General features: G+C 37.0%; 14 protein-coding genes and 1 pseudogene across 20 annotated transcripts; 8 read left to right on the top strand and 7 right to left on the bottom strand.

Moving 5' to 3' along the window:
• Positions 1-5669: 5669 nt before the first annotated feature.
• On the bottom strand, positions 5670-12770 carry LOC146138731 (ryncolin-4-like). Its single transcript, XM_083394665.1, has 8 exons — positions 12713-12770; positions 11591-11685; positions 11122-11262; positions 9262-9348; positions 8171-8267; positions 7607-7703; positions 6863-6991; positions 5670-5817 (listed from the first exon to the last, which is right to left on the bottom strand). The coding sequence occupies exons 1-8, from the start codon at positions 12768-12770 to the stop codon at positions 5670-5672; spliced, it is 852 nt and encodes a 283-aa protein (XP_083250791.1).
• A 2844-nt stretch (positions 12771-15614) lies between these two features.
• Positions 15615-39415, top strand: LOC146138732 (uncharacterized). The gene is made up of 16 exons (XM_083394666.1): positions 15615-15693; positions 17827-18334; positions 19188-19388; positions 20404-20553; positions 21454-21651; positions 22806-22910; positions 23667-23729; positions 26949-27186; positions 29550-29816; positions 30521-30652; positions 31747-31908; positions 33103-33399; positions 35685-35862; positions 36351-36528; positions 37659-37873; positions 38535-39415. The coding sequence occupies exons 1-16, from the start codon at positions 15615-15617 to the stop codon at positions 38831-38833; spliced, it is 3270 nt and encodes a 1089-aa protein (XP_083250792.1). The 3' UTR covers positions 38834-39415.
• A 4076-nt stretch (positions 39416-43491) lies between these two features.
• On the bottom strand, positions 43492-51274 carry LOC146138733 (T-complex protein 1 subunit theta-like). 3 transcript variants are annotated; one of them, XM_083394826.1, is made up of 12 exons: positions 51098-51274; positions 50876-50966; positions 50478-50557; positions 49934-50027; positions 49036-49143; positions 48479-48607; positions 47991-48116; positions 47556-47704; positions 46641-46814; positions 45862-46065; positions 45070-45273; positions 43492-43956 (listed from the first exon to the last, which is right to left on the bottom strand). In XM_083394826.1, exons 1-12 carry the CDS (start codon positions 51155-51157, stop codon positions 43732-43734), a joined length of 1644 nt encoding a protein of 547 aa, XP_083250952.1. In that variant the 5' UTR covers positions 51158-51274; the 3' UTR covers positions 43492-43731. The 3 variants fall into 3 exon arrangements, with proteins under 3 accessions (XP_083250952.1, XP_083250951.1, XP_083250953.1); XM_083394825.1 differs by having other exon boundaries at positions 43492-43959; XM_083394827.1 differs by lacking the exons at positions 50876-50966; positions 51098-51274 and having other exon boundaries at positions 50544-50555.
• Positions 51275-51579: 305 nt separating this feature from the next.
• On the top strand, positions 51580-75117 carry LOC146138734 (uncharacterized). Its single transcript, XM_083394667.1, has 16 exons — positions 51580-51959; positions 53729-53859; positions 54233-54421; positions 54773-54831; positions 55630-62910; positions 63458-63515; positions 63852-63916; positions 64491-64564; positions 65422-65456; positions 67559-67611; positions 67852-67889; positions 68477-68621; positions 70533-70678; positions 71686-71878; positions 72841-72947; positions 73851-75117. Exons 3-16 carry the CDS (start codon positions 54283-54285, stop codon positions 74032-74034), a joined length of 8577 nt encoding a protein of 2858 aa, XP_083250793.1. The 5' UTR covers positions 51580-51959; positions 53729-53859; positions 54233-54282; the 3' UTR covers positions 74035-75117.
• Positions 75118-75785: 668 nt separating this feature from the next.
• Positions 75786-78005, bottom strand: LOC146138735 (phosphoglucomutase-1-like). The gene has a single exon (XM_083393383.1). It carries the CDS (start codon positions 77953-77955, stop codon positions 76276-76278), a length of 1680 nt encoding a protein of 559 aa, XP_083249509.1. The 5' UTR covers positions 77956-78005; the 3' UTR covers positions 75786-76275.
• A 7359-nt stretch (positions 78006-85364) lies between these two features.
• On the top strand, positions 85365-120156 carry LOC146138736 (uncharacterized). Of its 3 annotated transcripts, none has more exons than XM_083393491.1 (25): positions 85365-86162; positions 97743-97898; positions 98736-98903; positions 99586-99718; positions 100515-100742; positions 101110-101352; positions 101940-102134; positions 102873-102929; positions 103769-103928; positions 104429-104888; positions 105362-105562; positions 106363-106523; positions 107111-107812; positions 108116-108272; positions 108649-108756; positions 109034-109356; positions 109861-109967; positions 110892-111063; positions 112543-112724; positions 113899-114014; positions 114347-115875; positions 116425-116551; positions 117045-117191; positions 117703-117833; positions 119323-120156. In XM_083393491.1, exons 1-25 carry the CDS (start codon positions 85509-85511, stop codon positions 119450-119452), a joined length of 6747 nt encoding a protein of 2248 aa, XP_083249617.1. In that variant the 5' UTR covers positions 85365-85508; the 3' UTR covers positions 119453-120156. The 3 variants fall into 3 exon arrangements, with proteins under 3 accessions (XP_083249617.1, XP_083249618.1, XP_083249619.1); XM_083393492.1 differs by having other exon boundaries at positions 100518-100742; XM_083393493.1 differs by lacking the exon at positions 102873-102929.
• Positions 120157-125278: 5122 nt separating this feature from the next.
• LOC146138737 (uncharacterized) lies at positions 125279-180238 on the top strand. Of its 3 annotated transcripts, XM_083393591.1 has the most exons (18): positions 125279-125470; positions 126042-126148; positions 127079-127158; positions 162706-162842; positions 163750-163875; positions 165304-165424; positions 166929-167078; positions 168573-168656; positions 169285-169388; positions 169941-170045; positions 170623-170718; positions 171257-171367; positions 172048-174539; positions 175055-175168; positions 175754-175858; positions 176655-176776; positions 178542-178716; positions 179593-180238. In XM_083393591.1, the coding sequence occupies exons 1-18, from the start codon at positions 125381-125383 to the stop codon at positions 179705-179707; spliced, it is 4434 nt and encodes a 1477-aa protein (XP_083249717.1). In that variant the 5' UTR covers positions 125279-125380; the 3' UTR covers positions 179708-180238. The 3 variants fall into 3 exon arrangements, with proteins under 3 accessions (XP_083249717.1, XP_083249718.1, XP_083249719.1); XM_083393592.1 differs by lacking the exon at positions 168573-168656; XM_083393593.1 differs by lacking the exons at positions 125279-125470; positions 126042-126148; positions 127079-127158 and adding an exon at positions 158875-159360.
• LOC146138738 (uncharacterized) lies at positions 141899-143687 on the top strand (annotated as a pseudogene).
• On the bottom strand, positions 144120-145779 carry LOC146138739 (uncharacterized). The gene is made up of 5 exons (XM_083393724.1): positions 145764-145779; positions 145383-145591; positions 145148-145311; positions 144454-144751; positions 144120-144164 (listed from the first exon to the last, which is right to left on the bottom strand). Exons 1-5 carry the CDS (start codon positions 145777-145779, stop codon positions 144120-144122), a joined length of 732 nt encoding a protein of 243 aa, XP_083249850.1.
• Positions 180239-190692: 10454 nt separating the features above from the next.
• Positions 190693-197803, top strand: LOC146138740 (glutamyl-tRNA(Gln) amidotransferase subunit A, mitochondrial-like). Its single transcript, XM_083393985.1, has 10 exons — positions 190693-190804; positions 191122-191258; positions 191932-192117; positions 192340-192486; positions 193543-193718; positions 194843-194955; positions 195455-195547; positions 196087-196166; positions 196695-196829; positions 197401-197803. Exons 1-10 carry the CDS (start codon positions 190769-190771, stop codon positions 197801-197803), a joined length of 1506 nt encoding a protein of 501 aa, XP_083250111.1. The 5' UTR covers positions 190693-190768.
• Positions 197804-200026: 2223 nt separating this feature from the next.
• On the top strand, positions 200027-222258 carry LOC146138741 (uncharacterized). The gene is made up of 13 exons (XM_083393180.1): positions 200027-201121; positions 203907-204090; positions 206191-206339; positions 207121-207296; positions 209424-209649; positions 211414-211560; positions 212025-212111; positions 213861-214059; positions 214535-214745; positions 215133-215359; positions 218839-219038; positions 220040-220357; positions 220978-222258. Exons 1-13 carry the CDS (start codon positions 200143-200145, stop codon positions 221760-221762), a joined length of 3888 nt encoding a protein of 1295 aa, XP_083249306.1. The 5' UTR covers positions 200027-200142; the 3' UTR covers positions 221763-222258.
• Positions 222259-224733: 2475 nt separating this feature from the next.
• On the bottom strand, positions 224734-229187 carry LOC146138742 (uncharacterized). Its single transcript, XM_083394668.1, has 4 exons — positions 228936-229187; positions 227628-227772; positions 225622-225728; positions 224734-224976 (listed from the first exon to the last, which is right to left on the bottom strand). Exons 1-4 carry the CDS (start codon positions 229185-229187, stop codon positions 224734-224736), a joined length of 747 nt encoding a protein of 248 aa, XP_083250794.1.
• A 4796-nt stretch (positions 229188-233983) lies between these two features.
• On the bottom strand, positions 233984-238168 carry LOC146138743 (uncharacterized). Its single transcript, XM_083393372.1, has 4 exons — positions 237917-238168; positions 236072-236216; positions 235476-235582; positions 233984-234468 (listed from the first exon to the last, which is right to left on the bottom strand). Exons 1-4 carry the CDS (start codon positions 238166-238168, stop codon positions 234214-234216), a joined length of 759 nt encoding a protein of 252 aa, XP_083249498.1. The 3' UTR covers positions 233984-234213.
• A 1612-nt stretch (positions 238169-239780) lies between these two features.
• LOC146138744 (uncharacterized) lies at positions 239781-243564 on the bottom strand. The gene is made up of 4 exons (XM_083394669.1): positions 243313-243564; positions 242353-242497; positions 241333-241439; positions 239781-240122 (listed from the first exon to the last, which is right to left on the bottom strand). The coding sequence occupies exons 1-4, from the start codon at positions 243562-243564 to the stop codon at positions 239781-239783; spliced, it is 846 nt and encodes a 281-aa protein (XP_083250795.1).
• A 15950-nt stretch (positions 243565-259514) lies between these two features.
• Positions 259515-264147, top strand: LOC146138745 (uncharacterized). Its single transcript, XM_083394075.1, has 5 exons — positions 259515-259730; positions 260307-260418; positions 260666-260763; positions 261292-261430; positions 262885-264147. The coding sequence occupies exons 1-5, from the start codon at positions 259584-259586 to the stop codon at positions 263298-263300; spliced, it is 912 nt and encodes a 303-aa protein (XP_083250201.1). The 5' UTR covers positions 259515-259583; the 3' UTR covers positions 263301-264147.
• The last annotated feature ends 2778 nt before the right edge of the window (positions 264148-266925 follow it).

Raw genomic sequence — 266925 nt, forward strand, 5'->3', positions numbered from 1 at the left:
ATGGAGACAAGTTTTTATGGCTGTGTAGTGACTTAATCTAGTTAAATATCTTTTTAAATGGTCGTATTTTTCTAATTCTAGATAGAGGAATCAGGTGGCACTAAGTAAAGACAAACTGTTCTGAATTTTCGTCAAGCTTTCGCACAACCGTGCTTCATCAGGTCAAAGTATTTGATCTAATTAAATATGACAATCCCAAGAACACAAGGGAATTAAAGGACAAAATAAAAAGTCATGCAAGGAATTCAACCTGATGAACTTGAACATGTGTTTGACAAGATGCAGAAACGCTCCAATTTGTGCCAGCAAGTTAACGGCACACACTTTCAACAGTTATTGTAACATAAGGATTAGATACATGTGTATGATATTCAACCTAATTATTTCACAATTCGTAAGTGTAAGGCCTGTTTGTGATGTGCAATAAATAATATGATCCTGGGAGAGTCTTTTCGTTACTTATTCTGTATGAGTTTACTGCACTGTTTCTTTTGGAACACCCTGTAGTTGCAAACATACGGTATTTGAAAGCGATCTTACATTTAAATTATAAAGTTTTATTTCAACAAAATTCAATATTTTACCTGTTCTTGTGCGAGCGTTTGCTTCAGGGGCGAACACAAACAAAAAACAAACTATGAACACTTTAATGGACGTCATGATCGCCTTGCTCGTTACAATCCCTAAAACCTTGGTCAAAATATCGGAAAAACAACACGGTAAGAAAGAAAAATTATACAGGCAGGTAACGATTACACTACCAAAAAAAGCTAGCCCATTTACATGCAGGAAAGGTACGAGACCACTGTGTTGCACAATTTTTTTTTTACCATAAAACTATGGGACCAATGGCAAAGTTAAACTTTTGATTAAAAGTCTCCTTCTAAATTAACATTTTACGTAAGTTAACCAGATGAAAGCAAAACGGATAACGCTCAGGCGCTATTTACTTTAAAATGCATTATATAGTCCATTTAATGCATTATATAGTCCGATTTTTAATTAAAAACAACAGATTTCTTAAGGCTATACTCGTAACATCACGATAGAATATTTTGGAAAAATCACCAAATATTTCAATGTTCCCTCCACACAGAAAAAAACAAAAATAATAAAATAAATCCGGCCTGCTCTAAACTTATTAAAAAGCCTAAAACAGTGCTTTCCTTCACAGTCCAATTTGATATGCATATTTTTGCTAATACACATCAACGCGGCATAAAGAACACTGGCACAGTAACCTCATGTGTGATTCGGTATTGTAGCCCAGTCAAAAGGAAATTGAATCACAAAAAGGAAATGATCGTCTTCCGAAAGTCCAACATAGCCTCGTAACCGAAGGAAGTGATGATTGGCTGACTGAACAAATCACAATTTCGCGCTGTGTTTGGTTCACACCAATTGTAGCCAAGCTACCTCCAGCAATGTTTCTGAATAACATTTGTCAAGTAAAGTTTAGATCATTGTAAAGCGTATATAGATTCATTCCTTTACAACCGTGTTTCTCAACCTTTTAGCGCGACGACACAAAAACTAAGTAAGTATAACATAACATTTTCGAATATCCGGCATGCCTTTCCATTGCCGCAATTTTTTTAAAATACCAGGGTTGTAAACAAGTCATTTTGAAATAATGTAAGTCCAAGTCAAAGTTTTTTTTAATAAATCACAAGTCAAGTCCCAGTTAAGTCATAATTATAGCAAGTCAATTCATAGTTCATAATTATAGCAAGTCAATTTATAGTTCATAATTATAGCAAGTCATGTCAAGTCCTTGTCATAAAATTAAACGTTAAACTACTAAAATTGGTAAACAATCCCGATTACGAGCAATAGCACTACAAAAAAGCACAACACATAGCAAGAAAATTGTTTCATGTAGAAAAACTAGGATTTATAACCCAATTTTTCTAAGCAAAATGGTTAATGAAAACATTTCCTTTTAACCCAAGTCATTTGTCCGAAAGAATTTAGTCAGTCAAATCGTTTGAAGCAAATCACTTAAGTCAGATCAAATCATTTGAAAACAGTGAATTAAGTGCACTTAAACCAAATCAATGACTTAAGTCATTACAACGCTGTGAAATGGATAAACTTGCTCAGAACCTGTCTTAACCAATCTAACCAGGTGAACTGCAGACGACGACCCAAACAAACCAAACGGCGAGCCAATTTTGTGTCGCGACCCATGGATTGAAAAACATTTTGTAAAAACTGGGGCTACGGAGTCAGAGTCGGTTTGTTTTGCCGGGGAATTGGGACTAGTGTAAGACGTAAAACAATCCCGAGTCCCGAGTACGACATGCGCATGCGCAGTACCAAATTTTAAAACTGATATGGTCACCAACTGTAAACTGTAAAGGAGTTATAGCATATGGTGGATTTTTCCAACAATGATTTGTTATATAAAACCTCTATGAGTGGATTACTGAATATCCACTGTATTTTGTTACATAAATTGGACGAATACAGGCTGTAGAGTCTGGGGATCGGATTTTGGACTCGACGAAATCTTAAATTTAGTGGGAGTGTGACAAATACTCAGTGGCGTTCGGTTTTTGTGATATAGGGGCAAAATACATTAATATGGTACCACACCTTCATCGCTATTTCGGTAATGAAAGAAACTTCAGAAAATGCGAAAAATCGGTAAATTCACAAGTTACAAAAACATTTCCCAAGTGCTAATTCTTCTTCTTCTTTTTTCGCACGTAGAAATAATGTTTTTTATTCCATAGAGAACACAACTAAGCCGATGGGGTTTCAAGCAGATTTTTATACGTGTAAGACTTTATCTATCTCGAGTAAGACTATATGTCTGTATTCAAAACTACCCGAGTCTTGATTCCGATATGCGCAAGTGCAGTACAAATTTTAGATTTACAATAAATTGTGGAATGGTAATACCCTAATGGAATATTTTCTAACTTATATAGGCTACGTGTTGTGGGTGAAATCGCACATTTGGCCGGAGTAGGACTCCGGTTGTTTTCAATACTACCCGAGTCTTGAGTCCGATGTGCGCATGTGAAGTACCAATTTTAGATTTACAATAAATTGTAAAATGCTAATAGCATAGTGGAATATTTTCTAACTTATATAGGCTACGTGTTGTGGGTGAAATCGCACATTTGGCCGGAGCAGGAATTCGGTTGTTTTCATTGACTCCGCTTCCCTGTGCAAGAATTAGCTACATAAGTAGAAAGTGTTCCCACTCAATCCTTATTTTCAGGTTTTTAAGGTATAATTTTCTCAGAAATTCCGATTTTAAAGTGGGAAACTGTACAATGGATCGTAAACTATGAATGTCATGCAAAAATTAATGCGGAATTGGATCGGCACCGATACCGCCCGAATATCGGACAAGTACCGATAGTGCCAATTGGGTTCAGTTATACCAGGGGTTCTTAAACTTTTTACCGCGGACCCCTAAAATTTTTTTGCTTTGCATGGACCCCGGTAGACAAGAAATGCTACAAAATGACGTCATAAATTGACGTCACAAAACAAATAGACTTCATGACTCTGTTATTTCGGTCCGAAAAATGTGAAAGTTAAATGGAGTCTAACTATACATTCAGTACAAAACCGTTTAAATTTTTAATTAAAGTGTTTTCTTTTAAAAATTAATATCTTTAAGTATACACTAGTTCTTTAATTAGGCCTTCATGGACCCCCTAAAACTAGTTCACGGACCCCCAAGGGGATGGAACCCAGTTTAAGAACCCCTGAGTTATACTCTCCTATGCGATATTATCCAGGGCTGCGGAGTCGGTTAAAGAGTCTGACTACGGAGTCCGACTCCTGCCAAAAATATAAACCCGAGCCCGACTTCCGAGTCCCGAGTCCGACTCCGGTCAAATGTGCGATTTTTTCAAGTGCCGAGTCCGGCCCTGACTCTACAGCCTGTATTCCGTCAATTTACGTAACTAAAATAACATGGATGTTCAGCAATCCACTCAGATGTGTAGTATAACTCATCCAATCACAATACACGGTTGAAATGTTTCCACCATATGATATTCCACCTTTACAATTTCATCACAGTTAAAAAAAAATGGTAGTTCGTATGCGCACGTCGGACTCGGGTAGTTTTACGTGGTCTTACTCGAGTCCCCCAAGTCCCAAATCCGACTCCGGCAAAACAAACCGACACCTCGAGTCCCGAGTCCGACTCCGACTCCACAGCCCTGATGTTATCACACATCCCCAGTTGTAACGTAGACCAGTGCTCCGCTACTGTTGTGCCGCGACTCCATGCCAGGTGTGCCGTGACGTCCCCGTAAGATTTTACTTGCGTTGTTTAAGGGTAGCTTTTCATAATTAGGATAATTAACAGGATAATCAATTGGACATCAAGGCAGGCATTACGCTTTTATTTTTCGAAAATACTGTTAAAAGCGGGGATGGTGTTTTCAGGACTCATTCCGGCTTAAGATATTTTAGGAAGACAGTAAAACCGCAAAATTGAAAGATAAGAGAATGTAAAACGTCAAATTTTCGGCGCCTTAAATATATATCGCTCCGTTTCCTCTGGGCTGACTGGAATATTTACTTATTTTGTCTATTTTTGAGTCATATATTTCGTAGGTGTGCCGCCGAATTGATTTAGCTCTGTTGGTGTGCCGCAACTCGCAAGTGAAAAAAGGTTGCGGAGCACTGACGTAGACAACAAGCAAACACCTTATCGTGGTCCGTTGCTTCTATAGAAATCGTCTACTTCTTTCAAACCACGTTTATAGGCGTGTCGATTCGTCAGACTTTTGAACATTTTTGTGCATAGCCGACATATTGGCAATCGAGGCTCATACCGTTTTCACACTTCTGTTTTTTTTGTGTCACAGATTAATTTATTCTGGTCAACGACTTACTAATTATGACTCCAATTAGGGAATGAAACCTCGTTTCAGTTTTTCTATCCGATACTAATTTACGTCATTGCCAGGGGGGCACGTGACCACGATTTGCGAAAATCGATAACATTTTTGTAATATAGTTTTTGTATTGGATGAAAGTACCTCTGTCCCTTAAATTTTAACGAAATAGACTAACTGTCAGATGTTCAAAAGGTTACTTATTTATGACGTTACGGTTTTAAGTAACTTTGTTGTGACGTCACGTCTAAAACGTCAACCCGGGATGCGCGCCCGTTAGTTACTATAATCATGATTGCAAGGAACACTGATAAAATTGAAACGAGCAAACGTAATGTTCTTTATGTTATTAGGCGAAACTTAACTTGAGCGTTAGAACGTTTGCTTACCTTCATTTATTATTTTATCGTTTTTTTGCAAATTTTTTTCAGGTAGAAAAGGCGGCTAAAGATCACAAACCATAACTGAAACAGGTTGCATAAATTTGTATAGACATCAATACTATAATAGGCAAGTACCGGTTTTACCGCTTGCCATTGGGTATCGGTTTTCATCCTTTAATGTTAGGACAATCAGGATGGTAACGCTAAGAGGTTTTGCCGGACTACAATACCCTAGAACAGTTAAAAAATGAGAAGACTAAATACATATGTACGCCTACAGCAGTTGTATGCCTATAATAACCTTTTTCCTATACTCCAAGTTAGCATTGAATGCTTTGTTTATTATATTAATCTTTTTATTTTATTTTATTAGTTTGCCGTATACAACAGCAGAAATATAACGCGAGAAGCGCTAAAGGTTGTAGCAGACCACAGTCATCTGCACAAACTTGATGCCGAACCGATCGAGGTCGTTCTGTCCGTTCAAGCTGCCTGCGTTGCACTTCCGCCCGAACCACCAACCACCTTGGTTATTCTCGGCGCAGTTTTTGTTAACGTTCCTGACGAAAAAGCAAAACTAAACCGTTAAGCTATGTTGAAATTGATAAGCAAATTATTCTGAACGTTCGAAATGTGCTAAAACTACAACGTTAAGTTAAGTGGAGTTGAAATAAAAAATAATTATTCGACTAGATCGAAATGTGCTACCTGCTTCTGTGTGAGCTTTGATACTCATCGTACGTTAATGGCTATTGTTTTCGGAACGACACAGTAAAGAAGGCAATTTAAATTAAGCAAACTTTTTATCCGGTCCGTGTTTTTTGTTAAGAAAAGTTTGGCTGACACATAACTTAGAGAAACGGAAATAGCTCTATTTAAAGCTATTCACAGATGGTGATCTGTCTATACATATGAAGTGTTTCGGCATTATCCGTTTTTACGAGCAATACCTCAACTCAAAATAAAAAAAATTGTTTTACGTGCAGAAATTGAGATTGGTAACCCAATTTTGTAAGTTATTCCACCATTGCATAACTACAAGTCAAGTCATTGTGGACAAACGACTTACGTCAAGTCAAGCTATTTTAAAACAGTGACTTAAGTGCACTTAAATTGAATCATTGGCTGTTATTTAAAGTTATATTTAAAGTGTTCCAATAGAATTTTAAGCGTTTAAAAGTCGGTTTCTATTACTACTCGACTGTTAATAAATCAGCTTTAAAGTTTTGACTGTGAAGGAAAGGGTATAACACAAATCTAAAGTATCTAATAAATCTATAATTTCTACTGATAAATTTGATACGCTAACAAAAAAAAAAAATTAACAGGCCAATCGCATACAAACTGAAATATTTGATTTATCAAATCCACAGTGTCATGTTATTCGATTTTCTTTACGAAGAAAAGCGGTTACCTTAAGTTGCGGACAGGTTCTGATTAGGACGTTTCAAAACGAACTTGTGTTATCATCAGTTAATGTGACTGAGCACAAATTACCAGGCTTTGGCATTCATCTTTCAGCTACCATTACGGGTTCGGATGTTTGTAAAATCTGCACTTAATCAATACCGAAAGAAACAGGAAAACCTTGCCGGATCAGCTCACCTGTCGTTGTCCCTATCTCTTGTGCTAAAAGGGTAGCCCTTGTGGGCAGCTAACCCGTTGCCAAGTGGTCCCGTGTATGTATCGTATTCCATCTCGTAGTTTTGGTCCTCGCGGCGTACCTTGAAGTATCTATGGAAAATACGTAAGGTGTTGCCATAGTAGGTATAATGTTAATCAATATAGCCAGTTCGTTTTCGTTTACCCTAACGAAGGATGCCTTTGTATGCGTTGGAGAACAAAAAAATATAATTACCAAAGATGTTTTAATTATAATATATAAATAACCGTTTAACTCAGTGGTCGGCAAACTGTGGGCCGCGGCCCAAATGTGGGCCGCAGAGCCATTTTTTGTGGGCCGCGAGTTACTTTTGAATAGTTTAGTATTATCATCTAGTTGGGGGCCGCGCGAGAGCCGTACATTCATTGCACTTTATTTTAAAATTAGGCGTGGCATACAAATTTTATATTGGATGTGCGTGACAAATGTGGTTCTGAGAGCCTTTTGTTCAGGGACAGGTTAATGCCTGAAGGTCAGAATTACTTTTTCTACTTGGACCTGATGAAGCACGATTGTGCGAAAGCTTGTCAAGATTTCAATACGATTTGTCTTTGTACAGTGCCACCTGATTACTCAATCTAGAATTAGTCATACACGGCCTTTTACAAAGAAGAACAGATTAGTTAGAGGCTTCGGCCCTTCCTCAAACGCTATTGTTTTCGGCCATTTAACATAATTATACTGACTTCCATTCTCCCCTCAGAGTTTCGTCGTGGTAGAACTCGGCGACCACTCGTAGATCGCAGTTATACATGTACGTCAACAGATGCAAGTTGTCGAGACCTGTAGGCGTAAGAAAAGTACACTCAAGCCACCATTCATAAATGAGTTGTATTAAGTATTTTAAGCAAAATGACTTGACTTAAGTTTTTTAAGCAAAATGACTGTTTTTGACTCAAGTCATTCGGTAAAGTGACTTGATTGACTTAAGTTGTTTAGACAAAATGTCTTGTCTTAAATTAAGTCTTTTTGGCAAACTGTCTTGACTTAACCAAATTTTTTGGGGGAAATGTCTTGACTTATATTCTTTTGGGCGAAAATAATATGACTTAGGTTATTTCAAAATTACTTATTATTAACAACTAGTAAGAGACTGATAGATCAACTTTAGAGGAGCGCACTGATTGAATAGTTAATCGAATGCAGAAATCAAAAAGTGGGACTTTAGTCATTTCAAAACGCCTTGTTCCAGCACTGAGGTCTCGTATGTAAGGTTCACACTGGATTAAGGCGTCAGGCTTGTTACTTACCAGTCCAAAACTCTCCCTGCCTGTTGCCGAAACCAACTTTGTAGTCTTCCCAGTCGCGGTCGAAGTTTACCGATCCGTCGAAACGGGTTTGGAAAGTCTGGAACAAAACACACACAAAACTACACACACGAAATATTTTTACTTGCGCTAAGAACGACTGCACGGCTGTTCTTGAACCGTTGCAATTTGCGTAATTTAATTCTGATTCGCATTTATGATTAAATAAACTGTAGAGCTAATCCAGATTAGCGCTAAAAATTTAGAATAAAACAATCTGCACTCTGTCTACTAACTCTAGTGCTTCACAATGGGCGCCAAAATAACATAAGGAAAGCTTGGTACAAAGCACTGGCTCAAGGACTAAAAGCAAAACGATATCGCTAATTGTTTTCTTATCGTGTTGTTGCTCGCGTTTTTTCTTGCATTTTTTGTGCTTTTACATATATTGTACTACGAGCGTTCGGTGTGATTAATCCTGACGAAGATGTTTTGACTAAGTTGCCGATGCATTGGTAAAGAACTACAATTTGTTTTTGAATAATATTACTAAATCTGGTAGTAAGAGTTTATATAAAAAAAAATTTGACATTTAAGTGTTGCTTATTTTAAAATCTTTCGGTGGGTGTCGAGTTAGATATTAAGGCACATGTATAGGTGGACAGTACTGTATTGTTATATTCAAAGGTTTTCTTATGGCATTCTTCCATATTTTCAGTAGCTTTCACAACATTATGAATTCGTCAGTTTTCCCTATATTGTACTATAAGCGTTCGGTGTAGTTTACTAAGGCGATTTGAATAGGTTGCCGAAACGTTGGCGAACAATTTAAGTTACCAGAGGAGCTGTTTTTGAACATTATTGGTAGTGTTACTATACCTGGTAGCAGCAGTTTATATAAAGATTTTTATTATTTTTGGACATTTTTGTGTTGCCCGTTTGTTACAGATATTAAGGCATTTTTCTTGTTGCATTCTTCCATAATGTCATTAGTTTTGGCAACATTCTGAATTTGCCGTAACCTAGCCATAGGGTACCAGCAGACAAGAAGTATGATGTTTCATGCCGAGTTCTCATAAACTTGGACAACTTACATGCTCAATACGTCCGGATATCGCAGACGGCACGAAATCGAACACGTTGCATTTGTCGCGCTGACAACAGTGGAAGCAGAGACGATTCTAAACAAACAAAAAATACGGCAAGTGACCAGCCAAGAAACCAAGCAGCAAATGAAACAATAGTGTCGATCGTTTCTTATTCTTTCGATAAAGCAGGAATCGGTTTTTAAATATTACCTACAGTGTTCGCAATCTTTTTTGAGGAATTTAACAACATATGTGTTTGAATTTCTAGCTAGTTTAGTTTGAGCGTACATATCTTGGAAATTTAGGTGAAACGTCACTTTTTTAAAAAAAACATTGCCAAATCTGCAGTCATTAGTGTGTGAAACAATTAGGCAGAAAGGGAATTAGATAAAGGTTTTACTATGACCCCAAACTTAAAAGAAAAATTGTGCGGAAAATTGCACAAGTTCATTTTTTTAGATAATTTTTTTAGGCTCAATGGTCTACAGCAGTGTTTCGCAACCTCTTTTGGCTTGTGGACACCCTTCAGAAATTATAAATACTTCGCGGCACCCTTGGTCGTATTTTTAAGAGTGGTTAACTGTAAGGTTACTAGAAACGAGATTGAAACAGCACATTAACTGTGCAACAAGGTTGAAAAAAACTTTTTATTTTTTTTTTTAAAGCTTACCAATAAAGCAAATATTCGAAATCCTAAAAAAAATTTGAAATATTAATCGATATACCTTAAGCGTTAAAAATGACACCCTAGAGTGCCGCGGCACCCCGGTTGAGAACCACACTGCTTTACAACAAAGTGAAATTTATTTGAGACCAGCCGATAAAGTTAAGAAGAGGGGTTATGGGTGGTTTTATTTCTAAAAATAAATCTGGTTAAACTAAACTCAAAAATATATACAAGAAAGCAGAAAGAAACTTTACACGTTATCCAGCTTGATTTAACATAAATGCCACACACAATATTGCGTATAGGCTACTTTTAGGCGAATTTTTTTCACACTGCAGGATTTGTCGAAAACATCAAAGTGATCGGATGACAGAGGACGATTCAGGGGGTGGGAGGTTGATGCTTGACACGTTTTAACAAATCTTGTCAGCATAAAATCGCTCTGCATCTCATAGCAGTTTGCTAAAACCTAAGGAGTGAAGGCTTTAGTTGCCCAACCCTGGAATGTACTGTATTTATGGTTGATTTCCCTTGCATATTTGTAGACGAGACATACTGCATGGCGAAACGTTTTTACCATAGGCCCTTCTAAAACAAAATTGCAGGATCCACCCCTTTGCAGATACTACTATATAATCCCTTTGTTAGAGTCAAGTCAACATTTTTTTAGAAACTTTAAAAGCGTGCTTGCGTTACGAGGTGTTTACAATTTGCGCTCCATAAACTGTTGTACGATTTCGTATCCAAGATTTATAAAAGGGTATTGTAGAGCGCACGACTATAATTTACCGACTAAGAGATTGTGTTTACAGTAACTTTTGTGATGTATTTGCTTATGCCACAGATTTATTGCCTACTCGCTCCAAAGTGCAAAGTAGTTAGCCTACTAGCTTACATTATCTCTGTGCTGTCAGCACAGGGATTTGTGTACTTGATACCGCTATCTGCTCGAAAAGAAAACGTCTTCTCAGTTATTGTCTTGTTGTTCGCAACTTTGATATTGCAAGTAGCATCTCCTATATGCTAACTTGTCCGCCTTCTATAGTTTAACTGGTTGTTCGCTTATCAGATCATACAATTCTATTAACCTATACGTCTTGTGGTTGGCTAACGAGTTATACGCACGCAACCTTTCAAGTAACCTTCAAACGAGAGTCAAAAACCTCAACTACTAAACTCGTGCCCCACAGTATACTCACATTGGTTTTGACCGAGTTTTCCGAGTAGCAGCTGTACTTGTTCACTCCGGCGCTGCCCTGGCAACCCTTCCAGTTCTGACAAACCTTCTCGATCGTGTGTCTCCCGTCCTCGTGAATTTCCCACTTGGTCTGGCAAGTGTCCTGGAAAAAAGAAACTCAACTGTATACGAGCGATATACACTGCGGTCTACAACAGGAGACACCAAACCGTTATTTTTGTAAGCAGGCGGGGGGTGGGGGCACGGCGGTTGAGAGCGTTTCAAAGAGGGCCACGAAGCATAAAAGTATTTTACTTTTAAAAGGATTCTTTTCCTTTTAGCAGAATCCTTAGATTTTTTAACAGGATAATTTCCATTTTAACATGAGTCTTTCTATTTTATAAAAGGATTTTTCCAATTTTTAACATGATTCTTTCCATTTTTTACCAGGATTTTTTCCCAATATCGAGACTTGATTTCTCATCACGTACCTCCCATTGCTGGCATTCTACCACTTTGAAGTTGTCCGGTCTTCCGTCAATTCGCGTTCCAACCTCACAGAAGAGATTCGCGTATTGCTTGTCCTCTACGGAATGCCAATGCAAAGAAAAACAAAAACAGAGTCAGAAAAACGCAAATGAAAATTTCAGGTTGAGCTTGAAAGTCCAACATTTGGTTTTATCTTTTCGAAAACGGTCTAAAGTGGAGTTATTGGATATCGTTCTGGGCTATTGATTCGGTTAAAAGCAAACCGGATCCGACTCCCAAATCCGACCACAGGCACAAAATTACCCGAGTCCAAATACGGTCAAATTTGACGATTTCGTCAGGTCCTTAATCCGGCTCCGACTCTACAGCCTGTATTTCACTAGTTCACGAAGCTAAAATAAGTTTGATATTCAGCAATCCACTCATAGGGTTGTCATATAATTCTTCTCCCCACAATACGTGGTTGGTAAGTATACTACCGCATGCTATTCCACCTTTACAATTAACAGTTTTCGGTCTTATCAGTTTTAAAATTTGTACTGCTAACGTCGAATTCGGGTATAGTCTTACTCAAACCCCGAGTCCTATTTCAGCACAATTATCCAACTCCGTCGAGTCACAAATTCAACCTCGCAGCCCTGATATCGTTATTCGTAGTTTGGTATTAAATATTATATTTAGCGTATAAAAAAAATTAAGAACATATGCAATTAAACGTTGAAGTATAGTATTGCGCAATATTTGCTAGTGATAAAATAATGTTTTCTAAAAAAACAAATATTAACACATTTTCTTCTCGTCTTTAGCAAATAGTACAGTAATACATAAAAAAAATTGTAAAAATATTTTATTATTTTTTTTTTACTTAATTTGTTTCTTTCTTCAAATTTTATCTTTATCTTATTTTTTACTTTAGATGAAGTTTTAAGAAACATTCTACATCAGAGCTTATCAAACTGGGGATTGTGCAACAAGTTTTTATACGAGCAGTGATGTACGACAAACGGTATTTTACAGCGATAACATAGATTGCGATAAACCAAAGGAAATAACTATATTTTGTAACCTTACATTTAAAAGGCCTATGAAGTGAACGTTTTTAATGCTATCAACACAAAACTTACCGTCGGCTCGTATTAAAGGCAATAGAACAAGAAAAAGAAGCTGTACCAAAACCTCCATGTTGTTTTCTGCTTTTTCAAACTACAAATGGCAAAGTTAGAATATTTACGACGGCCCATTACCATAAAACGGAACAAGATTACCATTTCCTTTGGCGATATCACGATGCTTTCCGTCGCTCAAACGTTAAAGCGTTATCCGTATATTGGTGGCTTAATCACAATTTCCGCATTTATTTGCTATTCATTTCCGCCATGATACAATGCGGCATTTTATATATAATTTTATTAATTTAAAAGCAAAAAATTAAATATTAGTTTCATACTCCTAAACAATAAAGCTTTCTATAAAACCACAAAAAAAAGTTATCTTGTTCGTGATGCTTTATCTTGTTTTTAACCTCATATTGTAGACATGTTCCACCGTGTTATTATTGTCTGCAGCATACAAAGCTATATATTTTTAAGTGGAAATCTCATTGCACTGACGCAGTTTAGGCTACCTGAATAGGTCATCGGAGGGTTGTCACTTTCAATAAAAACAATATTTGTCGGGCAAATAAGTTTATAATTAATCAAAGTGTCATAGCCCTTTAGTTTTATGTGTATAGTGTCTGCTTTGTTATTCTTTTAAGGCAAAAAACGCACTTGTTTTATAGAAAATAGCACCTCTGACCTTGAAAGTGGCTTAGTTGTTTGCTTTTAGCACTTTCCCGTAGGTTTTACTTAACAGCACATCAGCGGGTTCAAGGAGCACAAGATCATTTTCCAAAAAAAATCCTAAATTAAACAGTAATGCAAAAATACAAAACCAAAAAGCATGTACTTCCCTGAAAATTTTGCGTAAATTATTTCGTATGTCAATTAGCCATCACTACTTAACATTTTTCCCGCTTTCTTTAAATAATTTGGTTCTTTTGGAAAGCATTTTTGTGAAAGCCATGTATAATTTTTGTTCACTTTTGAAAGAGTTTATATTTTTAAGGTAAACTTTCGTTGCTTGGTGGAGATAACTTTAAGTGGTTTCTTCTCCTAATCCGTTAACCTTAAAGAAGATAAAAGTTCGTTGGAGTTAAAGTTTATGAAATTCAATGAACCTATATATACAGTAAATTTCCACTTTTTCGAGGAAAGAAACTGCTTTAGCTTTTTCGAGGAAAGAAACTGCTTTAGCGTTAGGAGGTGTATTAACATCAATTTAGTTTATAATCATGTGACGCTATATAACGACCAATTTTATTGAAATATTAACCTATTTAGGGTTAGAAAAATACGGCCATTTACTAATATGAAGTTGTTAACCTTTACTCATTTCCTAAAATTTATCTTCAAAGTTGAAACTACTGCGTTAAATTAAAAATTATGTCTATGATTCCGATATGAAACTACGTATGGAATCGGCACCGATACAAACCCATAGTATATCGGACGAGTATTTATTTGGCACATTTGCCCTCTAATTGGATATTATCGGACGTCGTGAGTGTTACGTGTTTATCAACACAGTAAACACCTAAACTTGTTAATTGTCACAAGCATATAATCTCAAAGTTCCACTATCATTAGGAGTTATTACGAATTGTTAAATAGGTTTTAAGACGGCGATAATTCTTAAGTGTTTTTGTATTTCGAAATTAATGTAGTTATTGTCTGTTTCTTTCTATCTTTTTCAGGTGTACATTACCACGACTTTATTTCGGTTATTTAGAGCATACAATGTTAATGTAGCCTGTGCGTGCGAGCGACATTCGCCGCCCGAAGCGATGGCCACTCGGGCGAGATAAGTGGGCCTGTGTACTGTTTATCTTAGCAAATTCCTGCTAGCCTAGTCTGCAGGTCTTTGAACGACTGATGGACTTTTTTGTGTTTCTAAATTACCAACTTGGCCAGAAATAGAATTGTTAGCGTGATGACTTTGTTAAATTGTATTGCATTTTGTGCTATATTTTTGAGAACGATTCGGTTCTAATATGCCAGTTTTGATTCGTGGTTATTGCAGTAACATGTTATGATTTGACAGTAATATTGTAAGTAGATTTGTGTAATGCCGATATTAATGCTAACTCTTGTTTGTGATAGTTATTAACGCTCATCTTTTACACTTAACCCAATATATACTAAAGAGATACATTTGTGTTGTTTGATTATTCCTAAGGACAGAATAGAATTTATAATTACCCGGATAGAACTCACTTAGCGACTTTAGGTTTTGTTACTTATTAAACGAATATAGGATACTACCATAAGTTTCTCAACATAACTAAAAAGTCGCTACAGTGAGTGTCAACTCTAGTGTTGTAATGACTTAAGTCTGCACTTAAGTCACTGTTTTAAAATGACTTGACTTGACTTAAGTATTTTCGGAAAAGTAAATTGACTTGACTTATTTAAGTGTTTTGGATAAATGACTTAGAAAATTAGATTTTTCATAAAGCATTTGTTTTATAAAATTTGGTCATTTTTATCTTAATTTTCGAACAGAAATTAATTTGCTTGCCATACGTCTCGTTTTTGTTGTTCTTTATTTGAGTAATTGCTCATAATTGAACGAATTGACCAATTCCAACAGCTTAACGTTTAATATTTTTAAATTAATTATTTACAAAATTGGCAAACACAAAATCAAGCCTATATGCAACGATGAGGCAAAAGCGAAAGCGAGTTAAAAACAGCCCCACTGGTTTGACCAGAAAGCGCCAACTTGCCCTCCGTATATTCAAAAGCGCTCTAACGTAAACAAAAACCTGCGGAAGTCGGTTGCTGCGGTGTTGCTGCCAACCTGGGCCCACGTCAGGGTTTGTCGCTCTGGCGGGAAGTCTATAAAGTACTTAGGCTGAACTAGCCCAAAGCTTGCATTTTCGTTTTGTCGCTGTGACGAAAAGGTCACCTGGAAAGTGGATTCAAAATGGGTGTTTTTAAGTTGATCTTAGTGCTCGCCTTGGTAGCCTTGCTACTGTACGTTCAAGTCGGAGACGGTCAAAAAAGTAAGTATTGAAGACGTACCAGTAAATTTTACGTTTAAAGCTGTATAGACTTTTCAACAAATTATTAGTGTTGTAAACAATTCGTTTTGAAATGACTTAAGTCCCGGTCAAGTCATTCGTAAAATAACTTAAGTTCAAGTCTTTTTGAATAAATAACAAGTCAAGTCCCAGTCCAAGTCATCGGTTGCCCAAGTCAAGTCCCAGTCAAGTCATAATTAGAGCAAGTCAACTTCAAGTCCAACCATTGTCAAAAAAATAAAACTTTAAATTATGAAAACCGGCAAACTCCTTCGATTATTATGAGCAACTCAAGTAAAAACCAACATAAAAGCAACATATTACAAGCAAATTGTTTTATATGCAACGATCGGGATAAGGCAATTTTATAAATAATTACTCAATTAAAATAATTTATTTTAACCCAAGTCATTTGACCAAATGACTTAAGTCAAGTCAAGTCATTTGCCCAAAAGACTTTAAGTCAAGTCAAGTCATTTTGCCCAAAAAACTTAAGTCAAGTCAAGTCATTTAAAAACAGTGACTTAAGTCAAGTCATTGACGTGAGTGTCAACACTTCAAATTATCCACCTGTTTATTATATTACCGTTTCGTAACATGTCGTGCTCTTCTTATCCCGGCCCTGATGTAACCGTTGAAGCGTTTTTATATAGACAGTTACTGAATGCGATAATAATATATTACGTAAATCTACTGTAAGTCTGGGCGAGGATTTGCTTTCAACTGCACAAACCATCATTTTCCCAAGATTTAAAATTGTCAGACATTTGTCTTTTAAGTTCTTCAAGCCGTCTAAATAACTTATAGTATAGGATAGGGATGTCCAATAATATCGGATCGGAGCCGATACCCGATTCCAAGTGGCAGTATCGCTACTCGTCCTATACTAGGGTGGTATCGGTGCCGATCTGATTACTAAATTAATATGGTAGTTTAGCCACGATTCGTCACCCAATACAGTAATTTCTGAAATGTTTATTCTTTTAAAACAGTAGGTTTAACTGATGGTAATTGAATTTCTTAAAATTACAGAAAATTTTGACCTAATAAGACGAGAAAAATTATCCTTGAAAGTTTTAATTACAATTAAAGTTTTTAGTATTGCCATAGTTATGACGTCATTGGTATAGCATCGGATAGCGAAACTTTTTGTTTAAGATATAAAATATATGTATCAAATTAAAGTGTCAAGTATCCCACATCCCTTGTATAGGATACATATGTGCAGTGTTGTAAACAAGTCATTTTAAAATGACTTAAGTCCCAGTCAAGTTATTTGTAAAATAACTTAAGTCCAAGTCAAGTCTTTTCGAATAAATAACAAGTTAAGTCCCAGTCCAAGTCATCAGTTGCGCAAGTCAAGTCATAAATAGAGCAAGTCAATTTCAAGTCATGTCCTTGTCATAAAAATAAAACGTGTTAGAAATTTTAAACTCGCATGATTATTAACAATAACTGAACTAAAAAATAAGAAAAACGGAACATTTAGCAAGCAATTAGTTTTTCGTGCAAAAATTGGGCGAATAGCTAAATTTTATGAAAAAAACATACTTAAAGAAATGCTTTATTTCAACCCAAGTCATTTGTTCATTTGTTCAAAAAACTTGTCAAAGTCAAGTCATTTGTCCGAAAAACTTGAGTCAAGTCAAGTCAAGTCATTTTGCCCAAATGACTTAGGACAAGTCAAGTCATTTAAAAACAGTGACTTAAGTCAAGTAATTAACTTAAGTCATTACAACACTGCATATGTGCTTTATTTTTTTTCCTAATCAGAATAACTTTGTATCGAATTGTGATGAATTGTGTGTGTCGGGCTTTTAGGTGTGTGAGTGTCGCAGGTTAAAGTACACACGTGCGTTGTGTTAGCTAAGTGTCACAAAAACATAAATGAGGACTGAAACTACATTTTAGAGTAGCCTAAACTACAAGAATAACAGTAAATTTTAACATTTGGAGTATAATAGTAAGACGTGGAACGAATAGTAAGGCGCACAGAGAAGTGTATATAGGTAATATTTTTTTTACCAATAAAGTGATTTTACCCTCTGTTTATCACGTATTTATTTTCAACTCCATTGTAAGGTGAGCGTAACCATTTTCTACCACTAACACCAGATTCAAAAGCTGCGGCCAGACGAAGAGCTGCGGCTGCAAAGAAAAGAGCTGAGGCTGCCAGGGCAAGCTCAAACACTACAGCTGCCGATGACGCAAGCAACAAAGCAGTTATTCCCAACAAGAAACGAAGAAGAGATAAAAAGAAAGATGCGAAATCCCCAAAGAAAAAGGCTAAGCCGAATTTAAAGGCCGGCTCATTTGGGGTGGCGAAAGCTTCGAAGAAACAAGCAAAAGAAAAAAAGAAGGCCGGGGGCATAAATAAGCCTCAAACTAAATTATCGACATGGCTTGGCGCTTTAAGTAAAAAAAAGCGTAGGTTAAGCAAGAAGAAAGCACATCATTTCAAGAGGCCCAAGCTGGTAAAGTTTAAAATCAAGAACTTTTATTGCCCGGGTTCGAAGCAGAAGATAACGTTGGAAGCCTTCTGCAACAACGTGCGCAACTGCAAAAACGGCGCCGACGAAATCACCACACTAAACTCCACGAAAATGGAAAATAATTTCGCCAAGTAAGAGACTCGGTTTTAGTTTTAATCAAACTGAGATATACACATATGTGGTGTTTGAATGACTGAAGTGAAGTCATTTAAACCAATTGTTTGAAAGTCTTTCGGAAAAAATAACTTGACTTGGACTTTAGTCATTGAGTCAAATGACTTGGCTAAAATTAAGTGCTTTAATTTAACATTTTATATTATAAATTTTTAACGTAAAACGATTATCTTACGAGTTTATGAATTTCAATGGTTCATCATTTTATTTTTATGTCAGTGAGTTAACTTGGAGTTGACTTGGCATTTTTCGAAAAGACTTCTTCCACTTTTTATTTCACAAATGATCTGGACACTCAAATGTGTATTCATTGAAACCCCTAAATCTAATTCAAGCTTTTTGCAAAAGTGACTCAATTCCAAGTCAAGTCATTTACGCAAATTACTAAAGTCACGCCCAATTTTAACTGAAAGTATTTGCAAAAGTGACTTAAGTCCATGATAAGTGATTTACCCGAAACACTTAAGTCACAACTCATTTTAATTCAATTATTTGCAAATGCGACTTAAGTCCAATCAAGTCATTTTCCACGAAATACTTAAGTCGCACCAAATTTTATATCAAAGTTTTTGCTTAAGGACTTAAAGTAAAGTCAAGTGACTTTACTAAAAACATTTAAGTCACACCTAATTTTATTTGAAGTCATGTGTAAAAGGAATTTAAGTCCGAGGCAAGTTATTTCACCTAAAACAGTTCTGTTAAAATAATCAAATAACTTAAAACAATGACCCACGTACACTCCAGCCAAGTCATTCACTTGAGTCATTACAACTTATTGATAACCATATACATCTGCGCTTATATATTTAGGTGCGAAAACGCTGCTAACAGTGCCACCAAGCAGTGCTACGTGAAAAAGGATTACATCTGCAACACCAAGGTCCAGTGCAGGAACATTTCGCCTTGCCAGCTAAACTGCTCCAACCACTTCCTCTGTCCTGACGGAACCTGCCTTCCTCGCTCCACTGTGTGCGACGGGGACACCTGCAATGACTGTCCTACTCTCGAAAGGTAAGATATAAATATAAGTGTTGTAAACAAGGCATTTTGAAATGACTTAAGTCAAAGTTATGTCGTTTTTTTGAAGAACTAAAGTCCACGTTAAGTCATTTTTGAAAGAACTTAAGTCCAAGTCATTTTGAATAAATGATGAAACAAGGCAATTTCAAGTCGAGTCCTTTTCATAAAAAGTTTACTTTAAACTATTAAAATAAGTCAATGAGCAGTAATTCAACTAACACTAAACGCAACAAAGGAAATTGTTTTACATGCAAAACGTAGAATAAATAGCCAAATTTAATAAAAAATTCTAAATGAAAAAACTTTCACCCAAGTAATTTGTCCGATAGACTTAAGTCACGTCAAGTATTTTTGTGAAAAAGACGCAAGTCAAGTCAAGTTATTTGAAAACAGTAACTTTAGTCATTAAATCACTGACAAATATCCCCAGAAGTGTTGTAAACAAGTCATTTTGAAATAACTTAAATCCAAGCTAACTTAAACTATGTGAAGTCATTCTTGAAGGACGTTTTATAAACCAAAATGAGTTGAACACTTAAATCTACCAAATTTGAATTGTTTTGGCAAAGTTTTTACCCGAATACTTAAACCGTCCTAGCAATGTTGTTTTCAACAAATAGCAAGTCAAGTCCTTATATAAGTCGTTGCATGAGCAAGTCAAAGAGAGGAAAACTTTTAACATATTTTTTTTAAAATCGATTCTAAACTTATCAAATAGGTGACCGATTTTTATTTTGACAAATGTTTTGCGAGTTAAAAAATATTACTAGATATGCTATCAATCTTTGTAAATGGCCTGTAATTTACATTTGCAGGCCATTTACAAAGATTGGTAGAATGCCAGGCACGACAAAAAGCCGTGAAGAGTGGAAGATATCAAACGTAATCATACTGCCAATTACATTTTAAAGCTCTTAAGAGATCAAACAAACGAAAAACTGTCAGCTAAAAGCTTGAAAGCTGTTTGGAGTCTCGCCTCACTAACCCACGAATCGTCCACTTACAGGTGGAACACCGGCCACGGCTTCAAATGTCCGAGGAATGGCCTGAGCTGCAAAATACCGCAGGTTATGGTGTTCGACGGCATAAAAGACTGCGATGACGGGTCGGACCTGTGTTTCGCCAGCAAAACGAATGGTCTACTCGGCCGTATAGGGTAAGAGAGTTAAATATGCAGGTAGAATTGATTTGGAATCTTATATTAACGTTTTTTATGGAAAACATTGCGCATGAAAGCGTCAAAAGTTTTGCTCCAAGTTTTAAGGAATGGTGAAATCTGTTTATTTGTTGCTTAACTTAAAAGCATTTTAAGCTTCCAACAAAATAAACGGCAATCAACACGTTACAAACTACGTTAGGTGAATACTCGCAAAAACATAGGTAATTTTTCTTACATTAAAAAAAAGTAGTAGGTTTCGAATTACCACTAGTCAACGGTATGCGCTATACCGATTGACTAATCAAGAAACTTGGTTGAATTTTTTAAAATGCATATGAACATCGCCTTTTACGCCATTATCGCTTTACCTAACACTACAAATTGCCCAGCAGTACACTATGTGCTATTTAATTGTTCAAAGAGCTGGTTTAAACTGATTTAAAAAGTAAGCGACCTGAATATGTAAAAACTTATGTCAACCATCTATTTTACCGCTTTCCGGACTGAAAGTCCTGCAATGAGTTTTAGAGTTGTCTAATAAGCCCACCTATAAGTTTTGTACAAAGTGTTTATCCACAACAATTGCACTTTCCATCGATTGACAAACAGCAAAATTAATACAAAACCACACCCTTAGAAAACACAATAGTTTAACTGATGTGTGTCTAACGACAAAAAATGCTTTGTTAAATTGGAGTTTAGGTAATTAGAATAGGCAAATAATACAGTTGGGGGGGGGGGCATGACCACGTGACCCACTGGATCAACCCCTGCTCGAGTCGCTTGGAAATGAAATCAAAGAGGTAAGTCAAACTGAAAGGATTTGGAAGTCCAGTTTTACAACACTCCCTTGGTTGAATTAGGAAATCAAAAACAGCGTTGTTGGTGTTTTGGCAGGGATGTGAGAAACGAACCGAACGCCACATTCTCCCACAAGAAGTGCTTCCGCTGTCTGGACGGCTCGGCGGTCGTGGCAGCGGGCAGCGTTTGCAATGGGGTCATCGACTGTCCAGACATGAGCGACGAGTGCCTTTGCCAGGGAGAGATTTTGCCCGAGGTGTGCCAAGCGGTGCAGACCAACGACTACAAGATCAAGTGAGCCAGCTAGCATACCGCTCAATTCTGAGTACACTTGGAATGATTATTCGTGTAAGAATTGGATTGGAGAGAGTTAATCACCGTCTAAAATTGATTGTGCCAGCTAATATACCGGCGATCGTACATCTCTTTTTAGTGGGAATGCTGAACTATAGTCTCACGCTTACGTCAAGCTAAAATTTCCAGCTTTCACCAATGCATGGGTTGTCAAACTGAAGTCCGTGGAGCCATTGGGGTACGGTATAATAAGGTGGACCCATTGTGATACGGTATAGGGAATTCATTAAGGCCCAATTAAAATATTTGTATATCATTTTAAAAATATCGGAGTTTGTGAGGCAACTTGACAAGAAATATTTTTCCGAAAATGAATGAAGAGTTATTTGAACCATTCAAAATATTATCTACTTCTGCATGGGATTTGATATTCTTACTACAACCTCTCACCATTATGCTCTATTTTTTTCATTTAAGCTTTTCGGGGAAAAAGGCATGCATATATTTAGGGATGACTTGACAAATAGGCTGTACGTCATGACTTGTACATAAAATACCTAATCTTAAAATTATTTGTTGTTCTCGAGCAAACTGGTGCGCAAATTTGAGCTAAATCCAGTTTAATTGCCAGATGAAACATGCACACACTATGTGTGTTTACAACTGAGATCTAGCCTTTCTGGAACTGCTTTTGACCAACGATTATGGCATAAGCATCAGACTAAAAAACACATCTTACATCAACATATTCAGTGAGCCTACATTGGCTTTCGGTGTACTAAGCGCGAAACAATTGTTTAAATTGGCACTTTTAATTAAAACGAAAATACGCGGCGCATTAGTTTTATATAAGAGATTCACAAATTGTTCGAAATAACAGCATTTGTCGTTTAATTTAACAGAATTTACACTTAAGACTTTGAGCTCATAGGTGTATGTAGTATGTATGGCGACAGATTGTCTTAAAACGCATGGCACGACGTCCCCCCCGGCATTCCCTGGTTGACATTTAAACGTTTTAACCCATGTTTACGTTTGAACTTGGGTATAGTCAGAAAACATCCAAATATACGTTGATTTTTAAACGTTGGAGTCGGAATTAGAAGCTTTACAGCTTATGATACCTCTTTTCATTAACTATGCAATTTCTTAAGGGCCAAATGCTCGATCGGAGAGGTTGTGTGTCCCGATGGGCAGTGTATTGAGCGGGACTGGGTGTGCGATGGAGTGGCCGATTGCAGTGAAGGATGGGACGAGGAGTAAGTCAAAACTTAACGATTCCCGTTTCATAAACTGGCGTGGTTTTAAACACCTAAAGTGGGACTTTACTGGAGTAGAAAAATATACCAAAGCTATAGTTGAAAATTGGGAAAAAAATAAAAAAATCTTTCTTAGGAACAATAAAGACGGATCTCTTCATAATCTTCAGTAGAAAAAGAGTGCCCAAATAAATGATAAAAGATTCATTCTTTTATTTGCATACGTTTCGGCAAGTGCTTATGCCATCTTCAATGCGGTAAAATGAGGTTGAGATAAACGCGAATCTTTTATCATTTATTTGGGCCACTCTTTTTCTGCTGAGGGATCTTTCTAATACATTAAAGTTTGTGACTTGACTTCACTGTTTTAAATGACTTTTTTTAGTACATTGGACAAATGACTTGAATTGGACTTTTAAGTATTTTCAATAATTTTTTATTAAATTTTAGTTGTGTATCTCAGGTAGAACAATCAAATTGCTACATTTTTGGTTAGTTTTCAGTTGTATAGTGCTCATAAACGAACCATCGTACCAATTTCAATTGGCTGGGACTTGACGTTGCGAGCTGACCTGTTAATTTTTGGTAATACTTGACTTGGACTTCATTTCGAAACGACTTGTGTAAAACACTATTAAAATCGCAGAATTTTTTTTTTATTTTTTTTTTATTTTTATTTGCTGGCCAACGCGTGAACGGGCAAGTCAAGACGAGATATGAATCAACTTAACACAAAGCTGTGTTTTTTTTTTGCAGTAACTCATTCTGCCGCGGGACAAAGCCTTGCGCCAACGCATCTCGGTTGAACGAGAAATGCAGGTAGGTAACCTGTAACACTGAACGGCAAGCTGTACTATAACAGCGGCAAGCACAAAGGATATGCTCGTGACGATAGACCAGGGTTTCTTAAACTGGGGTCCATGGACCCTCTGGGGGTACGTGAACTAGTTTTAGGGAGCAAATGGAGCCCTAATCAAAATAGTAGTGTGTATTTAAGAAGTAGGCCATTTTTAAATAACTTTATATAAAAAATGCGTTTTGCACTGAATGTAAACTCCATTACACTTTTTATACCGAAATCAGCAGATCTCTTAGGTCTATTTGATTGTGACGTCAATATATGACGTATTCTTGAAAATTTCCTGCCTACCGTACATGCGAAGCCAAAAAAAATTTTTTTCCCGGGTAAAAAAAGGTTTAAGAACCCCTGCGATCGACAGTGTAAATTTGCCGCCAACAAACTCTTTTCACCGTCTGTAAGCCAGCAGGATTAAAACCATCAATCAAACGTAGCTATCCTAACTAAAGAGGGATGTCCGATCACATCGGAAAGGAAGCGATACCCGACACTAAATGGTACTCGTTCGATACTAGGTTGGTATCTGTGCCAATCCGGGACCAAATTACCATAGGGATTCCAGACATGATTTGCGAATCAAAGCAGCGATATTACCTTAAAAAGGAAATTTATCTAAAAACATTTGGTGAACAACTGAAGGTACTGTAGTAAAAATCTGACGCCAAAATAATCGTATAGCCTTATAACCCCAAAAAATACCTTTATGCGTTTCACTTTTATTTATTTTTTTGTTTTATCATAGTAATGACGTCATTTGCTGTCGGATCGGATAACTTTTGTCTAAAATATCGGCTATCGTATTAAATGAAAAGTATCGTACATGTCTATAGTCGGAACCCAATTAAAACCCCTAATACATTTTTTTCCGCCAATCAAAAATGTACTCTTCGAGCAAACAGCTTTTATATTTCCAACCACCAATTTATCGCTGTCATTTTTGGAGGGGCGGGTGCTTCAGGCCTGTAGAGTCGGAGTTGGACTCGACGGAGTCGATTTGTTTTGTTGGAGTCGAACTCGGGACTCGAGTAAGACCACATAAAACTACCCGAGTCCCGAGTTCGACGTGCACATGCGCAGTACTAATTTTTGAAACTGATGCGCCAACTGTAAATTGTAAAGGTGTTACAACATATCGTGGATATTTCCAATCATGTATTGTGAGTGAATGGATTGTATGACACCCCTATAATAGATCACTGAATATCCATTGTATTTAGTTAGGTAAATTGGCGGAATGCAACAGGCTGTAAATACCGGGACGAACACTGGACTTGACGAAATCGCACATTTAGCCGTGGTAGAACTCGAGTTATTTTTAACCGACTCCGTAACCTGGTTTGTTAATGTAGCAAAATCAGTTAGTTCGCCGATCAAAGTAGGTTATCATTTATTTCTGGTGATTAATCTATTTGGACCTAATTTAATAATCAAAAACATCTCCTCTGGTAATTGTATTTGTTAACCAACATTTCGGCAACCTTTTCAAAACGCCATCTTCAGGGTGAGTGACACCGAACTCTCGTAAGACAATACATATATTGGACCTAATATATTTGGCAAATAATTAGACTTTCTATCAAAAAAGGCTTTTTACACATTGATTGACAACCTTATCCACCAGCGTTTTCATGGGAGTATAGCTCGGCTTAATAACGATATACAACCAACATGCGACAATTCGCCGTGTCACGCCTGTTAGCTGTTTTCGAACAGCATCCGGGAAATTGCAATAGATCATGCAGCGTTGCTAGCTTTAGGAAATAAATTACAGGCGATGAACAGGAAAGTTCTACGGTGAAGCTTTCAGCAAAACGACGTCCAACGCTTTCACAACGAAACTAGAAGGCACAAGTTAACGGGGTAATGAAATAAGAGTAACAAGGAGTGGTATCATAACTATTTAATTAGGACAATTCCACTAATTTGCTTTACGAACGTTTCGACGCATTTTCGAAAATTATGTTCACAAAAAAAAATGAGTTGCATATTTTCTCGCAGAAATAAAAACTTTGTTTAAGTAAAATATTTTTAGGTCATGCTCAGACTTCAAAGAGCACAACACACTTTATCATAAGTACCGGTACTGTCAAAACAAAAACTTTGATTTATTTTAGAAAAAGTTATGCTGTTTAGTTATATTTGTGCTAATGATACGCTGTTATTTATCTGACACTGTACACAAACCGTATTTTTTAACGGGCTTCAGTACGTTTATCGTTTGATATGTCAACGGTAACAACCTATTAACAGAGCCACCCAGCTTTTAGATAAAATAAAGGACCATTATTTCTTCCAAAGAAGACACAATTCAAAAAAAAATTGGATCAAGATTGTTGAGAAATTTGGTCCTCGTTTTTTAGCCCAGTGTTTCTTTAGTAGGTTAGTGTTTTACCTCAGGGTGAACGGAAAGTTTTAAGGGTAAACCAACAGATAGGGGGGAATGAGAGGTGAATGCTTGATTTTCAATTTCGCATTTCTCTGATTTTAAATTTTCTGCTGATCGTTGTCGTTTATTAAGAATAGACCGGATGATTTTGTTTGTTGCTTTTGTATTTTTAGCGTCCTTTTAACTGTAGGTATGGAGCAGCTTTTCAATCGCAATGCTTCGTTATATATAGTTGGGAAATTACGGTCATCGTTTATTATTTGGGTTAGTGGAATGTAGTGTTATGTTATAGGGGTAAGCGAAACTAAACATGTTGAAGAATCACTGTTTTACTCTACTCTACGGTATGGATGTCCCATACTATAAGGTACTTTAATCTGATACCGATACCCGATACTTTGGACAAACAGTATCGTGCTCCGATCCGATACCAAATGACGTCATTACTATGCTAAAAAACCCAGATAGATGAAATTAAATCATTCAAAGGTAGTGTTTTCGGGTTAATATGTCACAATTTTCTTTATGGTGATTAGGTTAGTTATCTCTATAGTAGTTTACCTAAGATTATTTGATACATTTGTGTTTCAAGACAAAAATCATTAGTTTGATCGTAAATCCAGGCTAAAATTTCTATATTATGTTAGTAGCCTATCGGATTGGCACCGATACCACCCTTGTAGAGTATCGATACTACGACTTGGCATCGGGTATCGGCCCCGATCCGATATTATCGGACATCCCTACTCTACTGCAATCGATACGACTCTAAATCGCGACAATTTTCGCCCAGGTGCACGCGAATGGCCGCGGCGACATGCAACCAAAAAGAGGCGCTGTATTGCAACCACGTCTCGCAGTGCACCAAGCAGTACGGGTCCTCCAATCGCTTCTTGGACGCTCCCGAAGACGAATGCACTGGGCGGTGTCCGAACTTAACTGAGCATCTTAACCTGACCAAAAAGAGAGAGAAAAAGTTGAACTGCTCCGACGTGGGAGTGCTCAAAGATCTAAAGGGATTCAAATGTCCGGTGAGATTTCAACGTTTTGCTATTTTTGCGCGTTTTTTTAATTTTGAGTCCGGTGTTTTTCAATCTTCTTTCGTGGTAACCCAGGGCTGCGGAGTCGGAGTCGGACTCGGGACTTGAGTGAGTACACGTAAAACTACCAGAGTCCCGAGTCCGACGTGCGCATGCGCAGTGCCAAATTTTAAAACTGATAAGGCTGTCAACTAAAAATTGTAAAGGTGGAATAGCATATGGTGGAATATTTTTCAACTGAATGAATTATACGACACTCATATAAGTGAATTGCTGAATATCCACATTATTTTAGTTACGTAAATTGGTGAAATACAGGCTGTAGAGTCAGGGCCGGACTAGGGACCTGATGAAATCGCACAATTGACCGGAGTCGGACTCAGGAGTCGGGTTAGTTTTAACCGTCTCCGCAGTCTTGCCTTTCAGTCCGGTGTTTCTCAACCTTTTTTCGTAGCAACCAAACTACTGAGCCAGTGGTCGGCAAACTGTGGGCCGCGCCCCAAATGTGGGCCGCAGAGCCATTTTAGTGGGCCGCAAGTTACTTTTTAGCTTAGTGTTAACATGTAGTTATGGGCCGCGTGATGGCCGGACAGTCATTGCACTTTATTTTAAAAGTTCGTGTGGCTAAAAATTTTTATATTGTAAGAATTTTTTATATTTTTTTATATATTGCGTGGTTTAGACCCACGTGCCAAATATGGTCCTGAGAGCCTGCCGATATATTTGCCAACTTTATTATTAAACGCAAAATTATTTGTAAACGCAAAATTTTTCGCGCTTCGCGCGTATATTCTTCTTTTGTAGTATCTTTTATAGGCGCCGTAATAATTCACCTTAAAATAAAATATCCTGAATTCGCCACTGTTTTCGTAGTGGTTTTACGTAGTGGGCCTTCCATAGCTCTAAAAAGCGTGCTTTGGGCCGCGACCAAAAAAGTTTGCCGACCACTGTACTAAGCGAAACCTTAGGCGACCCAAATCGCTTCACTGAACTCCTAGTAAGCGAAAAAAACAAACGACACAATAATTAATAAGCTCCAGTTTAATTTACATCAGTCAAGCCTTCGTATTGCTTTCGCAGTTTTCTTAAGTATCGCAGAAATCTTGCCCTTACCCGGGTGTTCTTAAACGTTTTTTTAGCGCGGACTCCTAATGTATTTTTTGCTTTGCGTGGACCACGGTAAGCAAGAAATTTTCAGAGATGACGTCATAAATTGACGTCAAAATACAGATATACTTTTAAAATCTGCTGACTTCTAAAAATGGAGTCGAAATACATTCAGTGATTAACCGTTTTATTTTTAATTAAACTTTATATTTTAAATTGTTTACCTCTTAAATATACACTAACATTTCAATTAGGCCTTCTTGGACCCCTTCAAACTAGTTCAGGGACCTCCAAGGGGCGAATGGACCCCCAGTTTAAGAACCCCTGCCCTAAACCAATCACAATAAATCCAGACCATGTGAACTACTTCAGGAACTCAAACAAATAAAATGGTGGCACAATCTTGGGTCGCGTCCCGTTGGTTGAAAAACACCGTTTTAGCCGACATTCATCGAAGCAATATCTTTTTACGTACCAGGAAAGCTATGGACATATATCTGCTTGCTAACTCCTTAGAATAAAATATTTTACCTTTTGACAATATCAGTGAAATGCAAGTTCTCGCTGTTTTTTAGTTTCTAAAATGACCAGATGTCGGCCTAACCACATCCTTCACAACGCATGACTTGACTTAAGTGCACTCATCAATGTTTTTAAATGACTTAAGTCTTTAAATTGCTTGAGTCTTTTTAAATGACTTAAGTCTTTAGAACAAGTGACTTGACTTGACTAAAGTTTTTGGGGCAAAATTGTTTTCAGTGTGCATTTTTTTTATTAAATTGAGTTATTTATTCTTAGTTTTAAAATAAAACAATTTGCTTGCTATATATTTAAAACAGGTTCCTCTGGCAATATATATTACTTTCTACCAACGTTTCGGCTTACTATCCGGCAAGCCTTCGTCAGGGACTGACACACAAAGCCAACTAGACACAAAGTAAAATCACAATAAGAAAAAAGGAGATAAAAATGTGCGAGACGCGTTCAATTTTTATCTTCTTTTTTCTTATTGTGATTTTACTTTGTGTCTAGTTGGCTTTGTGTGTCAGTCCCTGACGAAGGCTTGCCGGATAGTAAGCCGAAACGTTGGTAGAAAGTTATATATATTGCCAGAGGAACCTGTTTTAAATATACTATGCCTGGTAGCAACAGCATATTTATTGCTTGCTATATGTTAGCCAATTTTGATATTGACTTGCTCCATTTATGCCTTGAGTTTACAAGACATTCTTACGTGCCTATCGCAGATCGGCAACGGCAAATTCAAGACAATTAACCAGAGCCTGGTCTGTAACGGATTCCTTGACTGCCAAGTACGCGGTTTCAGCGACGAGGACAGAAAAAGATGCCACAGGTGGCGTTTCTACTGCGATACGACCAACGGAGCTGTGAGTATACCAAAGAATAAGGTGTGCGACGGCTACTGGGACTGCACCGGGGGTCTGGACGAATCCAATAAAACCTGCCATCGCAGACACCGCTTCCAGTGCTTGGCTTCGCTTGGCAGACTAAAGGTATTGTAGTGAACATTTTATTATCTGTTGCTATTATTCAAAACTAAGTTTTTTTTAACCAAACTTTATGACGGGACCCAAAGAGCATAAAACAAGTAACATAACGTGGAGATGTTACCCGTAAACATGCCTCTGCTAAACGATTCTATGGCCAAGCGATGTGTACAAAAGGATTGGCCATAAGCCAAAGTAAAGGAACTAAACTGAACTGAACCCAAATTGCCTTAATTAACTAACTTTTTTTTACAAATTTTCCGTTAGAATATTTTAGGATAGGAGTCTACACCAAGACGTTGCTTTGTTACATGGTAAACGTAAAACTTATATAAAAAAAGTTAAAACTTATATATTGAGACATGCTTCAGCCAAGCTCTCAGTTTGTTGTAATTGAAAGAAAACAAACCATCTTCAGTTTGCCTATCAGCTTACTGAGTTTTTGCGTCAATGTATTATCGCAAAGGCAATTTTTTAACCAGCGTTGTGTACCTTTTTTGCAATTTTTACAGAAAAAAAATTAAAGAATGCGACCTAAATATCTCTAGTTGCTTGACTTTACACATACAGCATGACTTTGAAATGTAACCCTATGTCTATTGGACTCTTGTTTAATTAAACTGGAATTCTGAATACATTAAAAGCTATTTCTGTACAGTATTGCATTGGAGGGTAACCGTTTTTCAACGAAGATTACTGAATGTTTTTAGCATTCCATCGCCAAAAATCAGGTTTGCGACTTTGTGATAAATTGCAACGACAAAAGCGACGAAATGAATTGCAACACAAGCAATCGTTTCTACTGCGAAGATGGCAAGCCACTTTTTATCAGAAAGAGACTGGTAAGATTTCCTGTTTTCACCTGAAGTTTTAAGTTTGAAAATAGGCGAACTGCGGAAAGTCCAAAAGCGGCTTCTAGCAACATTGCTCGTACATAGCTATAATTCGTTTTATCTCCACAAAATACCGCCAATTAGGATATTGTTTGGAACTCAACTTAACCTAAATTTGGATTCTCTGAAATCCGACGCAGGTCAAAAAATACGTGTTAAACCTCATTCAGCCTTTCTTACGATTTGGACTTCCAAAACAAAGATGTAGTCAAGCAAGCATTCTGGTAAAGCCATAAAAAATATCACAAAATTGATTAGAAACATCTTTTTCGAACGAATTTCAGACAATAGTTCCTTTCCTTACATAATTTTCAAAAGATGAAACAGTATATTTGGCTGTAAATATAGTACAGCTTGCTATTTTCAAAATCTAAAATATTAAAGCATGGTAGGCTGTACCAATACAAGGCCGAGTAACAGAAACCAGGGCTTTGGAGCCGGAGCATGGAGTCGGAGCCCCGGAGCCGTGCATTTTAAACGGAGCCGGAGCTCTACGTAAAATTCAAATGGAGCTGGAGCAGGAACCAGTTGTTAAAAAAACAGCTCCGGCTCCGATGTATTTCATAAGATGCTATGCTATTACTAATGTCTGAAGTTAACAGCAACCCTTCACAAAATTAAGAATTGTTACCTCTTTTTGGCGCCACCTTTTCTAACTAACCATTGTGGTGTTTTTTTTGTTTTTTTTATTGTGGTATTTTGTTCGTGATTATTTTGAAACGCTAGATATTGGAAATTAAGCGTTCATCCTTTAACTACATTTTTGACGTATTGGAGCCGGAGCTGGAGCCGGAGCAGTGGTATTAAAAAGCTCCGGAGCTGGAGCTGGAGGTAACCTATTATAAATGAGAGCTCCGGAGCTGGAGCCGGAGCAATTTAACATTTACGACTGCTCCAAAGCCCTGACAGAAACGATGCTAAAAACATGTTTAGCCAGATACTGTACGTCCATTCAACTCTAGTCATTCCAAGTCACAAACCCAAGCTGCTTAAGGAGGCTGCAAACATGAAATAACGTCAACTCTATTCCACATTCTATGCAGACCTTTAACGGGGTCCAAAACTGTAAGGATTGGAGCGACGAATGTCCAACTATTCGACCTCCGGGCAACGAGGCCTTCTCTTCAAGATACGAACTTATCGCGAACGCGGGGCTACGCGTTATCGTGTGGATTATGGGCCTTCTGGCCATTATCGGGAATTTGGTAAGCAGAGAGTAAGGTTCTTGAGTCACTGTTTATGTAATTAGATTTAAGTCGTTCTGATAAAAACCTTTTTACAGTTCGTAATCGCTCGTAACTTTGTCATATAAAACACATTTGCAACATTCTAAACTTGATTAGCCAACCAATTTATCCAAAATACAAACTTTTTAACAGTTTGTAATAGCCCGTAATTCTGTCGTATAAACACATTTACAATAATCTAAACTTAATCAACAAATCGAGTTAACCAAAAAAAACAACTTTTTAACAGTTGTAGTCGCTTGTAAAAATTTATCATATAAAACACATTTGCAATATTGTAAACTTGAACAAACAAAAAATCATTAAAAATATCAACTTTTTAACAGTTTGTAATAGACCGTAATTCTGTCGTATAAACACATTTACAATATTCTAAACTAGATCAACCAACCAATTTATCCAAAACACAAACTTTAAAACAGTTTGTAATAATCCGTAATTCTGTTATATAAAACAGTTTACAATACTTTAAACTTGATCAACCAATTACGGTAAAATACCAACTTTTTAACAGTTTGTAATCACCCGTAATTTTGTCAAACAAAACACATTTACAATATTCTAAACTTGTTCAACCAACCAATTTATCCAAAATACAAACTTTTGAACAGTTTGTAAACCCTTCATTTTGTCATATAAAACAATTTAGAATAGTTTAAACGTGATCACCCAAATAAGGTATCCCAAAATACAAACTTTTAACAGTTTGTAAACCCTTCATTTTGTCATATAAAACAATTTACAATATTTAAAACTTGATATGCCAATTAAGTTATCCAAAATAACAGCTTGATCAATGAACTAACTTTTGACAGTTCGTGATCGCCCGTAATTTTGCTATATAAAACACAATTACAATAGTTTAAACTTGATCAACCAACCAAGGATCCTTAAATACCATCTTTTGAACAGTTTGTATTCATTTACAAAATTTAAAACTTGATTTGCTAATCAAGGTATTCAAAATACCAACTTTTTGTCAGTTGTTAATCATTTACAATATTTAAAACTTCATCAACCAACCAAGGTATCCTTAAACACCAACTTTTTACCAGTTTTTAATCATTTACAATATTTAAAACTTGAATATGCCAATCAAGCTATTCGAAATGCCAACTTGATCAACCAACCAACCAACCAACTTTTTAACAGTTCGTGATCGCCAGCGAGATTAAGGCGATCCGCGAGACGCGCTCCAAGTCGGCCACTCTCCGCGCCAATCACCTGCTAGTCATCAACCTGGCCAGCGCCGACTCCCTCATGGGCATTTACCTGATCATGTTGGGGGCGGCCGGGGTGCGTTACAGCGGGATCTACTGTTCACACGACCTTATGTGGAGATCCAGTGACCAATGCACGGCCATGGGCATCCTGGTGGTCCTTTCAAGCGAGGTCTCGGTCTTGACCATGGTGGTAATGACCTGTGTAAGACTCTTCGCCGTCTATAAGGTATTTTCTAGCGTTTTTTTTTCTGGTTCATGAAATGCATGCAGTAACACGGTGGTTTTAGACTTTTACACTAAGTAAACACTAAAAATATTAGATATTCACTTTTTACAAAAACGCACAATTACGTCTTACAATCATGAGGTAAACACCACAACGTAAGCTAAGCAGTTTCCTAAGAATGGTTGTTCATCCAAGTCTGACATACTTGGCTGCATGCAATGTTGTGATACAAATGGTTTATTTGGGGATCTGCGGCCCATTTTAAAATATCGCGAGGCACACTAGTGCGCCGAAGCACACAGTTTAAACATCACTGCAGTAACGTTTAAGAAATGTCACGGTCTTCAATGTGTATGCTGTAACCCTAAACCTAAAAAACGCGTTTTGGATAGCTTTGGGTCATTTCTGAAGGAATGTTGCGAGTAATTAACATATTGAAAACTTTACACTTTGTTATTTGCTTCCGAAAACGCCTAGATGTTATTATCTCTATTTCGCCACAAATCAGTAATCATACAGGGCAGTGCTTTCCAACCAGTGTGTCGCGACCCATTGGTGGGTCGCGAAGTATTTCTAAATGCAACAGTTTTCTATTGGATCGGGAAGTTATTGCATTACAATTACCTAACATTTATGCAACAAAGTAACAAATACGTTACAATAAGATGTGTTGTGTCGCCTTAACTATTTCGGTACGTACGCCAGTAGTAAAGATGCAGGTTTTATGTAACTTTATTTGCTTGGTCCTATCTCATTGTGGGTCGCACAATAAAACTTGCATTGAAAGTGGGTCGCGAACTGCAAAAGGTTGGGAAGCACTGATATAGGGCAACACTTTGCAGTATTACCGTGTCAATCCATCTTTCAAAGCTTTAACGCAACAATTTATCCAACTACTAAATCCAAAACCAAGTGCTATTAAGTATTGGGCTTACCGTGAACACAGATTACACAAGAGGATGTTTATATAATCGTTGCGTCAGGTCCACTTAACGCCGTGACAGGATACTTTTGTGTACAGTTTCAACACTTTTGTGTACAGTTTCAAAGTATTTCCCGTTCGTAGCAGGGATGTTAGCGGAAACTTTGGTTTGGTTTTGCGTGAAATCTACAAAACGTCGTATCGATAACCTAGATAACGCTGAAATTTGACGGGCCGCAGAATTAATTTAATTTGTGTTGGTATACATTCATGTGAAGCAATTTGTCATCATGCACCGTTCGTTTGTCTACGGCAGGGGGGTCCAACTCAAACATGCCGACGTGCCAATTTTTATCCTATAACTTCATCCCGTGCCAAAGTTTAGTTATATAATTCTTTCTAATAATAAAAGCGTTTTTTTTACAAATAATAAAAACGTGAAGTTAGCAGTGCGCATTACTGCGTCTAAATGTCCGTCAGTGAGCTGACTTTTTGTTTCTTCACACCAAACTTTATAGTTATGTGAATGCTAGCCTCCACTACAATATAATGTTATAATATTAGAAGTAATTCATAGTTGTCGTGATTGCAGCGATTGTTTTATATTGTGAATAAACAATGGCAATTTACTGTATAAAATATTAGGTATTTTTTACAATTGGCTGAATAGCAAATTAACTAATTTAGGGGGGTTTCCGTGCCATTTTTTATTTGGTCGCGTGCCACATTTGGCACGCGTGCCAAATGTTGGACACCCCTGGTCTACGGCATTTCAATAACACAATGATTTGAAGTTGCAGTGGAAAATAAATCAAAATGCAGTAAAAAGTAGGAGATACTTGGATGGATGCAAAGTACAATTCTGAAACGAATACCATTATTTTAAATGTTTACAAATAGCAGCTTTCTGTTAAAATAGAAACGAACCACTAATCAAAACAGTCCAGTTTAAGAAACTTTAGATCCTTAAAAACTTTTGCAGATTTTTAACTGTGGTCTCATTCTTTGATGTTTTAATATTAAAACGCGATTATCAACAAGAATAAGGTTGAAAACCTTTTATGCACTTAAACCAGTTCTTTTTTGTGTCTTATTATACCTTGTAACTCCCCATCTTCAAATAAATGATCAAGCTGGTGGGATCTTTATAAAAATTTGTAGCTTATATTTGGATTCAAAATTACAAAATGCCTAAAAGAAAAACTTACACCCTTATTGATTTTTGTGTCCCCTTTTTAAGTATTTTAAAAACAGAAACGTGGACAATAAAATAAACAGCTTAAATCAATTAATTTAAAATTTGCCGTTATTTTTCGAGCCTGTTTCTTGAATCAAGTGCCTAATTACAGTTTGTTTGGTACAGCCTTTCAGTGCAGCTAAGCAGCCGAAGCAATGGTTGGTGGTAATCCTGGCAACCCTGACCTGGACCATAGCACTCGTCCTAGCCCTAGTTCCAATCGATCCTTCAGTCCAAAGTACTTTCACCAAGGCCTGGATCAAAAATAGTCCCTACTTCCACGACGCCGTCGTTAAGTTTCCGAGTAAGTACGCCTTGCGTATTCGTTTGCCACTTGTCTGATTTACTACCGAAGAACAATAGGGTGTATCTTTATAGAATCCAAAACCATCGGCGGCAGGTTTTAGCCAGTCGATCACTGCTCCGCTGACGCGTATATTTACAAGTAAAACTCATAGTTAAAAACATGAGTAACAAACAGGATCCGACGTTTTGTGGATCTTTCAAAATGAATCATTCGAATTAAGGAACTGATGACGCCACTCGGCGAAATATATTTCCCTTTTAAACAAAACATCTGATCCTGGTTTTACTCATGTTTTTAACTATGAGTTTTACTTGTTACTACCGAAGAATACTATAGTTTCAAACAGTTAGCGAATCCCCGACACCATACAAAAGTTACCATTGCTATTACACGTACTAATTTGTACCTTTGGTTTTCATTTGATTTTAATGATGAAAGAAATGGTGTCAAACGACTTTATGTGGACTTACATTTTTCGTCCGCAGATTTCCGCATCTTTTTGGACCGACTGCTCACCTTCACCGCGTTCAGAAACGTCACTGTTCCTCAAGGAATGCTAAGCGACGTGGAGCGGGTGCGGCACGCCACCTCGTGGCAGCAGTTCAACCAGATTCTGAAAGAGCCCGGACAAAATCAGTCGATCGACATGCCTCGGCTATTTGGGTAAGGTTATATATATATATTTTTTTATGCCGAGTTCGGGTCAAAACTTGTGGTCGCATCAAATTATTACCAGTAGGGCGAATATTTTTTTACCTAAAAATGAGAAATTTTGACCTAAACAATTGAAATTTTGACCTAAAAATATATTTCTTTGCCAAAATTTTAAAGGTCTGGATATTTAATTCTGCAAGCTCGCCTATACCGTATTTATTTTGCTTTATTGAAGGCATAATACAGTTAATATGTCGTTAAATATAACTCAAAACTAAACTTTCTTGATAAAATTTTAACTAAACGATAGTTGACTATAGTGTTTTTTAATTTTGTAAACGAATTCTGTGCATTTTTAATCGATTTTGACTTGCAATAATTTTGACCTAACATGTAAATATTGACAAATTTTTGACTTTTTTTGACAAGTCAAAAAATATTCGCCCTAGTTATCAGTAATTTTTAAGGAATGAGATAAAAAAAACTCTTGCGGTTTTTTCACTTTCTGAGAACATCGACCTGGTTCCGACTTAGACCGTATAAATTTGGGGAAAAAAGTCGACAGGCTTCGACAGAGTTAGGGCATTTATTTCACACATTTCCCAGTGTGAATAAAAATTTGAGTTACAATGGCGTATACTAAGTTTTTCTTGTGTGAGTTTGAAACGTTTAGGATTAGTGAATCCGAGCAAGTGAAGATATATGAGTAGGGAGAAAACAGAGTGATACTAAATCCATGTGTAAGGCGTGGCTCTTTCAACAAAGAAATGCTTAAACTAAGAAATGGACTTGTTAAAATTAGATTAGAATTAAAGCTTGATCATTTTAGGTTTTAAGATTAAAATTAGGATTAGATCATTGTTATTAGAAATGTTATCTAAAAACAGAACTTACACTAGAACTACATTTTATCATCCACATTTAATTTAGTTTAATCTATTATATCACAAGACTCCACAGGGAGCTATAGTTACCTTATATTCCAATAGAATGCCTTTTACGCAAAGTTTACAGCACCAACAGCGTGAAAAAGGGGCAGGATTCTACTGAATTAGATAAGGCTTCACTAGGAGCTATTGTTACCTTATTCGAATAAGATGCCTTTTACGCAAAGTTAACTCCGATTGTGTTTTGCGCAGATACTACAGCACAAACAGCGTGTGCATCCCGCAGCTGTTCGTCACCACCGAGAACCGCGCCTGGAAGTTTTCCTTCGCCATTACGGTGGTCAACTTCATCGCCTTCCTCTTCGTCTCCTTGGCTTACGTGATCATCTACCACAAGTCGGTGGGAAAACTCAAGAAGAACGCCGGCGCGAAGTCGAAGAAGGGAAGGGGCTTCAAGCAAACGCAAGGTTCGGAGAGCATTGTTTTTAACCAGTTAAAAACCTATTTTTTTGTAGATTGCACGACCACGCGTCTTTAGTAGGCCTGCCATACTTTTATCACTTACAAAAACAATTTTGACGAAAAATACAATTTAAAATATGAAGTTTTAAGTTAAAATAAAAAAATTAACTTGCTATACAATCTCGAGTGAATTGCAGGATCAGGCCCTTTATTAGGCCTACCATACGTTCATCACACAAAAAAGGGACAATTTTGCCGAAAAATACAATTTAAAATATGAAGTTTTAAGTTAAAATAAAAAAATAAACGTGTTTTACAATCTCTTTACAAAAAAGAATTTTACAAAAAAGAATTGATCAGGCCCTTTAGTAGGCCTACCATACGTTCATCACACAAAAAAGGCACAATTTTGCCGAAAAATAGAACGTAAATAGAGTTTTACGTTTTAGGAATTCACCCCCTCTTTAAAACGTGGTTTAAAATCTCAGGAAGATCAGATCCTTGAGTAGGCCTACCATACTTTTATCACCTTTGCCAAAAAATACTTAAACTCGATTGAATTGCAAGATCAGACTCCTGTATTAGGCCACCACACTCTTAAAATATATATATTAATGAGTTTAACGTTTAAAGGGGCATTTCACTTTCACCCCACTATTTTCACAGAAATCCAGAGAAAGATCATCCGACTGATCATTACTGACTTCTGCTGTTGGGTGCCTATCTCGGTAATGGCCTTTATCAATTTCGGAGGCGTCCCGGTGCCGCCCGTGGCCTACGCCTTCTCGGCCATCATCCTGCTACCGATCAACAGCGCCCTCAATCCGATCGTTTACTCGGAATTGATTGACGTCACGTGGAACTTCATCACTTGCAAGAAGAAGAAAGCAGATTCGAGCACTTCCTATCTTTCAACCAGCACCAAGAATACCTCGGGGTCGACCAAGAAGTCCTCAAAGCTTTGAATACACGCTTAAGGATATTGCAAGCGCACAACTTTGACATGAATATTGACCGGAGAGATTAGTTTATTGATGTGACCTTTTTTACTCGAAAGATATGTCTTTAACAAGTTTGACCAAAATGATTAGTTTATTGGTATGGCCTTTTTTAGGAAAAAATAAGTTTTAAACCATTATAACATGAATATTGATCGAAATGATCAGTTTATTACTATGACTTTTTTACTGAAAATTTATTTTTTAAACTACTTTGGCATAACTGTCGACATTCCAAATGAATATTTTGTATCATAATGGTTGGAGGTTGTAGTAATGTTGAAAATTATTAAAGAGTTATTCGAAACGTTCAGAATGACACCTACTTCTGTATTTGGCCGAAATATTCTGACATTAGAACTGAATATTTAGAAATGAAATATTTGTTTTTATTTAAATGTCTCTTTAATTAAAATATTGACCTACGAAATGAATATTTTTCCGAATATTTTTTTGAACTTCGAAATGAGTATTGACTATTGTTCTTACTATTTTCTGATTTGGACATTTTTGCAGTATAACAGTGATGACCTTTTATATTTTCATATAATAACTATGAATATCTTCTGATGTAAAATTATTGAGCTCTGACATATTTTTTGTCATGTAAATATTAACAACGGTACAGTATATAGTATATTTACTATTTTCTATAGGGGCTTACTAAATGACATGACTATCTGTGTCTTTTACATTTTGTTTTGGCTTTAGACCAAAGAAAACGTTTTCTTTTCCCCAATACTTTAAGCCTAAATATTTAGTTTATTCAAAGTAAATAATTTGCGCATACGAAACAGGCAAATATTTTTAATACCACCGGATTTTAATGCGAACTTCAAGGATTTAAAATTAGCGAATATGTTTTACAAATCAATTCAAACACGTGACCTATTGTTTGACCTTTTCTTTTTGGTTTTAAAATCTTAGTCAATGGAGGAATTGTTGTCGAATAATATGTTGACATAGAATTATCTTCGATACATATCTAGAGTTACTTAAAGTTCATATGTGTACATATCTTCTGTAAATACGTGTAAATACACTCTGACAAAAATTGAATGTTTTACTTTCTCAAGGATTTGTGTTACAACTACAACTATAAAATGTAATGATCATTACATATAAATTAAAAGGATAAAACTCCATGCGTAATTATATGGTATACAGTCGAAATAAAAAAGCGCATAAACTTCTAGAGTTAGACCATAAGTATTATTTAGTTTTTGATAAAACCAGAAATCCTTTAAATAATATAAATCCGTTGAGAAAATAAATAAATAAATAAAATCGGCATTCGTAGAGTTATCATAGATATGCTACGATTGTAGCTTATAATTAAACAAAAAATTGTCCGCAGTATATTAAACGTGTGGTTTCCCAACAATTTTTCACTTGTGTTCGCGTCTTTTACGCCAACAACAGCCCAATTAAGAAACAAAAAAAATGTAAAGGCAATGGTGAACCGAATTGAGGGAAAGTAAAGTGTAAAAGTGAAGTAAAGGTGAGGGTTGTGGCTCGGTTCTTTAAATTGGTCAAAAGAAGGCCGGGAATTTCTGAGCAAGTCAGTAAAGGTCTGAGCCCAGTTCTCTGACAGCCTGTCTCCACTAGGGAGGTAGGGTTAACTGGCAATTTTTTCTATGATTTCAGACTTCGTCAAATGGGGCAACATCGTGTGTAAGTTGACTGGGAACTGGAAGACGAAAACATTATGCGGCCACGGTCAAGTGCATTGTGAGCATGAAATGAACAACGTGTGGTCAAATGTGCCTCATGCGCACCGCACATGAACAACCAAACTCTTCAGAGGTCAGTCACTTCCTCTATTGCCATTACCCCTGATTTAAAACCAATAATGTATTGGTGTCCATTAAGTTTATCAGCTATGCGATTACGCGAGGAACTGTAAAGACCAGATAGATGAACCAGGGTGCAATGATGATGAGGTCCTATTGCGAGAATCACTCGCCTCTCTACGTTAAAAGGTGGAAGGTAAGGGTATATTACACACAACTACGTTCAATACGAAAGAACTTATACTGAAGTATAAATCAAAAACAGCTCCTCTGGTAATTATAATTGTTAACCAACGCTTCGGCAACCTACACATACTGAAGTGTTTGTTTTTTCAGATATACTGACGATTATTTTGCTAGCGAAATATATTATATAACCCTTGCAAGATAAATGTTGACCTTAATTGCTGATCAGTAACAGCGAAATATCTTTAGCAAAGCTAGCTAATTAGGTCAGACACATTTAAAATATCTTAAAATTTACGTATTTCGCTGTTACTGATCAGCAATTAAGGGCATCATTTATCATGCAATGGTCTAGGTCAGCGGTTCTTAACCGGGGGCGCGACCCCCTAGGGGGGCGCCAAACAATTCTTAGGGGAGGGGGGCGCGAGGTCTTAGTTAATATTTAATTTTTTTGCAATGATTCTAATCATTTAATGGCTTCGTTTGGGTTGTACAAGCATTTTGCCAAGTTTAACATTAAAACTGCAAAAAAATTTAGCGTTTCTACTTTTGTTAACTACTTTTTAGCCCAAAGTCTCTTTGAGTGCCATTGCATGTTTTCATATCATCGAAGCTATAACGCCTTATTTAATTGCAACTTTGCTAACTTATAGATAAACGATAAAAGTCATCCCCTGTTCGAACTATTTTTTATCCATATTTTATATATAACAGGCTAGTAACAGGGCCGTTGTATTGTGTGTCGTCACATATTTTGAAACAATAACGCAATGTTTAATTTTCGTGCCTGACAATTTTATTTGCGCTCGACATCACAGCCTTACAACTGTGGGGCAAATGCCCTCACAACACGTTTGTCAAAATCAGCTCAAAAAAAAAATCAATTGTGTGTAGCACGAGCAATTTGTTGTGTGCCCAATGCGAAAAGCCTCCTGAATTTACAGTTTAGCGCCAATTCAACTAATAAAACTCAATATTTTCGCGCTTCGCGCGACCAACATCAAACTTTTTTTTTTTTTTTTTTTTTTTTTTACTATTTTCAAGTTGTCTCAGTGTTATTTAATTGAAATTGCCGAATTCCTTTTCGTGGAATTTTTTATGGGGGCGTGGCTGAAAAAAGGTTAAGAACCACTGGTCTAAGTGATTTCCATTATCACATATTCAGTGCAATAATACGAAAGAGTCGACTTTTAAGCAAGACGATTAATGATTTGCTTAATGATTACGATATTTTTAATCCTATAAGAAGTGTTTATCAAATAAATAATAAAAGGATTCTAACTTACTTTTCCAAAAGCTTTTAACTATGCAAAAATGCTTAGTCTTCCAATGCCATCTCCATATTTGTCCGACTGTACAATCGCAAAATGTAGCAACTTAGTTCAAATCTAAACTACATTAAAAAACAAAGATATAACAAGTTTTAGATCTGTTGCATATATATTGCCCGTCTGCAGAAAGTAAATCATGTCCAAACTATCTACTCTAAACTGTCAACGTACCCCTTTCGGAATCATCACCCGCAGGTTACAAATCATTGCAATACATGCATGCTTTGTTTAATTTCTAGTCAACAGCCTATTTTTTAAACATCTTTGGTCGAAAGGTAAGCAATGTGCTAACAAGACATTTTCACTGTGGTTAAAACTTCTGCTGGCTTAGTCTGTTGGTTGCTCTGATAATTGCTAGCGGGCTTTACGAGTAATTTTCAGCAATTAGCGAAAACCTAGTTATTCAACAGGTGCCGCGGTATTGAGGTTGCCTTTAGGTCACAAAAGCTACACTTTTAACCAGACAAAACTAAAAGTTTATCCTAACATTTTTTGCCAACTTACTGACTCAACTCAAAAGTTTTTAAACTTACACCGGTCCTTTCTTTGCAAAGAGTTTGCAATAAACAACTATAGCCTACAGCCCTGTAGACACTATTCGAATAATTTATACTGTCTTGTTTCGTAACAAACGTTTTCAGCCTAAACAATTATAAAGTCGCGACTTACTCGTTTCAAAATTCAAAATACATCATTTATTACAACAATCAAATACAGTTATGGAGTAAATGATAAATACCATATTATTATCAGTTATCTAACTGTTAGCGAAGATAGCCTACCAGTCTTACATTAGTACAGGGGTTCTTAAACTTTTTTAACCGTGGACCCTTATAAAATATTTTTAATTTTGTATCGGATCGGCACCGATACCACCCTAGTATCGGACAACTTGGCATCGGTTCCGATCCGATAGTATCGAACATCCCTAGTCACGAACCCTGTAATTTTTATATTTTATTTATGAATGTCGATATATTCTACCTTCTCGATTTGTACATGCGGTGTGGCAAAAGCAAACCGCTGAACTGTAGAAAAACTTTTCAAGTTAGCTTGATCTTCTACAGTTTTTCAAACCATGAGTAGTTATTTGCAACCTTTCCTATACAAGTTAAGTCGTTAGTTTGTGCTTTTTGCGTTGTGAGAATCCGTATTGATTTGCAAGACTGGAAATCCAGGCTTATATGAAAATCGCTGTTTAGCACCGCCGTTTAATGAAACTAAAAGTATTCAAGTATCCAATTTCCCTTCTTTTTAAGAATTTCCAGCAACCTTGCAAGTTATTATTACCGTAATAAAACTCAATTTGCACAAAACGGAACTTTATTATCAATTCCAGGGTAATATGCGCGCGAGATGATACGAAAACACAGACTGTAAAGGGGTTCGTAGTTGTTGTGGGGTTGTAAAGGGGGTTTCCAAACAAGTAAAACAGCAACATCGCGCGCGATACACACGCAACAACAATATTCATGCCAAAAGAACGACGTCAGTCAGGCAAGCGAAACTCGTATAATGACGTCACACACTACAACATCAATCAGCAGCAGTGATGTCACTCGTCGGCGTCCTTGTCCCAGTCTCCCCCCTGTTTGGGGGGCTTGGGACCACCGGCTGCCTTGGCCATAATGATCTGGTCGACCCTGAGAACGGTAACGGCGGCGTTGGTGGCCAGTCGGAGTGCCCAGTGCTTGGTCAAGTAAGTGTCCAGTATCCCGCTCTCCTGGGCGTCCACTATTTCCCCACTTTCGATGTCCACGCCCATCTTGGCGCCGTTCTCCTCCTGCGCATGCGCAAAAAGGGTAAATTTTTTTTTTCTGTTCGTCGATTTTTTTTAGGCCTTTGTTCGGCATATTAACTACAAGGTGAATAAAAAACACATGGTATTTATTGGAAAACTTGTTAAGTCAAAGTCCCGACGCTAAGACCTGATAAAAGTAAACACCAATTCCTCCACGTTTACTGGCATGACGTCAACAAAACGTAAGCAACACGACGTTATGTAGATTTTGACCGGAAAATGAGTACTTTGCAATTTCCTTAGTTCTATAGGCATTTTCCTTAGTTCTATAGCAAACTAACCGAATCACAGTAGATCAATTAGGAATAAGTTTGCAAGCAAGGCAAGAAAAACAACTGGCCTGCAGTGAGGTTCGAACTCGAGACCCCGGCCATACCGGGACCGTCGCTCTGCCAACCAGACTCGGACAACTAGATTTATTTTAGCTTTTTAAAATTAGATTAGAATTAAAATTAGAGCATTTTAGTTTTTCCAAATTAGATTAAAATTAGAATTAGATCATTTTGAGTTTCTCAAATTTGATTAGAATTAGATTTACCGAATTGTTAAAAAAACGAATTTGAACTAGAATTTAAACTAAAATTACATTTTATTATTCACAATCAATTACATTTAAATCGAGGAGTATTTTAATGGAGATGTGCATGTCAATTATGTGTGTGCTAATTTTTAAGCATTTTAGCAAAGCATTTGATTTTTAGTCCGTGAAAATTACGTTTCAATCAAAGAGTTTGAATTCAAATTCTTTGTTTTCACTAAGAGACTAAAAATGTCGTTGGACAAAGTAGGATTTTTGGTAAAATCCGATTTATTAGAACTAATTAGAACTAGAATTAGAGCACACAAGCAATTCACAAATTAGATTAGAATTAGAATTAGCCGCATTTTGCTCCAATTAATTGAATTAGAAAACTAGAATTATCTAGTTGTCCAAGTCTGCTGCCAACTGGCTACACACTACAGGCCCAGAGAGAGGTTGACACTATTACTTGCATTCTATTAGTACAATAAACTCCATATTGAAGGGGACACTCTACAGTTCTCTACACTCTACAGTTCTCCGCAGCCATAAATACAAGTAAAAAACTTTACCTGGTGACTGGCGTAGAGCTTGGACACGATCTCGGTCGGGTTGAGACCTGCGTTGTCGGCCAGGGCGCGGGGAACCACCTCCAGGGCCTGGGCGAACTTCTTGATGGCGTACTGCTCCAGACCGGGACAGGATTCACCGAACTTTTCGATCTGGTTGGCAAGCTCGATTTCAGTTGCGCCGGCTCCAGGGACCTGCTTGTTGTCCTAAACGAGAAAAATAGTTATTTAACTTTTAGTGCTTTTTTATTTTCCATTTGGGGGTTGAAAGACAAGAAAAGTTTTTTTTACTATTTTGTTTTATTTTTGACGAGACCTGCTTGTTATCTGGATGAACAAAAAAAAGTTTTCGTTGACGGTTTGTTACCAAAAAATAAATTTTGTGTTTTTTGTTTTAATAAAAACAGAAGTTAACACACTTTTTGTGCTTTGTTTATTCTTCAGACATTTATTTGAAGTATAGAGATAAGTGTAAAATTAGGTTTTCTTTTCACTTTAACATCACGAAACATAATACGCGGATAGAGTGGTTGGTAGCAGTTATATTTTTCATATTTTTCTTTAGTTTGTTTTTCAGTTTTTTTAAGTTTACATTATTTCTAGAGACTTAAGATTTTTTTAGGCGAAATAGGTTTCTCTTAACATCTTACAAAAGGTCATTGTCGTAATTTGCTGACCAGGGCGAGGCCATATCTTCTTTACAAACATTCCGTTCGTCATTTCTCAAGTACACGATAATTTTTTGTTTAAAATTTGCAATTTTCAGCACAAAAAAAGAAAAACAAAATTACTCACCCTGGTCAAAACCTTGTAGTTGTTCACGGCGTCGTCAACGGCCCGTTCCAGGTCATCCATAACGTTGGCGGTCGAGGCGCGAAGCACAAGAGTGCATACTCTACTGCCTTCAGCAGCATGCTCGAATATCACCACGTGGCGGTCTCCAACCTCGTCCTGGCGAACCACTGAACAGTGGCCCATCTCTTCAGCTGTAGGCGCGGTCTGGAAAAGGCAAATAGCGTTTGCTGTTGAAATCAAATGGCGTTGGCTATGAATGCATTGCGCCTTTGCTTATGTTCAAGAGGTTTGAAGTTTATAAATTTTTCGCAGAAGTGGATCTATCAACAATTGGTGCACTTAACTTAAGTATATAATTTGTAAACTATTCGACTAAGTTTTGGGAGCAAGATATTACTTATGGTAAAGTCCTTCATAAAAATACCTTATTGGTGGTTTAAAGTCTTCTTACCTTTTCATTATCTGAGACATGCTTTAATGTTTTTTGCAACTAGAGTCCTGGCAGAATTTTTACTTTTTCTACCAAAAGATTGTGCTTCGTTAATATTGAAGTATTGGACTATTGGTTATGTTTGGTAACCAAAATTAGTAATTATTTAGATTCCACTTGTTTAGAAAAACAGCGACATGACAAAATACAAAATGTTATAGAATAACGCACTTTACTTGATCACTTCTTTCACGTGCTATGACGGCAGTCGGCAATTTTTTAAAACGCTGCTTTCGGTAACAAACTAAAATCAAAAACAGACATATCTGACTATACAACTCATTCTTACCAATCTCGGCAGGGCGGTTGCGTTGACGGTCTTGCAGAGTCGCCTCAGGTCCCACTTTGACTGCAGCCTCACCACCATCAACTTGTACTTATTGGCGAAGTGAAGAGCAAGGTCGGAAACTTTGCCTCCCGAAACAACGACGTTGGCCCCGGTGTCCACGATCGCCTTCACTTGCTGCAAACAAAAGTTTTAAGTTTTTAGCTGCTAGCAAGGAAAACTTTTTATAGGATAAGTGTGGACATTTTAAAAGTGAAATTAGTGCTTGAAAACTCTAGGCTGCCACTTTACGCTAACTGGAGTATGTTGGATTTGGTTTGCTAGCAAGACGTAGGCCGCTAGTAAAGCTAGTCTCTGTGAGATTTAAACTTACGACCTCAAACTTTTACGGCCGTCCCTCTACCGACCAAGCTGCGCAAAGTAACAAAACAACCATACTAACGCTGGAAGCTGCAATCAGTTTCAACTGTGATAACTTACATAACGATATTAGTTATTACAGTGTAATATAATCCTCATATTAATGTGCTTAGTTAAAATAACTCTGTATTTCTTGGAATGTTTCATTTTTTCCTACACGGCTTAATGCTCTATCGTTAGCGTTTTTTTTAATGGGGCCCAACCAAACCAACAAGAGAATGCTACTTTTGTTTTACATTTTTGATTCCTAAAACTAAAAACAAGCTACTAATATTGTCCCCATCCCAAGTTATGCCATACTCAAGTAGAAAAGGGTGTGTCTGTTTAAAAGTACACTAATCTCATAACGGCCCTTGGTGTTGGAATAAAATAGAAAAAAAACAATCAGTAGATTTAAAATTTTGTCTGAGCCTAGCTACACGACTATCCGCCATTACCTAATACAATCTATATATTTTGTAAAAGTCAATTTAACGTTTAACAAAGTTAGTGACTTACAGCTTCCATCATATTTTCTTCTCCCGAACTGAAGTTCATCAATTCCTTTGCATTTTTGATCAGCACAGTTCCTTTCGTCTCTGTGTTGAGCATGTCGAATGGACAGGAGTACACCGCAATTTTGGGGTCTTTGACTGACTTTAGAGTGCCTGAAAAAAACGATTTTTTTTATTATTTATATAGGTTGAATTTATTTCATAAGGTAAATTTAGACAAAAGTTAAAAAAAACTAACGGTGCTTTCGAAAAAAAAATTTTAAAGTTATTTTTTATAAAATTAGTTTATGTTTAAACCCTTTTTTTAGAAATGTCTCACATTTTTGGACATATTCAGAAAACACATTGCCAAAAAAGTTCCCAAAAAAACAAGAACATTCAGCAAGTTTTACTTATCCCTAAAAATGCAAATCCTAGACATTATAAATCAACAACTTACTTTCACATTCTCTAAGAAACACCATTCCACTGACAGCCCGGGAAGAGTTAATCCCAGCTCCAGGAAGTTTGCTGACTCGGATGTTGTCTACACTGAACTGGATCTTTTCCGAAGGAAGAATGGAAACTGGACAAAATAAAAAATGCAATGTATTAAAAAACCTGCAAAGAGGTCCATGAAGTTTTTAAATATTTTCAGTTTCATTCTTTGAAAATTTCGCTGAGATGTACGGTGGATAGTTAACCAAACGATAGAAACTAACTGGTTTAAATTTTATTGATATTTCTTTTTATTTTATAACTTGAAGAGTAAGAACTTAACCTGAACTTAAAATAACAGAAAACACAAACAGCTGAACACCTATATGAATTGCAGAACAATAAACAGGAAGTTATACTAAATGTGGTGAGTGGTGTATTATTTTTATTCTATCAATTTTTTTTAGTTTCTATTAAATTTGCTTCTGTCAAATGCATTTAAAAGCCTACCACAAGCCTGTGCAACCAGATCTGCTAGAAAGTCTTCGTTTCCGTATTGTTTGCTGGCCAGTGCAGTTTTCAGTGCGTTGCTCACAGAAGGCACATCTCGCAGATCATTAACAGTTGAACAGACAAGATCTGAACAAAGAAAAGCATAATACAATGCCTGAAACATTTTTAGGTGATATTCGAGCATTTTTGTAAATCAGGAATTGAGCGTTTTAACAGAGATTGAGTAGTCTAGCTATTAGTTTGTTAAATGCTTATGATATTTGATTTGTAGTGCATAAATGCATAAACTTAAAAATAGTGGGATTTACTGAATCAACACACCACACACCTTACAGCCATATTTGACATAATTACACAAAACTAGTCGACAATTCGTTGGATAGAATTAGATTACATATCTTCATTGTGATTTTACTACTTAGTGAAAATTTAAACAGAATTGATTGTATTCATTATACTGCTCCACAGAATTAACTATATTTATTATACTGATGATATTGTTAATATTGATAATATTAAATGAAATCTGTACTTCTTAATAACAAATGACCTACTTGGTAAAATTGCAATGGCTTTTTCACAAGCTTGTTCGTATCCTTCGACAACTTCTGGAACTGACAAGCCCATTCGCAAAAGTTCTTCAGCAAGCCTCATCAAAGCTCCTGTAAAAATATATTCAAACTTGTATCAATGCCAATAAAAAAAAATACAAATTTCATTTAGTGATTAAGAGATGTAGTTTTGGGTAAGTAGGGTTTGCAGGCTTCTAAGATGAGAGCCGATGGCTGGCCAATTGACTTACACATTCTTTATTATACACCTGACTCCAAAGAGCAGGCCGTTAAAATACTCGTCTGTAAACAGAGCCACTTCGCTCAGTTGATATCGCTTATTAAGTATATTCACAAACCTCAGTACACACAATAACGTAACACGGTGATTCAAGCGGCTAGTCTGTAAGACATATTAAGTAGTATGGCATAACATAGAATGAATCGCGAAATGTCGTTAACTGTCTATTTGACTCTTGGTCCAACCTCAGTGGACACCGGTCATGTGCTTATTAACGTCAAGTTAGGTAATGCAGTGACAGTGAGATAGGTAATGCAGTGAGATAGGTAATGCAGTGAGATAGTCCCAAATGCCATATTGCATCCGTTCCTTTTTTTACTTTAGCAATATAAAGGTTTAAAAAATTTTATATATGCAACTTTGAACTAATGGTAGATAGATATAAATATATGATTTTATTTGGAACTTCAAAAAACGAAAAATGATTGAAATCAAAGATTGGTAACTGTGAAAATTTTAATTTATGGAAGCAACAATTTAAACAAAGAAATCAGAAATATGTTAGAGAAAAATGAATAAAACTTGCAATAAAAAAAGAGTTTAAATTATTCCAAATTTAAAACAAGAACAGTTTACAATTTGAAAAAGTAATAAGCCCACCTGCAAAAATGAGAGCAAAGTTGGTTCCATCTCCCACCTCCTGTTCACACATTTGTGCGGCAATGACAAGCATTTTCGCAGCCGGATGCTCAACCTGTTATTAAAATTAGAAAGTGTTAAACTACAATAAATGCCTCAAAGGACCAGATGTGTTAAAAATAACAGATTCAAATGAGATGGAAAAGATAATTAATACTTTATTATAATTTGTAAAAATGACAAATTAACTTTATGTAAACTTGGAATTCAATGAGAAAACACAGCGTTAGTTATTTATACTTGTATTCATTCATAAATTACTGATGCTCGATGAAAAAACAAAAGAAGAGCACAATGTATTGTATTTATACAAATTGTTTGAATTTATATCAAGAAACTACCAAGCAATAACATATTAGTAAAGTGACAAGCATTATAAATTTTCAAATGGACAACAAGAGTTTCTCCAGAATATGAATACCATAGAGTTAGATGGAATTCATGTCATTTTTAAAAGCAAAATAGTGTTATTAGAAATCAAAAAAGGTATAAGATGCAGTCTTACCTCCAACTCTTTAAGAATGGTGGCTGCATCATTTGTGACAAACAGCTTCTCAATATGATTGATTACCATTTTGTTCATGCCTTAAATAAACAATAAATAAAATAAAAGTTACAAAACAGAATATTTCTTAAAAAACATCACTTCTTAGGAAAAAGTTAGGCGCTGGTCTAGAATCCTACCACATCTTCGTCTGAGGGTTTATGTTGCTAACAATATTTGGGTTAAGTTGAGAGTTAGCGTTTGGGTTCGGGTGGGTCAAGTACTGTTATTATATTAGTTCTAACACACTTATGCTTTTCCCTGTAATTTAAATTTTGACAACTTTTTTTGTTACTGTTAAAATAAATGTGGTAGGATTCTAGACCAGCGCCAAAAGTTAGTATAAACTAACAACTAACCATGTGGACCGAAGGCACTTTGTGTTGTGTTTGCAAGTTCGCCACAAGCTTTAATATTTCTGTAAACCGCTTCATCCAAACCATGAAAATGCTGAAATAAAAATATGAAAGATGTCTAGAGTATATTTCTCACAAGCTCACATTAAAAATCAAGTTTTCCCAATTTTTTGTGGATTTTTTTAAATATGAATAACAGTGACAAAACAGACTAGTTTTTCTTACCCTTGCTCCATCTTTTAACATTTGCGCAAATCCAGGTGCTTTTGGAACGTGAAACGCCATTTTATTTGCTTCTGTGAGATTTATAAATCAAATCAAATAACTACTCCAGTCAAAACTATAACGAACAAATTGGAAGAAAGCGGTAAAGTTTGAAACTAGGCAAAGCTTCCAGCAACTTCTTTCGAACCTAACGACATGCGTTCTCTCGCTCAGTTTTTCCTCGACTTTACAGTGGGGTTATATTTAGTTTTATGTTGATCTGTATTTTTTTACGAAACACACATTACAATGGATAATTATTATTGCACGAACATAATAAATTTAATTTAATAAAAACTAAAAATAGTAATTTACCTATTTTTGCCTTATCTTAAATAAATTTGGAAAGAAAAGTACGTCGTGTCGCCCAACTTCACGCTACAAATACGTCGCGGTAATCTTAAAATTAAATTTCAAACAAAGCTTTCCGCTAAAGGTTGTATTTGTAACTAATAGCTTCATAATTGCTGAAAAATGTAAAAGTTTTTCCTTAATACCCACCCTCTCGTGCTATTTATTGTGTTACACTAACATTCGAACAAGGATCGTTTGTGCTGAGTACAAAGTTTGTAAACTGCAGTAAAAATGTTCAAGAAGTTAAAAAAGGCTGTTATTGGTTCTGAACAGAGGTGCTACTTTACATATTGATTTTTGACCACATAAGAGTTATTATTTTCAGTCTGTTCTTTGCTTGATGTTGCTGTGCACAAGTGTTTATTGCTCTTCTTGTTAGCACGTTTTGCTTTAACTCTCACCAACTCACATCCTCTGAAAGGAATTGTTTTGAGTTTCACGCTTTTCACTTATTTCATAAAACTTAAAGGTGAGTAATTTTGGCGCTAGTCTAGAATCCTACCACAGTTATAAAATCAATGCACAGAATTTGAGTTAGGGTGCGAGTTAGCTGTTTGGGTGTGGGTGGGTCAAGTATTATTATATTCTTTATTTAATAATAATACTTGACCCACCCTAACCCAAACGCTAACCCGCACCCTAACCCAAATAATGTTTCGTTGTGGTAGGATTCTAGACCAGCGCCGTAATTTTTGTTAAAAATTGTTCTGCACTGTTTTGTTTTTGAATTTTTTCGATATAGCAAACCTCAAGTTTAACTTGTGTAAGATTGTATTGTTGATTGAATATTATATGTTTATAGACACACAGCACACATTATTTAAAAAATTGAACCCATATGCCAAACCTCATTTTGTTTTACATATTATATAAACTCCATGGTGTAAGATGTTATTTTTCCATTGGTATTAATTGTTTTATTTACAATTAAGCTGTAATTTTGTTTAATTTTATACACTGTAGCGTATTGTGGTATGTAGTTAGGGGTAAGAAGGCGCTGGCTCTGAAGACGAGAGCCGACAGCTGCCTAAGTCTCTTACGTGTCTTCGTATCTGACTCCAAAGGAGCAGACCGCTAAAATACCTGTCCTTAACTTCTTGAACTTTCGACAAAGACACTTCACTCAGTAGATAATTGCCCGTTGAGTATTTTAACAAATCTCAGAAACACAACAGTGTAACCAAGCAGTGATTCAAGCGGCTAATTAGTTAGACATAGTAAATAAAATGAATGCGAAACACTGAAAACGCTCATTTTGGCATTAGTCAGTCACTCTTCAGTGAACAACGGTCATGTGTATAGTGATGTTAAATTAGGCAATATCTAGTAATATTGCATATCAAATGCTACAATACTTTGTGAAATTAATCCTGACATAAATCCTCACAAGCTTATATTAAATTTTTTTCATGGACAAATAAAAGTCATAAATCGAACGAGTATATTTCTATTTGTAACTTTCAATGCAAGTAATTGACTAAACATTAGCTTGGTTTTATGTTAAAACTTCATTTCAAAGTTGTAGCCTGTTGGTCAATGTTACCTAAATTCCATTGTATCAATAGTACACTTTTTTTGTTTATAAATAAATGTTCACTACCGCTTGTATGTATATATGCAACGTCTTATTGGGCACCCTGTTTTATTTCTGTGATGTACACACCCCGTCTGCATTCTGTGGCAGCACCTGACATTTTTTTAAGCAATTTTTGTACACACATGAATTGCTATATTGATTGCACAATTAAACAAAAAAAACACTTATATCAAGTAAAAAAGGTAAATTGTGTTAGGATTTCCAACCTAAGGTGTGCAAAAAACATCATTGCATCCCTCAAACTTTCGTGCTACACACACAAGATCTTGTGTAGACAGAATTTAGTCTGCATTTCGTGGTACTTTTCACCAGGATCTTTGGTGTGCTGTGCCAAATTTTGAGGTGTGCATATCTGAAAAATCAATGTTGTTTGCACACCTGAGGTGCGGTTCATACCACGCCTCAATATTTTTTGTAATGGACCAACTTAAGTGTGCACACCAACTTCCAAAATATTATAAGATGCACCTGCCATAGAATACAGACTATATATCATATTGTTCCAAATGTTAGTAAATAAATTAAGGTTATCATTCTGATTGTCAAGCAGAAAAAATAGTGATAAATATACTACGAACTCTGCAGTTAAGAAACCTGATGATAAAGATTTGTGCCTAATATAAACAACATTAATATTTCAGGTTGGCCAAGCCTTCTTCCCAGTCAAAGGAATACTCTGTGTTCTCCAACTCTGATACGTCTTCTGGTGACGATTCTTTTTACCTTCCAAGTGCCCCAGAACCAACAATTCGAGAAAAACATGACAAGTCAGGTAAAAATATATATATAGATTTTGTTTTTACTTCAAGATCCAATTAAACTCCAAAGTTAAGCTAGCTTACAAATAGCAAATTTTGATATACCGTACTAAGAGCAGCTTCTTATGACATTATATTTAATCAACAATTAATTGACATTTTGCAAGTTCTTATCTAATGTAATATTTTATTGAAATTATGCTCTTTGTATTTGGTGATACTAGTTCCTTAATGCTGTATGTTAAATAGATCTTATCTATATGAACTCAATTCAATGCTGTAAAAAGTGGAATCTTAAATATTATATGGAATACATCTGAGTCGCAGTATTTGTTTAATTCCTGCAAATAATCATGCTCTGTGACCTAACATCATATTTGCTTGCAGATGCGATTCTAAATCAACTGGTTCTTAACCTCGGCGGAGACCTTGGTATTATGTCACTGGAACAAGATACTGGGTATTCCGAGCAAGAATCAATTTTCAACAACACAACATCAGCCACTTTCTACACAACTGCTATTGAAGGCGTAGATAGAACACTGCAGGCAGATCAAACTGGTCAAACAATAATGGGTAAATGAAGAATGTTGTAGAAATATTTGATGAAGCAATTTCAAATTTAACCTGGTTTTGAGCAATAACTCTGAAGATAAACAAAATCAAATTCAGCAGTAAATATCGGAATATAAGACGCAATGAAAAATGTTGTAGTAATATTTGATGAGGCAATTTTAAATTTAACCTGGTTTTGAGCAATAACTCAGATGAATAAAATGAATTACGGGCTAAACAATGGAATATAAGACACACAGCTCTATTTTATTTAATCCTGTTTACTGAAGGTAAATAGAAGGCAACATTTGTTTTTTTGTATTTGGTGAATATTTTGTAGCACAACTAAATGAGTTTTTGTTTACATTTTAGATAAATCTTCAAGTGATGCTTCCACTGTCCCATCTGTGAATAACAGTTTTGAGAGTCAGGTAAATTAATTCCCTACGTGTTAATTTGCTTAAAGGTTGGTTCAGTTAAACATGGAAAGACGAACCAAAATTGATTAGCTCGAATTCATGAATACTAATAAAACAGTGTTTTGTTGTTATTAAAATCGTTTTTTTGCTTTACTTCTGCCCTTACTTAGTTGCCCTATAATGGAGATGTGACAAATTGCTGTCAAAGCTAGCTCAGCCCTATATATCCCCTGGGCATAAGACTAGGTACTTAGTTGACTGGCATTAATGCCTAATGACAAAGGTTATTTTAAAGGTTATAAACATGTGATAAATACCCTTAAGATTCCCATCTTAACACATCTATTTATGGGTTGCTAGCTGTTAAAGGTTATTGGTGTTTGCAACATTTGTAATTTGTCATTTTTACTGTTTTACTGAGGTTTTGAGGTAGAATTCCATAAGTAGTAATTACTTTTTGTTTTAATTCCTTCCAATGTTTCTTCTCTATTATCATACTTTATATAATTAAATAGAAGTTACAATTAGTTTAGAATGACAATTTCTTTTGAAAAAATAATCAGTCTGAAAATCTGAATGCGAAGAGTAATCTAAACATATTTCTATTTTTCTAAGTTTTTTTCTTAATTTAGTGTGAAGTTGAGCTACGACTTTTTAAATCAAGTATATAATGCATATCTGGAATAAAAGTTTATAATACTTTTTTAGAATTACTGAAAAAAAGCTTTATTTTATTGTTTCTATGTGGAAAAGCATCCCCATTTTCATTTAAATACATTTGTTTAACTTCACCAATTTTTGATTATTCAGAAAGATGCCAATGTTTCAGCAATTAAAACAGCAGAAACAACCACAAAAGCAGCTTTTCCGGACCCTTTGGAAGATTGCCTTGCTGCTTTCGGAGGACTTAAAATCAAATCGCAAACAAACACACCCATAAAGCCGAATACCACAGCCCCAACCGGCTTACCAACTAAGCTTGCAATAGATGAGGAGCAAAACCTCCGTCGCCTGTCCGATGGCAGTTCCTTTCTCGTAATTGACTGGGACAGTAATGGCCAGCCAGTTGAACACACACTGCACTATCTGCCTAAAACCTCTGCAAATGCTGCTGAAAATAAACCTCCCGCCGACAGTTCTCACAGTTCTGTGTCCCAAAACAGCGAAAGCAACAAACTATTGCTGCCCTCTGGTACAAAAGAACAACTCAGCGCCATGGACGAGTATAGTATGATAGAAACTCCAAAAGTATTCGCCCCGCAAGAAGCAAGTGACCTGTTGTTTAGCGACGCTTTAGACTTTAAAAAGCCATCCTTGCCCACAAAAAGCCAAAATTTCCCCACAGTAGAAGAGTGCAATACACCCCCGACACTGCCAAGTACGACTTCCACCCGCACTGCCTCCTATCGTAGCAACGACAAGTACAAAGATACATTGCCTCAATTAGTGCTGCCAACGTCTATTGCCTCTTCGTTGGACAGCACGCCTTTCTTAACACCTGAAGCCGAAATCGCTGACAAGATGTCAGATCCATTCGAAGTTGGAAACAAAACTGTTGAGCAATTGTCAAGTGTAAACGCCAACACATCCCTGTCTAGTGACTCTGGTACCATTAATGATTCCCAAACAAGTGTTAAACTTTCATCGGATTCCGATAAATCACTTTGCAAAGAAGAGTTGAAGCATGGTGAAGTGACGGAAACTTTTCCGGACACTCAAAATACAGTTACAAAGGAAAGCTTGAAACCGACAAATGAAGCTGGCCATAATATATGTAATCATGAAAATGTTGAAGACCCAAAAGCTTTAAAGTCAGAGGAATCTTTGAACTCTTTCAAAGATGTGAAAAATCAACCTGAAAACAGTGGCACACAAGAAATATCTTCGGTTAAAGGTTCTTACTCTCTCGATTACAGCAAGTTAGATTCACTCGATTGCGATCCCTTCCAGTCTACAAAAGGCCTATCTAACTTCCCATCTGATTTAGATTTTAAGGACACTTTCACTCAAAAACCTGCTATTGCAAATAATCAAAGTCCGGTTACTGTTGATAATTCTGGTGATTTTTTAGCCGACTTGCTTTCTGGGATGTCAATAAAATCCAATGCTGCTCCAAAAGCATTCCCGGAAGATGAAATAAGCGAAGATTCCTCAATTTCCACTGATCGATTGGCAGGTGGTGACAATAACTTAACACATAAAAATCCTGATGCAACTTCTGATGTAATCTCATTAAAGTCTGAAGAACCTGTTGGTATAGTAAGTGCTACAAATAATAAAGCACCAGAAGATGGTGATAATTCTGCATCAGATACAGTTTTGCCACCTGTAAACGCAGATTCTGGTGATCACAGCTTAATGAAAGAAAAAACAAATCTGTCCATGCATAAAGAAGAAAAAGCCAGTGAGACTGAGGATGTTCCCTCAGCCAAGGGAGCGTATTCCTTGGATTTTAGCCAATTTGATGATCCAAATTATAATCCGTTTCAAACGAGCAAAGGTCTCTCAAACTCGCCCACAGAGGAACCTCCAAATGTGCCACCTGTTGTAAGCCATGCTCCTGAAAATGGAACAAATGCGGAATATTTAAAAGATAAAATTTCTCTTGCTGACATTGAGAATAAATTGTTATCATCAAAGGACAACATGCCTGAATCTGTACATGAGAACAAAGAAAAAAATCAGGATATACTATCAAAACAAGATAAAACTGAATCCCATTCCACATTGGATAATTTAAAAGCAAAGTCCAATATTGATTCCTCTGATCAATATGAAAACGCTCAATCTACTCAACCCTGTGAAAATTTAAAAAATCTCGAAGAACTCAACTCGGACAAACAACCGCTGATGCACAAAAGTCCAAGTTCCACTGATTCCGGGGTTCTCATTTCTCCCGAACCAAAACCAGAAAACGCATCTGAACATTTAACAAGTGAAGCTGGAAACGAAGAAGAAAGGCCTCTTGCACCAAAGGGAGATTATTCAATTGACTTTAGTCTCGTTGACAATCCCGACTATAATCCGTTCCAAACCAACAAAGGTTTAAGTAATTCACCAACACAAGAAGCAAAATACCTACCTGAAGTGCCGTCGATTCAATCAAAAGAACCAACTTTTGATGAAGATACAACAATCCAAGACCTAAAAGAAGATAATAGTTTCTCAGTTATAAAAAGTAACGATGACAAACTTCAGTTTGAAACCCAGAACAAAGAAGAAGACCATAAAAGGCAATTACAGGAAGGCCTTGAAGCTCCAAATGACAACAATCAGATAACAAGTTCACAGGAAATTGAAGATTCTGAAAATATATCATCAAAAACAAATCAGCCTAAATATGAATTTCAGAGCAAACAAACTACCACAGCAACAGAAGAAACAAAAAATGTTACACTCCTATCAGAAGAGTCTATTGACATGTCGTCTATTACAAAAGAGGTTGTTCAACCTAACCTTGAATCAAATTTAGATTCTGAAGAACCCTTACCAGTGAAAGGAGCATATTCAATTGATTTCAGTAAATTTGACGATCCAAATTTCGACCCTTTTCAAACCAAAACAGGAATAGGAGAATCTATGGAGGCACAAATTATGGAAAAACAGAAAGACAGTTTGCCTGAACCTGAGAAAAGTGAATTGTTACCAACTAATGAACCAACACCAACCAGTGAAGCTGAAGCTAGGCTTAAACAGTCATCTAAAAACAACAGCAAAATCAAACCTCTTGTAGATGAACCAGATCAAGTCAATCTTGATGATGAACCAATTGTTCCAAAAGGTTCATATTCAATTGATTTCAGTAAATTTGACGATCCAAACTTCGACCCATTTCAAACCAAAACTGGTGTAGGTGCTTCTATGGATGCACAAATGGTGGAAAAACGAGACCAAATTTTGCCTGAACCTGAGAAAATTGAAGCTTTTCCAGCTGATAAAGAAATAACAACTAGTAAAACTAGTAAACCTAGTCCTAAACAATCAGAAAGAAAGAAAGAGATTGTCAAAAAGGCAAAACCTGTTGTTGAGGATCCAGATCAAGTAAATGTTGATGATGAACCAATTGTTCCAAAAGGCTCTTATTCAATTGATTTTAGTAAATTTGAAGATCCAAATTTTGACCCATTTCAAACTAAAACTGGTATTGGTGCTTCCATGGAGGCACAAATGGTGGAAACACATGAAGAAGTTATATCTGAATCTGAAAAATGTGAGGTTTTACCAACTGTTGAGCCAACAACAATCACAATATCTAGCCCGGAAAAATCAGCCAAACTAAATAAAAATTCCATGGAGGTAAAGTCTGTTGTAAATGAACCTAATCCAGTTGATGATGTGGATCCCGATGTACCAAAAGGAGCATATTCAATTGATTTCAGTCAATTTGATGATCCAAATTTTGACCCTTTTCATACCAAAACTGGTATTGGAACATCTATGGAGGCTCAAATTGTAGAAAAACATGAAAAAATTTCGCCTGAACCTCAGAAAATTGACGCTATACAAGTTGATAAAGAATTAACCAGTAAACATAGCCCAGAAATAGTAAAAAATGAAAAACCTGCTGTAAATGAAACAGATTCAATTGATGCTGATAATGAACCAATAGTTCCAAAAGGATCATATTCAATTGATTTTAGTAAATTTGACGATCCAAATTTTGACCCATTTCAAACCAAAACTGGTATTGGTGCTTCAATGGAGGCACAAATGATAGAAGAACAGCAAGAAATTTTGCCTGAACCTGAAAAGATTGAAGCCTCGCCAGCTAATACCAAAATAGCGACTAGTAAAACTAGCAAACCTAGTCCTAAACAATCAACAGAAGGGAAACAGGATGTCAAAAAACAAAAACCTGGTGAAGATGAACAGGATCAAATTAATGTTGAAGATGCACCAATCATGCCCAAAGGATCATATTCAATTGATTTCAACAAATTTGACGACCCAAATTTTGATCCATTTCAAACGAAAACAGGTATAGGTGCTACAATGGAGACACGAATGGTGGACAAAATGGAAGAAATTTTACCTGAACGTGAGATAATTGAGGCCTCACCAGTTAAAGAACCAACACCCTCCAGTAAAGCTAGTCCTAAGCAGTCGGCTAAAAAGAGAAAGACTGTCAAAAAGACGATACCTGTTGTGAGTGAAATTGATCAAGTTGATGGTGAAGATGCACCAATCATGCCCAAAGGATCATATTCAATTGATTTTAGCAAATTTGATGATCCAAATTTTGATCCATTTCAAACCAAAACTGGTATTGGTGCTTCCATGGAGGCACAAATGGTAAAAGATCAGCAAGAAATTTTGCCTGAACCTGAGAAAATTGAAGATTTACCAGTTAAAGAACCAACACCCATCGGTAAAGCTAGTCCTAAGCAGTCGGCTAAAAAGAGAAAGACTGTCAAAAAGACAATACCTGTTGTGAGTGAAATGGATCCAGTTGATGGTGAAGATGCACCAATCATGCCCAAAGGATCATATTCAATTGATTTCAGTAAATTTGACGATCCAAACTTTGACCCATTTCAAACGAAAACTGGTGTAGGTGCTTCCATGGAGGTGCAAATGGTGGAAAACCAGCAAGAAATTTTGCCTGAACCTGAGAAAATTGAATCTTCAGTTGATAAAGAACCAACACCCAGTAAACCTAGCAAACATAGTCCTAAACAATCAGCTAAAAAGAAAAAGATTGTCAAAAAGGAAAAACCTGTTAAAGATGAAACAGGCCCAGTTAATGTTGATGATGAACCAATCATGCCAAAGGGTTCTTATTCAATTGATTTCAGCAAATTTGACGATCCAAATTTCGATCCATTCCAAACTAAAACTGGTATTGGTGCTTCCATGGAGGCACAAATGGTGGACAAAATGGAAGAAATTTTACCTGAACGTGAGATAATTGAGGCCTTACCAGTTAAAGAACCAACACCCACCAGTAAAGCTAGTCCTAAGCAGTCGGCTAAAAAGAGAAAGACTATCAAAAAGACCATACCTGTTGTGAGTGAAATTGATCAAGTTGATGGTGAAGATGCACCAATCATGCCCAAAGGATCATATTCAATTGATTTCAGCAAATTTGATGATCCAAATTTTGATCCATTTCAAACCAAAACTGGTATTGGTGCTTCCATGGAGGCACAAATGGTAAAAGATCAGCAAGAAATTTTGCCTGAACCTGAGAAAATTGAAGATTTACCAGTTAAAGAACCAACACCCATCGGTAAAGCTAGTCCTAAGCAGTCAGCTAAAAAGAAAAAGATTGTTAAAAAGGCAGAACCTGTTGTGAGTGAAATGGATCAAGTTGATGGTGAAGATGCACCAATTGTTCCAAAAGGATCATATTCAATTGATTTCAGTAAATTTGACGATCCAAACTTTGACCCATTTCAAACGAAAACTGGTATTGGTGCTACCATGGAGGCACAAATGGTGGAAAACCAGCAAGAAATTTTGCCTGAACCTGAGAAAATTGAATCTTCAGTTGATAAAAAACCAACACCCAGTAAACCTAGAAAGCATAGTCCTAAACAATCAGCTAAAAAGAAAAAGATTGTTAAAAAGACAAGACCTGTTGTGAGTGAAATTGATCAAGTTGATGGTGAAGATGCACCAATCATGCCCAAAGGATCATATTCAATTGATTTCAGTAAATTTGACGATCCAAATTTCGATCCATTCCAAACTAAAACTGGTATTGGTGCTTCCATGGAGGCACAAATGGTAAAAGATCAGCAAGAAATTTTGCCTGAACCTGAGAAAATTGAAGATTTACCAGTTAAAGAACCAACACCCATCGGTAAAGCTAGTCCTAAGCAGTCAGCTAAAAAGAAAAAGATTGTTAAAAAGGCAGAACCTGTTGTGAGTGAAATAGATCAAGTTGATGGTGAAGATGCACCAATCATGCCCAAAGGATCATATTCAATTGATTTCAGTAAATTTGACGATCCAAATTTCGATCCATTCCAAACTAAAACTGGTATTGGTGCTTCCATGGAGGCACAAATGGTGGAAGATGTTAAAATACCAACAGAGCATAAAATAGGTGACAAAGAACTTCCTACAAAAGAATCACCTAGAAAAGACAAACCAAAACAATCACCAACAATAAAGAAAAGGACTGTTGGGCAAGAAACACCTGTTCTAAATGAAACTGATTCAGCTGATGTTGAAGATGCACCAATCATGCCCAAAGGTTCTTATTCAATTGACTTCAGTAAATTCGACGACCCAAATTTTGACCCATTCCAAACTAAAACTGGCATTGGAGTCTCTGTAGATACAAACGTTGAAAATGAGTCACCAGCAAATGCGCAACCAGTAGTTGATAGTGAAAACAAAGTGGCCACAAAACCAAAACTTTCTGGTAAGAAGAAAATTGCCGGAAAAAAATCAAAGCCAAAATCTATTCTGACCGAATCGGAACCGCAAAACAACGGAGACGAACCAATTGCTCCAAAAGGAGCTTACACAATTGATTTTAGTCAGTTTGACGACCCAAACTACAATCCCTTTCAAAGCAGTAAAGGTTTGGGCAGCTCACCAACCAAAGAAGTCAAGCCCAATTTTGATCAGGATGACGGCGACGAAAAGGAAAATGTGGACACCGATACAACTCCGCAAAATTCCCCTCTCAAAAAGAAACGACCCATCAAGAAAAAAATCCCTGGATCTAAGTCTTTGAAATTAAAGCAAGAAAAGGTGTCGGTTGTTCCTGATGAAAGTGCAGAAGAAATCCCGCTGCCAAAAGATTATTCAATTGATTTCAGTCAATTTGATGATCCAAACTTTAATCCCTTTAAAGTGAAACAATCTTTAGCCAATGATGATAATGTAACTTGTGAGAATGAATCAACAAAGAAAACTACCAAACTTTCGCCAAAAAACACATTAGCAGCACCGGCTGTTGCAGAAGTGAAAATGGCAGAGAACACAAAGCAACCGGCCAAATCTTTTCCAGACAAAGGACGTTTTAGTGATGTCGCAAGTCACACGTCCAGTGATAGCGACATGTTTTTTGACGCTGTTTCAAATGACGGACGAAATTCAAGGAATGAGCTCGACAACACTTTAACAGATGACAAGGTAGTTCCGCTTATAATATGTACAATTACACACCTTTTCAAAAACTATAGCTAGTTAGTAAACTGATATATCATTTTTTAGTATATATTTTTATGGTTTGATACAGAACAATCAAAAGTGTCATTAGATCCTGGAAAACGTAAATACTATTTTTTTTCAAGTTAGTTTATTAGAACAACTCTAGAGCTAATTAGTAAAGTAATATAACAGCCTTTTATATATATTCATGGTTTTATACAAAATCAACAATGGTATCATTAAATCCTGATACCTGTACACAGTGTTTTTTTAAGGTGTTTTGGAGGACCGAAACGGTCCCCCAAATTTCTCCAGCGGTTTCCCAAATTTTGGACTTGCAACTTTTTGGTACTTAAATGAAACACTTGCGGTCTCTTAAAACTACTTAGAGGCCACCCAAACCAAACCTTAAAAAAAAACCTTCCTGTACACCCTATTTTTTCAAGTTAGATTATTGGGCACGTCTAAAAAAAATTTAATTAGTTGTTAAATATACATACCTGCATAAATTGTATTTCTTTTTGTTTAGTCATTGGACGAATCTATAAAGAGTGAATGTTTTGAAGTTTTCCAGCCTGCAGACGACGGTAAGTTTTTCTCATTGTTGTAAAGATTTAATTGGTTGGAAATTCAATGCTATCCTGTAATTATTTGCCAGTGTTGTGACCGCGCAGTCATAAAAAAGGGCTAAACTTTAAACAATTTTTGTTTTGACCCCACAGATCTTGTTAATTTTCTATTTTTGACTAATTTGTTGTCGTGACCGCCCGTTTGTTTCATGTTTTGCTAATAATCCCACCTGATGTTCAACTGGGCTTTTAAACAAAAAGTTAATTCCTTAAAAATAAAAAAAATTAAATATTTAAAACTTTGTAAAATAAAAATGATTATTCTGGGTTTCCTTGAATTTATTTTCGTTTCAGTTATAAATTCGGCACAAGGACTTTCAGGCTGGGACGACCTATTCAATAAAGAAGAGGCCAAATCAGTAAGTGCTATTAACTGGTTTACCAAACCCTTCTATTTAACATCCAAGCACCGTTAATACAAAGCCAATATAAGCAAACTTGTTTTTTACTAGTTTGTGTGCCAGTAATCCCGTATAGACACAATACCAACAGCATAAAACAAGAAACCCTTACGACTACCTCTGTAGAGGGCACATTTAAAATAGCATTATCCAGTTCTCATCTGTTATGCAAAACTTGTAAGTTTGAAGCTCATTTTAAAGTTAATGGGGTAATGCTCAAAAAGCTGTATAGTTATTTAGCTCAACAAAAATGTTCTTCCTAGATTTTGTTGCATGGTTTGTAGCTGATATGATTAAATAAAGTGTCCTTATTTTATTTAATTAAAGTTGCCAAATGTAAACAGTGTATTTCATTAAAAACACTAAGAAATAAGCTTGACAAAGCAATAGGAGAAAGTCATTATGGTTTATTGTTTTGTTAATAAATTTACAAAAAAACTTAAACCATTGTTTAACACAGTTATGAAATAATAAAAAAAGCTACAGCAGACAGTAAAATTACAAATATCTTCACAAGTCACTTAATTTATAGAATGCTCTTCAAGAATCAGATTTGAGAAAACAATCACTCTATGTCAAGTTTGATCCATTGGTGGAATCAAGAAAGTAAGTCCATTTTTATAAATCAATTTTTTTTTGCTAACGAGATCGGTATTACTTATTGAAATTTATATTTGCTTTTATACCTCCAGAGTATCTTGATTAGCTTTGTCATAAATTATTTATTGATTAAAGATATTCTTTAAGATAGTTACTTTTTATTCCATAATTATCCAGTTAAAAGTGGTCCAAGATTTCCCTGTTGCGGGGGGGCATGGATTAATCTTTATGGGCCGAATCCAGCAGCAAAAATATTAAAAGTTTATTCAATAGTTAAACCCTAAAAGTTTTAAACCATAACCGAGGGACTTAAATATGTTTGCTCTATCCTTTATTTACTAGTCTATAAGGATCGAGCAAATAGAAATATTTTGGAATAAATACTTTTAACAAGGTTTTACATGTCTGGCTTTAAACCTTTTCGATTATGTAAAGGTTGACATTTTAAAATAAAAATAAAAATAAAAGTGTGCCGTTCTTAATCACCTTTCTGTTTACTAGTCTAATATGATGCAAATGGAAACATTTTGGAATAATTGGGTTTAACAATGTTTTATCAAAAGGGCCTGAGTTTTCATCCTGATTTAGTCTATAACTGTTTTTAATAATTTTATGCCAACAAATTTCTTTAAAAGTAATTTTTAAGTATTACTGCTTATCTTCCACAATAATATCCCAAATATCTCTGTGCAAGCAATATACTAAGTCTGGTCTGCAGTTACTGACTTTAGCTTAATGCAAGCCTGCACTTTATTGTGATGTCATTAATGGCATTGTGACATGGCAATGCATGTTTACTTCAAAAGGAGGATACTGCAGTTAGGGTGCAATTTATCATCCTAAGTGTGTTTTGCTTGTTACAGGTCGATGCACAGAAATATGCTGATTGAAAGTGGAGGTAATTGTAAAGTTTTGTATATTAATTTTTGGAAATTTAGTATTTAATTTACTTGCCCATACGACTATTAAATTTGTTTTATGTATGATTATATTAATCTTTATTGTATTAGTTTCAGTTTTGCTTTGTCTGAATTTTTTGTGTAAGTACGTTGTTCCACAACCTTAATTGCAAAGTAACCTTTGACAATTGCCTAGCAGAACAAATGTGTAATAAAAAGGTCAGGCTGTGTTGTTATGATTAATAAAGGGGCTTTTTGCATTACACGTTGTTGTCATGGTGATAACACTATTGTATGGTTGTTGGCAGCCCCTTAAATAAACATAGTACGGCCACAGAGACCAATCACATGTGTATTTAAACTATCACCGCCACGCTGAATGTGTTTGTTTTTTCGGCCTTGCTTTCTTTGTAACTTGTGAAGGTTTTAAGTCCGTTGAGAAACCGGGCATTTTGAGTAGCGTAACGTTTGTTTGAATTCTGTCGCGTTGTCAATTGGCTTGTGCCTTTGTTAAGAGCATTTCCAATTCAAGGACCCTTTTGTGCGCTGTGGCTAACACCTGAATGATAAGGCTCAGTGCTGAATACTAGGCAGTATAAAATGTCAGACTGATAAAATTTTAATCTGATGGTTGCCAGTGGGGAAAGTATGACTTGTATATGTGAAATAACCTTTATAAATCTTGGCTTGTTACTGCTAAAATTTTATTTTTATTTTAGTAAAGCTTGGTTTGTTGCTGCTAAAATTTTAATCTGATAGTTAACAGTTGGGAATGTTTAAGTTGTATATGTGAACTAACCTTAACAAAGCTTGGTTCATGTTTGATTTAAAATAAGTCTAAGACTAGTTTAATGCTTATAGATTTAAGTGTTTTGACAGAGCAGTTTTCAGACATTTAATTATTAATGTAAACCTAAAATTATGCAGATTCAGAATTAATATTTGAACACCTTTTTATTTAGTTGCATTCAACCTGGTATGGTCGTAGGCAGTATTGGTCAACATTTTTTTGTCAAAACTCTAATTAAACTAATTTAAATAAATTATATTTTGCCTATGACAATTGGTATTCCTAGGCGGTCACACATCAAATTACTAACCAATCCCGAGGTTACTTAACTTCCAAATCGGACAAGATCGGGTGCATTCAACCTACCAGCTTTTTTTCGCCAAAAAGGTTTTTTAGGAAAAGGAATTTCAGCCAGTTGCATTGATACAAATCCTTGTAGCCAAATTATTTGTGATGTGGTATTATTACCTGGTTTTAAATTGCTATGTCCAATTCAGCCATGCATGTTTCAAACACTACATAGTATAAAGCTTGTAGAGATAGCCTTTTAAAGATAAATTAACAACCATAGCTGTTGGTAAAATAGCATGACCTCAAACCAGATTAAACAGTTAACATAAAATAAATTCTGGTATTCGCATTTCGAAAGTTTGTTGTTTACCTTGGATACACAAGAGATGCGCTTGTTTTGTTTGCTCCCGAAAGTAGATTGTGATATATCTTAAGTGGCCCCAGACAGCAAACAACAAATCGTCAAAACTTTTGTTGTATTTTGAACCTTATTTTTATAAAACTGTGTAAAAGCAATAATTTCAGCAAGCTTGAAACGGTAGAACTCTTTCATAAGCACTCATATGTGTATCGGCTGGGTATCTTACCCTAAAAGCCAATTTGCTAAGCAATTTATCTATTTGTGGTTGTGTATGGTAACATCGCTGACATCTTGATAAAAGTGAAAGTGGTTTTATTACAAGTGAAGTTATTCTTAGACCTACCTAAGGAACTACCAGGGGCCCACGAGATTTGTTCTTGAATTTCTACAAACTTGTATATTATCTTGCCAAGTCAGCTGAAAATGTTTAGCTGGTTTGTGGTTTAGGAAGACTCCTGGAAAATGTCCAGCCTTACCTTTTAAATAGTTTTCACAGAAGTAGTTGATAAAAATGTTCTGAATCGAGTGTATGAACATTGAAGTCTTTCACTTGCACCGCGAGTCTTAGCAAATTAGCTGTGTGTTTACAGTTTTAACAAAACTTGTTGAAAATTAATGTGCTTTATTTTAACTCAGCTAAGTATGTGAAATTATTTTAGACGCTGCCAATGCATCACTTTTGGATTTCGTTAACAATGAAGCTATCAAAGAGGTAAGTTAAAACTCCACAGTGTTTATATTATTATTATATATGTGGTTGTAATCCATGTATATGTAGAATATAATATATACTGCTAAATTTTAAGGTCAATGCTGTTCTATTTACCTATATTTCTTGTAGCAAATGCTCATACTGGAACTTTGATCTGTAAAATGTTTGATATGCAAATAGAATAATAGCTGGTATCACATTCCTCAGGAAGCTAAATAAACCTCTACCATTTATTTGTAGGTAGACTCACAAACTACCAGAAGAGTTAATCATCAAGGGTAAGAAAACTTTTAAATTCGATTTTAATAACACCAAGTGATTATAAACTTGCCCTTAGGTAGTTAAAAGTACAATATTTTGTCTCATGCAGACTTTTTTGCACCTATTTAAGTGTTTTGTACTGACTTCTATGTGGACAAAAAGTGTGATGTTTTCTTAACTTTTTTCACTCATCTTAGCAACTTTAAAATGCCGTATAACGTAGCTCGTTGCCATAAACTAACTCTGATACTACCATTATGAAACCTTTATTTAACTATGATTGACAAAACGTAAATAAAGTACTAAGGTTGCTTCTCTCAACGAGAACCTAATCTGTTTTCTACTTTGAACATCCCCTGGACGGTCAAACTTTCTTAAAAAATTTGTTTCCGTAAATGTGTGTTCTTTGACAAGCAATGTTAGTACAATCAAAAACATCTGTGAGTAGTGCAACAAAGTTACTCTTGAGTTTAGTTACAATTATATTGCCGGAATAGGTGATCGAAACATTGTCACTTCAACAAAATGTTGCCGGAAAAACAATTGTGCAATTGAAACAATGCCTGACAGCAACAGCATATTTAAATGACTCTTGATTTCTTAGGGGTGATATGACATCGTTTGAGCCCCAATATCACCCAGCGGCCTCACAACTTGCTAGAAATATGACGGGTGAAAGCGAGTGGAATGATGTCGTAGAAACCCCAACTGGCAAGCTCCTTGATCTCAGCTTTAGCCCAAAAGAGCAGGTAAATTATTTCTTTTACACCAAGTTTCAAAATTTAACTTCCTTTGTTTATTTTTATTTTTTGCAACTGTAAACTGTAAAAACTTCCGATAAGTTTTATAGTCTAACTCAGAGGTTCTCAAACTGTGTGTCGCGACGCCCTGGTGCGCTGTTGCAATTTTTCAAAGGGGTCGCATAATTATTTCGTTTCGTATCAAAACTTATGACAACATAATCCTTACGGGTATTGTGACAGTTGCATTCGATATTATTATTACTAAAAAATGGAGCAATTGATTATGATTTTTTAAAAAAACGAATAAAAAACTGGTTTTGGTGTATTAATTTTAATGAAAATGAGTAAAGCTTATTGAGCACAAACTTTGCCAAAGGCGTCTCAAGAAAAACAGTTTGAGAACCACTGGTCTAACTGCATATAAAATACCGCATGTAACTTTTAATTTGAATGTTTTACCCATCTCGATAAATTCAAGCTGCAAGGTTGAGTGCAAGTTACTACACCAGTCCAGTGGTTCTCAAAATTTGTTGGGGCCAAAAAAATTCCTAAATTTGTAGACTACCGTTTTCTAATGGATAGTGTGAATTGGAGTGGCAAACTTAAAGAGTCTCTTGAGGCGCATTGGGACGTCGCCACACACAGTTTGAGTATCATTGTACAATACGAAGTAAAACAAATAGCCCCTAAATACAAAATAAAACATAATACAAAAGATCTTAAGACTGTTTATTTATTAAAACAGATAAAACATAAAATCATTTCTTAAAATCTAAGAAATATATATATTACGCCTATAAGGCATCATCAGTTTCTGTACAAAAAACAAACATGTAAAAAGGCCAATATGGGTGGTTAAAAAGTAAAATATATAAAATTAAAAATAGTAGGGTAGCGTATAGGTCTAAAATCATAAAACACCTGCAGATGTCAGATGCAAAAGCAACAACTAGCGAATGGAATCAAACGACAACATGTCAAAACGGAAAGAAAGAGAAAAGCACGCAACTAATAAGCATGTTATCAAACAGTGTCGCAGAGCTATCATTAATGACAAGAAATAAAACGGGACAAAAACAAGCCCTGGGCAAAAAATTACCTCACGCGTGGTAGTATCATTTTTTGGATATTTATTTGAGCTTTGGTTTTATTAAGCCGTTTATCTTCAAAAATATCCAAAAGACTGACTGGCGGCATTTGTACAAATACAACAGAAAAACATTGGTGTAAGTGCGGCTTTCTTTGCAGTGTTGTGGTATGTTGATCTGCATAATGCAGTAAGAGCGCAGCTCGGTCGTTGTTGGCCGAATAATCAAACGTCTTTCAAGTTGCTCGATGAGCATTCCAACGTGTGGAAAACTTGGTTTTAGTTTGACCGACATACTGCTTGTCACACTTCTTGCAGGTGGCCACATAAATGCCGTAATGGCTACACGTCAAATAATACAAAAAGTTAATAAATGTTAAAAAACGGAAAAAATATGTTTAATTACATAAAGAGGCAGTAAAGTGTTGACGCAAAGCGAAAAAAGCGTTTGTTTGGCTTAAAATTCGAGTTCACACGTCGTCATCCATACTACTAATGAAAAGTGTAATAAAACTACTTTGTGGAAACGCAATAACATTTAAAGGTAATCTTATAGCTCATTGTTTGTTAACCTTTTTAAGTCGAGGCACACCTGGCGAGCGAAGCGCGAACATTTTTCGCACTAATAGTAAAAAAGTATGTGAAATGGACTCGTGTCTAATTTGTCAAAGAGATGGCGGGCCGGACCGACCCCTGGTATAAAAACACAATATCCTTGTGTTAAGTTAAATTTCAACTAGAGCATATTGGAGACAACGACAGACAACTTGTTATGAAAAAAAAATCCATAGCCTGCTACCGTTCACCCTTTACCTTTTCTCTAATTTCAGCTGGAAGGAAGAACGACTTTCTCATCGGTGAAAAGTGAAGTTCAATCTACGCAATTTTCGCGGAGGTTAAAAGAGGTCACTTTGGAAGAAGTAGAAGCGGAGCATTCTGCACTCTTAAAACGAAAAGAGGAGAGCTTACAAAATATGTAAGTTCTGAAATACGGATCTTTTTACTATTTTATCTCCCACCAAAGTTTAAAAAACATTAACGCCACGTATACATAACTTGCCCAATATTTAATTTGTTATCCTGTAAATAGTGTATTGTGGGGGTTCCCAAACATTTTCGTCTGCGACCGCTTTTATTCATTAAAATTATGCGCGACCGATTTTAGTGATAAACAGGACATTGCAATTTTAGTGATAAACAGGACAAGCAATGTACACCTTACTTCGACATTGTGTTTTGCTTAAGCTTGCCATTTTCAATATATATGTAACATGTGGTGTGAAACAAAAATGGACCTACTACCAATCTCTTAAACCAGGGGTGGGCACGTGGGTCATATCCGGCCCGCCAACGCAAATCGTCCGGCCCGTAACCTCTTCACAAACTGGGCACGAGGCCAATTCCCCCTATTTCAACTACGAAAAAGCAAATAATTTGTTTGCGCTTTGCGTAAATCTTGTTCTTCCATCGAGTGTTAATTGAAAAATACCCTAGTTTTATCCCTGATCAACTGTCGTTACGGTAATAATAAGATGCGTAAAGTCTACACAGTTAACATTTAACTGCCCACAGAGACCTTTCTGAGTTTGGTTTCTGTCCGCGACTAGAAAAAGTTGCCCACCTCTGCCTTAAACTATACCCCTAGGTTGGAAAGCTCTGTTATATTGCCATTTCGATTAAAGTCCAGTTTGTCACCAAAGATGTAGTTACACGAAAATTGTTACATAAAATCACAGAAGGCAGAAAACTGAACTTTATAAAAAACTCAATGATATTTCTACATTAAAAAATTGTTTATTTAATTCTTTTGCAATAAATTTCACTGTGTGCTTCCGAAGATTTTAATTGTTGTTTGAATTACAAACAGTTTAAAGCGCAAAGAAGTGGATATCAGTTCATACCTTTGTAAAAAAAAAATGAATGGTATTTTTACGTTTTACTGTGTACTTCCAAATATACCAATTTATTTCAATCTACAAACAGCCTAAAGCGCAAAGAATTGGATCGAATCGGTTCAAGCCTCCAAGAGAAGAACGCCGGAATGAGGACGGCGCTCGAATCAACCGAAGTCGAACACCAGCAAGTTTTAAACGAGTTCATCTCGGCCAAACGAATGTTTGACGACTACCAGCGCAGGGCAAACGAGCTCATTCCCATTATTGCCGCACATAAAAAGGTAAAAAATAGATTCTTTTGCAGCTGTGTGTATTCTGTGATCGAGCGCCTCTAAATTTATACTGGCCACATTATATAGTATTCCTGATACCTTCGAAAAGGCTTAACGAAATCAATCAGCTCTAATCAGGGTTATATTGCAAGCAAGGTCAGGCTGGAAAAACAACTAGCTAGCAGTGAGGTTCGAACTTACGACCTCGGCCATACCGACACAGTCGCTTCACCAACAGAACTACATCGGTTTAGTGGAACTGGTCAAGAAACAACCGTAGTACCGTTGCGTGTTGTATTGTGCTCATATATGCAACTTCATATTAAAGGGATTAACAGCCCGCTAAGTAACTTTAACGTTCGCATACGCAATCTGTATTCTTTGATCAAGTCCGTATGTCGTACTGGCCAACGACAGTGGCAGACTTGATGTAGTACACCGGGTGCCTTCGGAAAGGCTCATCGAAATCAACCAGTCTAATCAGGGAAGTAGTGTAAGCAAGGCCTGGCTAGAAAAACAACTAGCCTGCGGTGAGGTTCGAACTCACGACCTCCGTCCACACCAAAGCTTTTATCACAAAAACGTGGATTTGCTTCCCTGAAAATTATGACGTTGATATAAATTGAAAGGCTACGTTTTGCGCTAAACCAAAGGCAACATTTCGTATATTTTCCAGCTAATTGTTTCTGATTTCGATTCTCCACTTGTTTAAAAAAGTAAAATGTTTTGATAAACTTCCTATAACTGTTTCACTACTTGTAATAAACTATAAGCAACACAAGAAGAGTACAATAAATCTTGTCAAACGAACACTGATATTGGACAATAACAACACTTCTTACTTAGAACTACCAACGTATAAATGTATACAAGATATAGTATATATTATATATGTTTGTAACAGCACTTATGATTTGCCTTTGTTTGTGTTTTTTGTTTTTACTTGTCACTGTACTCTGTGTTTCGTTCAGGCCAGTCAAGACCTTGAGAAGAAATACAAGTCCAAGATGGAGACGTTACGCTTGGTGCGCGAAAAACACTTCACACTGAAGAAGGAAGCCAATACAGTAAAAACGAAGTAAGTGTTACAGTCAAATACAAGCGCATATTGTGTTAGTGGGGTCAGCACGTCACGGTCAAAGCAATTTTTTATGTTAAGGCAAGAATGGTTGTTGAGCTCAGTAATCATATAATTTGAATATTTGATCAGTGGCTCTTCTTAGTTTTTTTAACCCTGAGATAAACTTAATACAAAGTACGACCTGTTATACATCTGTATAATTAAACAACAAAAATATTGTTGCCCGAATTGTATCATTTTTACATCTAGTTTAGGAGTCCTATACTGATACTCTATATTTTTGGCGATGAAAGACTTAATCCGATACCAAATGGCGCCATTACTATAAACTTTAAAGCAAAATTAATTAAACTGTTAATGGTAATGTTTTCCAAGTTATTAGGACAAAATTTGTTTTTGCTTCAGGAAGTATATTATTTATTTTCGATTTTTAATGCTTTTTGTAAAATTTCTTGAGAAATTCACATTTAAGGTAGAAAGCATTGCGTAAAAGGCTAAAATGTAGAATTGATTTGGTATTGGATCGGCGCCGATACGACCCATGTTTGAACAAGCTGCAATACTATCACATGGCTTTTGGTATGTGCCCATCGGATATTATCTGACATCTTAAGTTAGGACAATGGCATATAGGGATGTCCAATACTTGATATTTTGTTGCGATACGGATACTCAATATTTGGGGTAAAACGTTTTGCGATCAAATACCAAATGACGTCATTGCCATGCTTCAACAAGCAAAACAGTTGAAATTGATGCATCGAGGCCATTTTTTGAAGTAATTAGGCTAAAATTTGCTTTAATCTATTTGTTAATTTGGTATTGGATCGGCACCGATCCAATATTATCGTACATTCCTGAAGACTGTACAGCACAAATCAATCGGACAATGTTTCTCAGATTGGAAACCGAAGTGAACGAAGTCAAAAGTGCCGAGCAGCGTCGAATCCAGCTCCTCGAAGCCCGACTCAAAAAAGGCCAAATGATGCTGACGTCATTGCAAGCGCAGCTCAAGGACAAGGTCACGGAAAACGAGGAGCTGACCAAGATATGCGACGAGTTATTCGCCAACGCCGACAAATGACAAACAGGCAAAAATCGCGCAGACGCAACTGTGCTGCTGCTGAAGTCCTGAAACAACACCCTTGTGGGGTGGAGTTTTAAAGAGAGCAAGTGGTCGTTTCCACCTGTTAGAAAATAGGTGGCTTTTCATGCAAAACAATGCGTGGTCAACGGTACTCTATAATATGATAGACGTTGCACTGTATGTTGTTGAACATAGTATATTTCATTGCTTAACTATACTCGAAATAGTACAAGGTATTAATAGATGTTTTTACATCGTTTGAAACTGTAAGTAAATTTGCATTTGTAGGTTATATAAATACTTAAAACACTACAGGGTAATACTATAAATTTAATGTTACAGGATTGTTTAAGGGTTTATTTGCATTTGTAAGTGTACTTTTTTGGCTATAATCCTAAATACTGCTGAATCGTTAAGTTTCTTAAAATTGTTTGGTGTTGCAACTTACCAGATATTGATTTTGCTTGCTGCCAGTTACGGTCTGCTGTTAGTTGCTTAGAGATTTTGCATAGCTGCAAAGCAAAGTTTACTTCATAACTTCGAAGTTTAATAAATGAATTACAAAGTAATGCGCATAATAACTCCATTATTTTGCTACAAAAACAAGCTCGTTTTCTGATTAACTTTATTGTGGACGAACGAAATACTGGGCTTGGCACTCTATTTTATTGCTTTATGTCAATCGTCAACTCTTGCTTTAAGGTTTGTTAAGTTATGTTTGTAAAGTCTGCATAAACAACTTGCTAAAAAGTTACTTCCTTGGGTTAAACGATTTCTTTAACTGGAAAAACTCACTTTCCTTTTGACTGGAAAAAAGTACTTTTACAATTGCACTGTGATAATGAAATGCATAATGCATGTGTCATAACCGTAATGAACGAAGGTCCACGTTATACTTTTATTTTTAGTTTTCTTTATTCATGTGCCTTATTTTCTGTACATGTCATAAGTGCAGCCGCTGATTAAAAAGCAAAGGCTGATTGGCTTTGCTGTAGTTTGATGCTTACCAAATCTCATTTCGTTTTTTGGTCTTTTTTTCAATTTTTGTTCCTTTTTCATGAAATATATTACAAATCGTAATCGTTTGGGTTATAAATAGCTAGCATATAGCAATATTGCAGATTAAATTAATTGCAAAAATGCACTAAAGCTGTTTTTTTTTCTAGTTTACAGTAAGCTACATAATTGAATTTTGACTTTTTAATTAAAAAAATGTGGAGAACAGATAAAACTAAAAAATGCAATTGTGTATACACATTCAATAGAAGCTGTAAACATGGTTGATTCAACACATTTTATAAACATTAACATGGCGCCTTACTTAGTTAGCCCAACTTATTTGAAACTGAATCCGGCTGAATTTTTTTAGTTTCTATTGCTAGTTAACAGTATGTAATTCAGATACATGTAACACAAATTTGTCTCTAATTTGGTTAACAAACTTGTTAATATTAACCAAATCTAAGTAAAACTAATTTTATGTTAAATTAAACTTGACCTCTCTGAAAACCACCTCTGCATGTAGGTAGGTAAGGTCTTCTTACTCTGGTAAACAGGCCTCCATAGTAAATTTAAAACATGAAATTTTTTTCTAAGTTTCAAAGCAAAACTTGTAGTTAAGTATCACAATGGTTACAGATTCCTTTTTTGACTAATTAAACAGGTATCTAACTAATATTATAACAAATATCCCTGCAAAAATAATCCTATATATTTTAAGCAAGATACAAACGCCATATGTAGTACATTTGTGTATTTCATGCAATCAATTTTGGCAAATATCCATGGGCACAAAACAGTGTTTAATGTAAGTACCAAATGGTATACAAAACTAGTGTATATATACTTTAAGGCAGCCATAAGCAAAACATATAAATTTAAAGGTATTGCAGAAATGTAATAATGGCATTTAGTTAGATAAAACATACATAAATTAGGACAACACAAATTATAAATATTTATACAGATCAAGTGCATAATGCTATATTTTGAACTACAGTTAAACTAAACTACCAAAGATGAATAAAATTGTCTTATACAGTAGAAACCCTAATAAGGACGGAAGAGCAGAAATAAAAGTATTTAAATAGTAAGGGGTAAAATTCAATTTACATTAACACCTTTAATAACGAAGTTTTACTATAAAAATACCACTTGTTAGTTGTTTTACTCTACTGCTGGAATTGGGTAACAACACATAAATTATGAACTTCAAAAAATGAACACAACATGGTTTGTTTATGTAATCACAGTTGGACTTTCGCGGCCAGTCAGTTCAGGAATTTGCGAGACGCTGAGAGCAATTTGAACCAGAGGATTAAGAACATCGGAAGCTGCTGATGTCAGAATTGAATCTTCTTTTGCAACGTAGCTATCGACGTACATACGAATGGTGGCACCACTACTACCAGTTCCGCTAAGGCGAAAAATGATTCTCGACCCGTCGGTGAAAATGATTCGGATTCCCTGTTTTTCTGTGACCACTTTATCGATTGGGTCCACGTAGCGGTAGTTATCAACCTTTTCAACTGTGTACGATTTTCCAGCGCCAGTTAGTACCTTCCCACAAAGCGAGTTGTCGTTTATCGCAGCCGTGAGATTCTCCATCATTGTATTGGCGGCTTTGCTATCGACCTGTTCATAGTCGTACCTTGTGAAGCAATTTCTTCCGTACTTCTTCCAGTGGCCTATAATGACGTCCTCGACGGACAGCTTTGTATGCGCAATGATTGACAGCCAGGCGAGGGCAGCCCACATACCGTCTTTCTCACGAATGTGGTTAGAACCAGTTCCAAAGCTCTCTTCTCCACACAGAGCAATCTTCCCTGCATCCATCAGGTTCCCAAAGAACTTCCATCCGGTCGGAACTTCGAACAGAGGAAGGCCGGTACCCTTGGCAACCTGATCAAGCGCTCCACTAGTGGGCATACTCCGTGCAAAACCGGTCATTGGATTCTGGACAAAATAAGGAATTGCTTCATAATTTGCAGCGATAACAGCTAAAGAGTCGCATGGAGAAACAAAGAAGCCATTCTTTCCGATAATCATGTTCCTGTCACCGTCACCATCAAACGCAACACCGAAATCATGCTCTCCCTTCTTCATTTCATTCACAAGGTCAGCGGCATAAGTGAGGTTCGGGTCTGGATGACCTCCCCCAAAGTCCTCCAATGGAATGCTGTGGATACAGGCGTCTTTATTTGCTGAAAGCTCATCACAGATTATTTGGGTTGCGTAGGGACCCATCACACCATGAAGGGAATCAAATCGAACTTTAAAGCTGCCGTCCTTTATCAAATCACGGATGGCATCAAAGTTGAAAATACTTTTCATCATTTCGACGTAATCCTGCACACTGCTGACAACTTCAACCTGGAAGCTACGTCCGCCAACTGTAAATGAGTGACTGCCAACCTTTTCAATGTCAACATTGAGCGCTTCGCAAAAATTGAAACTCGTCAAAGATTTGGAGACGGCGTAAATCTTATCGGTTACACTCGAAGGAGCAGGGCCTCCATTTGCAGTATTAAACTTAATTCCAAAGTCGGCATTCGGACCTCCCGGATTGTGGCTTGCTGTGAGAATAATTCCACCAACAGCCTTGTATTTCCGAATGAGACACGAAATAGCCGGGGTGGAAAAGATTCCCGACAGGCCGATTATAAGCTTGCCAACGCCATTTCCCGCAGCTATTTTAATGATCTTCTGCACGGATTCCTTCATGTAGTAACGGCCATCGCCGCCGACTATCAAAGTACAGCCCTCCCTCTGCGAATCGTCGATACTGGACAAAATGGCCTGGATAAAGTTCTCGGTATAGTTCGGCTTGCTGAGAAACACCTGGGTGCCTTTGCGAAGTCCGCTGGTGCCTGGTTTCTGGTCGTCAAAAGGCGTTGTTTGGACTTGTTTTACCTCCATGTTTCACGTTCAGTTCGATTTGTAGACGAAAACAACAGGGCTTTTCAATTTTGTGCTGATGTTAATGAGGTAATATGACGACGTGACAACAGTCAGTCACCGCAAAAGTTGATCAACCGGTTAATCTCGTAAATGACGCTAAATACCAAGGGTAATTTTCGGGTTTTCGTTGTTATTTTATCTAATTATAGATTTAAAAAAAGATAACATGCGTTAATTTATATTTTACACCCCAAAGAAAACATTGTGGTTTAATTCAGTTTGAGTAACTTAGTTAAAGAAAGGCAAAAACAAACAGCATTCATTTTTACATGTAACCCTGACGTACAAACTTTACTGAAGTACAGTAAAAATATTTAATTTATTAATTTAAAATTAGGCAACTAGTTTTGCGAGGATTTGAAAGAAAAAGGTGTAAAATAATAGTGTGAAATAGTCAGTGATTCGTTATCTACGATTCTAAACATTTCTTGAAAAAGCGTTTAAAAAACGCTGAAGCTAGTTTCAAACATAACTTCCAAAATTAAAAAGTCACCCGGCAAGGAGCAGAGAATTTGTTATTCAAAGAGTTTGAATGAATTGATATTCTTTGCATGGAGTCTAGTCATCGCACGATTTCGGTTTTGTTGACGTTACCATCCTTTTTATTGATGTAGTAATTACCAGTATTGTAATAAGTCAATGGCTTGACTTGAGTGCATTTAAGTCACTGTTTTCAAATGACTTGACATTTGAAGTTTTGAACGAATGACTAGATTTGGACTTAAGTCATTTACAAAAATGACTTCACCTATGCTAAGTTGCTTTAACTAAATACCTTTTAGTGAAATTTGGTTATTTTAGCTTTATTTTTCAATAGGGGGCGAGCATGGCCACCGACCACCGTACTATCTGAACTTCACTAAATCTAAGGTAAACAAACTGCCATTGCATTTCTAAGTGCAAACTGTCAGGTCGATTATAGATTTATTGTTCATTCCAAAAATTCATCACAGCTCCGCTTTCACTAAAACAACTTACAGCGCAGTAAAACACGTCTCGCCAGTATGGCGTTCATAGCTTTGTTTCCAACTGCAGTTGAGTTTTTCCAGCATCCGCGATATATAGCACAAAAGTGACTGAGTAGGGATTAGCTGCATCACATGCCGACGGAGTCAGTAGGACATACGGGAAAAAGGAAGTATGGAATAACGATATAAAACATTCATTCTAAACACGCTCAACACACAAGTTAAATAAAAAAATACAGATGCTCGCTCTCTGAAAAGCCCTATATTAAATGTAATAAATTTTAACTTTTAATTTATTTGTTTAGATTTTGTGTTTGTCTTGCAAAATATTGGTCAAAATCGAACGTGTTTACCATTGGTGGAAGTTTGTTATTAATTTTTGATGCCAATGATGTGACTTGAAATTGACTTGCGTCAATAATGACTTTGACTGGGACTTGTCTCGATATTTGTTGAAAATGTCTTGACTTGTACCAACTACCAGGTTACTTTGCGTTTGACTTGACTTGAACTTGAGTTGTTTCCCAAATGACTTGTTTACAACAATGGTAAATACTTACCAATAATAGGCTTTAGTACTTAAGTCGTAAAAAGCTTCACTATTAATTGTCTTTTGTCAATCGACGTTTACTGCAAAATTTGTCGTAGTTGCACCATTAAGTTTGTCAAATTTATCAGATTTTATCACCACAGAATATATTTTGCGCTTCTGTAGAGGTAAAAGTATTAAATAAATAAAAAAGCTAAACAAGAAAAGTTTTTTGCTGAACACAGATGCACTTGACAAGAACATTTACCATCTGGAAATGACATTCTCTTCGTTTGTTGACAACAACAAATATAGGCCTAATAACACCAATGATACTATAAACTATATCAATGATAACACAAGGTCATTATTTTTTATTTCTTTGTCCGTTTTAATTTAAACAATACATAGTAATACCTAACCGTTTTGAAATAAAAAAACACTTACAAGATATTTTCTAAAAATATGGGCATATTTTTAACCGTTAAGTGGCGCAGTGAAGCAGCAAGAAGCAAAACTGAAAAGGGGTTCGGGTTTTCTAAGGAGGCTCAGTGGGTTACATAAAAAAAACGTGCAAAAATTCTGCGCTGGCGGAGAGACGGAGATTTATTGGTGCACCGGCTTGTAATGGACTAATGGCAATTAATTATTCAAACAAGAATCTTCTGGGAATTTAACCGTTGGCACTGGACGGTTCGCTTCGACGTCGTGAAACTGACTGTTGTTCGTGAAAAACTTTGTTTTAAATCTGAGTGAGTTTTGATTTCACTGAGGCTAACTAACACATGTAAAATATCAGATCAGCAACAATAATGCCGATATTCAATATCTTAAAAACTTGTTGCACATAATTGTTTTTTTTTTACATAATCTGCCCTTTTTTTTTTAAATGTAAGTAGACTACTTTTTTGTTTTTAACTTTTTATAATATTTTTTGTTTACAGTATAATGCGAACGACTCTTCATGTTTACAGAAACACAAAACACAAAACCTAAAATGTATTTTGTTTAATAGGGCCAAAATGTAGGCCTAAACCTACAGCCATTGTATAATTAATTGAAAATTTGTTTGAAATTTTATTCCGAAAATTCCGGTTTGAAACGGCGTCAACCTGTCGCTTAACGAATTGCCTAATTTATCTTGAGATATAATCTGACTGAGTGTTGTGAAAATCCTTATCTTGGTTAGCCTACTGCTGTGTTTGGTCATGGCTATGTTCCCAAGAACGCTGTCAATTTGTCCCAGTGGTGCTGTGTATTTGTTTTGTTATTTTTGTCCAAATAAACAAATCCTGCCTGTAGCTCCTGTAACAGTGTTAAGATTTTTAAATAGCTGAAAAACTTTAGCAAAGTAACTTTAGTAAATCACATTACAGGTACTCTTTCATATGTTGTAACTGGTTTTTAACGAAATAACAAGTTCTCTTTAGGTAGCGCAAGATTTACGAATTTGTTACAAAACTAAATGATGTGATGATTATTATTTAAGGCGTTGCATTTAAAATATATATCATTATGTTTTATTCTTCTGAAACAAAGAAATTAACCGAAGTCTTTTGAGAGTGGAATAAAGTTTGTTAAGCTGTGAAATAAATAAGGCGCTCGAAGGTTAACATTTTTAGTTCTGTTTCATTCGGATCATGTTATGTTCCAAGCAGCTAAGGAACTTATAGGCGCTAGAACAATGGTTCTTAACCGGGACACCAACAAATTCTTAGAGGGGCAAGCTCTACTTTACTTTAATATTCAACTCAAGGCACAAGGCAATTACAAAAGCGTACGCGGTAGAAAAAGGGTTAAGAACCACTGCTCTAGAAAGTCTGTTTTCTCGCACGGCTGAAAAGGTATTGATTGAAACTTGTGGACAAATAAAAAAGAATGTGGACTTCGTGTGGTCCAGTCTGATTAAAACTCGACACGCAAAAAACGTATTTAGTTGCGAAACTAGTAAAGCGAGCGTTTTCCGTTTTACATCTTTCGATTAAATGACACTTTTTTTAGTATTGCTTTACCCAATAATCCGGTAGTCTGAAAAAAGTACGCTTGACTTCGAGCCAAAAGATATTTTTTTTAATTTTGTAAAATGTAAACACAATTTTTAGGGTTTATTTTAACGATTTATCCACTAATACAAATAACCATAGGCGTTTGCCAAAGCTAAAAAAGTATTTTTTTTTATTTGAACGCAAAATTAGATTTTGTATATGAAAGAGATCTTGGCAATCAGCACTTAATAGAAAATAATTTTTCGAAGGCCATTTTTTTCCTTTAGCGAATTTTTTTTCTTAAGTGTAACATAACGGATAGACAATGTCGAAACAGAATTGCAACACCAGTCTATCACCTGGTATCGGCGCTTAGCCATTTAAGGTTAAGCCTTGAGGCTCATTTACGGCCTAATCCGAAATTATCCTGTCTGGTCCGAAAATAAATCGTCGGCGCATTGTTTACGAGCCAATTTCGCCGGACGCACGCGCGGCTATTGTTGCGTCACATACCACATTGATAAGGTGTGAAACTATGAACCGAACAGTTCCTAACAGTTGCTGTCGTCAAGCGTTTTCACCTGGTAGCTCCCTTTTTTCGTTTTTGAAACGATTTGGGACCTCATAAAGTTTCTAACGGGAAATATAAACAACAATTACTCCAAAGTGTAATTTAAATTAATCAGCAAATTCATTGAAAAGTAGTTAGGCTGACAAAATTAAAATTCTCAGGGACTCCAGTTTGAGAATGTCTGATTTATTACTTTTAAGTCTTTGAGTTGCGAAATAATGTCTTAAACACTTTTTATGTAAACTTGGTTGGTTGAATATTCAACAAAACATTAACTTTAGTTAACAAGGATACTCTTTTGGGTTTGTTTTGAGAATATAGCGACAATTAAAATCCTAAGGGACTCCAGTTTTAGAACGTCTGGTTTATTACTGTCAAGTCTTTAAATAGCTAAATTGTGTCTTTCACATTTTTTATTAACTTGATTGAGTGAATGATCAATAGAAAATATTCACTTTTCAAAACTTAACAAGAATACTATTTTTGTGTAGTTTTAATCGATTTTTAGGTGAAAAAACAGGAAAATTGTTGTTGCCGATTTGATTGCACCAACGTGAAGTGAGTGGCCACTACGAGACGGAAAGTTCATTTTTTCGTACGCGCTACGCATTTGAGCGACACGTCATACTCAAAGGTTTCTCGAAAGGTCGTCCACTTTGTAATCCTTTAATCACCAGCCAACTTTTAATTTCGCATCCAATTTTGTCTCTCGCGTTTCGCGCAGGACTTTTCTGTTCAAAAAATTTCGCGATTTGACGAGTCAAACTGAAGTAGAGATCTCACATTATATCGTTTTGAAACCGATACCCGATAACAAATTTATAAACCTTCGATTGGTGGTTATTGATCTTAAACAGCATTTTTCACCTGAAAAGAAAATTAATAAATAGAGAGTGTTGGCACTAAAAGGTATCTGAATTTAACCGCTAAGGCTAATTATAGTTTAATAACATGATTAGCATCGTTTTTAGTCTTCATTTTTTTTGTTTATTTTGTCTTAAAAGTGAATGGCCTAGTATAGGGAACGGATCGGGTATCAGTTAAAATAAAAATGCTGTACTTTACTGAAATATCGTGCATCAATGTACAGCACAATGTAGCGGACATCAGCAAACCGGTTCACGTCAGCTGACAACTATACCGGGAAAAAAGGCACACTTGACGTTTCAGGGCGCCATTGTTTTGCGTTTTAGACTAAACGTGCCAAACGCAATAACAACAACAATCGTACAGTACAGGCGACCATAGCGTGCCTTTGTGTATTTTGCCCAAACGCACAACAGCTGTACGCGTAAAAGTCCCGCGATAAATGTCGCCCCATTAAATTACATTTACGAGGGCTTAGATTTTTGGGCGTGCAAGCGTTATAGGTGCTAGGTTGTCAAAAACGCCATAAAACACGCGGCTCCAAAGGTTAACACACCACAGAACAGAACCCCATCATGGGCACACAACGTTGTAATAATAATAATAAAAAAACGGCAGTGAAAAATACAACGCCGGCCGAAGCCCAACCATTATATGACAGCGCTTGAATCGGCAAGAATAATCCAGTTTGAAAGAACGAAAGCGACCAAGCGTCGGTTCTGAACGAACGGCGGCGATTTTTTTTCATCGCCGCTCCACTTCGCCGCGTGTTTTTTGTTATGGGGAGCTGTCAGGCCTTTCGCAGCGCCCGCTCGCCGTTAGTTCCCCGGGCCGCGACACAAAAACCAGCGTTTCAACTGATCTCACTCAGTCTGGCTGTTCGCTGGCTCGCAAACTTCACTCCCCGCGCGCATAACTGCTGCAAAACAGGCGCTTCACTCCCCGTTTTCGTGCTGTTTTGGGTCGTTTTTAAGGCGCTTTTGACCACTGTAGTGGCGTTTTTTCGCTTCCGAGCGATGCGCGGTAAAATTTGCTCGACAAAGTCGGTGTTTTGCGACTTGGGTGCCAGTCGGGAGGGCGCGAATTGCGGCTTTGTTGATGAAGGCCCGGCCGTGAGTTGTGAGCGTCGCGGAACAGCCGATGGAACAGCCGCGGCACTGACGCGGCAGGATGCGATGTAATAAAGCCCAGCGTTTCCCTCTAACAGGGCAGATAGGCAGGCCAATGGGGAGGCGAACTCTTGCCGAGCAGAGCGTTCGGGCGGCGGGTCTGTTTATTTTTCTCTGTATTTTCTTGCTGCTGCGCCCGCGCGCTTATCGAAAGAGAGCGGGCGCTTTTACGCTCCGGGCTCTCTGGGCAATAAATCAAGCAAGGGCGCCAACCGAACCGATCTCTGAGGCACAGCGGGACGCCCAAAGCGAAGCGATCGAATTTTTTTTCGGCCGAAGCCCTTTTTGATCCTTATCGCCATTGATCGCGACCGAAAAACACGGAAAATATTGAACTTTTCTTTTTTGACCGGTGACTTGAATAATTTCCACTTGACCGCTGATGAATATAATAAAAAACACATAAAAACTGAAAACAGTCGATGCGTTTGCCTTTCCTAGCTCAGCGCCGCGGCTCGATTTCGGAGACTTTTGGCACTGTAGTGCTATTAACACACAACCAGGGCTGCGCGGTCGGCCGTACGGTCGTTAGTCGCTTTTTGGCAAAGTGCGATGTGACGAAAATACGTGCTTCTCTGGCCCGAGCGAGCTCGCCTATCGCAGCGCTAGCCTCGTCGACAGGCAAAGCCCATGTTAGGATTATCTTTCGCCGAGCACCAACGTAATTACGAAAACACATGACCCGCAGCGAGGGAGTAAAATGGAACAGCCGACACTTATTACATCGCGGCGCGCCTGAGACGCTGCGCAGCTACAGTTGGCAGCTTTTCTGATATCCCTCCGCCAAATCGCCTCTTTGAACGCGTTTAAAGCGGCCTGTCAAGCGTTTTAAACTTTTAAAAACGCATGTACTATTTTAACATTATATACTGTAAAATGTGATACGTAAGAATACGTGTTATAATCACACAATCAGCTTTGTTGCCTGAAATTTAAATTCGTCTCAGTGCGCATGAATATTCGAAAGAAATCGCGCTGTCAGGTTGGCGAGTGTTTGGTGCAGTTGTGCATTGTGCAGTTTTCGATTCCCAGCTCTTCCTACACGCTGGACTTACAACACGTGCGAATGTCTCCAGTATTCAGAAACAATTAGTGAAGACGCTGGTTATCAAAATAAGGGGAGAAAGCCAATGTCGGCTCATTCAGTCAGGCCGCGTCCGTTTGGTCGCTGGGCGAGTGAGGCGCGTTGCTGTGAAGTGTGTGAGGTAGGGAAGGGCTAGTAGCGTATTGAATAAGGCCAGATACTGCGTTAATACTTTTGCGTAGCTCGCTGTCGAATCCTTACGCTCGTAGTATAACCCTTGTGCTTTGTTTGCCTTATGTTGCTCAGGAATCTATTGTTTAAATTCGAAGTAGCCTTGTGGCAGCAGACAGAAAGAAGCGATTGGTCTGCGGCCGCCTTTGTACAGATAGATCTCAGGGATGGTAACTAACACGGGCACGACTACCGAGACCACGAACAGTGTAAAAGAAAACGGCGACTGCAAGAAAGACCCGCAAACAGCAGCAGCCGCAGCAGCTGACAACACTGTGAAAGACGATGTCGCAAATTTGAAGCAAGGTGCCGACGACGCGAAACGAACACAGCAACAGCAAAAAACAGCTGCCGCTCAACAGAATGACAACGCAACAACAGCTATGGCAGCAAACACACCAAGCGAAGCAAGCGAAAACGCCGCCACTTCCAACGGCATTCCGCCAAATCCGGCCTACAATAGCTCCAGATCGTACGGAAATGGAATGCCGGCCAACGCGCCCCCCGTAAATGGCCCCCCGCAGCCGGGACAGAGCAGCTCCTACCCTAACTACGGCGCCAGTGTTGGTTCATATGGCTACAACCCGGCTTATATGCAGTCGCCTGGTGCCAGGCCCCCCCACAGTGGCACCAACTATCCACCTATGGCCAGGTACCCCAATTCTGGTGGAGGCGGCACCCCGACCCTGAACCAGCTTCTAACGGCGCCGTCCCGGTACCAGGACCAACAGGGCCCCTATGCCGGCCATGCCAACGCACCACCCCCTCCGCAGAGCGAATACAGTCAAGGCCAGCCCTCCTGGCAGCCACGACCCCAGCAGGTAGCCATTTTTGTTGTTTCTTTATTTTTTCAAACATAAATATTTTCAGCAGCAAAAAAGTGTGAATTTATTTTTCGACAAATTAACATACTGTTAATTAACATACTGCTTCCATTTTTGTTGAGGGTTGTTTTGGGTAACACCTATCGTTGTAAAAAACAGTATTGCTTTTTAAAGCCGTTTTACTGTTTTAACTTAAAATTCAACTTTTCTTTAATTTAGCACAGGCTGCTCAATATTATATTAATTTTTTATTGTAAAAAAAATATGTGAATTTAATGTTGTGGTGTCCCGATATTCTCTTGGTTAAGTCACATTTTTAGGGATGTTAACTTTAAATTCAATTTTTCTTTAATTTAGAACAGGCTGCTAAATTTTATAATAATTTTAAACTAAAAAAAATGGTGAATTTATTTTTGGGTCCCACTATTATCTTGGTTAAGTCACATTTAAAGGATTTCAGCTTAAATTTTAATATAACTGCTGTTTTTCTCCAATATGGCTACAGTTATTGCCAGTTTAGCATATCTGTATCCAAAGGGCTGTTTAAAGATTCCCACTTTATTATTGATGATGTTTGTTTATTGCTTGTCTGATCCAAGGGCAGCTTCTGGTGTTTGTCTGACATCACAGAGACGACAATTGACTGCTTTGTCAATAATAGATCAGCTGATATTTATTTGAGTAATTTGCCTTGCTGGTGGAAGTTTGTTTACTTAAATTCTTGTAGTAAGATGGACTCTGATTTTTGCTGATAAGAAATATAGTGTTAGTCATCACACTACTATGAGTGACTCAGTAATATTTTTTTCCTTCTAGGACTTTTGCTAAACCATGTACAGAAGTATTAATTAGTTACAGAAAAAAACAAAGCATTTATTTTTTGGTCATTCATTGATAGTTTTATTCAAATGTGTAAAAAATGACGCTCATTCTTCATTCAGGTAAAATGGCTTTCAACACCAAGACCTGTAATTTTGTTAAATTGGTTTTCAAAATTTGGTTTTAGCAGCATTTACTTTCTCACAGTAAAAGTGTTTTCTCTGTTTTAAATTAACTCAAAACTAATTAAGGCTTGTGTATATTTGTCTTCCCAAGTGCCTTTTTTAGCCTTACTGTTGAAATAAATTATATTAAAGTTTATAACAGATTCTTTCCATTATTATTATTATTTACTGGAAATAGTATTCTCTATTAAGACTCACTTAGTCAAAATATACTGCACAGTTTACTGCTGAAGTATATTAGTAAAGTAATATGTATTTCTTTGTTGGTACAAGATGTTGTTTTTACAATCTGTTCAACGGTATCCAAAAGTTTTAAATATTTTCATTAAAAAAAATTCAAAGAAGTTGTGTAACCACTAACTTGCATCCAAATTATTTGTAAATAAGGCAATCTTTGTAAATATTTTGGAGCACAATACACGGTTTTTTTTAGTAACTTCAATAAAATATAAAAGCCATAATATTTGATTTAGCTTATATAAAATATTATGAGCCTCAAATATTATGGCTTTTATATTTTTATTTTTTTGTAAATGTTGTATTTAAAATTTAGGTCCTAGGTTTTAATAGTGAAGCCTGTCAGTCAGGCACAAAAAACAATGTATTTTGTGGCAGTTTTCAAGCAGTTTGGGTATTAAAATTTTCTTGCAAACCACCACGAAAAAGGGGTCCCTGAAATTCGGAAATTTTATGTGCGCCTCCTCACATGAAATCTGGCCAAAAATTTAGAATGAAACCTTACGCGTGAACACCATTCAGGAACAACGCCAGTGCGGCGCGCTAAGCACGTTTCGAAGTTGACCTTCGTAAACAAGCCGCTACTCCCGGCAGGATGTGTTTTTGAAAAATGTGCCAGAACCATGTGATCCAATGAAAAGGCGTCGGTCGTCCCACAGCCACAGCTGATTACGCGTCGCCCCTGCACGCGCGTGCATTGGCGCAAGCGCGCGCGCAAGAGTGTATGTGCGCTGAAGTGCTGCTAGCTCCGCGTCCGTCCGCGTGGGTTAGCCGAGCATCAGACGCAGATATAGAGAGAGGGCTTCATCAGTTTTCTTCGGTGGTGGTCCCTTTTTTCACACGCCCATAGTGTGCCGTAGTTTCTTCCCGCGTCATACCCCCCTTTGGTTTTCACATTGGCGGCTTTCACGCGTCGTTTAACGGACAGTCGCATGACTTCAAGGTGACGATTGTGTGTTTCGCGCGTGCTGCTATGTGTCGTCGCCTTTTGTTTCCCGCGTCCAATTCATTCGGTCTTCTTTGTTCGACTCCGTTCTTCTTTTGTGTCGGCTCTCTGCACGGGCAAAACAAACAGGCGTCCGCGGCGCCACGAACAGTATTTTGCCGCCGATTGATTTTTCGCCCGTTAAGCCTCTCAAGTTAAAAACAAAACGCCGTAAACAGCTGTTCGCGTCGCTTTTGTACCAGGCTGTTAATAGCTTCCGAGCTTAGTCCAACGCTTGCGAACGACAGATATTAACGCTTGCCGTCAAAAACAGTCCCAAACTCCCTCCCCAAAGGGCGAAAATCTCGCGTTCCGATCGCAGCCCTTTGCTAAGAATGAACTTGAAACCGCCCCGCCACCGCATAATGACATCGATTACACCGGTGGGGAATTTCCTCTCATTGTGACGTAGACAAACAGCAATGTGGCGAGCGAAAGGTCACGTGGGCACGCAAGTTGTAGCCGCCTGCCTGGCTGTTGTAAATAACGGTGGCTGGCGCGCGGAAAGTTATTTATAGCCGGACTGGTTTGCATAGTTGCTAATGCCTTTCTCCCCGCCACAAATCTTGTGGAACCTGCCGAATCTGTGGGATTCTTGTCAACTTGTTGTTGTTATGACGCGCCAAGCCATGTGCCACACTATTTCACTTCACTTTTAACCTATTTGTTCCATTTACATTGTTTTTACCAAAATTTAAAAACGATCTCATAGATTTTTTACAATTGCAGTTTGGTATCTAGGAGTACTGGAGTCCTGATGTTTAAAGTTGTGGCGAATGTTACAAATCGCATGAGAAAAATGTGCTGTTGGTTTTGCCAACTACTAAGAAATTTCAATTTTTTGGTCTGTGTAGTAGTTGGAAGTTGTAACCCTACCTAATGTATCACCATCATCTGGTGTGCATTTAACAGCTTGTCGACAGTAATTGTAATAATATATTGAGACTACCCGGTTATTGAAATATTAGCATGGAAGTATTGGTACTTAATGGTATTGTCAATTGGTTTCTATAGGAGTGATGAATAAAATTTTGGTCATTAACTTACTGCAATGAAACTTGAATGCAGGAAGACTCTTTCCTAACACGATATAGTTCTGGAGCATAATAGTTGAAAGTTGTATTAAGACGTAGTTAAGAAATCAAAGCCCATACAGAAGTAGGTATCATTTCCAATGTTTCAAATATATACAACATATGAAGAAATAAATAAAGAGTTATGTGAAACATTTAAAATGATCCCAACTTCTCTGTGGGCTTTCAAAAACAGCCCTGGTTTAACTAATAAATTTAGTAACGTTTGATCCTGTTTGCAATTAGCATTCCAGTCTGTCAAAAGATCTTTAGATAAAAACGCTTGCCCAAAACCGCATAATATGTTGCCTGAATGTTATTACAATGTCAATTTTACAATTCTGGCATTTAACTTTGAGAATTTTTGTATGAATCCCTGCAGCTATAATTAATTAGATTTGGTCAGTGTCAAGTTTGAAACGAGGCGAGAGAACGCAATACGGAAAACGTTACATCATGAAATATTATATTATTCAACCAACAATACATTTGATTATGCGAAAGCTAGAACGCGCTAATCTAAAGCCCTATTTAAAAATTCGTAAGATAACTTAATATTAATATGAACTCTAAGATTTGACTTATGGCAATTAACTAATTTGGGTGTTTAAGTGTTGATAAACAAGTAACAGTCAGATTAGGAAAAATTAAGTATTAAATCCATTAATAATACCCAGAGTAGAATATTTTGCTATGGTGAAAAATGAGTTTGAATTTATGATTTATCAAAATGACTTGAGTAATGGTTAACAACAATTCTCTGGACCAATTAATTTGTTTAAAATGCAGTATATAATAGATAGTTTGTTTCTATAATTGTTTTTTTTTATAATTTATTCTTGTGCAGGATTTTTACTGGCTTGTCCGGTTGAAGTATGCTACCATTTGCAATCCTTTATTCAGACATTTTCCTTCAATAAAACACTCTTATGTCGCTACACAGATAAAATGTGGAAATTTTTGGCAAACAATATTTTTTGGGGGTAATTAGGTCCACAAAAATAACCCTTTCATGATCCACACATATTTATTTATATTAAGACACAGGCAATGACCTGTATGATCAACAATACTAGGCCTGCTTAAATTTACCTGCAGCATTACGTTTGTCTGAAGGTGTTAACACTGCAATTCAGCTCTTACATACAGAGAATCGAGTTCAGTTTGGTCCATACTGGTTATGCAGGTTTTGATGTATCAGGAAAATCTATGCCGCTGTGCAGCCATTGTAAATATCTACTCATAACGATGCCGCCCATCTTGTAAACAGTGATGTGTCGTCCTGTGTGACATTTGTTCAATGCTAGGCATGTGCAGGCAAATTAGTGCCGGTGAAAAATCCATCATATGTTAATGAAATGTAATATTGATACCCCCAATACTGTGAAAAATAGTGTTTTGTTGTTAGGCATAGACCGACTATAAAACACATACCAAAGTAGGTTTTAAACATTGCAAACATATATGTCTTATTTTTTGTCAAAAGCTGGTTTGTTGTTTATAAGAATTTTGATTTCACATAAAATTTGTTAATTTAGTAATTTATCCAATTGTCTTTTTGTTATATTTTACTTGTTTTGAATAGATTACCTTTTGGTGGAAATATACTAAACTGGATGTTGGTTTAACATGCGAGATGTGATGCGATGCGATGCAAACGAATGATTGTTTGTTATTTTATCTTCCCTTTGACTTACTCAAATCAATTTGATCACTCTGTTTTTTACCTTTCATTATAGTTAGGAAAACATAATGTATGTTTTTATAGCTACTGGGATATTGGTAGCTATAAAAGGATGATTTATTGATTTCGTTTTACAATTACTAAAAGATTATTACTCTTTCTTTCTGATTAAAGCTATAAAAATTCATAATTTGGTAGTACATGTTAATAAAATATGATTTGTGCGTTAATTTATTGATAATTATTTTTAAATTTATTTTATTTTACCAAAAACTATTTGATCATTTTTTACCTTTCACCATGGGTATAAATTATGCAAAACCAGATTGTACTATTTTGCTGATTGATTTTACTCCAACCTTATTTAGTCTTTTTTTTTATCTTTTGCCAGGTATGAAACAATTCTTTAATTGGTCTGCACAGGTTTTCATGCAATCAAAATGTGATTACTCTATTTACTAATCTTATACACTTTACTGTTAGTGTTTTTTTTACAACTGGTCATTATATAGGTATGAAGAAATCCTAACTAGATTTTCATGCATTTAAATGTGATTGGTTTGTTGACTAATTTTAGACACTTTATTTTTTAGTGATATTTTGCCATTCATTATTTTATATAGGCATGAAAACTCCCAATCGCAACTAGATTTTTTGCATTTAAAACATGAGCAAGTATTTATTCTTCCCAGGATTTTTTTCTTCGGTGTTTTTTCTCCTAAAAAAAAATCGTATATTTATAATTATGCCAAACGTGTTCTACTGATAATTGAACTGTCTTTAACCAATCCGGCGTATTTTTCCCCGCTAATTAACAGCCCGGAAGTAGTATTTTCTGGCAAAAAAAATCCGTTTCGAAACCAACAGGGTGCGCGTTTTACTTTGACCGCTGTGTAGTGTTTTTGGCCTCGCGTAGTGTCGCCAACCTGCGCGACTTGCGCGTGGTGGCGCGTGTTTATTCGAACCGATTTGACCTCGCGGTGACACGCATGACCACAACTCAACTTGGGTGAATCCCCCCGTAAGCTCAATCCTTGACAACACAACCAGCATAGCTCGGCCTCATTTGCGAGACCGCGGCATCGTTGGCGGACGCGCGAGAAATTGGCCGACCGATTACTATTTACTGAAGAGACGGCGGCGTTGGCGACACGCTTGTTTGTTGAATGGCTCTTAACAATTCTTGAAATTCTAATTTTTATTTCAAGCGCGCTTTCGACCGTTTCCTTTTTTTATATTTAATCGCGCAAATTTTTTTGTTTGTAGAATTCAATAAAATCGTTTTATATACTAAACAATTGGCGACGCGAATTTCGTTAATGACAGTGCCCAAAATTACAATTTTTTGTGAGTGAAATTGTAAAATTTATATTTTCGTATTTTCATTGCGCTTTTAACCGTATCCTTTCTATATTTAATCGCGCAAAGTTTTTTTGTAGAATTCGTTTTCATATACTCAACAGTTGGCGACCAGGGCTGTGCGCGAATTTCGTTATTGACAATGCCCGCAATTGAAATATATTTTTTTAACGGTAAAATTTATATTTTCGTATTTTTATTGCGCTTTAAACCGCAACCTTTTTTATATTCAATCGCGCAAAGTTTGTTATTTTGTGGAATTGAAAAAACTCGTTTTATATACTCTACAGTTGGCCAGTAGGCCTGTGCGCGAATTTCGTTATTGACAATGCCCGCAATTGAAATATATTTTTTTTAACGGTAAAATTTATATTTTCGTATTTTTATTGCGCTTTAAACCGCAACCTTTTTTATATTCAATCGCGCAAAGTTTGTTTTTTTGTGGAATTGAAAAAACTCGTTTTATATACTCTACAGTTGGCGACTAGGCCTGTGCGCGAATTTCGTTATTGACAATGCCCGCAATTGAAATATATTTTTTTTAACGGTAAAATTTATATTTTCGTATTTTTATTGCGCTTTAAACCGCAACCTTTTTTATATTCAATCGCGCAAAGTTTGTTTTTTTGTGGAATTGAAAAAACTCGTTTTATATATTCTAAGTTGGCGACTAGGCCTGTGCGCGAATTTCGTTATTGACAATGCCCGCAATTGAAATATATTTTTTTTTAAACGGTAAAATTTACATTTTCGTATTTTTAAAGGCTTTTATATTCAATCGCGCAAAGTTTTATTTTTCCGCATTCAAAAAACTCGTTTTTAAATACTCATCAGTTGGCGAAGGCGGTCGTGTGCTAATTTTGTTAAAACGGGGTCGGACAAAATATTGAATGATAACAATCCCCAAAGTATATTTTGTTTGTCGAACGATAACAATTGCCTAAAAAAATAAAAAATGATTATTTTTAACAACACAATGCGTAGTTAGTTGACCGGGATGAAAATTAGCTGTATTTTGTTTGTTTGTTCCGCTAAATACGCGCGAAGTCGCAAAAACGTTTGTACGAGTTTGAGCTAAATTGATATTTTTTTCAGTATGATTTAAACCTTGGTTAAGCTTGTTTCATGATGCGCATGTTTTATTTTATACGTTAACTCGAAAATTTCCCGCACTTCCGTGTGTATCATCACCCAACGCTAAAATAGCTTTAATTATTCAGCGAAGCCCTGGATCAAAGTTTAGAGCACTGGGTTAATGAAAATATCGATTGGAACGCTCAAAACGTGGCATTTTGCGATGGATTTAAAGCGAAAGTCGTTTCGTGAGATCAACACATAAGCGAAAAATACTGTATAAAGATCGTACATACAGCGCCGCGTATGCTTGGGTTTGCTGAAAGAAAGCGCACTGGCCTGAAAACGAATCGAACAAAAGCGTGTCTCGCTGCCCAGCGCAGTATTGCCAGAATCGCTCTTTCGCGATGTCTCCGGGCCCTGGCGAAAAGCAACGGGCTGGCACACAACACACTCACTCATTCGCATACAGAGAGGCAGCGCTGAAGCCTTCATGCCTCGCGTGTCCTTTCAAAAATAAAAACGAACCACTGCCGACTTCCTATTATTCCTCCCTCAACCGCTCCCCTTTTCTCTTTATTCTCTCGACCTCTCCCGCTCTTTCTGCCTTAATGGTCGATTGTCCTCTCTCGCCCTTTCTCTTTTTTTCTCTCGACGTGCTTCTCTCTTTTGTAGCGGGGAGCGCCGTTCTTTTCCCTTTGTCCTTTTTTAGTGGCGCGGCTGGTTTTGCTTGCTTATGGCGTATCTCGTCGCTCGCTTGGCTTGACTGGACGCTCTCTCTGGCCTTTTCTGACAGAAACGCCTATACATTAGGCAGCGGCCGCGTTTCGACACAACACACAAGGCTGCTTCTCTCTGGCCACCAGGCCTTGTTTCGCTACACGCAGCAGTCTTTGTTAAACAACCCGACCATTCGCACAGTGCGCGCGCTTGTGTTCCTTTTTATGTCCACGTCGCTAGTTTTGTGTGAACGCGCTCTGTCGTTGAAAGGAAGACCGTATCCAAGCGCTGACAGCAACTCGAAAACGTCATGTTTAGATGTCCGCGCAAAAAGCCTATAAAACGTCATATTTTTTTCTGTTTACCGCTGCCTTTCAGTATCGCGTTTCGTCATTCGGCCGTTTTTGCTTTTCGGGCCAACTGGTGAACCGTATCCGTGAGTTGTTGCTTTTTCTTTCACGTAAAAACTCACCTGTTTACCAGAAGCTCTCGAGGGTATTTCTATCTTTGTTCGCTGGGGAAAAACAAAACGAACGTGCATTTAGGAAAAACAACTATACCCAGTATACAAGTTTAGTTTTTCTTCAAGAAAATGTTTTTTCTTGGCCTCTAAAGCTGAACGTTTTATTAAAAAATAGTCGCTTTAATTATTTCTGCGTTTTGCGTATATGCTTACCAGTTAAATATTTTATTCACAATACGTATGCCTAAAAAACCCAAAACCTCTCAAATGACAGCGTTTAATGTTTAGACATCCCAAACCTGTCATTTGAATAGGAAAAGGATCACAATAGACGCGTGATTTATTTTTACACAGCTATTTTATGGCGATGAGGCCACAACGCTGTAATAATATTTATGTTCGCCATTTTTATCGACCATGTTATTACCCGACGTTAATAGGCACGCCATAAAGATATCGCCACAGTATGTGTGGCTGTTGTGTAGTACTGTGTTGCCGGGAGTTGAAAAAAACACATTTTTCTGCGGACCCTTTTGCACATTCTTTAGGCAAAATTCACGGATAACCAATCTTTAATGTTGTTTTAACCGTAATGATAAATTATTTGTTAGTTTTGTTCGTTTATGTTTGATGTTAATTCATAAAGGAAAAGCATTATTTTAAAAGTTCATTTTTTACCGCCGGAGTCGAAAAATGACCAAATTTTGAGATTCTTTGTTTGTTTATGTTTTTGTATTTTTTTATGTTCCTATTAAATGTCTATTTTTCCATTTTACACTACTCCTGCAAAATTGAATAGGGTTTTAGGAGCCCTTAAGTTGAAAGGTTGTCGAAACGATTACGCATCTGCACGAGAAAAACAAACGTTTATGTCAAAATTTACCCAAATAGACAAACTATTATACAACGCTATTAATTATTAATACGTTTTACTCACTTTGTAACTCGCTTTGACTAACGATAACACATGATTTTTTTAAATATGCGCCAATAAGACGTACGTAGTAAGAATATCAAAGCCCATACTGAAGTAGATATCATTTTGAACGTTTCGAATAACTCTTTATTCATTTTCAACATCAATGATACCTACTTCTGTATAGGCTTTGATATTCTTATTACGTCTTACTACAATCTCAACCATTATGCTTCATTCTTAGTTGCAATTTAAAAAAAACGGCTAACAGGTTTACGTCGAATTAGCGTTCGTGTTCCCCTGACCCAAATATATCTTCTTTTCCAGACAGGATCTATGTCATAGGACAGCCGTTTTTCGCATAAGTAGAGCAAAAAATGTGCCCGATTGCAAAATCGCGTATTTCTTAAAACGAGATTCCACCCAGAGCTTCGATCTGGGCTATTTCTGTCTATTTGTTTACGACGTTCTATCAGCGTCGAATTGATTTGCTGGTTTTCCATGTGAGCCGCAAACAGCTGCCTCCCGCCCGGTCTTCAGGCCTTAAAAAAATCGCTAAATTCACAATGAACTTTATCCTCTTGGTTTGTTATGATTTCCGAAATTTTAAGGCACGGATTTGAAAAAAAATAGGTTGTTTTTTGCAGGAAAAAATATATAGGAGATTAATCGTATGTCGTCGTAACAAAATCGCTAAACGCACAATAAATCGCGTCATTTTGGTGATATATTTAAACAGTACTTTAAAAAAAAGAATAGGTAGTTCACGAAGCAAATTTTTATGATCAAAAATGCGTTTATAAAAACAAAAAATGAATCCAACTTTTTTTTTAAGTTCTTTCTTCGCAGGAAGATTTTTTTGCTGAACAACCCGAAATATTACATCTGCATGTAATTATTTTTCCTATATTGCTTAATTGGCCATAGTAACGTCGCAAGATACGGCATCGATTCCAATCGGCAATTCTTTTTCCCTAAATTATCGGCTGTCGGAATATAACATGACTTATCAGACCGCTCAAGCTTAAACTGTCGTTATCTGCCACACGTCAAAAATCCAGGAGCCGGTTCGCTTGCGGTGAAGTGCATTTCGTTGCGGCCAACTCTTGTGTGCCAGCAGCCACGACCGGCAGCCAATCAGAGGCCGCCGATCGGTCACGTGCCAAAGGTGAAGCCGCCCAGTCCCGCTCGAATGTCAAATCGCTCTCACGCTGTCATAATATTGTTTATTACATCAAAGAGCCGCCGCCAGTCGCCTGGACGCACCTTGCGGCCCGCGAGCGCGCGCGCCCACCCTCTATGACGTCACACACGCGCGCTGGGCCCTTTGTTTTCCTGGAGTTGTGCACTTTTGGCGGTGTGCTGGTGTAGCGGCGACTAGAAAGTGTAGTAGCACCCGTTTAGCGACCGGCTGAGATTTATCTTTGCCGCTGTTGCTGCGGTTGGGTTTCCTTTCTCCCAAAGTTGCCCTGCCGGCTTAAGCTCGCCACTTTTGGCTTGTGTGTGAGTGAAATGCGTTGTGGAGGTGTCCCATTACCGCACTTCGCCGTCAGAACACGCACGCGCTGCTTTAAGTCGAAATAACACGCCGCTGTGTTGTTGTCGTCAGCTGATCGGGGCAGATGCAAATAATTGGCTGCGTCCCTGTGCTTTGGTGATTGTGTTGTTTTGGCTGTAGCCGCCAACGCTTGATGGGTTCTTCTCTGATCACCGGTCCTGGACTTTAAACGTTCACTTGCATTGTTCTTTTTTGCTGCGTCTTTTTCATGCCATTGTTACTTGGAACTTATTAGTAGTTGTGAAGTGAGCACTTCCTCCTCGAAAAAAAGGAACATCTATCTGCCAGAACTTAGCTGTTTTTTTAATTTTTTTAAATATTTTTCAATGCCAACAAAATCTGTCGTTTAAACAAATTTTTTTCTGAATTTTATGTTTTTTTCTGAATTTTACTTTTTTTCAGATTTCAACGTTTTTTTTTCTAAATTTTACTTTTTTTTGAAATTTTACTTTTCAATTTTTTTTTTTTTTTGAAATTTTACTTGACCTTTAATTTTATTTTTAGTATGGAGCAGCCCCACCCGGCCACCCAGACAAGCCTGCAGAAATGAGGGGCTTTCCCCCGCAGCATTACCCCCCTTCCCAGCAGCACGGCTACCCCCCAAATGCGGGGCACAACAGATACCCGGCTCAGTCTGGACCCAACCCTCCGTACAGCCAGGTAACTTTTATCCTTGGTCTTAATTTGTTGTGTTGGTAAGGTAAGCACATTTTTACAATGCGTTGATGGAAATTTAATATGTATGTTTTAATTTAACTGTTATGCAATTGATTATGAAGTGGCTTTACATGAACATTATGTGTATAAAGATTCATTTTAAAGTGTCCCAGAATTTTATTGAAAACTTCCTAAATACTTCATAACTTAAAATTTACACATAAAATGAAATGAAGACAAAAACAAGTTCAAAACATCAAATAAAAATATTAACAAAAAGTTAGGCTGACCTAATTTCTCACAACTTCTGAACACAGAATTAAAAAAGCATACTTGAGTTAATATTTGACTATGTTACTAAGTATTTTGCAAGTAAGCTGCTTTCCATCCTGATTTACTAATTTGAAAATTCACCTTCTCAACTTTCACAGCAATCATTTCTACACAGACAAGCCTCACCATTTTTTAGTAAAATCTTGTTTGGGATAGGTATAGTTGTTGTTGAACATGAATAAAGAGTTATTCAAAACATTCAAAATGATACCCACTTCTGTATGTGCTTTAAAATTCTTACTACGTCTTACTAAGGCACGAAGCATAATAGTTGGAGCTTGTAGTAAGAATATCAAAGCCCATAAATAGGTAGGAAGCATTTGTTAAATGTTGAGAATATCTCTTTATTCATTTCCAACATTGAATAAATCAAAAGTTATTTAAAATGTTCAAAATTATGACCACTTCTGTATGAGGCTTTGATATTTTTAGTACGTCTTACTAAAACCTCCAACCATTATGTTCCCTTGTTTGGGATAAAAATTGACATCCTCTTCCTGTGTTTAGTACGATGGCTACATGCCGCCCCCGGGTCCGATGAGTTACCCCGCCTCCAGCATTCCATCTCGTCACCCCGGGGTTTACCAGCAGCAACCCGGGGCCTATCAGGGGTACAACATTCAGCAGCACCCCGGGTACTACAGACAAGCACACCCACAGGGATACTCTGCTGCCGTAAGTCACATTGTTTGTCTTTTTAATGCTGTTTTTTTAACGATGCTTTTGATATTCTTACTACAACCTTAAACCATTATGCTCCAAAATTTTAGGATTGTTTATAGCAAATATTATTCTCTTGGGAGTTTTATTTTGATGGGTTAAAAAAGGGGCCACCAAAACAGCCTCGGCAGACACAGAGTCACCCGTAATAACAATGAGCAACCCGTAGGCCTGTCCTAAAAATAACACTGCGTTTAGTAAAATTGAGTTTATTTTAAAGAAATATTTTTATTGCACTTTGTATTTATATGTGTATTTGAGATTTATATGTAATTGACAAGATCTCTTAAACAAAATAATAAAAATGTTTGTATAACAAATGAAAGTTTTAAGAGTCTATTAAACTGAGATGCTATGCACGACTCCATACTCATGGAAGTAATCATCTTGACACCTGTCAAAAAGTTTGTTTGAACATCCACAAGTCAAAATATGATGATTCAGTGTCCTTGTTCTTTACTTCTTTTAGGTTTATAAAACAGAATGGTTATATAATTCCATTTCCATATTCATATAATTCTAACTAGAACTGGTATCTGTTAGTAATCTCTCCTTTAATATTACTTTAACTACCAGATGTTCGTACATCCTCTTAATTTCAATACTGCACCACACTTTCAACCTACCACAAATTTAGGATCCCCAGATGGCCAACCACACCCCTGCCCCACCCCCTTCCGACCAGGGACATCCCCCAAACCTGGAGCAGCAAATGATGTCACCAAACAGAAGAACACCACAACCCATGCCACACTCGAATCCCGGTTCAGGTAATGTTAATAAAATATCAGTTAGTTGATCAGACGTACTCTACTGTTGTGTTTAATGTAGTAATTTTGTAAGATTTAATAAATTTATTATGTTAAAAAAAATTAGGAATTCTCTTAATATGTTAATGCTGTGTTTATATGTTTCGAAATTGTTGGTATGAAAAATTCTAAAAACAATTTAATTTGTTGTCAAGACGTCTGCTACTAACAGTGTCATTTTATTACTTAAAACATAGAAAATTACTTTCTATACTTAAAATTACTTTCTATACTTCAGGAAAATACTCAAAGAAAAGTATTTCTTAAGAGTAAAATGTTCGACTTCTGACGGTAGATACTCCAGTATGTTTAGGTTTTACTTGCTGATCGACATATTTTTTCTGTCAAGTAAATTGCCTACCCAAAGTTTTTTTGCAAATCCTATATATACATACCAATGAACCGTACAAATACACAATGTACATTCTCCAGTTCAGAAAGGCTTGATCACAGAAACACACATTGTGTATATGTACGTTTTAGTTTTGGAAAATACACGCTGTTAATCCCCTTCAATTGATGTTGTGTATACGAACAGAATTTAAGCAATAGTGCTATGGTTGTCCTGTGTAGCTCATTTGGTAGAGCGACTGTCCCAGTATGATCAAAGGTTCGAAGTTCTCACCGTAGGCTAGTGTTTTCTAGCCTGCCTGGCTTGCACAATAATCCTGATCAGACTGACTGATTTTAGTAAGCTTTCTGAAGGATAATTGTGTACCACACAATGACACAACCACTGTTTTGTTTTTTCTGCCAGCAGTCCAATCCCCACTCACTGCCTCATCTCAATCCCCTCATGTTCATCATTCCCACCCCGCTGTAGCCCAACTGAGGGGTCCCTCGCCGGCCCCAAGCTCACCCGGGTCGTCTGGCCAACCCAGGGTGATGTCACCCCCATCAGTACGACCCAGTACCCCCCATCAACAGGGGGGTTTGCGGCCCCAGGGAGACGGCCCCGATGCAACAGGACAATCACCCATGCAAGGTTCAGGAACCAGCTATTTTTTTTTCTTGTTAAAATAGTTCTATTACAATAAAAAGAACATAAATATTGTACTATTAATAAATGTTTGAAACGGTTAGCCTTACTTTTTAGAGGTATAATTTTACATGTTTTATAAGCATTTTTTAAGATTTGAAATTGATCTTATGGCCTTCTTTTTAATAGTACAATATATATTTCTGTAAATTAAAAAAAATGATTTTATGTTTTATACCTGTATTTATAAGCAGTCTTAACATCCTCTGATACGAAAGCAAGAATCTTTCTTTTCCATTTTATTGTCTGCGCAAGATTCCTTCCTTCCTATAGTGTTCCAGCTCATCAACTAATTTCACTTTGTTTTATTCAGGCCCCGGTTATGGCCACTACCGAGGTTACCCTGGCCAAGCCCCGGTCGGGGGTGGTCCCACACCCCAGCAAGCCACCTATCAGCATCCACAGCAGGGTGGTTACCCTCCGCAGCATATGATGTCACCCCAGCACGCCCAGCAGCAGTCTATGTACCCCGGGGGCGGCCAGCAGCCCCCCACGCCCCAACATCAGTATCCCAACACCTCACAGCATCCGGCCAATAGCACGATGAGACCGACTGGTATAACAAATTTATTGTATTTATTTTTTTTTTATGCTTTTATGTTTTTGATAAGTTGCATTACATGAAACTGTTGATCTAAATCAGCCATGGTCACCAAACCCTTTTTATAAGGGCAGGACCACTGTAGACCTGTTGTTTGTAAGAATTGACAATTGCAGGCTGGATGTAAATCAACTTCTAAAGGTTATACAGTTTCCAACTAGAAATCATTTTATACCAGTATCCAAAAACTGCTAAAAATACTGTCCTTCTTTAAAGTTTAACCATAAAGAATTTAAAACTACTACAAAAAATAATTAAATTAAACAGACTTGACAACCAGGTAACTTCCAGTCTTATTACTACTACTGCTCTTAGCGACGCTGTCTTTGCAACATTCATTATTATCTGAAAAGTATGTAATCTAAACTAAATTGAATGTAAATCTATTTCCCCAGTTTGTTTTTAGGATAAGAGTTTAATATTTAGTTTCCACAAATCCAAATCTAATCTACTTTTCAGTTTTCTTTAAATCCAATTTAAATTAGGTGAAATATCTGGTCGTTCAACTTTTTCCTTTCATCAATTTGTGTTTTGTTGTGTAGGTCCCCCTAGCGGTGGCAAGCCAGTAGCACAACAACAGCAACAACAACAGCAACAACAACAGCAACAACAACAGCAACAGCAACAGCAACAACAACAACAACAACAGATGCAGTTACAGGCAGGAGGGGTGCCGCCAGCAGCTGCTGTTAGCTACAGCAGCCAACAATCGCCTGCTTACCAGCAACAGCAACCAAGTATGTACAGGCTAAAAAAAAAACTGTGTGCTATATTGTGTGATGTGTGCTGGAAAATTTAGCATGGTTTGCAGTGCCTTTGGTTTTTGATTGAGCTGGTCACCACAGCAATTTGTAATTGGATAAATATTTTTTTTTCTTTTTTCGGGTTGTAGGCAAACTGCTTTTGGGTTGTACATTGCAATTGAATACGTTTTAACAGCTCTTACGTAAACCAGTGGTACCAAAACTTTTTGACAAACGCCACCCTAATGAAGAAATAAATGCCAAATATTTGTTGGAAAATACAATTGTACGTCTGGAGGCCGAACAATCCTGAAAAAATGTCTTTTAGTATCTTTAAGCTGCTTTTGGAACCACTGACATAGACATTGGGCGTAATTGTTGTACCCAAGTCAGTTATGGTGATATTAAAAAAAGACAAATATGTTCACTTATTTATATCTCATAAGTTGGAAAAGTTTAAATTTTATTTTCGTAGGTGAAATAAGTTTTGTAAAAAAAACTTCTACCAAATGGTTTACCAATAATATCAGCCGATATTGCACTTTTGATATAATATAATGGTATTTCAGCTTGGGTATATGGAATAAATCGGTTATCGTGTTGGGTATCGTTTGACAAAACATAAAATAAGTTATAGATATCTGTCAAAAAAATTGATTAGCTGTGGTGACCCAGTTTGCAGTGCTGCAGCGTTTTTTCCACTTATTCATACTTTTGCATGTTTGTATGCAGGTAATTGCGCTCCGTATTACGACAGTATGACGCAGCAACACTACCCTATGCATCAAGGTATGCAAGCTAGGCTCGGATGTTATCAATTTTATGGTATTATTGTCGGGTGTAATAGGGGAACAAAACAAACCATTTTTTAAAATAAATTTTTGAAACATAATTTCCCGGTAAAGTTTCATGCTGTTTTATACAAAGAGATTTTTTATCATTGTTGCTTAAAACATTCATTTCTCATTTTTTCATTTTTTACATCATGTCTACTTACAAATAAAACAAATTTTTCCTCATTTTAAAACACTAATTTTTTTAACAATACCGAAATCATTTTGAAATTCTTGTGGTGAAAAAATCTTTGTTTATTATTATAATCATTTTGTCATTTTCAAACTACAAGAAAACCGCCCCTGGCTCACTTGCCACAGATTGTTTGCCAAATCTCTGCCTGTCAATTATTGAACCAAACCAAACCAACAACAGGCTGATTGATTCACAATAAATGACATCATTAAAACCTTCCTGTCAAAGTGCAAAATGAAACGGCAGTTTTTCGGGGAAATACCCCTCACTTGATTTGTGTTTTACTGGCATGGCGTGCAAAGTTTTTGGTTTTGGTTGTTTTGTTTTACTTTTCATACAAAAATCTCAAAATAAAATCGATATTTAACGACACTAAGAAAGCTCACCCCAAAAGATTTTATTTGTTCACATTGTGGAGCTTTCCTACCGATTAAAATTTATTTTATTCTTAACAAAATGAAATGAAATGAATTTTTTTGCCGACATATTTGAGATGACATTATTTTATGTTAACTTTTTATTTTTTTAAACTATTTAAACTGTAAACAAAAATCCCCAACTTTGCAAAGCAAAGCTACAGCTACCATTTCTTGACCCAGCTTACAGTACGGGAACCCCCTCCCCTGCCCCAAGCGAGAGACGACCCTCCCAACAGGGGTCCGTTCCCCCCACTTCCGTGGCCGGCACTGACGGTCGAACCGGAGCTGCTGCTGCCGCCGCCGCAGCAATTGCAGCCGCTGCCCACACTGCTCAGCCAGGGTAAGGATTAAAATGAATGTTTTTTTGAGGTAAAATTAATTATGATTTTTTTTTAAGTATTCATAATATTATTGTACAGGTCTATAAAAACTTTTTTGTTCAAATCTATATACAAGATTTAAGTAATGTTAATCTTGAATTCTTAGAAATAAAAACAAATTTCATTTTACTGAAGCTTATCATCATAAAGTAGAATTCGCTTAATTAATATTTTTAGATGAAGGTTTGTCAGAATCAAAACCACGGTTATCTTGCACTGTTTTTTGTTGTTGTTTTTTTAACATTGTTTTTTGTCTTAGAATTTAATATAAATATAACTTCTTCTTTTTTTTCTTGATCATTTTTGTTCCACTTTTACACTTTCTTGTATTTTTTTAAACTCTGCCGACATTATAATTTCTATTTCCAATTTTTTGTAAATGTATATTTTGCTAGTTTCCTTGATCGATTTTAATACACTTGTATTCGTTGAAAGCCAATATTGCGACTTCTATTTCCAGAATGTCTCCGTCCCCGAAAGCAGCTGCCCCGCCGCCGGCACCAACCCCCACTTATTACCCCCAGCAGCCCCCAAACATGCGCCCGGCTCACCCCAACTACCACAACATGCCGCAGAACCAGAAACGCGACGACATGCACCAGTACCAAATGCGGGCTGGTTACCCCAGGATGCCCCAACCCGGGGCAGCCCCACACAGAATGATGGGGCCCCAGCACATGCCAAACCACCCCAATCAGGGTCATATGCCCCCACCGGGTCCTGGTTATCAATATGGGTATCCCCCTCAGTCTGGACCGCCCCAGGGATACCCAGGTGGCCCGTACCCACATCCGCCCGCAGACCAAAGTCACCCACATCAAATGGCCCAAGGGGGTCCTTACCCTCCTACACCATCGAGTGGTTACCCTGCTTACGAACCCCCACATGCCCCACCTCAGGAAGAAGTTCCAAAAACGAAGGTAAATTTTATTGCAGTGATCTTAACATTGTTTCCAAGTCCTGGTCAGCTTTGCTGTAATTTAGTTTAAAAATTTTTAGAGGGGAGAAACAATGTTAATAGAATTGTAATTAACGGACATGGAGAAAAATTAAGTTAAACTTTGTATGCTTATCGCTATAATATATAACCTTTTCTCTATTTCAAACGACAGAATACTTTAAATTTAATATAGGATAAATATTGCTATTCTTATTTTTGCTATTCTTATTTTTGCTATTGCGTTAAAAAGGTCCTTTTGAACCCCTATATTATTAAAAAAAACTTATTTGTTGTTTATTTGTTTCTAAGAAAAACAGTGCAGTACAGCTTGTGTAATTTTTCAGAAAATAAACTCAAACTTTCTATATGCTAAATGGCAAGAATCTACCCCTATTATCCCAAAACATCCCTTCTTGTCTAATTGCTTTCTAAAATACTCCTTGTGCTTTACAGCCTGCCCGGTCAGCCTCGCAAAAATTGAATGCCCTGTTCGAGCCTGCTGATGAACCTGGGAGAAGGGAGTTTATCGAGAGCGTCTTCAAATACTGGGAGAGCAAAGATCTGCCCCTTAAGAATGCCCCACTCATGGGACGCAAGACTCTGGACCTCTTTCGACTTTACCAGCTCGTCAAAGAAAGAGGCTTCTGGCTTAGGGTAATTACTGTTTTAGCGCAAACAATTTATTTTGCCAATTAAACTGACTTTTCAGTTAAACCATGAAATTTACTGTTCATCATGTCCTTTTTGGAAATAAAATAATTTCAAATTGTAATTTTTAATCAAATTAAGTTCAGTTCACATAAATTTTGTATTTCAAATATCTTTGAATTAAAAATGGCAAATAAGTGTTATCAACTTAATAAAACTCTGATTTGGAATTAACATTTACTCAAATCAAGTTCAGTTCACATAAAATTAATTTAAATTGGCAGAGACTTGTGATAATTTTGTTCAGCTTTGCATTCTGTTTTTGTAATCAATACTTTGCCAGAAAAATTAATACAAATAGTAGTGACGTTATTATTTAGAACTAAAGTTGAGGGACATAACGCTACAAATTAGATTTTTTTTCTCAAATTCCCAAGGCTGGTGTGAGCCTCCTAATTTGCACCCACAGTTAAGAGTAACCCTAAAAATGCCCCAATTAAAGCTATGAGTGCAGAGTCAGAATTTTTCTCAGTGACAATATGTTAAACATTTCGTAGATTATTTTTTATTACAATTTGCGGTCAATGTTGGCCCTGTAGGATGTTTATGATTATTCTCCCCCCTCCCCCCAAAAACAAAATACACATGAAATTATAAATAAAAAAATATTAGGATTCTACATTCTGAATTCATTATTCAAGATTTGGAACCTAGTATTCTAGAATCCCCTGGGATTCTAGTTTAAATATGCCTAGCCCCAATGGTTTTATCCTGTTTTTGCAAAACTAAACTTTTTGTCATTGCAGGTAACTGAGAACAAAGGCTGGGTGGACATCAGCAAGCTTATGGGACTGGGGTCGACCAGCACTTCCGGCTTCACCCTCAAGAAGCAATACTGCAAGTACTTGTACGGCTTCGAGTGCAAGATGGAAAGAGGGGAGGAAGAACCACAAGAAGCAATGGCCAGGTTGGAAATATTTTTGGTTGAAAACTATTAAAAGTGAGGGATGTTTGAGCACCAAAGCCCATACAGAATTATTTATCATTTTGAAGGTTTTGAATACCTCTTTGTTCATTTTCAACATACATGTTTAAAATGAAATACCTATTGCTGTAGGGGCTTTGGTATACTTCATGCTCCAGAGCGTTGTAAAATTCTTCCAATTGCATTCCAATACTGATAAACCGATAATATAGGTGTGATGGCAGTCACATTCCTTACTTAATGACGAATGGTGAAAACCCAATGTTATTAAAATCAAATCATGAAAAGCTAATGTTTTTAAAGGTTTTTAGGTCACACTGTTTTGCAATAGAAAGCTTGGTTACCTTTTTTTATTTAAATTCCACCTTTTAAGGTATAAAACGCTGAGTTGTGTTACAAAATCTATCCGAAATGGCTCCTAACGGAAATTATGTTAGTATCTATAAGAACGTATTTGTTTTTAGAAACCTACTTGCTGGAGGTTTTAGTTAGACGTAGAATGATATCAAAGCCCATACAGAAGTAGGTAGCACATTTTGCGATTTTAAAAACACTCAAAAATACTACAGGGTGAGTGAGGCTAATCGCAAAAAGAAGCAACAAGCAGAGCAGCAAGCAGCAAAAGAAGAGCCCCCGAAAGCCCAGACCCCAAGCGCATCTGCCCCACCTAGTGTACAGCCACCACATCAGCCAATGGAAACGTCGACACCCGGGCAACAACCCGGATATCCGGGGCAACATATGCCTTACCCCCAAGACCAATACCACCCTTCGCACATGGGGTTGCAACAGTACCCACCCTACATGAAGAAGCCCCCTGGGGGTTACCCGCCTCACCCCATGCAAGGACCCCCTCGGCACCATGCTAGACCCATGGGGGCTTACCCTCCTGTTCACCCGTCCAATACTTATCCCCCGGCACACAACGCCTCTTATCCCCCGAGTGCTCAAACCCCGGAAACCCAATCACAAATGACCAGGCCCCAGAAAATTGCAACCCCGGTGCCCCCTGCTTCATCTGATGAGCCCCCTAAAGAGTCCCCCGACCCCGCAGCACCCTCAATTCGGCCCCCGGTTCCGGTCGATACTTCTCTGGCTGCAGCAAACCCTTTTAATGAACCCAAGGGTAACCCCCCTTCAGCGTCACCCAGCTACCCTCCAAACCACCCGCAATACCCCCACCAGCCTCAAATGTCACCCCATGATGCATATAGAGGTTCTTACCCTCCAAGACCGGGGATACCACCATCTCAAATGCCGTATCCAAACAGGTAAAAATATGAATTTGCAATAAAATAATACTTTAAAGAGACTTATTCTGGTTATGTTGTAAAAAAATGCATAAACATATTGATAAAATGCCACCTTATACTTACCTAACATTGTCAAAATAGCTTTATACATAGTTTGGTTCTTTTATAAAAAAAATTTTATAAGTTTACTTTGAATTTCTTGAGAAAAATGTTTTTTTTTTAATTTAAAAAAAAAAAATGCTTTTTAATGTAAATATTTTTAGTATACAATGTGTTATAATAAAAACGTATTCACAACTGTGCTTTGTCATTGCCTTACAGTTCAACGCCGCATTCGCGACCACTGCCACCGACCCCTTCCCACCCGGGAATGGGGCCGGGAAACCACCACCAAAGTCCCTCACCCAGGAATTCCCCAGCTTACCCGCCCCCTTTGCCGGGACACCCAATCCCTCCTAGATCATCTTATTCTGGACAGGTGAGTTTATCAAAAATCAGATTGATCATAAAATCACGGTTGCCATAAAGTCTTTAAAGCTTTAAAAGTCAAAATGTCTTTGAATTGATTTATAGTTTGAAAAGTATTTGAAAAACCTTATGTTTTCCAAAAGTTTTTATTTCATTTTATCATCAGCTTACTTATGTGTTTAAAAAGTGCCAGTAAGTAAGCAATTTTTCAGTTATTTTTACTGTGTTGGCCATGAAATTTTTAGTGTTTTGTAGTTTAATTATTTAGTAATAGTCTTCTTTAAAATGTAAAATGCCTGTTTTTTGGTATTTCCAGACAATATTTGCTAAACTCTGTAAAATTTACTGAACAGTGTCTTAAAATCCTAAAAATTTTTTCGTTGCAGCCTCCATATTCGCAGCATGGCAGTTACCCTTCGCCAGGCCATTACCCCGGCATGAAGCGCAGAGCCCCCGATTCCTACCATGGACCACCGAGCAAGTTTATCCGGCCGGTCAGTCCCAATTTATAAACAAAATTACATGTGTTTCTCATCCTGTGCTATGCGAATGCTATTCATATGTTTATTTATGACTACAGGGTCTTTTTTTTCTTACTTGTTTTTTTTTTAATATAAAACTTGAATAAAAAACAAAAAGTATATTTGAAAATTTGCCAGTAAAAAGTCAGACACTGTTCTGCATAAAACTTCTTATAGAACTTATTTTAGTTATAAATTGATAATACAAAATTTAGAATATTTTTGTTAATTTTGGTAACTGATTTTCCAGGAATCTCACCCTCCCCATTACTCTTCCCCCGCTTACCCCCCAAACCACCACCCCCAGTACCGGCCCGACCACGACCCCGCCCACAGATTTTCCTCGGTTCCACCCACCCACGTAACCTACAGCGGCATGGACGAACAGGGAATGCCCCCTCACCCCACAAACCCCTACCCCGGGGGCGGGTTCCAGAGGAGGAACAAAAACCTGGGGCCGATGGGCTTTCATAAGAACGAAGCGGGGCCCATGTCGGGCCGGTGGTCGGGGTCCACGCCACAACGAGTTGCAAGCCCCATTCTGTACTCGAGCAAAATACACGTGGCCAGACGGTGAGTCGCCTAATATTCAATGAATATGTAGATGAGGGATTTTTTTTCACTGCATTGTTTTAAGCCGTTTTAATGATCTCGATCAGGGGGGTTCGACCTTCGGTACGCAGAGCAAACATATGTAGTCCTAACCTCACTCTCGTTTTAAAGGAAGACAATACTTTCGTATAAGTAGAGGTTCATACTGCCTAGTTTGAATAGCTATCATCGAGTTTGCTTTAATATTTATTAAGATAATTTTATTATAAGATCGTAAACGACTAGTTTTTGCTTGCATTCTTTGTGCCTTGCTCTTTGCTGCAATTGCGCTGTACCAAACAACAATAAGAATCAGAAGTTTTCCATACAAACTGCCATGAAAATTGCACCCCTTATACCAATCGTTACCGCCTCTGATTTTAAATTATTCAGTATATGAAATGTTTGTCCTGCTCAGCTTGAAAAAGCGCAACCTTCATACTTTATGGACCAGAACTGTTTTTAACGTCCCCTCTTTACTTTCAGATCCCACCACAGCCAAATGAGCAAGTCGAGCATGTTCTTTCCTCCAGGCTGCGTTGAGTCCACAGCGCCTCGCATCACCAAGTTTCAGAGGAAAACTTGCAGAGATGGTAAGTTACTAAAAACGGGAAAGGAAAAATTGGGACCCAACATAAAATATTAATATTTTTCGTCCTCAAGAATCTGTACTTGGCCTACAAAAGTTGTAGCAGATTGGTATTTTTTTACTACATGAATCTAATTTAGTGCAATCGCTCTGAATCATTCTCTAGTTTATAACTCTATATCAGGGGTAGGCAACGTGCGGCCCTTTTCCATTTTTTGTGCGGCCCTTCACCTTCTTCCAGCTATTTTTCCCTAAATAAGGGAAATTTTGCTCTATCAGTTTCTTGTTTGAATCGCGATGTAACCCATAGGCTGCAACGCTACACTAATGCAGTTGAACTCGAAAGCATCGGTTACAAAACAATCTTCATTCATAAAGTTTTACTTCTGTCACATTGTTTTGATAAAGAATTGTTTTGCAACAATTACACTTGGCTGGTACGATCAAGATTTAACAGACTTTTGCCACGCATATCGACTTTGACTGAGATGGTATGTTTAACAGATGGTTTTGAATTAAGGATGTTAATTAAATTGTACTGAGCCGAGTAGCTCATTAGTTTTTCTATTAAAAGCTTAAAATATAAATTAGTGTTTATTTGATATGCGGACCTTCTGTAAGCATTACATTGCCTAACTGGCCCTTGTGTTAAAAAGGTTGCCCACCCCTGCTCTATATGATCAAGATTGTCATACATTACCATAAATTATTTCATTTTTATGCATTGTGAAAAGAGTTAAGAAAACTATAAACTCTTTAAAGCATTTGTACAGCAGAAAAAAATAATTTTCTCGCTTCGTCAGTCCCTAGAATGAAAATAAATTCACCTTCTCAAAGCTATATCTAAAAAATCGCTTTTTGAAAAAACTGTTCGGCCAAATTTAACCCATATTGAGATGCTCACCTAAGCAACCCGTTTTTGTTGCAGTGGGCGTTACGGAGGCGTGGCGTGTGATCATGGCACTAAAGAGCGGCTTACTAGTGGAAAGTACTTGGGCTCTAAACGCCCTCACCATCTTCCTGTACGACGACCAAGCCGTCCGACAACTGAAGCTCTCGCAACTACCAGGGCTGCTCGACTGCCTAGTCGAACATTACAGGTAGTGATTTACTTTAAACCAGTTCTTGTTGACCTGCAGAAATTTGTTAGAGGGGCGTATCTTTTTGGAATCCAAAACCATTGGCAGCAGGTTTCTGCTTGTCGATCACTGTTCCACTGACGCGTATATAAACAATAAAACTCAGTTTTAAAAAACGAGTAAAGGTCGACTGCCTAGTCGAACATTACAGGTAGATTTTTGAAATCAGTAATTGTCAACCTGCAGTACACTACGCAAACCTTCTTAATTTGATAGAAGGGCGTATCTTTAAGGAATCCAAAACCGTTGGCAGCAGGTTTCTGCTTGTCGATCACTGTTCCGCTGACGCGTATATTAACAATAAAACTTTTAAAAAACCTGAGTAAAACCAGGATCAGACATTTTTTTAAGGAATATATATACAAATGTTTCATTCGAATTATGGAACTGACGATGTCAGTATAGGCGAAATTTACTAAAAACATTTACGAAAAGTAAGTTCTTGTAAACATTGTTTTTTTGAGGGACTCCAATGATTTTTGGAAATTGTTTTACCAAGAAATCTTCACATACTTCAAACAGTGGCGGCCAGAGGTCACCAGACCCAACCTAGAAAAACCTGCTTGTGAAAACAGCTGTAGGTTGTGGTAGTAGCAAAACACACGGTTGTATAAAATCAGTAAGGTTCGGGAACCACTAGGTCAAAACAGATACAAGGCAACCTGGGAAGTTGAACGCTTCCCGGCTCTGCCTGTGTGATGCTTGGAGCGCCTCTGTAGTGGCGTAAAGTCTTAATCACAGTATCAAAAATCATCTCACGTCCTATTTCTTCTCTCTGAATTTTCTCGACAATTGCGTCGGGTGTTTAGATGGAAGAATTATGACCATGGGCCATTGCATATTCCTTTCACGTTGCATAGATGTTACACATCTGTGAGTGCAGAGTGAAACCATGCAAGGGACATTTGAAATCCTTTATTTATAAACCAGGGTTATCACAATGATGTAAATAATCTTGTAAATGAGCAATAAATAGTCTTTTAAAAACTCGGTTTTAAGTCCTTGAATAGTATTTGAATATATTTTATGTCCTGTGTATGCTATACGTTTAGAAACTACCTTAGTAACGCCAATTTAAAATATTTGTTATTATATTAACCATGACATTTATACTGTTTTTTTCGAATGATACTTATAAGCACGCCATATTATCCAATTTTAGGTCTTAAAAATCCATAACTTTTTTAGAAAAGTTAGTAAATGTCTTTGAATTAAGTTGATAAAAATGGGTAGCAACCCCGCAAAATATCCTATCTTTATAATCCACATGTTAAACTCCGTGTTTAGCAATGATAATTATCGTCTAATTAAAAAAAATCAAAACACTTGACTCTTCACAAACTGCTTTTAACAAGTCTTGAGTTCATAACAATTCAGTTTACAATAAGCGCGCGTCAAAATATGTCAGCACCACTCAACAACGATTTTCTCTTTCGACAGACGCTGTCTGGCCGAGCTTTTCTCCCTTCCCGGCGAAACGGAAGCCCTGGGTGTGACGTCACAAAAGGAGGGCGCGATCAAGTTGGAGGGGGAAGGGGAGACCGGGGCCTCGGACACGGAACCGGAACCGGATTACACCTTCACCACGAAACCCCACAAGCAACGCGGAAGGAAAAAGAAAAGTAAGTGTTGTGCTTTTTTTGTTCACTTTGAGTGAGCCATGTTTTTTGTTTAATTTTTTAGCCGTTTTTTATTTTAATGTAAGGTAATTTTTTTTATTGTTCCTTTCAAGTTATAGAATTTTATTTTAAGGTAAAAATGTTTTTTTTAAGTTATTCCTTTCAAGTTTTAGAATTTTATTTTAGGGTGAAAATATTTTTTTAATATTCCTTTCAAGTTTTAGAATTTTATTTTAAGGTGAAAATGTTTTTTGAATATTCCCTTCAAGTTATAGCCGGCTCATGTTTTACTTCTTAAAAGCTGTTTCAAATTTGACTTTTACTTATATTAGCAATTCTTTTCTTTTAATTTTTATGTAATTATTTTAATTTTATAGTGATTTAGGATGTTGGTTTTTCACTATTTGGCAGTGTTGTAAACAAGTCATTTAAAAAGTACTGAAGTCCCAGTCAAGTCATTATTAGAGCAAGTCAATTCCAAGCCAAGTCCTTGTCACAAAAGTTAAACGTTAAACTATTCGAATGGGTAAATTCGTTCGATTAGCAGCAATAAATCAACTAAAAAAAATCACAAACGCAATTAACAGTCAAAAAATTGTTTTTAACCCAATGCTTAATAAAACATTTCCCAAGTCATTTGTTCAAAAGACTTGAGTCAAGTAAAGCCATTTAAAAACAGTGACTTGAATGCATTTAAGTCTAAAGGCCCGTTTACACTACAGCTGCACTGAGCTGCACTGGGCGTGAAATTGTTTTCACTTCAGCTGCAGTGAGCTGCGCTGGGCGTAAAAATCGCTCCAAACGTAATGTGTTTCTATAGCTGCACTGGGCTTGAGTTTAGCAAAGCGTGGAAATCGCTACAAAGCGTATTTTTAAGCTAGCTGCAGCTGCTGCACGGGGCTTGAGTTTAGCAAAGCGTAAAACGCTCGCCACAATAGAATTTAAATGCAAATTACGCTTTGCTCAGCTCAGTGCAGCTGTAGTGTAAACGGGCCTTAGTCAAGTCAAGTCATTGACTTAGGTCAATTACAAGGTCACGGATATTCCGCTTATATAACATGTATAGAAAACTTACTTTAACGTACTTTCATCCCTATTTTTTTTAAAACAGCACTAAATATTGCAACGCTATGCTTAACAGACATAACTGCATTTAATCAATTGTTTTTGTTTCCAGACTGCGTGATTCCGTCCAAGTATTGTAGCAAGTTCACCAAACTGCCAATCAAGATTGAACCGAAGACAGACACCTTCGTCATGGATAAATCGCACCAGTGGGACTTCGCTCACCAGGTACTTGAAAAATGTTCCCTGAAAATGTTCTTTGGCAAACCGCAGCTCGTTTTGCTGTTTCCTATATTTTTAAAATTTTTTTTTTTTATTTTAAAAAATATAAAAAAATACAATGAATCGGTAAAATTTTTACGAAACGTTTATTTTGGGGTTTGTTGTTTTAATTTCATCTTTTAGTGCAAACTTTAATACAAAGTAATGCAAAAACTAATTAAGGTTTTGGAACGTAACGATTTGGAGGTTGTAGCAAGACGTAATAAGAATATTTCGAATTTTCAATTTTTTGGGGGTTATTCCAATTTTTTTCAAAAAAACGTTTTTTCTACCGTCAGATGGATCTTACCGACGACTTATCGCACATCGTTCTGAGTTTCGCTCAATCCTCGAAAGTGCTAAAGCCAATAGAAGACGAAAATCAGAAAGAAGCGGCTCATCCAAACCTGGACGAGTCCACTGTGGTTGTCGAGGCAACCCTGGAGGATGTCCTCTCAATCCCCTGCTCCGTCCTCTTCCCGGACGAGTACGACATCCACAAGACCTCCATGACCTCCATCTTGGAAGACACACAAAAGAAGGAAGACGTTTCCTCTGAGCAAAAAGAGAGCAAATCGCTAAAGACCGCCCTTGTAAAGAAAGTAGATGATGATGATGTTAGCGAGAAAATTGAAGCGCTTAAAAATGAAATCACGAGCGGTGACATAACGACCAAAAACCCTGACGTCATTGACAAGCTAAATGACGTGACTAACAAGGGCGACGATCTAAAATTGCTCGACGAGAGTAAAACGAAAAACGGTCTGTCGTCGAGTCCCGACGCAATGAAGAGCAAATCGAAGAAAGTCATCGAGGAGATAAAACTCAAGGAGGAAGTAAAAAAAATGGAAGTGGCTCCTCCGATGTGCAACGGCGTCCAGTCCGACGAGGGATCAAGCGATGAACACGCAAAGGAAGATTCTGCTGAAGTTTCAAAAGACACAACCGATGCTCCGAAGGAAGCTGATAAAGAAGAGGAAGAAAAACCGATTGAACTTAAAATCGAAGCAACGACAGACGAGAGTGACGCAGTTAAAGCTCCCGAGAAGGTCTCTGAGCAATCCGTGGATGTTGTGATGGCTCCTACTCCTTCACGAGTCCGCTTTCGAGTCGAGAGCGTCCTCAAGGAGCGCAACGTGGTCCTCCTGGAAGACGAGGTCCTCGGAAGCGAGGGAACGATGTCGGACGCTCTCTCTGGATCCGTGGTCGCCTCCAAGACCTGCTCCCGGTTCGAGGAGCTCTCCCAGCGCGCCCAGTGCATCTCAAACATCATCCGCGGTCTTTCCTTCATCCCCATCAACTGCTCCGACCTCTGTCAGCATCGCAGCCTGATGCGCGCGCTCTCCGGATCCCTCTTGTTACGTCACAAGCACCGCACGCGCCCGCGTCACGTACAACAATCGGACGCGGCGGCCAACTTCTTAACCTCCGAAGGCGACCATTTCCCCTCTTCCGCGAAATCACCATCCGTGCCGCGATACTTTGTCGAGTCTTCGGACTTCGCCGCTAAGAAAACGCGCACCTCAGAGCTCTTCGCTCCCAGCGACGATCAGATCGCTCCTTCCGGCAAAAAACGACCGCGTTTTAGCATCACCGTTTATGACGAGGAAGACAGGGATACAGCAGAGGCGTACAAGAACCCATGGTGGTGGGATTGCGTCCGTCGCATCCGGGAGGACTCCCTGGTCATCCTGTCCAACATCTCTCCAGCCCTGGACCTATCCAAGCTGCCTGATGATCACACGGCGCTCGCGGTTATCGAGGCCTGTCTTCATTGGACCGTTTGTCCTTCTTCTGATGCCTCGGACGCATTTTCAAGCAAATCAAAGTAGGTTTTTTAGTTTTACAATGAATTGGTGGGCAGTTTATATTGGGATCGCATAAGGAACAATTTTCTATCACTCAGTTTAGAAAATTTAAGCATTAATTTCCATGTTTTACAATTTGAAAAATATATATTAGTTAATTTAGAGTAAGACGTAGTAAGAATGTTTTTACGAACAGTTTATATTAGAGTAGTCTGGCAAGCAATTTTATTTTTCAGTTATGAAAATTGATTCCAAAAGTTAGTTTGTTTTCGTGATTCACAATTTGGGAAGAAATTAATAAACTAATTTAGGTTTTGAAGCATAATGGTTAGAGGTTGTAGTAAGACGTAGTACACTAACTATGTCAAAGCCCATACAGAAGTACGTATTATTTTGATCGTTTCATTTATCTCTTTCTCCATTTTCAATATCAATACAGAGTTATTCGAAACGTTTACAATTATGACCACTTCTGTGTGAGCTCAAATATTCTTACCAATTTAGCTTTAATTTCTGTGCTCTGTTTTGGTTTGTTTCTTACTAAACTAACCAAACACTTCATTCTGCAGGAATTTCGTGTCGCCGCAGCGCCTTGCTCTGGAAATTCTCACCAAACTGACGATAAAAGAACACAACATCGATCTTATTCTCGCTACTCGACCCTTCAGCAGGATAGAAAAGCTGTTCAACTTTCTGGTAAGTCGTGAAACTAATTTTTATCTTAACACTTTTGGTCATCATATATTTAACATAACAATTAAGTGTTATAATTGAACTTAACATTCGGTCTTCCAACCCGAAAAGGTAACCAAAAAACATTTTTTTCTATTAAAACCTCGTTCTTTAGTAAATTTTTACAAAGGAAACGAATTGATTTATAAATAAACTGTAAATACCGTAATACTGCAGTTTACATGATTATATTGCAGTATGTACGTTTAAATACGCTCGTTTGCTAAATAGAAAAAGTGTGCTATTTCACTGGCCATTTTCGTTTGAGCTGTTGCATGGCATCTATAGTTTGCGTGTTCATGTAAACTCTTACTTGCAAGTTTTATCAACTAAAATCCACAATTTAACATTTATCATCGATATTTTGTGTTGGTTTCACTGAAATGGAAACTATTTTTCCACCAGCGTTTTTGAACAACAACCGCAACAAAACCGTTTGCAACTCTTGTTGTTTCAGGTCAGCTTATTGTGCGACCGCAAGGACCAAGCTATGCGCGAATACTCGCTCGTGTTGCTATGCAACCTTTCGTCCGGTGACGTCACTGCTGCGCGCGCAATCGACCTCCAGAAGGGGGCGCTACCGGGCCTCATTTCGTTCCTCGAGGTACGCCGAAATGTTTTTTGCGTTAAGCGATCAATTAATTGTTTTGGGTTGTGTGCTGTATTTTAAAACGTATAGAAGTTGTGGTTAACCTTTTTTACCTGGTGGATGGATCCTTTTTTTAAATTACTGAGCACCTTATTAATATTTATAACAAAGAAGATTAAGTAGGGTATGCAGTCCTTACCAACTTTCAGCACCCATTTAAACTACTTCCTAGATGTTTTTTTTATTTTGTTTATGAGTTGTGCACCCTGTGTTACGATTGTTCAGTCGAATAACTTACTACTTTCGTCTCTGAAGACTTAACATTCAAAAAATTCCAGTTTAAATATGTAGTCTGTAACGCAAAATTAGCTTTACCGCCGATTTTAAGCCCCGCCAAATATTTTCTTTCCAATTAAAAACGTACGAAAAACGGGTTTACGTAGTACAGAACTTCTCGTATATTGGCCTAAAAATGCGTCTTTGTTTAATGCTTGCCGCACTTTTTAACGACCGCTAATTTTCACAGGAATGCGAAGAAACGGGTATGTCGAACCGTCGCATGTTCCCCGCCTCGAGTATCAACTGCGGGACGACCCCGTTCATGATGTACAAGTGCGCCGCCACCCTGCACTCACTCGCACAAGTCTTGGAAAACAAGTGAGTAAAAAACATGTCTTTATTGGACTCCTGCCGTAAGACTGAAATAAGAACAACATCTCCATCGAAAAAATATCAAAATTGGACTAATACATATACGTAATAGTCGTATCAACGTCTGCATATAATTAAGTCCTAATTACGTCGAAATAAGACCTAAATGGCCATCTCTCTGTTGGAACTTCCAACTTGGAAGTGTTGGTTCATCCTTAAAATTTATTTATCGCGGGGTGAACCATTCGCCAGTTTAAGAAAAACTGATTACGCACGCTAACACAAGGCAAATGACAAAATATTACGTTACGCTACTCAATTTGGTCCAGTAACTATTATTCCGATATTACGCTTAGAATACGCGGTTATATTTTATGGGGACGTTAACGAATATTTTTAGTTGAAAACATTTCTCTCTGTAATATGGAAATTGTTTTTATTTTTTGAAACTTACAATTTAGTTTTTTTTTGTGGTTTACGTAACACAATTTTGTTTTTCCTGTTTAAAAAAACTTTTGGTCAATACACCATCATCAGTGAAAAATAAGGGAACGATTTCCTCAAACCGATTTTCTTGTTATGTCAATAATTTTAAATTTCTGCTTGTGAATCCCAGCTGTAGGTTGTGTAGTAACCAAACACGTGATTGCAAGCGACTACAAAAACTTCGGGAATCGGGAACCACTCATTTAAAGCGATAAAATGATACAAGGCAGCCTGGGAAGTTGAACGCTTCCCGGCTCTGCCTGTGTGATGCTTGGAGCGCCTCTGTAGTGGCGTAAAGTCTTAATCACAGTATCAAAAATCATCTCACGGCCTATTTCTTCTCTCTGAATTTTCTCGACAATTGCGTCGGGTGTTTAGATGGAAGAATTATGACCATGGGCCATTGCATATTCCTTTCACGTTGCATAGATGTTACACATCTGTTAGTGCAGAGTGAAACCATGCAAGGGACATTTCATATCTTAAATTGTTACAAGAACTTTTAAACCTAAAATTACCAATCAAGAATGGGACTTTTAATAAAAAAAATATATTTTTTAAACAGAATATAATTCGGGTACACTATGCACGGATCTCCAATATAGCTTGATAATGAATTGCAAAGCCAAAAAGGTCAACGAGACCGACATCATCTTGATTGAGACGTTTAGATACGAGCTTGCATTATCTTCAGTTAATGTGACTGATAGCAACTCAATTGCCTTCCACCCTTTATATATGTGATTCTTGAATGTCTTCTCAGTTACATGAACTAAAGAGAAAGCAAGTTTGTATCGAAACGTCTCAATCAAGATGATGTCGGTCTCGTTGACCTTTTTGGCTTTGCAATTCATTATTAATTATCTATTTCGTTTGACACTCCTTTTTTTACCAAGACCACCGTAGTTTGAGCTTGGGGTTCTAGGTATGTTTTATGAATACAAACTGTCAGCGAAGAAAATTTAGTTTTGTTTCTGTGATATTTAATATTCCATTTTGTATTTTTCAGACCTGGATTTGTAAAATACCAACTTCGACTGTTGTCATTGTCTATGTCACAATTGCTACCACCCGAAGTCACCACGACCGTTTCATCCATCCTTTACGAAATCAGCCATGACGGTGGTTCCTTGACTTGACAACGTGACCCCACGTAACCCCTGGGCGGCTTGTGACCCAGGGTAACCCCCGTGGGCCGCGTGGGCGAACGTGACACGGCATTGAGGTTACTGCCGGTCACCACGAATTTGAGAGTTTCAAGAAATGTGCGTTTGTTTGTTTTTTTCCCCTTTTTTGCCCCGCCTCTCTCGCGGTCACGTGATATGCATCGCCCCCTTTTTCGTGCTGCTTCTCTCGCTTCGGGCTTGTTTCGGAATCCCTGCTAATTTTTTGTGCGATTACTGTGAAACAGCTTTTCCCTTTCTTATCAAATGAATTTTTTTGAAATGAAATCTGCTTTGAATAAAATGTTTCTCTCGGGTCAACGATGATTCTGTCGCGCGTCACGACTGTGCAATAATATTCCAGAGTCTTTATATAAATCGGAAATCAAACCGCAACCTTTTGTTTTTCCTGAAGGGCGTCAAGCCCAAATTTGCGCAGGAGACATTTTCTCCCCACCCCTCCAAAAAAAGAAAAAATGTTCATGCGAATACACAATGCTACAAACAGAAAAAAAGATGGCTCTATTTTGTGTATGTGCGTCCATATGCGTTGACTTTTCCTCTGCGGCATTCTTTTTCCCCACCCCCCGTATACCATTCGCCGGTTTCGCGTTCGTTATCTCTATTCGGTTCGTTTCTTTTCCCCAAGTTTTAGTTCAAGATTATCCATTTTCGCGCGCGCTCGTGTGTTTATTATTATCTCTTGTGTTCGTGACGCGTTTTTCGTGCCATCTTCCATTGGCGAATTGCCGGCGCCTTGATACCGGTTGAGTACCCGGACACAGGCTCTCACTCCCTTATTTTCCCTCGTTCTTGTTTATTTTTGTACCTCATGTTACATTATTAAAACGTGCAGGACGTCCCTAATATGCAAATCGCCCCGGCAAGGACGCTTTTTGGTGATATTGGATGGCTATTACTGCTGCTACTGCTGATGGCCACAGGGTGCACAGTAAGCTATTTAGATTAGAGAAGTAGAGCAGAGTTAAGAGGAGTATTTGAGTGACCTAGGGAAACTTTTGTAACGTTTTTAAGGAGTTCGCTAAATTTTTACCAGGAATAGTATTGGGTTGGGATATTTTTGTGAATCAGCAGGCCAGAGTTGTTCCTACTTTTTGTATACTTGGAAATTATGTGAGAGCAGCCGCTGGAGCTTTTGTGTTGTTGCTAAAGTAAATAATTTCGCGACAATGTTTTAAAATTAGGCAACTATTATTTCATGTAATGCGATAAAAGGATGACAATATATATATTTTTTTTTTTTCGGGTGGGCAGATTGCCTTAATCGCGATGCGGTATCAAATTTATTATTCAAAGATATAGGGATGTCAAGTTGTAATATCGGTGCCGATTCAAAACCAAATTAAAATTGGAATTTTAGCCATAGGCTATTTGCGACTTTGCGTCACAAGATATATGTATAAGAAAGTAGTCGCTCTAACAACTGGTGGTGGCTACACAAATCTTAAACGCCAAAGCTAGTTTTTGCCGAATAAGGAGGAAAAAAATCTCTTTTGAAGGTTGTGCTTAATATATTTTGCTGGAGTATAGTAGTGGCGTCATTTGGTATCGCATCGCGATATAGCCTACTTTGTCCAAAATATAGGTGTCGAAATTAAATGTCAAGGATCAAAATTCCTTAACCAAGGCCCTCTTATCGGGCATTGGTAATTTTTTCCTGATCACCCACACCAAAATTTGATTAGATACGACTTTGCCTGGACTTTTGTGAGGAATCTGTGGCCAGTATTTAACATCCCGGTCTGCTTTATGCAGCAATATTATTGTTACTGCACATACATACATACCGGCTTGCATAGCTTTAACAAACAGTCCGACATTGCGCCATTTTTGCTATATTATAAACAAGCAGCATGGTCCACTACTTCAACGACATTTATGCACGAGATGAATCAACCATTTGAGCTGATGTGCCCCGATCTATCACATTTCAATCAACTCAATGTTCACGGAAGAAGCCTCGTCTAGCCCCTTGGGCCACTTTTCGAGGATCTTCGTGGCAATAAAATCGATATTGAAATGTAATTAAAAAAAAAATTATTGTTTTTCGAAAGTGATTGAAGTAAAATTAATATGGAAGGTATATGCGGTATTTTTGTGACTTGTCTACCGTTTGTAAAATTGTGAATAAGTTTAAATAGCGCTTTTAAATTAAACTTAGATTTAGCACGATTAGTTCAGCTGCAATTTGACGTAGGCTGTATGTGATAGCAAATATGGGCAATAATACATTGACGATTTTTTTCTTCTGCACAGACTATGAACAAAAAACTTAAATCGTTCCAGCAACCTGCAAATCACAAAAACTATAGGTATTTTATGACCTGACAGCAAAATGTCACCACCGGGAAATTGACACTATCTCGAAATGGAAAACAAAGGCATAATAGGCAGGGGCTAGATCAGTGTTTCTTAAACTTTTTGAGACACGCCCCCCTTTTACAGTTTTAACAAAACTCACGCCCCACCTTGTTGAAAAATAAAAAAACATGAAGCAGAACAGCAATTTATTTCCAGGTAGGTTGCATTAATGCGTAGGATGTAACTGTTTTTGGATACCAAATGTTTAATTCGAGTATTAGTAGCAGGGAAACATCACTTCGCCTTTATGTTTAGTCATAACTAGGGCCCTCAAAAGTCAATACAGTTAAAATTTTTTAAGGACCTCGTCTGTCCACGAATCAAAGAATAAAGTTGTTTTCAGCACCTAGGGGACTGTTTCTAAAAAGTTTATAGGTTAAAATAAAGTTAAAATTTACAATGAAGTCAAAATTTGTCAAATTATGGCTTTTTACAAAGTTTTTGTGTTTCTTGAGAATAATTTTTGTAAAAATCGTCATGAAAGGATTGTAAATCAGGAACTGCGACACAATTAAACCATATTAACCCATAAACGCAGGCAAAATATCACAATGCCCACTTAGACCAGCGATAACTTTTATCGCAAATTGTCCATATTTTTATTTATTGTTGCGTATTTAAATAATTCTTATAAAACACTTTATCTTCATAAACGTGGTCTTTTCGAATATCAACAATTTGGATTTTAGAAATAGCCTACTGACATTCTGTAATACAAAAATGCCTAAGCAAGCTAAATCTATCGCCAAAAACCCGATTTACTTTTTATAATCCATAAAACACCTTGACTTTGCGACAAAATATTACGTTTGGGACTGAAATCGTCAAAATATTATGTTTGGGTAACTGGCATCAATTCAAGGAAGAACTGTGGCCTCTACAAACAAGCAATTTCGTTAGGTTAAAATAAAGTTAAAATTTGATAAAAATAAAGTTAAAAAAACTTTTTTTTAGGTTAAAATAAAAATGGCCCTAGTCATAACTTATAAACAGTTTCTCGCGCGTGATTTTACTTAAGTTAAAGTTATTGTAACAATGCTATTGAACGGGTTTATTGTTGCAACCTACAGGCAACAAATGTAAAAACGGCGTTAATCGTTACCCAGTCAAATTGTAAGGGAAAGTTTGGCATCCCACTCTACCAGTGATTATTAGTATTGATCATTATTTTATATTATGTGCCTAACTTTCTTGTGCGTTGTTTCAATTTCGTTTCTTGTGACACTGCAGTGACCCACTGGTTAGAATAGAGTGTGATAATCTATTCATATTTTTTGTAGGGTTTGGTAAGCCAAAAAGCTTGGGAACCACTGGCCTAACGCGACCCAAATACTCTTATATTGCCATTAGCCACCCTATCCGCATTTACGTAAGCGCTAGAGAGTAAGCGCGATACAGGGCAGATTTGAAATGCGTTGCTGTTGTCAATATCAGCTTAGCTCTGGCAACGCTGCTGAGGTTAATCAATGTGCGAGTCAGGTATACGCGTGGAAATGCCTTATCGTAAATAGTTAATGAGTAATATCTAACTGAAAACCAGGTCCTTTGCTGATTCGTTGAAAGGAATGGCGGCATTTTGATGTTCAAGTGCAAATTTGGGTTAAATTGCAAGGTTTTTATTAAGCAATTTTGACGCTAAACGAAATACATTTAATTTGTTGTATCCAATCACGTTTTTGAGGTGCTAGACTTTTCGTAATCATAACTTAGCATTTGGTGGATGGTATTAGGTACTTTTGCATTGTGTAGTTTTGAGTTAGTTAGTGTATAGAATCTCTTTGATGTTAAAGTATAAAGTAAGGTCACTAGTTATAGTTGATTCATTCAAAACAAAATTATCAGTTTCCTTTTTTTGGTGACATGCTGTCTTGGATACTAAACTTAATTGGCGCTGGTCTAACATCCTACCACAAGTTGAAACAATTATTAAAGCAATTTACAATGTTTGGGTTAGGGTCTCGGTTAGTGTTTGGCTGAGGGTTGGTCATGCTTACCCTACCCAAACGTTAACCCTAACCTAAAATAATGTGCGTTGTGGTAGGATTCTAGACCAGCGCCATATGTAAGGTGTTACCCTAGTTGGTGGCTTAATTCGAAACAAAATTATCAGTTTGCTGTTTTTTGATGACTTGCTGTCTTATATAATAAGTTTTGATAAGCTTTAAACAAGTAAGAAGCCAGTCTGCATGTTTTAATACACCTTACACGGATATCTTGTGTGTGCAGCTGCAAATTTTGAAATGGGCGCATGTGCAATTATGTTTTTTGCACACCTTAAGTTGGAAATCCTACTACAATTTAGCTTTTTTAATATTAAAGTGTGCAGTATACCAATTTTAGAAAAAAAAATTGTGTATGCACCTGCCACAAAATGCAGACTGGTACCCAATTAATTTATGGACTTCTTGTATATACGAAATGTATTTTTTCTGAGGTAACCAGTAACATCATTTTTATGTTAGGACATCAATAGCTAACCAAGCAATAAAACTGCACCCATATTGGCTAAGTGATTTTTGCTGTCAGCAAACAAATATATCTCATCATAAACCTATGTAATGTCGTTTCAACTATTGGTAGTTCCACTACATAGTATAAGATTGTGTGGTTATCTTTAATTTAAAAGAGTTCTGTGTCAGTGTGCAAATGTGTGTTGTTAGGCATATATATTTCAACATGTGGAAGTTAGCACATGTGTGCACCAAATTTTGAGTTGTGTACCAGTCTACATTTTTTGTACTTTAAGTCGAGATCTCCAGTGTGCAGCACCAAAATTTGAGGTGTGCAGGTGTGCAAGCATGATTTTGCACACTTTAGGTTGTAAATTAAACTACAATTTATCTTTTTTCTGATTTTTTGTGAAATTCTAAGTAAGTGCGCAATATACCAATTCAAATGTGCACAGAATGCAGACTGGGTTGTGTATCGGCTCATTTGAGAATTTTTACACACCAGAGGTTCTATATCTCTCCACAAACTCAACCTTTTTTCTAAAGTTCTGGAAGGCAACTAACTTATTTAGGTTTGCACATATATTTTTTAGAAAAAATATCAGGTGTTCACCTGCCACAGAATGCAGACTGGCCAATAAAGCAATATGTTGTTAGAAAATTTGTCCCATCCCTTCCTTTAATTTATCATCCTTTACTTTGGATTGCATTGCAAGATAATCTGAATAATCTCATCTTATGACACTTGCATCAAATGTAATCATTGGCAATTTTTATTGCTTTTGACAGGATGCTGACCATTTAAGAATTTGACATTGGCTAGCATTACAGTGGGAACGACTTCTCTACATTTAACTAATGAAATTACTAAATTAAAATCATCCCAATCTTCTGTTTTTTGACGGTATTTAACATTAGTGATTGTCAAAAGCAAGCTTATTAAAGCACAGATCTTTTGCAGAGTTAGACTAAGATTTGTAGAACACATTTAAAATCAAGTCTTTAGTCTGGTGATGTGAAGGCAAGTCAGATTAAAGTCCCGCAAAGTGTGTTGTAATAATATCTGCAGAAGATGCCGTTTGTCAGGCGAACAATTGAACCTTTAAAGGTTCGCAAGCAAGAAGTCGGGACAACTGACCCTCCGTATGATTGCCACGATGATGTAAGTATAATAAGAGTTAAAAAATTGCATTTTCTATGTATATTTTGCAACTTGATTTTTTTTTAACTAATGTTAAAGCTTTGATTTCCTAGATACTATTATGAATTAATATTGATCTATGAAAATAGAACTAAATTAATTGCTTAGCCTTCAAAACCCTTGCAATATGATTTTATGGTAAAGCATGTTATTTAAATGCAAATTGCAAGTCTACGCAAAGTTCATATACCGGTAAGTTGTTTGATGTTTATCATATACAAAATTAGAGTTCAACTAAAAATTTTAGAGTTTATATGTGGCTTTTTTGAGACCATTATAACATTTAGAAAAAGGGCTAAACTTGAATAACAGTTTTAAAATCAACATAGATTTTGCCCGACCAGATCAGCTGCAATTTGCTGTCAATGGCAGTATATCGCAAATATGGACAATAAAAATGCATCAATGCAAAATTTGTATAGGTTGTGTTCCATTTAACATAGTAACAGTATAGCCCAAACCACCACTTCAAGCATTACTGTTGTGAAAACTCAGTTTAGCAGGTTTTTAGTTTTGGTTGGCTGCATTTCAGGTGGTAAACAACTCGCTGGTAAAAGTCTTGAACCAACTGTCATCCTTGACGCTGCATGCCGAGGATATTTTCAGGGAGATCCACCAAGAATCAGATGCAATTTTCAAGTAGGCTTCATACGACAATTAAGCAAAAGTTGTAGCCTTGTAATAATTAGAGTTGATTGCACAATACTTTTCCCATGGAAAGCTTTTAAATATCTTAGGTCACTTTAAAATAAATGCATTTTTATGTCTTCCTAGGGTTGTTGATGTATGTTTGTGTAATTGCTAGCCAGTTAGCCACATTTGAAAAACTTTATATTGGCACTATGGTTCATTTCTAATTAAAAACAAAATCAGCAACGTTTTAAATTGGATTTATTTGAATTGTAAAACAAATATACAGATATAATTGTCCCAATATTTAGTAATTTCAGTTTATATGTAGGTTACAAATTTTCTGTAAATCTCTTTTAGACAATCCAAATTCTTTAAAATAAGCTTCTGTTCCTTTGACTGGTAATTGAAACATACAATAGTCCCAATCTTTAGTGACTCCCATGTATATAAAGGTTTTGGATTTTCTGTAAACCTTTTGTAGACAATCAAATTTTTTTGAAATCAGCTTAGTGGTTGTCAGGCCTAAGTCTTGCATCACTGAATATTCCATTTCGCCCATTCATATTTCCCCAACCATGAATCTCAGGGGATTAGCCTTCTTCCAATAATTAATGGAAAGTGATCTGCTTTTGGAAACCTAGTTGTGTTGTTTTTACCAAAAAAAATATTTCTACTGACTATGTTGTTTTTTAGTATGTTTTTAACTGTTTGGTATAATTGTTTCATTTTTTTTTTTTTTTATAAGTTCCTTATTCATAATAATTTTTAACAGAGGTATTTAATTTATTGTTTTGTGCAGAATGGTATATTTGTTTAAAACCGTTGTGTAGACTGGCATATTTGCTTGAAAAATTGAAACTGTAAAGACATATTAAGTTAAGCATTTTTTACTTGCTTTAAAAATGTAATTTTTAAACGAGAAAATTATATTTCTAGGAGATGTGTAAGAGTGAGTGGAAGAATTCAGAAATTGCACGAAACTACAATGAGGCTCAACCCAAAAGAAGTTCAGATTCGTGAGTTGTTTACAACAGTGTTCAGTACTTTCTAGGTGTTTGTAAAATTACTTGCAGAATTAAAAAAAATTATGTTTCACAATGAAAGTTACCAGAATGTCTCCATAATTCTGTCAAAAACACAGAAAAATAATAATTGTGTGAATGATTTTCAATTTACCCATAAGTTTACAATTATTTTTCAAACACTTTAAAAAAGAAAATTACTACTGTGACAAATCCCAAATTACATTACCATTTGATTTTTCCATTTTGATCAGGTGTAACTAAACCTAAATAACTTCACCCATTTTAACCAGTCATCAAAATCATCAAAGCGAATACACACAGATCAGACCGTAAGCAACAAAGCCTGTTGTGCAAAACTCCAATGTTGCAAGATGCTATTTATATCAGGCCACCTGCGCCGCTTGTATGTTTGTAGAAGCCGCCGAAGCCTTGTTTTCAAGCGAGCTAATCCACTCAACTTTTCAAATCGCCGTATCACCATATTAGGTTGCGCCACGCATTGGCCTGCAGCACTTGCCATTGCTGCTCGTCGAGTTACGCCAACTCCTTACTATTGTGTTTACAACCTGCCGCCAGGTAGGGTTAGTCACGCCTGGCGAAATTGCGCCTTAACCGGTTACACAATGTTTTTCGGCATTTCGCAACTCTAGCATTGAGCCCTTTTTTGGTAAACGGAACTCTCGGCTTGTCAATAGACCTATCTGTGAGCTTTTTAGTGAAAATGGATGGTAATTTTTGTCGCATAAATTTCTAGTAAATATTTAAAGTATAAACAAAAAAAAATAAAAACCAAATAGAAATGCGCCTATATTTGTCAACTTTTTAAAAACATGGTAGTTCACGTCAATTATAAGTTAATATTTACAACCGAACACTGAGCTACAATATAAAATGAAATGAATAGCACCCAAACATTAATATGTTCTCAAACATTTGTAATATTCCTCATCAACGTTGCTTAAACTCCAAAAATGATAACCTATTAATATTGCAGTCATTCAAAAAACAAAAATTCAACAGAATCCTTTTTAAAATGCCAAAACAAATATTCACACATTTTAGGCATCACGTAATATCAATTTATTATTATCTCGTTTTGTTGGAGAATAATCTACAAAGATATTGCCCGCCCGCATTAAACAGATTTACGCTGCACAAGAACTAATCCCATTAGACGCCCGGTTTCTTGAGACGCGTGAAAATTCAAGAATTAGCGCAACGCGACTTAAATTCAGCAACAAAATGAATCCCGTACTATCTTGGGCCGGATAATGGAATTCTGATTAATCTAGAACTGTTGCTGTGTGACGGACAATATTGATCTGTTTGTGGCTTCGATCTTTTAAAACACGAAATCGTTCGACTGTATCGCAGTGGTGGGATCTAAAATTTTGCGATTTAGTAACTCTGCGGCAAATTTCGATTTCAAATAAGCCAACGATGGTTCGTGGTATAGCTCAGTGGTTAGGTTTGTTCAACTTGAATGCGCCTCTTATTTCGTGGACTTCCAAAGGGATGTTCTAGCTTCATTTTAACGTGAAACAAATCGATTGTTTTGGCTAAAATTACTATTGCCATATCCGATATATTCTTGGTCTAATAAACAAGATAATCAGGACATACTAGGTTGAAATTTTGCACTGAATTGCATTCATTTAATAACGTCGTGGATACAAACCTTGTATCGGAAGAGGACCAATATTGGTTATCGGCCACAATGCGACCCTACACTATCAAACATATTTTCACACGAATTTCTGCATGTTAAATTTTGTGTAATTGCAAAATCAAGCGGTATAGACTCAGACGTGAGTTTCCTATTCTTTAACAAACAAGATATTTTAGTATAACTTGCTATCGCATTAGTCTTACTCTTTTAATTATAAAAATCAGTGAAATGTTCATGTGATTGATTGTCAGCTTAAGCCTATAACAAATTAATCCACCAATAAACCACATCCGACAGCACTTGGCTTATATTTCCTGAGTGTCAGACGTTCGATTAACCCGCTGATGCCTTTACAATTAAACTCCCGGGCGCTTAGCGTAGGTTTGCGTTGTATGCGTTGATGCCCTTGGACTCGATTGACCTTTCCTTGATCCAATAAAAAAGTTGAAATGCATCCGATTTGTAAAAGTTGAGGCCGCGTAGTGTTACTCCTATAAAATTTGACAACGCACGCATTAAGGCGGTCTTTAAGCGTTTGTACCCTTTTTATACATAATTCAACCTAAAACTTTTATTAAAGCAGAACCGTGCTGACGTGCTGTATTAGTCCATTTTACAGGCGATTATGCTTTTTTGAAAACTATTGCAACACTGACGGGGCTCTGGCATTTGTTTTATAATGTGTGCAGATATTTGCTTCTTGCTTTTTATTGTTTTTTTAGAAACCTTTTGCTTGATTTTTATTTTACTACCCGTGCAAAACCATCAATTACTCGATAAGTGTGTTAAAAATGCAGTATGCTAAGCAGAGGCAATTTTCAAGGTTTTGTTTACTGACAATTGGCATACATCAAATTCACAACAAATCCCAAAGTGTATTATTATCAAAAGAATCGCCAATTCCTCGTCGCTAGGAAAACTTCCAAATCATCAAAAAACATCTTCGCAAAACCGATCCCCTTAACGTGAGTTAAGTTGTTTATTTCCTTCACGCTAAATCAATCGTACGAAAGGCTTTCGTCTGGATTCGCTCGTCGGGGAAACACTTAAATCTCTACAACTTCCTTTTGCGATGGAAAGTCAATATTTCGTTCTAGTCTAGCGATGCCGGCGTTTAAGGGCCATTACATTTAAACCATGTCCGAGCGATTTCGTTTGTCATCTTTGACTCACGTTTTTTGCCCACCGCCGGCGCCTTGTAAAATGCCCCTTTTTATAAAGTGTTTGGGCTATTTGTTTGTGAAACATCGCAGGACCTGTTTTTTTATGGCTTGTTAAAGTTGGCGGTAAAATGTCTTTTCGGCATTTTTTTTCATTTCTTATTTATTTATTTGTTTGGTCCAATCGTTTTTAGTTTCAAAAAAATTCATGATGTTTGGAAGTCTACTGAAATAAGGCAGCACGAAATTACCTCTAGTAGCCTGGGCATCGGCTAAGGTTTTCTCGCATCGCTGGGCGAAGTTGTTTATAAACCAAACTCGGTATTGTGCGCTCGAGACTTTTTCAGCCCGCCTCAATAAGCCGCCAACTATCAAGTGTCTCTTTGGCTGATGTCACACAGACCCGTGTTACGTCACAATGGCCCCCGTGTCACGTGCGCGTCGTTTGAATGGAGACTGATCGGCGGAATTAGATTAGATCAGGATTTGGACTCGCAGCAGAGTTTACGCCATGTGGTCGCTTTTTGTCTTGCTTTTTTGTCTTGGCGTCGGCAAATCATTTGGGCATACATACCCCGGTGGGTGAAGAATGACGCCCATTCGTGTGGCAATTGTTCACTTATCCATTGTGGAACTTTGACCATTTTCATAATCTTTCAACTTGCTATTTTTGCCTACGATTCTTTTACCTCACAAATCACCATCAAATAGTCAAATTTACACAATCTTGATTTTTGTTTGTTTTTAGTCTTCTGTGTTTTAACTTAGTGCCGCGATTTTTTCATATGAAATAGTTTCCAGGAAAAATGTTTGCCTACGCTGAATGCATTAGGCATTATTACGGGTATATTGTTTTGCATTAGGTTGAATAGAACGCTATATTCTGTGGAGTTCAAAACGGTAATTAGCCTAAGCGACGGCAGAGTAAGCAAGCCTCAGTAATGCTAAATTGCAAAAATCTCAAAAAGTTTGCTTGCAGAGGAAGAGCAACATGCAGTTGTGCAATTTCACAGCATTAACGATATAGTATTTTCAACGTGGTTATTTTTATCAAAAAAAAATGAAAAAATAGGTTTTCGTGTTTTTTGGAGACAAACCATAAACCAACTGCAAAACACACAATTTCAAGAGATGTTATTCTTCATGCAATTTCACTTTTCAATCAGCAACCGTCGACTGGATGTTTTCTTAAATGGTAGAGCTCACAAAAGTCCGCCAACACAAACATTCCTAGCAAAGCTTTATAAGCACGAGCGCACTTAAATCCGTTATCGATCGACATCCAACTGTATGTTGATGTGCCCTTGACAAGCATGTTGTACAACAAGCATGGGACGACATTCTACAATGGTAATCAAGTTCAAAGCGTTTCCTCTCTTAAAACAATGTACTTTGGTTGCTAAAGCTCCTAATGCAATCTCTTCGACATTCATGCAGCCTTTAAATATTGATGTTAGATGCCAACTTCAATTGCTAATGGTGCTACTTTCACCACGTTAATCAATAAAGTGTGCATAATAGTTGGAGGTTGTAGAAAGGCGTAGTAAGAATATCAACGCCCATACAGAAGTGGGTATTACTTTGAACGTTTCGAATAACTCTTTATTGATGTTGAAAATGAAAAAAGACTAATTTGAAACATTCAAAATGCTACCTACTTCTGTATGAACTATACAAACGGCGCTGTATGCCGATACAAACGGCGTTAAAAAAGTTCGTAATACAGCCACAGTCACACAAGTTAATGGTAAACCACTATGGGAACGCCATTCCCGTAGTGCTGATAAAATCAGTCATGTCCTACACTAAGTCTGTTCGAAAATGTACCCTTGAAAGAGTCGAATGGATAGAAATTGGATGTTTTTTGTTTGTTAACTGGTTAATCGGTAAAAGGTTAGTTTAGATGTGTTCTGAGGCGTGAATAATAACATGCGAATTAAGAAGGGCCCTGAGCATAATGGTGACAGGAAGTTGGTGGGAACATAGAATAAACATCAAACCTATTCATGAGCAGGTGGCATACTTTAAACGTTCAGAACAATGTTGAAAATGAAAAAGGATAATTCAAAACGTTAACGCAATGTTATATGCTTGTGTATTGCTAACGATATTGGTAAAACTGGTTTGTCGTCAACAGGTTCAAGTTGTTTTCATTTATTGGTCGCATAGCTCCTCTGAGGTTAATTTTAGTGAGAATTGCAACATTATTGATAGAACAACGTAAAGTTTATTCAATCAATTGTAGTTATATGCTTTTTTTATAAAATGAAACACTGCTACTAATTCGTTGCAATCAACAGCCAAATAAGCATTTGTCAAAATTACCACCTCCCCCCAAAAAAAAATAAAAACTCTTCTGATTTCGCAGCCGAATCCTAACCAGTCGTTAAAAGTACATTTTCCAGATATCGTGGTCGCATTATATTCTCCCGCAGTGGTGTCGCCTCTCTCGCGCCCTTCGAAGCAGCATTTTGTTTTCCATTTGTTTGCTCAAAGCTTTTACGACGCGCCGGCCTGAAAGCAGCAGCCCTGCTCTGTCTCCGTCTGAACCCGCAATTTCGGCAAAATACTATGTTTGGGAAGCACCCAGGCGTGACCAGCGCGCCTATTATCTCGGCCGCGATTGGACGAGTTATTATCTCCTTTTTTTTAAATGGGCTAAAAGAGGAAAGGAAACCGCGGTGCATCGACGTCGTTTGATGATTTTTAAGGCGCCAAGTCCTAACAAAACCCTTCGTGTTTAGGATTTAGTAGATAAAACCAATTTAAATAGACAGCATTGTACAAGTATTAAAACCGATGAAAACGTATAACCTACACCAGTGGTTCTCAACCCGGGGTGCCGTTTCTAGTGCTCAAGGGTGCCGAGAGATATTTAAGAATCTTTGAGAATCTAATTTTTGCTCTTATAACTCATTTGTGTAGTTATAGAACGGAATAAATCCAATTAAAACTTCCTACGTTGTGCAGTTGATGTGTGTTGTTCCAGTTCAGTTTACTGTGACATTCTAGTGATTTACCTACGAAAAAATCTTGCAGGGGTGCCGGTGCAATCTATTTATTATTACCAAGGTGTGCCGCAAGCCATAAAAGGTTGAAAACCACTTACACTGTTGTTTTTTTAAAATAACTATTATAAAAAAAGTCTAGCGGACTTGGGCCACATGACTCAAATGCCGCGAGGCCAGTGGTTCCCGTTCCCAATCGGAGTGTAGCGGAGTTTCTAACACTTCAGGGTTTTCAAAAATTCAATTCAGTCTTCATTTTTGTAAAACCTGAAAAAAAAATCGGAGCGCAAACAATTGGCCTAAACATTACTCCCGCAATGGTCTAGGTGCCAAATCAAATTAGTGAGAATTTTCCATTGATCTTTCCCGCGGGGTCAAACGAAGGTCACGACGCGGCAGATTGCCGGACTTTTGAGTGGTCAAAAAATCAATTTCGATCTGGTCCGAAAACGCTTATTGCATTACTTGTCGCAATAGCTTGAATATTGATTTCTTTGAGGTTTATTTGCGTATTTTGGAAGAAAGTTTATCCCTTTTAAACGTGAATAATACAGTTATTCACCCATTGATTTAATAATTGTGAATTTTTGAGTTGTGATAATTTTTTAATGTATGACCTGTGAAAGTGTTTGAAGTATGAATTAGAGTTAACACTATTTTGGGTAGTAAGAATATCAAAACCCATAGAGAAGAAGGTATCACAAGATACTGTTGAAAATGAAAGAGTTATTTGAAACGTTCAAAATGCTACCTACTTCTGTATGGGCTTTGATATTTTTCCTACGTCTTACTACAACCTCTAACCATTATGCTCCAGAACCATTTTTGGTGATGTTCAAATACTTTGTTGTATAAGCAGGATATTTATTTTAACAGAAAATAAACATATAAAGAAGATGATAAGAATTAATTAATATTTTAAATATTAAAAGTATCCCCAAATGAAAATTAATGTAAAAGCTATATTCTTATGTTCAGATAGTCGTGTACGATTGATCAGTAAATTTAATTGAAAAAATGGTTTCGTAAGCATATATCCGTCAGGTGTCGTTCGCACGGGTCACGTGACGATATTCATTCCATGTTGAATAATGCATCATTATGCGTCATAAGCACCTTGACAATGGTGCCCAAGGCACCGTGTCCACTTTACATCCCGCAATATAACAGCGCCCTTTCAGTTGTGTGAAAAACGCGCAAGGCCGTAATTTGATTCTATTCGTATATAGTTTTCTTTCCAAAGTTTAAATGAGATGAGTGTTGTACCGGTAAGTTAGGTGAAGGAGCAATTGCTAGATTTTTTTGACCTGTTGTGCCAAGTGTTTTGCTAAAAGTGTATTAGACATTTTAAAAAGGGGTACTAGAAAAAGTACGAGAAAAGTACGAGAAAGGCTAAAATGTCAAAAAAAAATTGGACGCTTGACTAGAATCCTACCACAGCGTTCAAATAATTATTAAATCGACGCATATTATTTGAGTTAGGGTGTCGGTTAGTGTTTGGGTGAGGGTGGGTCAAATATACTTATTATGTAATAATATTGCTTAACTTACCAAAAGCCAAATGCTAACCCTCACCCTAACCCAAATAATGTTTGTTGTGGTAGGATTCTAGAAAAGCGCCAAAAATGTTTCAAGTCTAGCCTGTTTGGGCAAATTTTAATTTGTTTGTCATTGCAAAAAGGCATTTAGAAAGCTTGATAAACGTTGTCAAATAACTACAAAATTAGAAATGGCCAAATCGATGGAGTAAATCTGCATTTTCTTACAAAAATACGTTTCTGGCGATGACACAAGTGCTCATCGAAACGTATTTTTTTTTAATAATGTCGATTTACTCGACCTATCTGGGTTAGGCATTCATTTTCAAGCTGCATTACAGATCCATGCATAGTGTACCTAAAAATTAGAAATTCTAGCGAAAAGCCTAAAAAAACGTTTCTGATGATGATACAGGTGCGTATGGAAACGTTTTTTTCAACATAATGTCGATTTATTCGATCATATTTGGCTTTGACATCATTTAAATGCTACATTACATATATGTGCATAGTGTACCTAAAAATGAGAAATTCTAGGGAAAAGCTTCGTGTATTTTTAAAAGTCATTCGGGTTTTAGTGCAAGTTGTTGATTTGGCTTTCACAGAGCGTGGGAAAATCGCCGCGTGTAGATCATCTGATGAGATTGGGTTTAAAGAAGTCGATATAAAAAAATCGACTCGCGTTTTGTCGAATTTGCGTAATTGAGGGCGGCGCATAATCCGAGATAGTCATCGGTGAGCTGAAAAACGCTCTGCCGTGTCGGATTTTTTTGTTCTCACGGCAAATTTCCCAGGGAAGACTTACGCACCTGGAGTTTGCAAACAAGTAACGTCAGCCTAGTTACTAGGGCAGAACAGGAAACTGACAGTTTTGGTGTAAATTCAATTGCTGTTGTTGTTGTCAATTAGGGGGCGGTTAGAATATTGCAGTGTTGTAAACAAGGCATTTTAAAATGACTCAGACCCAGTTAAGTCATTTGTTAAATAACGTAAGTTAAGTCAAGTATTTTTGAATAAATAACAAGTCAAGTCCAAGTCCAAGTAATCAGTTGCGCAAGTCAAGTCTTTGAGTCCATGTCATTTTTTTGAATAAATAACAAGTCAAGTCCCAGTCAAGTCATAATTAGAGCAAGCCAACTTCAGGTCACGGCTCTTGTCAAAAAATATTAAAACTATTCCGATTATGAGCAATAACTGAACTAAAAAAATAAGAAAAACGCAACTTATAGCAAGCAAATTTTTTTCCTACCAAAAAACTAATAATCAGAAACAATAATCAAAAAACTGCTCAAAACCATTAAATTTGATCAATCTAATTTCTTCAGTGCTTTGTTTGGTAATTTGAATGACCTTACGGGTTTCAGCTTTATTTTTCTGTAGTTACGTACCAACATGAAACTAACTACTGCATTTCAATATAAAATAATGCGAATGTTATTCCAAAACAGCTCCTTTCGTAATAACATGAATGCGAAGTTGTGCAGGACATACAAGAAGCTTAGGCAACTTACACTCAGTGGAAAGTAGGACTTCATTTTATACAGATTTGTTGAGGAGTTTGGAACACAAAAATGTGTTTGACGAAAACTAGGCTTTCGATACTTTTCGCAAAAGTGAACCACGTTCTTAGATCAAATATGTTTAAATTGATGCAATATATTTGATAAATGCCCTTTGATAAAAGATGACAAAACTGCCTATCGTTTTTCAGTGCATCATAAATCTCCCCTTTTTTTGTAAAATGTCGAAATTGCCCTTTTTCTTGTTTGATCTGGGCGGCGAAAGCACCCTAACAGTAATTTCCAAGAGTAATGAACCAAAAGTAAGCCAAGGCACAACTCATCCATTTCAATTCGTTGCTATCAATCGTTGTCAGCCACCATTTCAAAGATAGTTTCGGCCTATCCACTTGGACGAACTACAACCAAAATCACGCTGCAAAGCAAAAGTTGATACGAAGAAATGTCAGCCCGACCTACAGTTACGTTGTTCTTATTAAAAGTTAGAGATTTACTTCGTGTTAGAGTTGCAGGTTCACTAAAGGATTCGCCCAGTGTTTGTTAACCGCGTACCTCGGCCCATTAGGTCCACAGAGCAATTTTTGGGAGATCACCAGCATCTAAAAAAAATGTTTTTTGTGGCGTTCTGTGACATTTTATCTGTAACCTGGGGCACAAGTTGTTGAGAGTTTATTGAAGCGGACACGACTTTTGAAAGTTTACGTATGGCAGGCTTAGTCATATGTAGAGGCCTAAAACTCCAGTACACCCTTCCCGTCTTTCTATATTAAACTGTTTAAATTTACCAAAAATAATTCTTAAAATGTGCGCATATTTTCAATATCGAATCTTTAAAGTTAAATTGCTATTTTCCTAAAATTGAACTTCAGCCTTTGAAGCGTCCACTTAGTTGTGTCTACGTAGGCCCTTAATGTAGGTCACGAGCGAACTCTAAACTACTTAACTTTATTCCGCCGCCGTTAATCGTTATCAGCAAGTCAATGTTTCAAGGCTGTTCGCTGTGACTACTACAACTTAAAGGCCCGACCGATCACCACGTGTTACGATACAACTTGCCCGGTTTTCTCTCTGAGATCATTAGGCCTTGGCTTTTTTACTTTTTGTTCCGAGATATCGTTTAATTTATTTTTAACTTTTTGGCGCCCCTTGAAGTTTTGACGGAGATACAGATATCTCACGTTGCCTTTCCTTTAACTCAGGGGTGTCCAACAAGCGGCACGTTTTGCATAAGTTTTTCCATTTGTATATCAGAAGGCACATAGGTACAATTTATGCAAAAATCTGTAGTAAGACTTCGGATAAAATTAATGCAGCCCTATACAATAGCGATACCTAAAACTCACTGCGCGACCGCCAGAAACTGATATGAAAACTTTTGCAACTCTTTTAGTTTCTGGAAAAAGTATTCAGTTTGCAAAGCTCCTAGTAGCAGTATTTCTCAACCGACGTGGCGTTATTTTACACATGACTTGACTGGAACTTGAGCTTAGGTCATTTTGAAATGACATGTTTGCAACATATTTTGGGTGCCGCAATTTATTTTAAATTGGTGCCGCGATTTATTCATCTTTTTTGTGGGTTCCGTGAGCCAGAAAACGTTGGGAACCACTTCTATGTACTATGCCAAATATTTTTGTGTGTAGCAGCCCGCTATGACCGCGCTGTTAAAACTATATAAAAAAGCTCGCCGCGACAGATTTACCGCATTAATAATTTACACCAGCCCTCGAGTCGCCGCCTAATGGCGTGATTAACTTATCGTCGTATGGTGGAGGCCTGTCAAGAGCTGCTTGCTAAAATACACCGGCCTTGGTTGGTTAGGCATTCCGTACAAATCGACGTGGCTTCTGATAAGAATTTTTAATTAATTTTAAAACTGGGGGTCGCACACAGTTTTCGTATAGCGAGGGTGTGTACCTACTAGCTCAGTGGTCCTGAACCTTGGAACTTACTCCTATAAGAATAAGTGTTTGCGAACTGAAACAGTGGAAATGATAATTGATAGAGGTTACGACATCTTGACTGTAATAGTTCGTACAAATGGTAATTGAAAAAAACTTGCAAAGTTAATGCGCTTGCGGGGTTACCGAAAAACACTCAAATAGGTCTCCGAATTCGGGGTTTGGAAATCACTAAATACTAGTATTAAACACCTAAACGACGGCAAAAATGCCTAACACCTGAAATTAAAACATGTTTATTTTTAAACGTATTGACAAACCGCCATATTTAGGTGTTTAAATTAGGTGTTTCTTTGAATAACAGTGTTATACCTGTGTCCTATACCCAAGGTGGAATGTTGCCATTAATATTTGATGCGTATTTCCTGTGGGCCGTGACCTGTCCTTGCTTGGTTAACGGCGCACAATTTATACTCTCATTTATGCGAAGCGCGCGAATTGCAATTACACGCTTCTGTTCGACTTTCGACTTTTCGCATTCTGAATTTTGCATTTTTTTCCCAGGAAGTGTAGTGGAAACTAAAAATCTTCTCCCTTTGCAGTGGAATTTGTCAACGTTTTATCACAAAACCGTGAAAAAAATCACTGAAAAAGTATTCAGTGTTTTTACACCCTGTTTTAGGCGTTCGATTAGCGCTCTGAATCAGTTAAATAATTTAGAATTTTGACTTTAAAAGTTGTAAGATGAATCAAGAATAAATAAAAAATGATTTTCATAAATATGTATTTCCCCGGCATTTTCTTCATATTTTTTTTTCGGCACTAGTCAATAAAACGTGCCTACCAGTCACGTTGTGTTATTGCTTTATGACATCACAGTCCCAACTACTCGAGCGTTAAGCGAGGTCGAGTGGCCGTGCAGCAGCGACCACGTGGCGACAGGCACCTGAAGGTCATCATCGGATGCCGCAAGGTCATACCGGCTGTTTGCGTTGCCTAATTAAGTAAACATTGAGTTCCCGGCTTATTTCTGGCGGTCGGCGGATTTTTTGTTTGACTTGCTGTTTGCCTGGACTCATTTCCGCATAATTTACAGCCCAACCTAATTGTACATGGCGCTACTGTGTTTGCACGGCGACTTATTGCATGTTTTTGCGGCTAAAGGTTTTGTAGGTGGCTTCTATTTTTTCCCTTAATTTGCCAGTTGGACCTAATATTCCTACATTCCTTAAACAGTAGTTGTGTGCAGTTATAGGTTAAATTAATCCGAAAAAATAAAAGTGTAAAGTGGGCCTATAAGTAGTTTAGTATCTTGTCCAGATTTTAAAAAGTTTAGGTCTCTTTAATTGTGCAAAGTCAACATGACTTATAAATGTGAAGTCAATTCTTGCTCGGCGAGTTAGCTAATGGGAGAAATTGTGATTTCTTATTTAATTGCCTGGTGTACCTATACTTGAAAATGCGCGCCTGATCAACTTAAATTTTTAACACTTGAAGAGTGAGGGCTATGTGGGTTATATAGTTAGTTAGTCCTTGTACAAAGCCTTGTATTTTAAGTTTTACTATAGATAACCCTCGTATATGCTCAGTTCTTCGAATCACTATAACCTTTTCTACACTAAGATTACGCTGGCATTTGACTGTAGAAATATCGTAATGTTTTATTGTCAATAGCTTTAATTATATGTTGTTTTACTGTAGATAACCTTGGCTTTTAACTGTAGAATATCGTGCTGCTCAGTTTATCGAGTTACTATAAACTTTTCGCTTCTATATGTATAGAGCCTTATATATTGAGTTTTATAGTAGTTTAGACATAATTTTGACATTGAGGTCATCTTAATGCTCAGTACTTTGATGGATAGAATTCACCTGGTTTTGTGAATAACTTTGTTGTCTCCTACTAAACCAATATCTTGTATTTACGCCAACAGCGAATGGTTAAATAGAAAATAGCAGTCGGAAAACTGACCAGACCGTTTTGGTTTTTGAAATCGATAAGTTTAATTCATTGACAAAATCACACCCGATCCATGTTGAACTGAGCCGAGGGTTTCATATTCCACCCGTTAACCGCTCCCGCCCTTTCTAAAATCGCTGACGCACAATTAAGTGGCCCTACTGTTTCGTCACAATTGATAGTGTGCGCGCGTCCGATTGTGACCGGTCGGTTTCCGCCATGACGTAATCAGTACTAACGATTTTGTGTATTTTGCGATTTCGCAATCGGCGAGCTTCTTTGAATTAAGCTGATCAAGGAATCTTACTAAGTTTGTAATGATCTAACTAATTTAAAACCCCGAAATCGTAATTCTATTTGTTTAGGTCAGTGCTTCTTAACATTAACTGTAATGATGGGCAATCGCGGGCCGGATATACAGTTTTTGCCGAACTTTAAAATCTCCGTAATGTTGGTTTTCACTGGTTCAGAAAAATGGTTGTTAATCTTTTAATTTTTGAAACACCTGAGAAAAACTCGTACATTTGCATTCCTTTAAAAAAAAAACAATAACCTGATAATGAGTTGCATAGTTAAAAAGGTCGAGTAGATCGACATCATCTCGACTTAGACGTTTCTATGCGAACTTTCATCATCTTCAGTTAATATAATCTTTCAGTTCGTATCAATGGTTCTGAATCAAGATAATGTCGATCTACTCGACCCTTTTTGGCTTTGCAATTCATTATCAAGCTACGTGACAGATACGTGCATACCCAATTAATAACGTACAATCTATGAATAAAACAACAACCAGAGAATGACCCAAATGTTTGCAAATATATATGAACATAAAATTGTTAGACAGTCAACAGCCTGATTCTACTTCTGCTATTCATACAGCATTTCATGCCATTGTTAAAATTAGCCACCCTACATGTTACGAATCGCTGTTTAGGATGTCAAAATTTGTAGAGATAATCATTTTTCTTAATAGAATTAACATTCGTGAGTTCATTGTGGCGTCACTGATTTGATTATTGGATTTGGAATAGTGACATTTTTTGGTTTTTGGGACTCTATTCCATTGTGTTCCAATAAGAACGATTTGCTCCTAATAACCGGATTATTATTATTACGAAACAATGGACGCATCGATCCGTATCTTCACAATATATCGATTGTTACGTCATTATCGATGATGGGAGCACTCTCTTACTGTTAATCACAATGAAATAGATTGAAAGTGATTAATATTCGTGGCAAAGTGCAAATATTTTGCATTTCTTCCTAAATAAGAGACGTATTATAAATTGTAATGCGCATCCTAAGTGTCCGAGAAAAATAATTAAAATATATTTTAACGTTTACTTTTTATTATGTGATTGCGATACACCAGTCAAAACAACTACAGAAAACGGGAGTGTTGTTTTACACACATGACGCAATGGCGGTAGTCCCGCCTTCACTCTCTCATTGTGACGAAACAGTGTTGACTCTGTGACGTAGCCAAGTGGATGGAAGGCGTTGTTTTTGACTGAAATAGGCCACTTGCAGCTTGCGGTCACGTGACTAGTTACCGCATAGCAACGCGTTACTGGAGAGCAAGCTAATCCAGTAGCTACTGCTAGCAGATACGCGTTACCGACAGTTAGCGTTGATGTTGTTCTGGAATGGAAATCCTATTTATAATTCTGTAAAGCGGGGGCGGTCTATCCTACAGTTCGATCTTACTGCAGATAATCACCATAATCAACCCTTTCCAACTATTTATGCTCTAGTTATCTAAACCTTCAAGTTTTACGGCGTCCTAGCGGCAAAATAGAACAAAAAATATATACGAAATCGATTGTATTTTCATGAGCAAAACCATATTATTAATAGTACTCTTCCTTCCAACTTTAAATGTTAGGAACATTACCAAACAGATTTATAATACAAACTGATTTTTGGATTCTGATTGGTGAAGTTTTCGAAGAAAGAACTTTGCAGTAAAATGAGTTCTAATGGTAAGATTATTTTTTCCTTTCTTTTCGTATGACAAATTTAGAGCAATATATATATAAAATGTGTATGTTCCAGCTGTTGGGAGGACAGACTTGACCTTGTTTCCGCCAATTACATTCGCAGAAGTGGAACAATATGCACAGGTCAAGTCGGGGTGCGAGAACACCCATAAGGCATATAATTTTTTTGCTGAGCCAGGGTATCTACATGATATGAAGTGTAAGTGGACCGAATGTTATATACGCAAACCATATTTTATTGCTTTACTACAAAACCTTTCACAGAATGGTTAGTTTATATTTTAAAGTAGGTTGCTTTTATAATTTGTTTAACATACAGGTTATAAGAACAGAAACATTTTAAATTATAAGTTGCTAATCACGTCCTACGAAATTGAAGTAGCCTAACAAGAAAATGATTTAATATGTTTATGTGTATGTTGCAGTGAGCTACACAGAAGAGGAGGCAACTGTATTTGCAAAATGTTACAGGTCAATGAAAAAAAATGAGCCACCGCATAACCTACAAGCGTCTGTAAAACACTTGTAACCAAATCGATGTCTGGAAAATGTTCATGTGTTGCTGGAATGAGTGGCTTTTGCAACCATGTTGTAGGTTTATTTTTTTACATGGCTCACTGTAAACAACTGAACTTAAACCATATGCCCGACAACCTTTCTTGTACCAGTTTGCAACAACAATGGAGTATTCCCAGGGGTAAAAAAGTCAAAAATAAGGAAGTACAAGACTTGCTTGTTAAGAAGCCACAAGCTGGAGCCAATTATTTAAAATTTATAAGCAGCACATTGTATTCACCATCATGTTCATATGGTACTTTCACCAAAAAACATTTCTGTGGTCTGCAGCCTGAACCACTCATAGCTTCCTTAGTTCCAGGGGTTAATGAGCTGTGTCAGATGCAGTTTGTTGCAACTAAGTTTGGAGCTGTTCCAAAAGGAAGCGTGCTCTCTTATCAGCAAAGTCTTTCCCAGGAGTATCTTATAACTGATTTCTCCTGCACTGGCTTTCCTCAACTTCCAATAGAATCTTCAGGGCAACGGTTCAGCAATAATTTTGTTTCGTGCTTGGACAAAGACAAGCATCAGTCATTTCAGTCACTTTATGTCAGCACAGAAGAAAGCCTAAAAATTCAGGATGATACGATTACTCAGGGAGACAGTTTCCTATGGCATTTGCAAAGAAAAAAAAGAATTACAGCCAGTAAATTTGGCCTTGTGGCAAAAAGGTTAAGTAATTTTGACAGCCTAAAAAAGCAACTAAATCCAGAAAAAAACATTTTAACTGCTGCAATGAAAAGAGGTATTGAATATGAAGTGAAAGCTGCTATGACATATGCTAAAAAATGTAAAAATGAAAAGGTAAACCTGTTTCCATCTGGTCTCATCATCCATCCAAAGGCTTGCTGGCTAGGCTGCAGCCCAGATAGGAAAGTTTATGACTTAGAAGCCATTCACACAGGAAATAATCCTTTTGGATTACTTGAAGTTAAGGTAGTTCAAGAAGGTAAAAGTAATTTTGAAAAAGTCAACTATTTAGAAAAGGTCACTGGTATGGATGCATTCCACCTAAAAAGAAACCATGTTTATTACTACCAGGTCCAATGTCAACTTGGCCTTACCGGTTTGGACTGGTGTGATTTTTTTACTTATATTAGTGAAGATGTGTATGTATGCGACCGAATTACTTTTGACCCAGAGTTCTTTCAACTTGCCAAAGATAAAGTCGATATGTTTTTCTTTGATTATTATTTGCAATAAATGTGTATGTTTTATTGCCATTGGTAATTAGTAAAATTCACAAACTGGTACAGATAAAACCAAAATAATAAATTTAACAACAACACAAACACATAAATATGTACAAAATAAAATTTATTTATTTTTTTATAATTAGGGGCCCTTGGAAATTTGTTAGAAGACATGCAACTGTATACATTTGATTAATAGAACCTAGCATAGAAAGGGGTACATCTGAATCAAAAAAATGATTTTCTTTTACTCTTCTGATTGCTCTTTCCACATGAATTCTTAGTTTAGCAATTGACTTTGTCACAAGGACATCCTGTGGTAAGAACTGAGATTTTCTCTCAAGAAATGGAGGAATATTAAGGGACACCCCTTTTTCACTTAATAAATCTGCAATTATGAACCCTTTGTCTGCCATTACTGAATCACCAGGTTCTAACAAACCTAAAACTCCACTGCATCTGGTAATTTCTTTGTCTGATATAGATCCTGTATATAAAGAGGACACAAATGAAATTGCTCCGTGCGGTGCAATTCCAATCAGGCCTTTCAAGGTGGTGGTTGACTTATATGATGAATACATTTGTGATTGCAATACTAATGATGATGGGGTCTGCACAAATATTTCAGTACAATCTAAAATTACTCTAGTGGATGGGTATAACCTACAAAACTCATCAGGCATTTTGCTTTTAACATATTTCCTTGAGGGCCAAATGGGCTGACTTCCTAAAAGAAAGTATAGGTAATTTGCCCAGGTTGTAATTTTTCTACTCACAGTCGACATATGTATCTGAAAGCGGTCAGCCAGATCTTGCTCGAGTAACCCCAGCCTTAAACGAATAATAAACATAAAAAATTCATCTATTAATTGCATATGTCTGGACCCTGGTCTACTTTCCCTCTCACCGGAAGCATAACAGTACCTCATGTATTCTGCACTGGGTCTTGCAATCTCAAACAAAGATTTTATATGCAAATAACTTGGAAAACCAGTGTAAAACTTAATGCTGTCATTATCTGTGGAAAATCTTTCCAAACCAAATTTATGTAATGCTAATTGCTCAGCAGCAGACCTTTTAAGTTGATTGATTTCTTCAATTAACATTGCCCTAATTTTTTCAGATTCTAACTCAACATCCAATTTTTCTTTTCTATATTTTTCCAATTCATTTTTTGCTGCATTTAATTTTTCCTCCAAACTTTCAATTTTATCTGACAGCTGACTTTGGCTTTTATCTTCCTCTGGGCATTTAATATCCTCGTACTCATGTACATCATCACTATAAAAAGTAAAAAAGCCTTAAATTTTACTATATCTTTCTCCTGATGTTTTCTAAATTTAAGTAATAAGCATATAAAATATATAGATATGCTTGATAGAACTGCAAAATGCAATAAGGAAATCTTAGTATTTATAATTTTCTGTTACAAAAATAAGTTTCATATATATATATATAATATAGGCCTACCTGTTATTCGTTCGCAAAATTTTTCTTCGAGCTTTATGCTCTTGAGACCAATCAAACACTGATGGCACAGCACCTTTCTTTAGAATTTGGCGGCCAGCCTTATCAGGCGGCCTATAATCTTCCAAAGTAAAATGCTGAGAGCAGACCCGAGTGCTTGTTGTTATCTACACAAAAATCCAAAAATAAGTAGGCTTATTAAGAAGATACAAGAATTAGTTCAATCAACTAAACATACCTTAAACAATGGACCTTCATCTCTTCTGATTTTTACAACCCATTGCGCTCTCAATTTTTTTTCGCTTTCCCTCCCAGGTAAACGATGAAAGTGCAATGAGGAATTATATCGAGAATCCCCATTGCATCTTGGGACACAGCAATGGTAGCAGCTAGAATGATGTTGCTTATTTGAAGAGCCTTCTTGGAGCCCTTCACTTTGACTTAGAGCTAGGATTTTGTAAATAAGACAACATTAATCAAACACTACAAATAGCATAATTTTCTTAAAAAAGCAAGGGCTATATATAAATATACAATCACGTACATAATATGTTTAACTGAACAATTTTTTTTATAAGCTCTTACATTCAAAAACAAAGAAAATATATACCAAACTTACCACTGAAATTCGCCATTACAATTGGATGTTGTAGTTTCTTCTAAAATCCTATATATTTACTACTCATAAAAACAAACAAACAACTTCTGAAAACTAAAAGGAATGATGTACCTGTGAAAGGTAAATAAATCACCATCTTCGTTTGAAAAACTGTTTTAACCATCAACTGAATGCTAACTGTCGGTAACGCGTATCTGCTAGCAGGAGCTACTGGATTAGCTTGCTCTCCAGTAACGCGTTGCTATGCGGTAACTAGTCACGTGACCGCAAGCTGCAAGTGGCCTATTCCATTACAGTAATTGGCTTTCGAGCCTGGCAATTTGTAAGAAGGGCCTCGTCTGGTTTGTTTCTATGCTTCCACAGTGGAGAGTAATTAAAAGCCACGGAGAAGCGAACACGTTGTGCTTTCGCCAAGCCTTTTGTGAGTGATTGGATATGTCAGTGATCAGTCGCTATTCTATACGAGTTTAGTTTAATTTTGAGCTGGATTCTGTAAGTTTTGTTGAAGTTGAGTTAACGATATCAGTCTTTCAAGGTCATGGTTGAAGTTTGTTAGTAGTGTTTGTTTGGTCAAGTTGAGTTAACGATATTAGTCTAAAGGTCAAGGTTGCTTTTTGGGAATAAAACGAATGCTTTATGTTTGTATCGGTTTTATGCGGTTTGTTGTTGCAAAAAAGAGCTTTACACACTATTAAAATTTGAACAAATCAGACTTTTTCAAATTTGAAAACAATCATAAACAAGGAACAATTTTTAGCTGCTTGGGGAAGTAAAGAATCTCCCACAGATAATAAAATGTAAAAAGAAAATGTTTCGCTTTCGTATCAGATGATCTTCAGACTGTTATTAAAACCATTCGAATTAATAAAAATGAATGATTCGAATTCAGAAACTGATAATACCTATTTATAAGGCGAAATATATATTTCTGTAAACTTTTAAGAAATGCTTTTATGTTTTATACCTGTTTTTACAAATAATCTTAAGCTTAGAGGAACAACTTTAGTATTTTTCTGTTGCTTATAAGAAACTTACAACGTCATTTATGTAACCCCACGAGCACAAAAAGTAAAAAAATGTGTTAAAACCTACTTCGGTATGTGTGTAATTCCCAGTAGACCAAAGGTAGTAAACTAAGTTAATTTGTGGCTTGGTCTCATGGGAGTGGTTTGCTTTCGTTTGGTTTCTGGTGGGAGGTATTAGTTTAATATTCAGGATAAATTGCCCTTCGTTACTCCTTACATTATGTTGTTGTCGCAAAACTGATTAAAAAACACTGTTTTATTACGAAAACCCTGCATTTTTTCCTTGACCGTTTTGAGAAACGACTAACGAAGCAAAGTCAATCTATATAATCCGTTTTTGCAATAGAAATAGGTACATGTTTAAATTTGCGAAGCTTAGAGTCGACTAAAATGAATAAGTATGCTGTTGCTACCAGTTGGCTTTGTGTGTCAGTCCCTGACGAAGGCTTGCCGAATAGTAAGCCGAAACGTTGGTAGAAAGTAATATATATTGCCAGAGGAACCTGTTTTAAATAAAAATAAAATGAATAAGATTGATCACAAAGTAAAAAATGTTGTGTCAAAAATAGGAATTATAATTGCCTTCCATATCAGGGGGGGGGGGGTATTAGTTTATTATTAGGGATAAATTAAGCCTTTTTATTTCTAACGGTTCCGTTGTTGTCGCAAAAATGGTTGAAAATCACTGATCTATTAAAAAAACACCGATTCTTGACCGTTTTGAGAAACGCCTAACGAAGCAAAGTCAATCGATATAATCCGTTCTTTTGCAATAGAAATCGGTACATTTTTAGACCAGAAGGAAATTATCAAAATTGGGCACGAATTAAAAAAGGCGGTGTCAAAAAGGGGATTATAATTGCCTTCCAACCACCTGAATTAAGAGTAGGATTTCGAAAGCTAAGCTAAAAAATTTCCAGGAACGTCTTTGTGTGTAGGCATGGTGCCAGGCAGGAGGTGTTAGGTTTTTATTCAGAAACGCTCACGCTTCGTTATTTATTGCCGTCATGTTGCTGACCCGTTTAGCCCGTTTGAGAAATACGCTAGAAATGAGTTTTTGGGGGGTCAATACGATTTAGGCACACTTGTTATTTTTCTGCTCTATATTTATAACTAAATTGTTAGGCTAAGAGAAAGCGAAACAATAGGCGAGATTAAAAACGGAATATATTAAATATATTAAATCACCTGGGCTTTGTACGATTTTGAATAGTGAAAATAAAAGTTTAAACTTTGTATTAGTTCCACGCGAGAGACGCTAGTGTTCATGTAATCTCAAGTGACAGGTTAAGTTAGTAATATTAAAAAAACTGTTTTCGAGCGTAATGGTTGAAGGTTGTAGTAAGACGTAGTAAGAATATCAAAGCACATACAGAAGTAGGTATCGTTGTGAACGTTTACAATATCTCTTAACTCATTTTGGATGCAGAAAGTGAATCAAGAGACATTCGAAACGTTCAAAATGATAACATACTTCTGTATGTCAGAATACTCTAGCAAAGCTAGTAATTTAAGTCAGACACTTTTTATAGATGTTAAATATATATGTATAAATGTATATATATTAATTTGATAAATGTATATATATTAATTTGACCTGTTTCGTTACTTCGTTTGGCTGTCAAATTGTAGAGCCGCAGCTCAGTTGACCAACGCGTTGTTCATGCAGAATGCTCGAAGCGCCAATGAAGTAGTTTGCCGGTGAAAGTCACGTTCAAGTCCCTTACCCCCTTTGTACTCCTTAATAACAACGTGGTGGCCCAACGGAACTCTTTGCTGGCAAATTCCGAGGCCCGCATAGTTCATTACGTTGGCCGTTACGAGAGCGAAGTTTTGCTGACGAAACTTTTTACGCCTTTGTTTATCTAAAGCGGTCGTTCTTAACCTGTAGTGCGCGTACCATTAGTATAAGGCGGGGACTTATTGTGTGGCACGAAAGCAGCATCTCGCAAGTGTATTATAAATTGTATTCTACCTTTGCCACACTGCGATAACCGATAAATAGGAGTATTCGGTTAGCGCTATTAGCTAGTTTTTGATTACTGTTTTGGGGTAATCACAATAAATTGTTAGCATTATGTGTTGTTCTGAAACCAGGTTGTACGTAGCGATGATTGAAAAGATGGTACGCTGTTAGAAAATGTTGAGAACCACAAATCTTAAACAGTTTTTGAATGTTTATGTGGCACTCTGTTAGGACCGATAAATTTCCAGAACTTTTGCTGTAGTCTTTTAGTAAAAAAACTTTTTTTTAAATTCTTCACGCTGTTTGGGCAGCTTCCATCAGACGCGTTATCGTTATTGATCTAAGTTTAAAAGACAGCGATGTACCGATAAGCAAAATAGATTAACATCTCAAACTTTAGGTTGCTTAGAATTATTAATAAGCTTTGCCATTTTCTTATTCCTTATAATATATTTACTTGAACCCAAGGCGATTTACCCCCAATTTGTGTGATTCTAAAAATATTTTTCAATTGTGTTCAACGTCGTAAGAATACCAAAGCCCATAGAGAAGTAACATGTTGAAAATGAATAAAGGGATCCTTAAAACGTTCAAATTGATACCTACTTCTTATGGGCTTTGATAATTAATCTTGCTACGTTTTACTACAACCTCCGACCATTATGCTCCAAAATTGTATTCAAGAAATACACCTTAATATTACAAAAAACTGTGTAATATAGTCAACTGGCTCAGTAAATATAATTTTTTTATTAAAAATCCTAAATAATAGATGTTTTTTTAACATTTTACCCTTGTTTACTCCAAAAATAAAGTTGTTTTGCCACATACCGCACTCCTTATCTACACTTCGATCGGAATTTCAACGTCAAGCGTAAAATTCGAAAAAAAACTCGACCGGTAAACAACCGCGTTTACTGCGGGGGCCAAAAACAAACGGCACACCTACTCCAAAATAACCCGTATGGACCTGTTGAACTTGTTAATTATTCAAGGTTTACGAGTTCTTCTTTCGCACGTCACAATACCCCATAGTGTGACGTTACCGGATCGCGCGTTATCGTCTGGCGTGCTTCGTTAAATATTGACACGATCCCCCCAGTGTGCACACAGCCCGTATAACGGACGCCGTTTATATGGGATCAGAACCGTGGCAAACGCTCTATTATGTGAGCTCCGCCAGTTGATAGTTGATAAGCGCGACCTGGGTTGCCCCAGCATTACCTTGTAAGGTGCGCCGTGTGTAGAAGGCTTGTTTGCAATAGTGGACAGCTAGTCGTGTACGAAATACCTTAGTTGTGTTTCAGTTATGGCAGGACGGTTTTGCGTGTTATGAAAACGTTACGCTCGAAAAAAATATTTCAAGATTTACTTTTTATTACGTGATTGCGATACACCAGTCAAAACAGCTTCAGGAGACAGGAGTGTTGATTTACTCACTGTGTTAGTCACAGCTAGTCGTGTACTAAATAATAAAGGTTTGTCTCAATGTATTTCAGGACGTTTTTTACGTTTTTGTAGAAGTTTTTAGTTTGATCGGTTGTTTGACGTGTATGTACGCGGTGCCTGTTAACAGCCGTACACTTTTCTTCCGGTGTTTGGTCATAACCAGAGTCTATTAATTTTACCGTTTTTATGTGCTGGTGTTGTTAAAATATTCTCAGTGAATTATAGCAGATCAGATTTTGACACATTTTTGTTTGTAATTAAACCCCTTCCCATTATTTTATATTATAAAGCCCGAGATTTATTTTTTTCCGTTTTTTTTTTAAATCTGAATAATGAAAGCTAAAAGGCGAAACGTGGCGGTTTTTACCAGAGTAACCGGAATAGGTTTCGTTCGTCCTTAATCCGGTCAATCGACGAAAATAATTGTGTGGGACGCTTTCGGGTAGAAACAGCAACTCGTTCCCTTATCGATTATTATGTTTTATTTTGTTCACCCTTAACACCATTGTAAATATTGGGCACGCGGTTCGGAAAATCATTTTTCATTTTATTGTCTGATATCAATCGATCCGGAATCTATTTTTAGTAACGTTTTTCCTCATTTTGTACAGCAGGTTTCAGTTGAGTTGCACGTGGAACAGCCACAAAATCCTGTACGTTAGTAGTTAGTGTTAAAAGGTTTTGGCGGGATACCCTTATTTTCGGAAGGTAAAATAACAATTGTTTGCTATGTGCGGTATATTGCTGTTTTCAATAATATGTTTAAATAAAAAGTTTGAGATGATCCCTTGGGTTATAGACACGCTCACAAAAGTGAACTGACAGGTTATGATTATTTTAGTCTACCTTTACAGGAGATTTATAGGATGTGTAATAGCGGTCTGCTAATGTACAGATATAGAACAGCTGTTTTAGTATCTTTAGTAACAGTAACCTAACACTATAAATATTTTACTAAGGTAGGGTACATTGAAACCGGTCTGCCAAATACTATATGAAAGTCAAACAGGTATAAGCAGCGTACTACAACTGCAGCGCCGACTGTTGAACAACGTTAATCATACACCAGCTATTGATTGTTTTCCGTAACTCCCGAGTCTATTGTCAGGTTGGAAAACAAGTACAAGGGTCGTGTTAGTTCGTTGTGTGGAAATTTCGTCCGAAACCCAGACAGCTAACGAACGTATGTAGCTGATACGAGACGGTAATAACAGTTTACGATTTCCTCGCCCCCTCTCGCACAATTGAGCACTTTTATCGCGACTAAAGGGCGGAAATTTCGCTTGGTACATGGATCATGGAAAATCCTATAGTCACTTCACGCGCGCTAGGTTCAGAAAGGGATTACTGCCGCTTGTAACTGTGGTACTGAAGGTCTTAACCTCTAGACGATTTTTTGCAGCGATATTTGTTGGAGAGCTATGAATATTGTTAACGCTGCGATAACAAATAAACAGTTTTTTCAATTATAGTCATACTCGTTTTCGTAGCAGCAGCAGTGATTAACACGCTAAAACCAGCTGTAAATTGTTTTGTATTCTATAAAATATACAGCCTGTTGTCACGGCCATAAATTGTTTCTGGTTATGTCCAGGTTTTGTTGAAAATATTTCGCTATTAGTTGCTATTATTAAACTTTACATAAGGCACAAATAATTAGATTTCTGTTAGGTCAGTGTAGCTCAACCAATGGTTCGCGACCCAAAGGACGCCGTTTGATTTAGTTGGGTCGCCGACGATAAGCGTTGTTAAAAATAATTTTGGATTGTTTGCCATCATTATTTGACTATAAAGTTACAAGAAAATTAGTTTTCATCAGGTAATTCCAGCTGGGAAATCACACAGAACCAAGATTACGATGATTACTGTGTTTTGACTCATATTTTTTTTTCTAGGATTATGCCACCGTTATTATGTAACTATAAATAGGACAACCAGCATGTAATTTCTGGCGAGACACAGCGATCCAGCCTAACAACTACTGGTGTTTGCCAAACAAGGCGGTTAATCTCGACGTGACACAAGAACCTGAAAATCGTGACGCTAACGAGTTTGCCGATCGTTTCGCCTTGTATTAATTACGCATTGCCTTGTTGACTTTGCCGTAACTTGCCACATTGTTATCTGCCTCGGCAGACACATGAGCTTCTCAGCTTAATTTGATTTCGACAAAGTGGACTAACACTCGTGACAGGCGATAGATTAGCGGGTGCAATTGTACGTAGAACTGCTAGCGGCTAAGGCTGGAGAATTTTTGTTTCATGAGCACTTAACGGTGCCTAATGAATCGCTTTTCATAAGTCTGATAAATGTTTACGCATTAGTGGTCGATTTGCACAATGGTTTAGGCCGCATACTGCCTATTTGGATATTTGCTCAAGTTCTTTAAACTAACCAGTTCAGAATTGAACAGAAGACGAATTAGCAAATCTAATATTTACCAGGCAAGGTATTCTTCTGGAACAATGATGTACTGTTTCAGTACAATGGCCTTCGTTCTTTTTCACCCGGTGCTAATTCAAATATGTCTCGATGAGAAACTCAAACATGCTTTTGCAAATGTTGCAACAGGTCTGCTTGTTGCGTAATAATGTTTCTGTTCCCGTGATGACGACATAATCGTTGTTTGTCTTTCGAGAAGCCGTATTTTTAAATGATGCGGTTTCGGCGCGATCGCCCTTTCAAAACAACTAGTTTTGGAGAAAGGATATTGAAGGGGAGTTTTAGGTTTATATGGCACAAAATTCAATAAGGTTAAAACTATTTTTAATTCTAATTTAAGCTTGGCCATCTGTTTTCGAAATTTAAAAATAACACCATTTTCAGTACATTTTTTACTTGTTTTTAAACCAATCTTCGCCGTTAGTCAAAAGTTGCTCAAAATGTATTTCTTTATTTGTGAAGCATTTTTGAACGCGCCAAAATTAATAGAATATAAAATTCAGTTTCTTTATCTTGCAATCTAAATCAAAAAAATACGTAAAAACTTTGGTTTCGCACTGAAAAAGTCGTCATTGTAACCTTTAATGTTGTGTTTTGTTGTCAAGATTTACAAAACGCTTCGCAAAAGCTACATTCAACAGTTAGAGTAAAACATTCGGTTGTCATGCAGAAAAATCCCTGCTATTCAGGGTTTTCAGACCGTAAAAAGCAACCTGTCTGACCCGTTGCCAGCCTGTTTTTCCAAGCACGACACCAGCTCGGTTCGCCTTATATTAAAACGCACTCTTTCGCCAAATCACTTGTTCCACACCTCGCCCAGTTCGCCAGGTTGCTTTTCCATTGTCGCTTTCCATTGTTGCGTGTCAATCGACGAGTTTAAATGTACACGGAAGAGTGCTAGTCGCGTATGCGCGCTCGTAATTGAATTGAGAAAGTGCCCTCGGCCTGTTTTTCGTCGCCTAAGCCCAAAGTCAAGTGGATTTTGCCAGCGTTGTGTCTCTTCGCGTGCCCGTGTTTTTAGAGAAGGATATTGGAGTGAGGCGGGCGGTCTAGGTCCGGGTTCATGCCACAACCACACTGCTGCTACTTCTGCTGGTGGTTTATTTAGTCTCGTGCCAACTGTGAATTCGTCAGGGTTAACTCAGTGTTGTGCAGGTTGAATTGCGAGGACTAATATATTCAAAAGGTTCAACTTTAGTGACAGCTGGAAAATTCTTAGAAGGGCTATAATTTATTAACCAGATTTACACTAATAGCCATAATTGCTTTAACCAATTTATTATTCACTACTGGCGGTGTAGATTTTGGAAAACAGCTGCAGTTACAGTAGTATGGTTTTAAGATATCCTTTGGTAAAACATTAAAATTAAGTAAAAAATTAAAATTATGCCTTGTAAATTTGCGTTGATATAGGTGTGTCGCTAGTGGTCAAAATACTTTCGTTTAAGATGTAAGCTTTGGAAAGGCAAATTACAGTTTCGCGTGTCCTAGTTTACAGTTCACCTGTCATACAGTAATCTCTGTTGTTCAAGTTACGACAAAAACAATGTATTGGAAGACACAGACTCCTACTAGGCAACGCAGTACATGCTTGTCGACATCAATATTTCAACAACTGCCAAATTTTACTCGCTGTTTTCGCTCTGCCATAAGCAATTGCTTTCTACTCGTGTGCTCGTGTCTTTCCAAGCTGTAGCAGGATTAAGACCGTAACGACCGGCCGATTGGATTTATGGATTTCAATCGGTCGCCGTCGTCTTTGATATGTGAATCAGAAATGAGTCGATCAGCTTTACGCCGATCAAATGTCTCAGGATATAGTTATCGCCAGACCTCAGCTTGATTTGATGCTGTTTAACGAAAGGAGAAACATGTTTTGGGGTATAACGTTTAGCTAATGATAGTCCTGAACGTCAAGTAGTTGTCAGGAAAATACAAGTTCTTGGATAGGTTTGCTCTCTTAGATTGGAAATGTTATTACTTACTAATAAATGCTTGCTCACATTATATGTACTGTGCTATCCATGGTGGTTTTCCCATTGTGGAGTCCACGCCTTCAATTCAAACGCTACGTTGAAGGTCAGGTTAGAATTTTATAAAGTTGCAGTAAAGGAGTCCAAGTCAAGTCATTTGCCCAAAATACTTAAGTCAAGTAAAGTCCTTTTTCCAAAACCACTTATTTACTTGAAAACAGTGACTTAAGTGCATTTAAGCCAAGTCATTGACGTAAGTCATTACATCAGTGGCTTTAAATGCGCACAAAAGAGACAAACAATATGACAATTTTATGGAACATCTCGGGTTCAAAGCCCCAACTTCACGATTCCGTGGTGAATTTTCGTTACGCGCTGACAGTTCCCAGGCAAAAACAGCACCCCGTACCGAGCGCGTAATCGAAAACACCCTCGTCGAGCACCAAAGGGTCCCGAACAATGGCTACCGATTTGCAGCAGAGTGTAGGGTTCCCCATTGCAGCGGGCCTTTCCCACGGCGCTCTGGCCATTCCAAATGGCGGCACGCTTAGTCCCAAGACGCCGGCGAGTTTTTTCTGTCTTGTGCACTTTCATCGCGCGCCTTTTATAAACATGTCGCCCGTTTACGAATGCGTCGCCTTTTGTTGGTATAGGGCCCGCGTGTAAACAATGACCAGGTAGACGCCCGGCGATTTATATTGCACGTGTTGGCTCTTGTGTTTGTCTTGCCGGGTCACCGCGGGTTCTTGTTATTGTTGTTATGTGCTGGTTTAGGTGCTACGAGTAAGCCTACTATTTTTCAACGGCCGATCAGGGTTTTTAGTGAAGGCTTCGTTTGGATAGTGCTAGCCACGCTCCGTACTGTTTGTCGAGGTTTAGAAAATGTTTTTTGGTGTTGTCTGTGTTCTGTCAGATTGTGTGGATTCATCTTTTGACAGGACGCTAAGTTAGCATTCTGGTAAAGTGTAATTACTTTGTATCGTTTGTACAGTTGTAGGGGGCCGTCAGTTTTCTTTGCAGAGAGTTAACCCATTCCTATGAACGTTTAGTAGCAGATTGAGTAGTTAGTTTTGAGAAATATTGATGTAAATGTCCTCCATATACGTATGGAGTGCGTCGTTATCACGCGTATAATCAGCGTTTAATATACTGCATCGTAAATTTGGTCAATCTTACTATATTGCGGAAATACGTCCTGATGAATATATAACTACTGAGCAATGGTTCACCTAATTCCACCCAAATCTAGGCAAATACTTCTGTCAAGGGTTATAACCCTCCCTAACTCAAATATCTTATCGTCAGGTTTCGTGAAATAAAGGTTGCCCTTCAGACAACTTAAGTCCATAAATTCCAATTAGTATCCGCCCTAGACCTGTTGGCGCCCGCGTTTAAACGCAGCTCCAAGTATTAGGTGACACAACTTTCGAAAAGTTTTGGCAGATGTGTTTTAATTTCAGATATTGTAGTATTACCTTACCACAGCAGAACCGCTTCAGTCAAATTTTGTCTTTTTAGCTAACATTCAGCCGAACACAAATATCGGATTATTGGGACCAAAAAGATGTCTGTGGGGATACTTAAAGCCCCTAAATTTTAGTTAGCGTGCCTTTGGCAGAAGTCTAAAAGTTTTAACTTAAGGTAGCAAAGAAATCCCAACAGGTCGGTAAATCCAGACTTTTGGCGAAATGATCAGTTGGCGTAAGTTTACTTAAATGTTTCCGTGAGTTAGTGTTGATCCCACAGCGAACGCTCGTTTATATTCTTACCGTGCGAAAATAAAAAGTGCATAAAACCAGTAACTATAAGCAAGGAATATTCGCCCTTAAAACCGCGCGAAACGCCGTATTTTTCCACGGACACCTGATGCTATTTGTTGCCATGCAATCAGACTTTTATCCAAAAAGTAATATAAAAGCAATGGCTCGTATTCTTTCTTACCGTGCGAAAGTAAAGTGCAAAAGCCCAATAACTATAGTTTATATTCGCTTATAGCACCGCGCAAAACGCGTATTTTGCCGGTTGGACACCTGCTGTTACTGAAGCAGAAATCAGACTTTTAGCAACAAAAAAGAATAATAATAAGCGAAGGCTCGTTTCATTCGCACCGTGCAAAAATAAAAAAGTGCGAAAATCCAATAACTATAAGCAGTGAATATTCGCCGTTAAAACCGCGCGAAACGCCGCTATTTTGCCGGTTGGACACCTGCTGTTATTTAATCAGCAATCAGATAAAAAAAATAATTTTAAAAGAGAAGGCTCGTTTTCACTCGGTAAAGTGCGAAAACCCAATTAACTATAGCGGTGAATATTCGCTCTTATGACCAGCGAAACGCCGTATTTTGCGGGGCGAACACCTGCTGATTTCTTGCCGGGCAAGGTCATCGCTTTCGGCTGCTGTGCGGCAATTACTAGTCGAAAGGTGCCAATCAGCCTCACTGCGTTGTTGTCAGCTCCCAGCACGCCAAAACAAACACGGGCGGCTTTGTTTGGGCGAAATGAAACTGTCGAAACTGCTCCTTGCATCGCAATTAGCTCGGCTCCGGGCTCGAGATTATGCGCCCTTTTACGTTTTCTCACTGCTTTTACGCGCCCACCGCTTACAGGTAGCTTGCTGGGAAAAAGTGATTGTTTAAAGGCTATTGTCCCTGCCTTGTTTTTTTTATATAGATTGAGAAGTGTTTTTTTTTTGTGGTTTGAGAACGGCATACGGTTATCAGTTGTAAGGAAATTTAACGTCAAGGCCTTCCGAAGAATATTTTGTTGCCAAGTATAAAGTTAAGCTAGTATTGGAGTGACTTTACGCAAATGCACACATTGTTTGGGGTCTATGGACGACTCAAGGTTAGAAAAGTTTCCCTCTGTTGTTTTGGACGCTATTCGTTTTGCAATGTTTTTCCTATTGAGTGAAACATGTTGTTCAATTGACACACGATGAGTTAGTAGTTCCAGCAAGCCGGTAAATTTACTTACAGAACATTGGACGATTTTTTCTTTTTTTTAAATGTGAAGATTTAGGCTAGAGCCACTTATAATAGTAGCTGACCCCAGTTTCAAATACGCACATGTTTATCTACGGCTTAAGATCAGGAAAAAGTCAGGCTTCCGAATTGAACGCTATACCGCTTTTACGGGGAGTAACAAACAGGTGACTTAAGTTATGGTTCGTTGCAAGAACTTAGTAGTCCAGGTATTTGTTATTTATCAAAAAGGGTAACAGTAAATATACTGTTGCTGCCAGGTATTGTTTCAATTGCAAAATTTTTCTTCTGGCAACATTTTTTTGTTTAAGTACCAACGTTTCGACCAACAAAATTTCTCTAATATATATATATATATATATCTATGTATTTTTCGCCAATAGTTGCAATACTATTGCCCGAATAGGTACTCGAAACGTTAATACTGTAATAAAATTGTGCCGAAAAGAACAATTTACAATCAAAGGTAACATAACTTTACATATTTCACATGTTGCAAGATCTATGTCCAAAGAAAAAAAAATGCAACTTTTAAATCGCAATTTATTCCTCGCAGAGCACATGCAGTCTTTCACGTGCACAATGCACATTCACGTCTATACAACCCACTTTACATTACACAATCGCTTTCAATTTAACGCTAAATCGATCAGGAAAGGTCTTTATACTCTCATTGCGGTCGGAGTAGCGCGCGCTCGACTGTTAACGATTGATCTGGCCCCAGAGGTCACACTGGTTGCGGGATTTGCCCGGATTTCTCACCACCATGGCCCGCAGTCGCACCACACACATGTGATGTCGATCGTAATCGTTGTACGGTGCACTTGGATGCGACATTGTGTGTTGGTGTGTGGGCCCTAGCTTTGTATTACTCGATGTTGGCGGGCAAAATTTGGGCACAGTCTTCTTAGATTTGTTCAGGGCTTGGCTTGTTTGAAAGGCAGCAGTTGGGTAAGGTGCGAGTTGACTTGCGGCTTAACCCTTTTTGTCGCTGTTAAAACGGTAAAAGCGCCGTTTGGGTGTGTTTAAGATGCTATTGGCCCATGTCACGTTGCTTTGTAGTAAGGTGGCTTATGTCAGTTACCCAAGTTTTTATTGGCGTTTCGTCTAGCAATATTTTTAAGTGAAATGCTTGGCAGGTATGGCATTTGGATGTTATTTAAAATGCCAGCGGCCTGTGTTACGTTGCGTAGCAGTAATGTCGTTTGTGTCAATATTTTAAGATAATGATTGGCGTTATTTTTTTCAGTATTTTTGCTAGAATACTTACCAGCCTTGACAGTATAAAAGTCGTATCGAATTTGTAGTTTGTATTTTTGCTTTTAAGCTGTATTTGAAAATGCTATTATTCGAGTTTCATTACAAGGCTAAGAGAATCGTTTCGAAACAGAATTTGTTAGTAGTTATTTCACACAAGTAAGAACTGCAATGTACTTGATGTACAGGTTGCTACATGCTAGTCAATTTTCCGACAGTAAAATGGGACTTAGACCTCTTTAACCAAATATTACAAACCAACCTAAATCTCTCGCCTTTCCGTGTGTTATCACCCACAGCTGTTAAACTATAGTTGCCCGAAAAAAAGCGTGTCGAGTTAAAGTGGGACTTCCCCGCCGCAAGGTTGCCTCTATTATACTGAACCAAACTGTGAAAAGAAAATGGGAAATAGCTCAGCCAAGCAGGACCGCAATGGTGGCCCTTATGCTCGGAGTCCGTCGAAAAGATGGCGCAGAAGCCAAAAGCCTCGAGATTACTACAAAGGTATGAACGGAACATTTCGTGCCTGATTTACTGTACGACAGGTGGTCTTAAACTGGAGTCGGTCGTGGACCCCTTGTGGGTACGTAGATTAATTTTAATGGTTCCGTGAAGGCCCAGTTAAAATCTTAGTGAATGATTTAAAAAATAAAACTTAAAGGTATTTTAATTTAAAAAAACGCTTTGGCGACTGCTTTTCTTTAGTGTAATTATACTTCATTACATTTGTTAGACCGAAGGCGGCAGTTTACTAATTCTACTTTCTTTATGACGTCATTTTAAAAAAAATGACCCTGGTCTACAAGAACCAAAAAAATTAGGGTGTCCGCATTTAAAAGGTTTAAGGAGCATTGATATAGGGTTATTGCTGGATAAAGGAAGCCTTAACTTGTCTGTACGTGGAAGAACGAAAAACACCTAATTACCCAGCTTTAAAGGGAGTTTATAGACTGCTGGACTTTACTAAAACATTGATTTTAGAAATTGTGATGATCAAGTTTAAAACTGAGTTATATGTTTGGGTAGAAATAACAAAAAAACTAGGGACTATAAACGCATTTAGGAAGTCATTTTTAAACACATGTCAGTTAAGAAGATTTAAGTTTAATGAAGTCGTCTTTAATTAACACATGTCTACTCAGAAGGTCAAAGCTGTTTCAACTTTCCTGAAAAAATGCCGTCATTTTTATGATCATGCACCTAAAAAAATTCCAAATTTGTTTTTAAACACAAACACTGACCGAGAGGCGTTAAATGCGACAACATTTAACAATAAAGTCAGTTTTACAGCATCCGGGCCGACCAAAACAAACTAATATTCACGCGATCGTAAAAATCGCCAACGTGCGTCGGATGACGACACCTATATTTGCGATGAGTCACGATTTAAAGCGCCGATGTTTACCTAAACTGGCGCTGGTTATGTGGGCGTTTGTGTTCACAGTCACTTCATCGTCTCGAGTTTGGCTCGAAATAGCTCATTTTCGCGCCTTTTACGAGGAATTAAGTGAAATAGCGGCCTTGGAAAAACCGAAAGCCGAAACCGGATTAGTCAGGTTTTGTTTAGTTGATACTATAGTCGCCTGGTTTATCACCGGGACTTCAAATAGCTGGATTTTGGCTTAAAAATCTTGTCACGTCGTGTTCTAGGTTAAATCTCTGAATTTTTTATTGTGGTAAAATTAATTATTAAATCTATATTAACTGGTAGAAGTATGACTTGTAAATCTTATATTACTAGGACTTCAAATAGCTGGATTTTGGATTAAAAATCTTGTTACTGCGCGTTCTGCGCGAAATCTTTTAAATTTAAAAACTGTTAGAAGTATTAAATCAGTTAAATCTTAAAATTGTGCTTTTGAATCTCATCAATGTTATTGACCCGTTTTTCATGCATAACTTTATGTTAAAACCATTAGGGTGGGCATTTCCTTTTACCACAGAGGCCACAGGACCCTCAACCTAAGGTGTATAGGCCTGCATGTGACATAAATACAATTTTATTACGAACGGCGAGTTTTTCTGAGCTTTGCTTGATGAAATGGATCAAAGCTTCGTTTAAATTACATAAGATGTCAGTGACCCACCAAAAATCGTTTAAGAACACTCCCATAGGCAAATGAACCATTATACATCGAATATATCAACGGCAAAAACAATAGAGTGATCAAGAAAATCCCTCGTCGATATTTACAAAATCATTACGGCCGCAGGTTTCGCTATTGACTGACCTTCGCTTGACCTTGACCTCCAATTACAATCGATAATTCGATCTCGCACCCAAAACCACGTGTCGCATTTCGCTTAACCTGATTGGCGTTTCACACTTGCCAGCAATCACACTACACTTCAGCACACTGCGCGTTTTGTTTAGATTGCGCAATGTCGTGTTTGGATTGCGCAATACCCTGTTTGCTTTAAAGCACCTGGCGCAGGTACCAGGTTCTTTCAAGGTCGAGAGGGTCGACTCAAGGTCAAACAAGAGGTTTTATTCGTTAATGACTTGTATGTATTTGCTCTTTATAAAATCCTTGCACGGTTACGTAAACTTATTTTCTTGAATTTCTTCTTTTTTACTTTTTCTGTGAAACTGCTAAAAAATACTTATGCATTTATTTCCGTGAGTTGTGGTTAATGTTTCCTCTAGGAAATTTTCCTACAGAACAAATGTTGATTTTAAGGAGCATGAATATTTTAATTTTCAAGTCATGAACGAATTACAATGTTCGTGAATTAGTATAAAATCTTACCAAAATACGAACAAAGTACACATTTAATTCACGCAGCTTTTTCCAGTTTTCGTACTTTAATGTTTTTACACTTTGCCCTGGTTTATTGCTAAATTTTAAAAGATAGGGAATTCTACGTGAACAAGAAGCAAATTTTACATCTCTAGTTACGTGACTGCGCATTTGCGCACCTTGTAGGGAACACTAGTTGTGGCCAAATTTTCAATCAATCAGCAACCCAAATGTATTCGGCAAAGTCTGTTTACCAACTTTTTCGTCTGGCCACATTTCCAGTTTCGGGTGGATTTGTATTACGTCCGGTACGACGAATTATGACGCCTGTCTAAACACGCACGACACGCCTTCAAAGGGACCTTTTCTGAGAACTCTTTGGAATAATATTGCTCTTTCGCAGTCGAACAGTTTCTGAAAACATCTTATGTTTTCATTTCTGTCAAGTATAAGCTCTTTAATCCCTTTAAATGAATCTTTTGAAATAAACTCTTTGCGATTGCCGCGAGGCGACTTATGTAAGTTACATTAACTTGGACAATAATTATTTGATTTTATTTGCACAGCCCCCACAAATATTTTTAAGGATAAACTTAAACGTCGCCGTGACTTAAACTCCTAAATAAGACTTGTAAGTTATGTTAACCAACTACCCCATTGTCATGGTGGATGGTTATACAAGCGAACATTTTTTGGAAATAAGACTAATGTTGCCTTCTGTTAGCAAACGACTTACTCGATCCGATTTCAAATGACGTCATTACTATGCACGAACGAGCAAAATAGATTTTATCAGGTTATTAGGCCCAAATTTAATTTTGGTTTGAAGTAGTTTAGTTACCTCAAGTTGCTACCCTACTCTTTTGTTTTTTGATAAATTTAATCCTCAGGGGAGAATTGCTGCCTTATATCGCAAATCAAGTCTGACACTCGTCATTTTGGTGTTGGATCGGCACCGAAACCAACCGAGTATCGGGCGAGTGCCGATACTACCACTTGGCATTCGGTAGGTATCGGCTACGATCCGATATTATCGTGCATCCTTGACCAACGCCAGGCTAAAAAAACGCGGTGCCGCGCTTTAAACCTCCCTTTTTTTGTTCTACAGCTGTGTCGAACCTGGACGTTGAGCAGAAGTTCCCGGTGTACCTCCACTACAGATCGAGTGATTCTATCGACGAGGACCTATTCATGACAGACTCGCGAACGCCCTGTCTCATTCACCTCCATAAGCATGCCGGCAGCGTAAGTACACTGTGGCTGAAGTCGCCTTATATTTTATAAAATCTCTACGCGAAAGAATGTGGGGAAACTAATATTTCTAAAAAAAAAAATGCGTGGTTGAGTTACGTTCAACTTTTTTTCTAAATGTAAAAAAGTTAGTTTCAAATACCAAACTGCATAATAAACAACTTTTCCAATTTCTGCATTAAATGTTGAAAAAAAAAATGAAAAACCTATGTCGATCAATATGTAAAAGAACTTAGAATTTCAATAAAAAACGCAAAATAAATATTTTTTAATTATCTGATTAAAACAAAGATAATGTGTCATACCCTGGATGTGATTTCCGAATGACAGTAAAATTTAACGTATAGTATAGTAATTAACGGCATTATTTCAGTATTTAGTTTCGACAGTCTAACGAAGACATGGTGAGCTTGAATAATCGAAACATTTGTGTTTATTTTTATTTTTCGTTATTTTTTTATATTTTATATTTTAGTTTTTTGTATATTTTTTTATTTTGTTTTTCATTATATTTTTTTGTTTTTCATTATATTGTTTCTTACAGGCCAATTTATGTAATAGTTTAGACTTGTCACTTTTTTAAGTTTGCACCACATTGTGGTTGACAATTATTTACTCTGCGTACATGAAGATCGTTTCTTCAGCAGAGATAATATGTTTCCGTCATCAAAAATGATTGGAGGTTGTAGTAATACGTAGTAAGAATATTAAAACCTATACAGAAAAAGGTATAGCATTTTGAACGTTTCGAATAACTCCAATGTTAAAAATGAATGCAGAATTACTCGAAACCTTCAAAATGCTACCTACTTCTGTGCGTGATTTGATATTCTTACTTAGTTTTCGCTTTAAAATTTATCACGTTTTTATGACACAAACTTTTTATATCACCTTCTAACAGGAAATGACCGGAATACTTCGCGGCTCACAAGCTTACGCCAAAGCCGCCAGACCAAAGTCATTCGACCCCAAATTGCTATTGGACGACCGCGACGCCAAAACACCATACCACGCTTCAAAGTCGACGGTACGTTGTTGTAGGACGTCAAAGTCTAAAGACCTACAAATTGTCTTTAAAAATCTTTAAATGTATTCTAATTTTTGGCGCTGATTTAGAATCCTACCACATTTTCGTCTGGTGGTTTATATCGCTATAGTTATTTGGATAAGGGTGTGAGTTAGCGTTTGGGTTGGGGTGAGTCACGTTTAATTGTGGTATTTGTTTATTTGTCTCATAATTATTTATTTGGTAAAATTTCACGTTTTACAACTCGTTTCGTTACTGTAAAAAAGTGGTAGAATTCTAGACCAGCACCGAATTTTTTGTATTAATATGTGTCCTGTTTTGAAAAACAAAGAAAAAAAAACACTTTTTGAAAAACACCATCCTGTTTTGAAAAACAAAGTCGGCGGTACTTCATGCAAATAACTGGACGTCAAAGTCAATGGTTTAAGTTGCAGCATCCATAGAGCTTGAGTTTTCCACGGTTTAATTGTTTAACTGTATAAGTTAGTTATCACTGATGCAGGCTTAGAAAAACATAAATTGTTTTTTGAACCCTATTGTCACTGCACGAGGAGAAATCTGCTGCAGCATCACAGGGGTGCTTTAAAGGGTCGGGCGTGGTTCCATTCTCTATCTGTGATGTGTAAGGATCACTCGAAACTTGAAGTACCCTCCACAGTTGGCCGACTTCCCTTAACTTAACCAGCGCGAAAGTTAGTCGCAAAGTGGCTTAGTTAGCCTGTGGTTCCATATACCCCCGGCCTAGCGTTTGTGCTATAGGTCATTATTCGAGCTTGTACATCCCTTGTTGTTATTGTTTCGCGGTACTTTTTATTTGTCCGTCGCTAAACTGATAATATCCATTTGAGTGTTGAACACTATGGAACAACCCCTCCACATGTTTTTTTTATTTTAGCGGTGGTTTCAAGAATAACACCGTTTTTTTTTTCGGAAAAATGACAGCGTTTACTAAATGTTTGGTTAACCTTCCTTGGTGTAATGCGAAACAAACTAATGAGGATAGAATTTTCGACAAAAAATAAAAACCTATATATGAATATCAAAGCCCATACAAAAGTAAGTATCATTTTGAACGTTTCGAATAAGTCTTTATTCATTTTCAACATGACGTATGGGCTTTGATATTCTTATTACGTCTTAATACAACCTCCAACCATTATGCTCCAAAAAAAAACTATTTATTTCATTATTGTTTTTAAGAATAAGTTTGTGTTCTTTACCATGGACAAAATGAAAAAAAATTAAAATAATTGGGTCATGACTACAGTTTAAACATAAAACTTTAAATCATAGGTTTTTCTACCTTTTGAAATTGCAGATAGAAAGAACCATTTACTGTGTACAAAATAGCCGCTTTTTAATAGTTCTACCCCATAACAGTCGCCACGTTCAGCTGTTCAACTTTCACGTTTTTTGGATTAATTTCAGACAAACATCGTGGCTTCGCCGGAGCTCAACGAACTCTATAATCCAAGGTCACTTCTGCCCACACCCGTCCAGAAGATGGCCCTAGAGAGCTCACAGCACGCCGGTCAAGTCGTTTCAATAGGTAGGTGATCTTTAAGTATACTAATTAACTAAGTTACGTGTTGGAAATTTTGTTATACAAAGTCACTGATTTTTTAGGTTCGTTTTACAAAGTTTTTAAGTCGTTTCAAAAGGTCAGCGATTTTCAAGAATACCGTCTAATTAAGTTACGTCTTGGAAACGTTGTTATACTAAGGCACTTCTTTTTTAAGGTTCGTTTACCGAACTTTTTTGTAACAATAAATCATTCACAGGTAAAAATAAATCTTTACTTCTCATTAACCTGTATATGCTGATTCACCCTTGCAAAACTTTCGTTCGCCAGTTTAGGAAACAATGGTCTATTCAATTGAGTATCCACGCCCGGCTTAAAAATCTACGACACAGTCTAGTCCTTAAAATATTTTGATCGACATTGACTGGTAAACTAGAAGTGAATGAACGGCTGCCCAAAAGAGAAATCCGACCGCACTGTGATGTAACAAACCTCCCGTGTGACGTAACAGAGTAGGCATTCACAACGTAGGCACGCGCCAAACGGGAGCGACTTCTACATTTCGGAAATTCCAGAAATACCTCTTTCGAAAAGTGACGTCTGAAATTCTGTCGACGGTCTTTTGACTAGACTGGGTTAAGGATGCGGTTCACTAAATACTGGTTGTATTTTTATAAACTGGTTATATCTGCGATTTATTTCCTCGTGTAATTCACGGACAGTTTCTCCCTGTTTTGTGCCAAGAATGTTATGCGGTTTTTATTTTAGCTAGCGGATCTCTAAATTTAGCTTTTTGTTACTTTTACTTGATGTAAACCTATATATACATCAAACAAGTTTGCACATAACAAGATCAAGTCACACTTGCAATCTTCAAGAAAATCAATTAAATATTTTAGAAAGAACAAAATGTCTAAAATAACGCTATTTTTTAACAAGGCACTGCTGTTTAAAACGTCCAAAAATGCAACCACATGTCAAAATGCAAAGTAGATTCCCTTTGACAGCAAGTTTGTTTTTTGTTTTTTAATTTATTTTTTTCTAACATTAGTGCAAACTCTAATTTTCAAAACTGAATTTTGTACAATCTTTCACACGGCATCATCTTAGGAAACTTATTACCAGCCAAGAACAATATTATTTGTATTTCACGTTACGTATTAGCATGGAATATGACACATTTATGTCTCTTTCAACAAAAAAATAAAAAATGTATAGTTGTGACCCACACAATTAAAAGGTTGGTCATCTTACGCGGGATTTGAACCCTAGAACTTCGTAATAGTGATCCGCACCAAAGCAAACTATTTTAAACGTCTCAGTCAGGCTTGAAATATACCCCATTGTTAATATATCAATACAAATCTTAATGGAAATATCAAAACCCATGGAAAAGTATATCATGATGTTGAAAATGAATAAAGAGCTAAACGTACAAAAAGCTACCTACTTCTGTATGGACTTCTTATTACGTCTTACTACAACCTCCAACCATTATGCTCTAAAATATAAATCTTCCTCCTCACCCCAGACACGTCGGGCAACCAGTTCGAGCGCAAAGTCAACCTCCGTCGCTCTCAACGCTCCTCCGTGTCTTTAGTGAGGAGAAGAAGCCAGCAGAAGTTCAAGGAAAGACATCGAACCCTCACCGCTCTTCCCGGGTGCATTTCGCAGGAGCTGGGTAGGCGATTTGCTGCTTTGGGTGTAGACAGGCTTCTGCTGTTGTTGCTGCTAATGCTGCTGTTGTTGTTGTATTTGATGTCAGGCTTGGTTTTTAACGGTGGCCTAAAAAGAATTGCTTTGAATCGGGGCTTTATAGCGATATTTTATGTTCAAGGCAACATCTCTTTTTGCTTGTCTATTCAATGTTAAACATCAGGAAATAATTGTTTTGAATCGGAGCTTTATCGTAATATATTAGGTTCGGGACAAATCCCTCCCTTTTTGCTAATAGTTCAGTGGTAAACCTCGCGCAATTATGAACCCTCTAGCTTTGGTAATTTTTTTAACAGCGACTCAAAAGCTCAAACCGATTACCACGTTTTTTTCAAAATATAACATTCAAAACGTTAGAGCCAAACTGGGATTTTATCAAAGATTTCCTTACTATGCCGTTTACGCTTAAAATCAACTATTAAATGTTGCACTTTTATTTCTTTGCTTTTCGAAAAGCGTTTGAGCATTAGTTGTGAATGGCACGATTTTACTGCGGCTTGATTCACTTTGTAATCAAACCATGAATTTGGAGCACTTCTTGCAAACTGATTGCTGGGAAAGCACAGTATTTAAGCACAAGTGGTACTGCTGGAATATGCTAAAACGAAGTTTATTTCGAAACTTAAATCAACCTTATAGCTGTTTCATTCTAAACTTCGTTTTTGTTCTGGGGCATTTGCTTTGCAATACGAGCTTTCTATTTGCAATCTTTTGCTATAAACACAACTTTACCTGACAATCATTTCCCACAATTACCTTCGTTTATTTTACAAAGTTAGAACGCATGGCGAACAGAAATCTCAGAAATACGCCGTAATTCATCATTTGTCTTTGTACGTCATATTGTATTGATATTCCATCATGTTCTCACACGGTTCTGAATTGTAAATGTACAATTGTACAACAATAATTTGTGCCAGTGGTTCTTAACCTGTAGACAATTACCCCAATTTAGAAAGGGGACAATTTAGTGTATTAATTTTGACAATGAAGAGTGATATTTTGAACGCTGAATTACAAAATACATTCAGCCCGTCAATTTAAATTTTTATTTTTAGGCAAGAATTTAGATCATTCTTGTGTGTTCATTAATGATTGCAACCACAAAATTAAAAAAGATTATTTTAAATCCATTAAGTTTCAAAAGAATGTTAAAGCCATTATATTCGATAAAATCGACATTTTGCTGTTACAAACGTTTCGGCAATACTTCATACCATCATCAGTGTAAAAATACAAGTGAAGATAAAAACGCAGCAAAATGACGATTTTATCGAATATAATGACTCTAATATTTTTATCGAAATTACTAAAAAAAATGTCTTGTGTTCCAAAGTTCATTAAGTTCGCTTTAGAGTTAACGGCACTTGTAAGGTTAAGAACCACTGATAAGCCCCGCCATATTTTCATGTGAATCATTCCTCACGCAAATTATTCACATGACATTTCACGTGATCAGGTTTGAATACGTCACGCCCGAACAGCTTGCATTCCGACGTGAACTCCAACTCGTCATTTGTCGGTGACAGCTCGGTGGCTAGCGGTACGTCATGTGATTGCTCGTGATGCTTTTTTTCGTGATAGCCTCTTTGCATGATCGTTCTCCCTGCTTTTTGCATGATTTGTGCCGCTTTTGTTCGTGATTTCGCGAAAAGGGTGATTTTACATATTTTTCTTTGTGGTTTTGATTTCAGAAGGCTAAATTTATTAAAAGACCACTTTAGTTTTACTAATCTTTTCTCAATGATATGACTAATGTTAAATAGGGTAATCAGGTGGCCCTATATAAAGACAATTTGTGTTGAAATCTTGACAAGCTTTCGAACAACCGTTATTCATCTGGTCAAAGTAGAAATAAAAGCACTTACAAAGCACGTCTTACATTTTAAAAAGGTGCATTTTAATTGCTTTCATTTCTATTATAACCGTGCTTCATCAAATTAAAAATCATTTTCTACTTTGACCTGATGAAGCACGGTTGTGCGAAAGCTTGTACAGATTTCAATACTATTTATTATAGAAAATATTATGTGTGCGATTTGGCTGGAATTCGGTTTATTTACCCACTTTAAAAAAATGGCATTGTAACGTGTGGTGTGCCTTAACTAAATCTAATATCAGGTTATAGAAAGATTGCGTTGTGCTAAATTGGTTGGTTTAATCCCCTTTAGATGGTTCGAGCCCGAGGGAGGTGCATAACGCTGAAATACAAACCGACGAGGTAAAGATATACCCGGCGTCTCACGTCAAAAGAAGACTGAAAAATAAGAGCTCGGTAAGATTGCAAAGTTAGCGCATTTGCATTCAATTGAAGCGTTTTTTGTTTTAAAAAACGAATCAATTGATAAAATTGTTGACATTTTCAGTTTTTTACCGTTTAACAGAAATTCAGTTAGTTTAACGCAGTGTTTCTCAACCTAAGGGTGGCTACCTAAAATCGGGTTGCCGACGGCTGTAATGCATAAAGTGAGATTTATTGAGATTCGAATTTGAGAAAATTGTGAAAGCAATACGAAAACTTGGCTCGTATTAATTAAATTCAAAGTTGTAAGAAAGATTTCTTAAGTTTGGTAAAGGAATGAGTTAATTGCATCGCAAAAGCTTCGCCGTTTTACTAACGCTTAGTATTTGGACCGCGGCGAAAAAAGGTTGAGAAGCACTTTTAACGCATTCCTTCCTTTCCAGCTAATATCAAAAATTAAAAAATATACAAAAAACATGTATCCTACTCTAAGCCTTTTCTCACAATTTAAACACGTAAAAAATATGTTTTTTTTGGTCATAATTGTTCGTAATGCAAACAAGAGCTTTTTTTTGTTTATTCCAGCTTTCCAAGCACGACCCACCAAGGGGCGCTCACGTGTCGCTTCCCAACATCGTGGATCTTGACGATTACGAAGTGAGCAAAGATCTGCTGAACGGCAGCAACAAGGTAAGAAATAACTTCGCAAATATAAACCACCCCTTGGGTGAAAACCTAATATTGGATCTGAACTGATACCCGATTGTGAGTATCGGTACTCGTCCGATACTCGTCCGATACTAGGGTTGTATCGTTTGCGATCCGTTAACAAATAACACGAGTTATTTATCCATAATTTGCGATTCAACACAGCAATTATAATATGAAAGGCAACTTTTTTAAAATAAAGTTTCGGGTAGTAATTGAAGATAACGAAACTTCTTAACCCTGAAGCAACCTTTAGCCTAATAAATTCAAAATAAATGGAAAAATGGCCTTTTCACGTTTCAATTTTGTATATTTTTATAGTTTAGGCATAGTAGGGACGCCATTTGTTATTAAATGGAGTCGCGTTTTTAGTAGTTACCAAGATTCGCTGGGCAAACTGCTTTTTTTCTATTACTCGACGTATTTCCATAAATCGTCATAAAGGAACTGGTTTATCGCTTTAAAACAATGTTTTTCAAACAAAAACTGTCCAACCTGTGATCTTTTAAATGAGGATGTTTTCATTCAAACGAATGTTAATTATATTATTACGTCACAGACCGACTACAAGCAGCAGAACGGCGTCGATCACGTCACTAATGTCGATCACAAACAGATAAACGACGATCATTTTATGCGCGAAAAGTCATTGTTGGTAAGTAGTGCGATGTTTTACTCATTCTTAAACAAACTATGTCTGGCTGCCATCTTTGTTTAACCTTTTTTTTTAATTACAAACTTTGAAACACAAAACACTATAATCTTTTGAAAATTTGTAGTGTAAAATTTGTAAAATCGTGATTTTCAGGATTATGTCTTCTCTTTTATACCAAACATTTTAGATATAATGTAAATTTAAGATATCAATGCAATAAAAAGTATTTCTTAGTATAATAGATAACCCTAAAAACGCTCAAAACCACCTGTTAATACTTTTAAGAATAATTTTGTTTTAATTGGCCTTTTCATACTGAAGGGTGTTACACTGTTACAGTGTTACAGTTCAGAATAATATTGACGGTTGCTAAAACTAAATTCCTTTGTTCCCATTGTTCATCACTATATAAATGAGTATTAACAATTTCAGATAGATTCAATACAAAGGTAAAAATGAGACTTTTTATGGAATGACTATAGGTTTGTCGCCTCTTTAATCTTCCCTTTGTTTAACCGATTGTTCCCATTGTTCTCAGGGCGAGGACCGCATCTCGTCTGGCTTCTGGAGCGGTACAGAGAGCGCCCGACACTCCACAACATCAGAGATCCTGCTGCAACATCAGAACGTCACCAACGCACTGCAACAGGTCGGTTGGCACTATTAGTCAAGTGCTTGGATTTTGCTGCGCTAGGGCTCGTAACTTTGAGCTCATGACGTGCGTCAGTTTAAAGTCATTTTATTTCTAATGGAGTGGCAGTCAACGGCTTCTCTGCGAAAACAGCGCGCAAACTGAGCTGCGGCGTACTGTTTGAAAATTTGCGGCAATTAAAAAAAAATAGGCTTGTGTACACTATGCAAGGATCTGTAATGTAGCTTGATAATGAATTGCAAAGCCAAAAAGGTCGAGTAGACATCATCTCGACTAAGACGTTTTAATACGAGCTTCTATCATCTTCAGTTAATGATGATGATGATGACGATATACTCGACCTATTTGGCTTTGTAATTCATTTTCAAGCTACGTTTAGGCTTTTGTTTAAATCCCCACCAAAACCCGATTGTTGTGTTCGGAAGCAATTTAACAAAATGAAGATCAGTTGAAATCGGTAAATTGAAAGCCGACCGGTTTTGCTTCTATAAACACTCGATTTACTTCTTATATCTCAAAATTTTCCAACTAAGTTTATTTAAAAAAAACATGCTTAACACTAAAATACCAAAAGTCATCTGCAAACAGCTTTAACGCCATAAAAAAGAAATCCAAATCGTCAAAAAGTTGATTTTCACGCAACCCCAACATTAACCCGTCTTAACCCCCTTTTACAGGTGCTAAAGACCCACCCTCCCCCCGCGCACCACCCCTACAGCTCCCTAAGCCGAAACCACGTTCCAGCACCCCCAATGTCGGCCTCCACTTCCTCCCTAAACAGTCGTCTCAGCACGATGGACAACTCCCCTGATTCATCACTCCTATCTTTAAGCCACGTCAGCAGCAGCTACACCCATGCCTCCACCCTGGGGCGCACTTCGACCCCTGATAATTCCAGCTTCGTGCCCCGTTCCGAAATGGGTACGCCCCATCGCCTGACCTTCGCCACCCCGGCGGGGGCCTACGGCTTCATGAACCACGATTACATCGAGACGCGGCGCCCCATCTCCATGCCCCAGTCCCCCTTGGACTTAATTGTCCTAGGGAACCGGCGAGGCAATGACGGCCTTATTAAAGACGATAGTCGCAGCTTGAACAGCTCGATTTTCTCGCAAGACCAGGACGGGTACTTCACCTCCATGCACCAAGAAACTGGCGTAAGGAAGGTGGACCCGCCCCCCAAAACCCCCGAGGTCTTTTCCCCGGCTTTGCACGTCTATCATGCGGCGCGCCAGTCGTCCACGCCCAAGCCCGACGAGAAACAGTTTTTTGGCGGCAATTTCGCGCCCGAAATCCCGCCGGCTCCCAGCCCGCGCCCTGATCCCGACAATCTGCAGTCGGAGCTGCGGCGCAAGCTTTCGCGGCGAAACACCGGCCCCTCGCCCGCCAAGCCGCCAAGGATTTCGAGCAAACCGTCGCCGCCTCGCCGGGATTCGAGCCTGAAATCGCCGCACCCTGAGGCCAAGGAGATACTGGCTTACATGGAGCCGTTAAACACGCTTACCAAGAAAGTGCTTCACGGAGACTCACCCAAGACAACCAAAAAAGTTGTTCCCGACCTGGTTCCCACTGTCGATGTACATGCTGAGGCCAAAGTGACTGTAGACTCGAAAGACACCCAATCGATAGATTCTGGTTTAACTGTAAAAGACTCTAAACCAGTTACGAATCATCTTCAACCAAAAACAGCCACAAATCCACCAGTATCTCCACTCGCAAGTGAAAAAAGCGGTAACTACGCTGTAAAATCGAACAATTTGTCAAATTCGCAACCGTTGCAGGAAAACAAGCAACCATCATCGCCAAAACGCGCCGACCAAAACTATGAAAAAACACCAGTCAACCATTCGCCAACACCTTTATCCTTAAGACCGCGTTCCGTGTCACCAGCAGACATCAGAACACGACCAGTGTCGTTTTCTGGTCGCAGCAGAAGTCCGCTGGCACCAATCTCGCACCAAAACGCTGGTTCGCCGACCAGCAGATCAGCGACCAGATCGCTATCGGACGCCACGAAAGGGCCACCAGTTGCCAGAAAACCATCGCGGAGGTCGCCGAGCCGCGTTACCAACCTTGACCAACCAGCGATCGACCAGCCCGATGGTGCGGCGAACCATCCCAAAAGTACCAGCGTCAGTTCTGGTGCGCTGGCTTCTGAAGTCAAGGTAGCTCCAAGGGTCTTTGATTTCTCATCAAAATCAACGCAAAATTTAAAAGAACCATCCGTTTTGCAACCAAAATCACCCAAAACCTCTCCAGAAAAAGTGGAATCTCGACCAAAATCACCAAAATCGTCCCCGGAAAGAACCACACCGCGACCAAAATCGCCAAAGGTTGCCCAGGAACCAGTTATTTCTATAGGACCAAAATCGCCAGTTAAGTCGCCTCTTTCACCCAACAAACCGCCAACTGCTGTGAAGCCCAAACATTTGAAACCAAGCATTAAACCAAAACCAAGCTTCAAGGCCTCGGCACCGACTACAAAACCAGCAGCAGTAGTCACAACAACAAGCGACGTAAATGTTGACACAAGTCAGCAAACTGAGAAAAGTCGGCCCCTGAGCGCGCGAATCGCCGCCGACCGTGCTGCCTTCTTTGCCGGCGCCGCCGCTCCAGCCAAGAAGCGCCCCGTGAGTGAATCTGCTTCTGATGCTGAGGCGCAAAAGAAGGTCGACGAAATGGCGAAGGTCGAAGATGAGCTGGTAAGATCGCTGGCCAAGTCGCCACTTGGTCCGAAGACGCCCAAAGCCAAAGTCGCTGAGATTTGCAAAGAACCTGATGTGACCAAGTCAGAAACCCCTCCGAAAGAATCAACCGAAACTAAAACTCAAGTTGAAATCAAACCGACAACCCCTGTCACTGTGGCTCCCGATTTGCTGAACGGCGTTGATGACGTCAAACCGTCGAAAGATGATGACGTCACATCATCAAGTATCAATGACGTAAACTCGGCGATAGTGGACGTTGACAGTGACGCATCGAACGCTTCAGCTCACGTCGAATGTTCTTCACCTAAACTTGACGATGACGTCATGTCTGTCGCGGCATCTAATGACGTCACAGCTGCTACGTCAGCAGCGTCTAACCAGAACAGCTGGACGGCCGAAAGCTTGGACAGTAGTTCGGAGAAAGTTGGGGAGAAAAGCGATCTCCGTTCGTCTTTGCAGAGGTGAGAGTTTCTAGTTTTAATGTGAAACTTCCTAATGAGAAAGTTTTTGATAAAAAGCGAGGTTTTTATTCGCTTTGTTGCGAACTTGCCAGTACAAACTGTTTGGTTGATGTTTATTAGTACGAGCAAGTTTTGCTGCAAGTTGTAGAGGGTAGTTAGACTTAAAAGAAGTAAGCTTCTTTGTGTGGAAATTTAAAATAAATTAACAGCCATTGCTTTATTAACACAATTCTACTTACTTGGGTTTCAGCTTTGATATTTGGTTTGTAAGTAACTATACAACTTACAACAATTGTTCCACTTTTTTCGTTATATATTGCCTTTTTGGGTATGCTAAAGAAGATTAGTATTATTATTTTTTTTAATACTTTTTTTTAATATTTCTTTGTACATATACCAGAAAAGATATGTCATAGATGATTATTTTTAGTGAGATATTTTTATTTTGTAAATTATCCGCAAGATCAAAAATTTGCTTGCCCTTCTTTCTAACTCACCTTCTCGCCTTGTTCCAGATTACGCGGCACGCTACGTACGTCATCACCGGAAGCAAACGGCGTGAGATCTCCCGCGCTCAGCCCGGTCACCACCCCTGTGACGTCACTGGATCGTAACAGACGCGAGTTCAGGTAGAAAAACTTGTAACTCTTTCAGGCTGTATCCGTATTTCTCTAATTTAGTTAAAAATGAGGTCGTAGTGTTGAAAGATTAGTTGTACTTGTAAAATTGAGAAATTTTGTTCTTTCTGAAATTTACTTTTTAACAATGTCACCTGATTGGCGGAAGTGCATATAAAAATGTTTCTTTTAAGTAAAAATAATTTTACGAAGAAAAAAAGTCTTTCAATAGTCAGTCTAACATTCAAATCAGTGCTCGTGACGGTCATTTTTCGGGGCCGATTTAACGGCGTTTTTTAGTTTATCGATATTTTGCTTGTACCAGGCGTAAAGATTTTGGTTAAACAAAGAAATCAGTAATACAAGAAGCCTTTATTTGGACTAACTGTGTTCACAAGCTACCAATTGCTCTAATATCAATAAAATAAGTACGTGTTCCGGTTAATATAATTTATCAGTAAACGAAATCAAAACAAACTGTGCCGACACCTTTGACAGTTCCTTGCCTCGGTTCCACACTCTAGATTGAGAACCACTGCTGTGAAAAACGCTGAAAATGCACTGCCCTTGTTTTAACCGATATATTTTTGTCGTTAGGTTCAGCAACTCGAGTTTGGATCGAAGACGTCGAGCTGCGAGTTCAAGTTCGTCGAGTAAAGCACGTGACGACTTCAAAGCCCTTCTTCTTCAAAGTTCATCCAGGTTTGTTACGTCATACACATATTGTGTTTTTTACCTTACTGTTTAAATTGGAGATTCAACCAAACTTTAATGGGGGGCAATTATTTAAGCAACTAGGACTCTACAAGTCTACAACAACGAAAACATTTATTTAAAATATATATAATATTAGAGTTGTGATTCGTTGGGTGGTTTAATGGAGGCTTACCTAAAAATAAATTTGTTAAATATAGTTTAGCATTTCCCCATTTTTACACGAGTAAATGCCTGGTAAGTCGTACTCCTTTAAACACGTAAAATAAATTATTATTGTAAAAAAATTCAGTTCAAACCGTAATTTAAAACATAATAATAGAATATGCGCCAAGCACTAGGGAAAAAGTACACCCCTGGTGCAAATCTTTGTCAACTAGTGTTGTAAACAAGTCTTTTAAAAACGTCTGTGGTCCAAGTCAAGTAATTGGCATAAAAATAAGAGTTTAACAGCTTAACTAACTAATGGAGCAGCAATATTTTGCCTACAAACAGTCTAACTAAATGTATCACAAACTAACGACTCTCTTATGTTAATTTTACCAAAATAAAAAAGCCAAATTTGCAAGTCAATTGTCTTCACTAAACTTTTTGTAAGCGAACATAACATAACACAGGACATTAACATAAAGTTCGTATTGGTTTTATCAGCCACGATTTCTTATTGCGAAAAATCTTGGTATTACGAAAAAGCTACCAAATCAAAGAGCGCCTCTATTTTGAGATCGCGTCCAAAAGGTTGATAAAGAGTGACCGAAGTCATAAATAATGGCAAATTTCACAGGACTTCGTCGGGAGACCAGATGAGCGCGACCGAAAAGCTTCAGCGTAGTTTGGCGAGCGGCAAAGCGAACGGCAACTCCCCGCGAAATAGCAACAACTACGACACCACTGACAGCGCTCAAGGTAAGACGGCTATTGCAGTCTTGAGTTGTTTTATGTCTTATAACTAAACGATTCAAAAGTTCGAGCTGAACTTGCGATAAACCAGACTTGTGTGGTTAATTCTGCCGGCTGTACATTTTGACAACATTTTGCCTTTTTTGACAAGTCAAAAAATAATCGCCCTGCTTTTAATGGTTTGTTTTCATTTAACCCTACTAATTTTGGATTGGTATTGGATATTGATATATGAATGAAACTTTTTGTAAAAAAACAAGAGTATTTGCCTGCGTTTTATGTTGGTCTATTGAATATCGTGCCTAGTTAATTAGGATACATTTTTTCAAAAGTTTTTTGTAGTTACTTAGTGGTAGAACTCGTTTTTCAGTTAGTAACCTTTTAAGCGCCTCCCGGAATCTTAAGTTTGTCGACGCCGCGTGATATTTGTTAATTTTAGGACTAAACGCGTAACTGCCAAGTTTCGAGGACGTCTGTTTAATTATGTTTAGTTCTCCCACCCTCAAAAGCTAGTTGCCGTGTTCTTCTTCGTGTAAACAGTGTTTAGTTTGTTTGACAGCTGCATTTAACTAACGCTGTCGCCCTCCAATCTTAATTATTGTAAAAAAATTGAATATTGACTACCGAGTCATCGCGACGTGATATTTTGTTCGTACACAACACGTGTGTCAAACTGGTATATCTTTAGGTTTAGTAAATCGTTTTTAAAATAATAACCGTACCCTGGTGAGTTATACTACACATCCGTGTGCAATAAGAAAGGATTTTTATGCAAGCAAGTAAATACTGGTGCCCTAGTTTGTGAGGTTTCATAATACCTAAGGTCGCTTTTGAAAAAGGCTCAAGAAATCGTTTCCTGACTTAAAGGTCTTTTAGTAGGTCCCTCGCTGTGTCGGCCATCTCGGGGGTGCAGTTTTGTTTTGCGCTCGATAGTTTTGTACATATCCTAATGCGTGGCAAATAAAACTTACTTACTTACACACTAAAAAATGCGATTGAATCGCGGCGCACCTGACATAGTTGCGGGGAACTGGCATAGTGCAACGTTTGGAGATATTTACCTCAATGGGATTTTACCTCCCATCATAAAAATAGTGTATTTCTGCTTGTTGCCTTTTTTCCGCCGACTGCCTCAGCAGTATAATAGAGTCCAGTGCCTTCTTACTATGTTAAAAAATGAATAAAGAGTTATTCGAAACGTTCAAAATGACTACTAATTATTGGCTGTGACAATTGATGTTGGCATCCAACATCAATATTTAAAGGCCGCTTGAATGTCGAAGAGACTTCATTTGTGGCTTCAGTAACCAGAGTATATTGTTTTAACCTGGGGAACGCTTTGAACTTGGGTTATCATTGTAGAATGTTTGTCCTAGGATTGTGGGACAATATAGTTTGATATTCTTAATATACGTCTTACTACAACCCACAACCATTATGCTCAAAATCAACCAGCTTAAAAACGCCTCGCCTTCTCGCACAGTTGGCTCGCAGCCGGATCATGAATCGGTGCCTTCCCGACATGATCAAAATTAATAAAGAGATATTCGATACGTTCATCATGCTACCTACTTCTGTATGGGCTTTGATATTCTTACTACATCTTACTACAGCCATTATGCTCAAAAATCAACTTGCTTACAAAAAAAACTCACCTATTTATTTTAGATTATTATTTAAAACTTAAAAAATTGACAGTTTACTCCAAAATATGTACCTTAACGAGATTTTACCTCCCATCACAATAAACTCACGCCTGGTCTTTCCGCAGACTTGGCCCGCAGCCGGATCGTGTCGATGGGCGACCTCCGCGCCGCGATGGGAGGAGGGGGAGTGGTAGGGAGGCAGGGAAGGAAAGCTCACCGACACAACCCCGAGATACGCAAGTCCTACGCTGGCATCACCAACCACGGAAAGAAGCATCCTCCTATCTCAATGAGCGGAAGGTGAGGATTCTAATTAGATTGTATTAATAGCAACATTAACTCAACAAATTTTTGTACTTATACACTCAGTGCGAACCAACTTCACTATTACAATAAGCAAAAAAAACACCAAAAAAGCAACAGTTCAGTGGTCGATTTCCTGCGAGTTATCATCCATTTCTGACGGTTCACCCTTATTCACCCCTTTTAGTTGGTTCACCCCTGCAAAAATTTTATTCACCCTGGGGTGAACCATTCACCTGATTAAGAGATACTGACTTAGAGTTTACTTTGCGGCTTCATAATACTGTTTTCCTAAACTAAGGGACCCCGGACCCAAGGCTGAAGCTTATGTAGCTTACACACGTGGTAGTTTATTACTTAAAGCGCGGTTAGATTGCGGTTTTAAATTTTTTAAACTTTTTTTTAAGTTCGTATTTCAATTAGGTATGTCCGATAATATCGGATCGAGACGATACCCGATACTAAGTGGTCAGTATCGATACTGGTCCGATACTAGGGCGGTATCGGTGCCGATCCGATACCCAATTAATATAGAAATTTCAGTGGTGCTTTGTAATTCAACGTAGCGATTTCGATTTGTAAGGTAAAAAAAAAATAAACATCTGAACTTCAAAGCTAATTTTGGCCTAATAACCTAGAATAAACTATATTTTAACGTTGTATTTTTATAAATTTCGCTTGTTTGAGCATAGTATTGACGTCATATCGGACGAATTGCGATACTTTTTGTCCAAATTATTGGGTATCGGTATCGTAACAAATGTCAAGTGTTGATTACAATTTTTTGTTATACCTCTTCGGCAAAATGTGCCGGTGTTTTCCAAAAAAATTGGGCAAAGAAAAAATTTCAAGTCTTCTATCATCTCCCGCCAGGTACAACATAAGAAGTCGCACCCCGACCCGACCGATGATGTCCATATCGGAGGACAGCGAAACGGAACGCTCGCCCGACAACCACGCGGGGGAACCAGAGAGCACGCCCGTGTGACCGTCGCCATGGCAACAAGGCGAGAGCCGACGCTAAAAAAATCCGGCCATCTGATTGGTTGTGGTGGAGAGATGCTCATTGGAGCGTAACGGGAAAAGAAAGGCGAAAAAGAGGACTATCGCAAAATCTGCTGGGAAAAACGAAAAAAAGTTGCCGAGACTTATAAAATCATATTCGTGTTTATTTTTCAAAGCGACTCCTCTTGATTTTACGTGTTTTTGTTGTTGTTTTTTTTTCAGCTTGCGTCACGTTTTCTATTGTGACATGTTTTGACGTCACTGATGCTGATAATAATCACTATAACTATAATTTATTTTAAGGAAACCGCCATTTTTCACCTGATTTTTGCATCGGTTGTTTTGTTTCCTGACGTCATTTTGTTTCGCGTGACGTCACGCTGCCTCACTGATGACGTCATTTAGTTACTAAGAGCTTTTCTCTATAAGAAACTTTACTGTGAGTGCCTACTGTTGAGTAATTGTATTTGCACAATGCCGCGCCCGCCCCTTTAATTATAGCGATGATCTTAGATCTTAATAAAAAAACAAAAACTTACTTTTGTCGTTGATAATATAGTTTTATCTAATTTCAGCAAGAGAAACGAATTTCTTTAGGTTGACGTGTTTCAAATTTCTATCAGACATTTTGAGAACAGGTAGCAGTTTACATTCCAAATAAATTTGGAAAAAATTAATCTGTTTTAGATCAAAATATCAATTGAGGAATTTCAAACAGCAAGTAGTCTCATAAACATTTTAATATATACTAGCTCAAGATTTTTTTAAGGTTTGGTTTGGGTGACCGCTAAGTAGTTTTAAGAGACCGCAAGTGTTTCATTTAAATACCAAAAAGTTGCAAGTCCAAAATTTGGGAAACCGCTGGAGAAATTTGGGGGACCGTTTCGGTCGTGTCAGTGCCAAAACACCTTAAAAAAAACATTGTACTTGTTGTAGGCTTCGGCCAAATTACAACTTGCTTAAATCCAAAACGAAAATGATCTATTTCGTTTGAAAATTACTCGTTTTTATTGTGCCCTAAATGCCTGCAAGCCTATTCCCGTGTCCGTCGTCTAACTCTAAATCACTGGTGAAAGTAAGCCGGAACGGTCTGTAACGGCGTTCAGATAACATAATACTTGTAGTTACGCAGTACAGGTCAACAAAGTAATTTATTTATCGGACCATGTCCTTTTTTCACCAGGCCATTTCGCCTTCTCTTCAATGTTTTTTTAACTAAGATTTCAGTTGACTATTTGTGCACGACATCGAAACCTCAGATTTCCTAAAATAACTTCGGTCCCGTGATGACATACCTTTGCGATTTCATCTTTTCATTCGGTCTGGTTATAAAGTTTAATCGTTCAGGTAAAAAAATTGTTTTACTTTCAATCTTGGTCCAAATATCTAAGTTTGTAACCTCGATAATACAGTGATGTGATTGAAGTCAATCTTGCAACATATTTTTTGTTAAAGAATGGGTATTCAGCGAAATGTTTAGACGTAAAAAGGTTTGCTTGCTATTCGTTGATTTTAGTACTTGCTATGCAAAAATAAATTTAAAACAGTTTGAAAAAAAAAATATATATATATAAAAATATTGGGGCTGATAAAAAGAAACCCTGACTATTCATTAAAAAATGAAATATTTAGGGCTGTCAAAGCGTTCCAATAAAAAATAAATAACGCATTTAACAAACCGCTTTAAAAGCCAGTTACCTTTGAATTTTTGGGATGCTGCGCAGGCTAATTGGCGGCAAAAAAATCTGGAAAAAAGGAATTGATCCGAGATTCGGGAAAGCACGCTGTTAAATTAGCAAGCGCTTTAAATGAGCACTTTAAAGAAATGTAAGCGTAATTTCTAACAGCCTAATACTTTTTTGCGGTAGTTTTGGTTACAGGTTTGAGTTTAGAAGTTAGTTCAGTTCATTTTAGTATGTTAATTTGGGGGTAGTTGTTTATCTGGAAAAAGTTATCGAGCTCGTACTTTATGTTACTGAAGAGTTTTAGTTCAATGCGTATTGTCGATTATGAGGCGCGATCATTTCTGTAATTGTTATTGAGTGTGGCGTATGATGGAATATTCAAGACCTGTAGCCTGAATGTGTTTTATTGTTTTCGAAGATTCGGCGGCGCTTCTGGTTGGCGGAAGGATACGCGGATGAAGATCGAATTTGAGAAATAGCCCAACATTTCGCTGGAGGTAAAAAAACACAATTAAAAGAACTAAGAAATAGCGATTAAAAATTCTGGCAAATAGTAAATGCGTGTGTATAAAACACAATTAAAGAACTAAGAAATTACGCTTAAAAATCGGAAGAGGCTATTCACCCGGACAAAAGTAGTTTAAAATCGGCATTATTACTACCGGGTGCAACCCAAAAAAGCGATCCAGGCAAATAGCCGATAGGCACCTCCTGCGCCTATTTACTTGGCTAACAAAGTAATTTAAATCGATTTCCGACAAAATCATTGAAACTATGCAAACTCCGAAAAAAAGGAATCTAATTCTACCACCACCCAAACCCAAACGCTAACCCAAATTAATAATAATCCTGTATTGGTGCCAGCGTAAAAGAGCGATTCGGTCAAATAGCCACTTCCTTAAATATTCTTGCAAATAGTTATGACGTGTGTAAAAATTGTAGTTGGTTGGTACACAACCTTTAGTCGGTATAGTTAACTCGTAGTAAAAAGTATAAACATAGATAATTAGTTTAAATTCGAAAGAGTTTGCGTTATTTCTTGCATTGGTTGTGTAAACATCCCCCTTTTACTGCCTAACTAACGCTAACACGTAGCAGTATTGTAAATTTTTACTTCGTGTTTTAGGAGCATCTTGCCATCGCTGCAGAAGACAGGATTTTAAAAAGAGGAAATCGTTCATTGGTGAGTTTGTTTACTACAGGCTAAACTTAATTCGCAGTGGCCTACAAGTATTGTCAGCCCCCTTCATTTGCAAATAATAAACTGTTTGAGCGATTTGTGCACTCTAGTAGATGTATCGCAATGCGTTCAGAAACATCTTCATACCATAGATGCCGTTTAAAAAACTTTACCGCTAACAAAGCGGCTATAGCTTTCTCGAAATTAAAATGGAGGCTCGTTAACTTTAAAACAAGAAAAGTTAGATCTGGTAAATAATTACCCTAACCATCGATTTGCCTATACTTATCAAATAACATACTTGAAAACTATTTCGTGCACCCACGAAGAGTTTCTCACGTCCCGGAGAGTTAAAGCAAATTAGGATTTTAAAATGTTTTTAAATTGCATAAAGGGCGAAAAACGAAGCTAATTGGTAAACAGTAAAGAATTTTGTGTTTTACCTAACACGCTCATAATTGTCACCTATTTAAGTGCCTTTTCTCAAATGGGCGCTGGTCTAGAATCCTACCACGGTGTTAATACAATTATTGAAGCAATGCACAGTATTTGGGTTAGGGTGTAAATTAGTTGTTTGGGAGGGTGGGTCAAGTATTAATATTTAACAATATTACTGGACCCACCCTAACCCAAACACTAACCCGCACCCTAACCCAAGTAATGTTCGGTGTCGTAGGATTCTAGACCAGCACCCCCGAATGGTCTTTCACGACTGATACAAGGTTTAATTCATATCATTGTATTTTAGGAGGAATATCATCAAGTGGACGGAAAAGACCAACTATACGTCACAGGATCAGAGAGACCAATTTTACGTAGAACGTCAAATCGGTAAGTTAGATATTCTTGCTAAGTGCTGTTTTTAGTATTCCTAAATATGTGGGTCTGTCCCATTATAGGGCCTTAATAAAGAAGAACGTTATCTCATAAACTCCTTATTTCAATTTAAAATGCATAACCTACGTTTTTAATTCTTTTTTAAATCTGAACATTAAGCCATTATGGTTCGGCAGTACATAGGCCCTAGTACTTTGTTGTTTTTATAATCCTAAAAGTGATATATATATATTCAGCGTGTAATATCATAACAAACTGATTTGTCGTTTCGTGCTGAGTTTGATCTTTGTCCCCACACACAAGTAATAATTTTTGTTCACTTCAGACATCTTCGGTCCACAACCACAGCTGCTTTGATGACGTCACAAAATGGACTCCACTTCGAATTTTCGACCAGAATATCAAGTGACGTAAAACTATAGTGTAAATGGCCGTAGCGCTGGTCAACTTTGACTGTTTGGTTTTCTAAGTGTAACTGCTATATACTACAGGTGAACCACCTACTGGTATAGCAGTGCCTTTTGTATTCGCTGCCTTTAGGCATGTAATTCGGTATGAATATGACGTTATCGTTACGTCATCGTAATTCGTCGCTTCGGTTGGTACTGATGACGTATTCGGTACGTCACGTCGGCGGGTATTTCGTAACCTTCGTTGTGTTATAGGATCCGTGTGTAGAATGTAACGGACGTTATGCGTTAAACCAAGGCGTGCGCGACTTTACCGATTTTTTTCGAAATGTCCCTTGTCTATTTTTAATGTATTGACCAATCAGTCGAAGTTGACCAGTAGTTGTATGTTATTCGTTAATGTTATAAACTGGGTAAAATATTTTTTACAGCTAAAATATTTTATTAGTATTTTGTTTTATTTTATGTTTTTCAACATTTAAATTATCGCCATAATTAAGGGGGAAGGCACAAAACTGCGCTACAGCCATTCCTTTTTGTGTTTTTACCATTTATTTTTGGTTCAGGATTAAAATGCCCCAAAGATTTTAGTTGTCGCATTACCGTGTAAAATTTACCCTTTCAGGGTGCGTTTTTTTAATTAGTGGATAATTGTGTTAAGTTACCGGCGCTGCGTTTTTTAATTAATCCGGGTTAATTAATAATTGTTTTAAGTTCTAAGCATGATGACCCTGAACCAAAAATAAATCCCTTATTTACATTGTACTTCTGGCGAGACGACGAAGATCAAATCCATAGCAAAGGTAGGTTTATATTGTGCGTTAAAATCGCCAAACGTGGCAGCGCATTCGATTCGCGAGCTTTTCGCCTTTGCGAGGTTAACGATAAATTTGCGCCTGAAGTAGAAAATAGGGAAGAAGCCAAGACTTCCACGGACCACTGAAGAAAAGAAAAGACCGAAGAGAATGTCAAGAAGAAGGCGGTAAGTAAAGAAAAGAGAAGACCGAAGACAACTTTAAGAAGAAGGCGCCCTTGAATTATAACTGGTAAGTTTTGCTGTTCCATTGAAATATTCAGAAAACTGCAAAACCTACTGGATTTTCTTTTTTTGCAGGACGACCACCTGCTCACTACCGCCAACAATCGGACCAACGATACACCAAGACTGGGTTTTCTTATCCCGCCTGCAGGTAGATTACATTATTATTGAAATAGTTTTAAAATTGGTGTGTGCGTTTAACGTTAAATTATATAACATCGAGTACAGTGTTTTTTTTAAGGTGTTTTGGGGGACCGAAAGGGTCTCACAAATTTCTCCAGCGGTTTCCCAAATTTTGGACTTGCAACTTTTTTGGTATTTAAATGAAACACTTGCGGCCTCTTAAAACTACTTAGCGGTCACCCAAACCAAACCTTAAAAAAAAACCTGAGTAGGTATGTCCGATAACAAGCGATCTTAAGCCGATGCACGATGCTTATGTGTTAATATTTGGTTATCGTCCTATATACTAGGGTGGTATCATTCATTTTAACGTTACAGTCCTGATTTCGAATCCATCGTAAGGTTTTCAACAAAAATAAATTTAAATAAAAAAACGGAAATAAATAAGCTTCTTAAAATCCAATAACCTATTCATTTGAATAATTTGGAAAATTTGACAATAGTAATAACGTCATTTAATATCAAGTGTCATCAAGGCCACTTATATTACGCAAAGTACTTTAATTGAAAAGCAAGACGTAATATACACATCGTTGTTCAAGTAACTGGTGCCGTGCTTTTTTTAAATCAAACCTCTCATAATGCTTGCAAGCAGATGCGGAAGGCTATCTTCAGAAGCAATCGACGCATCTCCAAAGCAGCAAGGACATCTCTTGATTGTGCATCCGACTGAAGGTGATTATGAACTTGATATTTTACTTAAGAACGTGGAAACACAATTTGTCTTTTTATACATACCCACGTATGATCTTTCGCTTATATGGTAAGTATATAGGGATGTCCGACACTTGACATTTGATTCCGATACCGATTCCCGATATTGAAAAAAATGTATCCGATCTATACTACCAATGAAGTTATTAAATGCTAAAACAATAAAAATAAATGACATTAAAACGCTTAAACCTACCACTGCATCGGATAAGTACCGATGCTACAACTTGGCATCTGATACCGGCCCCAATCAGATATTATCGGACAATGGTAAGTATCAACTTGCGAGTAGTTTGCATTGTCGTTCGATGAAGGGAAGGTTTTTGCAGCCGTCAGTTAGCTATCAGGGGTCAGAGAAAGCTGTCTGGTTCGATTTACTCAAATGCTAACGTGTCATTTGATTGCAGGCACCTAACACCTCTTTTCCATACAGGCTTAACTTTATTCTTTTACAGGTTGTAGGGTATTTAGGGCATATTTTGTAATACTGTGCTAATTCAGCGATCTAATTGGAAAGGTAACGTATGACAACACAAATGTAAGTTACTCTTTAAATTTTGAATTTTCTAATATGTTTAGAAATATGTTTTGTTTTTCAGAAACCACACTTTCTTATGCAACAGTCGTCGAACCTAAAATACCAACCTGCAAAATGTTTAAATAAAATTATAAAAATAAAAAAACGTGTCGTTTTGTTGTACCTGAAGTCCTTAAAGACCATTGATTATTGCACAGTGTACCCAGAACTTTGCTTGAAAATACAATTTCATTTTTTACCTAATAATCATCAACTTTTGAGATACTGCACATATAACGGAAATTGTGTCAAAGTCCTGTACAAGTTGTTAACGAATACCACGGCCAACAACGCAAACTAAACTGGGATTTTTAATTTTATCTGTTAGGCCAATTATTTTCCTGGTAAATTCGTTAATAAGTGAAAATAATGTACTTGTAAATTGTATGATATTTTAAGATAATAAGTTTGTTTAACTTTTAGAAAAGCCAAAGACACTTTGCGCTGGTTAAATCTATTTTTAAAGCAACTACAGTTGTACCAATTGAAGGCAAACGTTAGGAAGGATTTATATATTAAAACAAAAATAACTTGTGCTGCTCTATAAATGCTGTTAAAACTTGTATCCTCAACTGATGACAGTACAATTTTTCAGCATAAGAACAATTTTTTTAGAAAATTGCTAAATTGTTGTGTTAATTCTTCCCTTTATCGAAAAAGTTTACTGTTTATTACTCAACACACCATTATTTATATGCCAAAGATTCTAAAAACTAACAATAGGTAGGCCTATAGATGTAAAATGTTTTGCTTTACGAGAATACAACGCGGACTTATCAACACGCTATGAAAGCTACCGTACGTAAATGAAATAAAGGCGTTAGCACTTAACAGGTATTTGCATTTTTGCTCGAAACAACAGCACCTTCATTCGATCTAACATACAGCTTGGTATGCATTGCGTCTTTTGTCTAAATATATTTTAACTAAAAACGGATAAAATCGTACTAATAACGAACTAAATTTTAATAAGGAATATTTTTTTTACAAATGCCCAAAGGTAGAAAAAAGCACTTTCTCTGTTTATCGCTGAAAAATGAACGTAATCAAATTACTATGTGTAGAAATGTTTAAAGGTAGCAATATAGTTTAAGGTAGCAATATACCATATTGTGTTTTAATGATTATAAAAATCATCTGCATTTTCTGAGACCTTGTTACAAAAGACTGCTTTTTGTGTTAAAAAATATCTTAAATACTTTATAGTGGAGCTTGCGCCCGGGTCCCCAACTGACGGAGTTGCGGCCAGAGTAGGTTGCAACTAGTAAAGTCGATAAATGCAATTATGTACATATAAATAACATACAGCGTTTTTTATGTGTCATATTAAGATAGTTTTAAACTTACTGTAAATATTAATTGAATTTTTTTTAGTAACATTAAAACACTACATAAAGTGCATACGAATATGACCGTTTTAGAGTTAGGATTTTGACAATAACTTGGAAGCGAGCTGCGGAGTCAATCCCAAAATTTAGAATTCGGGACTTTATTGACGGACTTTGTTCTCTAGTACGTGCTCACGAGTAAAGCTGGAGATCGCTTTGTGGGTTGATGCGTTGCTTGATATCATTCGGAGTGGATTGTTATGCATATCTACTCGAGATCGACCGATATCACTTTTTTGGACCGATACCGATGCCCGATTTGTTACAATTTAGTCAACCGATACCCGATACCGATTTTTGTTTATATATTGCGAAATGTTCAAAACTTAGATTAACTGAAAATAAAATCCAAATAACGATTTTGCTTATATACCTTTATTAATTGTTCAACTATATTTTCCATATTAATTTGGCGTGATGCTAAAACCCAAATGTTTTTGATATTTTCAGTACCGACCTACATTTACCGACTACGATATATCGGTGGAAGCCAAATATCGGCCGATTATGACGGTCTCTCTAATATCTACCCTTTTTAAGTTACATTGATTTGGTGATACAGGCTTTTGGAATTGGAGCCGGAATAGGAACTCAGCGGAGTCGAACTCTCGATGCGAAACCTCGCCGAACTCCGTTTCAACCGACTCGACTTTTCGGCCCTGATCAAGAGCACGGCTGATAGATTTAATTACCTTTATTAGTCGATTCGTGAAGATAATAAATACAAATAACTTCATTTCTGTGTTAATAAACTTTATAGTGCAAAGAACAGAACTACAGACTCGATTCTATTTCTTTTTACGCACAAATTAGGATAATTCAGGGATTTAAAGCGTCCCTTGTGTAAAATGTCTCCTTGGTCGTTCGTTTTAAACGTTTTGTGTTAGAACCCCGTTCAGGCCAGTTGTAGTAAATCACAAATAATTTTCACTTAGTAGTTTTGTGACGGATTTTGGCGGATTTTACAAGAAAATAAACAAAAAACAATAACAATTTTTAAGCTGTAATGGTATGATATGGCAAATGGGAACTTTTTTAATTTGTTTATAAATACTAGAAAATGTTGGTGTTAGATTAAGCCACACCGAGTTAAGGGTGACCAATAAATATTTTCTTAGCGTATACTGACTATTAAGTGTAAGCGAGTTTAGTGAAGCAACTTGCTGCACACTAAAGCTTAAAATAAAAGATTGTAGATTGTACAAAAATAACAGTGTTGTAAAAGTCCCAGTCAAGGCATTTTGCGCTATTGTTAACTGTTGTCATTGCAAGCGCAGTTCTGCCGATTCTTCAAATTTAAAAAATTATTCTCCGTCTGACTATATCCACTTAAAAATAAATTAGGAGGGCAGTTTGTTTAGTTTCGAATTAGTAGAGTTAAGTGTTACGGTGGTGCTGCCCACCGTTGTTATACAAAAGTCATTTCCAACAAATAGCAGGTCAAGTCCAATTCTTGTTACACAAGTCAATTTTAAGTTACAGCATTGGTACCGTACAAAAGTTATATTCAACTTCTGAAAAGGTGAAAACGTTCCATCCTGACATACAGTTTTTACAGCAAATACAAAAAACGTAACAAATTGCAAGTTCACATTAATTTCATTAAATACCTGGCTAAAATAACCTAATTTTACTATTAAAGCACTTTAACATGCGTCAAATAAAGACTTTAAGTCAAGCCAAGTCTTTTAAAAACGGTGACTTAAGGTTATCTAAAAAGTCATTAAATCACTGCTGGGTACACTTAAAATATTAATTTTATGGACTTTATTACAAATACAAGTAGATCTAAACGTTTGTATCTTTTTGATATTATTAAAACGGGTATCTCCCTTAGGTATCTCCCATTTACTTGTGCGAAAACGAAATTTAAAAACTTCTTGCTTCTATCTTGCAGAAATTTTAATATATAACCGAGCGTTTATCAACATTTTTTGTGCTAGCACCCCCTTGGCGCGACAGATTCTTTAAACGCTCCCCATCTTACAACGAACCCGGGGACGGATTTAAAATTTTGTTTGGAAGCGTCATAATAACTTTAAAATATGATGTTGGAAAATACGTCATAAAACATGTCATGTACCTTTAATCAAGTTTAAATATTATAAGCGAATTTATGTCGAGGACCTAACATATTTCGTGCGTAGAACGAAAATAAACGCTAGTTTATTTAGACAAACTTTTTAACTTTGAAATGAAACACATTAAAAAAAGAAAGAGAACTGAAATATTTGATCCTAAAAAATGTAACTAAAAATAGCTCCCCTTTCTCTGGTATGCCTTAGTTAATTGTCGATTTGGTCTATTTTTGATTTAAAAATGTTTGGTAGGTGTGCTGCTAAATGTTTTTAGCTCTTTTAGTGTGCGGTAGGGTTCCTCTTTTTCCTGGATATTTTCACTACCGGAAAACGGGATTGAAAAATAAAAATTCGTATGAATCCTGATGAAAAATTATACCTAATTATATTGTTTAAAATTATTTTTTATAAGCTCCAAACATTTAATTAAGCTCATTTATGTTGTGTCGTATTGCTTTTGCAATCTTACAAGACCTTCTTGTATTAAAAGCTGCACCCTTATTTGTTTTTATTTAAAAAAAAAACGCATACAGGGCACATTTTTATTGGTATAATAAAGTTTTTCCGCTGATGGCGCAAATAAAGCAACTGGGGCAACGACTTTAATAGGTTTGGTAATATTTTTTTCTTTATGTCAGTCAAAAACAACAAGTTTTGCCATGTTGCCGAATAACCAGTACTATAAAAAAAAATTACTGAGATTTGTGATCATTAATTTGCAGGAAATCCCGGGAATTTCCCGTCAAAACATTCTTGGAGAGGAACCCTAGTGTGCAGCAAGTGAAAAAAGGTTGTGGAGCACTAATATAGAAAATATCTTAGTTGCCAGAAATTATGGCATTTAACAAACAAGGTTCAACTGATATTTTTTATACAGCAGCTATTCCTTTAGGACGAATTGTGAAACACCGGTTTTAAGTTTTAATATGGTGTGTTAGGTATAGAAACGTGAAATGCCGTCAAATATTCTGAACAAACCACTGCTTCAGGTACTGTAACATATTATTATTTATGTGTGTAATTCGATACTTGGATATAAAATAATATTTGGATATAAAATAAGAACTGTGTTCACATTGTTTAAAAGTTTTAGATTAATTATGATAGTTAACCAGGTGTGATTTGTGTAATAAACCCAAAATAATTATTGATACCGTGGGCAACAAGCAGTCTTGTAAACCGATCATTTTAATAGTGCCTTAAGTCACCACGACTCTGGCAACATGTTGAGCATTTCTAATGTAAAACATGCAATGTTTAGTAAATTCCTCAACACCCATACAAATTCCTAATTTACTTTCTTAAGGTTATTCAATTGATCAGGAATGGTGCTGTTACAACAAACGAAGTGATTACAGCTTGCGCTCAGAGAATTCAAGATGTTGAAGATCTGAATTGTTTTACAGCCTTGTCAACACACGGCAATAACTGTGATGAAGCAAGGTGAGTGTTAATCAGGGTTGTAATGACTCAAGTCATTGACTTGACTTGAGTGTACTTAGTCACTTTTTTCATGATTGACTTGACTTGACTGATGTCTTTTGACCAAAACAACTTGACTTAAGTATTTTGGACAAATGACTTGGGATTAAGTTAAGTGTTTTTTTATTAAAATTTTTCTCAAGTTTTGCACATTAAACACTTAATACTGTATATTGTGTTTGTGGTATTGTTTTAGTTAAGTTGTTGCTTATAATCAGACTAGTTTACCTATTTGCTTTAATGTCAATGACATGACTTTAAATTGACTTGCTCTCATGATGACTTGATTGGGACTTGACTTGCTATTCTTGCAAAATACTTGACTTGGACTAAAGCTTTTTTGTTAAATGACTTAACTGGGATTTAAGTCATTTCAAAATTACTGGTTTACAACACTGCTATATATATATATTCTAATGGCCAAATTATTTAACATATCATGTTATCCTACTACTACTAGCTTGTTAATGAAATTTCAAAAAGGTTGAGTATATTAACATCATCTTGATTAAGAACCTTTGATATAAGCTTGTGTCATCTTTAGTAAATGTGACATCCAAAATGTCTTAGTCAAGGTGATATCAATTTCCTCCAGAAAGGGTATTTATGTTGTATTTACCATTTTAATTTATAGAAAGCCTTTATACGGAATCCCGTTTTCTGTGAAAGACAACTTATGCACAAAGGATTTTCCAACGACATGCAGCTCATTAATGCTAAAAGACTTCAGGCCAGCGTACAATGCAACTGTCGTCAACAAACTTTTGAATGCCGGTGGAACTTTGACTGGAAAAAACAATTTAGACGAATTCGGGATGGGGTAACTTTACAAGTAACTAATAGTAATAAACCAAGACAGTTGCATACTAAGATAAAGTATGTGACTTTTTACACAACTGCTTTACCAAAATTGTTGGCATGTCTTTACCTCCTAGCTTGTATTGCATTACTAAAATTGTCAAATAAAACCAAAATTATAGAAAAAAAAATGAAAAAAAATCTTTAGCAATTAAACAGAGCCCTCTTATTTACAATAATTAAGATCAGGCACTGTTGAATCAATATTTGGACCAACAAGAAATCCATGGAATTACAACTTCAAAAAGCCTCATGAAGAGCAGGACTGGCATGTGGCGGGTGGCAGTTCAGGAGGAAGCGCAGTGGCGGTTGCCACTGGTGCCAGTTTCTTGTAAGTTTGTGATAGTATTCTAACACATTGTAAGGCTGTCTGCTAAATGCGGCATATATACCAAAGGTTGTTCACATTTTTAGGTAAAAATACTGTTTTTAAATCGATTTAATAATATTACTTTATAGTTTTTTATCAAAAAGTTGTTAAATCTAAACAAAACTCAGAAATTGTATGTGCTGCCTATGAGAGCAATTGTTTGAACAACATTACAGAATGGATTTGTGATAAGATATCAAATTAACCGCTTTACTTATATTTTTCTATATATATATATATATTTGTTAAACAATGAAAAAATCCAAGGCTGCCACCATGCAAACTATTTAAAAAGGTTGTAAACCACTGACACTTTCCTTTTGCTTAGCCTTAAAAAAAAATAAAAAAAATATATAAAGTAAAATTTCTTGTCAATGGTTTCAAAACATTGAGTTGAACTTAAACCGGATCTCTATTAACCGGTTTTGGGCCAACTTTTTCTGAACCGCAACCAAACTGAACCGTTTTTTTGTAAAATTTCAGTCAAACCCGATCTGGACTTAATATTTTAAAAGAACCTAAAACCGAACCCGGACCTGTAAAAATGCGGTTTACTCCAGCATGACGTCACAAGTTGTATTTACAAAGTCAAGTTTTAACATGTTTAAAGTTTTATCAAAATAAAACTGAATATTCTTTGTTGCTTCATTAGGCAGTTTAAAAATGAGCTGCCTGTTTTTTATGCATCACGATACGCGTATTAAGTTCCAATTACAATTCAATAATATTATTGTCTATATTTATTGACACTCATTTTTAGGTTTAATGCAACTTATATTTTATCGGAAACGTTGTGAACGGTTTTGAAAACAAATTAAGTCGATACGGAACTAAACCGTAACTTTTAAATTGCTCCGAGCCGAAACCGGAACTGAACCAGATTCCGAAAAAAAACCTTAAAACTGAACCAAACCTGAAACGGAAAAGTTAAACCAAACCGTTCCCTGGTTTAAAATGATTTGAAATAATTTGCATGGCGGATTTTCGCATTTTTTTTCAATATCTTTCTATTTTTAGTTCACTCGGGTCGGACACCGGTGGTTCAGTAAGGTTACCCGCTGCATTTTGTGGGGTTGTGGGGTTGAAACCCACCTATGGGGCGCTGTCCCGCCACGGCTTGATCACCCTCATGAATTCCAGCGACGTTTCCGGCGTGTTCGCCAAATCAATCGACGACGTCGCATTTGTTTACAGTGAGGATCTGTTCACATTCCACATTTCAATGTTATTTTTCGGAAATCGATTTAAATTATTTTGTTAGCCGGGTTAATAGCCCCGGGAGTAGCCCATATGCTATTTGACCGGATTGCTCTTTACGCTTGCACCCGTTAGTGATTATATGTCGATTTGAACTACTTCGATATCCAGGTGAGTGAGTAGCCTCTTTCTTTATAAAATACTCTTGATTGAATGTTCAAAAGTTTTAAATGTATTTGGATCGATTTTCGTGTTGAAAATCTTTTGAAAAACCTTAAGTAATTAAATAGTCTTCAAATTTATTTTATGTATAGCATGAGTTATGTGTTCCTTTATTAGAAAAAACTATTTTTAATTGCGTTGTTTTCGGATATTATTGAAAAACGTAAAGCGACCTAATTTTAGATTAAAAAAAAACTGCAAAATTTTACTGAACAGCCTTTGATTGTCTTATCTTTTTTATATATTGTGGCAACCGTGAATACCAGTGAAATTTGTATGCAATATTTGTAGAATTAAAGGGACAAAAAATTGTTACATTCAACATTTCCAAGTTACATTTAAGAATTAATAGTAATTGTGTAAATTTCCAGTGCATCCGTGAGCCCCTTTCAACTTTTTACGTACCCCTTGGGATCCGTATACCCTAGGTTTAGACAAATAATAAAAGTTTTTCACCATTCGGATTCAGGCAAATTCTGTTATTTGAAAGAAAATTCTGATTATTTCTTCGGTAGGGTTACCACACACTTATGAAACCAATTAAACAAAAATACCTAAAAGTGTACCGCTCGATATATTTTTTGAATATTATTTGAAAATAAAACAGTCAACTAATATGTTAACAACAGTTATTAAAAAAAAAATGGTTTTGTTTTAGTATTTTCTAAAACTAAAGTTGGACGAAAAATAAATTTGAAGTTATTTGGGAAAAATAGGGTTTTGCAAAGAATTTTCAAAACGCAAATCAGTTCAAAGAAATTCAAAGGTTTTTAAAGGCTCAAAGATTTGTGACAACCCTGTTCCGGCCACGTCTCGGAAAATATAAGATTGGTACAGTGTATATACTGTACGCACTGCTATATAATGCTATGATCATCGTTGCGTGTTATTTTTAAAGACTTGCTGTCCGGTCACGATCCTATGGACTCCACAACGAGACAACACGCAATCCCAAAAGTCGATTTGAACGAAGAGGAATCGGTTAATGATCTCGTGGTCGGCATTCCCAAGGTCAGTTTATCTGTTTACAAGGTCAACCGGGAGGAATTTTACCCTTTGGGCTTTTGGACCAAAATTTTGCCTTTTTGGTGAATACTCTGCCGGTGCCAAATGCGCACACAACCCAATTGCTGACATACTTTCGGAATTAGGAATTATTCAAATTTAGTTTAAATCGCAATTTATTCTAATCAGAATGTAACTTGCAAATATTCCTGTGCTGTTTTTTTATAGGTTTTGGCTTTTAGGCTTTAAAATTCCCCTAAGTTCTATCGGCCAAAAAGCTTTAATTTAAATTATTTGGATTCGACTGAGAGACTAAAAAGGCCGTTTGACAATGTAGCATTTTTAGTAAAATGCGAATTAAATTAGAACTAGAATTTGAGCACACATTAAATTTTTAAATTAGATTAGAATTGTAATTAGTCGCACTTTGCTCTAATTCATTGAATTAGAAAACTAGAATTACCTAGTTGTGCAAGTTTGCCAACAGCCTTTGTTTTCTTTGCAGGAGTACCACGGCCGGGGCCTGCCGGAGAATGTCCTGCAAATGTGGGATTGGGCCGCCGGAGTTTTCTCTGACGCCGGAGCAAAAGTGATCCCTGTAAGTGTCGGTGGTTCATAACTTGTATGTGATTAGTTATTGCTAAGGCGATTGTTTTATGACTTGTTTTAAAACGACTAAATTTCTATAAAACGACTAAATTTTGTTAAAATTTACACGTTAGGTCAAATTTTGTCAAAATGGTTTTAAGTCAAAATCATTTACGAAAATCACAAACATCGTTTACACAATCCATTTTCCAACCCCGGCCAGTAGCCAGTTAGCCACAACTAACCCCAAACAGGTCCAAACAATCGAGCGGCAAAACAGCGGTGCCTTAACGGCGTCGGTCAAACTAGGGAGCACAAACGTCTACACAAAAACAGCCGATAGTCCCCGTTTGAATAGTTTCAGGCGTTATTTTGGCCAATTAGGCCTTATTTCGACGGATTTACTTATTCAGAACATTTAGACTTATTATTATTATGTGGTTGGTCTTAATACTGTGGTAATACAGAAATACAGATTTGTCTGCTTTAGGTATTGTTGCCTTGTAGGTCTTGTCGCGTGTTGGCAATTTAACTGTTTTTTGTACGCAGGTAAGTCTCCCGCATACTGAACATGCATTGGTTTGCTACCACGTTCTTTGCTCCGCAGAAGTCGCTTCCAACGAATCAAGGTACTTCATACACTTAAAACCGCGGTTATCTTATTATTAAAGAGTCAAGGTTATTTGTTTAAGAATGGCTACATAAGTTTAAACCAGGGCTTCGGAGTCGATTAAAAATAACTTTTTAAAAATAACCTTTGACCTTTGTATATTAGGACTTTGCAGAAGAAAACTTTATCGTCTGAATAACACATGATCAAAATAAGGTCTAAGTGCCAAAATAACTCTTAAACTGTAGGAAGAGGTTATGGGACGATCTGGGCCATTGGCCTCGCATCGGAGGGCATGGGTCTGGCATAGTTTAAATACTGCCGGTTTGGGGTTCGGTTAAGTGTTGTATAGACCTGATTCTGGCCATTGAGTTCGTATTTCGACGGCTTCAGGACTTATTCCGATTTAGACGGTTTTACGACTATTAGGCATTAGTCCTATTCCGGTCTGTGTTTTTATTTCGACGTTAATGTTGCTCTAACTTCGGTCTTGCGGCTGGAGTCATTGACTGGGACTTAAGTCCTTTAAAACTCTTTAAACGCGCAGATACGACGGTCTCGAGTACGGTCATCGCGTTGAGGGAAGATACCTGGATGAAATGTACGCGAGAAGTAGAAGCGAGGGATTCAACAAAATTGTCCAGCAGAGAATCGTCGCCGGCAACTATTTCCTTTTAAAAAAGTAAGCACTTTTTAAATTTGATTTACACTTTTGTGTAGGCGATCCGGTAGTTTTTCTTCGTACGTCTTTTAAAATTTAGGGCGTTCGTTTCAAATTTCTTTTCTCATCCTTTGAAAATTTATAGCAATCGTGAAAGCTTGAACAATTAAAAAATGCAATTTAATTTTTCGCCCTTTACAAGTTAACATCCCTGTTGGATTTTGTTTCAGCAGCTTTAGAAACTCATTTTAATTGACAATTATCTAAAACAAAGGCCACTCTTCAAATCTTTCAACGACAAAGTGCTTCACTCGGTATTTTCAACATGCTTTACTTCAATAAAACAAGCTTTTAGGGCAAAAAAATAACTTTTCGGATCACCAAGCTGTAGGTCACTAAATGAATTCTTTGTATTCTTTATTGATCCTATCTTTAAGTGCCGGACGTTACTACATGTTCTCCTTGAAAGACGTACTTGGTTGTTTTTTGTTTTTTAACTACAACCACAAGTGGTAACCTTTCTTCTAAGAGAAAACACATGGTTTTGTACTAAATTTGTTATCACGAAGCGAGAGTATGTTCTGCCTTCCAGAAACTACGAAAAGTATTACGAAAAGGCCATGAAAGTGCGTCGACTGATCAGCGACGATTTTAAGGCCGTATTTTTGCCGGCGGACGAGTCGCCGCAAACCTCAAAAAGGGCGCAAGATTTTCGCGGGGTTGACGTTCTTCTAACTCCGCTGACAGCCAGCGCAGCTCCCCGATACAGAGACTACGCCGGTGCAAGCGAAAAGTACAGCCTCGACCAATTGCTACCTGCAGTTAACTTCGCAGGCGTACCGGCCGTTTCTGTGCCTACGGGTTTAAACGAAGAAGGTTTACCGCTTGCCCTTCAGCTTATTGCCTCCCATTGCCAGGAACAGAAACTCTTGCGAGCCGCCAAGTTTTTGGAGGCCAATTCGAATTTTCCAAGGCTCGAACTGGACTTTTCCTGAGTGCTCGCTAATAAATATACACAATTTTTGAAGTTTTTTTTAAGGTTGTGGAGTGGATAATAAGCCTTTGTATTAGAAAGATTTAGTATATTTTGCTGCTCTGTTAATTTATTAAACCTATTTTTATTAAAGGGTGAACAATTAGCGTTGGAATGATAGGAGTTGGGCGTTTTGAAGCCAACTTGCATGGTTTACAAAGTGTTATAACCGAAAAAAGTAATGTTTTTTAACCAATTGCGTGTCTAGCGTTGTACGGCTCACATTTGAATATTCTCATTAGCAAGTTTGTTAAGTCTTCAAGCACAATATTTGGTTAAATAAACTATATCTAGCATTTTGCATCATGCAACAGAAGTTTTATTAAAATGTCTTCAATACAAAACACCCGCAACTATAGAGGTTGATATATAGCGACCAAAAATGTCCCTTTTGTTTTTTGGAAAATGTTTTGGTGGCACTGCGGGATTGTTGCTATTTGATCCATTGAACAATAACATCTGAATTAAAATATCAAAAGATTTCCGCCGCCAGGTGTCGTACATAAGCTTGGTGTTCGGGTTGACTCAACATTTATGAAGACGTTAAGTCTCTAACATTTTTTGAAATAAGAAAAAAACCTAATATTTACACACGCTTGTAAGATTACAGTCGATTGTACCTTGTTTAAATTGTATGTTTAACAGGTTACCATCCCTTTGGTTTTCCTTGTGTTTTCAGTTTTACGCTGGAAATTTCGTAATTGGTGTCAAATCGGAAGGCCGAACGATATGCCCAAACTTTCCAGTATTAGTTTTTGAATCAAGCAAAGATCTTAGGGCATTATGAGATCTAACGATACGTCATAAGCAAGCAACGGCGCCTCTTAAATTACAAACCAGCCTATTGGCAAAACTCCCCAAGTTAATTAAATAGGTCCGACACGCTTTATTGCTCCGTCCTTATCTTCACCCAGAGTTGAGTCGCATTGAATGACTTTCCTTTGATTGCTGGCCCGAAGCGTTGTGACTGTAGGGCGGTCAGCTGAACAGGCTGACAAAACATATTTTCGTTGTCAAATAAAAAGCAAGGCTTTGCAGGTTCTCGGTAAAACTTTTAGGGTTTGCGGAAGTTTTCTGTGTTGTTTTAAAGAACGGTTCGTTTGTCGTTACCACTTTACGTTTTCGTTGGCGGTTTTGAGCGTTGAAAAATCCAGAAAAGAACAAAGTAAAGTCGTATTTCGTTTTTTTAATCTTAAAATTTTTCGAAACCTGTGTACTAATTCAAATTGTCATGATATATTTATGTTTTGTTAATTAATGCTTGGTTCGGACAAGTTTTGGCGCTGGTCTAGAATCCTACCACATTTACTAAATCAACGCACAATATTTGGGTCAGGGTGCGAGTTAGCGTTTGGGTGTGGGTGGGTCAAGTATTATTTTATTTATTATTTAATAATAATACTTGACCCACCCTAACCCAAAACGCTAACCCGCACCCTAACCCAATTAATGTGAGTTGTGGTAGGATTCTAGACCAGCGCCCAAGTTTTTTTAAACCCAGGTATTAATTATACTTTGGTGGCTATGTTACAAAATGTTTTAGGAACAATTTGTTTGTTTTTTTAATCTTGCGTTTTTTATAGTTTTTTATTTGTATACTACACAGAGGGGCGCTGGTCTAGAATCCTACAACAACACACATTGTTTGGGTTAGGGAGGGTCAAGTATTATTACTAAATAATGAATTCAACAATACTTGACCACCCCACTCCCAAACACTAACTCGCACCCTAACCCAAGTATTGTGCATTGATCTAATAATTGTGGTAGGATTCTAGACCAGCGCCCATATATGGTATGTTTACTTATTGCATCAAAAATATAGAACTTTAATCAATTATAAAACAACACAGTTTTTCTTATAGGGAACGACTTAGCCAGATTGGAAACTTTAATATTGCACAGGAAATGTTTATGTAGCTTAAAATTGCACATTGTGATCGCCGTAAAATGCAATCAGCAGCGAAAAGTCACTTAACTTCAGGCGCGCTAATGGTTTTCAGTATACTACTTCATTTTTAGCCGTGAATATATTAAAAATAACGCTTTTACAGCCGCCCAAGTTTTAGTAAAAGTACTGTTTCAGCCGCGCATTTTTAAGCTGCAAAATTAATTCCATGCAATATCTGAAGTTTCCAATCTGGCTAGTAACTGGTATTTTCCCATTCTTTGTATCCCAGAAATATGCTGTTGTTAATGATCGATGAGCAGAAAAGCGACTGAACGTTTTTCTGACTGCTCCGCTGCGAGATCATTGACACCAATGACAGAGCTAGCCACAAATTCTAACTTTGCAAAGTAATGTTTGCCCCCCATCAGCAGAATGGCAACGGGAACCAAATTCCTCTGAGCAACAACATACTCACCCAGCAGCCTTTTGTGCACACCCCTAGTGGTTTTCTGGGGCCAGATTCCCTAAATGCATCCCTCGTCAAGAATGCCGGGCAAATGGCATTGGTACAGGAGCGCAACCCGCACTATCAGAACAACATGCAATGGATGAATAATGGCGCCGGCAACAATGTTCACCACCTCGGAAATGGGAACTACGCGAACCCGTGCTGGTACGCCATGTTCGATTACGATGCCAAAGCAGAAGACGAGTTAACTTTGGAATCCGGCCAGCAGGTTGAGATCATTTCAAAAGACGCCGGGGTTTCGGGAGATGAAGGCTGGTGGACAGGCAAGGTTGCTAACAAACTCGGTGTTTTTCCCAGTAACTACGTCCAACCAAAGACGGGGCTTCCTCATAAAGTCCAACAGCGAACTAGAGTTTATCAGAAATTAAGCGACGACGACTCGCCATCCGATCCTTTAGAGGAAGCTGCCGAAGACGGAATTGTAGCGCCAAAACTATCCATCAATCTACAAGAAATCGACTTCAACGCACTCCAGCTGCAAGAAATAATTGGCGTTGGCGGCTTCGGCAAAGTCTACCACGGTTTCTGGGGCGACAAAGAAGTTGCGATAAAAGCGGCCAAAGTGGACCCTGACGAAGATGTGCGCAACACAGTCGAAAACGTCAGGTCCGAAGCCAGACTGTTCTCGCTACTCTGCCACAAGAACATCATCGCACTAGAAGGAGTTTGCCTCCAGGAGCCTAACCTCTGTATAGTGTTGGAGTATGCTCAGGGCGGGGCTCTCAATCGATGTTTGCAGGGCCGTAAACTGCCACCTCAGGTGCTTGTTGATTGGGCCCTTCAAATAGCGCAAGGAATGCAGTACCTTCACAATGAAGCACCTGTCCCATTAATCCACAGGGATCTCAAGTCTAGCAACGGTAACTATTGCAAACTTTTATATTTTGTTTTATTGTTTACTGCCGTCGTTTGTTTGTGGGCAAGTCAACAAAGAGCACCTATGACAACACTGATATTGTTTTAACTATTATGTAAACCTTATAGCACCACATTTTTTACAAACTATTTTAGCTATATTTAAGACATTTGGTAATTAAGGAAATAAGTTGTATTAGTTATTATATATTGTGTTTAAAAAATTTTAATCTATTTACTTTAATTATAAAATCCCTTTACGGCTGTAAATTCTGCAATGGTGATCATAAAAACCCATTAATATTAATCATGAATATTTACTTAAAATTGAAATGATTAACTATAACAGCTGTCAGCCAATGCACTGCAAGATTGGTATAGTAATATTGACTTTTTAGGGCATTTCATTTTGAGAGATACCCTTATTCTTTTGGGAGGTGGTGAATCAATATTACACGACTGTAAAACATCCTACCAATTAAAATAATTTGTCATCTACAAAAGTCTAGCTGTGACAGCTGGAACTTTTCATTATATCTATTTAAAAAACTTTATACCACTGGCCACCATTTGTTCCTGTGGGTTTAAAGCAGGGGTTCTTAAACTGGGGTCCATGGACCCCTTGGGGGTCCGTGTACTAATTTCAAGGGGTCCATGAAGGCCAAATTGAAATATTACCGTACGTTTGAAAAGTAATCAAATTAAAAAAGAGTTTAATTAAAAATGAAACGTTTTACCACTGAATGTTAGACTCCTTTTTGCTTAAACCAACAGCATATTTCTAACAGGCTATTTGATTGTGACATCAATTTATGAGATCATTTTTAATAATTTCTTGCCTACAGGGGTCCACGTGAAGCAAATAATAATTTTAGGGGTCCGCGGTGAAAAATGTTTAAGAACCCCTGGTTTAAAGCCTACATATGTGTTGACTAAACAATTTATTGGTTGTCAAAAAGTCTTGAAATGCTAGGATGATTAAAAAGTGCCTCGAACCTTGTCCCTTCGGATTTTAAAAACTTTGACTTAAATAAACTTAAAATTAGTGACTAATAAGCCACAAAACGTTATTTGTAATATTTTAGTTCGCCTACACAGTTTGTTAGGCTGTTATGGAAATCCAGTTTTGTCATTGGCTACTATTTGTGGGAGTGGATTATTCCCCTGTTTTCGTTATGTGATGATCTCAAAACACAATTTAATAGACAACATTTTCTTATTAATTGTAACACTTTCTTGTGAAATTTAGTTTCTAAATGCCAAAAATAATACTTATTTAATACACAGTTAATATAGGAGCATAATGGTTGGAGGTTGTAGTAAGACGTAGTAAGAATATCAAAGCCCACACAGAAGTAACAAGTTACAATTGAATTAAAAGTTATTTGAAAGTTTAAAATGATACCTTCTTCTGTATGGGCTTTGATATTCTTTCTACATTTAACATACATATATCAATCACTAAGAAAAGATAAATTGGCTTTAATAGCCAAAAAATCAAATTGTTTGATGTGTGTCATATTGTTTCTCCAAAATTAAAAATAAAAATATGGAAAACTATATTTTGCACTGCAGAAAATGCTTCCATAGTGTTTGCTATTTACTCACCAAAATCTCTTATATATTTGACCTTATATTGTTGTCCAGCCATTCAATGAAGAGAGGCCTTTGGTGCAAAGGTCAAACTTGTGTGCTTTAGTTTCTTGCTTACTCTGCTGTTTGGCATTTGCTTCCTTCAGCTGAAGGCCATGGAGCTATAAAAGCTATTTTTGTGTTTGCACATAAAATGCACTGCTGTATACTTGGTCATAAAAATGTGCCACATTATATATGTTAAAACAAATAATATTCAATCTTTTATAAATCTTGGTATTCTTTGCATCTGGAATAAATCCTACCTCAACGTTAATACTAAACATTTCATACATGCATTTGTTATCAAAATTAGACATGAACCTTAGTTTGCTGCTTTATTTTGATTTCTGTAATGGTATGGTATTCATAACATGTTTTACATGATTCTGTCAGTAATTTTTAATGTCATGTTAATTTAAAAGCAGTATGTTATTGCATACCTGTTGTTGCACCCAATACAGCAAATATGATGTTGATTTTGGCACGGCAGACATGGCCAATAGGCAACAAAAAACAATTGGACTTTAAACACATGGTATCTTGATGCCAGCAGCTTTCATTTAGGCAGTAAATTTGTCAGTTTAGTATTTTGTGAAATGATTGATGTTCAAAACATAAAAGTAATTAACCAATTTCTACTTCCTTCTTTCGTTTTTATCAGGTATTTCCCCTTTTTGGTTGTCCTTTCTCATTGCTTCCCTCTGATTGACTTTAATAGTATCGCCCAACCCTTATTTCCTTCACATATAAATATTTGATGATATATCCATGCTAAAGGACGTTATTTACTTTAGACACATTGTCTTAATTGATATCTTGGTAATAATTAATTCCCAAACTGTTGGACAGAATTTATATCTCTGCAGACAAATGCATTGGCAGTTTTACACTTTGAGGTTGATTTTTTTACAGGGTTGAGAACTCACGGGTGTTTACTGTTCATATATATTCCCATATGCATCTTACAGTTGTTCTACCTAAAACAATGCTTATTTTATATTATATTTAATATTTACTTATGTACATTTTTATTTTATGGAAGGTTTTTGTTTTGCAAATTATCAATTAAAATTTCTAATCTTCTTATATATATATCAATTAAATGTTTGCAAACTACTTTTCACAACAGTATTTTCTCGCATTTACTGTTTTCAGTTTTGATTGGCGAGCCTTTCAACGATGCAGATGACATCTACAACAAAACTATGAAGATTTCCGACTTTGGTCTCGCTCGTGAGATGTACAAGACGACACGCATGAGCGCAGCAGGAACTTACGCCTGGATGGCGCCAGAGGTCATCAAAACATCGACTTACTCCAAGGCTAGCGATGTGTGGAGGTAAATGCACCTTAATTTTACATCTGTTTATGATGTATTAGTTAGACTTTCTTGTTTTAATCAAAGTCGGCCATATATACTGTAAGTCAAGTCCTGATGATGCCTTATTTTGTGGTAAATTTTATTTTTCTTAAGAACTTATAAATGGTGAAATTTGATTGAGACAGGAAAGTCTAAAGAATGCATTCTTATATTTACTTCAACTTCTACTCATTGATGGCTTTTACCTGTCAGGGTTTGGAGATAAGTTACGTTTTTACCATTTCTATTTGTCACCGGTCTAAGATATTGTGATTGGTGATTTAAAGGATTCATGTCAGTTTCTTTTTTTGCAATTCCCACTGTTGTTTCTGTTCTTTAAAAAAAGTTTTTTTTAGGAATTTTTCTGAAACTATTATTTTAAAAAGGGTTGAAAGGTGTATTGTTTTTGTAAGGCCGGCAATCATCTTAATGAAACATCGTTATTTGCAATTTTTTTATAAAATCTATTTTGGATCATAATTCTATTTTTTTTAATGTGATATTTGCATCTCAGCAAAATTAATTGCTGTTACTAAATTAAATGGATAAAATGTAACAGTTACTTAAAAGACTTTTAGTCTAAATATCTGTTACATTCATAAATAATTGTTTCTTTTTATCAATTAGGAATTAGTGGTTTATGTTGTGGGATAAATTACATTGTGTTGGTGGTTTCCATTTGATGTTTTAACCGACCACCCTGGATCAATTGATCGTTTGTTACTTCGGCCACGAATTGTGACTCACGGTCGCTTTCTCATTAGGTTTTGTTGATTTACTTTATTGTTCTCCTCCCCATTGCTGATTTAGCTTACCACCCAAGTCAAATCGGTAATCGTCATTTCTTAAATGAAAAGGCTATAATTAGGTTTAGTTATGGGAAAGCTTTTGATTAATATTAATCAAAATTTCCATTGTTGTTTTTTAGTTTCTAGTGTAAAACTTTTCCAGTTTTTGTTAAAATTTGTTAAAAAAAGTGTTGTCGCACTAAAATGTTAAACTAAATTTGTGTAAAAAATGAATTCCTTTACACATCTGATGTATTCCAGAACAAAAAATTGTGTGAACATAACATTGCACTACATGTTTAATAGCCTAGGTACATTTACTAATAATCCATTTGGAATGAGTGAAATAATTGCCTACATGTGTAAAACACAGACTTAGTGTTACATCTCCAGTTATTTTCAATTGCATTAAATAATTAATGTCTGTTTTTTTATTTTTAATCATACCTAATAGGCCATGCAATTTTTATTTTGTTACACCAGCACGGAGTTCAGTTTACTAACCATTTCATTTAGCAAATATTACTAGATCCCTCCCCGAAAAAAAATTAATTAAAGTATAAAGCAGGGGTGGGCAACCTGTTTCTAGTCGCGGGCCAAAACCAAACTCAGAAAGGTCTCTGTGGGACTTTAAATTTAAATGCCATAGTTTTGACACATCCTATTATAATAACCCCCCAAAATGGGCTACATAAAATGCATTTTTGTTATGTCACTTTCAGACGTAGTTCATACAATCAGTATCACCCAATCCTGAAGTTACATCATTTGTAAATTCAAAAGCAATAAGAAAACTTTAAAAGTGAAACTCAAATTTTGCTTATTAACTTATTTATGACTTTACACAGAGTAATAGTGTCAAAAGCTATGTTCAATATTAAATAAACTTAACCATTTTATAGCCTGAATCCTTCTAAATTAGTATTTTTTACCTTTTTTTTGTGGCAACCTATGGCAACTTTTTAATGAACCTTTTGTAAGCTAACAAAAAATCAATAATTTCAAGTTCAATTATATGAGCCATGTGTTTGACTTGCTTCTGCAAATTTGTCAAGTATTGCAAGGTTCTTGCTTAGAACCAATCTCAATTACCTTTACCATATAAAACTACTGCAGTCGGCAACCCAATTAAATCAAACAGCGACCCAATTTTGGGTTGCGACACTTGTGTAAAAAATTAAGTTGTAAATGAATGAAGTTAAAATGCTCGATCAAAGCAATCCCTAAACAAAGTGGTGAATTACAGCCATCCAGCCAACATTAAGCTTAACCAAATCCTTGCTTTGTCCAGCTACGGCATCTTACTATGGGAGCTTCTGACGGGGGAACAACCTTACCGGGGCATCGATGGACTCGCTGTAGCCTATGGAGTGGCTGTCAACAAACTCACCCTTCCTATTCCTTCAACATGCCCGAATGAGTTCAAGGATCTACTGGAGGGTAAGTGTTGGTGCTTTTTTGTTTGCTTCTTGTGAAAAATTGAGATTAAATTAATTCATTGTAATACTGTAATACTGAACTTTTATGTTGTGTTGTGTAAAGAATGTTTTTTATCGAACTTCAACTGAAGCATACATAATTTGCATATACACAAAAGTGTATTCTGTGATCTAGTTTTTATAGCCTTGTTTTGCTTGCACTACAATCCTGATCAGGCTTACTGATTTAGGTAAGCCTCTCCGTAGCCATCTTGTGTGTTTTTATCAAACTTATTAGGATTTTCAGAAAGTTTAAGACTTTGATAGAGAACGAAAAAAATGAAAACAGAGACAAAGCTTGTAAATGTATTTATCTCAAAATTTCCCATTGTTGAAGTAAACGATCTGGTAGTGTGTAACTTATTGAAAGGCCATAAGCCCCAGTTGTACTGCTAAAATGACCCCCATGAACAAAATATTCTGAAGTACTCCAAAACCAATTGCAGACCCACCTAATCTGTTGATTAACAGGTTTGCTTGCATTCATTCATCAACAGATTCGGTGGGTCTGCGATGCCTTTCGGTGTACTAATGTTATATAAAAGCTGTACTCATAGGTCAAAACGCAGCCTTAGAAGGTCTAGATTACAGTTATTGGACAAGTGTGTATTTTCAAGTTAAACCTGCCCTTTGTAAATGCTTTCTGATATCATAGCACAAGTTTTAATAATGCTGCAGACTTCTAGGCTTGCTCTTTCCCGAGTTCCTCAAAACTAAAGCTTACCCCAATTTTTTGTCTACAGCTTGCTGGGCAGCCAACTCCAGCTTGCGTCCAAACTTTGCAATGATTCTCACCAGTCTTCAGACAATCGCCGAGTCGACATTCACTTCCGTAGACGACGACTCGTTCAAAAGCATGCAAGCTGATTGGAAACTGGAAATCCAAGCCATGTTCGACGATCTTCATGCCAAAGAAAAGGTAAAAAAATAGAAATTATATAAGAGAGTTTTAAGGTTTATCAAAAAATATGATGTTGCTATAAATATTGTGATTGTAAAAAAGCACTTTGTTAAGGGATTGACTTGACTTTGGTTAGTAATTTTGTCATAATCTTTTATTTATTAAAGACTCCGCTCTAAATTGGGATTTTCATAGTACATCACATTTCAGTTGTAGCTTGAAGGTGCAGTTTTGCTGGGTTTAGTACCTGCATAATGTGCATATATACCTTAAAAAAACATTGGTGTTAAATTATAATTTTATGTTGACACAAGCTTTTGTATAACTCTGCTTCATCCGGCAAGAGTAAGATTAAACAAATAAAATGCACAAGTTTGTATCTTTAATTAACGGATTGCTTTAAAATATGATCAGAATGCAGCCTGGAAAATTCACTGTGGTCTTTAAATCACCGTTCACAGCTTATATGCATTAGGGGCTGATTTGTTGACTAATCATGACACCTTTTAACCCCGTGTAAACCTCAGTGCTAGGCGCATGCAGCACCAGTTGTGCTACACCAGTCTATTTGCTTTTATCCATGTGATACAAGTGGCGACCAAGTGGGGCTATTTTCGGTCAGTGGTTTTCTCCTTACTGACGGTGCCTAGACTTTCCAGTCGGTATTTTTGCCTTTAAATATAAAGGAACCCCTTTCTGAATTTAAACTTTCAGGAAGGAACCGGTATATCTACGGCACATTGTTGGCTGATTTATATTGGAAAACTAACCATGAACGTTGTCGTTCTATTGATTTGAGTGGTGTAACTTTAGAATGCCCCATTTGACTGATTGAGGAGTATAAATGGGTACACTATGCATGTGTCTGTACTGTGACTTGATAATGAATTGCAAAGCCAAGAAGGTTTACTTCTCAGTCACATTAACTAAAATGATACAAGTTTGTATCGAAGCGTCTTAATCAAGATGATGTCAATCTATTCAACTGTTTTTCTTTGCAATTCATTTTCAAGAAGATTGAAATTATGTAACAGCTTGATTTTCTTATCATAAAATACTATTATATTGATGTTAACTTCTGAATTTTAGCTAAATTAACAAAACTTTTTACTTTGTTGTTTGTGTACCATCAATTTGGCCATATAAAGTCAGTTTGACTGTAAAATATAATTTTTAAAAACTGGTTACACAACCTGTCATTGTTATGTTGTTTAAAAAAAGTGGGAAAGTTCCTTAATTTTGTAGATTGCATATTATGCAGAAAATCACGTTTTAGGACGACGTTTACAAGTGAGTCATATAATATGGGGATTTTGCCAGCCACCACACACTCTTAAAGGGTTATGCTTAAGCCACAACAATCCACTTTCTCACCATGAACGACACGGCAAACCAAACACCTGTAACTAGAATCAAATATTTTTCTTCATTAAATGTATTTGTGTTTTTACTTTGACTTTCAATTGCCTAACTTTCATCATAAAAACTGAAATGTGTCATTGTTTATTCATATAATGATTAAAAAGTCCCCAATGAAGGTACTGCCAGTCCTGACTATTGATTCTTATGCAAGGAAAACTTGTTTACAAACCATTTTTTTTATTTACAGCTATCAGTTCTACTTAACTTTTTTATCTCAAGCGCCAATTTTTATTTTACCTGGTTTTTGAAAAACATAAAACAGTAAAATTTCACACAATGGTCTACCCTCTCTGATATATGCACAACTCCTGAATACTAGGGTAAATTTACTGCTAATTTATTTTTCAACCAGTCGTTCTTTAAATTTAAAATAATTGTTTTTTTGAATAAAATAAGTCCCAGTCCAAGTCATGGGTTGCCCGAGTCAGATCCCAGTAAAAAAATTAAAACATTAACTGATAAACTGGTCGGATTATGAGCAATAACTCACATAAACGCCACATAAGCAATCAAGTTGTTTTATGTGCAAAAATGAAAAATAATGTCCAATGAAAAATAACATCCATTTCAACCAAAGTCATTTGTCCGAAAGACTTACGTCAGGTCAAGTAATTTGCTCAAAAGTTAATTCAAGTCAAAATCATGACTCAAGTCCAATTAAGCCAAGTCATTAACTTAAGACAATACAACGCTGGCTTCTGATATACCCTTTTTTGCATTCAGGAGCTGTGCAGTCGTGAAGAGGCGCTGACCCGTGCCACGCTCCAGCACAAGCTGCACGAGGAATACCTGAAGGAACGCGAGCGGGAGCTCCACAAGAGGGAGCTAGACATTGTACAGCGGGAACTCAACATCCTGCTCCAAGGCCCCAACCCCGAGGATAAGCCGCGGCCCGCCAAAAGAAAAGGAAAGCTGCGAAAGCACAAGATTCGGATTAGTGAGCCAACAGGTTGGTTTTTCTGTTTAAAGATGCTCTTAGTAAGAATAAGGGTCGGTTTATAATAGGTGTTTTTTGTTTATAGCAGTTTTTTCTTAGAAGCTCTTAAACTATTATATGCTTATAGTCACCAACCGATCGGACATCCCTAGCAAGGATGTGGCGAAGTCAAAAACTATTGTTCTGTATTCTACCAATTTTAATTTCAAAATAAAATTTATTTCTCATCAGACTCTTTATTAATATGTTATATTTGTTCCCTACTTCAATTTTCTGGACATGGATTTGAATTAAGTCTTTTTAAGCTTACCAATGTGAAAAGACCTTGATGTACTGTAATTGACATATTCTTTTTAATAAATTGCTCATTATTTGCCCTGCAGGTTCTTTTTTAAGAAATCACAAGTTTACTCAAGTAATGTTTAGTATGTATTTCTTCAAAAAAACATTTTTTTAATTCAAATAGCTACTTGTGTTTTTACAATCTTTAATTAGGTATTTCGGCATTTCCTTTTCGTGAAAAAAACAACATGTTTTCCAAACCTATTGTTTTTATTTGTTTAACACCCAATCATTGGTAAATCATCCACTAATGTTAACAACAAACACTGCTAGAATCTCTTAACTATTGTTACTTAAAATGAACTAAGTGCAGATTTTGTGTATTTTAAATCAAAACCCCAATAATTCCCACAAATTGTTATAGACACAAAATTTGCTAATTCTAGGTCTGCTGTTCTTTGCCCTTTACATGTAGATTTATGCACACCTTGCGATAAAGGCTGAAGTCAAGTGTTGATATTGCACACACTGTATCCAGTTATGTCACACGTAGTGGGTGGCCAATTATAAGTGCAACATTGCAACAAGGCCAACCTCATGTTTTGTTAGTGCCACAAATTATTGCTTCTGTGACGCAAAATAAAATGACCATGTAATACGATTCAGACAAATGCAACGAAACCCATTGGTGCATACCGGAAGCAGAATGCAATGAAAGCCAACATCATATTAATATAGGTTAAACATATGTTAATCACTTTACACTATATTAAAATTAGATGACGTTGAGTTTATGTTCACAAATGCTATATACATATGTGAGCGGACTTTGATATTTTTCAAAAATCTTGCTGTAAAAAAAGTCATTTTGTTACCCTTGTATTTTGTATAGAACAAACAATGAAAATTCTGATCAGTTTTGACCCAACATTTATCATGGCGCCACAACTCTAGTTGGCCTGAGTCCAATATCATTTGTTCTGGGCAATATTATGACACTTTACAACAATAATTAAGCACGGCACACCTTCCTGTATTACTGCAGCATATTCGCCATGCTGACATTGCAAAAAGTCAAAGCCCTGCTGCATTTAGTAATCAACACTTTTAAAAAATGTAAATCAAAACCAGGTGATACTTTGTATTTTCTGAAATCTTGTTTAAAAAAAGAAAAGGCAATGTTTTTGTGACTACAAATTACGATAGGGACTGGAAGACAATTAATTTGGGAGGTACAACACTATTTACAGAGTGTCATTCATTACTATGCTCAAACAAGGAAAAGAAGAAAATTGAAATGTTTAATTCAAAAAAGACCTTTCAAGGTAGAATTGCTACGTTGAATAGCAAATATAGATGAAGTTCTTATATCAATTTGGTAAACTACCACTTTGCATCATGTTCCAGCACTCATCGGATATTATCGAACATCTCTAGTCTTGAACAGCAACAAATATTCTGCATCAAAATATCGCAATTTTTGTTGTTTTACAGACTTCCAGCACATGTTAACCGTGAAGGCTTTGGTGGGTACTGATAGCCACACGAGTGCACTGCAGAGCATGATCGAACATGACACGAACAACCCCTTCGTTCCTCCAAGTCCATCACCCGCCATCCCACAGCTGCAAACCATACAAAGTAAGATTTTTTAGAACAAAATAATGATATTCTTTCGTCTAATATTTCTCATTTTTGTTAAAAGTGTTTTTTAAGAAAACTTTTTAATTCGATTTGACATCTTTAAATAGGGTTATTTTTTCCAAATGCTGGGTCTGTCTAAAACGCTTTTTTATGTTTTGACCTGGCTGTTTTTGTACAGTTGCCTGCTTATAATTTCTGTAAAAAAATTTATTATAAAATTTTTTTTGTGACCATTGACCCTAAAAAATCCAATTCGATTCGATTATTTCTAATAAGACTTATAAAATGCTTAATTGCCTCAAAAAACAAATTGTTTTACATGCCTGAAATACTGCTAGCGTTATTGCTTGTCAAAAAAGGGTTTTTAAAACTATAAAATAGGCTTTCTAGTTGAAGTTCAACGCCGGTTTAAAATTAAAACCTTTTTTTTTTTTTTTTCATTTATTTACCCTCCTGTTTAGATCCTGCCAATCTTGAGGACTCAATGTCGCTTGATGCTGCCAGGCAACTCATTGCCACCAAAAACGCCGTAATGGCGAAGCACACTTGTGAGTATATAACTTTTTAAAAATAATGATTTAAAGTAAAAATGTGTCTTTTTTCTGTGAAACGCTGCCTGTTTTCGCTACTTTACATTTTGTGGCTGTAAGATTGAATGAATGTTATTATTAGGCGCCGCGATGTTGTCAAAAACTGTGTTCAAAATAATTGTTTTTCACCAATAAAGTGTGAGGGCTTAGTCGTGTTTATATTTTCTCGTATTGAATTCTCAAACGTATAATTCCCTAATAATCTTAGTTTAAACCCATCATTTTTCTGCAATGGCAATTGTTTAGTTTGGTTAACTCAGGAAATACAACACTTAAAATATTTTGCTTTGTTAACTTAAGTTTTGTAAAAAGAACTGAACCGCCAAGACTTCGCTTTTATAAATTTTTTTGCCACATTTGGGTCGCTGCGAAAAAGGTAGTGTACTGCTTTGCACTGCTTTACAGAAAGTGTGAAGTCTCAATTAACATCCACTGTCCAATCGCAGTTATATAGTGATATATGCCTTTTGGTTTTCGTTCACACTGACTTTGTAGCAGTTCTCTTATACTTGCCCACTTCAAGTACAAACGCAGTCCGACTGCAATTCACTTTCTCTTTAGCAGCGTCACACTAGCTTCAGTAAACCAATTGCGGTCGTGCCACAATGAGATATAAAAACGAAAGTTTCGCATGCTCGTGTTTTTGCCGGCGGAATAGGGCTGGCATTTTTCCCGTTTGATCAGCTACGCAAAGCCAATAATGTACGTTGTGCATCGAAAAACGAAACAGGATTATTATTCGAAAATTAGCCCTGGGCTCCATTATATTTACTGTTTAATCTGTTGTTTAGCCAAAAGTATCAAAAATCAACAAATTTTGCGACAATGAACATAGTTCAGGTGTTTTAATAGGGGGTCAAATTTGAGACTCGGCAGTTATATTTTATTGTACTTTTTCTACCAACTTATCATTACTTCATTGAAATATCAAAATTGGCGTTCGCAACGTTCCGATATTATCCAATGTACGTTAAAGCTTCATAGTCGCACCAAATAAGGTTCAATTGCCGACTACGCAAAAAATAGAAATTAAAATAGAACCGACCTAGTATTACACCAGTTTATTTTCAGTAAAACCAGAAGTTAGACCTAAAAATGGAGCACAAAAGCTTATCACAAATTCGGTTATATTGACAGTACATTTAGAAAACCCAAACTGTCGAATGTAGAGGTGACCACCCAACGCAACTAGATAACTTTTGCCAGCTGCATGTATTTTGTGCTGTCCTTTTCACTCGATTAAATTTGGCACTTATGACCATGTTAAATATTTTTTTTAGGTTGTACTAAGTGACAATTTAGTAGTGGTCGGCCACCCCTGGTTAAATTGCGATTTCCATTTTTGGAAAGGAATCTATGCAGTGTACACTGTACAGAAAAACTTACTATGCTTACCAAATTTGTTAGGCCCCCAATTCATGTGGGTTCCGACTTAAATTTATTGTTTCTATTTATTAGGTCAGTATAGAAGCCTTGTTACAGCGATAAAATCGAAAATCTCGGTCTCTACAGGTTTTATCAAAAAAATATATAGTTTCCAGGTCATAATAATTTAGGTAGGCTCAAGTGATACGTGATTAGAAGCTTTGCCTGCGTAACCGCATTAAAAATCCAAGTCTAGCCTCAACAGATTGCAAACAAACAACATCCCAGATTTCAAATCATCACACGCATTGTTACGAAACAATCGATCCTTTCTCCTCTCAGCTGACGCCGAACAAAGCGAAACAGAAGAAGCGGAGGCGACGATTCGACCCACCGAGCTACCCCTACAGCACCAGTCGGCCCCCGCCGTGGCCCCAGTAGCCCCCACCCCCAACCATGTGCCACCCTTGCCCAGAGGGAGCTGTGACAGCGATGAGTTCCCAACGCCAAGGCCAACGCCGCAAAGCAGCCGGGAAAACAGGTGCGAATTATTTTGAAGTTTTTATCGTTTGTAAAACATACTAAAACGTTTGCAAACGTTCAAAATGCTACCTACTTCTGTATGTGGGCTTTGATATTCTTACATACGCCTTTCTACAACTTCCAACCATTATGCCCCAAAATTTCTACTATTTTCTCATTTTTAAATAAGTCCTTCATCACAGCATGAACCTAGAAACATTTCTGCTATTCGGTAGTAAGAATATCGGAGCCACAAATAAAGATTTATTCAAAACGTTCACAACGATACCTACTTCTGTATGGGCTTTAATTTTCTTTCTTCAACCTCACACCATTATGCCCTAAATTTCTACTATTTAAAAATTATTAAAATTATTCATTCGAAACATTCAAAATGCTAGCTACTTCCGTATGGGCTTCGATATTCTTACATACGTCTTACTACCACCTCCAACCATTTTTATTGAATATTTTAAATAAATCCTCCATTACAGCTTAAAGCGAGTCCAAAAGAGCATGAACCGCGCTCTGATCGAAGCTGCTGTCATCCTGGCAGCTGTTGCCCTAGGACGCGATGTTTGTTCCGTGGCAGAACTCATCGCTCATCTTCCACTTCCACAGTCCGAGGACTCTGGGAGCACAGGGTCGGGGGAATCCCGATCGAGTGGGGGCCGGAACCAGCACGGGGGCTCGCCGAAGAACAGGGTGAGACGGGGCTTGAGGGTTTATTATGTTTGTCTAGGGGGCTTATTTTCGCTTACATTTTACAGTTTCGATAACTATTGTTTTATGCAGCGTGAAATATAAGGTGGTTTATTTTTTGTACAAAACAAATTAGCTATATTGCACGTTACTTTACAAAACCTAAATTAGTTTTTCTTTTTCACAAAACTTGAATTTCAACATTTTTCCAGTTAACAATCCGGTAAATCGCACGGTATTACAGAAAACTTAATTTCTTGTTTTTTTTATTTGTTATTTTAAATTTTATACCAAATTTTCCCAGGTAACTATCAGCTATATCGCACGGTATTATACAAACTTAAATTCCTATTTTTGGCTCATTTTTTTCAATACTACCACTTTTTTCAGGTGACAAACGAACAGGTCACTCGCCTCCGCAACGCTCGCACAACCGGGGAAAAACCCAACCGAAACTCGGGGGTTTCCCTGGACAGCGAGCCGTCCACCTCGACTTTGCTGTCAGTGTCAAGTGGCGACGTGTCAGTGGCAGCCGACAACGTGGCACCGGCAGTGGCAGCCTACCATGCCACTGGCGACCTGGTGGCCACGCAAAAGAAATCGCCTGTATCGCTAAGGTGGGTTCAGAATTTTGATAAAAAGTGGACGTATGCTTAGCGCAGTGTTTCTTAACCTTGGACTAGGGATGTCCGATAGTATCGGATCGGAGCCGATACCCAATCAATTGTAAGTATCGGTACTTTTCCGATACTAGGGTGGTATCGGTACTTTTCCGATACTAAATTAACATTGGTATTTTTGTCATAAAAGGTATGTTCATCAAAAAATGTTTCAAAGGTTAAAAACTGATGGTAATAAATATTTTTTGAACTACACAAAGTTTTGACGCAATAACCGAAGAAAATTCCTCCTTGAACGTTTCAATTGAAACTATTTTATTTGTATAGTTATGACGTCACTGGTATCGGATCGGGTCGCGATACTTTTGGTTAAAAATATCGGATATCGGTATCGGAATAAATGTCAGTTATCGGACATTCCTACTCAGGACGAACCTCGGAAATCGAGCGCGAGTTTTTAAGTTTTTCCTTACATAGGTTGCATACACCCGATCCGTGAGATTACAGTGGTTCTTAAACTTTTAAAATTTTTTTTTTTTTAATTGCTCACGGTCCTTAAAAATATACACAAATAAACTCAATATAACACGTTGTTTTTAATTGTATCAATGGGACGGGTGCACTTGCTTCTTTGCTATCAGTTATGTTAACCTCTAGTTAGCGAATCACTTTATTTTAGTCTAGCAATCACGAACAGTTTTAAAACCGTGCCCACAGTGGCAGCGCAGCAAGAAAAAAAAACGTAAATTTCACTAGCACAACGCAACACTATGACGTCACACTGGACAATTCAACTTCAATCGTGCAATAACGTAAATTAACAACTAATAGGCTTGGTTTGAAAAAGTAAGTTGCCTGAAAATTTTTTTGCACAAAAAATTATCTTCTTTAGTCGTGTTGATTTTTTTGTTAGGTGCCTCGCGGTCCCAGAAAATTGTTTCGCGGACCCCAGTTTGAGAACCACTGCGTTAGAAATTAGTGCATTTCTAAGCAAAAAGGTCTACGACAATCAGGGCATCCAATGGCAGAAAAGTCCAGACTTTTAGACCTTGAGGTCCTGGCAATGCACTAATTTGGACCTCTAGGTAAACTCCCGGCGTAGATAAATTGAAAATATTCGCTGAACATTCACAAAAGATTACAAAAAAGTGTGAGATGGCATTGATAACACTTGCCCCACTCTAACCCAAACGCGAACCCGAACCCTAACCCAAATAAAGTGTGATGTGATAATTATTTGAATGCTGGATAAAAAAAAACTTTCGGTAGGCATAAGATAGTTTCTCGTCCATAGTATATAGGATTGTTACGTCACAAAATGAGATATTGGAGCCTAAAGCGTTTATGTAATTATTAATTCAATGCACATTATTTGGGTTAGGGTGCTGGTTAGCGTTTGGGTTTAGGTGGGTCAAGTATTATTAAACTTAATCTTTTTAAGCACATTTGTTAATGCAAATTAGTGCATTGTCCAAGACCTCAAAGTCTAAAAGTCGGACTTTTTGATCCTTTGGATGCCCTAATTGCCGTAGACCTTTTTGCTTAGAAATGCACTAATTTCTAATGGATCGGGTGTTGCGTCTATACATCTTGATCTTGAAAGTACTGTGAGATTAATGAGCTAAGCCGAAAGGGATAAATATAAAAGGGACAAGATAAATGTATATGTTTTCTTTTCAAAATGCGCTGGATAACAGCAAATTTTTACCGGAGTTCGTCAAACGAGATATTTTTCCTTTTGCCCTGGGCACACCTGACGACCTTCCATGGCGCACCTGTTAGGAAACGCTGGCTTAGCGGCTCTGGATACAACAAATTTGTATTTTAGGTGGTTTCGTTTTTTTAGCATTGTCTGCTTTTGGCTTCACCTCCTGAAAGAAAAGGCATCTTTTTTACTTGATATATAGGTTGCAATAAATGCTTTTTTTGTAAGATAGCGGCTAAAGTTTTTAGTTAGACACTGTATGATCGCATATCCCTACATAATTAGGTAATATTGTGCAAACTTTGCGAATAAAATTCTTCATTCATTTTTGTTAACTTTCGTTCTTGATTACATTATAACAATACTTTTTTGGCATAATTAGTTCATTCCCAGTCAACCAAATGATTAAATCGCCGAAGTAATCTATGCGTACTCCAAAAAATAATCTTGTATTCTTGATTGTTTCACAAACGCTTCGTTATTCAACGTATTCTGCTGTGCCGGTTTCAAAGTGCAGATGTTTTTGATTGGCCGTGGTTCAAACAGTCCTTCTTGTGTATGTTAATGTAGGTCTGTCAAAGCAGAATTCCCCCAATCTACATGACGCGTTATGTTGCACATCAAGTTTAAATATAGCGCTCTACCCTTCCTGTCTCCAATGTGTTTTCTTGCCATTAATTATTTAGCTGTATTGAAAATCACCTGTTCGTCGCCCGGTGTTCACTTGGCATAGTTTTAACCCAGAAAATCGACAATTTATTATATTTATTTTATTATATATACAAAGTGATTTTTATGTCAAAAACAGGTGATACTTATATTCAAGCAATTAGTTTAACATTGGATGCGCAAAAATCTCTTGACTAGTTTGCTTTTGCGAAAACAGTAAAAATCTTGAAAAGTTTTGGACAAAAAATAAATTTATATTTTATAAAAAATGAAACTTTTTTCGATAACTAGGAATTTGTCCTTAATTTTACAAGAAAAAATTAGCATTTTTGCGTGGCAAGTCCCAGCTTTATCTGCGTGCACAATTAAATTTGAGAAAAATCGTCTGCGAAAAATTTAAATATTTAACGAGGTTCACCAATTTAAGCTAATAAGAAAACATCTCTTTATCATCAAGCCCTTTGTGCGCATTAAACGGTGGCAACAACTCGCAAAATAAACTGTCGTCTAAGACAGGGGTTTTGTAAACTTCGGCCCACAGAAAATTCTATTTAATTCTACAGCCCGCGGCATGTTTCCAAAATGAAGATAAACTACAGTTGACATGTTGTCGTATGCAATTCCAAACTAGATGCTGACGAAATTTTAAACTGAATGACAATTTATAAGGCTTACTACAGTTTTCATTGCATAGTTATTTACATTACCTTCGTTAACGAAAAGTAAGTTAATAAAGTTTGACATGAAATTTTTTTCGACCCCCGGTTTCCAGGCCTTACAATTGTATGGGTCTTTATGAAAAGAGTTTTGTGGCCCTTGGTCTAAACCAGTGTTTCTTAGTCAGGTGAATGGTTCACCCCAGGGTGAATAAATTTTTTGTGAACCAACCAAAAGGCGTGAATAAGGGTGAACCGTCAGAAATGGATGATAGTATCTTAACAAAAATCGAAACAACCTATTTTGTGCTGTTTTATATAGGCGGTATAGTTTTATCATATCATGAGACAAGGGTACTGAAATCTGAAGATAGATGCTAGGGGTGAACAAAACTAAAAAAAGTTTAAGAAGCACTGATCTAAACCATTTTCCCCGCCATCTGCAGAATCGCGGACGCTTCCGCCTTCTACAACCGCAGCACGAGCGCCGCAAGTGACGCGTCAGAGGGTGACGTTGCAACCCCGGTGGTGAGTCAGCACAATTGCATGCTGGTGGATTGCACGAATCAAGGATTCACCGGGGACGACGACATTTATAGGACGAGGGCCAACTACGCACGTCAAAACAACGCCAGCTATGAGCTAGGTGATGATTATAAATAAAATACTTTTTCGATTACTGTTTTAATCATTGTTGATGATTAGCAAGCAGAGTTGTTTTTTTAATCGTTTTGTCTGATAATTGTTTTTCTAAAGATTGTTGTATAGACTTACCGTGATCGAAAACCTAGCCTTTTCGCACCGGCTTGTGTTTTATTCTTTTTTATTTGCAAGCTTTGTTTTTTCAAGTTGATCTCATTCTTTAAGACAGTTTTGGGGTGTATTAGGCCTTGCTATTTATTTGCTCTCTATAGCAAACAGTGTGATAGAAAAATAGATAAATAAAATCAAATATGTTCGCATTATAATGCTTCACTTTAGTATTATGGCATGGGAAATGTTCAGGATAAATCCATGAAAATTATATTTCATCTTGTTAGTTGGAAGGTATCTACCTACCCTACAGAATAGTGGGTTTTATTTAACTCCTCGGACGTATTACTCGTTTCGTTCACCCATTGTATCTATGAGAACGAAAAAATCCTTTAACGCCAATATTCATACACACTTTTGCGTTGGGCACATCGCATTTTAGGAAAAAAATATAAATAAAAATTAAAAAAAATATAAAAAGGATTATTTGGTTCTTCTTTTTTTTAATAACCGGATATAATTGTTTTGTTGAATTCTAATACTACCTTGATTATTTATTATCGTTAAAAACATTAATGACCATTTGCAACAAAAACAGTAGTTAGCTTTAATTTGCCGTTTAGTTCGTTCACGACAACATTTCAACTGTATTTGATCTCCATTGGGAAAATATAGCTTGACGTCTTTTGAACACTCTTAGTCTTTGAACAGTTTTATTTTTGTGCAGCTTTTTTTTAAACTATTTGTTTATTGTGTTGAACATGAAATTAATACCGTTTGTTTTCGACTGATTTTTAAAACATTTGAAGTGGTCTAATTTTAGGTCTTCTATAAATTTTCTTTAAAATGCCTATTATATTTTTTATAAAACAAATGTACGTTTCATATTTACAGGCCAACAATCGCAGCAAGCAGTTGACCCAGTTTCCACAGCGCCACCCAGCGTCGTATACCGCAAACCTCCCTCAACAACCATCACCCCTACATCATCATCAGGGCCGGATATGAGCGCCGTTGCTAAGAAACGCTCTTCGTGGGGTCCCACCGAGGTCATGGGGGTCGGCGCCGGTCTGGAACCTGGTTCTGGGGGGTCGGTGGCGGCCCAGAGGGCCAGGGGCCACCGGCGCACCCCCTCAGATGGACGGCTGCCAAAAGCGTCGCTCGATAACGCTGTGAAGGTGTTGAAGTATCACAAGACGCCAGCCGAGAAAGGTAAAGTCTAAAATCTCGCTTCGTACTTTAATTTTTTGAATACAGGCTGGGTGTTTTGTTTTCGACACAAACGCTGGGCTTTTGAAGTGGTGTATCGTCCGGTTAAGTCGGCGTTTCTCAACCTTTTTTCGTTGCGAGCCAAATAATTTTGATTTTTGGCAAATTTCTCTTTCAACTATTTAAAAAAAATATTTAAAACTTCAAGGTGCTAAACGCATTGTTAATTTATGATATTGGTAAAAATGAAATATAAAAACCATGCCCCATTTCTCCCCAAACTGGCTTTGATGCAAGCGCAGATGTTAAAATAAAAAAATATACAGGAATATCAAATATGTCACCAGTCCACTTCTCCATAACCTCTAGGAAAGAAATGATCCTCATTGTTGTTATATTGCTTTCTTTTTTACCTGTAGATTTTTCCTTCTACGGAACTTTAGCCGCTTACTTAATCGTTTTTTGAATTAGTTAATTTAAAATATTTTTTAGTTTATTTTAAATATTTTTATAGAATTTATTTAAACTAATAGTTAAATATATTGTTTTAGTGTATACTAAATTTGTTAAATTTCTTGCAACGTATTCACGCTTCTAGTAATAACCCCTTCTTTTTCCCGCAGCTCTCGAAGCCGGCAAGGACCCCGAGCTTTGTCGACTCCCGGCCCCAACCGCCCTCTCTCGCCGCAAGAGCGACCAGGGGTCCGACCCTAGTGGTCTGGAACGCCCCAACAGCCTTGTAACACGACCCAGGCCCCACCGCGACAACAGGGGGGCCGTGTCTTCACCCTCAAGTGGGTCTGAGTCCCCAGTGGGTACCCGGCGCTTCGCAGACCTACCCCGGGGTAATGACGTTCACCCCCAGGCAAGCGCCCCCTATAATATGGGGGTCAGTGACCCCTACTTACACCAACAGCAGCAGCAGTCGCAACAGCAGCAAGCTTTGGTGACGTATCAGCCCCAGTACGCCCCCTACAGCGTCACCCCGCCGAGGGGGGGTGGGTACGCGCCCGTGACGCAATCGCCCCTGGTTCGAACCCCCCAAAACAACCCCCCTCCGACCCAAATCGACGAGCCGTCGCCGTTCGACGTTAAATTCCCGTCGCCAAAGCCACGCCCCCAGCACCACAGCCAATCAGAAGCGAGCGAGCAGGCGCCGCCCCTTCCCAAGAAGATGGTTCGCTTTTCGGGCGGTCGAAAGGTCAACTACCTTCCTGCTGTTAGCTACAACAGCCAGCGAAGCCTGCTTGATCTTAATATGGGCGAGGAGCAGGACATCCACGACCCGCTGGTGCGTTACAGCCCAAAGAAAGAGCCCAGTTCGTCGGAAACCGCTACTCATAGCGACAGTAGCGGAAGCGGCGTTTCGCTGAACTACAACGACCTGGAAAGGGAGTTTCTGCGATGACGTCAGCCAAATTTCGGCCCGAAATTTGTCAGCCAAGTCCACGGTTTTGGTCCAAGCTTGGTTGTCTCTTAGCGTAATCAAAAGAAATAGTGATATATCTATAAAACATGGCGATATATAAACTTTGCTTAATGTGCTTTAATTTTCGAGAGGCTATTTGCTGATTTCGGCCAAACCCTGGAGCTTTCGCGTTCCCACATTGTGACGTCACTATAGCGATGTCGCGATGACGCGTGTGTTGCCATGGTTACCCGCCCCTGTACGTTGCACTTTTCCGCCTGAACCTGCTGCAAGTGAAAACGCTGTGTGCGCCCACCGACGATACTTGGGAACGGTCGTCGTATCGTTCGTCTTTTCGATAAAAAGTAGCCCTTGAAATGAAAGGGTAAAGTTTGTGGTACAATTTGGACGGTAATGGACGCGGTTGATAGTTTTAAGGTTTAAAAAGTGCATTTTATCTTTCAAATATTTGCGCCATGAAATTAGCGCTCAAACTGTTTTTTTTTCACATAAATCAACATGGCGTCACTCACAGCTATTTTGTTGCGCGGTAGAACCGGCCGAAAATGTATTAGTAGGGTCCCCAACCCATTAGCATAAATTCCAACTAAGTCCTGCTGAGTTCACTAGAAAAAAAAATGTGAAATTCGAACTTACCAACTAAAGTGAAGCAACTAATCTTTCAACTTTCAATTTTTTCCACGTTTTTTCTTCGTTTTTCTTCTGCCCCAAACCGCCTATGCCGTTTCGCCTCTTTTATCGTCGACGGCCTTGCAATCAAAAATGGCGTCCGTTTTCTTCTTCCGTCGACGACCTTCAAGTGAGACCGTAAGACGTCGTGCGTTTTAGGCCAGATCAAAATGCGCCACGCTTTTTGCTGCTTTTCGAAACTTGCCCCGCACTAGAAACCATAGTTGAATAAGTTGCTACGCTTACTTGCGCCTAGTTAGTACGGAATTATACAGTTTTTAGAGCAAATCGTATATTTCTGACCAAAATAGCAAAAAAGATTCAAGGGCTACCGCCAGAAATTGTAGATGTTTCGTTAGTTAATTAATTCACTGCGCAAAATTACTTACTGGTGTTGATATTTCGTTCTATAAAGCAATTTCGCAAATAAACTCATGCTTTCTACAGTTTGAGTAAAAAATCGATTCTGAACTCGCGCACATTTTAACCTAATATAAAGTAATGTAGACTTGATAATACATTGGCGATAAACCATCATTTTGTGGCAACATTTTTCCTTTAGCTTTATCGCTTGGCTTGTTTTGTTTTTTAACTGGTGAGTTCTCGATGAAATGTGTTGATTTTAGCAATATTTTTGCCTGTTTTTGCTGGTCGTCGTCTTTGCGGGGTTACTGCAGGTCACGCGCGCGCCCGGGTTACTATATGTCAAGTTTGTCCCACCCGCCAGTCATTTGTATTTATTGTGCAATGGTACATTCGCTTTCAGACTTCTACCCGACTGGCAATTGTCAATTCAATATATAGTTCAGTGTGTTTTAAGCGCTCCGATTTTACCAAAAGAAAACCTATATGCCCTTTGTTTTTATTTTGAGATTGGGCGAAGGAAAGTAAGCCCAGTTGTAAAACCAAACGGCAAAGTCCTACTTTCTGCTAAGTTGCAGTAAATCGACTGATGTTCTACCCCAAAGAAAAACTCCTATTTTACTTCTCGTTTGTCGCAAGTTTCTCGAATGTTTTGTCGTTGTGTGACGTCATACTGTGTGCAATCGTGTCCTAAGTCTGAGGACAGCACAAAGGAATAATCTCAATGAACCCATCTTCTTATTGTTTTTTCCACCACACGGGCATGTCAAAATAGTTACAAGTTGCAATAGTATCGGTATTTAATTCGGGAAATTCCCGACTTGTGCGGTTATCCTACAACGACATTAAATTTAATTTTGACTAAAATTTTTTTTTTCTTACGATCTTTAGGGTTTCTAAGCTAAATATGGGGTTTTAGCAGTATTTTGTTTCGACAAACAACACTCTTTCTACTCGAAAGCGTTCGATATTTTCGGCTCAACTTTCTACAACTCAAAAGCTCCCTGAAGTCATCTGCAAGTTACCACAAGTTGCCGAAACACAAGCAGGTTGTGGTCGACTTCAGCTGGCGTTGTGCTCACTGTGTGTGAAGGCACGAAATACAGTATATTATTCTTAATATTCTTGTTATTCTTTTAAGTGTCGTCGTTTGTCGTTCTTTGCCCGTTTTCCGCGCATTTCTCTTTTTCCCCCCTGAAGGCAATAAAATGTCGCCGTCAATTCTCGATTTACTGATTTCTTTTTCAGTTTACAGCAGTTTTATCTTCAGCAACTAGGGCTTTTTTGCATACTTAATGATCTCTTGAATATCTAAACAACAGTATTTTAAACAAGTCCTTTTGAAATGACTTAAGTCCAAGTCATTATTAAAGCAAATCAACTTTCAAGTCAAATTATCAACATAAAAGTAAAACGTTAAAACGATTAAAATTGGTAAACTGGCCCGATTTATGAGCAAAGCGTCAACTAAAAAATAACAAACATTCAACATACAGCCAGGTGTTTTAAGTGCAAAACAAAGGGTCGTTTATTTGACGTTTTTTCAAGGCTTAGCATTAATTGATGGATGCAACGTTGATAATTGCGACGATAAATAAAACTAATTTACCTTTTTTTATGACAAGGACATAACTTGAAGTGGAATTGCTCTAATTATGGCTTGACTTGCGCAACTGATGACTTGGACTTGGACATGGCTTGGTATTCATACAAAAAAGACCTGACTTTGACCGAAGTTATTTTACAAATGACTTGACTGGGACTTAAGTCATTTTAAAATGACTTGCTTATAACACTGCACAATTCCAAGAACTATGTTTTGCAATCATGTTAGAAACACGATACAAAATTGGTAACACAAGCGAATTGCACGCCTTTCTTCTAAACATTTTGAAATCCATATGCTTTAAATACATGTCTAGCCCATGTAGAGCCACCTCACAAAGAGAGCAATTGCGACGCCGATGATTATCAGCGAGACGATCAGCTCCTTCTGGATGCGATGCATTATTTCGTTTTCTTTCCGAAACTCGGCCAGCAATGTACCTCCCTTGTTCTTGTGTGGAAAGTCGATTTCGGGTTTTGGCACACCCAGGAACTCGCACAGTGGCTCCCAGCCTTCTTGTACCCGATATTCCAGCAGGTTCTCCTTCGGCGCTGCCTGGAACAAAAATGTTTCGACTGTGTATCGAGTGCTGATTTGTGAGAGCTTGTGACTTGAACAACTAGATAATTCATGGGTACACTACGCACGGATCTGTGATGTAGCTTGATAATGAATTGCAAAGCCTAAAATGTCCTTGATTAGGACGTTTCGATACGAGCTTGTATCATCTTCAGTTGACGTGACTGAAGCGGCTAATTATAATTCTAATCCTGTGCTCAAACAAGCAAAAATGTCCGAAAAAGCGGCTAATTATAATTCAAATCTACTTATAATTTTACTAAAAATGCTAAGTTTTCCTACAAAGAAATTTCTCGTAGGCGAAAACAAATAGGCTACTTGAATTATAAGCTTTGGTCGAACCGACTTGTAGGTGATTTTTATAGTCCGAAAAGCATAACCTATGCTAAATAAAAAAAAGTAGCACAGGAAAATTTGCTTTTCACATTATTATGGGAATAAATTGCGATTTAAACTATAATTTTAAATTTTAGTTATGCTGCCCAAATATTTCCCTACAGGAAAAAAGGAAAGATCCCACTGCATTATAGATAAGACAAGGGAGCCTGTTTTCTCATCACTTAAAAAAATGTCATAAGCTACTGACACTTGAAGTTGTATGTGAAGTATACAAGTAGTTACCTCCTTTACCCAACGGTAATGCTTCCTGTACATTCTAATCATCGTTTCCTTGTTGTATAGGGTAAATGCCGACCAGGGAAACCACCCGGTGTCGCCAAACAGAGTAACTGAAATCGATCGAAATAAAATGAAGAATTCATAAACTTATAAATACGTTGGAGCTACTGTCAGGCATGATACACAAACGAAACGCTCTTCTAGTAGTTTCTGTGTTTTTTATCCGACATTTCGATTTTATATACAGCTGGTTTTAGACTAGAGAATGAAAAAAGGCACTTATATAAATGACGTCATTACTATCGTTAAACATAAAAAATTGTCAAATCGCAAATGTAGTAGCAGCGTATATATATATTTCGCCAGATAAACGTATATATTTCGCCGGCGAAGGCATTGTCAGTATATCTTAATTCGATTGAATGATAGATCTTTTAGGATATTTTAATAGTGAATTGCTAGCTTTGGTAGAGTTTTCTGCTGCAACTGATCAGGAATTAAGGTCGACATTTATCTTGCAAGGGCCAAAGTGATTTCCATTATTGCCTATTAATTGAAATATTCTTGGTTATTAGGCGGAAATTAAAAAAATAATTTATCTTAAACTTTGTATAAGAAAAACTCCTATTTTACTTCTCGTTTGTCGCAAGTTTCTCGAATGTTTTGTCGTTGTGTGACGTCATACTATGTGCAATCGTGCATGTCCGAAGTCTGAGGACAGCACAAAGGAATAATCTCAATGAACCCATGTTCTTTTTGGTTTTTCCACCACACGGGCATGTCAAAATAGTTACAAGTTGCAATAGTATCGGTATTTAATTCGGGAAATTCCCTACTTGTGCAGTTATCCTAAGGTCGACATTTATCTTGCAAGGGCCAAAGTGATTACCATTCATGGGCGCCCGCACGGGGGGGCAAGGGGGGGGCAAGCCCACCCTGGAATTTCAAAATGCGATTATTAGTATTTTTGTAAGTGTAATATGTATTACTTATATACTATCCATTGCCCCCCAGTAGCGTATCCAGGGGGGGAGGTTCTTACCCCCCCTTTTTGTAAGTGATATTATCGTTTTTTGTTCGTTTTTGTCATGGTTTAACAAACTGTTCGAAGCGGCGTGCTTTCAAGTAATTGGGTCACGCGTATTAATCTAATGCGAAACCAAAATCGAGCGCAAAACGCCGTTTTTCGTCTTTAGTTTGGTCGATCGTAAACGCTGGATAGTTTTGAGTGATTAGCAAGTGTGTATTTGACAATTGACAACGCTAAGTCAAGCCTTCTTTCTTTTTTTCTCGCTAAAAAAGGTCGAGTTATACGCCGTATGTTCCTCGCTGCTCGGTCTCTGCGCTAATAATACCCGATGTTGGTGTAACATCGACATTTGTTTAACTGAAGCAGATTCTTCTATGACGTCATACTATTACTGTTTTATGACGTCATAATCCATTAACGTCAGACGAAAAATAGGGAAATTCCCTAAGTTGAAAATTCAGGACCCCTTTTTTTGATTTTTGGTTACGCCCCTGATTGCCCCCCCCTGGAAAATTTTCTGCGGGCGCCCCTGTTACCATTATTACATATTAATATATTGTTGGTTATTAGGCGAACAAATCTAGGCACATTTGTTTAAATTAATTTGATATTGGAGAGGAACCGCTATCACCCGAATATTGGATGAAAACCGATTCTATAATTTGCTTGCTATGTAGTTTTTTGTCCTTTTTTAATTGAGTAATTGCCCATAAAATCAGAAAATCAGATTTTAGCAATTTGAATGGTTTAACGTTTGTTGGACTTGACTTGTTATTTATTGAAAAATACTTGACATAAAGTCTAGGTTTTTTACAAATAATTTTACTTGGATTAAGGTCAATTCAAAATGGCCTGTTTACAAGTTGCAACAACGGTCAGTTATCTATTTCGAAACCCGTGCGACTGTCAACTGAATCTTGCATTTTTTGTTCATCCTGGCGTAAACCGAAAACACTACAAAACCGCCCAGGAAACTCACAAGTGTGCAATCTGTATCTGAAGCAACGCCAGCCCGACAAAGTAAGAGTGAAGGCAAACTTGAGTTGAATATCGTCGCTCAGGTTTTTCCACTGGCTCACCATGCTCTTGTACCAAGACTCTTCGTCGCGCATTGTCAGAATTATCTGAAAATCACCAACGCGAATTAGTAATTTAATTAACTGTTGTTGTGTTAGTGCATTTTTAAACCTATTGCTTGCCTTGTATTAGACTTCAGCCGTAAGACCAAAACCGTAGAAAAACATCAAAGTCGGGATAAGACCAAAATAGGACTAATTCATATTTATTTTTTAATTTTTGAATCATGTTGTTATCCGCGAGCGTAAAATTATTAATCGGCCCCGTAGGGTAATCTTGGCATTTTATCAATCCTTTCACTTTGTAATCTTTTTTCCTACAAATATCACATAAACTGCAGTTGTATGTCGTTTTTTTTCGACTTGGCATTTACGGATGTAAACTGAAATCCCTATGATCAATAAATTGGATTTAAAAAGCTTCAAATATCACGAAATTCATTGCATATATTTCGGGGCTATTCGCCTTTTGGTAAAAAAGCAATATTTGCTTAAAAAATGATTTTTTCGCAAGGTCTAACAATATACTACAACCATATTTTCGAGTGTAATTTCGAAACTAGGACTGTTTTTTTTTGCCACAAAGTTGTTATTAACAAGCGTTAGTTGATCAAGACCAGGTTTTTTTTTAAGGTTTGGTTTGGGTGACCGCTAAGTAGTTTTAAGAGACCGCAAGTGTTTCATTTAAATACCAAAAAGTTGCACCAAAATTTGGGAAACCGCTGGAGAAATTTGGGGGACCGTTTCGGTCCCCCAAAACACCTTAAAAACACTGATCAAGACTATAGTTTATCTGTCAATTTGCCATTTCTGTAAAAACTCCAGGCATGATCTTATTTTGAGGGGCGCTTAGAAAGAACAAGAAAAACTTAACGGCTATGTGTTCGCAAACATACAGTACTTAAAGGTTCAGCGCTTGTCTCTTAAGCCAGGTGCAATTGGCTCGGCTTGGCGGCGGGAAATTTTTCGGCCAAAAAACTGAACGCTTATGTTTTTGCAAACATGTAGAGCTTGTAGGCTAGTATACTCAAGGGTTCGGATTTTGTGCTTCAAGCCCATCGTCCCTATACTCAGCTTTGCGTATAGGGAAAGGCCTCGGCTGAACAACTTAGCTGTTATGTTTTTTGCAAGCAAACAGCACTCAGAGATTCAACGCTTTTGTGTCATGAACCAGTAAATAAGTAAATCATTTTTGAGAAAACCAGACTCACCTTAGCGTCGGGAAAGGCCTCGGCCAGTTCCTGCCAGTAGAGGCAGCATGGAAAGTCGGTGACGGCGTCCACGTCCTTGTACTTCCTTCTCAGCACCTCGACCTCGGTTCCGCGCTGCTCGGCGTCCACCCACACGTCGGAAAAGTACCAGTAGTTTTCCAGCCAATCGTACACATCGTAGCCTAAAGCGGCCAGCGCTGCTCGCATCGTTTTCGTTCCCGTCTTGGGCATCCCGGCCACGATAACCTTCATTTCTGGCGCTTTGATGCTGTCTAGGACTTAACCTTTAAAGATAAAACACAGAGGGTCAGTACCGTTCATATTTTCTCTCATTAGGTGGCTTTACCCTGGGAGCGTTTTATAGACTAAGGGGCTGTCCAACTCAAACATGCCGGCTTGCTTCTTCCCGTGCCAAAGTTTCGTAATTATTTCTTTCTAATATTAAAAGCGATTTTTACTTAAAAAAACTTGCATTTACATATGAAAAACATTTGTTTATTTAATCAATCAAACCATATATAATTTACCAAACTGCTTCTTTACAAACGTTTGTTTTCAGCCAAATTCTGAAGATAGATTGGTACAAGGCTGTTAGCAGTGCAGTAGCAATGCGCATTACCGCATCAAAGTGTCGGTGAGCTAACTTTTGTTTCTTTACATCAAGCTATATAATTATGTGAAAGCCATCCTTCATTACAGTACATTGTTATAATATCAGAAGTGATTGTTAGTTGTCGTAATTGCCGCGATTGTTTTATAGCGTGATTAAACAATGGCAATTGGCTGAACAACAAGTTTAGTATATTCGATTGGCTTGCGTGCCATTTTTATTAGGTCGCGTGCCACGCGTGCCTCATGTTGGACACCCCTGGTCTAACCGAACCAGTCGATCAATTAAGATTTCAGGCAAGAAATGCCAGGCTAGAAATCTCGCTTGTGGTGACGTTCGAATTACTAAGTGCACTTAAGTCACTGTTTCTAAATGACTTGACTTAAGTATTTTGGTAATTTGACTAGTCTTGACTGAGTTCTTTCGGGCAAATGACATTGGTTAAACCTCTGAAGATAAAAGCAGCAGGTCATTTTTTTTAACTCATGTAATTCATGACTTTATTTTAAATAAGATGGTATGCCTTTACCTGCGCGACGCTTTAAAGACAAACCACAATTCAGTCACTTTTATACTCTTTTAATATGTCACTTTGTTGACTCCAGCAATCGAAGCAACCGTACGCGACACTTTTTTTTATCTAAATCACTTTTACTGTGTTACTTTTTCGATCATCGACGCTTTAACTTATTCAGAATAGTGACAAGACACAGGTTATTAGGTTATTCCTTGTAACTCCTTCATTTCTTCAATACTCTTTACCAAATGTTTTTTCTTCAGCTGCAGGATTGCCGTCTGATTTTCGTTAAAATGGCGAAAAATGCAAAAACATTTTTACTTGGTGACGCACAGTTATATATGTAATAGCAGAAACTGATAGATAGAACCACGTCGAAGGATATTTACTCTGCCTAAAGGAATGGTGCTTTCGTTCTATAATGTTTTTTTCAATACTTCTGTGCTTTTTTATTGTTTAATATATTTTTTATCCTTTTTTTTTTACTTCCCCCTTCCTTGATTCGTTGTAATCTCAAATTAATTTCCAGGGTAAATTTTTTAATGTCTTCCTTAATTAGATGTCATTACATTTTATTTGAGCCGCGCACAAGGGCGGGTCCGAGTTTTTTTTTTGTTGGGGAATGTTTTTCGAGATGACGCCGCATATTTACGCCATAAGTATATAAAAACAAAAAACAAATGATTGTTATCGGTCAAATTCTTCGCGCAAATGTACAAACGAAATCGGGTCTAAATACCAGTGGTGTAAAGACTTAAGTCAATGACTTAGCGAGTTACTGTTTTACAATTCCTTGACTTGACTTCAGCCGTTCGGACAAATGACACGGGTTGAAATAAAGTTTTTTTATTGAGCATTTTTAAAAGAGGGTTATTTATCTTAATTTTTCACATCAAACATTTTGCTTGCTATACATTGAGTTTGTGATATATTTTACTTGAGTTATTGCCAATAATTCGACGAGTTTGTCTGTTAACGTTTTGTTTCTAGGAAGTTGACTTGTTCTAATTGTGACTTGGACTGGGACTTGACTTGTTTGACTGCGACTTAAGTTATTTCAAAATGACATGTTTACAACACACATTCAGTGGAGCAAAGCTTCCGCGCAAAAAATTGTGTTTATATTGAAGCCAAACTTCCATTGTGACGAGACTGGTGACGTACAGTATTATTGATATTTTGATCTAATTTAGCAAACAACGATTAGACCTATCGACAAAAACAAACGTTTAAGAACCGCGTGGTTAGCCTACGATCACATATAAAGTGTGTAATAAAGAAACATTCAGGAACGTGATAACTTTTATCGTTTTTTTATGGTCTAAGTTGGCAAAATTGTTATTTGAATTATGCCTTTAAACTTACAATTATTAAAGAGTGCCATAGTACGCACGGCGCCTTTGGGCTGAAGAAGTTTTGTCAAATCGGGTCATATGTAAATAGCCATTTAAGATTATTTTTTTTGCAAAGCTTAACCATAGGCAAATATATAGATTTTCGCGAGACAATAGAACCGGGTCCACCAAACTTTTTTCACAAAGGACTAGATCAGTGGTTCTCAACAGCCGGTCCGCGTCAACTTTTCTGTCGGTCCGCCAAATATATTACAATTTTTAATCTCAATGGCAAAATGCAAGATGTTGAAAGCTGCTTGTCCATCAAATTTAAAACTTCGCCAGTTCTGTAATTTACAGCATTGTGACGTAACATAGAGTTAATGGTCTACTTTGGACTTTCTGGTACGTCACAATGCTGCAAGTGTTTTGCCAAATTGTACTCGTTCAAGTCTTAAACTTTAAGACTAGTTGAATGTGAAGAATTTCAATAGAACCACGTATAATACTTATGATATCAAAAATACAGCAGCAAATTGCTCATTAAATTTAAGTTTTGAAATTTTACCGGTCCGTAAGCTAAAAGGGTTGAGAACCACTGGACTAGATAACTCTTAAGGCCTGGACATTGCAGGACGGATATGATTTTTTGTTGAACTTTATTGAACTATTATTATCGTTAAACAAAGGAAATTTAAACAACTATGCAACAAAAGCTGGAGTGAGCCTCAATACATTGTTGCACAGTTTAACATTTCATTGCAATACAGTTTTAAAATGCATCTACCTTTTGTTTTACAAAGCGTTCTATTTTATCTAATGTGTTTTTTAGTGTTAGGGTCGAAACAATTTTTAAACTAAGAGAGTAATTAGTCCTGACGATGACTTGCTCTAATAATGACTTGATTGGGACTTGACTTGCGCAACTGATGACTTTGACTTGACTTTTTATTTTTTGTCTTAAATTTGCCTTTTTCACAAAATGACTGGGACTTAAAATGACTTGTTACAATACTGCTACGTTCAAACGAGAAAAGATTGTGATTTTATTAAATATGATTTCAAATTGATTAAAAGTAATTCTAGTTTGGGATTTTAATTCTTCGACGAAATTAAAAAGCCAAAAAATATCTTGCTGTCAAGCTTTACCCAAAGTTTAAATTTAAATTGATTTCTTGTATATTTCTTATCATAATTCATACCCTTCACTACCTTGTGCCAAAACCGAACTTATCCCATTGTGTTGGGTACGCCTTTTCTTTATAGTTGCTTACTTTTCATTATTATTGATAAATTATATCGAAAATTTTCAACTAGACTACAAAAACAAACTCACCAGTTCCGTGTGGTATTTTAAAGTTTTCACTGAACACCTTACAAAATCAATGGAAAAACATCAGAACATTCGATACTTTAAATAAGATCTTTTCTTCAGAAAACCGGTTTTATTCATGGGCCAGTAAGATGCAGACCAGGAAACTATTATTGCTGGTTCGTGTACTGTACGTCCAGTTGCTCACGTTTATTTACGTACGTGGGACTAGGAGACTGTATTTAACTGGGTCGGATTTGTCACTGCCTTGTTGTCTCGGCATGACGCTTTTTTATCCGAAGTTATGTAAATGCCGCACATCGGAAATGGTAAAACGGCCAAACGCCATTTAGGCTGCACGACATAGGAATTGTCAACCACCGTTATAGTTAGAGCAGCGGTTCTCAACCAGTAGGCCATGGAAACTTTTTAGGTGGGCCACAGACCAATTTAAAAAAGCTAGATTTATTGAAGAAATTAGTTTCATTTGTGTCACTACAACTAATTCCACAGGAATAATGGCTTGTTATGTAAATGAAACGTAAATTTATTGTTCAGAAGCAAGTACCTCACTAATGCACGGTTGAATACATAATCTGTTTTGATATATGCTTCGCCATTTTTTGTTCTAAACCTTTTTTATAGTTTGTTCTTTCATAAAAAATTATCGGGCCACAGAATTTTTGTGCAGCGAAAATGGGCCACGAAAGAAATAAGATTGAGAATCACTGGGTTAGAACAACCTTCATACTGAAAGAGATCTAAGAACCTTGGTCGAGTCAAAAATGGTTACAGATAAACTGTAAAAGTTTACAAACATAGAAACTGTATAGGAAATATTTTAGGAAAATTTAAACTAGCTTTTAAAATATTTGCCTGAAAGTAATGTTTAAATAAAAAAAATATTACTTTTTGAGTTATACTATTAATTGTACTGTTTTGTTTTGGATATAGAAGATCCATGTAAATCCGGCATGTTGTTCTAACACATGTTTTTTTTATTTCATCGCAGTTCATCTGCTACGAAACATTGTTCGTCGCGCACAAATGACGCGCCAGCAGAAAAAAAAACAGCAAAATAACGTTACCGTGAAACGATATTATGACATGAAGAGATATTACTGTGAAGTCGTGGTTATTAAATCTCTAACCAACAAATCAACCATGCCTCATGTATTGTCTCAAAACACAATCAATAACCCATTTCAATAACACCCTGCTGTTCCACTTAAAAATACATTTTTAAAGATGTTTAGAGGCTTTAATGCGGGTTAGGGCTATTGGGTCAATTAGTATCCAGAGAGAAATTGCTTTATGAACTTTCTAGCAAATCACTTGCCATTGGGTATCGGCTATGATCCGAAATTATTGGACATTTCTACTTATAAACATGCTTGTGAAATTTCGCGGTTGTTTAAAGACCTCAAAGTACCTTTACAACTGTTGTTTAGTCATTACAAAAACACAGTTTTTCACAGAAGGTCTTACAAAGTGAGAAGACAAAATCAATAAAAGCCCAAGGCGCTTCCCAGCTTATAAAAACCGATCGCAGCGAGTCCAACAAGACAAAACAGTGAAAAGTAGAGTTCCCTTTGCATTCGTTTCATGATCTCGTTCTCCCGGCGCATTTCCGTTATCGCGCTCGCCCCCTTGTTCTTGTGCGGGAATTCCCCTGGGGGCGTATCGACCCCCAGGAACCGACAGAGCGGGCCCCAGCCCTCCGAGACTTGGTACATCAACAGTTGCTCCGGCGGGCAGTTCTGTGCAATAAAGGGCTACGTTAGACTATATACCAGTTTTGAAACAAGTTATTTTGAAAAGACTTAAGTCCAATTCAAGTCATTTTAAAATGACTTAAGTCCAAGTCAAGTCATTTTGAAATGACTTAAGTCCAAATTAAGTCATTTAAAAAAAATAAGATGTCAAATACCAGTTCAACTGAAAAAAAAAACAGCAAAACAGAATAAGTAGCAATCTAATGGCTTTACGCGCAATACTAGAGATAAGTAGCTTAATTTGAGAATAAAATGGTAAATTAAAACACTTAATTTGAACTAAAATCATTTAACTCAATGAACAAAGGCCAGGTCAAGTCATTTTACCAAAACGACCTTAGACAAGTCAAGTCATTTGAAAGTCATTGACTGTCATTACAACACTACTCCATTGGTCGTTAAATTTTTACGGTTTGTCGTTCAAGTGTTTTTGAATAAATAACAAGTCAAGTCCCAGTTCAAGTCACCAGCGTCCCAAGTCAAGTCATAATTAGGGCAAGTCAACTTCAAGTAAAGTCCTTGTCATACAAATCAAAACGTTAAACTATTAAAATTGGTTAACATATTTATGTCAAATTTAGCCCGAAAAGCAATTTGCTTGCTATAAATGCGTTTGTGTTGCTTTCTAGTTGATACTTTACTCATTCACGAACGAGTTTACCAATTTTAATGGTTTAACGTTTTGTTTTTGTGCCAATTACTTGACTTGGAATTGACTTACTATAATAATGACTTGACTCGGACTTCACTTGGGCAATTGGTGACTTGGACCTGACTTGTTATTATGCTGTAAAAGACTTGTAGGACTTAAGTTTTAAATGACTTGACTAACACTTATTTCAAAATGACTTATTTACAGCACTGCTGTTTAAAACGTAAAGTCACAAAAAATAGTAAGTTAAAACTCTTAAAGCAATTAAACAAAGCGCTTTGACATTTTGACATAAAAGTAAGAAAGCATAACCACTTCTTGTTTATACGACTTTCCAAACCTGTAGTAAATATTTGTTGTGCTTTCGGTATATTTTCTTCATTGCTTCTTCTTTATAGTAGGTGATATTAGACCAAGGCCATTGTCCTTCGTTGCCAAGAAATTTAACTTAAAATATAAAAACATACATCTACGTTAGTTAAAGGTTTTTAAGTAAACTTAAGGTTTTAAAAATGTTTTAATTATTTAAACTTGAAGTAGCTTAAATAGGAACTGCACGTTAGCATAACGTTTAATTTCTGTAATATACATGCCTGTTAACAACAATTCCAAAAATGAAGTAGCTTAGATAGGAACTGTTGTGTAAATATTTTAGTTTATAAAAAGCACTTCATTTTGTAATTGTTTTTAACAGGCATGTATATAACAGAAATTAAACGTTATGCTAACGTGTTTGTGCGGTTTTTGTCATGTTGAAGATTTCCCAAACACAAAAAATACCTTTATACATTTAAGTAATGAATTTATATAGAATACCTTGGAAAGAAACTTAAATTTCTGTTTAAGATCTAACTTGAGTTCTAGTTCAGTATGCTAAAATACAACAAAAAATACCCATTAAGAAACAGCTTAAAGACTTGAACAAACTTAACTTACAGTCGTAGAATCTAAACCTGTGGCATCTCCACCCAGAATAAGTCAAGGACAGCATAAGTTTCAGGAGGAGATCTTCGTTAAGACTCGTCAGCTGATTGACACGACTTCTGTGCCAAGCGTCCTCGTCACGAATAGTCAGAATTACCTTCAAGTTTTTGACAACTACAGTTGATAATGTAAATAAAATATATATCCAAAATGATTTAAGTTAATGACTTGACTTGAGTGTGCACTAAAGTGGCTGTTTTGAACGACTTGACTGTTGTTTTGGTGACATCACTTGACTTGGGTAAAGCCTTATAGACAAATGACTTGACTTGGACTCAGTCTTGTGTTTTCCTTTATCTCAAGTTTTGCACGTAAAACCATTATTGTTTTTTTGTTATTTTTTAGTTGAATTATTGCTCGTAATCGAACGAGATTATCAAGTTTAATGATTTATCGTTTTTTTATTACGTTAGTGGTTTGACTTAAGAGATGACTTGCTCTAATATAATGACTTGACTTACGATTTTGTAAAAAGACCTAAAATTAAAGACTTAAGTTATTTTACATATGACTAGACTTGGACAAGGTATTTCAAAGTGACTTGTTTACAACACTGGTGTACAGAAACTGTAATCACTAACGGCTTATGTTTCACCGGATGACTTTGACAGACTAACCAAATGAGGTATGCAAGCAAGGCAGGCTAGAAAACAACTAACCTTCGTTGAGGTTCGAACGCACGACCTTGGTTATACCGGAACCGTCGCTTACCCAACTAAGCTATACACAGGCTCAGAGGTAGAATTGATAAACTTGTTAGGTTATAAGCAATGAGTTAGTACTGCAATAAAAAATACGAAAATCGCAAGTAAATTTTTTTGTGCTAAATTTACAGCAAATACCTAAATTGTATAAAAAATACTGAAAATAAAGCACTTCATTTCAACCGAAATTAATTGTCCAAAAGATTTCCTAATTTTGCCCCAAAAGCTTAAGTCAAATCAAGTCATATACAAACGGTGGCTTAAGTTACTACAGCACTGCATTGCTAATCAGTCATCAGTCAGGTTTTTAGCAGCGCGTTGCCGGTCGGACGCAGGTCCTTCTTGGTCCTCTTGGACGTTGGACAGTCCTAAGTAAGACGGCGTAGTCGGTTAGAAACAACCTGAGTCCAACTTCCGAGTCCGACTGCAGCCAAAAAAAAACCTGAGTCCCGAGTCCGACTCTGGCCAAATGTGCGATTAAGTTACGAGTCCGGATGCGGACCCACAGCCTTTATTTTATCCATTTACGTAACTAAGTTAAGGTAAATTTCAGCAATCCCCTCATAGGGTGTAGTGACGTGTCCATCTAATTAAATATTCGCCGTGACGTTATCTGAGTTGTGTCCCTTTTACCATTATTTGTTTCGCGGTAATTACTCTTACTCGCTACTCCTCTCTTTCTCTCTCTTCTTACTCTCACTCTCTCGCATGTGCCTTTCCGTCAACGCACTGGCAGTCTGACCTGGGCGCCTTCCGTGAGCAGTCACCCCTTGCTAATGCTAATACATCGGACTGATAAACAAGTAGTCTTTGGGTAGATGTAAAACCTCTGATAGGAATCTGATATAAGGAGTCATAGGGAACTAACAATAGTCCCAATAAACATACAAGATATCCCCAAACCGCTACAGGGGTGTCATATAGTTCACCCGCCACCAACACACGGTTGGAAAATATCCACCATATGCTATTCCGCCTTACAGTTTACGGTTGGCGGAAATATAAGTTTTTAAATTTTGCACATGATTTGGGAAGTGCTAAGTGGTCTTACTCGACTCCTGACTCCGACTCCGCAGCCCTGTTCTTAAGTTACCTTAGCGTCTGGAAAGGCTTCTAGAATCTCCTCCCAGTAATGATTGCAAGGGGAGTCGGTTACTGCGTCCACGTCTTCGTACATCCGCCGGAAGTCTTCAGCGGTTCCACCCTCTCTAATTATCCGCACCCAGTCGTCACCCAAGTACCAGCAATTCTCCAACCAGTCGTAAGTCTTGTAGCCGAGCAGATTGAGAGCCGCGCACATCGTTTTTGTGCCAGTCTTGGGCATACCGGCCACAATTACCTTCATAGCTACTAATGATTGTAACTGTATAGCAAAACCAGCTGTACTTTAGTAATTAGTGGCAAACCTATGAATACAAACATTGATAACGAAAATGTCTAAACCCAACAATACATTGCAAACTGCCGACGCGTTATTCCGGACAGTTTCGAGGTAATCTTTGATTGAGAGTTTTCAAGGTAGATTAGTAAACAACCAGAATAAGGTATACGCCGGCCTAAATATTCAACAAGAATTTTTAAGGTCTGAGTTTATCCGCTATTTAAAATAAAAATGAGGTAAAGGTATTACATCGCACTAACGAGCTTTTTATCAAATTTATCAATCCTCATTTATTGGATAATTCGCAAAAATGATGTTTTTCAGTTTAACTCACCGTCCACCAAGAGCCGCAGTCGTTTTACGGATTTTTTAAATGACATAAATGATCTTTACTTTTTGTTTAAGGTTTCAATAACTTTATATTCTGGTTGTTTACTAATTGTGGATCTGTAAGCATGTTATCATAAACGACAACTGGGTTTGCTAAGTTAAAATAGAATTCGTCGTCCTATATAAATGCGCTTGCGGCCAAAACAAATTCTCTGTTGTGTTCTGTGTGCAACAGACCGCACTCAAAGTTGAATCTAAAATCATTCAAGCATGACGCCGAACGCCTGCGGAAATTGCTGCGCTAGTTACTTTCAAATGTTGCAGTTCAGCAGTATAACAGAAAAAACGTGCACTAGCTGGCTCGTTCAAAAACTGTTGCATTTTGGCTGTACAGTGTACAAGCTTACGTAGCATAGATAACCGTGCAATTAGACGGATATACAAACATAGTGCTGCTGTGGAAAACCAGGTTTTGACAATACTTTATTTAGGGTAAATAAACAGCAAATCAGTGAACTTACTTACAGAAAAATCACCCCGTACGGGTGACAACCCGTTTCGAAATGGATACACCCCCTTTAGGGACTCCTGATGAAGTTAATTTGTCGCCTGCAATCCGCGTGAAACGAACACAGAAACAAAATTTGTATGTGAATATCGATTTGACAAAACACAGCGGGTAGTTTGTGTGACAGTTTAAGCAAAATGTTCGGCAAAACTAGTCATTGAGTGGCACTTTTCTCAAAAGCACTTCATAGCAAACTAATACTTCCAAGAACGCTGACCTGCCTTCACGACTATCTGCAATACAAGCCCCTGGCACTGGCCATTTTTGTTTTCTCCCTAAAGGCGACTGACCGACCGTGCATTCGTACTACCACGAAAAGTGAAGAGAGATTGTGACCTATAAAGGGGAAGTGGAAAAGTTGCCTCAACAGAAAAAGGCGTTTCAAGACGATAAATCTATAATTAAAACGTGAGTAACAATGAAGCACGATCACAATGAACTTAGGTTACTTAAAACAGAAACTAATTATTAGCTTCCTATTTATTTATTGACAAATCAATACCAGAAAAACTTATTTTTAGTATATACTTTGCCTGGTAACAACAGCATATCTATTAAAATAGTGACATTCAAAACAAACACAGTTTAGCATAATTTATTACTGTGCAATTGGAATAAATAAGTCGACAAGAAAAAGTACAGTATTGCGTGTTGAAATATCGGCAATATAATTGCTTGTTATGAGGTAGTTTTATGTAATGCCTGATGCTGAAGAAACGACCGTAACTTCGCGAGGCTACTTTGAAAGTGGGGTGCCAAGCCCGGAACAAAACCAGTATTTTTCCACAGCAGCCGATAAAGACTAAAAGTGCCCAGAGCAAAAAGACAAGTCAGTGATAGGTAAGCCTCCCTCTGGAGCCTTTTCATGATAGGGTTGTCCCGGCGCATTTCGTCCACCACGGAGCAACCCCGGTTCTTGTACGGGAATTCTTCTGGGGGCGTTTGGACCCCCAGGAACCGACAGAGTGGGCCCCAGCCCTCTGAGACTTGGTACACCAGCAGTTGATCCGGTGGGCAGTTCTGTAACACGTGTTTACAATGCGCTAGTGACTAAAATCAGTAAAAGCAGTTTTGTATGGACAATGATTTGACTTGACTTAAGTGCACCTAATGATTTGACTTACTGGCATTTACGTAACTATTTTTTTAATTATTTGACTTGACTTGACTTGAATCGTTTGGCAAAATAACTTCACTTGACTTAATCCTTTTGGGAAAAATACTTTGACTTGACAAATGACTTGGGTTGATATGAAGTGTTTTCAATGAGCATTTGTTTGTAAAATTGGGTTGATTATTATTTATGTAAAATTGATTTATTTATAGTTTTTGCACATAAAACAATTTGCTTGTTGTATATTGCGTTTTTTTATTATTTTTAGTTGAGCTATTGCTTATAATCGAACGAGTTTACCCATTTTTAATAGTTTAACGTATATTTTTTATGACAAGGACTTGCCTTGGAATTGACTTGCTCTAATTATGACTTGAGACTGGGACTTTTTTTCAGTTATTTTACAAATGACTTAACGGGACTTGAGTCATTTCAAAATGACTTGTTTACAACACTCCATAAATAAAACTCACCCAAACCATCTTTCTCATTTTAAGCCCAATGTTAGTTTTTTTCCGATTGTGAATATAACTCAGAACACAGATTTATATTTTGCACAAAACAATTCTTAAGTGATAAAATAGTTATTTGCCAATGCCCATATAAACACAAAAACTGAGTCCACTTTATTTAAAAAAAATCTGTGTACGGTAGAACACCAAAATTATTTCAACTATTTTCGCTAAAAAGGATGATGTAATTTCAGATTTTTGAATTTAAAATAGTGGTGAATATTCTTTAGACTTTCTTGTCTTATGAAAAAAAGACTCTTCCAATTACTAGTTTGATGATGTCTTATTTTGTGGATTTTTCTTAAGAACTTATAAATGCCTGACTTTGATTAGGAAAAGTCTAAAACATATTTGCTTTAATGTGGTCAAATTCAAATAGTATTTTGATGCCTTTATGATGGGCGTGAATGCGACTTTTGGCATTTTTTTTTTTTTTTTTTTTGTTTATCTCTTGAGTTTTACCGATTCGGGTAGGTATACGGAAATCGGTTAGATGTCCAAAATTGACTGGCTTGAATTGTTTAGAACCTGTCAACAAACTTTCTCTATTAGTGAGTGTAGCGACATTTACCTTTAGCAATTACGAACGTCGCTAATGCCATACCTTTTTCACGTTTTCGTTGTGCTTTCTATACTGCGCTATCATCATCTCATAGCTCATGGATGTGCCGCTTCGCCAAGGCAAACGCGACTTGTGGTTCGCAAGGGCAACTGGAGCATAAAAACAAATGTTTTTTGTGAGTGAAAAAAAACGCCAAAGTAAGGACGTGGTTTTGTTCAATATGACTTTATTTGTTATTATTACCACCAGAGTGTGGTAGATTTTATTTTTAGATTAGGATAATAAATGTATAACAAATGTAATACAACTATAGCTCTCGTTGCACGTTGCATGTAATAGATCAAGGTCATGGGATTTTCCAATTTTGTCGGACCGTAGGCGATTCCGAAAAAAAGTGAACTCATAGGTCTGTAAGTTTATGTCAACGGACAAGGGGTGTCCGATGCGTGGTATTTCTTCCTATACCGATGACGGATAGTTTTGGGAAAGTACCACCGATCCGATACCAGATGACGTCATTTCCATGATCAAATAAGCAATAGTGATTAAATTGGTCCGTGCAATCGCAATAGTTTTTAGGGTATTAAGTGCATTTCTCGTTTGGCTTAGGAAGCCTATTCACCTTCAGTTTGTAATGTAATATTTATTTGAAAATAACCTTTAAAAGTAGAAAAATCGTTGGATCGCAAAACAGGGCTGTAATGCACAAATTACTTTGGATTTTGGAGCATAATGGTTGGAGGTTGTAGTAAGACGTAATAAGAATATCAAAGCCCATACAGAAGTAGGTATCATTTTGGACGTTTCGAATAACTCTTTAACTATGTTGAAAATGAATAAAGAGTTATTCGAAACGTTCAAAATGATACCTACTTAGGATTTGGATTGGCAGCGATACTATCCTAGTATCGGAAGAGGCCCGATACTTCTTCTTGGTATCGGCTATAGGCTCCGATCCGATATTATCGGACATTCATATCAACGGGCATACATTTTGTCCAAAATATCAGGGATAAAATACACGTGTCTGGCAACCGATCGCATTAACACACACTTACTTACACGTGTGCATTCTGTATCTGTAGCTCCACAAGCCTGTGTAAGTGAAGCAGAAGGCAAACTTGAGGAACCAGTTGCTGTTTAAGCTTCTGGTTTGCTCCACTCGACTTCGACACCAAGCCTCTTCGTCTCGAACCGTGAGAATAACCTTAAAAGCAAGAAAGGTATTGGCAGTGTTGTAATGAGTTTAAGTTGACTTAAGCGCACTTAAAGCTTTGTTTTTAAATCATTTGACTTGACTTAATTAATTTGGACAAATGACTTGACTTAAGTCTTTTGGACAAATATATTAGGTTGCTATGAAGTGTTTTTATTTTATTTTATTTTTTTATAAAATTGTGTTATTTATCCTATTTTAAATGCAACAATCTGCATGCTGTATTTTGCGTTTTTGGCATTTTTTAAGTTGAGTTTTTGCTCATAATCAGACGAGTTTACAATTTTAATATCCTAACGTGTAATTTTTATGACAACGACTTGCCTTGGAATTGACTTGCTCCAGTTATGACGTGACCGGGACTTGACTTGTTATTTGTTCAAAAAGACTTGACTTCGACTTTAGTTATTTTACTTGACTTGGACGTAAGTCATTTCGAAATGACATGTTTACGTCACTGTCAGTTGGTTCTTTTAATTCGCTGTTATCTGGTTATGCTTTGCAAAAGAATTGTAAATACACGATTGGTCTCTTAAATTTGTAGTGAACAATAGTATACTGAATGGTTATATTATAATTTTGAACAAACAGGAAAAATTTAACAGAAATAGGCAAACTTTGTTGCACGCCAAACCTCACTGAAGAACTCCTTTTTTGTGTTATAATAAAGCTAAAAATCACAAATATATATTTTTTCGAACTAGCTGAACATTGCCCAAAGCACTATAGTCAGATAAAAATTTGACGATTAGAATTTGCGCTAAAAAAAAAACTAAAAACGGTGGTAAAAATAAACTTCAACATGCCTTAGCGTCGGGAAACGCTTCCAGCAGTAGCTCCCAATAGAAGAAAATTGGCGTATCAGTTACAGCGTCCACGCCTTCGTACATTCGCCTGAAGTCTTCAGCGGTCCCACCTTCGGTCATTATCCGCACCCAGTCGTCACCCAAGTACCAGCAATTCTCCAACCAGTCGTAAGTCTTGTAGCCGAGCAGATTGAGAGCCGCGCACATTGTTTTAGTGCCCGTCTTGGGCATTCCGACCACTATCACTTTCATGATTGCCGTAGCTTTTTACGCTTTGCATTTAAAATCAGGTAAAGATATACCCAAAAGTACCTTAGTGATAAAAGATTACCAAGTAAATTATACAGAAATATTTAAGATTCATAAATAGTCATTTAGAATTGGGAAAGGCAAAACAAGATCAAAATGATTCTTTGAAATATACTGTTCTGTTTCTTGTGCTCCACCCATTGGTATGCTGATTGTACTGGTTATTTCCCAAAACCTTATAAATAGCCTATATTGCAGTACACCCGAAGCAATTTACTGAACAAGAGGTCTGGTGGTGCGGTATATCTGCACAGTTGTGTACCTTAAAGCATCAGTTCATAAACTTTTTATTACGTCGAGTAAAGTCATGCGATTAAAAAAATTAAACTCGTGGCAAGTCTGTTAACAAACAGTGACTTAAGTCAAGTCCTTGACCTGGGGCATTACAACACTGACAGATAAAAAGTATCTCCAACACGAAAGCAACCTATCTGACTGCATAAAATTTAAAAGGTGTCGCTTTGCTTCCTTTTCTTTTATATTTTAGGTGATGTATGTTTAGCTGTTGCGCACTCTATTTATATCGCTTTGATTCTTCACTGCCGTCCTACTGTTTTATTTTTAACGCTTGGCAAGGCACTTTAGGATGTCTTCAGACTTTATTGAATTTTTTATACCTTGCACATCTTATTCAGTTTGTTCGTTTAAATGGCCAGAAATGGAGGAAACGTGTATATGATACTACATCCTGTAAATGTCGTAAACGTTTTTGCTACACAGGGGTCGAAAACCTTTATAGCTAAGGGAGTCACCAAAGCCAAGTATTCTTGGTTGCATTTCCATGAGAGCCATGTAATACTTTTTACATCTCGTTATAGGTTGAAAAAATAGCAATTTGAACAGGGCCATTTATTTTGGTCTCATTAAGATAGAACATACTAAGCACGAAAAAAAAATAGTTAAGTTTGCACAACTTTCATTACGAAGCCCCGTCGGAGAGCCTTTAGATATAAAGAGATTCCATCAGACGGAATAATGGTCCCCAAGTACAAATAGGATTCGCGCGAATCGATGAAAAATTTATTACTATGTGTGTTGAAAAACGGAAAAATAAAGTTAGGAAAGTGACCGTGGCCGCGTTAAGCTTTATTCAAATCATGCTGAGAAATGATAGCTTAGATTCATTTGCAAGTAAGATACTTTTATCAAAAGAGCCATTTTGCGTCATAAAAAGAGCCATATATGGCCCGCGAGCCATAGGTTCCCGACCCCTGTGCTACAACCTGGTTTACCAACTGCTGAGAACAAAAATAAGCACTCTGCTCTGTGATGACGTAGCAATTTACCGACCGTAGTTATTAAATGCAAGCGTTTAGGCGAGACTTCTAGAGAAACTTTTGGCTTTAAAAATTCGAACATCGGCAAATTTGTTTTTAAATACAGCACGAAAACGTGCTGGCGCTTACCCATTAGATATTATGTTCGGTTTGTAAGAACAACTGGTATGCCTAATCGGCAAGTGATAGAATTAATGTTAAATAAAGCTATTTATTACTCAGTTAAAGTGTCCGAATTGAACAAACGAATCACCTAATTTAAAAAATAAGCACTTTAGTATTTTCTAGGACACTGTAGTCAAAAACAAGCACAATTCTATAAACTAGGCCCGGAATGCTAACCCTGGCTATAAAACGTTTACTGTCCTTTGTTCCTGTCAGCTAACGTTATGTGATAAATTGACATGAAGGAATAAATAACATTTCCGCTGCAAAATGCATATATCAAAAGAAAGATTCCAATTTAAGGAGTAACACTGGGTTAACGAGCTCGGTATATGCTCTGCTGAAGGCTCACATCTCGGTCAATTTGATTTACACTAGCTTTTACTTATACAAACATTTTTTTACCAAAATGCTTTGAAAATCAAGCTTGTTAAGTACGAAAGAGCGGCGCTTTTTTCATTATAGGTTGTCTATGCTTGAAAACTGGATATTCGATTGACTGAAAATAAATAGGGCTTTACAGTTAACGTTTTTTTACAAAACAATTGCTGCAACAACTTTTGCTGTCGCTTCAGAACCGGTCCGAACCTAGCTGCAACGCCTCTCACAATGTTCTGTGCTACTAAACGTGCACATTGCGTTCTGTATATTTGGCGTACGTAAGCAACACAGGAAGTGCTGTTGTGACGCATTATTCGGTGTTGTTTAAATGAAAGGTGGTGGGGGCTTTCATAGTTTTGAGTAAAAAACAAACAACCAATCTTTTGTGTTTTAAAGGGGATAAGTGTTTTTCGTTAACCACCACGTTGTCCTTTTTTGCGAAACCGAGGTTTAGGCTCTCTTCATTTCTACAATTTTTTAATAAGCGGAAACAATAGGTTTTATTTGGTAGGCTTTAGGTTGGTAAAAATAATTTTCAAGACATATTTCTTATCATGGTAATGATATGTCGTACGGACTGCTTTACTTTAATTTTCACATTTTCAGCGGCTATTTTAAGCATTTTGTCAAAACATACACGTCCAGACAATTTGGACCTGGGAAACAATATTTCGTAACGCATTATTTTTCTTGCTTAAACAAGTTCCACCTGAAGCTAAACTAACAGCCGTTTTTTTGTTGGAAATGAAGCCGAGTCTTGCAAAAAAATCCTGCCTTTTTGCCATACTGATTCAAAGCTAGGTTTTTCCTTTCTTTTTTTTTTAAATTTACCAACTTTATCGCGAACTTGAACGTTTGCCAGTGATAAAAAAAGTTTATCTTTCGCTACAACTGCGCACATGATTGTCTAATTTGCCATTTTTCATTTTGTATAATACAGATATGGCACATTATGTGGATTTAACAATGGCCTACTCGGCACCATACAACTCGTTCTCGACCTCCAGTGTGTAAAGCTTTGATTTTAAGTTTCATAAACAAAAATGAAGTACCCTTTAAACTCGCCAACATACGGGAGAATAGATCCCAAACCAAGTCTGAACCCTGTTGTTTTTAATAATATCTAAACAGTAAGCTATGGAAGTAACATAACTGAGTTTGGATAACTAAAATGTCGAAATTCAATTAAAAAAGTCAATATATTTTGCACAAAAACACACTCTAAATGGAATGATTTCAATAAGTGTAACTTGTCGCCATAAAACTAAATCTTAATAATTTCTATACGCACTTTGGCCACGGTGAAGTTTACGCACTGAAATTATCAGACTTGACTTGAATGCATTTAACTTACTGTTTCTAAATGATTTGACTTGACTTAATTCTGTTGGGCCAAATGACTTAACTTGGACTTAAGTCATTTCAAAATGCCTTGTTTACAACACTGATCTTTAGAATGTAATAACTCCAAAAGTTATGTTCCTGCCAAACTGACATTGTTACACAACACTTCTATTGGCTTCATCCATCCTGCGCACACCCATTTTTGTCAAACGCATAACTTATGGCAATTTGTGTTAAATTAGACTATCAATGCCATTATTTCGAGCAATATGCGAATCACTTAAATGTGCGTAATCCTTTGTAATTAAAAGTCTTACCAAATTGAAACCAATTACCGCAATTTTTTGGTTTTCGCGAATAGACTGGATTTTTGTTGTCAAAGTTGGCTTGACAACACGTGTTTTGAGATTATTTGGTTTACAACGTTACGTTATGCTTATAACATAACTTTGTGACCTCATTCCCCAAAATTACATTCCCCCTCAAACCAAAATCCAAGACTCGCCCATGTGCCTTGTCTGTCTTCTGAAAACCTTAATGCATTTGCATGGCATGTAGAGTCTCGTTCTAACTTTCGCTTTATCTATAATGCAATGTGGAAGACACGCAGCAGTTGGTCAAATAATGCGGTATCATTTTGGCGGCTTGACAAGCTTTCTTTCGCTTGCATATTTGTTGAAACCATGTCGAGATAGGAAATTTGCACGACAGACAGGGAGCGTCTAGTGTTAATGCCTTCACTTTAAAGCAGGGTTTCTTAACCAGGGGTGCTCACAACCTTTATGGATACTAGAATTGTTCCAAGGGGGTGTGGGAATGTTGAAACAGACACAGAAAATATATGACTGTAATCTATTTCTTTGCTCAAATGTCCGACACTTGAAATTTTCCACCGATACTCGATATTTTGGACAAGAAATATCGCGATCTGATTAGATACCAATGACGTCATTAATATACCAAAAAAACATAAAAAAGATAAGATTATAATGTTCAAAGATATTTTTTATACATTATAAGGCCAAAATAGACTTTAGGGCTAGAAATCTATCTACGTCCAGTTTTTAACCTAATTTTAAAAAAATGGAAATTTGAAGGTATAAAAATCGCGCTGCTTTGCTCGCATATCGTGTTCATATATGGGAATTACCCGCAAATGCTACTAAAATTGCTAAAATAAATGCTAATAAATAAAATATGAAGTTACCATTGGTGAATTTTAAAGCTGTAGGGTGTAATTTATTTTTTTTTTTTGGGTAAAACATAGCAAATAATAAACATTTTCAACCTAAAGTGCGATTAGAAAACATTGTCCGTTTTAATCACGATTCTGTGTTACAAGTGAATCGTTGATTCATTCAGTGATTGTGACAATCGAAACACGTGATATCACAATCCAACGCTTTGTGATGTAACAAAAGGTTTTTTTATTTTCGGAATATGAGATTATAAGGCTCCTAGGACAACAATGCCGTTAGTGGCTTGCGTGTTGATAGTAGCTGAACATAGTGTAGTTATCATTCGCAGTACTTTTTTGGACGCTGGTCTACAATCCTATTACTTTTTTTTTTATTTTTAGGTACAGTAACGAAACAAGTTGTCAAAACTAAATCCGTACAAATTATTAGCTTTTTACGACACCAAGCGTTCAACTAAATGCCTAATGTCAGTGTATTTTTTGAAAGCCGAACTTGTACTTGTACAGCTTGCACTTTTTTCTGTCCGTCTAATTGGGTTTCTGTACGGCTTGTAGATCAATACAGACTCGTTGCAGGCACAAAGTTGTGGTCAGTTTGTTACATTTTCCATATATGACAGTGGATGTATTTTTAACGGACTGTGTTCTGTCAATCATTGCATCAGCTATACGTCGTTGTTGTGATTTGTACGTTGAAGCAGTAGCACTGCAAATGTATAATGTAACAGGGCAAGCCATGGTTTTAATGCATGGTTGTACGAAAAAGCATTGCTGTTTTGTCACGATGATATGCATTAATAAACGAACATAGCTTAAATATGGAGTACACCTCTCTTACAAGTTTTTGATTCTACTTTTTTCCTAGAAGAGTCACAAGTTACATGCACAAAAGGCGCACGTGACATATGGAGTTATAGAACAGTATTTTTTTGTCCTGTCTAGAACGGTTTGGGTCTCTTAGCGTATGGAATTGAAATATTTTTTAAATTGAATACATGTACAAGTAAGTTACCACATAACCGGAGAATCACCGTGCGCTTTTGATAAACGCAAAACTGTACCCGTCAAATGAAAACGAGTTAGGAAGCTTTCTGTTTGATGTAGCACCATCTTTTTATAAGGTTTAAGACGAATTTAAATAAAAGTTACTAAGGAACCCTGACAGGCCTACAAAATGCGAACATAAAGATATTTTGCCGCATTATGTCATGATCGGAAACAGTCAGAATAGCAAAGCTGTTTTTGGTGCCGTTGTACATTTGTCACGCACGTTTTTTAAACGGTTGACGACACTGTTGTAAAAGCTCAATTTAATTTACATGGGGAGCGGCCAAGCTTTTCCTGGTAACGTTACTACGTTTCCTGCAAATGAGCTCTTAACGTTCAGCCTTATTGTGAACTCGTTAGCGTTTTGATCCTTTTTTGGTGTAGGCCTATACACTGAAAGCTATAATATAATATGGTCGATTAGTTCTTTTACTGCCCTGATGCGGCGTATATTCTACAACAGAGTGGTTTCTTTTTAACCAAGGGTGTGGGGATGCTGAATCAGACACAGAAAGTGTATTACTGTAATTTATTTCTTTACTCAGTTAAATGTAAAACTAACTCACATTTTGGTACTGTGTTGTCAGTTACTTATATAAAATGAAATTGCAATGGTTTTGTTATTTAAGCAATTCTAGAAGGGTTTACGAGAACTGGTTGGTGATTTAAAAGGTGTGAAGTATGGAAAAGAACCACTGTTCCACAGGTTGTGTAAGTTTACAAACTGTAAACTTGACCGGCAGTTTACATAACTTAGTAGTCTAAGTGGTCAGAAAGCAACTCGTGAAGTTGGCACGATTGCGATTGAAATTAGGGATGACCGATAATATCGGGTTGGTGCCGATACCCGATACCAAGTGGTGATATCAGTACCCGTCCGATACTAGGGTGGTTTTGGTGCCGATACGATACCAAATTGACATAGGAACTTCAGTCACGGCTTGGTTTTATCAAAAAGTAATTAAAAATAGTAGGCTAAGGCTAACAACTGAGTAACTTGTTTATTCGCGCTAAAGCAAACTTGGGCCTAATAATCTAATTCTAGACAAAACTACATTTGAACGTTTCGTTTTCTTTAATTTTGCTTGTTTAAAAAAGTTGTAATTTATGACGTCATATGGTATCGGATCGGATCGAGATACAATTTTGTCTAAAATATCGGATATCGGTATGGGAATAAAATGTCAAGTATCGAACATTCCTAGTTACAACTATTTGATACTGAATACATGTTTGTCTAAAATCGGTAGTTAAACTACAACTTCTAACAACATTAAACTCTTCAAATTCCGCAAGTCTTTACCCATTTGCTTAATCTTTAAAGGTGTGCATTTTCACCCCTCAGAAGAGACAAAGTTGACGCATTTAATGGCAGCAATCGGTGCATTTAAAGTGATAGACACGTGAAAATACGCACTAGGCCTATATGTAGGAAACGTACTTTTGTAATACTGTATAAGGTGCTTGTAGCAAACAGCATAAAATGCATGTTACAATGTACTTTAGCAATACAGCTTTTGGTAATGGTTAAACGTATTACCGAAACGCGATTTGCTATAGTTTGTTATTGTCTACTCAGTGATTGTGACCAAAGTCCATACAATTTCTATAAACTTTGATTGTAACAAACGCAACACGTGATGTCACTATTCAACGCTTTGTTATGTAACAAAACATTGCTTTATTTTTTCGGAGTAGGGTATGCACCAAACTTTGAAAAAGAGCGACCAGGGTTACGACTAGAAAAATCTATAAAAATCGGCCTGCGCCGTGTTGTCACTCTAACGCTCATACGATCACGCAGCCAGAGCTTGGTGCGCTGAGCTTTCTTTTTCGTTGATGTGGTTTACGATCGGGGGTAAGTAAACCGACACCCGTGAAATGTATGAAGGATTGTACGCGTCAATGGACAGCGCAGTGCAGCTAAAGCCGGTATACAACAGCGTGTGTGTAAAGCGTAAACTACGCAGCCGTTAGTTATAGTTCCTGCAGCCGGGCTAATAACTCGAGAGGCGTTGTTTTTGTGGAATAAGTGAGAACCACTTTGCCAGCAGCTTTGCATTGCCGTTATTTTAAGCTTTGATTTTTCAAGGGAAGTTTTTTCCTGTCCTACTGGCTTATTTAAAGGGGTAAATTTTAGAGATGAAAAAAAACACAGTGCCGCTTATAGTAGGTTTATTATCTCTTGTTGTTTAGTTTTGATCAACGATAGATTTTTTGACATATTTTAATTTGTCTGCTGTGTTTTCAAAGAAAGTTGATGTACAACCAGGCAGTGTTTTGAGGTAAATTTGGACAACTATATTTAGTCAAGTTACTAATAGAGATAAAGGTTCAGTTCTTAACCAACGAGCACTTTTGCTACTAGAAAAACAGGCACATACAATACGCTGAACATGAGGTAGCAAGCTTAAATTACGACCCGTCCCCTGTATGCGTTTTAAGCGCCAAACATTGAGAATTTTTTAACAGGTTAAATTTAGATGTAGTTATTACTTCATCAACAATATATACAGACGTCAATCTTAACGCTATCAACTTACTTAATGGTTTTAGGCAACATAATACACAAGGGCATCTAAATTGGCCGTGATTTGACGGGATTAGACTTGTCATCTCTAGCGATGTAGTCCCTGTGCCAAGCCATGCGCCACACCAACTGTTTGTTTTCCTCTCGAGACTGGTGGATTAGAAGTAAATAATTAATAGGGAGAGTCTTTAGCGCGCTTTCCTCTTATGAAACAGCATGGCTACAGACAGATTCGTAAAACGGTAAGTGACAGAACAAACAAAAGGATTTTTTTAATCAATGAAGCGCTAGGCATATCAATGAAGAGGTGCAGGTAACTGGCGAAAGGAAACTCTGTAGCTAGAGATGGAATAAGTGCTTCAATGTCGCAAGCAGGAACGAGTTAAATAGTTGACAGTGTTTTATAGGCGTTAAAGTGACAGCCATATAATGCTTGAACGTCGAGGCTGTATTTTCCAAAGGTTAGTATAGCGATTTCGGTTGAACAGCTTTTTCCCAGGAGTGAAATGTCACACAACAGAGTCAAGTGTTACACAACTCAACAATATAACCAGAAAAAAGTCAAACAGGAAAGTGTACTGCAGAACTTTTTCATAATGAATAGTGGAATACTTTTGAGAAAGAACATGCTTTGTTGTTTCTTTACGTGGTTACTTGTGTAGCCTAGGGATGTCCGATACTTGAATATTTATTCCGATAACGATACCCGATATTTTGGACAAAAGTATCGAGATCCGATCCGATACCAATGACGTCATTACCATGCCTAAACAAGCGAAATAGAATTGAAACAAAGAAAGGCATTTTTTAAAGGTATAAAAAACCCAAAGTTTGCTTTATCGCTAAGAAGTCTAGTTACACCCAGTGGTAACCTTGTATTGTAAAAAAAATTACCTTACAAGATAGAAATCACAAACGCAAACTATGCCTGAAAGTCAAAAAAAAGTTTGGTATCGAATCGTTACCGATACGACCCTGGTATCGGACACGTACCGATACTAACCATCGGCACCGGGTATCGGCTCCGATCCGATATTATCGGACATCTGTAGTGTAGGCTAGTGAGGATTAATTTAAAAGATTTGGAAAAGTTTTTAAATGTAAATACTGAAAGTTATGTAGATACATAGCAGAATATGAGGTTTCAAATTTTATCACATTACTTGTTTTATAACAATATGTGGGCCAGACCTTTCACTTAGAAATAATTATTAGATTACCAGAGTTGACCCCCAAATGACCCTTGTGTGACCCACAAAAATTAGGCAAAATTGTTCTCTCAAAATTCCTAAAAACGCCACGCAAACAGGGAAAAATTAATTATACATTAGGTTTGACGTGGGCAGCCGAATCGTTGGATTTGGAAAATATTGTGGTGGAGGATTTAGGAGTCATGATGATGGAGGGAAATTCACCCATTTCTAGCAAACTAACATTGTTTTCTGTCTTAAGCGCATATAAATATTAACATATACTGATTGACTTTTAACAACCCAGAAAAGTTCGTCCTATTTTTGTAACTACTTCTGGTCAATGCAAAAAAACTTTGTTAGTTTAGTTTTGGCATCAAGTTTTCGGCTACAGTTATTTAAAATACGGTTGACATATTACAATACCTATAAACAATAAAACTTAACGTTTAAAAACCCGAAGAAACCACGATCAGACAGTTTTAAAGAATATATAAATTTCGCCGATACTGGCATCGTCAGTTCCTTAATAAATCAAAAGAATGAATGATTGATTTAAATTGAAGAACCATGCGAAATATATATTTCTTTAAAGAGCGTCTGATCCTGGTTTCACTCGGGGTTTTAAGCTTTATTTTAATGTTAATATTCGCGTCAGTAGGCCCTTTACTATTTAAGTTTTGTATGGTGCAAATACAAACATAGGTGCTGTCAAAGCAGTCGCAGGTTGAAGTAGCAAATTTATCGAAATATGTTTATTGTTTTCTCAATTAAATTATGCGCGAAAGGCGGAGATGTTTTTGATTTTAAGCATAATCGGTAAAACAAATCAGCTTTATAAGAACTAGAGGCAAAAAAATAATGTTAAATTAAAATATCTGAAGTGCTTTGTGTTTTATTTTCCGTCATATTTCGCCGACCCGTCAATTTCGAATACTTATTTTCCCGTTCAGACGAAAGTAAGCTTTCTATGCTTCGTTTCAAGTTGTTTTCCTTTTAAGGGGGCAGTATTCCCTTTCTGCCTCCCGAAACAAAAAACCCTGGACCGAGCAAAATGTTTCTTCCAAATGCCGACCTTTGAGTTTTGACGTCGGGTCGGCCCTAAGTGGCGAATCGTATCGACCCGCCTAATGCGATATTGATTAGGGATGTTGTCTTATTGAACGGCGGCATGCGCTTTCGAGTCGGCTGGCTTATTGAGCCTGGCTAATGCCTTGCTTATGCATTTTGTGCTCAAGGTCTTTTGATAACAGAGTGTTTATGCTGAAAATACAGCGCTCCGGAGGTGTTTGCTTGTCAAGGTGCTAGATTTATTAGTTTTAGAGACCGGTAAAAGTAAAGAGTCAGGCGAATTCACAGCTGTTCGTTGAATTGTGGTGTGCGATACCTTGTCTTTGGCTACCGAAACCCGATATTTTAGCCTAAAGTCCGGTCTTTCGATCCAACCAGATTGGTATCGGGTTAAGATTCAGTGTAGGCAAGGGGCATTGCCGAAAAATAAAATTGTTGTATACTTTTTAAGCCCACGACCTTGTGGAATAATTACTGTGCTAAGAAAAAAAATACCCTTTGTGTTTAAAGTTTTTTTTTTATCTCTGTCGAACCCCGTATTTCATCCCATTATTTTTATATTCGTTGAAAAACTGCTCTCAAATAAATTTTGGGCTAAAATATTTCTAATGACGTCATTACGTTAACTTTTAATTGGTTACAGAGTAACAAATTCGGATGAGGTTATTTTTGATATTCTCACTGGCAGCAAAATCGCGTGATTTTGTAAACGTTCACACGTCTTAATCGTCATTCGTACTGGTTTGTATTTTAAGGTGTAAGTAAACGGAGATGCAAGCAGAAATGTCTCATGCTTTCAGAAAAAAGCGACAGAGCTGGTTCTTAAAGGTTAATCAAATGAAATTCCTCGGGCTCTTTGATGGGCAGCCAGTTGTTTCCACTTGATTGCTAAATAATAAGTTGCCATTATTCGCGTTCTGGTATGCGCGATAACAAATATGACGTCACAATAGCAACATCAACAAAACCGACTGCTGTTTGTGATTTTTGGTGTATTAATTCTTGCAAATAGTCACTAAGGTGAGGTAGTGTTAAAAAACACAAAGTTTTAAAATTTGTCTTATAGTGACATCATGCTAAGGTCAGTTTAATTGAAAGTTGATATAATTGTCGAGTTGTTCAGTAAATTTTGGAGACAACAATTAGGAAAGCAGTAACTAAGGGAGCTGCACATTACATAAACAAAATCGTATGAATCAAACATTCTGTTCAACAGTCAAGTTTTAAGGGTCGCGAGAAGGTTTAATAAGCTCAGACTTTAGAAAAAACTCTCTAAAGTTTTCTCACCAAAACTACTGGAAATGAATAGGTCGTTTTAGCTTAATAGGCTTTAAAAGCGAAACTTGTGGCAACAAGGCTTTTTTTAAGTCAACGCGTTTGAACAGCATTCGTCTATTTTGTCGGAGACAATTGCCCTCAGCTAAGCGTTTCGATAATGTTCTTTAATTCAAAAATCTGGATCTGTTGTTTTATGATCGCAGCCTATTTCTGTAGAAGCAATTGGTAGAAACAACTTAAGCAGTGTCTAGCCTACTAACATATCCTTGTTCGATTTCATAGGTGAATTGTGTGTTGGGTGACCCGGAGTACCTCAGCGTAATTTTTAGAAAATCTTGGCAATCTATTGATTGCACACAACCTTATTTTATTTCTTGGCACTGAGTTTTATCACTCTTATACCTTTTTCAGGCTGGATTTTAATGGGTGATTGAGAAAAAAATGGGCTGTTGAGAAAAAGTGTTGATCTTGCACTGCGTGTTTTGTTTTATTGGATATTGATTGTTCAGAGCTGCTTTGATAAAATGTAAAAATTCCGTTGTTAACTGCATACAGTTATAGATACTTGTATTAACTATCAGGAATGTCTTAGATTACGAAGCAATGCAAAATTGCTTTATGTTGCTCTCGTAGGCGTTTTTTCCTGTTTTTTTGTCCACGTTTACGTATAATAAATTATGTGACATGTCTTATTTTGCTGCCATAACATCGGCCGCAGAAAGTAGTTTATCAGTGTCAAATGAACTGGATTCCCCCTTTATCCTAAAACTGTTAAGTAGTATAGGAAACAGCAGGTCATTGGTTTACAACTACGGCTAAACCTATACCCGGTTTTGCTTTCAAAACAAATAATTAATTTGGGTGGCAGTTAATTATTCTGGCCTATGACATACGTAATACTGGTTTACGTCCCTCAATGAACCCTCATTGCCCGATTACGCAACTTTGTAGCAAATAGCAACGATGTAATCTCGGGTAAAAACTAAGTGTTTTGTTCAAACTTGCATTATGTTACGTCACAAAAAGTGAAACGCCCCAATGCCGCCCACTCTATTGACATAAAGCAACCATATAGAGTCGCGTGTTTGTAGCAAATGGGCAACGAATTAGCGTCATTTTGTCATGAGCTACTGACATTTGGGTCTTTCCAGCGCATAACTCACAATTGCTGAGCGCAATGTAATAACCTGACTAAATTGGCGTTGTTTATATTTGAATTAAGCTTTGATATCTGTGCATCCCACTGAGACTATAGTAATTTTTTTTAAATTGTTATGATTCGTACGTCCCCTATTAGCCAAGTGAAAGAAAGAGTTAACATTATAATTAAATAAATAATATTCCCGTCGATTTTGTGCTTTGCGATGTACATTCTGTATGGATCTTGACGAACAGCTGATTCTTTAAGAAATTCACGGCGCGAACTTTCGACGGTGCATTTTGTGTTATTGGAACATTGTCTTGAATTTACGGAAAATTATTTGACCAAATGTTCAGTCCAAGGCAGGATAAGGTATGACCTTGTGCGCAATGCAGCCATTTGCAACGATAAAAAATATTTGATGTATTTTTTTGGCATTATTGGACCTAGGAAAATGAATATAATATTACTGTACCCACCTCAACCCAAATGTTAACCCGCACCCTAACCAAATAAATTGCTGCAGCAAGCTGTACGTCATTTCCTATCCTGCCTTGACCTGCCTGAGAAACACCCAAAATTTGGTCAAAGTATTTCCAAGCAAATTAATGAAGACTGTTTTATCAGAAACCAGCGCGATTCCAATAGAAAACCCGTACATTTTGAGGACAGCTTTCTTGATCCCTTAGTCTATTTGGTGTGTTTGGATATACGTTGTATTGGTTTGGAAATGGTAATCTGTACATTCGGTCAAATCTGTACATTAAGTATTTTACTGAATTACTGTCCTATAGCGTTGTAAGGAACATTGCAACGCTCTCGCTTCGCCGATTTCAATCAGGCAAGTCGACTTTGCTACATGATGCCATGCTGCTCCCTCGGGATGCTTTTTGAATCGATTCCTAACAACGTTGTAGCGCAATGGGCTTAAGCTCGGCCGTAAGTTCGTCAGCATAGGCAAGGCGGACTTGAACCAAGCGCGATTGAACCACGTTCCATCATCGTTATCAGCGAAGTTGGAAGGTTATTTGAGTGCACCCGGGCGACCGTGGCCATAACGTTTTACCTGGAATGTTGAATATTCGTCTTTGAGTCTTAATTTTGAGGTTTGTGTCTTCAAAATGTACAAGTTTATACCAAAAGGGCAAAGGTTACAGGGGAATTGAACAAAACTGACTGTTTAGCTCTATTGTAGTCTTTAGTACATATAGTATATTTTAAGAGTTTCCGCTTATTGTAAGCAATTTTTGTGTTGGTAAAGTTAATTTAGAAAATATTTCTATTGTAGTGCAGCACATAAATCAGCCCTCAATAATTATGTTTGAATCATACAATTGTTTCTACTCCTATGCATTCAGAAGAAATATATTCTCTTATTGCGTAGCCTGCAATGTACATGTAGCTCGACAAAATTGTTGTTACGTTGGATTTGAGGCTCGGTAATTCTAAACAATTTGTCTTTTAGACCAGTGTTTTTTCGTGGTGCACCTTTAGCAACTTTTTAATTACTTAGTATACCTTACAAACAGAGGCAGATCTAGAAAGGGCGGTATACATTTTTTAGGTCGTTCAAGTTACCAAAAAATATAGTTTGGGCATAGCCTCGTGTAACCCCAACCCTCTAAACGTTAGTATGAATCAAAACATACTCTGTTAACAGTTTTAACATGCAGAAATACTCACCTAATCTGCAAACCATTTGTATACCTTTTGTCAGTAGTATATCATAGCTTTAATCCGGTATACACCTGGGTATACATCACATACCCGGTTAAAAAGCACCGGCTTAGACAGTTCGCACAGCATGGCCACTGCAAATAATGTTAAGTCGTGCTTTTAGTGGATTATGTTGTGGTTGGTCACTTTGTAAGCGGCAAGTTTCCCTTAATTTTATGTTGATTGACAAATGCTAAAGGATGGGATCGCTTTAATTTGAAGTTAGATTAAAAACTGACTCTTAGAATTTGATAAAACAACTGTTCTATCGAGGCTTTTTGGTTGTGGAAAAGAAATGTCAAAATGAACCTTTCTAAACTCATTGTTTTTCAAATATTTTGTGGCGTAACTATCGCGCACGGCATAATTCAGCAGAAGGTTTTGTTTGACACAAAACATGACAAACATTCATTAAACACATGATTATTCTGAAGTTTAAACATATAATTATCTGGTAACGGTGTACTGCACTGTCATTTGTGTCAAGTGAGTCAGAGTCGTATTTCTACGCTAAATATAGTTCTTCGTAGAAAGGTGGAAAAAAATAAACAGAAACATATGATGTACGTCAGCTAAAAACATTTACCATAGCATTAATATACCTTTTGTGTGGCTCACATGATTTCATTCAATCGCTAATTACGCTGCTACATGTTTTACGGGACCTATCGATCTCATTATGACATCGGTGCCACAGACTCTCAACAAGGCTGTATGGGAACATGAGACACAATCAATACCTTTCTTGTTTTATTTCTTTTTATGCCAATTTTACCTTCCAAGTAATAAACGCTTTGCAGTAAGACCGCCTGGTTAAATCCGTTTATTAACCCATAAAAACAAATAGCAGACCTAAATTATTACGACATTAAATGTAGAGCACAGTTGAACAATTATTTTTTTATAAGAGGTCACCTGTAAAATAGAAAATTTTGCAGGGCCTAGTCCAAAAGAGCATCTCAATGTGGCGTGTGATTCCTGTTAAAAAAAAGCTTGTTTTGACAAACTGTTAGTCTCAGAGTCGGGAGCGGGTCCGGGATTTTTGTTTGTTGGAACATGTAATTTTGAAAAAAATGACGTCACAAGGTTCGTCATAATGTGACGACATAAAACAAGTAACCTTAGATACCTAATAATCTTCATAAAAGTTTTTAGCAAATGTGCAACTCAACTTGAGTATAAGGTGGTAAAAATTGCCAATAAAATGTTTTTGGGGTGCATTACCTACTGTAGATCTTTCCCTGGTAAGAGTAGGGTAAAGACACGTTGTTATCAAACTATTAAAAGAACGTTTGTTAGGCCTATTAGGTATAAACTTTGACATTAATAAAATGCGTTCTCAAATAGAAAGAAAACACCGGGATTAAAGTTATCCGAAAAATAGGCCGAGTCCGAAATTAGTTGCCTGGTGAGCCATATTTTGTCAAGGACTTATGAAGAGTATTGGCTATATTATATTAATTAAACCAATTTTTACAATGATTTTCACCCTTTTCGTTTTTGTAAAGGTTTTACCTAACCTAACGCTCTTGCTATCAAACTGCTTTGCTTGAATGAACCGTATCCTAGAACATCTTCAATTTCTGACCATAATGACGTAACACAACCGAGTGCTTGATACGTCATGGCGTCTTCATTGTGTCGTAGCCGATCGCTGACCAACGTATTTGTCCAACAAGTCACGGTGCTCGACATTGTCCAGTTGAAGGCCAACAAAAACGAGTGGACCTACGTCATCGGAGTCACGTGGTCGGACACGAGAGAGCACAAGGTAAATTGGGTTAACTATAGTCAAAGAAAAACTGTCAGGTACAATTTTAGGGTTTACGATACATATTTACAAATTTCCAATAATTTTCACCGAAAATTAAGAAAATACCTATTTACAAATTTCCCAACACTTATTTACAAATTTCCAATATTTTTCACCAAAATTGCTCAAAAAATTGTAAGGCTGTGAAATGTGATAAGGCTGTGAAATGTGATAAATTTAACAAAAAGGCTTTGACGGACTCCAACAATAATATCGTAATCAAAATAACGTCAGAGTCGTTATAAAACACAGTAGAACAACAACAAACAAAAAAACAAAGAAATTTCAGCCTTTCTTATACTTACTACAATTCTGATTAAGCTGACTGATTTCGGTAAGCTTCTCCGTAGGCATTTTGCGTACTAAATATGGGTGCCGTTATTCTTGGCCAGTACGACTCCAGAAGGGCTTGATCACAGAATACTCATCGTGTATATACATTTAAGTTCGCTTTTAATTTACCCATTTAATGCCAAGTTGTTTTGAGAAGTCTTAAAAAAATTTCTTTCGCAATCGGATTTATTTGGAACGCAGATCTACCGAACCTACCAGGAAGTATCGAACCTGTGCGCTGCGATATGTAGAAGTTTGACTTCCGACAAGCACCACAAGTCGCGCTTCCTCAAAGAATTGCCGAAAGTACCAGGTGAAATCCGTTGTTTATCGTATGTTTTTTTTTCGATTGAATGCAAATACTGCAATGCAGTCATCCTTATTAAAAGTTTAAATAGCGGTTAAAAGAGTCCATGAGATGATAAAGGTTGAGAACCACTATAATATGCTAATTGAACTATTTACAATCAACGGTTCAATCAACTTGCGTGCTTTGGTGTTTTATGTTGCCCTACATTTTCTTTACGATATAGTCATTATTGTTGGTTTCATATCTTCAGCTCGTGGATTTTTCGACTGGAGCACTCTTAAGCTGATGGTGCGCCACCAAGCGGTTGTTGATTCTTTCTTCCGAGTGCTGATAACTTTACCTGCCCATGTAAGTTGATCTGCGAGATAAGACTAAAGTACGAAAGCATTGTGACGTTTTATCGATTTTCCCTTCCTATGCCTTTGTTGCATATATTGTTTGGATTTTAATTCGTGGCTTTGTGAGTAAAAACTATAGGTTCTATAGTATCGGATCAAAGCCGATGCCCGATACCAAGTGGCAATATCGGTACTCGTCCGATACTAATTTGGTATTGGTGCTGATCCGATATAAAATTAATATGGAAATTTTAAGCCATGGTTTGTAATATGTTAACTAAAAACTAACAAAAACCCAACATATAGAAAGCAAATTGTTTTACGTGCAAAAATATGGCTAAATAACCCACTTTAAAAAATATATAATAAAAACACGTAATTTTAACGCAAGTTATTTGACAGAATGACCTAAGCTTAAATCACGTCATTTTTCGAAAAAAGTTGAGTCAAGTCATTTGGAAACAGTGACTTAAGTCCAGTCATTGACCTATGTATTACAGCACCGCTTTATACTACGTAAAGATGCGTGTCGCTTCAGATTTCCCGCCAAGACGCTGTTCTCGATTTCTACGAAATGCGTGACGTCGACAATGAGAACTACGTGACGTCACAATCAACTATCGTCGACAATCGCGAAACGAGCAGTAGCCACCGAAACTCGATAAGTGACAGCACGGGTGGGTTCGCAATAAATATTATGAACATATTTTTTGTGAGACAATTAAAATGGTAGGCTGTCGTTGTTTCTTGAAGTTTGAATTCCTTAAAATACTTTATTAATAAATAACTAGTTTTGAGTTGGAGCACTTCTGAGTGTTACACTTATGCCCCAGAATCCTAAAATTCAGTTGCACTTGCACAAAAATCTTTAAATGTAATCATTTTTATACTCGTTTAATTGAAGCATAATGGTTGGGGGGCATATAGAAGTGGCATTTTGGCCGCTTCGAATATCTCTTTAGTCATTTTCAACATCGACTGTGCCTTCCCCCCCCCAAAAAAAACAGTATCAAACGTAATCCAGTTTATATCACCAAATCGAAATACTTTCGCCTCAATTTTAAAACCTTTTTTTGTGTCGTTTCTCACTAAAACAGTACAAAAATGACTCTCAAACAGTGCTGAATTAAAATAGCTGGTGTGCTTGTTAAATCATGTAAAGTTCTCCATTGGGAACCCGAGGTTGTTTTGTTACATTAAAACGCAAATATCGACCATTGAATGACGTAACTGAATTTGTCGATTGAAAAAAAGTGAAACAACACTGCAGCGTTTAGTGACGGCGATAGGGCGACTTTCATTTGTCGAAACACGCCCGATTGCATCACGTACTCCGTCTGCAAACTTCGTAACGCAATAACACGAAAAGCTTTTCGATTTTGGCGGCGAAAAATCGATGCGAGCGAACTTTGTAAACCCCTAACCGGCTCGGGCATCATATTCAATCGGGCGCCTTTTCAGACTTGAACAACCAGATAATTCTGGTTTTCTAATTTAATTATTCAGAGCAAAATGCGGCTAATTTTACTTCTAATCTAATTTTTCGTTTGCTTGTGTGCTCTAATTCTAATTCTATTCTAATTCGGATTTTAAAAAATTCTACTTTGTCCAACGCCATTTTTAGTATCTCAGTGGAAAAAAAGAATTGGAATTAAAACTCTTTGGCCTGAACGACTTGTATGTAATGTTTACTGTCTGAAAAGCATAGGTTATGCAACAAGGCAAAGAATTGAAACAGGAATATTTACTATTCACATTAATTTGCGACCTAAATTAAATTGATTGTGAATAGGTAAATATATAATTTTAGTTGAAATTCGTTTTTTATAAGAATTCGGTAATTTTTCATTCTAGTAAAATTTGAGAAAACTGAAATGATCTAATTTTAATTCTAATACAATTTCAAAAACCTTATCTAAATCTAATAAGAATATCAAAGCCCATACAGAAGTAGGTAGCATATTGAACGTTTCGGATACCTCTTTATTCATGAAACGTTCAAAATGATACCTACTTCTGTATGGGCTTTGATAGCCTATTCTTATTACGTCCTACTACAACCTCCAACCATTTTACTTAAATCTAGTTTGTCAAAATCTGCCTTGTTCTAATAATTAATTTTCCGTGACAGAATCGCGATCGACACGCGGCTTGGAGAGTGATTCAGTTAGCGGGGACGAGTCACAACCCTCTCATCACGTGACGGCGCAGGCCAATCACAGGACGCGCCCGCCGCCAGCTTACCTCGCCGTGACGTCATGCTTCGAGGATGACGTCAGCGACTCAGAGTCGTCGGTCGACCTTTTGGAGGACGTGACTTCCCTGGAACTGTACGAGGATTACTCAAACAGCAACAATTACTATTCGGTTCGTGGCGGAGACACGCCTTGCGCGCACAACGGTTCGCGCCGCTTTGCTAGCGACCAGCGCACGAAGCGGTGTGAGGACGAACGGTGGCTGCGCGAATGCGAGGAAATCATCTCGCCCTATTCGCCAAACAAGGCCTACTTTCGCCTGGTGCACGTCCTCGACAATATCGAAGTCTAACTCTGAATTTTTAAGTGGCATGCAGTCTGCACCGTTTGGAACCGCAACGGTGTTTAAAAACCAACGCTAATGCTCTACATATAGGACCGCATAACGTAGGGTTGGCCCAACGGGCTGCAAATAACAGGCAACCCAATTTTTACAAGGACGAATTAAAAATTTTGTGCGGAATTTTGCGGAAAATCTCAGTAAAGGCTGTTACAGTAATAGGTTTTAAGATGGTAACACAACCTATAAAACAACTACGCGCCTAATTGGGACAGTTGACCTAATAAACTCCCTTTTCGATTAGCCTGACCGACCACTTCTCCATTGTCTCTGACTTTCGAAAAAAAAACTTTCGTCTTCCCTTAACAATCTTCCATGAAAAAAAAATTCTTTGAGTTTTGTCGTTTGCAATCAGCTACTAATTGTTATTCGTTTAGTTGCTTTCTGTCCGACTTTAATTTTACCAGCTGCACGGCTTTTCCTAAACCGACACAAAAAAAATCTGTGAATTGAGTTCGTAAGATTATTTTAAAAAGTTTACAAATTTTTGCTATAAGCGTCTACTTTGCCATACCCGTTTTGTTTAATTCTTAGCTCAAATTGTGCGTACCGAACTTTACCACGCTTAAATATGTTTTACCATTCTTAAAAGCTTTTAAAGTTAGTTGCTTCAGAGTTATTCGGTAACTGTTTTTTGTTTGTGCAGCAGGGACAATTCACAAAACAATTTATCGAGCAATATTTATTTTTTTTGTGTCATGTTGCTTCGCTTTATTCCGTTTTTATTTTTTCGTGCTTTTCAGTTTTGTGGCACTGTGATATGTTTCTTCTACGCGCAATACACGTTCTTCACATTTTATCGGCAAAAAGCAGTCTTGGAAAAATGACAACAATATAGTGTAGAGTACTGTTCACAAACACTATTGCCAGAAATTCAGTCATATAGGTTTCTAATTAATTCAAAACATTTATGTTTCTCAGAATTTAACTGTTCAAATGAGATTGAAGTCGCTAAAAGAGGCAACTTTCATGAAGGATACGAATACGAATAATTGGCAACGGAAGGCATTATTCTCGCCAAATATAGTATTTCATACTATAAAAACAATTGGATTATATGACATTAAGTGTGTTATGCGCGTGGCAATTACTTAAATCAATGACTTCACTTAAGTCACTGTTTTTTTTGAATAACTTGACTTAATTATAAAATCGAACTATTTATCTCCAGTTTGGTACATAAAACGATTAGATTGTTACACGTTGTTTTTGTTATTTTTAGATGTAATATAGCATATATTCGAACATGCTTAACAACTTGGTTTATCGTTTTATTATTAGATTCGTTGTTTGACTTGGAGTCGGAGATGACTTGTTCCAATAATGACTTTACTGAAACTTGAATTAGACAACTGATGACTTGAACTGGGACTTGACTTGCAATGTTTTAAAAATAGTTTACCGTACTTACTTTGGACTTGGTCATTTCGAAAGATTGCTTGTTTACAACACTGTATGCGACACAGTTTGCCATGTGAAAATAAATGGCCAACCAATTTACCATCAAAGGGCTTTATAACTAGGTGACGAATGTTTTAGTTAGATGTATACTGCTAACGTACACGAAGCCCACAGTGCAACCGCAGGCAGGCGCGCCCATGACCATGGTTGCCAGTTAGGATTTTTTAAAGCCAAATTTGAAAATTTAGGCTTTTTTTGGCCTTTTTCGCTTTATTCCAAAATGTCATGAGTGTTATGTTAAGAAGAGATCAAACTAACACAAAAAGAGAACAAATTTCCAAAAAATATCACAAAAAGAGATAAATTGCTAAGAAAAATTTGCGAAAACAAAAAAAATTGCCAAGAAAAATTTCCAAAAAGAGAAAAAAATTAAGAAAATTTGCCACAAAAAGAGAACTTCAATGTACCAGCATGACCATTTATTGCAGTTTTTATTTATTTAAGGAAAAACATAGGCTTGTTAGAGTTTGTAGTAGATTTGGCTTTTTTTGGCCTTTTTTTTAGAGTGAGTTTGGCTTTTTTTATTTTTTTCATCTGGCAACCCTGCCCATGACCGCAGGGACCAGAAGCTACACAGCACAAAAGCCATCACAAAGAAATACAAAGGCCAAAATAAACATATTTACGACGAAAATTAAAAAAAAAAATTATACCACAATATTAAGAATTCTTTATACATTATAAATTTAATAAAAAATTATAAAAATTAAAAAAAATATTAATATTCATAATTAATATTTGCAATAAAATGAGGAAAAAAAGCTTGATCCATTATTTTACCAAACAAATTCGGGTTGCGCAAGAAAATACCTTTCCAGTGATATAAAACTTGATATAAGTTTAATGGGGGAAAGTATTTAATAGCGCCGATAACCGATATTAATATTCATAACCGATCGCGGCCATCTTGATACTGCTCCAGACTGCTCGATTCTAATCTTTATCGCGGCGATTTTTAAACGGCTCCAGTCTAGTCAATTCGACTCGGAATCGAACAAGATTTTTACACGCTGCTTCTGTCTACTCTATCTTCTTAAGGAAAGGAATTTTGAAGAAAAAATTAAAGTTTAAAAAATTCATATTTACAACTACACAGACGAAATATCGTGATTTTTCATCCTGGTAACATCCGGCCAAAACGATTCGATATTGCCAACTGCCCCAATAATGACCTATATTAAGAGGAGGACAGTGGTCACACCTTTCTAATGATACCCCATTTGTTATAATTTTGGCTTGGATAAGTGGTTCAGTCGGCGATAGACGATAATCGATATTAATATTCATAACCGATCGCGGCAAATTTTCAAATGGCTCTAGATTGCTCAATTCAATTTGAATTTGAACGAGATTTTCACACGCTACTTTTGTCTACTCTATCTTCTTAAGGAAAGAAATTTTGAAGAAAAAAATTAAAGTTTAAAAAATTCATATTTACAACTACACAGACGAAATATCGTGATTTTTCATCCTGGTAACATCCGGCCAAAACGATTCGATATTGCCAACTGCCCCCCCAATAATGACCTATATTAAGAGGAGGACAGTGGTCACACCTTTCTAATGATACCCCATTTGTTATAATTTTGGCTTGGATAAGTGGTTCAGTCGGCGATAGACGATAATCGATATTAATATTCATAACCGATCGCGGCAAATTTTCAAATGGCTCTAGATTGCTCAATTCAATTTGAATTTGAACGAGATTTTCACACGCTACTTTTGTCTACTCTATCTTCTTAAGGAAAGAAATTTTGAAGAAAAAAATTAAAGTTTAAAAAATTCATATTTACAACTACACAGACGAAATATCGTGATTTTTCATCCTGGTAACATCCGGCCAAAACGATTCGATATTGCCAACTGCCCCAATAATGACCTATATTAAGAGGAGGACAGTGGTCACACCTTTCTAATGATACCCCATTTGTTATAATTTTGGCTTGGATAAGTGGTTCAGTCGGCGATAGACGATAATCGATATTAATATTCATAACCGATCGCGGCAAATTTTCAAATGGCTCTAGATTATAACAATAACCCAAATTTAAAAGTATGTTTGCTTATTTCTGTTAATATTTGGAAATAAGTGTAATATATCTTTTATATTTGTGGG

This window comes from Ascidiella aspersa, chromosome 7, assembly GCF_963924565.1.
Source record: "Ascidiella aspersa chromosome 7, kaAscAspe10.2, whole genome shotgun sequence".
NCBI classification, from domain to species: domain Eukaryota; kingdom Metazoa; phylum Chordata; class Ascidiacea; order Phlebobranchia; family Ascidiidae; genus Ascidiella; species Ascidiella aspersa.

What these genes read in the sequence shown, in the direction of transcription:
- LOC146138731 (XM_083394665.1), bottom strand. Translation starts at nt 12,770, where the DNA reads ATGGAGGTTTTGGTACAGCTTCTTTTTCTTGTTCTATTGCCTTTAATA. An exon ending in AAAACTCGGTCAAAACCAAT is followed by an intron (nt 9,349 to 11,121) that starts GTGAGTATACTG and finishes TTGTTTGTTTAG; the next exon opens with AATCGTCTCTGCTTCCACTG. An exon ending in ACTCTGAGGGGAGAATGGAA is followed by an intron (nt 6,992 to 7,606) that starts GTCAGTATAATT and finishes TATTTTCCATAG; the next exon opens with ATACTTCAAGGTACGCCGCG.
- LOC146138732 (XM_083394666.1), top strand. Translation starts at nt 15,615, where the DNA reads ATGGGTGTTTTTAAGTTGATCTTAGTGCTCGCCTTGGTAGCCTTGCTA. An exon ending in ATGGAAAATAATTTCGCCAA is followed by an intron (nt 18,335 to 19,187) that starts GTAAGAGACTCG and finishes TTATATATTTAG; the next exon opens with GTGCGAAAACGCTGCTAACA. An exon ending in TGGCCATTATCGGGAATTTG is followed by an intron (nt 31,909 to 33,102) that starts GTAAGCAGAGAG and finishes ACTTTTTAACAG; the next exon opens with TTCGTGATCGCCAGCGAGAT.
- LOC146138733 (XM_083394825.1), bottom strand. Translation starts at nt 51,157, where the DNA reads ATGGCGTTTCACGTTCCAAAAGCACCTGGATTTGCGCAAATGTTAAAA. An exon ending in TCTGGTTGCACAGGCTTGTG is followed by an intron (nt 48,117 to 48,478) that starts GTAGGCTTTTAA and finishes TATTTTGTCCAG; the next exon opens with TTTCCATTCTTCCTTCGGAA. An exon ending in GTTTCTTAGAGAATGTGAAA is followed by an intron (nt 47,705 to 47,990) that starts GTAAGTTGTTGA and finishes CGTTTTTTTCAG; the next exon opens with GCACTCTAAAGTCAGTCAAA.
- LOC146138734 (XM_083394667.1), top strand. Translation starts at nt 54,283, where the DNA reads ATGTCACTGGAACAAGATACTGGGTATTCCGAGCAAGAATCAATTTTC. An exon ending in GCTTTAGCCCAAAAGAGCAG is followed by an intron (nt 68,622 to 70,532) that starts GTAAATTATTTC and finishes CTCTAATTTCAG; the next exon opens with CTGGAAGGAAGAACGACTTT. An exon ending in GAGGAGAGCTTACAAAATAT is followed by an intron (nt 70,679 to 71,685) that starts GTAAGTTCTGAA and finishes ATCTACAAACAG; the next exon opens with CCTAAAGCGCAAAGAATTGG.
- LOC146138735 (XM_083393383.1), bottom strand. Translation starts at nt 77,955, where the DNA reads ATGGAGGTAAAACAAGTCCAAACAACGCCTTTTGACGACCAGAAACCA.
- LOC146138736 (XM_083393491.1), top strand. Translation starts at nt 85,509, where the DNA reads ATGGTAACTAACACGGGCACGACTACCGAGACCACGAACAGTGTAAAA. An exon ending in AGGACAATCACCCATGCAAG is followed by an intron (nt 100,743 to 101,109) that starts GTTCAGGAACCA and finishes TGTTTTATTCAG; the next exon opens with GCCCCGGTTATGGCCACTAC. An exon ending in GCATTTTCAAGCAAATCAAA is followed by an intron (nt 115,876 to 116,424) that starts GTAGGTTTTTTA and finishes TTCATTCTGCAG; the next exon opens with GAATTTCGTGTCGCCGCAGC.
- LOC146138737 (XM_083393591.1), top strand. Translation starts at nt 125,381, where the DNA reads ATGCCGTTTGTCAGGCGAACAATTGAACCTTTAAAGGTTCGCAAGCAA. An exon ending in TGACAGCTCGGTGGCTAGCG is followed by an intron (nt 168,657 to 169,284) that starts GTACGTCATGTG and finishes AATCCCCTTTAG; the next exon opens with ATGGTTCGAGCCCGAGGGAG. An exon ending in TGCGCGAAAAGTCATTGTTG is followed by an intron (nt 170,719 to 171,256) that starts GTAAGTAGTGCG and finishes CATTGTTCTCAG; the next exon opens with GGCGAGGACCGCATCTCGTC.
- LOC146138739 (XM_083393724.1), bottom strand. An exon ending in ATGAAGGTCCATTGTTTAAG is followed by an intron (nt 145,312 to 145,382) that starts GTATGTTTAGTT and finishes ATTTTTGTGTAG; the next exon opens with ATAACAACAAGCACTCGGGT. An exon ending in TTCAGATACATATGTCGACT is followed by an intron (nt 144,165 to 144,453) that starts GTGAGTAGAAAA and finishes CTTTATATACAG; the next exon opens with GATCTATATCAGACAAAGAA.
- LOC146138740 (XM_083393985.1), top strand. Translation starts at nt 190,769, where the DNA reads ATGCCGTCAAATATTCTGAACAAACCACTGCTTCAG. An exon ending in CGACGTCGCATTTGTTTACA is followed by an intron (nt 193,719 to 194,842) that starts GTGAGGATCTGT and finishes TTATTTTTAAAG; the next exon opens with ACTTGCTGTCCGGTCACGAT. An exon ending in AACTATTTCCTTTTAAAAAA is followed by an intron (nt 196,830 to 197,400) that starts GTAAGCACTTTT and finishes TCTGCCTTCCAG; the next exon opens with AAACTACGAAAAGTATTACG.
- LOC146138741 (XM_083393180.1), top strand. Translation starts at nt 200,143, where the DNA reads ATGTTTGCCCCCCATCAGCAGAATGGCAACGGGAACCAAATTCCTCTG. An exon ending in GTTCAAGGATCTACTGGAGG is followed by an intron (nt 206,340 to 207,120) that starts GTAAGTGTTGGT and finishes TTTTGTCTACAG; the next exon opens with CTTGCTGGGCAGCCAACTCC. An exon ending in ACAGCTGCAAACCATACAAA is followed by an intron (nt 211,561 to 212,024) that starts GTAAGATTTTTT and finishes CCTCCTGTTTAG; the next exon opens with ATCCTGCCAATCTTGAGGAC.
- LOC146138742 (XM_083394668.1), bottom strand. Translation starts at nt 229,187, where the DNA reads ATGAAGGTTATCGTGGCCGGGATGCCCAAGACGGGAACGAAAACGATG. An exon ending in CAGATACAGATTGCACACTT is followed by an intron (nt 225,729 to 227,627) that starts GTGAGTTTCCTG and finishes GATCGATTTCAG; the next exon opens with TTACTCTGTTTGGCGACACC. An exon ending in ATTACCGTTGGGTAAAGGAG is followed by an intron (nt 224,977 to 225,621) that starts GTAACTACTTGT and finishes TTTTTGTTCCAG; the next exon opens with GCAGCGCCGAAGGAGAACCT.
- LOC146138743 (XM_083393372.1), bottom strand. Translation starts at nt 238,168, where the DNA reads ATGAAGGTAATTGTGGCCGGTATGCCCAAGACTGGCACAAAAACGATG. An exon ending in CAGGTTTAGATTCTACGACT is followed by an intron (nt 235,583 to 236,071) that starts GTAAGTTAAGTT and finishes TTATATTTTAAG; the next exon opens with TTAAATTTCTTGGCAACGAA. An exon ending in ACAACAAATATTTACTACAG is followed by an intron (nt 234,469 to 235,475) that starts GTTTGGAAAGTC and finishes TTTATTGCACAG; the next exon opens with AACTGCCCGCCGGAGCAACT.
- LOC146138744 (XM_083394669.1), bottom strand. Translation starts at nt 243,564, where the DNA reads ATGAAAGTGATAGTGGTCGGAATGCCCAAGACGGGCACTAAAACAATG. An exon ending in AAGCGTTTCCCGACGCTAAG is followed by an intron (nt 242,498 to 243,312) that starts GCATGTTGAAGT and finishes CTTGCTTTTAAG; the next exon opens with GTTATTCTCACGGTTCGAGA. An exon ending in ACAACGAAAACGTGAAAAAG is followed by an intron (nt 240,123 to 241,332) that starts GTATGGCATTAG and finishes CACGTGTTACAG; the next exon opens with AACTGCCCACCGGATCAACT.
- LOC146138745 (XM_083394075.1), top strand. Translation starts at nt 259,584, where the DNA reads ATGGCGTCTTCATTGTGTCGTAGCCGATCGCTGACCAACGTATTTGTC. An exon ending in CGGACACGAGAGAGCACAAG is followed by an intron (nt 259,731 to 260,306) that starts GTAAATTGGGTT and finishes TTTGGAACGCAG; the next exon opens with ATCTACCGAACCTACCAGGA. An exon ending in AGAATTGCCGAAAGTACCAG is followed by an intron (nt 260,419 to 260,665) that starts GTGAAATCCGTT and finishes TCATATCTTCAG; the next exon opens with CTCGTGGATTTTTCGACTGG.